A 243,018-nucleotide genomic window follows, 5' to 3' on the forward strand; every position below is an offset into this window, starting at 1 on the left:
CACCACTGTACAAACCTCACACGAGCCTCAGCACTTTTCTGCTTCATTAGAGAGTTCACCGTGAGGAGTGACAGCAAAAATGGGAGAAAGGGGATGTGAAAAGCAGCTGGATTTCGAGTTAAAGCTGATACACTCATGTAACAGGCGCTTTAGCCAGCTGAGCCACCAGGACAGCTTATATGTTGTTCTTTTAGAAGAGTTTGCCCCTGCACAGCCTTGCGTCCAAATCATTTATCCTACTGTCCTCCCTTCAAGGACAGGGGTCAGAGGTGATGAGCAGGAGCCTGTGGGCAGGAGACGGCCAGAGAGGGGTTGATGGATAATATGCATTCATTACTTTGTTGCTGCAACTCTATTGATCTTCCCTGTTTTATATTTAGGTGAAAAGATGGATTATTTGCCACAGGCTCTGTTATCTTGCTCTGTTGATTTGCAGGGCATTTATAGGCAAAATGCAAAGGCCTTAAAATTTTATATAACCATGTATTTCTGATAGAATTTTGTGCAAAAAGATGCTTTAATTTCCATGGTGACAAAGATAAACTAATGCATTACTTTTTCATTATACATTACTGCACAGCACATTGGCTGTTAGATAAATTTAGTTTCTTGTTGGAGGGAGGAGGCTAACACTAAGCAGGTTTTTGTGGTTTGGATGATGTGTAGGTTCCTGTCATGTAAGGCATTCATCTTGTAGGTGTCACATCAACTTCCCAACTCTGTTTGTTTCTCTGAAAAGCTTTCTCAGGCCTTTCAAGGGACAATTTGTTTTAATTTTAGTGCTAAAGTGATATGGAGCCTCAAGGTTTGCTATCGGATCTCATGCACGCCATTGTTATGAGGATATGAACAACAAAGAGCAATTAAGGGTGTGGAAATGAAGGATGTTTTTACTGCTATCTACTCTAGTGCTGGTGTGAGTGTATGTGTGTGTGAGTGTGAGTGTGAGTGTGGGTGGATGGGCTGGTGGTTGGGTGGAAGTCTGCTGAGTAGGGTACTCTCATGCGTCACCCGTATAAAGCGGAGAATGAGTGTGAATGTAAAGATAGCTCACCACAGTCAGAGTGTGACCACTGCTCCAACATGAGAGGAAGTTAAAGTGCAACTGAGGCCAAGGCAACAGCAGACTTCAGTGCCATAATTATACAACTTTGGCTTCAGCATTTGGGATATTTTTCTGCATTAAAGAAAAAGGGGAACAAAAATCAACTCTTCCACACATCAGCCAGTTAGCTGCCTGTTTTTACTACTGCAATCAAATCTGGTGATTCCTTTGAAGAAAATAATAGACAAGATTTTGCAGCTAGAATCTAAATAAAGAGCCTAAATCACAAAGTGGGGCTGCAACAAAGAAAAGTGATCCCATTCACAATAACGGAGAAATTGTGTATTCTCTCTATTTGCCAAAATTAAATTCTGTTGTCACATACTGCATGAACAATTTCCTGCCCACAGGAAGTGACAAACCAGCACTTATTTGCAAAATACAAACTGTCCTACACAGCAGGGGGTGAGCACTGTGTCCAGAAAAAACTGGACTCACCAGCATTAGTTATTTTTCCTGTCTATCTATTGGTAAAAACCTCTTGCTAAAGAGTATTGGTGAACATTAAAGTGCTGTGTGCACTTCACTGACCTCCTGCAGGTCCACTGGACACTGAAGCTAAAAAATTTCAAAGACTTACCTACTGTTGCTGTTTGGGCTTGCTAGTGTGAGAACTTGTAGCTTCAACCCTCAGATGTTAGAAAGCAATGTGCATTGATTTGATTGTTCCAGCCACTATTAGGTTTCTACATCAAGATGAGCCGATCAATGTATTGATTCTCTTCTATTAACTTTCCCTCCAATTGCTTGTGATCAATTACAAGAGCGTTAAGAGGAGATGAGCCCTGTGAGAAGCCTCGATGCAGACTGAATAGATTTCATGACTGAGTTTGAATTACAATTTGGGCCTCAAGGGAGCTGAGGACACTCCATTTCCTACCAAAGCTGCTGAGGTACCCTTGAAATCCAGGCTGATGGAGGAGTGCCTGCACAGAGGAACATCCACAGTGTGACCATTTCGCCTGACACGACCTACAGCAGGAAACGGGGCTTCACACTGACGAGAAATGCTTGTTATGTGTTGGTTAGGGCTGCGCCAAATGTCTGTCACTTAGGAACAGATGGTAACAGACAGGATCCTTTACAGTCATTATAAGAAAGGCATTGTATTAACAGCTTGTATTGACAAAGCCTGTTAATAATTTACCCTCCTCCAAAATAGATCTGTTTGCAGTAAAAAATAGAGAATAAAGATCAATTCAAACCACAAATCAGTGAACTCTGAAATCATTTGCCAGTTTCTTATTAATTTGTCATCTTCAATTATTTACCTTTTGGTGCTATTTTTGCATTGCAAGTCATTTTGCACCTTATGTACTCAAGCCTCGTTTGTTTTATTGATAATTAGAGTTGTTTTCTCCCAGTCTTACCAAACCAGGTTCTACAAGTGTACCAAGTTTTGATAGTATAGCAGAGCCCTTTCTCACTGAACGCTCAATCTGCGACTGAAAGCCTCCTGACAAGACACACACACCCCTGCTTGATGTGTGTGCGTGCGTGAACTCTGGTCTCAGCAGCCTTAACTGACTTAATTTCCTTCTATTAAATGGAAGGTAGTGCCCCGATCAAACAGTTAAACAATTAATCTTTAACAGGAGCAAATTTAACATCAAAGTGCGGTTTTATCACTGCAACATGATCAGCATCTCCAGTCCAGTCGAGGGTTTTTTCCCTCCTGTCCTCAACTCTCCTTTTTGAATACAGAACCAGCTTTCAGATGGAATTACCTTGTGCGGACCCGGTTGAATAGATATTAATGTGTATTCGTTTTTAGAAATGAGAGCCTGCTGATGAATGAATGAACGCTGAACTCCAAGGTTCGTCAAGGCCGTCGCACAAACACAGCCCACTCTGCTCACTGTCAGAGTAGTCAGCCATTTAACAGCCATTAATGTGATGTATTATGGAATCCACACAAATGGATTGTGAACTCTTTGATTCATAGGTTGGTTGTGGAGGAGGTGTCGCTGCGGCTGAATGGAGAGGACTCGGTGTAAATGAGTAGGCCGGACAGGGAAGTGAATGACTGCTGCTGCATTTATTTTTCCTTGTGGAAATTAGGGTAGACAGATAAGTCACATGCTGCTGGCTGAAAAAGCTTAATATGGCAACGAGTCAAGCCATTAGTGTGGAAAATCTACTTTTAGGTGGAATGCTGCCCACTTCAAAAGTAAAATGTGTGTTTTTGTACCTTTTGGAGAGTGCTGGCATCATCGGTACAAAAAGTTTGACTCGGTTCCGGACGAGAATTGCCGGGTCAGGTCGCATGAGCAGCTTACTTACCTCGCATGTAAATTTGGCAAAGCCCCTTTTTTCCAATATAATTCGATGTCAAAGGATGCTTGGATATGCAAACGGAGAGCTTAGCCGAGTCTCCATCCAAATGGACCCAAGGTTTCTGAGGCGCTTTTTGTTTTATAATAGAAAAGTCAACTGTGTTTTAGTGAAACCTGTGCCACAGGAGCCTCATGAGATTTGTCTTACTAAATAAAATAGATGGCATAATGTTTGTTTTTTGGGGATTTGTTCTGACTGTTAGCTTCACTGGACCACATCTGTTGTTGTCCCTATTAATTGCTCTAGCAGCTGTATGACACTCCTCTAGTCTAGGCACTGTATGTGTCCTTGGTCCATTTATTACTTACCTACTTACCTTCCACTTCCTGTTTTGCAGATGTTGTATCAATTCTGTATGTGTGTATGTATGTGTGAGTGTGTGTGTGTGTGTGACATGCCTGCGTGGGTGGTGTTCCACTGGTGTATGCACAGTGGTGAGGTATGTGCATACTGGCGCTGCCGGGTGAAACTTTTGCAGCTCTATTTTTGACACTTCATGTTTCAACTTAAATTTACAGAGTATATAAAAGAAATGTTCTGATCCCTCTGAATCCTTCTTAAAATAGATAAATTACAAAATGCATCATCGATAAGCGACAAAAAAGTCCTCTTCTTAGCACCTGAAATGTTGACATTTTTGAGATACAAGGTTTCCATCTTGTGTCTCAGCAGCAACATGCCACATGTGTTCTGGGCTTGATAGCATTCATGACGTCAGATCCACTCCAGGATGTGAAGTTCCAACACACACACACACACATGAGTGACACACACACAGCAGCAGTACTCGTTTGCAAACAAAAAAATGAAACTGGCTTCGCGTGCCGTTTGACAACATTTACAGCGCTGCGTAAATGAAGAAGAGAGATGTGAAGTTTAGAGGAAATGAAACAGCAGGATGTGGTGCAGCAGCCGTGGAGCTCTCTCTAATTCAACCGCCACAGTTGGAGAGAATCTCCCGGCGTGAAACAAAAACACAGAACCAGTTACACCGCAGTTTGTATTAGCAGACGGATCCCCTGCACCTTTTTTTTTTTTTTCTCCAACGTTTGTCCTTGTAGCGGGAGTTCTGCCTTTTGATTCAAATCATCAAACACACTGACAAGTCTTGAAATCATAACTCGGCATTACCACCTCAGCAGGACAGTGCTGTTATCTATCAGATAGCAGCCGAAACAAACTTTGGCTTCTTGCCCAGACGAGCAGCATAGCCGTGAGGTGATGTGGGCATGAACAATTTGACCCTGTATCAGGCTGGCGGTGATGTTACGACGGCTGATGGTGTCTCTCTGAATAAACCGACACTTGGACTGTTAACTGTTTTCTGAGTCTGAAAGCACTTTATTTGCCCACACACTTTGGGCTTGATAAATGGAAAAAGTTATGAACCGGTGAATCAGGGGAACTGAAGAGGAGGTTTCTGAATCAGATCGTCTCTTTCTCATTCCTTTGAGGCTGATTAGGTTTTGCCATAAAGACGGTTATTTCCCCAGGAAAAAAGTAAGATTTTTTTTCTCAGAAATCGGCTAGTCTTAATCAGTGTGTGCATGGAAAAAACGTTCACGAGTAAAAATGGACACACAGATCTTTCATTGTTAAAGGTGTGGCGATACTGATTTTTTTTCATGGAGTTTTTATGGAAATCTGTGATGTAGACTACACAGTCTGTCAGTGCTCCGGGGCAGGAGAGCCTTAAAAAGTTATTGCTATTGAGTTTTTATTTCCTAAAAGAACTGAAGGGGAGGCCAGTGAAACGTAAGCCAGACAAAAACAGTCTGCTTTTGATCACACAGGAGGGGCGGAGCACAACTCGCGGCTGCTATTTTCGTCCCTTTTGTCTGCTTCTCAAATTAAGCAATGGGCTGTTTGTTGTTGCTGCGGCAGTTTAAGCCCCTTATTTCTATCATTGCTGGTGGCTGATATTCAAGTTTCATTTAGCGGAATGTGACTTTATCCCCGCCATCTGACCTTTCGCAGTCACAGTTACATCATGGTCCATGACATTCAGCAGCGCCCCCCCTCCTCCGTGGACCCCCTCAAACCCACCAACCACTTGAAAGTTATCAGTGAATGTCAGACATTCTTTGGGAAGTGGTAGAAACTTGGAGTGAACAGTGTTTTTCTCCTCCAACACTATCACATTCCTCTCCTCCTGCCGGGGAGAACCGAGGCAGCAGGAGAACCAATTTCCCTTTTAAGATTAATTCATGCCCTATGGCTTTTTCCTTATCCCTCTTCAGAGTACCCGTAGTTAAACTTGTTCTCAGCCCTTTGCTGCCTTGTGCTCATGTCTTTGGGACTTGGCATTACAGTATACCTTCTGTACATTGCTGCTCCTCTTGCCAATCCATCCCTCCGCTGCTTCGCTTGACTGCGATTCCTCTCGTTCTGTATCAGCCAGAATTGAACGAGGCAAGACACAGATAGGGAATTTATTGCCTGAAATTGAGTAAGGCTTGGTATTATTCGAAAAAGGCAACATACTGAGGCAATGGGGTAGGCAAGGCAACGGCAAGATGGAAATAAGAGAAAGGGAAGAGCGAGAGAGAGAGGGATGAGAAAAATAATGCACCCTTCTCATGTTTCTCTGGGGGTCCAGCATCCTGTTTTAGCTCATTTACAGTGGCAGGAAGCAATGGAGGATTCTGTGCAATGAGGGAGCACATAAGTGTGTGTGTGTGTGTGTGTGTGTGAGAGAGAGAGAGATGTGTATGTGTGGTAGTGTCCCTGGTTAGACTGATAGCTGTGAGAAAGGGAGGAAGATAGATGGCTGCAGCTAAATTCATTCATCAATCACTCCTTTACAAAAATAGCCACGAGCACAACAGGCCGACACACTGAAGTGACACCTTTACAGTCCTGTGACATACTGTGCAGGATGTAGGCTAGTGTCTGTGTGTGTCTGTGTGAGTGTGTGTGTGTGTGTGAGAGAGAGAGAGAGAGAGAAAGAGGGAGAGAGAGAGGGTGTAAACAGGCTGTCAGGAAAACAAAGTGAAGGCAGGTTTTTAAGCCCAGAAACGGAGAGAAGAATAACTCAGATTAGTGAGACAGAAAAGGAGAAGAGAGCGAGGGAGGAAAGTGAACACAGGGGGAAGCAGAAATACAGAGGCACTCAGTGGGAGAGAGAGAGAGAGAGAGAGAGAGAGCACTAACCATGCGCGCGTGAGAATCAGAGACCGACCGAGAGAGGGAGGGAGGGAGGGAGGGAGAGACACTGAGTGACAGAACGAGAGAGAGAGAGAGAGAGAGAGAGAGCGAGGGAGAGGGAGAAGAGGAGGGAGGGTGGCAGAGGGGGAAAAAAAGGCTCAATTAATTCAGGCTGGATGGGAGGGATGTTGTTGCTGTCCCTGCCGAGGCTCCAGTACCTCTGCCGTGCTGCGTGTAGCTGAGTGTTTGTGTGAGAGAGGAGGACGAGGCTGCCGGCTGCTGCTGCTGCTGCTGCTGCTGCTCGCTGGGAGCCAGACACCAGAAAACCAGACACCCGAGCAGCCGAGCCCACAACCAGCCACTGCTCCAAGTCCAAGCCTCCTCAGCTCCTCAGACTGGGAACGGACCGTCAAGTCTTCACTGAGGGACCAAACAGGAGTGTTACTGTACGTGGACCAGTGGTGGCAGCAATGGCCAGAGGTAGGGAAGACAGTTTCTGTGATTATGTCTCACTTTCATTTCTCCCCTTCCCCTCATCTGTCTCACTCTCTCTCTCTCTCTCCCATGCTGATGATCATTGTTCATTGATCAGTGCCATCTGATCTGCTCCCCACCTCCCTGTTCCCTTCAGTTTCTTCGTGTGCATTTCATTTGCTTAAACCCGTGTTTTTACAATATTATCCCCCTTGCTTATATATCTCTCAGTCTCTTCCTTTCCTTTTTGTGTCCCAATTTGTTCCCAGCATGTGCTCATTACAGAATACAGCATGTGTGCCATAACAAGTCTGCATCACTTCAACTTTTTTTTTTTTTTTTTTATTTACTGTAGCTGGAACAGCTAAGCCGATAAAGCTTTGTGGTGAGGTAATGTGGAAACGGCATTGTAACTTGCTCTCCTCTTGTAGTTGAGGAGGTTGGAACTACAGCGCTACTGATAGTGGATGTGATGGATGTAGGGGAGGCGATGGGTAAAACAAATGTCAGACGCATTCTCCAGGAACCAGCCGGAGACCAACACATCGATTCAGTGCAATACAATCATGACAAGACACAGAGTTTAGCTGGTATCAAGTGGTTGTGTCCAGTATCATCTTTCAGTGCCAGGATACTCCTCTGGGGAAAATTAATCACAAGTCTTCATTTGCACGACTAATTCAATGATCACTGGGTAAAAAAAAAAAAAAAAAAAAAATCCCTACGTGGGTCTTTCATATAGTGACCTTTCTCAGGGAGTAGCAAGCCAAAGGGCATGACGAGAGAATCCTGTTGCAAATACCATGTCCATTTGGCATGCATATATTTTCAGCCAGGAAACATTAAATACAACTACATATGTTAAAAAAAAACAAAACAAAAAAAAAGGAGACACTTGAGATATTTTTCTTGACCTAAAAATACGGATGTAGAGGTCAGAGCATTTTTTCACCCTCTGTTGTGCTTAGTCCTCAGAGGCAGAGGCGAGACATAGAAAGACTGAGATATTTGATCATCCTGAAATGTAATCCTAATACTGCCGTGCTGAATTAAAGTAAAATTTCGAATAAAACGGCATTTGTTTTTGAGCATATCTTCCACATCTTAATATCACCCCCCTTTTGAATCTCAGGCAAGAATCTCCTTATGAGCGATGCTCTTGCATGCGGCGGCCGACTTCTTGTGATTAATTTCCAATCGGCACGCTTAATTACATCTCATCAAGCAATCACCGAATGCATGGTTATTTGCTCCTAGACAGCACCCACTTGATTCACAGGCTCGATGATGAACATTTAGAGATTGTCCGCGGAGAGAGAATGAGCAGACCTGAGAGAATCAGGAGAGGAAGGGAATCAACAGAGGGAGAGGGAGAGAGAGAGAGAGAGAGAGAGCTGATTGAGGAGAAAGAAAGAGAAACTAATGATGAGAGAGGGAGAATCAGACGAGGGAGGAGGATATAGAAAAAGGGGAGAGAAGGGCTGGAGTGACAGAAAGACGGAGAGAGCGACTGAAGACAATGACTGGAGAGAGGAAAGAGAAGATGAGATGAGGCTTGTTCAGCGGCACTTGGATATGCTGCTCACGTTGTGGGACCTGAAAGAGGCCAGTGGGGGGATTTAGTGTGTGTGTGTGTGTGTGTGTGTGTGTGTGTGTGCATGTGGATGTGAGTGTGTACATAGGTTTTTCTGTGTGCAAAAGAGAGTGTGCATGTGCATACCTCGCTGTGTGTGTCTGCAAAAGAGTGTCTTATCTGTTTGAATACTAAATTAGTGCCACTTGAAGTCCTGTTAGTACCCACTATGAGGGGCTGGTTGGTGGTTCAGATGTGTTCGGAGTCACGAGGGCCGGTGGAGAGCACAGAATGAAGATGGCCGCAAAAAACATCCTGACAATGATCAATTTGTCAATGCTCGGCCATGGCAGACAGTCATCAGACAGCAATTCATCACATGGATTAAGAGGTGAACAATCATCCGTCTGAATATGGATCTACGTGCTTAGGAGGAGCGCACACACGGATTCACGCAAATTGATTTCTTCCATTATTCGAGTGAAGCCCATACAGTAGGATGTGGTCAGGCCTAAACTGCCTAATCTAATACACTAGATATGGAGTGATGGTCCTGTTTGTTTCAGCTGGTTGCACATGATCATTGCATTATTGACATTTGAAAGATGAGCTTCAACTTAACTTTATAATAATGATCCACCTTCACCGGAAAGTTAAGTCTGTATATGACATTATATATGTCAGGGAACTATTTTCAAAGTACAACAGCAATGTAGTGATGTATTCTACTGCGACCTTCTGCGATCCTTTCTTCGGTTATGCAAGTCTGGAGTAGAGATGCTATGCTGAATTACATTTTTTTGGTCCCCGGGGATGTCCAGAGAGAGCTGAAGATCTCGAAGGGGGGAATACTATTGAATGAGAGGTATTGATTCAGCTCCAGAAATGACTGAAGAGTTTGTCCCCCTCTGAAATCTGTGATGCCGCACCGATGTATCGCTCTACAGAGAATGAGTGGGGAAAGATGAAAAAGGTGAATGTGAAAGTACCCGGGGAAGTTCCCTGAAGAGAGGGATGCATCTTTTTTTTTTTTTTTTTTTTTAATAACTATGAAGCTCATTTGGACATTAAAGCTCAAGCCGTCCTACACAGTCAGGCTCCTATTGATCATCAGTGGAGCTGCTCTGTGCCATCTATGAGGAAAGTCTTGGATGGAGCTGCTCACGTTCACAAATTTAACTGACAAATGCCAATGGAAGAACATTTTTTTTTTTTTTTTTTTTTTTTTTAAATTGCATGCCATTCCCCTTTAAGTTCAGTGCAATCAAGTATTGTGTATAGCTTGGCCTTTCCGTTCCCCTCTGCGTTTTAAACTCAATCCCCCTGTTGCCATGACACCCAGGGCCTCCATAAATACTACTGGTATTTGTGAGGCTCCATCCCCAGGAGGGTAGAGAACACAAAGCTAGGGCCCTATCTGAGCGCTAGCCTTTAGCTAAGCCCAGTTCAATCCAAAATGCTTTCGGATACCTTGGTTGTCAGCTACAATGCCGCGTCTAAGGTCAGCATCTATTCAGTGTACCGTAGGTGTTGGATACGGTGGATTGCAGCACTTCGAGGCTTAGTGTATGCATTTTGAAACGCAGTCCCTTATCTGTAGCCACTGTATGGAATGAGCAAACTGATTCCTTTTTTATTCTTGTAGCCTGCACGTAATCTAACGACTGTCAGCAAATAGCAGCAGCGCATAACTTTTTGTATATGACTAATGAAGCTGAATAAATTCTGATGTTCGTCAGCGTGTGCAGCCCTCCCTTCCAAACTGTGAAATGAGAGGTGAAAATTGAGATGATTCATTCTCTCAAGATGGAAAGAGTTATCACTGAGAAGATCAAATTTAACAAAAAAAAAAAAAAAAAAAAAAAAAAAGACTTAGTGGAAAGATTGAGCTGTGATAAGGCAGCGGGTGAGAGGTGAAGATACTCTGTTTGGGACAAGAGGCAGGAATAGTGTGTGCATGAATGTGTGTGTGTGGGTGTGTGTCTGTCACTGCTCCTGCATCCTATCTGAAGTCTTGACAAGGGATCATGGCAGCAGTCCTTTTATGGGCAAAGATAAAGCTTTCTCAGTGTAAGGTCCCTAAGGTTGACCGTGCCCCAGTTCTTTCACTAAAACAACATCAGCCTCTAAATTTGTCCCGGACTACATCTTTGGCCTGTGCACCTTTCGCCCTGCCCTTTGCTGCTTTCTACTAGCGAGCCTATAGAGAAAAAAATAAATACAATTAAAAAAAAAAAAAAAAAAAAAAAAAAAAAAAACACTATACTGTCTGTCACATCACAGTGGAACATAATGCAGTGAATAAAGATGAAACACTCTCTGAAATGGGCACTTTGGGAATGAAATGATTCTCTCAGAAGGAAAACTCTTGCGATTTTTTTTCCCCCTTTGCAACTCTTTGGTTGAGGAAGCCAGTTGTGAGAATAGAAATCTTGCTGCTTTTTTTTTGCCTAAGCACTAAAAACACGATTTTTATGGCGATATGTTTATTGTCTAATTAATACAACCCATTAAAAAATGGGTGAACTGTATGTATTAGGCACATGTCAATTATATCAGTTCTCTTAATGGCCTTTCTGTCTTTATTGTTCCAGTACTGTGAGCATAGCCTAAGCCTTCAAGACCATTACAGAGAGATTAATGAGCAGTTACAGGAGCTAATTGGTCTGAACAAAGCAGAGCAGGCCTGCTATAGGGTTCAGGTGATTGAAATGATTCAAGTGTTACATCGGCCAACACCAAAGAATTGATCCTCCTTTGGTCTCAAGGGGAAGAGAATTAAAACCTCGTCGCCAAGCAGCCCACACACACACACACACACACACACACACACACTCTCGAGCAGCTCGAGTGCATCATTTTATAGGAAGCTATGATGATGGCACATAGGTGTGAGCTTAACACGTACAAAAAATTTCAGAAACACATGCCCTCAAACACGCACACACACACACAAAGATCACAGGAGAATGCAAACCCAACCAAGAGCGGCTGACCTCCAAATGAGACAAGAAAACAAAAGAAAAGTTACTGCAGGTGTGCAAAGCATTCAAAGTCAGGAAGTGTGGGGGAAACTTTGTACTGCATGTGCATGTTGTTTAGGAATGCACATATTGTTCAAAAATAGGAATTCGGCACATGTGATTACACCGTTTTTTTTAGGAATATTACCCTGCAAGCAAGCAGCATGTGTCTCAGGTTATTTCTCTCACTTTTAGATAGTTGACAAGCAGAGCCCAGCAAAGGTGACGAAACAATTAAAAAAGGAAGAGCGTAAATAGACATATTTATTTCCAAGAAGATTAGTCTCTCATCGCATTGTGTGCGGGGTCTTTGTGTTGTACTAAGTGGATGGTAATTGCAGTTGTTGCGGGGCCTGGAGTGTGTGATTTGTATGTGTATTGTTTTGAACACTCAGGCTTGCTAATCGCCATGGGACAATTAGGGTAATGGAAACCTTTGTCCGATCTGGGAGAGTATTGGGATTGTTGACCCTGGCACTGTACACTTCACTGGATTTGAATTGACTCAAAGCGAAGCAATGAGCGCGGGACACAATGAAAACCTTGAACTTGTGACCTTTCACCTCCTCTTTGTCTCTCACTGGGCCGCACAGAAAGGCTCTGCATCGTCAGCATTTTCTGCCACGAGTGTGTATGTGGTTTGTGCGCTTTCCCATGATGCGCATTTTCATGTGCATGAGCAAAACCCGTCTGATCCAATACTGACATTTAATTTTCAGCGCAGCTTCCCCCCGAACTTACAAATTTGAGGTATATTCACAAGGATTCTGCTTGCACATGAAATATATTTTTTTTTCCAACTCTGAACACATAAAATGAATTCATTTTTCATTCACAGCCTCGAAATGCTTGTATGTCTCCTATTCATCTCGCAGTGCTCGCACCAAAAGCCCCGTCAATCGAGCATGGGCATGAAATGATGTCTTACATAAACCAAAACATAGCTCAAGCTGTGCGGCATCAACGCAGAGGTTCAATAGGAGGCAGTGCCTGATGCAGGTGCGGATCGGGGCTCAAATTCAGGTTCAGAGCATGGGTTAGTAAGCTACCCTACTAACCGACCTAGTTAGCGGGATGTCTATATTTAGCAAGTGCTTGGATCATGCAGATAATCTTTGTGGTGTAAATGGCTGACGTTTGACACAGAAAACCTGGCGTTGGTGCCCATTTAATAATGCAGCTGCACAGTCATGCGGCGTCCAGCGGCACACATGTATCTATGTCAAGAGTAAATATGCTTAAACAGACAGCGGGCTGTGCGTTGAGAGCGACACTGCTGTTATCAGAGCCTCGACACACTCTTCCTGTAGAGAGGGGTCCTGCCTAGCCCACAGCATCCTGCTCCACACTCAACGGGGAATGTTAGTTTGAGACATCCTGTGCGGTGTTTTGCTTCCAATTTCATACTTAAGTGTACTGACATGTACTTCAGGGTAAATGCTGCTCATTTTGCCGGCTGGGTTCTCTCTGCATTAACCCTCCATTACTGTGCTCCCTCCTCTGTATCTCTCTCTCTCTCTCTCTCTCTTTGTGAGCATAATGATGTCGGTGCTCCTGTTTCTGTTTACCTTCCCTCCTCCTCAGTGTTATCACTGTAGTGATCATCAGTGTCCTAATTTGGCAGTGCTGCTCTCTCCAAAGCAGACGCATCCATGGTTTATGCCTTGGAATATCTCTCGGTTGTGAACGTGCAGACACAACAACAACTACTATTACTACAACAGAGCACAGAGGGACGACATCCATTATCAGGTTCCACAGGTAAACTCGGAGCTGGGTGAGACAGCATTTTGTTATAGCGCTCCGTCATCTCTAATGAGCTGCCCAACGACCCGAAGCGCGAGCGGCTTAGCCCAATTTTGGGTTTCAGAGAGATCTGTCTCATTATGTTAGCTCATGATAATAACTGTATATTTTTGTTATATACTTTAGTCATATTTTATTATTTTTTTGTAACATGTGCTTTGCCTTTCTTGGCCACAGTTCACTTGAAAGACGTTTACTCTCAGTGTGAGTACCCTGGTTAAATTAAGGATAAAATAATAATAATATTGTGAATCTGAATGTAAATGGTGCGTCTTCAGATATGCTTTAGATTTTAGGCACGTCTGTCATTTGTCCACATAAGGCCCCTCTAATTCTGTCTCCAACCGTGAGGCTTTAATTCATCATGCGCATGTCCAAACTGGGTTTCGCCCCTCTCTGTCAGACATGTAGCTGCTTGAAATCATACAAATCGTGTCTTCTGATCTCTGGTGCGCCGTGCTCCCTGTATGCAGAGTGAAACAGAAGGGATGCTGTAATGAACATAATGTACTGTAGAGGTGTTAATATCCTCTCTCTTTCTCTCTTAACACCGAGATGCTCGGTGACTCACCAAAGCCCATTAAAAACTCAGCTCCGAGACAGGAGAATCGAAAGAAGCTGATACAATTGACTCTCGCTTTAGGCGGGCCCATTTTCGCTCGCTGATTATTGAAAAACACCTAAAAAACCCAGAGACGCTTCTTAGAAATGAGACAGTAGATGTTGATGCTCAGTGGCACCATGCTTTTTTTTTTTTTTTTTCTCCTGACGCCACCACTTGGCTCCACTGATGAATATCCATGGAAGACACAAGTTTATCAGCAGGGCAGGCAATAAATCTGCTGCGTTGATGATCTATGATCTGCCCTCTCGTGTGGTTTGTGGCGGGGACGAGCACATACAGAGACAGACGCACATATCAGCAATTACACGTACATTTTGTAGCCAACAGTACATCTGTTCATCGTACACAAGGACCCTGGTGATCTCTCGCTCTCTCTCTCCCCCCCTTTCTCTCTCAGTCTCTCTCTCTCTCTCTCTCTCTCTCGGTGCATCTCTTTGCCATGCACTCTAGTGACGTCACTGTTGCTAGGCAACCTCATGAGCAAAACAGAATCCCTCTCTGTACAGAGGGGAGGCCCCATACTGTTGATTGGCACGTGCTCTGTCCCTCTCTCTCTATCTTTCTCTCCACCATCTCTCTTACACACACAGGAACACACATACAACATATGCATACTTCCTTTACATCAATCACATGCACACACCCCCCCACCTCCAACACATATACACACAAACACACACACACACACTCCCGGCTCTTCTTGACAACCAGCTCATGGCCTTTTCCTCCTCATATCCAATCTGTAAGCACGCGTGGCCCATTAGTACATGCCAGCCTGTCTCTCTCGTGTTGTCTAGGAAGGAGAGCAGCTGAGGGGTGTTAATGGGTAAAATAGGAACAGCGCTTCACATTTAAAAGCCGGATGACGGTGTAAAAGGAGAGAAGGGACTGTTCTCTCCAGCCCCTCTCGCGCCGACTGACTGATGTTTCGTGACACCGCCATCCCAGTTGCGTGTCCCTATGCAAACTGCGCTCTGCAGTCCGGCCACAGTCAAATCGAGTGGATCTATTCTTACACGAGTTCTCAGAGAGTCAGTCTGCCAGAGTTTGGACTCTACTGTTGAAGTAGCTCAGGTCTCGTCTACACCATTGCATTTATTTGTAGAGCTAGGTTATGGATTTTATTGGCTAAGCGTCCACACTGGACTTACTGGTCTATTTTCTGCACTCCGCTTTCACAGAGAAAAACTGAGCCGCTCCTGAGGGAAAAATATTCATATCTCGATATTTTATGGGAGAGTTACAGAAATAATGGCAACGAGTTTCTCACAGAACTGCACGAAAACGAAATCTAGGACTGTGGTAAAACGATCTTGGCATGCTCAGATGCTTCCCGGCCTCATCCAGGTACATTTTAGTCCAAACTAAACAAACTAGACACGGCAAGAAAAAGCAAAAATCACACGAGACTGGCAGGGCTGCTGTTTGGGAACCAAAATGGTAAAGAAACAAGGTCTGGCACGCATGCACATACACAGATAAAGTAGTTCTACCTGCCAGTCTTCCACTTTTCTAAGAATCAGACATGGCGATAAAGAGGATGCACAGAGATCCGACCATCTGTTAAATGGTAGGAAGTGGTATCAAGAGTAGATCCTTTTCTGTCTGCTTTTGTGCGCTATATGAACGGATTAAATATCTGTGGGTGACAACACCACTGAGGAGCCCAATCTGTGGCTCCAGAGCAGCCGGCCAGCAAACAACACTCCCCCATTTCTCCTCCTCCAGCCCAACATGCTGCTCTCTCTTCCTCTAATCACAAGACTCACACAGGTATTGCTCAGGATCGACTGGGTCCTTGTGAAGTATCTCTCTGGCACTTCGATCCTATTTAAATCAATCCTTATTTGCATTATCTCAAGGATATTAGCGGTAATAAATCTTTTTTGACATTCACTTACCCAGGGGAGACTCCCAGAGCACATATGGGCTTTTCCTGCAACACACTGTGCATGCGTTCATGTATTTACATTTATTAATTCAATCAGAAATAATAACATTTTCACAAAATGCACACTGTAATGCTGATAATAGTCATCTATATTTGCCTGTAAAAACTAACGACTCTACCGGTATAATGGTTCTCCATAATTGCCTCACAAATATTAAGCGCTAGATATCGGCAGCTCTGTTAAATTGATTAAAACAGTTTGGTGCTCTGTCTGCCAATGTAAAGCCTGTAGCAAGAAACTCAGGTGTCACTGTTCATGCTAATTTTAGCTCTGAGAAGCAAGTTAGCTGAGTTTTCAAAGGAGGCTTCCTTCAGCTGGGGAATATTTCCAAATTTGAGAAGTGATGTGGAGAAAGTCATCCACGGCTGACCACTGGCACTCTGTATGCCTGCCTCAAAAGTCCCTTTCTCATCTCCCACCTGAATAAAATGCACCAGTAAGGATTTTAACAAGAAGAAAAACACAACATCGCATAACCAGTTTGGTAAATTTGTACCAAACTACAGTACGTCACAAACCTTTTCACTCAGGACACAGTGAATACCACTTTTTCAATGCTGGTACTAAAACCAGTCATTTAATTTCACCATTAGTTTGGGCTCACCGGATGAAATAAATGATATTTGTGTACCTAAAAAATGTTTTGTTTTTATTTCTGACATGTCACTTGGTATCATATATTCATGCTGAGTAGTCTCCAGCGTTGATGCTGTATTTTAGTCTGGTGTTGGCATCTACCTCTTAATCTCATGCGAACCAGACTGCAGCTTGACATCTACTGGCTCTTTCAAAATGTATTTTTAAACCACCAATCCTGTGTTTACAACCTACTGTCCTGTTAGTATGATTCTATTTTTTTTTTTTTCCGGTGACATTTCCAGTGTTCTGCTTTTGATGTCATTGTCTCTGATCTGTGTAGTTTTTGTCTATTAGTTGTTTTTCTGCCTAAGGAAATAACTCAACCTTCACTGCAATGCTATATATACATACAAATTCAATTTACTGATTAGTATGAATTGTAGTTTGTGACCACTAGTGGCACTATAGTGCAATATAACATGTTCTTCTAGCATGCCATGATCATAGTGACGGCATATTACACCTGCTGATGGAAGCAATGCAACTTTCAAAATGTCCCACTGTGAGGCTTTGCCAGTGTCTTTAAAGGTGAAAACGCATGCATATTTATCAGGCCTCAAAGACAGATACTGTGTGTTGGTAGGTGTGCCTTTAATGCTCGTTTTCAAGTTGTGGGAAAATCATGCATAAGAGTCCATGAAAGCAGCAGCCCAACTCTGTTTTTCCTGCTCTGTTCGGATGCTGAATGACTCTTCACCTCCCCCATCCACTCCGGGCCAATATCTCGTTTTGTTTATCTCCATCCATTTCGCTTTTACCTTCTATCGCTCTCTCATCTCCCTCCTTTGTAGCCCGGCCAGCTGATTAACTGCTTTTAGGTTTATATTTTCCCGTTGTTCCTCGCTGCCTCTCCCCCAGTCTATTTCCATTATCCCTCATCGTCCGTGATAATCTTCCCTCCCTCTCTGTCTCAGTGAGGATTTTGAGTTGTTGTTACTTTATCTGTTATGATCAGCTGTGTAAAGAGATTCATATATTTCATATGGCTCAATCAGTCACGACTGAATGTTGTTTGACCATACTAATCTTTCCTCTGGTCATTTTCTCCCCCCACTCCTCTCTTTTCTCTTTTACCTTCTCCACTTTCTCCCTCTCTCCATCTCTGTTTAGGGCAGAGAAGATCTTTGTTGCTGAGGACTCGCTGAGAGACTTCGTGCCGTCTTCTAAGCCATGAGGGATACTTTGGTACTGTGACAGACAGTTGCCTTGTGGACGTACAACTGCCTGACATTATCCTCGCGGGGAGCTGAACCACATGGAGTAAACCACATTTAGCTTTGGTCTAATGAGTAACTGCCCCCACATCTACCAGTAGAATAAAGTCATTTTTGTGACCCAGCCCACAAGTTTTAGCACACAACTTCACACAAAAGAGGAGCAGCAAAACATTTCCAAGTACGTTCGCTTCTTCACTCAAGGGTATATTCAGGAAGAGAGCGCGCCGCCCCCCCATCCATCCCTTACTGCCTTGAAAAACACTGATCTCTATAATATCATTTTTCTAATTTTCCAATACTCTCGCTGCCTCCACCAGCACTCATGTGACCTCAGTTATTTGAGCCCTCCACCTCCTTCGCGCTCGCAAGGTGCTCGTCGTAGAGACGCAGAGATGACAGCCCACCTTCTCACCTCCATCTCATTACACGAGCTGACCCAAGGATAACCGGCATTCCCAGAGCTTGTGGACTATACACACACTCCCACGCACGCGCAGCCCTGTCCCCGGCTCCCGGCCACAGGCAGGATGGGAGACGGGAGCTGGGTGTGTTTGAGCCCGGCTGAGTTTAGCCAGCTGCAACAGTACAGCGAGTGTGAGTATCACTACTTCTGCCTCTTTGGTGTATGACTCTTTTTGTTTTGTGGCAGCATTTGTGTGGATGTGTGTGGGTCTGCAGCTGTGTCATGCAACGCACCAGCTTTGTTTGTAAAGCCGTAGCCCAGATTTACCAGTGTGTCAGCACAGCTTAAGGGAGGGGGGGGGTGATACCTGGTAGAGGGCGTACCACGTATTAACGCTGTGTCCCGATTCTAGACCAAGCACGCACACACAAAACAAATAAATAACAAATAAATAAGTAAAAAAAAAAAAAAAAAAAAAAAAAAAAAAAAAACCAGAGCTTGAAGGTGCATTTGAATTTTGAACACATTTTACATTGCAAATCCTGCAGGGGTATTAAGGATTTCACATATAAAGAAAATCCCTCAATTTAAAAAAAAAAAAAAAAATATTGATTGAATGTAATTTTCTGTTTCTGCGGCTAACAAAGTTGTCACCATTCATAAACCACAGAACTAATCATTTTCTGTGTAAAAGGAAATGTTTGCCTGCGGACTAGTCTCTCAAAGTTCATCGTCATATCGTAGTGTCATTTCATATCGTAGTGAATGAATGGAAACCAATGTCTGGATAAAACGGAAAAAAATGACAAGGAAGCTATAAAAATGTGACTGCTTGCTTTAGGAAAAGATGTATGAATTTTTATAAATATTATATATACTAAACATGTAAAATCACTGTTATGGGCCTTTAAAGGTGACCCAGAATACAAAAAAGTATTTTTTAATTTTTACCCACGCAGGCCTCGTTTTTGGTGGGGTTTCCAGTGAGCTGTAGTCCTCCCTGACTCTTTGCCCCCCAGCCCATAACGGGGCAGGAACTGCTTTATGGAGCTCAACTGGTCAAAAATTTACATTTTAAGAATTCAACAGCAAAATCAGTGACAGAGATAGTGGACATAATCCACAGCCTTTGGGGGCAAAGAGTTTCACTGGGAACTATTTCCTGCCGAAGAACACCAGCAAACGGTATCCATCCACCCCCAATGAGAATTAATTCGAGGCAGACAGACACACTGCACACATAGATGCAAACAAAGCTCCTCACCCCTGACAGCGGTGGATCATGGTGGTTATCTTTGCTTTAGGAACAAGCTGTTGCTGTTGAGTTTTTAATGTAATTTTTTGGGGGGGTGAATTTCTTTTTTTTTTTTCTTTTTACTGTTTTTTCGGTTCCTTTAAGCAGCCGAGCCCTAAAAGACGACATAAAATCAGAGGGAAAGCAAACAGTGGAGTCCCACTTACCCAAATGAATCATGACACATGTTTATTTTAAAACCCGAGTGGCTGTACATGCAAATTTTCATTATGACATGGGCATTTTTCAGAATGCCTTTGTAGCCTGATGGATGAGACTCCTGGGTGTCGTTTCCCTCACATGCAGCCACATTTGTTAGTCAAAAGAGCATCTGTCTTTTCACTCCTGGTGGACAATGACCACAGTATTTCACTCTTACTACATCAAGCACACTGGGAATGGTCACTCATTTTGTGGCTTTATGTTTAAAAGTCATTTGTGTTTGTTGAAAGTGTGTATGCAGATGGTTGTGGGTTTGTGTCTGTGTGTGTGTGTGTATTTGTATCGGAATGAGACAGATTCATGTAGGAGGGAAAATGAACACCTTGGACTGGAGACATGATTTCATTCTGTTGCTGCTGGAGGGAGCCTGCCTTCCGTTTAGTGCCATACACCTTTTTCCTTTTCCTTACATCTCTCCGCTTGCTCATCTGTGAAATTTATTGATAGCAAGCAACTCAAAATACTTTTAGCTCCTGTCTCTTTTGCTCTCTGTCTGTGGGTCTTGCTCTCTCTCTCACAAGAAAGTTTGCTTTTTCCTGCTGTGAAAATGTTTGAAGCCCCTACTTGATCTTATTGCCAACCCTATGGAGGCATTACAACACTTCCTGTGCGGTGATCAAGATATTTTCCTCTCCGAATAAATATACCATGATATGTTTTCACTCAATCAGGATTTATTTGCATGGCACGCCCTGGTGGCTCACCTGCCAGAGTGCGTGTCACACATCGAGGTGAAGTCCTGAGCGCAGCAGCCTGGGTTTGGCCTCAGGGCCTTTGCTGCATGTCGTTCCCTCTCTCTCCCATGTCTTTCCTGTCTCTCTCTACTGTCACTGTCAAATAAAGCAGAAATAGCCAAAAAAATAAACTTAAGAAAAAAAAAAAGAAAAGATTGATTTGCATGCGGAACACAACTGCCACTGTGTTTGCAGAATGAGCTCACCTGGTTAGAGACCGCCATTCCACATGACATTTAAAATGAAATGTTTGTGTGTGTGTGTGTGTCACATCCATGATGTTGAGAAGTAGCACCTTGAGACTTGTGGACTCAACTCAACTCAACTCAGCTTTATTTATATAGCACTTTAAAAACAACCACAGCTGAAACAAAGTGCTGTACAAAAATGATAATAAAACAGCAAAACAGAAAGAAAAGTAAAAAGAATAAAAACAATCAAACAAATTAAAACAGAGCAATAAAACAATAGAAAGAATAAAAACAATCAAACAAATTAAAACAGAGCAAGGTCTGATGCTGGAATTTAAAATCAATGTGCATAAATGATCATAAAACAACAAAACAGTAAAAGCAATAAAACAGTAAAAAGGAATATAGACAATAGAACAAATAAAACAGAGCGACGTCTCATGCTGGGTTAAAAGCCAATGAGTAAAAATGGGTTTAAGACTTTTTTTTTTTTTTTTAAGACTGCTGATTGGACCATCATTCTCATTTTAAGTAGGCTTTTTATCTGATTCTGAGTAACTACTTAACAAAGAAACATGAAATAATCCCAGGAAAATGTATCCACACTGTGTAATTTTCACTTTCCAGTAACAGGATCTGTTGTTTTTCCTGCCTGGTCAGGGCTAACAGGCAGCCAGTGGAGGAAAGTACTAGCGAGCCTCAGTGTAGGAGAGACGAGCTGTGGCAAATTCTCGTACTGGTCGCCGAAACTGGCTCAAACACTGACAGAAAAAATTAACAACAACAACAACATTTAGTCGGACCTAGAGAGATTGTCAGTGTGAAAGAGTGAGCCTGTAAAATATAACCGCCAATACTGATTTAGTCGAAGATTTGGGTTAAAACCATACGTCTGGGACGAGGACTTACTTGAAAAAGTCCTTGTAAGTCAAATTCACAGAAGAGAATTAAACAGATACACAAATAGTCAAAAGTAGCTCTGTAATTCCATTTTGGGAATACTGAATGAATTACCATTTTGCTTGATCACAATCACTTAAATTCGGACATCAAGCACAAATGATCTGTTTTAAAAGCTTGATGGGGTTTTTGGGTGCATTTAATTCCCAAGTGTCCCGGTGAGACTTAAATGGCCTCGCTGGAGCTCGCTGTTTAGTTCAGGCGTATGTCGGGTGGGAAAACAAGCGCTCCCTGGTGTTGCCAACTCCTGTGTAAGGAAAGTCGCTATTGGCTGTCCCAAAAGTCACCTGGATGACATCATAATCTAATTTGCATACCAGGCTGATCTGCCTGATTTACATCCATATATATAATATAAAAAAGTGAACAAAATCATCATTTGTGATTGGGTGTAACGAATATGACACTGTGTATATGCTATTCATTTGCATATACACAGCTGTTCACTGGACTGCAGAAGACTGGACTCTCATTAGTGTGCTTGAGGGATGAAGTGTGGAACAGACTGTTGTGTGTTACAATTTCACCTTGTTGCTAAATTGTATGTGTTCTCCCAAAGATCAGAAAAAAAGTCACTAGATGTGTCACTAGTCACTTTTGAGGAACACAATCACCACAGGGATCTGAAAACTGGGCCGTATTCAACGTAGATGTACCGGTACATAACATCAAGCTAAAAGAAATGAGGAGACCTCCAACCCGGATCAGTGGTTATGTGGAAACTGTAGTTCCTAACTACACTGACCTGACTTTTGTCGCTCATTTTAGGATGAGAAGAGAAACATTTCAGGTGACGGATCTGCTCTGCTGTGTTTATGCACGTCCTGTGAGCTGAACTGTCACTTAGACGTAGATTTACAAACCACTGTTTATAAAAATGGATAAAAGTGTGTTTTAAGTTTTAAGTTGAATAAAAGTTGCCATATTATTGAGGAAAAACAATAATCTATGTCTGATCTATCATCATACTTACCACGTACATCTCTTCAACATAACATTTTAATCATTGGCTACACTGATATAGCAACTTGGAAGCCATAATGGTACTCTATCGTTTTAAATCGCGGAGGCTTAAATACAGGCTGATGCTGATTGGATAACACCTCTGACACACCCACAAAATGGAGGAAAACTACCCCCGAGGCATGTTGCTCTCTGTTAGAAAACGTTAAGACCAAACACACCATTCAATGAGACAACGTCACACAACGTCACGTATCGTAACGTCGTTGAATACACCCCAGGTGGTCCCTCTGTTTCTTGTTTTTGTTTCCTTCTTCCAACTTTCAGCCAATCGTTGACCTCCACTACACCTGGGCTCACAGCCACTCACAACAGAGCAGACACTGAGCACAGTTCAAATGTGCTGGGAAAAAAATAGCTCCTTTTAGCTCCATGTTAGTGTATGTATGAACCAGATAAGATTTCACAAGATGAAATTTTACGTAGCAACTCTGAAGTTTAGCAGATTTTCACATTTTGAACATGAACAGGAGAGAACTGGGGTAAGTTAGCCTTGACCTCTAATATGCCAAAGAATATTTTGTACACATTTATGCAACTGATATTTGTGACAAACAAATACAACTGTTGACGAGAGCACAAAATAGGACCGGTGTGGTCTTTAAACTGTCTGCTGATGAAATCTTCCGTTCAGATTTTACAATTTCCTCCGCACAACATTTAGAGTTCGGATGCTACACACCATGAATCACGTACCATTATTCCCCTACACACCTTATAATACAGTCAGTGGCTGAATCCTGCATCCTTACAAATGCTTATTCCTGTAAAATGATGTTTGAGCTGCCTTTTTCTTGACCATCGCAAACTAAATAAAAACTAAACTAAAAAGATTTTAGTTTCTCCGGCGATAGTGGATAAAAGTTTCATCTGGCTTCAGCTACACTGTAGATATATTTTTCATCACAAATGACAACTCTCCAAAAGCATACCAACCTTGTTTTGATTTCTGAATGTTTTTTTGCCCATCTGTCAGGCAACAAACTGTTTCCATTTATTGTGCAGTGGTATGAAAATCAACTTACAGTAACATGAAAGTTACTTGAGAGAGGTAATCCATCACAGTAAACATTCTGCCCTTGTTAATTTTGGTCCACGGTGCATGGCATGACATGACACACAGATGGATTTTCAGCCCATGTAGCCACAGGAAGCTTTGATTTGCCACCTATCATCATTCTGACGTCGTCCCCGCATCATGAGACTCGCCTTCCTTGCAAGTCTATCAGTTTAACATTTTCAACAACTTCGGTTTTACTTGTGATGGACAGGTCCATTTAACATGGCTCCTCGCTTCATCGAAACAAAACAAAACAACAACAACAACAAAAAAAAAAGACAATGAAAACAGGCAATTTCACAGTGAGTGCAGACAGAAATATTTGTCCGTGCCTGTTGGTGCAAAGCATGTGTGTTTACTGTGCAGTGCGAGCATCTCTGGGAAAAAAAGGAGTATAATTTGAAGAGGCTTTTCAGGGCTCAGCACTTAAACTTTGACACCACTTTTCCAGTGGGCTCTGGTGCTCGCTGACTGAAAATTGAGAGCCTAACCTCATTTGCCCGTGTCAAAGTAAGTAAGTTTATAATGTGTTTCTCTGACTCACTAAAACATTATTAGTTGAATATAGTTTAACTTTATTGCATTTATTTGATCATTGGACACTTAAGAGAACGCTTCATAATCACAGCCTAGCGCCCAACCAAGGGTGCATTATGGCTTGTTTGAATGCATTAACTGTTTGCTAAACAAATACAATCAATGAATCAAAAGGGCCTAGGTCTTTGTCCTAACCTGTCCATTTTGTCGTAGGCCCTGTGCCATCAGGAGTCACGGTCTCGTCATGTCACATTTTTATATCCATTCAGCGCAGGCCGGCTTTCATTGGACTGGCATGGTTAATGACACTCAGAAGGTTCCTGTCGTCTGCATACCTAGTTATGTTTTTTTATTAGGAACCTTTTTTTTGTCCAGAAGCTTGCATGAATTTAGGCAACCTAGCAAGGACATGTCACGACTGTGTAGAATTCACTATACAGTTGTCCCTCGCTATAACACGGTTCACCTTTCGCGGCCTCGCAGTTTCGCGGATTGTTTTTAGTGCAATTTTGCATGCTTTTTTTTTTTTTTTTTTACAGCGCATTGTGTTCTCCATCCTGATTGGCTAAGGGAGAGCCCGCGCATTGTGTTCTGCGTCCTGATTGGCTAAGGGACTGTAGACCATTGTGAATCAATCTCCTCCGTGCCGTGTGTCCTGTACAGTACAGAATATGTTCATTCTATAATACTGGACTTATTTTTCTACGAAGGTTTGAACTTTGAGAGTGTTTAAACAAGAGAGAAAAGTGAGAAAATGTTAATGCCTGTCTGAGAAAAGTGTATAAAGTGCGTAGTGAGGGGTTTTACAGCCTTAAAACATCTATAATAATTGTAAAAAATAAAGCTGACTACTTCGCGGATTTCGCCTATTGCGGGTTATTTTTAGAACGTAACTCCCGCGATAAACGAGGGACCACTGTATTCACTATACAGAATGACACTATAAGCCCTTAGGTGTTTCTTTCCCTATCTTGTTTGTGGATACACAATGTTTAATGTCCTTTTACTGTGGAAAGGATAAAGATAACAGGTGTCATGTATTTACATTTACAGAAACTTTTAGAACGGTCTCGTGGGATTTCCTATTCACCAGCCAAACCACTTCCTTAAAATTTAGCTGAACCAAGAAACCTAATTAGGATGTGTCCTATATTTCCTACAGTGATGAGACATAAAAATGCCACCTAACTAGGAAGCCTCCTTGCAAACAAGAAAGGTTGTAAATGTAGTCTAGCCTGGAGTCCAGGATGTACAAGGTCCACCCAAAAATACACACACGCTAAACGATCCAAGTCTCTCTCCATCACGACGCTGCAGCTTTGTTACATGTGATAGGAGCGAGCCGGCTCATATAGAGAAGGGCCGTGATTGAAACATGACAGATGTACATGACGGGAAGGAGCCTTGAAGCTTGTTAGGTCTCAGTGGTGGAGAGCGGGAAAAGGGGAAGGGTTGTATTTCACCATCCAATCAATCAGAGGCTTAATGAAGCACAGTGTGTGCATAAGAGGGAGAACCAGGGTGTTTATGTCCTTCACTAGGCAGGGGTCCATAAAGGAGAGCCACTATAGGGCTTAAAGGTTGGTGTCCATTATAAAGCCGGATAACCACTTACGGTTCTCCACATGAGGAATATATGGTGGATGTGGATCAATAGATTGGCCAGTTCTAATTGGCTGGTTTTGTGCATTTGCCTTTCTGTACGGAATAAATAATGAACTACAAATGAAACTGTTGACTTGAGTGCATTTGATGGTGATGCTGCTTCCACGCTCGCAGGTCACTAATCACGCCGGGCATACGGCTAATGCGACAGACTTTGCATTGTTTACACGCCGGATGCTCTCTAATCACATATTGCTCATCTTATCTGAGGTGCTCGGCTCCCCTCGCGCTCCATCCTTCCTTCCTTGCGTTATTGCCGACATCTAACGCAGGACAAAATTAGGAAAGCATTACGGCCTGCAAAGCTGCTGAGCACTAAATATAATGAAGTGATGTGCCAAACAGGAAGGTCCATCCAGAGTTGATTATGAGAGCTCACATGATTGCTGAAATCAGGTCTTATGAGCGTGTGTGTGTGTGTGTGTGTGTGTTGGGGGGGTGTCTGCCCCTGCACACCTGCACATGTGGCCCCCGCACTTTGATGACAGATGATCATGGGAGGAGGGTCATTAGGGTTAGTGTCCAGGACACTCTGTGATGGGTGTGTGTGTGTGTGTGTGTGTGTGTGTGTGTGTTTGCCGGTTCAGAGGACTGTTTGTGCGTGCGCGTACGAGGGATTAGCATCTAAAAGTGAAAAACACACCATGTCCCCCTTTCGCGCACAATCACTGACAGGGTGACTCACAGGTTCCCGGTAAAAAGAGTTCAATCAGGGCGCTCGCTAATAAAATGTGCCACGTTTCCTCTATTAGAGGATTGGATTCTGTCCAAAGGAATACTGTGGTTGGGAGCTATGATGCTGTATACACAAGGTCAAAGCTGCTTGAAAAAAATGCAGTTGGTGGTGGTCTTCATGTCACTTCTTTACTTGAGTCAAAATATAAAAAAATCCCTGCAATGTACTTACAAGGTTTGTGAGAGGAGTAGGTGTTGTACTGAAGCAAATATGGAGCTTAAAATGTAATATTAAAAGTTTAATGCAGTATTAAAGCATGCAAGCCTTTTAGTTAATGTGCAGTCATGTCATAATCAAAAGCATATGATCAATGCACCAATACTCACTACCTCACCGCCACTACGCCCTGACATGTGGCAATACCTTTCCATCTTCTCACACTGACACACTTAAATCAAGGAAATTTATATAATAAGTGAAAAAAGAAAGTAATTTCAACAATGCAAACACCTTCAGCCTCTTGATGCCTGCAGTCCACGAGTCTAAAGTGTTTCTTGAGGCGCTGTTGATACTTGCAAGTGAAAGTTTTAAAATGTTGGTGTTGAAGTGTCATGAACGGTTTCTTGAAGATATATATATATATATTTTTTTTTTTTTGCAGCTGTAAGTCCAGCTCACCATATGGATTTTTCTCCGGCTGTTAAATTGAGGTCAGAGTTATCACTCGATATGGGGAACCTCGGAAAACATGCCATTGCCTTTCCAGTGTTATTAGATCACAACACGCCGCCTTGCTGCCAAGAAGAAACCACAATGGGACACGGCCCAAACATATGACAGAAAGAACTTTTATTATTATTTTTAGTATATAAATTACAAATGAGGGAATTATTATGGCTTCCTCAGCTTGGCAATGTTTAGGTGTAAAATACGCTCTATGTAAAAACGTCAAATTGGGTAAAAACTGGTTTCTGTTTCCTCCTCAGACTCCACCAAGAAGCTGAAGGATGTGCTGGAGGAGTTTCACGGTGAAGGAGTCCTTTCCAAATACAACCCTGAGCAGGTACGTCACTCTGCTCCTTAATCCCTCATGTGCTCCTTTCATCCTATTTATCATGTTTTATTCAATTCTCCCTCTCTGTGTGTGTGTCTCATCCGCACTCTCTTGCACAAACACACACACCAACCACATGGTGTGACGTCACTAGACGCAAGCGCCTGTTAATTCCCTCTGACTCAGTGCATTAGCCACCGCCAAAATGCTTAGTCACTCCCTCCATTTTTAGATATAGACTGTTGTACAAACGCTCACAGTCAACTTTGGCCCCTGACGTCAGCAAATCAGCCCAACAATAGATCGCTGTAGTAACTTTGTATATGTTATGAATTTCCATTTCGTTGCAGTGGATCTGTGTTGTTATTGTGTTGATGATGTTGGCCTTTTGTATTTAATTTTTATGTGAACCCTGGCTGCGAAAAAACAAATCCCCTGTGGGATTCAGCCTAACTGGAACTGTTGGCGATATTTATTTTTTTATTTTGATATTTATGATGACATCTGGGCTTCTGACTGTATTACTAATCTCTTGACTTTTTTTCAGTCACAGTCTGTGTTTCTCCATCTCTATCACATCACACCCCCTTCAACTCAACTCCAACATGAACCTGCTGAGTCATATAATCTTAATTTTTTTTTTTTTTTTTTTTTTTAAATTACTCCCTAAGAATAACTTTTATCAACCAAAACAATTCATACATTTTATAGAAATGTGCCACTCTTGCCATTTTTAGTGCAATTTTATGTACAGGGCAGTAGAAACATTCAGTAAGGAGACAACAGCAGTTTTGTAAATTCAATTAAAACTTTTTCATCCAGTTACACCATGGAAGGTGTTTTTAATCTTCATTTTTAGCAGTGTGGCACGGCGTGGTAATAAACTTTCAGGTGTCATCAGGCTAGTTAACCACCCACACAGCTGAGAAAAGGAGGAACAGGAGAGCGATCAAAGATGCTCTAATAGAGGAAGATTATGCACTACAAGCTGTGCCACTGCTATAAACTTCCTGTCTGCTAAGTGGGCATGGTTGTCTTTTTTTTTTTTTTTTTTCTCCTAGCAAAGTCTCTGCAGGAGGGAGCGCCATCAGATAGTGGCTAAGTGACACACAGCAGGGCTGTAACAAAATTACTTTTCTCCCGAATTGTTACTCTGAATTTCTGAAAAATATCGAAATAGTGTGAAAATGATCTTCAAGAGATGTGAGATATATACTTCAGTGACTATGCAGTATAAGAATCAGTCATAATCTTCACTCAGGTACATTTTCTTCCATTGGAATGAATAGACTCAGGAGCCGCCACTTGAATTATGAAGTGCGGAGTCATGTCTAAATGGTAACCCTGGATTTGCAAAACTCTCACACACACTCACTTCATTCAGCACTTGACATCGTAACCCTAATTGCACGCGCAAAAGTTTGGACCTAGATTTGTGAATCTAGGGCTGCCATCTCAGCAGAACACAAGTACAGAAAATTACTCGGAGTTGGGCTTCATCGTACTTAAACCTTAACTGCACTAAACTGACCCATCTCTATGCAAGGCCTAACTTCACCGTGTCAAAGCTAATGCCAAAAATTAACCATTGAATCAATAACAGCACTTTTTTTTTTTTTTTTAAACCAGGAATAGCGGAGAGGAAAAACGTACTTGGCTGGCTGACAAACAGGACGAACAGGAGTTTGTTTGACAGAGAGCGATTGTTTTGCTGTGCTCTGATTGGAAAGTGTGCCCAGCGGTCAGCAGGGACACATTTCTAGAAACCAAGACTTTCAAATGTTGAAATTATTTTTTTTTTCCCTACAAAGCTGCCAGCCAGTGTGGTGGGTAACTTATCCATCAAAGGTGAATTTGGCTCTTGGCAGGTCTTATTTTAAAATCCAACCGTTCTGCTCTGTGCTCAACACCTGTTTCCCTCCCTCCGCTTTCTTTTGTCTGTCTCTCTTCATCACCTCCCAGCTTGATTCTGTGTATGAGTATTTACTTTTCCTGTCTTCACCTTAATTCCTCCTCTTGCTGCTCCTCCCTCTTCATTATCACCCCCGACCCACCTCCCCTGTGCTGTCAGCTTCCCCTCCATATTCGTGATGACATGACTAACAGCACAGCTAGATGTTTGGCGCCATAGGAACCAGTCAGACTCAGAGGTCATGTGGTTTGTCTCAGACCGGACCTTGACCAGGCGCCATGGCGACAACGGAGTGTGGTCACCATGGCACTGCTCCTGCTGTCCATTAGTCTGTGTGTGTATGCATTTATGTGTGTGTGTGTGTGTGTGTGTGTGTGTGCCTACCTCTAATGACTCATCAGTGCCCAGTGCCAGCTGTAGTGGAATCTACCCAGAGCCGGCTGGTGAGAAAAGAGTGTGTGTGTATGTGTGTGTGTGTGTGTGTGTGTGTGTGACACGCTGAAGACCTCTCCTCCTTCCCACTTGTGTTTTTTTTATAGCTCCTTCTCAGCCAAATTGTTCTCCTTCCTCTTCAAGTGTAGATTTAAAAACGACAGAGAGGGGTGGAGAGAGGAAAAGAAGAATGATTGGCAGTTTGAGCCGCCATCAGCATTCACGACATCGTCCCTTCCTCCGATCGGGACGGCAGACAGCAGCAGCACCATTTTTCTGTGTGATTGATGAGTGACAGGGAGACAGAAGCTGTACATTTCACCCACAGGGTTTCCCCTTGACAGCTGTTAATAGCTAAATACCCATCAGGCCTGAGGAATTTCTCACGGGGTCGTTCTGTTCGGCTCATTTGGCAGCAGGATCGATCATGTCACATACAAAACATGTTTTTTTTTTCCCACCCCAACAACATGAAGTGGCCTTCTCATAAAACAATCTACTTGCAACATGTAGAAATGGTTTCCCACTGATAATTGATTTTCTGGTATTACCCACACAGCAGTTCTCCATGGTCAAAAATGGTCATTGAAATGTTACATCTTGTTTTGACAGGGGAGATGAAACCAGATGTCAAAAGATTTGATCTTATGATGCGCTGGCCCCAGAAATCATGCTGTCATTTGTCTCTGTTTTGTTAGTTATGAAAAAAATAGAAGAGAAATGAATGGGGTTTTCCCAGTTCTTTCAAAAGAATTCATGACACATAGAGGTTTTTTTTGCCCATATTAATTGTGGCTTACACACAGTAATTGTAGTTTTAAAAAACTTTCCAACTTTCCTAAATTTCCAGCTCTTAAGTGGTTAACCACCCACAACGACCTGTTGCACACAACTGGGGCTGTGATTCTACTGTTGTTGTTGCACAAAAATAACAGATCAGCCAAAAAAAAATGTAGCAGGGTAACCAGGGGTTTCGTGGCTGAGCAGCAAACTAAAACGATTGGTTGTCTATTAATTGGGCAAAGCAGGTACCATGTTATATGCTCAGTACAAACACATGCATGCTCTGTAACATGAGAGGATTTTATGGAAGTAGTCTTTGCATCAATATCTGAGTGAAAATACATGTGTTTGAGAAGTGAAACATGATGGGTTGATGAGATGGGTTTGCCTGTTGTGGCACCATTTGCAGCTTGAGTTCTTGTTGGAGGTCCTGCTCTTTGTACAGATCCCCCTGACCCATGAGCCCCAGTGCAACCACACTGCCTGAACTGTATATATTTATACCACTTGTCCTTGTTAGCACACATTACCTCCAGCCCTTTAACTGACTTTAACCCTAACCCTAAGTGGATTTTCTCTCTTGCGAGCGCACTGGATCCATATTTGTGGCAATATAAGAACCATCTCTTCTAACCTACCCCTAACCTTACCCCTAAATGTCCTAATTATTTGCCATAATACGCTTGGGAACATACGACCCTGGGAACATAGCAATCACACAATGTTTTTTAACACTTCTGTTTTTGCCATGGAATCAAATCTGGTATTAAGAATCGTGGAATTTCACTGGTATTGGTATCAGTACCAAAATTCTGCTTTGTGATACAATGATTGTAGCTCAGAACATGATTTGCAGTGACAACATTGTCTCTAATCTATCAGCTGCCTGCTGTAACCAATAATGATATTTGTGGTTATCTCGCAAAAGCAACAAATATGAGAACAAATGAGAAACGTCGGCCACCAAACAACAGAACGGTCATAGAAATGCAAGATACCCGTTTGTAAACAGTGTTGAGGTGTTTTAAGTGGATTTTATTCCATGTTAAGTACTTTCCAGGCTCACATGGAATATAGGTTAAATATTTTTCTGTAGTCTAGACAGACATAAATATTCTCCACCAGCAGGACAGTACTCTGGCTTTTCCTCCACGGAAGAAATCACCTCTCATAACCCTCATATCCCTACATTTTAAGGCCAAAGGAAATCAATCAAATCAATGTGGAAGCTCTGCCAAAATGAAAAAGATTAAATGAACCATGTAAATGTGTCATAGTTGCCCTTGGGAGATATTTGCAGATTGGCAACCTTTAATGTGATCCAGCGAGCCCGCTCACGGAGGAAAGCAATGGGATGTTGGCTGGTCGATTGCTAGAGAGACGGAGGAATTCCACAAATCCTATAAAATACATCTGGGTGCCCTTATTTTGAAGTTAACATTTATGAGGACAAAAAGGGAAACAAGGGAATGTGTAAGGAGAAAGAAAAAAAGGAAGACTAGGTGTGTGTGAGGGAGAGAATGAGAGAGAAGGAGAGGTGGAGTTGCACTAATATGTCTATGTTTTCTATGGCGTGTGTGTGTGCATGAGCATATTTCTGTGAAACTGCCGTGCTACAAGATGCACAGCAAATTAAAGTCTTGTGGTTTGTTTGGCCAAATAAGGAGATGAGTGATATGAATAATACCTCACTGGGCCTGGCTGGCTTTGGGAGCTCTCAGGGTTAGGTCAGCCGCGCTGAAGTGAGGGGGTATCTGCATTACAGTGTCTTCTTCTGTGATGGGTGTCAATTACAGCAGCTCTGAATCCATGCAGCACAGGGATATTAGAGGAATGTTACCATCCAGACCTGTTGTGCATTAGAGACCGGCTTCATACCGTCCTATTTTGGTGCGAACCAAATGTTCCCTGTGTGGAAAAGGATTTAGTTAGCCCAAACAGCCTCGAGATGCCTCTGCAGTTTATTTGCATTTACTTGCATCATGGCTCTGAACCCGACCCGTTCAAATCCTAGGAGGAAATCTCGGCCACATAGCGTGCAGCAAGAAGCCACTAGTCAAAGATGGTTTCTGGTGCGATGGCTTCCACCGGGAGCACAGACGAAACAGATAGATGTGAGAAATACACTCAGGGGTTGGATTTCACCGTCAAAATTCATTTTTTATGTCTTAGAAATGGAAAGCTGCATGTTGGAGTCCACAGTTCACCCCACCAGCGTTGCCAAGGTCTGAATACATTTGCAGCTGAGGCCAGTTAATGTGGGGTTGGACTGTGGAGGGACATCTCATGCATTTTACCTTTAGCTAAAAAAAATGAAATCTGCATTCTGCATTAAGTTCCAACCGGCTTTGTATCAAAGAATCATGTAATATAAAATGAAGATATTGTAAGCCGCAATAAAATGGTAAAAAAATAATGATACAATTAAAATAAAGTTATATTCGGTAATCCATTTATTGAGCAAAAGCAAAGAACACTAAACTTGTTAAAGTATGCATTGTGTTACATGTTGGACACTTTTAATGTTATTGTTACTAAAAGTCTCAGTTTTGCAAGGTTGAAAGGGATGTCAGTGTAATCAGGTCTGCTGTCTTTCTTCAAAATTTGGGTGAATGTGAGTACTTTTGTGTTTACCACCCAGCCAATTATTGAGAACATATATTTCATAACATGCACTGTATTCAGTGCTGCAGCAATCATTGCACACCTGTGTTACCCAAGGTGGCATGTGCTTACCTGGTAACATTATCTTAGCCTCATTCAACCCTGGTAATATATTTAGTCACCCAAAATTTATTTTATTTTGGTTTTAACTCGTCTTTTGGTTGTGACGTTATTGTGTTGTGGCCATACAAAGCTGAAGCAGGTAACGTTAGCTCGTACCGGCAGTGCTAACGTTACCCTGCTAAGTTAGCAGAATTGACATGTATATATACTGTCTGCTAACATCAGCTTAAACCAGTCTTCTCCTATCTTTGGCCATGACATTTACATTCAACTCTGCCATGACTGTCAGGTTGTGAGAGAGGAAAATCTTTATCCAGCCCTGTCCGTGTTTCCACAGCATCAAAATAGATGGTTTGTTGCGGAAGACGTCACAAACTTGGTCGTTATTCCCAGTCAAAAGCCTCAGAAGCCCAATGCTGGTGACGCCCATGCACCTTATCTTAGCGTTGTTCGTTATAATCACCAAACATGCATTTCCAAACTGTGTCCATAATGCAGCATCACACTTAGACATTTAATGGGCTTATGGGGTTTATTGACCTTGCATTCTTATTTTGAAATTACAGTATGTGGTCAATATTTCCTCTGAAGTCTTTGAACAGGTTGTGCTGGGAAAATAAATGACTGTGGCATCTTGAGGCTGTTGGGTCTAAGGTTTAGGGTGCTTGGGTGAGTGTGGCTCCACACAAGTTGCAAGAGCGATGCACCACAGAACCAGAGCAGCCAGCCTGGTCCGAAACTTCACCGCCCAGCATCTTCACTGGAGATGTGACTTTCTGCAACGTACTTAACCCTTTCTTTCCTCTACCTTTCTACCTCCTCCTTGCTACTTTTCCAACTGTTAAACAGAAGCAAGACGTTCTCAACCAAGTAAGCCTCAGCCCGGCGGGCTCTGCATGCTGTGTGGTGTCTGTGTTGGCAGACTGCATGCACATTCTGTTCAGCATATAACAACAACATAACTCTGTCTAATCCGCTGAAGACGATCTCTCACCTTGCCAGAGGGGCAAGAGGGCCAAGTTCATGAGGGTCATTGACTTGAGTTCAGTGTTACCATGTTCACACCATGTGTCTGTGTGAGGGGCAGCTGAGGGAGGGGACATTTACAGGAGACAAATGGGAGGAACGCTAACATTGACATTTAGAAACCTTTGTGTGTTCAGCTTTGCAGCTCAGGAATGTTCATGTAACACGTCGGGCCGTCTGAATGGCTATCCTTGCATCTTTTGTTTAAACCATCGGGCCTAATTTGCACCAAGGTCATTGTCAAGATGCAGCTTCCGGCACTTCCATTCTCGTCGTGCCAAGTTTAGAGAGATCTTGTCTGCTGGTCAGCTGATTGGCCTGACAGACTGCACTTTTGACATTTTGCTGACATTTAAAACAAGAGAAAGTTGGCCACACCGTGAAATCCATCAAGTACGTTCTCACTGTAATGGCCTAAAACCACATGTTTCCATAAAGATTGCTATTTTTGATAAAGTGTTTCCATGTCATCCCAAATTACAGTTACAGAACTGCATTCCAGGGCAATTCCACTCGATGCTGAAAATCCATTGCTATCCATTATTAGAACAACTTTATTGTTCATTCATTGCCGTTGTGACCGTAACTCAAGACCTCGCTTGCATGCTGTGGTTCTCTTCACCCACTGTATTTTTCCTTCATTTCCTCTGCAGCCCATCGACTATGAAGGCTTCCAGCTCTTCATGGCCACGTACCTAGAGAACGACATCCCAGAGGAGCTTTGTCAGCACCTCTTCACCTCCTTCAAAAGCAAGACAGGAGGCTGCTCCCCTGATGTGGCCCGCACAGGTGCAGGCATGCTGGGTAGGCCATTTGTTCACATCTTTATCCCCAGTGATCCCTTAGTTCAGGTAGTAATCCATGACATTTTGATTTAAAAATATTTGAACAATGAATCAGCGGTCATTCAGCCTATATCCAGGTCACTAAAACGTTTACAGTGGCTGTCCTAAATCCTTGGTGTATGGTAGATCTGAGCAGAAATAGCCACGGTGGCTTAACAGACAAAGAAAAAAGCACCGTCTATGAACAAACGTCAACAACAGAAAATCCAATGGACAAAGCGCTGGATAGATTATTTGACTAACAAAAGAAATATGTTAAACTACTTTTACCCCTTCCCTTTGATGCCAATGAAATGTATGCATTCATGATGCACACAAGTACAGACACATAGATAATCATGGGCACAAATACCTGCACACACACACACACACACGCACACAAACACATGCACATGAACCATGTAACTGATTACTGAAGGACTTCATACTGATCAGAACTATGGCACTCAGACAGACAGCCATCTTTCGGGGCGTTCTGGTTCATTACATGCACTGTGCACCGTGCAGCTTGTAAACTGTGTGTCAGCCTCCTCCCTTCCATATGGGTATAAATACAAGCACTGTGTGGGCCCTGGCACTGGGCTCTGTCTCCTGCCTCCCCTGCTTGTCTGCCCCTCGCTGGAGAGCAGCAGAGCAGGAGACAGATGGAGGGATGGAGGGACGGTTGAAATAGGAGTCTATTTCTATGGTTTGATTGGAGACATGGGGGATTGGCAACTGATAAATCCAGCACTTGTAAACTGAACAGGCCACCCATGTAGCGCTGCTAAACACTCATCTCTTAGTTTTTGTTAAAAGCCTCTCTGCTGGAGTGTCACAGTTTGTGATATCCCACATTTGACTTTATCCCGGTAACTTTGTTGAATGTCATCCCCCTCTCTCTGTCTCATCTGTCATATCTGCCTACACTATCCAATAAAGGCGGAAATGCCATAAAAATAATCTAGTTGGAGGCAAGAGAGGGATTTATGACAGACTTGAATAAAGAGAGCTGCAGCCTTCCAAATGAGAGAGAAAATTACTAAAAATAGAAGAATATTTTGGAAGAATATGTTGGCAATATTTTAAAAGAATCAAGACTTCACTGTCCTTTTTTTTTTTGTACAAACTTAGAGATCCAAATCAAATGCCTCTTCCAGATTTGTAACAGCAGGTTTAACATTGGCCAACAGATTAGAGAGGTAGTCACTTGGCTTGAATTACTTTTAATTCACTTTAACACAGTCTACTGGAAGTACAAGTTCTACTTTATCTCCTGTTTTCTTTGAAGTATCTGCACACTGTGCATTGGCAGTGTTCAGAGTCACAGTTTGTCCAAGAGATCAATTCTAATTTAATCATATCCATGCGATACGGTTACAATGAAGGCCGTAATTACAAGTGACATGCATAATGGGTGCACTTTAATCAAAGTCAGCAGGCCTAATGATGGATTGCACATTTACCAAAATAAACACAAATCTTTGCAGGCAAATCAAATCACATGAGACTCATTTGGCAGATCCTATGATTGGTTTGCAGAAATCAGGCTGAGCAAAGTCTCCTGCTGATTCCTCACTGCCCGTCTTTTGGATCATGATCTCATGGGGAGACAGCTGACATAGCCTACAGTGCCACCTGGTGGTGAAATCACAGACTGATATGACGGAGCTGTTGGGTAACATTTGCCAGTCTGGTTGGAGCTAGTTGGTATTAAATAGGTCAAATTCTTTTTCTATCCTCCTGTGATTTTTCAGTGTTTTTACTGACAGAATTAAAGCTTAGTACAACCCTCTCTGCTGTGGAAAAAAGCCTCATAGCATCACTGTATCCTTTGGGAAGCCACAGGAAGCCTTTACTTGAAAAAGCTAGTCACAAGAGGGACTACTGCTCTGTAATTAATGGTGTTACCATCAGTGATGCTGTTGTGGACAACTAAGGAATGCTTCTCTGAGATTTATGTGCTGCTTTCTGCTTTCTCAGTCCAACATAATATCTCTCTCTCTGCAATCCCTGATTTGTGTTGCCATATAATAAAGGCAACCTCTTTTATGTTAACTAAAAAAGGCAACTAAGGCGAAAGCGAGTAGTTTTCTGCAAACGGCAGCATTTACAGGAGTCAAACTATTATTCTTCCGTAATCAGGATCGATAATTCAAGTGTAAACCATGTCGTCTTATTTGAAAGCATCCAGTTTTTGTGAACCGAATATTTTCACTGCTCTTTTCATCTTTTGTATGCAGATATATAACTCATAATCTGGTCATACTCTCCCGAACTTTCACTCATTCTCGCTGCCTCTGCCGCTCTCTCTTTTCCCTCAACTCTCACCTTCACTGACCGCAGAGGCCCGTTCCATTGACGCAGGCATCTCTATACAGACCGAAGTGGCCTGTGCTCCCATTACAGGTACCACAGCAGGCCGACTGTATCATCAGGCTGATGTCATCTTAATGGGACAAGAGCCCTGCTGCCTTATTTCCCCTTGCTCCCTTGTCGATGTGCTCTTGTTGTGTTGATGTGAGCTCATTTGGTATTTTGCCTGTGGATGACAGTACTACCGCTTTGTGAATGATATTGGTGTAATGTTTTAACTCAGTGTTGTTGACCCCCGTCCTCTTTACTGCTTCATGTTGCCGCTTACGATGCATCAGTTCCTATTGACGCTTTGCCCATCTAATATCCCTTCCCCTCGTCGCCCATCATGTTAATATTTTCTGTTCAGCTCATTCATCTCTCTTTTTTTTTTGTCTCTCTCTTATTTTGTCTTCGTCTGGCCCTCTTGCTGCCTGCTCCAACAGGGATGAATGGAAAGAGCATCCTGTCAGCCATGGGCCGACACACACCGGAGCATTCCAGTGCAATAACCACGGCGGGCTCAGGGGCCACCACCTCCCCGTGCTCATCCCGCTCCTCCTCACAGCGTTCAGGGACAGGGGCCCACACGCCTGGGGGGCCCCAGCGGTCGCCCTGCGCCCAAGTCAAACCCTCCGACAGCAGCAGCAACGCCCTGACACCCAACACAGGTCCCGCCCGGTCCCCGGTCTCTCCCCACCTCTCGCCAGGTGAGGCCAGCCACAGTGAGACCAGATGGACTGTAAATGGTTATTATAGGAATTGCAACTCATTTTTAGGGATGGAAATTTATGTTTTTTTGTGGGTGAAAATCCACAAAATCCGACATCTTGAAAGTTTATCGTCATTGTACAAGCTGCATGATGAAATGAATTAGCAGGCTCCCGTGCATAATCAACTTGTTCTGCAGGACAGCTTTCATAGCAGTGACAATCATGGAACTGGCTAAAAACCAGTCGCTCTTTATCCAGATATCTGAATGAAACAAAAACAGCACTAAGTATAGCTCGATAAAGATAACTAAAAGAATTAGTTAATGGAGTATAGCAGGAAAGCAGGAATCTAAGTTAATAAAATTAAAAATGTATGCCTGATAAAGCAGGAAAAATCACATCCCTGATAAGGTTATCCATGCCTTTAGTAGCTTCTGTTACTCCAATTACAGTATAAAGTGAGCAATACGAACCTGAGAGATGTGAGTCGTTGGTTTTTTCGAACAGGGAACACTGCGAGCGTTGTCCGACAAATATATGGTCATACCTGACGTGCAGATCAAGCTGGTGAAGCAGGGAGACATCATCAAGTTTAAGTCTGATGACCTTGGAAATGATTTCTGGCATCTGGATGAGAGCAGTAGCTGTTCCTGCAATCTTAAGGTCAGAAAATGAAAAAAAAAAAATCCAAAGTTTGTCACTGGGAAAGAATTATGACATCATTTCTTACAGGAGGCCTGTGCTGCCTGCATGCATAACAAAACAAAACAAAACAAAAAAAACAACAACAAAAAAGTAGAAAAACAATCCAAGTTTGCAATTCACTGGAATAATTGTATTTTTAATAGGGTATTCTTTTTTGACTTGACCTCCAGTTGTTCTGTTTTTTACATCTGTAATCTACCACACATTATTAATTAATAGTTCAAATTAAGAATGATCTCAGAGCTGCTTTTTTATTCTTGCTTATTTTTTCATATGTTCAATACAGTCCAGTGTACTCACATTTGAAAGATCTGAGAGGTGAAGTTGGACAAAGTGCAAGTTTATTGTGTTCTCTGATACAATGAAAGCATTTTAAATAAAAAAAAGTGGCTGAAACACATAACTGTTAATTCAAAACGTACAAGAATGTCCATATTTTAATCCTTAAATTCCAAGTTTTTGACACATGCTGACAAATGTCTCGCTTAAGCCCCTCTCTGTAGCTATATTTTCATCATCTAGTGGTGGATCTCGCTCTCGCTTCTGGCAATATTTAAAAATACTCATGATCTGAAAAAAAAAAGGGTACAAACATTAAGCTTAAAACAGCAGCGTCACTTCAGCTTTCTTGGCAGAGCCGCTGGTAATAACGTTAATTTTAGACAATTACCTAACTTTAGCTACCTAGATTATAATGTTACATACATTATACAACTGACTTCACTCCCTTCTCACCATATAATCCACTGTACAGAGCTCCACAGGCAGTGAGGAGGGAGTAATGAACGAGTGAATGATTCCGGACACAACCATTGTTTTTCACCACAAGCAGCCGGATATGTCAGGCGGCCCAGGAGACTGACAGCTAACATTATTAACTGACGTGAACATTACCTAACTTAGCTAAAGTTAGATTAATGTAATTATCAATGATAACTTCTGCAGTGACATTTTCTGTTGTTGTACATTGATAATGATAAAATTGTGTTTGGACCAGTGGAAAACCACAGTGGATACTGCAGTCAGCTGACTGACTGACGAGGAGATGCTTTTCTGAACCAACACAACGTCACAGATGTTTTATGTTATTTTGAGAATGAACCGAAAAATATTTTTGGTTCATTATGAAACTGGTGGGACAAATTTGACTGTGGCGTGACGTCACAGGCTAGGTAATTCATGGAAAACACTGATGGGAATCATCTGAACCCTCTAACATAACCATGTGATTCAAAGAAATGATGTTTAATATAAGGTACAGGCCATTTTTCCTCTTAGGGAGAATTTATTGATTACATAAAGAATGAAGGGCCCATATTGGAGAGTAAAGTTATGCTTCAGTACAGGCAACACACAAATTAGAATCTGAGATTTGTACTGTACTCATCCATGTTTAGTTGTTTGTTTATTCATTAAATATGGGATTATTTTTGTCATTATGTCTAACATAATTAACTGCGTGGGTAAGGAAACAGGGATAACAACTCATAATAATAAAAAAAAAATACTGATGAAAAAGAGAGATGTTTGCTGTTAGGGCATTTCTGCAGTTAAGGTGTCTGTTTAAGTGTTGCTGTACCGTGTCAGTGAAACTGTCCAGCACTGGAACGTGACGCATCTCCTCCTGGTGCTGTTCCTCTGTTTTGGACCTTCAAATCTTTTTTTCCTGTCCCATGACGTCTTATTGTTTTGGCCAGCAGTGCGTGCCGTCACCGCCGGCTCTTTTAAAACATTAAAACTAATATTTACATCCCTCATCTATTTATTATCATACTTTGCCTAAATTTACTCAGTCATTTTCACCAGTACACAGAACAGAGTGGAAAGAGTGACAGCCACTGCGAGCAGCTCTAAACACTCGTGTGTTGTGCGTCTGCAGAGAGGAACCGACCGGAGAAGCGCCTGTCGCTGCGGAGGAGCCCGTCGCCCCAGAAGTGCTCCCCCCTGCCGCCCCCCCAGGTGGTCTTCCTGAAGGACATCGTCTGCTACCTTTCCCTGCTCGAGAGGGGAATGCCGGAGGACAAGCTGGAGTGTGAGTGACAGGGACGGGGATGAGGGTAGAGGGTCAGATCCTCCCGTGTGGATGCACAGTGGGCGCTGCTTCACTATGCAGTGTGTGTGTATGTGTGTGTGTGTGTGTTTGTGCCCTGACCTCCCACTCAGTAGCATGATGTCGGCTCAGGCTGACACCAAGAGTAACACGGCTGCTCGCTCGCTCCCTCCCTCTCCGGCCTGTCTCCCCAGGGCCCCGGCCACCTCAGTTACACATCCTCATTAGCAACAAGCCACAGAGAGCAGATCAGTGACATTCCTAAGCCCCGGTGTGCCCACTTGACTTTTTTAGCGTCTCAGGCTATATCTGCACGCACACTGACAGGGATAATCTCTGTTAACCGCCCCACGCCTCCACCTCCCCACCCAACCATCCCATCGGCAGCGGCGCACTCCACTCCTGTAACCCTGTGGCCCTCTGGAGACAGTCCAGGAGGGGATGTTTTACACAGCGGCTTCAGACAGCGACTCATTAGAGCATATCTGACTCATCATGGGATCTCTGTTCTCTAAGTTTTCTCTGTTCTTTCGCTTCCCTGCAGTCATGTTCAGGCTGTACGACACAGACGGCAACGGGGTGCTGGACAGCTCGGTGAGTGCACTCCCTGTCCTCATCTCTTTGTTTCTGTATGTGTATCTGAGTTACTCCCTCTCTCTCTCTCTCTCTCTCTCTCCCTCTTTACACCTTCTCTCCCTCTCTCTCTCCTTGCCCTTTGCACAGCGGCTCCAGGAATAGCAACCTGAACACTCAGTGACAGCCGCTGTGTTTACATGAGATCATTGTTAATAGTAGGATATGCCGTTCTGTTCAGTTTCATAATGGCCATGTGTTGGAATGGTTTCTTAAACAAGGAATGAATCCTTTTTGGGTATACTCCAAACTGTGATATACGCTGCGCTATAAATAGTACAAAGATGGAGGAGTTTACAGTAGTTTTGTACGTCATCATTTTTTTCCCCCCATCGGAACATCTTTAAATTATGGCTTAAAGCACATCATTCACATTGTAAGCAGGGGAGTTTCCACATTTTTTATCCCAGTCTTACATGTTTGAAATACACAAGGGCTGAGGATTGTGGTTCTTGTCTGGGACCTCTTCCTTTTGGCAGGAGCTGGATCGCATCATCAATCAGATGGTCCACGTGGCGGAGTACCTGGAGTGGGACTCCACGGAGCTCCGACCGGTGAGCAGACACACACTTTGAGGTAGAGATAAAGTCATGGTAGGTGTGTTTAAAGGAAAGCAGGAAAACAACACTCTTAGCACCACTCTCCCCTCCCCACTGAGCCAGGAGCAAACAGCATGCAGTTGACTGGCAGCACGAAGCAACGCCCTCCTCCTCCACAGTTAGCCTGAAATTGCCAGATACCCAAGCTTCATAATGTAAATAATACTGGAGCAGAGCAATGGTGCTGTCAATACTGCTAATACACTGCACTGTCTTTGTTGACCCAACATGGGGATTACTTTATTCAAACAAAATGTCATCTTATGAAACCTATCTACGTCAGCTTTTGCTGCATGTTGACAAAGACCAATTGCTTTGGAGCACCGCCAGTGCAGAAACCATTCAGCTCCAATTTGGTCAATTTATGAGCTGAGGGTTCACATAAAATGGTTCAAGTTCAGATCTGATATCTACTGAAAAAGATCCATGACTCTCTGAAAGCTAATCATAGGATTTCACAAGTGCATCATTGTCTATCTAAAAATGAGGCTTTTTTTCTGGAAAAACTGACCTTGTGGAGATTTGATTAACAACAAGTTGAGTAATTTAGAACCTGCATTGTGTTAGTTCAAGGGTTTTTTAAACTTCTTCATGTTACAGACCTCCAAATTGACTTGCTGCAACCCCACATTTCAAGCGCTATTGTTGTGGGTGATAAATATTAAATTGTTTAGATGTCACACTTGGCCACTGACACATAGATTTAAAGTAATGGTAAATTAATCACTTTTGTTTTTTTTGCATTGTAAGAATTTCTAGTGAACTAAATTATAGTGAAACTAAACTATTCCTCATTTGATGGAGGACCCCCTGCGAGCCCCTCAAGGACTGTGCGAGTCCCCGGTCCCCACTTGAACAGCCACTGTGTTCGTTTACTGTGATTTTAGGATCATGTGTGTTTCCGCCTCCTCAGATTCTGAAGGAGATGATGGAGGAGATCGACTACGACCGAGACGGGACAGTCACACTGGAGGAGTGGATCAGAGGAGGCCTCACCACCATCCCTTTACTGGTCCTGCTGGGCATGGAGACGGTACGTGTGTGTGTGTGTGTGTGTGTGTGTGTGTGTGTGTGTGTGTGTGTGTGTGTGTGTGTGTGTGTGTGTAGGGAAACCGAGAGAGCAAGCTGTGCATGTGTGGTTTATTTTTACACATACAGCTGAAATAAAACTACAACCTCAAAATTGCAGATTTAGGATGTTTACAGCTGGTGAATGTTTTTTAAAGTGGTAATCCATGATATCCTTGTATTTTGTTTTTTTTTTGCTTCATAGCTGCTAAAAACCTGTGGTCTATACTGTACTTCCCATAGGTAATTGGTGAATTAAGCAGTGTGGTCAGTACTGTGATGGCCATGTCTTCTCGATGAAGTTCTGTGGTTATTTCTAGTCACATTAGCCATCCATTTATTCCAAACAAAACACTGTTGCTGCTGCTGGAGACACAAAATTCCTCCCTTCCTGTTTGCCAGAGGAGCTCTTGCAGGAAAGACAGAGCCTCCATGAGCTGGACATCGGCTGAATGCTGTGGTGCCAAATCTGTCTGTCTTAGAGAGTAGCAAAGCAGAGATTTATCTATGAAAATGCTGTGTATTATGACTTTAAATTTTAGCCAGATTTAAAGTTCGGTCAAGCTTAAATTCAAGCAGCAGTTCCTGGATTAGTTGGGCACAGAAATACAGAAGGACTTTGATAATTGTAAAATGATTGTGAAGCACTTTGAAAAGTACTACAAAAATAAATAGATATTATTATTATTATTTTTTTTTTTTTAAAAAAAAGGAAGAAAACATTAACTAGGTTTACATGCACAAAATATTCAGTTTTTTGCTCTAATTCTGGAAAAAATATTCAGAGTAAGCTGTAAACATGGTTAAAGAAAATGAATATTCCACTAATATCCCTGTTGCCACGCAGCCATATTGTATTTAAACACACCCTCCCTCTTTCATTCCTTCAACCACCTTATTGAAAAGGTCGGCGATGCAAAATTTGCACAAAAACCAGCTGATATCCGAGTCTTTCATAATATATAAAAGTAGGTGTGTTTCTCCTTCTGTCCAGAAATTTGATCTTTTCGTTTACAACTTGTTTACAACACACAGAGCTGACTGTCAATATGCAAACCTGACTTATATTGGCAGTGGTGGAAAAAAGTTTTTGGACACCCCATGCATTTGTGAAATGTTGCATTAAGAATCACTCTTAGGTCTTCAAGTCCAATTTCTTTTAGTACAATCACAGCCAAAATACTAGACAAATCCTAAAAAAGCCATTAAAAACTTCAAATGGATTGGTACCATAAAAATACATAAGAAATTTTGAGTATTGGGTCATTTTGGTACCAGTGATGACGGTCGTTCTTTTTATTAAAAGACACAATTTTTGTTGCCAAGCTTCGTGTCTGTATAAAGCCAGCACATTTAAAAGTTCTTCAGACACAAAAATGGCTAAAACAAGGAACCTAACGCAGGAAGATAAAGATTCAACTGTCAAGAATTTAGTTTTGTTAGTTTTTCTTGTAAACAATAAACCAAAAAATGTAATTTGTATTTGTTTGTATCTGTCTAATGCAGCCACACCTTTTGAAACACAAAAAAAGATTTTTCCACAAATATTTCATGATAATATTTGAGATTGTGAGATTGTGTAAAATTTTAAGGGTGTCCGAAAACTTTTTTCCACCACTGTATATCTTAATTGGAAAATGCTACATTCAGGAATATCCAAACGCAATATGCTGTATCAAATTCGGATTATTGTTGTCTTCAGAATAAAAGTGGAATGTAAACGTATGGACTGAAACAGGACCATTTCTATGCTGCATCTTTCGTGTGTTTTCCTTTTCCAGAACGTGCAGGAAGACGGGCAGCACGTGTGGCGCCTGAAGCACTTCAACAAACCGGCCTACTGTAACTACTGCCATACCATGCTGCTAGGAGTTCGCAAGCAGGGCCTCTGCTGCTCCTGTGAGTGTGTGTGTGTGTGTGTGTGTGTGTCGGGTCAATACTGTATGTCCACCTGTCTGTCTGCACAGTCTGCCTGCCTTCCTGCTTATCTATCGTCCTGTCTTTCTGTTTGTCTGTTTACTGTATTTGTGTGCTGACCTACCTGTCTGTCTGTCTGTCTGTCTGTCTGTCTGTTTGCCCGTCTGCCTCGGTGCCCCTCCGTGTCTGTTTACACCTCCTTGTCTCCTCTTTTCTCCTCTCATCTCTGTCTCCGTCATTGTCTCTCCCTCCTCGTCTTTCCCCTCAATCTCTGCATCTCTCTCAGTTCGAGGTTGTTTGTCAGTCTTTCTAATGCCTGAGTGCATCTGAATCAATGTGCTTCAATTAAAAGCCCTCACATTCTCTATTAGATAAACATTACCAATGTCATTACACGTAATTGCATTATTGATCTCTTTCAGCCATGCAGCAGCTCTCAAAGCTAATGTTTTGTCACTCGGTGTCATGTAAAGTCTGTTTTGTGATCTGAGTTGATCCATGACATTTGTCCAAATGTTTTTTTTTTTTTTGCATCCTTGCCATTCATAGTAATATAAACTGAGCCTAAATAATGCAGGAAAACATTGAAAAGTGAATAAAAAAAAAACAACAACCCAAAAACCTGCTGTTTGACTCTGCAAACTCTCCTATCGTGCTGTTTTTCCCCCTCCCAGTATGCAAGTACACAGTCCATGAACGCTGTGTGTCCAAAGACATTGCTGCCTGCATCAGCACCTACGCCAAGTCACGCAGACACACCAATGTGAGTAACAAAACACACACATGGGGAGACAGATTTTTGGTTTCTCATGTCTGTTTAATACCCTCTGGTGTTAAGCATCACATTACAAAAATCTCCACCTTAACAAGATATTGGTCTCATATTTACTGTTAATAATTAAAAAAAAAAAAAAAACATGAAATAAATCTGTCAGTGAGATGAGCTCGTATGCCTTTATGTTTCTGGGTTTTCTGTCCCGTTCCTGGGAATGCGATATTTTAGGAACACCTTGAAGGAATTTCTTTGTATTTAGCAAAAAAAAAAAAAAAAAAAAAAAAAATGGTGGTCAGAGGTCAAAGGTCAAGGTGGCTGTAACCTCACAAAACATGTTTGCCCATGACTCAAGAATTCACATCCTAATTATGATCAATTCACACAAATGTCTAATAGGATAAAATAATGAAGTGATGACATTTATTGAATATTGAAAGGCCAAAGGTCAGCGTCACTGTGATGTCACTGTGACGTTTCTGGTTGTTATTCAGCACCAAAACTCAGCACTTTCACTTCACTTCCTCTCCCTGGGTGACAACCAGCACAGGGGGCGTCCTGCTCCTCTGGTAGTCCACCAGCAGCTCATTGGTTTTGCTGATATTAAGCTTCAGGTGATTATGGGACCATGTGACAAAGCCCTCCATCGGCCCTCTGTGTTCCTCTGTAAAAATAGTCTGTAAGTGAAGACAGGATGTTAGGATTAGGATTAAATTCCTCCAAAGTCTTCAGTATAAATATTATATGATTCTGGACAGACATGGATGTAACCTGCAACGTGATTGGTTGGTGGAGGCATACTGCCATTTATACCTTGTATGATTCTATGCATTCATTTTCATAACGGGTGTATTTCCAGTTTCCAGTGCAGTTTTATTTGTTCTCAGACCTTCTCAGGGAGTTTGCATGTTCATGCTGAAACAAGGCAGATTAACATAGATCAGCCTGTTAATATCAAGGAAATCTATTGATGAGCACTGGAAACAAGTGGGATTATCTAATCCCACTAGCAGATTCACTTGTTTTAAGAAAAGCACAATTTAAAACACTGAATATGATCATTTTTAGATAATTTTAAGATGTTTCTGCAGTGAATATTTCTGCAGCCAGCTACATTATTCAATAGAGAATCTAATTCACTTTAAGTGTTTCACCTAAAGTGGCTTGTAAAGTTTGAGCAGTGGCATATATTTAGCCTAAAATTCCATGCTGATATCTTGGAAAGAAAGGTAGTGAGGCAACAACACTGACCCATCTGTCGAAACCATTATTCCCAATTGGTCACGGTTCTGTTACGCAGAGCTGCGAGAATCATGGGAGCTGAGAGGTCATGCACTGCTTCTTATGTAGTTAGCGGCCTCTATATTTAAGCACTGATTTGATTAAGCCCCTCTCTGTAATGATCTCTGCTGCTGATCTGTGCTGATTAAGGCCTGCAGAGCTTTGTGCATTTTTTCAGTTCTGAGTTCAATTTTACTCTCACAGCCAAATCTTAGTTCTCCTGTTGATGCATAACTTGCTTTGGTTTAAGATCTTTATTGGTTGAAACATTGCTGTTGCTCGACTAATTCTTTCCTTCTTTCTTTCTTTGTTTCTTTCTTTCTTCCCTCTCTCCAGGCTATGCAGCACGTGTGGATGGAGGGTAACTCTCCCACCAAGTGCGACCGCTGTCACAGAAGCATCAAGTGTTACCAGGGCCTGACAGGCCTGCACTGTGTCTGGTGTCAGATCACTGTGAGTCACCTGCATTACCTACACACGGCTGTACACACTGAAGTAACACTTCCCTCTGCAGCGGCCTTGCTGCACAGCACTGGCCGGTGGGAAAGCATCGCAAGTGGGTGACTTCCATGTCAGCGCTGAATGGAAATCGCCTGAATACGATATGATGTTCTTACTCTTTTTTTGTACTTGTGCTGTGTTCATTCCCGCTCAGAATTCAGAATTTCTGGTTCGCCAAAAAGCCGAAAAGAAGAACAAATTCTGCATTGTACTGCATGAAACCAAAAGCGGATGCAGCAATATTTGCTGAAGTCATAAACACTGACATAAACACTATATTTATGCTACTTTCATCCTGAGCAACAAAAGACAATTTGTTTTCCACACAATTTGTTTGTTGTGTGCTGTGCCGTCACTTGAGCTGATATTAGACAAACAGGCGCTCTAAAGAGATAATCTGAATTATCATCTTGTAATTCTGAGTTGGATCACCATTGGGTTTCTTTTTTTTTTTTTCAACAAATTGGAGCTCAAGTTTACCTAGTTTTGAGTATAAATTAATGCAGCATTAGACTGTGTTCTTATTTGCTTTGAGATTTTAATTATGTACCAACAGAATGACTTTATATTTAATGTGTTGTTGAAAGTTAACACACAGGTTCATTCAGTGGGATAGGGACATTGTACACAGTACTAAACTAAGCAAGTGTATGTGAACTAAAATAATATAATTACTTGCTATTGCTCTTCATGTCCACTAGATGTCACTACTGACTTGTATTTTATTTTGCTCATATTGAACAGCACGGTCACAGCTCGCAAATTCACAGCACAGTTGTTTTCAGCTCCATCATTTTCAGCACGAAACCACTTCCATGTGTAACCAGAGAACTTTTTGATTGGCACTGCATCGCCTGGCGCTGAACAACCGTGGTGTATCTGGTTGGACTGAATGGCTTGAAAAGTGTAGCGTTTCCATATTCATAACGCTCGATCCACTCAGTCTCACAGATGGATCCCGCCCACAGCTCTTATGTTTCTGCTTGTCCTCTCCTCTGTAGCTCCATAATAAGTGTGCATCCAACGTGAAGCCAGAGTGTGATGGAGGAGCCCTGAGGGACCACACTCTGCTGCCCTCGTACATCTGCCCCGTTGTCTTGGTGAGAACGGCTTGACTCTGCTGTCCATGTGGAGCAGCTTGTCATTTAATCATTATCCCTCGGTACAGTCACACGCCCTGTTTCCACCAGTGATCAGAGGAAAGTTGGGAGAGAGTGATTTTGTGAATTTAGTCTCCATTCACAGTCCCAAGACTCAAGTTGATCAGGTGCTGAAAAAAGTGGATTTCAAGGCCAAGACGGGGTTTCAGTTTAACCCACTACCCCAGTTGTTACTGTACATGAATAAATAAATCAGTTAAGGAATATTTATTTATCTGTCATACCTCAGCTTTACACCGAACATATTTTTCACTTGGAGGTCACAGGACAGAACAGCTACATGTGCAACGTGCTGCATGTTTTCTTAAACACCGCTCCAATTGAAGTCATTTAGTATCATATGCTGTTAACGTCTTGTTTTCTTCAAACAAGTGAATGAATCTGCTGATGGGATGAGATAATCCCAATTGTTTCCAACTCAAATTTTCATGAATCAAGTGTACTTTTTTTCTTGGTACCAGTGGGCTGATTTGCCTTATTCTGTTTCAACATATTTATACTAGCTGCCAGAAAAATTTGTGAAATAAGTGAAACTGCACTGAAAACAAGTGGGATTTCATCCAGCTGGAAAATTTTGTGTTTGCTTTAAGGAAAACAGGATTTCAGCACTGAATATGAGATATAAGAAATGACTTGAGGGAGATTTTTTTTCTCCATGTTTTGTCTAGGAAGTCTTTAAAAGAAAAAGTTTCCTTCCCACACAATATTTTCATAATTTGTGAGTCTTTCAAGAAAATATAATCTTCTCTGTTCACCTTTCTCTGACCATGGTACAAAGGCCTGTTTCAAATGTAAAGGAAATATTCCACATATGATCTGTGCACATAAAGGTCTTTTTTCTTCAGCAGATTATTTTTCCACATTGTTTTAAGTGCTAAATTTTCAAAATTTTAAAGATTAAATGCTGTGCAAGTGTCCAAGTTACACAAGTTGGCTATTGTAATCATATACTCAATCAACAACAGTAGAGATCTTCCCTCATGCATCATGGGGGAAAAGTCTTATCTAATGTTGATCCATGTCCGTGACGCAAAAATGTGTTACAACTGCTGCCCTAAAAGACGTGAGGCTTCACTTCCCAGCATCATCTGAGCCTTTTTCCTCTGCACCCCATCCTTAAATGCGTCTTTCTTCCTTCGCAGGACCGTCACTCCGTGGTGAAGCGTGGAGAGGGGGAGTCTCCCCCCAGCACCAGCCCCGACGACGCAAATCAGACTTTCAAATTCACTGCTGGAGACGGACAGGCGCTGCAGGTACACCAGTCGGGATGAATCACACTATCCAGCAAAATCAATGACTTGTAGATTGCTGAATAGAGTAAACAAAGCCTGACAGAGTGTGTTTCGGTGTCTTTTTCCTTTCTGTGTGTCCTCAGATCACCCCTCTCCCAGGTACACACCCACTCCTGGTCCTGGTCAACCCCAAGAGTGGAGGGAGACAAGGGGAGCGGTAAGCTGACACCACCCGTAGGACCTGCTGCTACGGTCTTTTATGTTTATTGAAACTTCATGGAGAATATGCAGAGGGAGGCAAAACTGATGACGGTCATTCGAGGTCACTTTTAAACCCGTTTCATCTTTTTAAATCAAAGAGGATTTAGATAATGCACAGCAGTGTTGACAGTGTTACAATATATCTGCCTGTATGGCACATAATGTGTAAGTCTACGATACGTATGTTTGCCTTTTTGGGCTTCATGTCTTCTCCTAAATTTTGCACTGCAGCAAATCTCCAACAAGTAATTTAGTCTCTTATTGAGTCTTACAAATCTTGTCTTTCTTAATGAGATAAATCTACTTGTTTACTAGGTTCACTTATTTCAGGAACAAGTATAAATATGTTGGAACAAGGCAGAGTCAAAGCGTCATTTTCTCAGTGCCCACTGGTATTGAGAAAATGAAGCTCGATTCAAGAAAAATTCAAAAAGAGTTAATTAGCGTTGGGAGCAAGTTAGATTATCTAATCTCTCTAGCAATTTTTTCATTTGTTTTAAGAAAAAAACAAGGATTTAACACTGAATATAGGACTAAACAAGTTGTTAAGATGAAGATTTTCTTTTTCCTTTTTTTTTTTTTTTTTTTTGCAGCGCGCACATTGCTCTGAATTGCACACCACTGAATCGGCCTCCTCTGTGACATTAACTGTGGGATAGAAGAAAATTACAGTACATTTCAGGAAAGTGAATCATTAAAGAAAAGGAAAGGAGAGGGATTCTAATGATAGCACATGCACTTCCCTGCTGGTGACTCTGAATGCTATTATTTGAAGACGGGGAAAAAAAACGTCCATCTTAGCTGTAAATAAATGTCCTCAGTGTTGCGCAGCTCTCCACCTACAACACTACACAGACCAGCAGAGGACTGTTGCTCTGCCTCAGCCTGACACATTACCATAGCAACACACTCTTAAATACCATTAGAAAGGAAATTATTCTCTATTAATAGACACTTCAAGCACAAAAGATCCTTTTACTTTGCAACAGGAAAACAAGAGGCCATTTCACTGCTATTTCTGTCTGCCTTTGTTGTTCACGCTGAAATGATTGAAAAGAGTGTTTTTGTCGCTTTGGGTTTTCTGCTTTTGTGAAAGCTACGCTCAGTTTGAGTTAACACGTCGATGCCATTTATTGGAATCTTAACAATTGTCTTTTTCTTAACAATACTTTTCCCCACTGTGGTAAAAACCATTATACACACACACACACACACACACACACACACACACACACACACATATATGTATTTGTATACGTGTGTAGTTAATATCTCATCCATCCAGCAACACAAACCAACCAATCCCTCACATACCTTTGAATTTCAGTAGAACATATTGCCTTGTTTTATATAAATCTATCGATATAATAATACCGGTGTTATTGGTGCTGCCTTAAATCGTTTGCCAAAAACATCTTGGTCTGACTTCCGTGTCTCACTGGGTTTTTGCTGTGTGTTCTGGACACAACACAGTCGACCTGCACGAAGGGGATTTTGGAGGCTCCAATGAGCATTTTTTTTTTTTTTATGTAAATTGCACAAGTTCACAGGAAACTGCTGTGTCAGTGTGAAGCCTGTCAGATGCTGGTAGTTTGTGGGAACAAAAAGATCACAGCGTGAAGAGCTTGCTGGCTAATGCTCTTCAGGTTTTCATATTTCTGTGGCATATTGTGCATCTTCTGCACAAAGCTAAGCTAAAATCTAAAAAACTTTATCTTATCTTATCACTTTAGAGAAACTTTAGGAAAAACTGCATTGCTTTAGAACAGCTTATTTAAGGTATTTTATTTTTATTGCTAATTGCAGGAAGATAAAGATGAATGGTGGACGATTCAGGTGATGAATGACCGGTGGAATAATTAGCATCTGTCAAGTTCAAATAGGGATCAGTCTGCATAGACCTTTTGTTTTTGAGTAATGTTTAGATATGTTGCAAAGCATATATGATTTTTTTTTTCTTTAAGTCTGTGCCTGTTGACTTGTGCATCATCTAATCATACATGAATTATTGTAGAACCTAAAAATAAACTTACTAATCTCTCTTTATGATTCTAAACATTGTTTCTGTAATTTCTATGGCAGTTGCTATTTTGTAAATGGCAAGTCAATGGCACATTTTCAAATCAAAAGTTATATCAAGTGCATTCAGGAATAATATGCGGCTGAGCGTGGAGTGATCTGTCCACACACCTTCATGCTCATTCTAATGGATCCATATGCTTCTTCTCTCTCTCTCTCTCTCTCTCTCTCTCTCTCTCTCTCTCTCTCTCTCTCTCTCTCTCTCTCTCTCTCTCTCTCTCTCTCTCTCTCTCCCAGAGTCCTGAGGAAGTTCAGGTACCTGTTAAACCCCAGACAGGTGTACAGTTTGGAGCGAGGGGGCCCGATGGTGGGGTGAGTCTGCGGCGTACATCACTTCACTGACACTTTAACCTCACTCAGTGGATAAAGTAAAGCTCTGACACTTTGAAAATTTATTCCCGGGGCGCCTCTGCCAATCCTTAAAAACTGTGCACTCACATCAGGTGCGGAGCCAGAGATGAATAAATCTGTTATTTAATTATTTAATCATCACCATCAATTTAAAAAGATCAATACAGGTGTACAGGTGATTTATTTTAGAGCTGTAAGCTATACGCTGTGTCAGCGTTTTGGATTTCAGATTACAGGTTATGCTGTCTATTTTTAAGCTCGAGCAGTTGAGACGTATTATTTTCTTGGTATCACTCTCAGTCGGGCTCTTCTGAGTGATACACAGACAGGGTTTGACCGCTGCGGCCTCTCTCCTCTATCCTGTCGAACTGGCCTGCTGTGGAGGTCAGCAAAGGGGAATGGGAACCCTGCAGAGCTGCTGCGCTGAGCATACACTCGACCAGATCACCCACACACACACACACATACGCACTCACATATACAAACACAGGCACACACACTCACTCTGACACTCTTACACATACATAAATCAAAGACTGAGGACACCTTGTACCATGAGCTGAGTGTTTTTTGTGCCTTGGAAGACGATTCATGTAAGAAAAAAAATCCCTACACAGCACAAGAGGCTTGAATGCGTTACCTGAGGAGGGTTGACCTCAATTTTGTTGCCCTCACCAGTCTTTTACTTTCATTCTCTCGCTCTTTCTCTCTGTTCTCCTCTCAGTAGTCACGACTGGCCCGGCTCACGCCCTTGAGTCCATTGTAGGGGAAGCGAGAGAGAGACCTGGTGACGCACCGGGGTCTCAGGGGAGAATACTGTAGATAATACACGCGGGCAATCACAGAGGCGGCCTGGTTTAAATGAACTGAAGTGACGTAACGTTACTGTTGGGGTGCAGTTAAGTTGTGTAATTAGCTGTGTGAGTGCTGCCAATAGAAGGGGAGAGTGAGAGAGCATATACACACAGATGCGTGCACACACACATGCATGCATATGCGTACAAACACATTAGAGGCTGTGTCAAGGTCTCTTGTCATATGGAGGGTTAACCCGTTGCCAGCCAAGCTCTCCACTTCTGTTTCCATGGGCTCCCTAGCAACAGGCTCGGCGGGATTTGAGGCGAGAGGCTGCTCATCCTGAGTCGTTTCTTTTGGGACTGCAATTAGCTAGCTGTCTTTTCAGCCATTGCAAACATTGTTTCTGTCCTCACATTAATTTAGGTCCTCATTTGGCGCTTTGTTGACGCACACGTTTTCCTGAGTTGTCATGCATAAAGCATAGACACAAACAATCGGGCTTCGGCGGCTGTATCAATATTTTATGCTGACATGCAAGTGTTTTGGTCGGATGCAGTGCGCGGCTCCCTGTTGTGGAAATGTCCCCACAGTGCTGGCATGTTTGTGCCTCACTGCTGGGTTGGTGTAGTTCACCTGTGTGGCCATTAGAGAGGGCTGTCTGCCTCTTGGCCTCCACCTTCTTCAGAGAGAAAGTAGATTTCACCTGATCCAGAAATAATCCACCACCTACTTCCATAGGTCTGAGGTAAGAAAATAACGGGGTGGCTGCAGCAGAGAAGGAGCTGGCAAGGCATCTGATGGCTACTGGTAATTATTTGCTCAGATGCTGCAGCATAGGTCCGAGTATTTGTGGCGTTATATATGAGATTACCCCTGCTGAGAGCGTATCAGGTCAACTACTTCTGTACTGCATTCACAACAAGACGAAGAGGGGTTGTTTTTGTCCAGGGCCAGGTGGTCGGTGCGAGAGGTGGCGGTGTCCTGTTTGCAGCTGTCTCGTGATGGAAAGAGATGAAAGCCACTTTCGACACCTTTGTCCCAACACACATTAAAGGTCCCTTTGAAGGGCACACACTCCTGGTTTCTAGGGCCAAGAGTGGAGTGAACACAGCTGGAGAGGAGAGGGGACGCACTGAAACCTTTCTCTCCATCTCTCTCCATTTTGTCAAATCATTCGAAGCTTGGAAAATCCCCATGTCAACCCATTTGAAATCCAATCACAGGATTTGTCACCTATAAATAGCATCCTCACCACACGTATATTTAGAATGGCGAACCCTGACTGGAAAAGGGTCACAAAATACATCTTGTTTAGTTTTTCTCTCTGCATATACAAGTTAAATCTACTGGATCCTCTCATCTCCTGACAGGCTCAACTTTTTCCACGATGTGCCTGATTTCCGGGTGCTGGCATGTGGAGGTGATGGCACCGTGGGCTGGATCCTGGACTGTATAGGTATGCTACGTCTTTTTGGACTCACATTGTTCTTGCAGTTCCTCATATAACCGGCTGCAAACCTCAGTATTGACCTTTGCTGATCTCAGTTACTCCTTTCAGCTAGTCTGACTGATTTCCAACCCTAAACACTGTCATTACAAGCATCTTGTCCAACTACCATCGTGACCGAAGACATAATAGATATAATTGTGGTCTGTCTGTCTTTGCCTGCAGACAAGGCCAACTTTGCCAGGCACCCACCAGTGGCGATCCTCCCTCTGGGCACAGGGAACGACCTGGCACGCTGCCTACGCTGGGGAGGAGGTAAGACAGCCACTGGCTTATCTGATTGTGTGTGCATGTGTGTGTATGTGTGTGTGTGTGTGTTCTTGTACTATCCTTGTGAGGACATTTGGTCTAGTTTAGGTGCAGCACAAGCAAATGCACAATCACCTCCTTGACTTGAGGGCCAAAGGGATCCAGTAGTCGTATATAGGCTCACTATTTCTGAGTTATACACATGTTCACCATGCAGTGATTCATACATAATTAAAATACCGTTAAAACTTACTCTCAACTGGCAGCCAGTGAAGAGAGGCCAACAGCAGGACGGTGACAGCTACTTTTGGTATTAGATAATAGAGAAGCAGCAGTTAGAGTCGAACTACTGAAGCTTGGCTGAGCCGAGTAAACGGAGCACTGCAGGCGTCCAGGTGGGATGACACAAAAGCATGAATACATTTCTTTATGCCTTTTTAAATGACACAACAGGCATGATCTTGGCAATGTGTCTTAGTTGAAATAAATACATAAATAAATGAGGGTTTTTTTTGGCTCAAAGTGGGTAAAAAATAGCCCCTATGGTTTTAGAGGCAGACTTAACATTGGATACCAGTGCGCAAAAATACTGCCTGATTTCCATAATATATGTACTACAGTACTACCACTTATAGTACTAATTAAAATACTATTACTACTATTGATAATGTAACTAATGAGTTTGTACTAGGAAAACCCTCTAAAGTGAGGACATCCTGCCAAGTCCTCACTTCCTGAAGGAGCTACATTAGATTATGGGTTTGAATCACAGTAGAGACTTTCACAGACTTCCAGCGGAGTCACCGTTACGACATCTTTCAACTTCACGAAGACCCAAAACACTGCAGTGATCTGAGTCGGAGGAGGGGGGGCTTTGGGACGGCCCTCAGGACGAACTTTGTCTCCCGCTTGCAGACCGCATCAAAGTGGCGTCACATTCCTTGCAAAATGATTCATGCCGATGGTGATTCCCACCAGAAAACAAATCCTTCCTCTGTCTGCTGTTTACAGCCGAGGCCTCCCGCAGTTCTCCTGTGATGGCACATTTTGCCAATCAAATCAAAAAGTGTGACCCGTGACGCATTTGAATATTTTACTGGAATACAGAAGAGCTCCGCTACATACCTATGAGCTATGTCTGTGCTATATACAGGAGAAAACTGTGCGGCACGCTTCACAGGCCGCGTTGTCAATAATAAATATTGCATTGTCTATAAAGCTGCCATACACCTGATTCTCAAAATGTCTTCACCAGTATATCCCTGTTTTTCTGCCTGTAGGGGGATGTTTTGTTTGGGTAAAAGGTTGAAGGAATATGTCTTTTTTTTTTTTTTTAAGAATGTCCTATTGGTTAAATTGCATATGACATACAAACCATCAGTGTCTTCCTGGCAGCTCATTTAGTCTGATACTTTGTGCTCACTCTGTAACACAGTGGCTCTCAAACTTTTTGGCTTCAGTACCTCCTTTCCCTGATTTCTGAATCCAAGTACAACAACATTTTGCTTAGAAAACTACAAAGAAAACCACAGAAAACCTATAGCTACTGTGTGATGACTGAGTTATAATCCACCTTTTGAAGAATATAACACATACAACAGTGGCCATAACATGTCAGTGTGTCAGTAAGGTTTTTGCTCACTCTTCTGAGCTGTGGACTTTTTTTATATATATATATATATATATATATATATAACTATAGTTCTGTTTCAAATCTTTTAAATCTGTTTTAAATCTTACACTTATCTAAAAAAAAATATATTTTCAAAATCCTGTAATATAGTCATTATTTATTCTGATGTTTTTCTGTTTTCAGATTTTTCTCCCCCGTAGTACCTCCTCATAGCTCCATTTGAGAAAGGTGGCTTTAGTATATGCTATGTGAGTGTGTGCTGAAATAATTAATGCTAAACACAATTACAGCCAACATCCTGTAGGCTGTCCTTCCAAATGAGAAGAGTGGAGGGGCTGAGATTCCTGTGTGTCAACTTGGAAATTGTTTATATGCAAAGCAGTTGTTGTGCTTCAAATCCCCTGCCAGCCATAAACTTGTGAAAATACTTTGGACCAGTAATTGGAACGGGTGACTATGACTTGATTGTCGCAGCTTTTAGGGCCAACAGAGCACTTACACAGATTTATGAATGATGTTTTGTCAGTGGCCAATGAGCTGCCAGATCCTGGGGGTCTTAGGCTTTTGTTGGATGTCATGTTTCCAAGAAATAAACACCGAGAGCGGCAGCTGGATTCTCTTAGGCCATTTAGCCTGACGAACATTCAGATTCAGATTCAGGGCCGCACTGTGGGGAGAGTGTGATCTGTTTAGTGGAGGTGAGCAGCCCACAGTTGCTGTCCCTCAGCTTCGACACTCTGCACAACACGAAACGGCAATTTTGTGTGGGCCGATGAAAGTCACAGAAGATTCGATTGATGTTTGTCGTTGTCACCTGAGACCTCTGCTGTCTGAGGGCTCTCCGGTGTGTAATGCATGTGTGTATTACGCACACAGAGAAAAGTGTGTGTGTGTGTGTGTGTGTGTCTGCATAGGTGCTTTGAGTATAAAATGTGATGAGAGACAGGGGATAGAGAACAATTGTCGTCATCATATCCAAAGAGCATTTTCTTGTGTCTCTGAAAAATGTGCACGTGAAAACACACACACACACACACACACAGGTGCACATCACACATGCTGCTCCCAGTGTGACACACTCATTAATGCCTCATGCCCTCATGGCACTCTTGTAACACGCCTCCACCCCTGATTACTAATAAGAGGCCTAGTTGCCGGGGCAGGCTGTCACCTGCTGGGTCAGCCCAGCGCTCTGTCAGGCCCCCTGGGGTGCCGCAGGGCCCAGGGAGCATTGTGGGATCAGAGGGTCTCCTTCAAATGGCAGCCTAATCACTGCCATTTGTGACAAGGGTGAAGGCCAAATCTCTTGTCAGGTGCAGAACCACTGGTTAAAATCTCTGTCAGTTGCTGGTCACATCACAGTAGGACTGGTAATTTGCTACGGATCGCAATTTGTCAGCCTTTCTTATGTTCTCAGTGGAATATTTAAGAGATTAGATCATTGTGTGTCGGATGATGACTGTGTAATAATGCAATATTGATTAGATCTTGATTAACCCGTTGAAAAAAGTATAAACCTCATGGCACTCGAGAGAGAATATTCCTCCATTAACGCTATTTATTATCAAGACATGCCAGCTCCACATGTTGGGTTTTCACCAGAAACTAAAAATTTGTTACCAACTTGTTTTACATCAAAAGACCTTTTTTTTTTTAAAATAACATACTGGAAATGCAAGATATGCCTGTTTCAGCCATTTTTAAGTATTTTAGTTGATTATCACAACACCATATAGCCAATCAGCACTATGTTTGTTCAGTGGACATGAGGGCTGCCCTTGACCTCTAATATTATTTGATTGTGCCAGTAACAGAGCATTTGCCCCTCTTGCATCTGCTGAGAGCGGCATAGAGTTTGATTAAGTTTGATTTGATTAAATTTGATTTGATTTGATTTTGATTGAAGTTTGTAGTTTGTTGAAGTTTTATGCCTTTTAGTGAGAAGTGACACCCGACTTTTTCACAGAGTTTTGTCATATTATTAGTTGAAAATCCCTTTTCTTATTTGAAAAATTAATAAGATACATCATGAATTGCAAGCACTCTCCAGAGGATAGGACTTACCTACAGCAACAGCTAGTTCCAATGTGGCCCTCAGTCTTAAGAAAAGACATCATCATGACATACAAAAGACAAATAATCCAATTCATCCATTTAAAACATTCAAACATAGGCTATAAATAGGTCACTAAATACAGTCAGTCCCTCAGAGATAATAGACATTTATTAAACTACTATGAAAAGTTAGTTATTCTTTGCCTCATGACCAAATTTCCCACAAATTTCCTACAAATCCATTTATAACTCTCTGAGATATCCTGAACAAACAGATAGACACACAAAGAAACAGCATGGAGGGAAAAACACAACCCCTGAATTTTACTCTGATGTGTCTGTATGCCTAGTTTTCGGATGCTTGTTTATTTGCATTTTGCCCCTGTGTAGATTACATTGCTCTCTCTGGCTGTCGGTTGCAGGCTACGAGGGCGGCAGCCTGCTGAAGTTCCTGCGGGACATTGAGCACAGCACAGAGGTGCTGCTGGACCGCTGGAACATCGACATCATCCCCGACGACAAGGAGGAGAAGGGAGACCCCGTCCCCTACAGCATCGTCAACAACTACTTTTCCATTGGAGTGGTAAGGAGGCCGCTGGATAACCCACGCTCACTCACACACTCACCTCACAGAGAACAGCTCTGCTTTTGGCTGTCAGTGTTAAATTCCATGATAAATTTTCCTGTGTGGGATGGTTATGGTGGGCGCTATTTAAAAAAAAAAACAAAAGTTCTCAAACACACGTACAAAGAAGAAGAAGGTGGGCTGCTCATACTCAGGAAATCCACACTGAATGGTTATCCATGTTGCAGCTAAAGTGTACAGATCAACATCCACCTCATGTGTCAGGTACAGTATCCTCTAAATTGATGACACTACAAGGTACTATTGTCCTACAGTGTGGCAAAATTGTCACTTCATACACGTTTAACACATTTAACCAACACATACACTCCTCTGTGTAACCAATTTGTCTGGTTCTCACAATATCAGCATGATGCCAGGATTACCTGAACCAATTAGACATGAGCAATTTGCAGATTCATTCAGTGATTTTTTTTTCATCCCCCTTGGGCAGGTTAATGTCTGTTTCCCCTGTTAATTGGACGAAAGAAGCATGCTGCCGTGTTCCAGTTGCTTAGCAACCCTTTATCTTGCCGCGTCCTGATGGTGAAACTAGTGTAAAGGCTCAGAGAGGTTTTAATGGGCACAAGGCCTCTGTGAAGCCATTCCGGTGTTGCTCTCAGCTGATCAAGCTCCAGTGTCAAATTGTGGATGTGGTCTCAATAGTGACACCAGTGATTAACTGTGGTTTGCTTTTGATGGGGGGTTTCAACTAAGCTCTATTGAATATGGCATCCATGAGGGGGTTTCTAATGTTAGCAGGTTAAACACCACCTGTTTTGTGGGGCTGGAAACTTCACGCACACTACATAAAACCCACCGGATGAAGAGGATCCTGGGGTGCAATATAATCACAGACCTGGGCAACACAATAATTTCAAAGCGCTCATAATTTTAACTGCACTCCATTGTCATGTGCTTACAGTTTTTGCCATCACAACCAAACTGGTCTGCCTGATGAGTTGGTCCAAGGAGGGATAGAGAGATGCAACAAAACCCTTTTTTAACCATGAATAGGTCATCTATCACCTAAATGAGCCACTGAAACTAAAAGAGAGAAGTCCAGACAAAAAAAATAAAGCTGCTGGTCTGGTTCTGGAGCAATATCCAGACACTTCCCTTTGGAAAGAGAATAGATAAAGTCCAGGACTCCTGTGTTTCATTATACACATCAAGAAAGTGCTCATTTATAACACTGACGTACATACAGTTGATGTGTAGCTGTAAATCGGTCACAACGATAACTACAGTGCACAAACATGGCTCACTCTTTTCCTATCCTCAGCTTTTCTGCATATATTTGCTGTTATACTCTACTTTGTGTTATCAGTCCCACCTGTCCTTTTCCTGTTCCATCCACCGAAATAACCTGCACATTTTTCATTTTCATTTGCACGTTTCACCGTGGCTTGCTATAAATAGCGAGGTAATCCCAGCATGTGAAATATTGCCTCCGCTCCAAGCACATACTGCACATTCGTTTTTTTTTTTTTTGTTTGTTTTTTTTCCACAGCACAGGTGGATAAGAGCAGACCTTCACTCCTAATATAGCAGGACAGCAAGTAAACAGTCGTATTTATTTAGCATGTAATTACAAGCACACTGTAAAAGATAGTGGATTTGTGTTTTATCCAACTGTTTGGTCGGGCTTTGAGCTGAATCATCACCACAACAGCTAAAGTAGGAACCGACTGCAGCCATCCCGGAGTCATTTCACCTAAAAATAAGCTTGACCATCAAACTGTTACTCATTACCCACTGTATACGGCCATAAATAAACAGCAGTGACATAGAGTGTGATGAGGACCATATGTGCCTGAGCAAAACGCAGGTAGTAGTGTGAGGGCGGTTTTGGCAGGGAGAGGACACACCACAGTGATGTTATATAATACAACTTGCACCCCCACTGATCTCTGCTACAACAGGCCCCTATCACTACATGTAGGATGTGTGTGTGTGTGTGTGCTTGTGTGTGAGCTTGTTTGCAGACATAAAACATGAAGGCATAACATTGTATTGAGGAAGCCAGCGACATACTGCACAAGCACACTTGTAATGTACATTTTGATTGTACTGTGTCCCGGCTGAATAGCAGTTGTTTTGTTTTTTCACAAAGATGCAGCTTGAATTAAATTAACCTCTGACCTTCTCCGAACAATGACTCCTTATTTCCAGTATCGGAGTCGGCAGGCTGGGCGGTGGCAGCAGAGGACAATGTTCTCTCTGTGGCCTGGGTGGCAGTGCCAGCGTGTCAGATAGAGGGAGACAGTGGTATTCAAAAGGCTGCGTTGGTTCAGTGATGCTGACACACTGATCGGATCAAATCCCAACATTAGACGTGAGCTGTTGGACGCTGAAACTGAAACATTTTGTCTTTGTCATTTCTCCCCCTGCCTCGGAGACACAGCCATCTCCACTGCCGAAAAGTTCCTTCTGAACAACTCATTTAGTCTCATTTTTTCCCCCTTTTTCCCCAATTTGTTTGCAGAGTTTTCTTGAATGAAATATGTCTTTGGCATCACTTTCTTGATACTAGTGTACTGATCTGTCGTATTCTGCATTTCAACATATTTGTACTTGTTGCCAGAAAAAAAAAATCCTGAAAGAAGTGAAACTCCATAGGAAAAAAATGGGATAATCTCATTTCACTGGCTGATTTGTTTCCACCTGTTTTATGAAAAAAACAAGATTTTAACCCTGAATATGAGGCTAAACAACTTCCTAAGGTGGAGTTTGTTTACAGTGTTCGAATTCTACGTCAAAGTCCCACCGTTACATACGCATTAGAGTCTGTATCAATGCTCAGCCCATAGATGCAGGGAAGTTAATGTATCGCGCAGGGCGTCTGTGTACGACTGCGACTGTTCCCCCGGTGCTCTGACAACGGTCCAATGCGGCATGGCCATTAAACCGAGCGACAGATCGCTGTGCCTCCAGGAGCCATGGTGACAGATGGCTGAGTATCTGGGCGCAAGCGACACCTGAGCAAACCAATGCCTGACTCACACCAATGATGTAACCATTAGCAGCTCTCAAATCTGGTTCAATAACCATATTGGGTTAGCATTTCCTGCCATCCCATCACAGACCTTGCTACTCGGGGTTTGGTTGCCATGGTGTTTGTAGGCTCGCAAGGCCGAATCTGAGCTTCCACAGTCATCTGTCCTTTATCTCACTGACTTAACTGAGGATGACATGGTGTGGAGCATGTGGCAGGATGAGCCAAGGCATGCACAGCCACAAATGAAAACGTACACCGCACTATTTAATTGCACTCTTTTTCTGTGTTGTTCCCATATTGTAAGTTGAGGCCCACTAACTGTTTATGATCACATAAGAAATGACAACAAAACAAACAGTGAGAAGTTGTTTATATAAATATTATGCTATTTTTAATTATTAAAGATGAGGATTTTTTTTTTTTTATTGTTACTGTTTTCAGCTCCATATTGACGCACTTTTGGGCTGCATAATTACAACAGAGCCATGTCTTGCCTTTCCATGAATTATACATACACACAAAAATGTAAAACAGTTTGAAATAGAAAGGAAATGATGACCTTGAAGAAGAAGAAGAAGCAGAAGAAGAAGAAGGAGAAGAGGAATGCTCTGTGAACCTGTTTCTGTGAACAGTTATTGTAAACACTTAACAGTTTCAGTCACACATTATTGCCACACATTATTTCACCTGGCCCTGGCACACATGCAGGCAGGCATTCAGCGCTGGCATCGGTGCCCGAAGTGCCTGCTGTTGACCCTCAGCCTGGAAAGAATCTCATGAGAGGAATTTGAGAGAAGGAAATCACACCATGTCAGCAGCCATTAAAGATGCCACCTCATGTTGCAATGAGCAAGCTGATCCCTCCGCGGCGTGCGGCTACGTGCGTGCACTCGGACGGACGGGTACATGTGTAGATGTGTGCGGGCGTGCTTGCCTATTGGTGCACGCAGTGGAAGCTGACCCCCCACCACACCACACCCCTCTTCCAGAGTATGAGAGGTGGGGGGTGAAACTAAAGGATGTAAACCTTGATCAGAGCGTTGTCTTGGTGCTGCAGGGTGGCACTGCCTGCATATGAAGGGATTCAAGCCAGGGCCTCGCTGTTGCACAGAATTTGCAGAATTTCCCCACTTACCCTACTGTGCAATCTGTCCATCTGGATCTATCCAGATTTATCTAGATAGCTGAAGTTTGCTGGTGCTCATCATGAAATAGTTCCCAACAAAACTCTGTGATCTGTGGATTTTGCCGGATATCCATGGTGTTTTTAGAAAAAAGTGGCTGCTGTTTAGTTTTTCTCAAGGACTTTTTTTTTTTTTTTTTTTTTTGAAAGCGCTCTATAAATGAACTCCCATGTAGCACCACTGTATTTGGGTGAAGGGAAACAGACTGGAAACCTTGCCAAATTACAGAAGGATACATAGACTGCTCCAGGGCTGACGCATGTCCCTCCTTGCTAACATTGAAGTGTTATGCATGGGAGTTGAGGGTTATAGTGATGTATTTTATGCTTTGGTTAAAGTGAGAAGACTGTGCAGGCGTAATTACAGTATGTAACCCTCACAGGGAGGGTAACCGTCCTGGGACAAAGGCCCTCTTACATTTAACATTGACTTGGCCTGTATAAGCAGCAATGGTGAATAAGTGCTTGCTCAGACAACAGGCAGGACCACAAGGAAAGAGACAGTGTGCAAATAAAATCGTGTGTGCGTGTGTGTATGTGTGTGTGTGTGTGTGAGTGTGTGTGTAAGTAAAGGAGTAGTGCTGGCACAAACTGAAGGTCAGGGGAAGTATCAGTGACAGGAAGTCAGCGCCTGCCAGGTTCGGACTAGGTTACCACGGTAATGAATGACCGTGCTGAGTGACACCTGGCTGGTCTTAAAGACAGGAGGGAAAACAGCGCTTGGGAACACACTCTCACACATGCACACGGAGAGACACTCTCTCTCACACACACACACATACACACATACACTATATTGCCAAAAGTATTCGCTCGGCTGCCTTCACACACATATGAACATGAGTGACATCCCATTCTTAAACCATAGGATTTAATATGATGTGGGCCCATCCTTTGCAGCTATAACAGCTTCAACTCTTCTAGGAAGGCTTTCCACAAGGTTTAGGAGTGTGTTTATGGGAATTTTTGACCATTCTTCCAAAAGCGCATTTGTGAGGTCAAACACTGATGTTGGACAAGAAGGCCTGGCTCTCAGTCTCCGCTCTAATTCATCCCAAAGGTGTTCTATCGGGTTCAGGTCAGGACTCTGTGCAGGCCAGTCAAGTTCTTCCACACCAAACTCGCTCATCCATGTCTTTATGGACCTTGCTTTGTGCACTGGTGCACAGTCATGTTGGAACAGGAAGGGCCATCTCCAAACTGTTCCCACAAAGTTGGGAGCATGAAATTGTCCAAAATGTCTTTGTATGCTGAAGCATTAAGAGTTCCTTTCACTGGAACTAAGGGGCCGAGCCCAACGTCCGAAAAACAACCCCACACCATAATCCCCCCTCCACCAAACTTTACACTTGGCACAATGCAGTCAGACAAGTACCGTTCTCTTGGCAACCACCAAACCCAGACTCGTCCATCAGATTGCCAGACGGAGAAGCGTGACTCGTCACTGCAGAGAACACGTGTCCACTGCTCTAGAGTCCAGTGGCGGTGTGCTTTACACTGCTGCATCCGATGCTTTGCATTGTGCTTGGTGATGTAAGGCTTGGATGCAGCTGCTCGGCCATGGAAACCCATTCCATGAAGCTCTCTACGCACTGCTCTTGAGCTAATCTGAAGATCACATGAAGTTTAAAGGTCTCAAGCTATTGACTCTGCAGAAAGTTGGCGTCCTCTGCGCACTATGCGTCTCAGCATCCGCTGACCCCGCTCTGTGATTTTATGTGGCCTACCACTCCGTGGCTGAGTTGCTGTCGTTCCCAATCGCTTCTACTTTGTTATAGTACCACTAACAGTTGATTGTGGAATATTTAGTAGCGAGGAAGTTTCACAACTGGACTTACTGCACAGGTGGCATCCTATTACATTACTATTACAGCACCATGCTGGAATTCACTGAGCTCCTGAGAGCGACCCATTCTTTCACAAATGTTTGTAGAAGTAGTCTGCATGCCCAGGTGCTTGATTTTATACACCTGTGGTCATGGAAGTGATTGGAACACCTGAATTCAATGATTTGGATAGATGAGCGAATACTTTTGGCAATATAGTGTACACTCACACACACACCTGGCCAGTCTTAAAGACAGGACCCCTCATCTCCTCCTGTCCATCCCTTATATAAGTGATCACACATGCATTCAGGTTTCAGAAAGCCCATTTGCTCACTCTCTCACCCTCTCACACACATACACACACACACACACACACTAACACTCACTCAAATGGGATACAGTCTCCTGTGAGTCATACTAGCACCTGCCACCTATTGCTTCTACATCGACACAAATTAACCAACCATGAAGTAACAGCTTGCTGTCATGGCTCCTGAGTGCTTATACAAGCTCGAAGCATTATTAATATTAATAGCTGTAGCATTTGTAGTAGTGGCTGTGGTAGCAGAGGCATTTGTATTAGAATTGAGAGACCCATCTGTGTTAGGGGTGTAAGGATTCATTCATTCACTGCGTTGCTGTTTCAACTGAATCGATCTGTTGAGAGAAAGAATGAATCGCTCTGACTTTGGCCTGAATCGATAAGAAATGCTTTGAATCGAATCAATCACGGCTCTCAGCGAGGAGAAAGACAGCGTTGTGGTGATTTAACAGTCTAACACTGTAAAATGCAACTTTTTTTGTCAAGAGAGTTGGGTTTTTTTTAGAATAAATAATGTTAAGGTAATTCTGTAGTCTTTTTTACATTTCAGAAGAAGGATATTCTTACATTATTGCACCTGTTTATTAATGGATCTGAACTTTTGCTTAAAAGTACAGAATTTAATTGTTCACTTGAAAGGTTAAACAAACTGAATTGTTTCATAAAAGAAAAAAAATTATTCTTCAGACGAATAGCCAACTAGTGAATAGTGAATCAAATTGAATTGATGTTAAACCAAACGTTCACGCCTCCTGCTCTGCATTTGTTAAAGCAGTAATGTGTGCAATGTGATGAGGGACAGAGGATGTTCAGGGTGCCCTTTTTTCATGTGTGTGCATCTGAGTATCATAGAGGATAAGAGGTTTGGGGACAATCAAATGCTGAATATGACATTTCTCTTTGACATTAAGCGAACCAAGCCCTTCCCCCGAGGCCAGCGAAACAGAATAGAGTTGAAATGACTACCTATGTCTCTGCTGGGTGTTGCTGTGGGTCCTACCCCGCCGGGGTGACATTTCCCAGCCAGTGTTTTTCTCGTTGTTTTTTTGTTTTTGTTTGTCTCTCTCTTGCCACCTGCCCACCCCCCCCTCCTTTTCCGAATCACCCTGTGCTAGCACCTCCTCTTGTCCCCCCCCCCACTCACACCATGTGCAAAACTTCAAACGGCAAGATCAAAACAACCTTCATCACACAGGCAACTATGGGCGATGGCAAATGTCACATATTGTCCCTGCCAGATTTTTCAGGGGGACGGAGTGCACAAAGTGGGGCTGCTCGGTGTTTGCTTGCTGCAGGGGAGTGAGAGAGCAGATTTGGTGACATGAACAGCGCATGTTTTGGAAGGATTCGTGGCTGCTTTGTGCCGTTACTCATGTCTGGCCGTGACCTACTTACTGTATTGGACACACTGTCCGCTATGTAACAAATATCAGCAAAAACAAAACTCCCTTTCACTCACACACCACAAGCGCTTCAAAAAAATGTAAACAACTTTCCCTCATCCTTTTTCCCATCTTTTTTTTTTTTTTTCTGAGTCCTTGGTGGTGCTACAGTGAATAACTTGGCTAGAGCAGTGACATGATTTGTAGCTCTAGCTCTATGAGCGAAGTCAGTCTTGTGTGTTTTGGGTTCAGCGCATATTTACCGGTATATAGACCTCTGATAACTCCTCTCTCCCCAGGTTGCAGTGTCAGATTCTCAACCGGGCCAAGCGGGCAGATTGCAGCGCTATTTTTAAGATCTGATATTTGCTGATGCTGTGGGATGGAGGCACACTGCTGTAGGGTCTGGTTGAGGAGGGTTGATGCAACAAGCGGTTAGCTCCAGTGGACAGTTTTGAGGGTGACAGGCGAGGATGCGTGTAATTGTACCTGTCCACCTGTCTTGTCTCAACCTTCCTCTCTCCTCGCTGCTGCCACTGAAACATCTGCACCGGCAGGCAGGCTGCCAGGCTGCCAGCCCATGACAAGATATACCTGTCTTTTCAGCTTAAATGTCAAAATGGGTCTACAACAGAGAGGAGCAGCCTATCCTCTCTCACTGAAACTTCTCTGCCCACAGGAGGTGACAGTCAAACTGAAAGCAAAACACAAAATGTCTCCTTATCGGCAGTGAGTGAGTGCCACTTCCAGAAAAAGCTGGACTCCCCAGCATTTAGATTTTTTGTCTCTTTTGTCTCTTTAATATACTAAGCATATAATAAGCATCACTTTGCAAAAAACCTGTGTCTTTACAAATTTAGTTTCATATTAAGAGTTAAAATCCTGCTTTTCTTAAAACATGTGAAAACACCTGCCAGTAGAATAAGATAATCACACTTGTTTCCAGTGCAGTGTCACTTATTTCAGGGTTGTAAGGATTTCAGGATTTATAGTATAAATTTGTTGAAACAAGGCAAAATAAGGCAGATGAGTCAAAACATAAAAACTGCATTGGGATCATCTTATCTTATTTCACTTGCTGGAAGAAAAACAAGATTTTAACACTGAATATGAGACAAAATGTCTTGTTAAAATGGGATTAGGCTGGTTGACAAACTAGGCATGCTGTATGCGCCTTACTAATGTGCATGAGAAGTTGCCTACTGCAGCTTTTTAAGATGCTGCTTTTTGTCTAGTCAATATAAAATGCGCAAAATATGTACCATGCATTATAGCTGTGACTCAGAGTACGATGAGCAGAATGTTTACTTTGTCTTTTACTAATGTGTCAAATATGTTCAGAGCTATTTTATTTTCGCAGTAGGAAAGCTTTACATAAAACTGCTGTAGCACACAGCACATATTCACATTTATTAAGTATGGAAAACATGTCATGCGGCCCTGAACGTAATGAATGCAGTCTGGGACGGAGAGACTTCAATCCAGGAAATGAATAAGGTTGGTTTCAAGCTGCCAGTCAGCAGTGGTACTAAATCATACACCCAAGCGCCATGTCTAACCGTATCCAGTAATTCATAACAACTTGAACTCACCAGTTATGCTGTATCACCCCTCTCTTATTCACATTTTGAAATGTAAATGCTGTAATTTCAGTTCTTCTAAAAATTGCAGGTGCAAAATCACCATTTTCCTCTAATGGGAAAAGGCAAAATTATACCATTATGCTCGTATATTCTGTGTGTTTCACTTAGTGCACAAGATCAGAGCTGCTTCCATATTAAATTAATCATATTAAGAGGGTAGCAACATAGTGAAAATCCACCATGCACGCCACCATTCATCAAGATAAGTTATTTAATTGCGGCCGAGTTTCTTTGCCAGCATGACATATTGTTGTAATCTCCAATTGCAGCCTGCATTTGTGTATTTTTTGCTGCATGTGATGACTTTACATTTGGTCACCGTATCAGAATGACAAATTTCTATAAAAATGTCAAGGAGGCCTTTGACATTTCATGTGTTTGCCTGCCTTGATTATTGATGGCGTACAAAGCATTGATTTTTATTGCAATTCTAGGAAGCAGTTAAATTGGAAAAAAAAATATATTTAGATAGTAATTAAGATAAGGAATGGCTCTGTGATTACTGAGATATTATCCTCCTCATCTTTGCTGCCTATTCCGTCATCATCTCTAAGTGGCTCAGTGTGTCTTCATGCATTAGCTGTTCACTGTGTCACTTTTAACCATTTCTCCTCTTTAACTTTATTCCGGACCCCCATCCTCCCTTCCCTCTGATAAAATCACTGATTCATCCACTGACACTTTCCATCTCCCATCCTCTGGTACACTCTATACTATCTCCACGGCACAAGACACATTTAGAAATTACATCTAAGTTAGTCATACATTGCAGCTTCTGGCATACAGTAGATGTTATCTGTCGGCCCATGCATCTTGAACTTACTTTGAACTTCATACGGATGACGGCTGCCAAAGACAGATTACGTCCTCAGGCCTGAGCAGGGCAGAAGAGGCTCTGGTCAAGCTCAGCCTAGGGTCAATTTGACGCTGGTCTGTTTGACTGATCACATCCACTCGAAACACATTAAGCTTCAGGGGAGACGAAGGGTCCCAAAGTGCCCAGTCCAACACCATCTGTACTGCGATGAAGCCACTTAGCGGTCTTGTTTCTAACTTTTTGACATTTATTTGTCTTGTGTCACTGAAATGATATGAAAGCAAGTTGTGCATTTAAACCCTCTAAATCAAATGTAAAACGCATTTTATAGGTTCTTTATGTCCCTCAAAGATTTGCTTGAGAAATGAGAGAATGTGGATAGAGGAAGATAATATAAAATCCTGCAGGGTTTAAGGTGCAAGTCATTCATTGTGCTGTTGTGACAGATTTGTCCCCTGATGGTGCTGAAGTGTGCACATCGGTCAGGTCACACAGAGGCTCCTCCATCTGACTGATTAGGGTTACATCTATCTTTGCCCCAGAGGTCAGGGGTTAAACACAGGGGAGGAGAGGGCAGGGTCCTGCCTCCTTGGATCAACTTGTGACCTTTCATTCAGCGATGCTTTTTGTCATTATTCAATGCAGTGTTTTTGCACTGCCATCCATTTGTTTTCATAAACGAACAGGAAGTTGTCTGAATGCCAGCGATGCAGAGACATACTGACAACTTTGTACTTTGCACTTAATTGAGCTGCTCTCTCCATTAAAAAATGTCATGAAATTTAATTCACCAAATTAATGGGAATTTAGAGAAAACAAAAGTCCAAGGCACTCTTTTATCTGGAATGTTAAAAAGCATTAATTGTAGCAGCGATTTCATAATGAAGTTGTGAAAAACAAATGCATGACACATTAAGTGTAAAACAGAGCTGTTGCCTTGCACATTTTTACAATTTCCTTTTGAAATAGGCACTACAATAAAGCCTTTTAAACATGTTTGGACAGAAGAGAGTCTTGGACTTTTTTCCCCTTAGATATCCTTTTTTCCCTCCTAAAAGCACCTTCATATTTTTGGCTATACACCCAAGACCCCTCCTGTTTTCTTCCTTTTGAAAATTTGAAATATGGTCTGTTTTTTTTTTTTTTTTTTTTTTTTTTTTTTTTTAGGTTGATGAACCTTTAGAGTACAAAGGGGATGATGATCAATGCTAGAACAGTTGTGCTTTCTAAAAGTCAGGGATTATCGAACTTTCCTTGAGGGCATCCGTATCTGTTTACGCTGGCACAACGCAGCCGTATTTCACCTCTTGACCTCACATCCAGGGCACGGTGTTCTTGTGTGAGCCTGCAGCAAGCTGTGAACATGTGGAGAGTTCACCAGTGTCCTCCAGGTAATATTTTCTCTGTGTTCTCTCCTACAGGATGCCTCCATTGCCCACCGCTTTCACCTGATGCGAGAAAAGCACCCTGAGAAGTTCAATAGCAGGTGAGAAAATTGAATATTTTGGAAAGAGCTACAGGGAGTGAAACACTCTGGCTTTGAGAAAATGGGGAAGGCAGGAAAAGAAGGAATTAATGATGGGTCAAATTGTTTTCCAGTGCATGTTTATTATTCCTTTTGCACAAGCTGATAAATTCCCCGCTCTCTCTTTAACATCATTAGCTAAATAGCAACTCCACAAGCAGCTCAGGCAGTTTTCAACCACAGGAACTTTCCCCAGGGACCAGGAACCATTTGAGGAACTGCATTTTGACCATGGGGACTGGAGTCCAAGTTTAGTTCAGGGGAGATTTTTTTTTTTTTTTTACCTCACATAAAGTCTTTGCTCAGGAGGTTATACTTTCTAAAAGCCTGGGAACTTTGGGTATGGGGCATGCTGGAATGACCATCGCTGATTGGTCAAACACAGTTTAGCTGCTTTAGGGGAGGACTTCTTTTTGTTTGATAACATTAAAAATAGAGATAGGCTTTGCTGTTGGCTTCCTGACTCTTTTTAAAAAAGAGATAGATAGTGTGATAGCATGGGTGAATGAGAGCGAGAGACAGTGCAGTGGTATTTTCTGATTGTTTCACAGCAGTTATGATCTAAAGCACAAATAAATAACCATCACACACTCGTCCGAAGATTTACTGTGGAGACACACACTCCTAGTTTCATTTTCCTCCTCTGCGTTTCACCTTTTCCTTCTCTCTCTCTCTCTCACACACACACACACACACTAACACACACACAATGTGTAAAACAGCCATCACTATTGTATACGTTAGTGGACTACTTTGTCTAACCCTCGCAGGTCTTTAAACCGCGCTGGAAGCTCAGCAGCAGGCTGTAGGAACGTTTTAGTTCCTTGAAAAGTAGTCCCTGGGACTACTTTAACCCACTCATTTTGGTGGTAAACCACCTCTAGTAACCTGTCACTCTGCGCTGGAAACCCAATAGCACACTGAGCCACAGTAGTCAGCAATCAATGAGAGGACAAAACTGGCCAGCATAGTATGATCAATAGACTGGCATTGCCTAGTTTGTGTTAATAGTGAACTGAGCCGTGACGTAAACAAGCCTGTGTGCAGCCAAAGTCCACGCAGATGTTGAACGTGTAGTCTCCATAGACGCCGCTGACTCTTGCTGTTTGCGTCATTCATGACTTTGGCTCAGCCCCAAATGCTCTGAATGCTGTAACAGGTAATTTCTGACATTCAGTAATTGGTTTTGAGCATCTAATGGCAACAAATACTCAGAGCTTTTTGTTATCTAATGATGAAAAAAATAGTTGTTTCCTTTTTGTGCTCATTACAAGTTTTTAACTCCATTACACAAGGGCAAATGATTCAAAAAATTCATTCTCCAGAAATAGGACTATTACAGAACAGGAGAGATGAAAAAAATGACTTTTCTTCTTGGGGACAGATGATGTGACTAAATGGATGTTCACATCATTCTAATATAATAGAAGGTATCTTCAAATGGCAGGGCATGAAGACAAGTGAACAGGCCTCTAATTAAATGTTATATAATGCTGGAAGCTGCCTCACCCTGACAACTCGAGAGGGAGAGGGAACATTACAGAGAGAGAGCTCAATTATGAGGAGAATGGAAGAAGAAGTATCTCAGAGTTAATTATTTACCATTACGTCATCAGTTGCATGCAAGTTAGGAAAACCTGAACATGATTTTATCAAGATGAGCAGACAGAGTGAGACACGTCTTTAACATCGTGCCACATCAGTGTTAATTTTGACATATTTTTGGGTTTAGGATTTAACTCTTGTTACATTTTAGTAATTTAGTTTTGATATTGTCTAGTAACTGTTAAGTCAACTAAATCTATGATTCAGTGTCATTTTATTCATTGACCCATTTAACACCAGAGTTGCAAACAGGCAAGTCTGTATTTGGTGCTGAAATTTGAGGAAATATAACAGACAAAAGACAATCACTGGAAATAAAATAAGTAAAATTTCATAAAATTTGGCCAATGAAAGGATTTCAGTTTGTGCTGTGTAAACTACCAGACACAGCATCAGTGACTCATGTTTTTGATTTTACACAAAGAATTAGATTCATGTCTAGTTTTTCATTTTTTAAAGGTGTTTTAGTCAGTCTTTGTCATAACCATTTGCTTGGGGAAAAAAAGGTGTTTGACAAATGCATGAGTCACAGCTTTATTTGACTGAGTTAACACTGTGCCGCATTGACTCATACTGTATGGAGATGATTATTGAGACTAATGGTTCTCAACCGGAGGTCCAGGGTCCTCTAGGGGTCCTTGAGATGGTTCCAGGGGGTCCCCAGAAAAAATGCGGATTATTTTAATTTCACCCTTATTTAATTGACTAGAAATTAGTACAGTGAGAGAATGCATACAAGTAACTGTTCTCTTAGTAGGTTTCACACTCTTCACTGTTAATCTGCCAGTCTACAGTGTAGACAGTGAGTATGTTTACTGCACACCATATTCTGATTCGGGTCAATATTCTGGTTAAGGTAATATTAATAAGGTGTTTATATGCACTGCAGCAACTTGAATATTCTGTTTACATGTTACTTGGCATATTCCTGTGTTTCGGTGTATTACACATTCTTATTTAATGCAACACTCAACCTGCAGGGGGCAGCAATATGCCTGTAGTTGTCTGGTTTGCCGGAAATACAGAAGAGGAAGAAGACTTTGCTATTTCTGTGTTTTCTCCCATCGATATACTCAATGATATTTAAGTCTTTAATTAGTTGAAGGCAGACTGCAGTCTCCTGGCTCTTGCTGCTTTTCGCCAGGCCATTCTCCCCGCTTGCAGTAACCATAGCAACAAAGATGCCACAGGATTCTTTGCAAATCGAGCATGCGCAGACGTCACTAAATATTCCGGTATGGGACATTTTCCGATTAAGGTGTTTACCTGGCACAATATTCTGGTTAGAACAGGCATATGCCAGGGGTCTGATTTGGAATATTCTCCAACCGGAATATGACCTTAATCCGGTTCGGTGCGTGTTTACATGACTCGTGCGCAACCAGAATATTGAGGATATTCCGAATAATACAGGAATATGGTGTGCATGTAAACGTGGTCAGTGATAGAGTAACTAAATCTTATCAGACTGGGATCCCTGAGACTACATCTTATCAACTACAGGTCTGCAGTCTGATGTGTATCATTTTGTGGGGGGGTCCTTGCCTCCGTAAAGGTTGAGAACCACTGATTTAGGCGACAAATATTTAAACTGGCAAGAGAGGCGTTCTCATAAAAAAGCAGTGGTTTCTGTCCCATCCAATCCCATCCCATCCCAGTAGTGTATTTATGGTACATCGTTACAGCCCTTTGAAGTCTCTCTGCTTTCATTTCCAAGAGGCTTTGCTACAACACACACTTCTCCTCTCTCAGGCCTCATTCAGATGCATAGTAGAGAACACACAGCAGCTAGCTTATGTAGATAGCCCTGAGCTGAAGGACTGTTGATGAGTATATGGTGCTGCTTGGCCCGCTATTGTAGCCTGTACCTGTGGTGTTTGATGGCACCCTCAGGCTTGTTTGTGTGTGTGTGTGTGTGTGTGTGTGTGTGTGTGTGTGTGTGGTGGGTGTGCATGCTCGCTCGCATCATGCTCTAAGGCTGAATTCACACAGGATCAGGCAATGCTGCACAAATGGAAGGAATCTCATTCATTTTAAATGGGGGTCATGCGTTTTGGCTGTGGCAGTGCGTCCTGTGGGGGGTTCAGAAAAAAAAAAAAAAAAAAGCCACAGTGGTGTCTGGCAAGAAAATTGAGCCAGAATCAACTTTTGCCACAATGCAACCTGCGACTTCACGTTGTGGTGGCCGGTCTCAGACCCACCACCGTGTCTGATCTATAGCTGGTGATCAGACAAACTGGTCGGGGGGGGACAAACGGACCGTGTAGTTACACCCAAAAAAACGCACAGAGCTGCGGGATAGTGCTGAAATGAACTGATTCTGTGTGAATTCAGCCTAAATTGCTCTTCAAAGCTGCTGCTGCTGTGTGTGTGTGTGTATGTGTGTGTGTTCAAGTATGCATATGAGCACACATCCCCGAGGGCATGAGTTTGAATGTTTGAAAGCTGAACATACAAGTAAAATAAAGTGTAAAGTAGGCCAAAACTGAAGCTTTAACTTGGTGACAATGGAGTGCTGTGTACTTTTACTTTGTTGTGCCGCTCAGCAGAGTATAAAAGCTTGTTTGTGAAGGCCAGTGACTCACTCCGGAGCTGAAGTCTCTGCATGGCTTTGTACGTTCAGGTGGCTTTTCATGTTGTTTACATGACAACAACAACATACATGCGACTGCTCTTCACCACTGCTAATTAGTCATATAGTAGTAAAGGAAGGGGAGGGGAGAGAGTGAGACAGAAACACAGAGAGAGAGAGACAGAGAGAGAGAGAGAGAGAGAGAGAGAGAGAGAGAGAGATGGCTTGTTTACCCTTTGAAATTCAATAATTAATGCCTAAGTTTCCATCCTCAGTCCCAGTTCTGTTTCCAGCATCACACAGAGAGAAGAAGAGAGAGTGATAAAGGATGAAAGAAAGATACCTCTCTTCTCTGGGGGCTTTTCTCTTTGATCCATTAGACCAAGAGCCAGAGTGAAAAGGTGCAGAGGAAGATACATGCACGTGGAGAGCAGGGCGCATTCGGCTTCCCATAAACTCACAGTCCACTGGATTAAATCAGATCGTGAAGTAAGAATCGGATCAAATCCTGTCTTTGTGGAGATATCTCTTGGTTTTTGTGAGAATGCATATTTACCCTTCCTCATATTCATCCACACGCTCTTTCCCGTCCCTCAATCTTTGACTCTGTGTGATTTTTATTTGGCATCGTCTTTCCAGTGTTGTTATTTGGAATGACTTGAGCTTCACTATTGTTGCTCTTTTGGCTGTTTCATACCATTTCTATTCTCCTGACTGGCAGCTCCATCACTGTGTGAGCATCTGGCCCGCGGCTCGTATCCAACCCTAAAAAACACTTTCTCTCTTCGCCCGGTGGTGGAAAGAGTGCTAGAAATTGCTTCTCAAGTGGAGGCAGAGCTTGACATTAACTTTTTGGCTCACCAGCCACTGTGGCTAGTGGTTTTTCCAAAGTCGCTAGCCATTCACCCACTCACAAAAAAAGCAATAAGAGGTAACTGGAGACTGTAACAGCATGGATTTGTTTGGAAATAACATTTTCTTTGAACAAGAAACCATTATATCTATCCAACCTTAGTAAACTGTGTGTGTATGTGTGTGTGTGCCAAAAACAAATGACATGCTTTTTGCTTTGTCATTGCCATAAATCTGATGGCTCAAACATTTGGCGGGTGGGCAGGTGTTAATGTCAAGCCCTGACTGGAGGTATTGTTGCTTTGCTTCTCTTTGACTTAAGCAGAAGCAGAAGCAGGAGCACTACTGCAAAAACCTACTTATTAAAATAAAAATAAAGATAGCTCATTTAAAGTTACTGGTGTGAAAAACAAGAACTTTATTAGATGTGGTGCACAATTTGTCACTTTAGGTCAGTCTTTTTCGCATGTGCTTATCAAGAGCAGAAACAAATTGCACTCTATAATGAGATTTAAAAGGTAGTGCGGTATTTCAGCAGACATGCACTCAAGTAAAAATAAAATTACCAACTTTACAAAATCCTCAAAAATGATTACAAGATTGCAATTACAGTAACATGTGTAAATGTATTTAGTTACTTCCAGCCCTCCTCCTAGCAGGGATACTTAACAAAACTCCCTCACACAAACTAACACGAACAATCACATCCGCACTATTTACAGTAACACACCGCTGGAGGTTTCTGGCTCTTCCTTGGCTCCTCTGTCTTGTCCCAGTGCTTTCACAGAGCCACAGACACTTGATGGACATTTGTAACTGTTTTATTGTTGTCTGACTGATGTTTTGGCAGTGTAATCGTCTGCCTCTTTTTTTTCATGCCAATTTGAATTGAAAGGAATTAGCGTCGAGACAGTGCAGCCTCTCCCTATGGGTGAGTAGATGTCAGTGGATGATGAATCACCTTTGACCTGGGGAGGGTCTGAGTGTGCAAGAGGCCCGTAGCCACATGTAGCACTTGGCTCAGGGCTTCATTGTCTTCCCTGCCACTCACACTCCCGCATTCTGTCTCTCTCTCGCTCACACACACACACACACACACCATCCCCCACTCGTCTGTCCGCACATACGCCCACACAAAACGCACCGTCCCCCAGGCCTGTTGAGACAGAGGGTGTGGAGGGGGGGGGACGTATCAGTCCTGACACCTCAGTCTATGGAGCTCCATCAGCATGTAATGGCCACAGTAGCCAGACCACGAGGAGCCCAAAGCCCAGGTGCTAATGACCTCTCATATTGTGTGTGTGTTTGTGTGTGTGTGTCAGAGCGCCGGCGGGGGGAGGTACGGGCAGAGGAAGTTTTGGATTAGGAAGTGTCGAATGGCTCATGTGTGCAGGGAGAGAAGAAAAGATCTCTGGATACTTTTGTTGGTTTGATTACAATAACAATAGCAGGTCTGGGTTCAGGCTGGTGGACAATCAGTTTCTCAGCTCCACAATGAGGACAGAGGAGCTAAGCTGGGCAGGGGCTCGCCACCTATTGTTTAAAGAATAATGCAAAAGCTGGTGTTTCTTTAAATTAAATCCGTTTTACATGAATTTTGTACCAATTTGGATTTTTGATGTGGAAATCAGCTGAAGACTTGATGTGAAAATCAGCCGATGACGTTATTTCCCCCCAAATTCATTGTGATATATATATATATATATATATATATATTTTTTTTTTTTTTTTTTTTTTTTTTTGTATGAAGGCTACAGACAGCATTTGACATTTGAAGAGCTGAATTCATCTCTATAAACCATGTATTTTTCCAAGTAGTAACAATCAAACAGTCATACTTGTTGGCTAATGCATGGGCGATATTGACTTTTGCAACAAATGTGTGATTTAGGATTCATGTGAAGGACATACAGTGTTTTTTGTGTTTTTTTAGGAATGGAATTAATATGTTTTCAATGAACTTTTTGTTGGTTCATTGCATCATATTCTTTGAAATATTCATACAATAAAAATTTAGGATCAAGTTCAAGAACACTTTTTATTTAAAATTTTATTCTCTATGGGACCGTGTGGCGTTTGAAGGGGAACATGTGAGATCTCCCTTTTAATTTTCCAGAAACAAAATAAAAAACAACTGACAAACAACACTTTTGAATGAGTCCGGTGAGCTGACAGAGTTCAGGACTCTCAGAGGAAAACTGAGTTTTCTGTTTTTGTCTGACCACAGTGACTGTGACCTGGTGCTCAGTGATGAGCTCTGATGAGCATTAATGCTCCTGCAGGCCTGATTAATATTGGCTCAGTGATCACCACTTGACACTATGTTAGCTTATACTGCATTCACACTTCCAGGCTACCCAGTGAGGAGGGTGACGGGGGGGTTGGTGTGTGTGTGTGTGTGTGTGTGTGTGTGAGGACGGGGGGTGGCTGGAGTTGTGGCACCTCATGTGTGAGAACAGACACCTCATCGTCAATCCGAACGTCATCGCATCGCTGCAGAAAATGAAGAAGACGGGATTTTCTTTTATTGCCTTTATTTTTCCTCAAATCCTGCTCCTCTGCCCTTTTGACGTTTTGAAGTAATGTTTCTGAAAGAATCGCTGTAGATAAGGCACATCCAAGATAAGGCACATCCAAGAGCGTTTTTTTATCCCTTGTGACTATCATTGTTATCTCTGCCAGTGAAGCCCTGTTAGTTTGTTTGTTTCTCTGTCTTCCAGCAGGATACCTCACAACCCCTATGAACAGATTTCCATGAAATTTGGTAGACAGAAAGACCTTGGATCAAGGAACAATTGAATAGATTTTGGTGGCGATCCAGATCTGGGATTCCTGCCATTCGATGATTATAATTTTATACCCATAACTCTGAAATAAATGGAGATAGAAATTTGATTCCAGCGGTTCTGGATGAGTTGGCAGGATCGATAATTCAATATAACCAGAAACATAAGTAATAGACACTAAATGAATCAAATCTTAGGGTGTAACAGCAAATTGGACAGTTGTTTGGCATTTGCACAGATTCATGAAAATTTCCCTCGAGTTATCACAGTGATCCACCGACAAAAGAGAGAAAAAGACAGCGAGCTGTGTGCTGTGACCTGTGTGTGTGTTATGAGCTGTATTTACCACACCGCTTGTGAAGTGTATCAAAATAACTGTCAGGTAGAGCGAAAAATTTTGCTCTTAACTTGCTATTCTCTGCTGCATTTCTCCACCCTGAAGTGAAAATCTACACATACACACAAGCCGCTCTGAGTGTGTATCTCAGGCACATACATGCAAGCAAACACACACAGACCGTCTGACACTGTAGGGTCAGAGGTTATATAACTGTGGGGTATAGGACCCTCAGGAAGGGATTTTCCTGTGCAAGGAATGTGTCAGCACAGCCTGGATGGTTGTTAATGAGATTCTTCCACTCATGAGCCTCTGCACTTCACCCACTGCCTCCGATACAGACAGAAATGATGTGACACATGACCCCACTGCCCAGCCAAACTGTATTCACCAAAAGCTGCGGTTGTCGTTATAGTAGTTTTCATGGTAGCAGTACCAGTAAGAAGAAAAACAGGACCAACACGGGCAATAACAACAATGACCAGAGGTGGAAAATAAACTATATTCACTCAGGTTCTGTGCATATGTGCTTTTCTGAGCCCGTGGCATTTTAGGATTTCCATTTTGTCAGGCTCATAGTTTTACTGCACTTCATGTCAGAGGGAAATTTTGCACTTTATAACACGCTGCATTAATCTGACGCCTGTGGTTACTAGTTATTTTGCAAAATATATTTTTATAAGTAAAACATCCAATATATTTCATGTAAACTAGCCAACAGTAACTAACTAGATGTGTGAGTGTACACTAGCCAACAGTATACAGAATAGTTTGAGCAATAAGATTAAAATACTCAATAATTAACATCAACAATTTCCTAATGACCAGCTTTACTTTCTCACAATTAATTACATTATACTCTAAATATGACCTTCCATACTTTTACTTACATAAAAATTAAAATATAGGACCTTTACTTTAAATGGAGCATTTTTCCATTATGATATTGCTTAAGTAAAGGATCTGATTTTTCTACCTCTGATTGATTGATTGATTGATTGATTGATTGATGGTACACAAATGCGCATACAGTACAACAACAACAACAATAATAATAATAATAATAATAATAATAATAATAATAATGGTGATAATTTACTTATTAAACTCAGCCAACTTTATCACTCTTACCTCATAAGCTGCTTTGTTAAGCCCATTGAGTAGGTCATGAGATCACTGGATCTGATCACCTGATTGGATTAACAGCAGACAGAGACAGTAGATCAGGTCACCACTTGCACCCTCGCCCTCCTCCCGCCTACGTTTCAAGTCAAACCAACTTCTGAGACTTTACCTTATCATATGATCACAGGTCCCCTCCGCTCCCTTCCTCTCAGAGCTGTAATCTGCAGGATCCTTCCTTTTCTTTTGATGACATCTCTGGTACTTGGTGCTGTGGGGTTTTTACTCTGTTCTCAAGTCTCTGCTCTTAACTGCGTTTAGTGCTGTGATGTGAGTGTCCTGGGATTTTCTGGTGGTGAGATTTGAATATCTGTAGGTGGCGCTCTTTCTGCTGCTCATGCTTAACTACCCAGTTCTGCTTTTCTCCAAACAAATTGCTGTTGTTGCCAACGGAAATGTAAAACACATTGCTTTTTTTCCCAGATTTCTCTAGAGGACCTGGACAGTAAGAATAATGTAATGCAAATGTAAAAGCTTTCATGATTTGCATATAGGTTGAATCACTGCCAGCAGCACAGAGTAGTAAAACAGACATTTCTTTGTATGAAAATGTCACAGAGTATTATTTAAATTCCCCTATCACTGGCAGATTACACAAGTGCTGTAATGGAAGCAATCAATTCTTGACCCTATCTACTAACCCTGAAGATACATGATGGCTGTAAGCGTTTGTTTTAGACATTAGGTTTTACCTCATGAGGCAAGCAGTCTTAGCATGCCGTCCACTGACCTGAAGGACAATCACACAACTAATTAAGTATTCAATTAGTCAGGCAACGGTTTGCATAACATGCATTTTGATGAAACCTAAACCACGTCCATTAGTCCGATTAAATTATGACCGTCACTGTATCAGTTTGATAGCAGCGCAGTGGCAAAGCGAGCCGACGTCTTCAAGTTAATCAGTGCCTTTTTCAGAGTCGGGATCAGCTGGATAAAGGTTAATGCTCCTGATTGGCCAGAGTTGAGGTGAGCACCTGGTAATCTGGTCACAAGTGCACACAGTGGTGAGAGAGGAGGAGGAGGAGGAGGGGGCAGAGGAGAGGGTGCGGGTCATAAGGTCGCTGCTCACACAAGGGATTAAGGGAGATGCTTATCTTTAGGGAGGGGTTGCAGGGTGGGAGGGGCATGGAGGGCGGCGGGTGGGCGAGTGTACAGCCAGAGTGGTTTGGAGCCCTCGGGCTTGGCTGAAGCGCCTGAACTGTGTTTTCATAACAACCTGTTTTGTAGGCTTTGAACCGTCTCTACCTTCCCTCACTCGCTGCAGTGCCACTCTTCAGTCTCCCTTCGATGAAATGTGACTCCACCAGCATGGCGTGTCTTTGAAAAGTTACTTCTAGAGAGAGATTTTTATCTTACAAACAAACAGTATCAATAGATTCTGAATAGAATTAATAAATACTCTGTTTTGGTGGGGGATCAGTTGCGGTCATGCAAGCCTTTTTTTTTTTGCGTCTTGAGGACACTGTAAGCACAGTGTGAACCAGTGTTTGAACCCGTTCCCCTCTCCTCACCAGCCAGAGCCCCGGGGCTCAGCAGGCACAGCCTTGCATGCTGAAGTGGGAACTCTCAAAGCAGGCGAAGAAAAAGAAAAAAAAAAAAAAAAAAAAACATTCCTCATCAGAATACAAAATGGTCTCTTTTTTGACCACTGAAGCTCCTTTTTGTCCTGTAGGGTTTCTGCAGCATTTTGCTACTTTTGGGTGAGAAAACATGGGAATAAGGAAGAAAGGCTCGTGGAAGTAGCCTGTCTCCCTACTGCACTCTCTGTCCACAGGAGAGGGGAAAAAAACATGAGTTAATTGCATTTTTTACAGGACCTCTCAAGTGGAAGCAAGATAATGAGGTTAGGCAGCTTGCCTCATTGAGAATCGCAACTGCGCCTAATTGTGATCTCAAATACTCTCATAATCCCTTAATTTGACAGAGCAGAGGTTTCTGGGGGGGTGTATTAAGGTGAAAGAGAGTGAGAGAGAACAAGAGAGGGAGTAAAAAGGAAGGTGAGGGAAGAGAGTAGGGAGAAAAACACACAGGTGAAAATAAAGGTTTAAGACAGCCTGAAAGTAACAGTATGAGATTAAACGCCTATGAATGCTTTTAGTGAGGCAGTAAATTAGTTTGAAATGTTTGTAATGAGTTTCATGTCTAAATTGTATGTGATAATGTTTCATTTTGCCCTGTCTCCTGAGTTAATTTACTGTGCGGTAGAGTCAGCAGAATAACAGTGAATTATTTTGAACCTTTCTAACAGGATAATGATGATTCCCTTAATTGTGTTTTTTTTTTTTTTTTGCTGACAGGTCTCAGTGCCATGGTGGCACATAGGCCTGGTAGTGGTGTGCCCACATGGTCGAGAGCTGTTGTGTCAATAGCCATGTTGTCAGTATCAGCAGCGTGTCTTCATATAGCGTGCTCCTGTCCATGTTAGCTGTGTCCTACCTGCTTCAGAGGACACAGGCTGTGAAGGTGTGGCCTTTGGAGGGCAGAGGGTTTGGCCTTCTAGCTGGCTAACGGGCACTAATTGGGTCTACTAGGGATATCCCATTAAATAGTCTTCAGTGGTTCACGTCCCAAGCGAAGCCTCATAACATGAAACAGCTGTTAAATGTAATTTCACAATAATGTACAATAACACTCAAAAACAGAGGTAATAGAAATTTCTAAGCTTTTAATCACTTTAATCACGGCTTTACTTAACTTTTAGTTGCTAATTAACTTTGGCTAATGAAAAAGGTATGAAATGAGGTTCCAATTTCATCCTTTAATTTTGCATTGACATGAAAATCGGCATTGTCATAAACAACGACTTGCACTCCCATTTGTATGTGAAGTCTTCACTTTCTCTTTGTGACATGACAGCTGCAGGAAATGGATTTCGGGATATGAAGGAAAGCAAAGGATACGCCACTTGTGTCTCTGTAATTCTGCCTAAAGAAGGCAGCACATCTGGGCTGCAGTTGGAGGACACTTAGGATTTGGACAGCCTTGCTGAGCAACTGTGGCACATTTTATACTTACTTTTCTACTGCGAAAATAGCACCCCTGCATGTAATCTGATGCTGTTTGATGTGAACTGACACATATTTGGAGTTGAAAAGGACTTTCCATGTAGGTGTTGGGTACCAGCCCAAGATTCTCCACTTGGCGTAAAGTCTACTTGAGATCACACACTCTCAGGACAGGAATTTAATGCCAAGCCCATCAATGCTGAAGTATGAAAGCCTCAGTGTAAGCAATGCCATGTTGTTTATGTTCACGCTTTATATTATGTTATGTTGGACTTCATGCACTTTTGTGTGTGCAGTCTTGAAATGTGAATGCAAAGGAGGCTGCTCCAGAACTGCGACTCAGCTGCTGTGTTATCATGAAATATATTAAATATATACGTTATAGCATGATACTGATTTTAAGCTTATTCTTACACAGGGTGATGTCTATTTTTGCCATCTTAGCTTTGATCTAATTTTGTGGCGAGCCATAAGTTGACTTTAAATCCTGTGGACAGAAGGTGTTAGGTCTGGTGGAAAGAGATGTGTTGTCTTTGAATGCACCGTTATGAATCCCACTGCTTGCTTTTGGCAGTGTCGAACAGTAGTGTCAACATCGAGACAGTGTGTGTCTGAGCTGGCCAAGAGAGGGCTGAAAAACACTAACTGAAGATAACAAGGTGTAGAGATTGCCCAACAATGGATGAATGCTGGCTATAAATGGCTCAGCGTGTCAGATTTTGTGCTCAGATTCCTCACAGAGTATCCGGTTACCTCCAGGGAACTGAAACTCTCATCAGTTAGTCAGTGAGCCAGTGATTTTCCCTCATTCCTGTCTGTTTAGAAACCCTGGTTACACGGCCCGTCAATTCTTCATGAGTGTGGCAGGGGGACGATTGCACTTGAGGTTTACCGATTGATCAGGCAGAGATTTCACCTTGACTGTGAGTTGTGTTTTCCAACCACTGTTCAGTTGCAAAAGTGCAGCAGAGGAGAACAGGAGAAGCACAAAATGCCCATCCATGAGGTCACTGCCCACAAATCCGTCCGTGGGGCAGGAGTGAACCTTCGCTCTGTCAGACCTGCGGGTTGTTTTGAATGATTGTGAATCACATAACAGAATAACATTTACCATGATCTTATAGTCTCCGCCAGCAATGTTCCACCCTCTGCCCCCCCCTCAGGCGGTGTTGACGTGCCAACTCTGGCATATGGGCACTGAGGCAAAAATGTGTTTATTGTTACGATGGAAAAGCAGACAGCAGCAGAACGCCTATTTGACTGGTGGTGGTGTCAACTTTTTCTGGTTCATTACCTAGAAGGCAATGCTGAACCCCCTCCCACCCCCTCCAGTGCCTCCTATATAAGGCTTTGGGGTGCGTCAATAGGGCTTTGACCTCTTTGGTCATGCGGCCGCTAGCTGTCCTACATTGTCAGCTTCAAAAAGTGAGATGACTTCAGGCATTGGACTTGAACAATATGTGCCCAGTCCACTGCAAACAAAGCCTGCCCGAGGCTCACAACACAGTAGACATGCAAGCTAAATGCACAATCAGAACTGTGAATAACATAATTATCATTATTGTTATTGTTATTATTAATTCAGGGCTTGTGTCAATGTCTTTTCCTGTTTCCCTCTTGTTGTGCAGAATGAAGAACAAGCTGTGGTACTTTGAGTTTGGCACCACTGAGACCATATCTGCCACCTGCAAGAAGCTTAACGAATGCATAGAAGTGGAGGTGAGTCAGTTTGCAGACGGTTTTATCAAAACATGTCACTGAAATGTAATGATAGCAGTGAAAAGGAAATGATTGGTCGGGTAAGTGACAGAAATGAGTAAAAAATATCATCTGGAAATATATAGTAGCATACTGCATATGATGAGTCAAATTGAAAAATATGAAAATGAAACGAGTCTTGTGTACGCTGCCTGTCAACAACTTTTCTTTCTCCACGCTGACAAGCTTTAAAGTGCTTGTCACTCTTTTGGGTCCCTCTCAAAGGCGTTACAGAAAATTACAACAAAATAGATCTCTCAATTGAATGACGAGGGCTATTCTTAGCACTCAGTCAAATCAGTGCTCCATAAAGTCGCTGATTGCCTCATTCTGTCAGCTGGCGCTGCTTATTCTGTCACCTTGGTGCGAGGAGAACAGCAAGGCTCAAAGAAAACGCACCTGACACCTTTTGAGAAACCACCGAAGCCAAATGCAAAGTGCACGAGTGCAAACAAGGTCGTGCTACCCAGAGCATGCTCAACGAAGCACATGCATTTGAATTACATGTTTGGCCAGTTCAGAGGGGCACAGACACACACACACACACACACACACACACACACACACACACACACACGTCTAATAAGAACATGGCAACTGTCCTCCTTTCCTTTTTCCATGATGATGGCAGACTCAGTTGCCATATTTAAACTAAGGGTTCAAATGCACCTTTTTCAATATAATATGATCATCGTCTACCTTATTAGTTGTATTTTAACTTTCAATCTGTTAATCTTGAACCATTGTTGGCTATTCCATATTATAATACCATTCTATTATTATTGTTTATTACCACTTAACTATTACTTAACTATTTTCTTAGGTTTGTATTGTTATTGCTTTTATTTTATTTTATTTTATTTATTTTATCTTATTGTATTTTACTATTATTATTATTATTTTTTTAATTATGGGTTCATTACATTTTCTGTAAATATAATGTGTTTTGACCTTCTTGGTGATAATGCACTTTAAACACTTACTGGATTTGACTCAGCTAGTGAACTTGAGAGAAGAGACTTGAGAGAACAGAAAATTAAGCATAAACAAATATGACAGTATTTTTTATTTTTTTTTTGCCAAAATTTTGTTTCAATCAAGTTTCAAGTTTCAAGTTTCATCTGACAGTCTTCACCCCCCAAAAATTACCTTGCGACGCCCCGGTGGGTCTTGTCACCAGTTTGAGAACTTCTGGTGTACAGGAAGATTCAGAGTGAAGGCCCCAACAGCTAAACTAAGTGTGTATATTCTCTAAGTGGCTAGATGTTCATTTACAGACACTTATTAAGGTTGGCTATGAGCCAGTAACACATTTTAATAATTACACTTGAACTCAAATTTAACCCTGACCGAGACCGCCCACAGTGACCAAGGGACTTGTAATCATTCCCAGTTTTGAAGGCACACTGAAGTGTTACCTTGAACTCCCTGAGTGTGCCAAGCACTTTTTACGATGACTTCAAATTTATGTCCCAAAGCTGAAGTACTGCTGCTAAAATGCTGTGTTGTTGGATACAGCGCTCAATGCACAGACCTCAACAAGATATAATCACGCTAAAGGCGTAATTACGCTATTTCAAATGCCATGCGGAGTGCATTTATAATAAAAGAAAGGCATGATTTACTGACACTTAAGTGTGTTTTCTTTGTGTGCATGTATAAGTACAGGCATAAGTATATGCCATATTATGCGTGTGTTCCCAAATGTCAGCTCCTCTTGGTTTTTCTTAGAAATGCACACACATTACATCATGGTCTTCGTGTGGCTTGCCTGCATGTTGAGGGTGTGTGGTAAATTCCAGCATTTTTGTGGTTGCTTCCATCAAGGGTGGGCGCTGAGTCATGTCAACGGGTTGTTGACATTCTCCGTTGGTTGGCTTGAATGCGTTGGTTGAATCCAGATGAGGCTAGAGACACTAAAATTCAGAATTAAGCCAAGCGTGCCAAATGGAGTTTTTTTTCCCCATGCATGTTCAGCTCATATGTTGACCTTGCCAGCTTATTTTATCACTATCTACTTTACCGCAAGCTTATTCAGTTCACACAACTGCAAAATTGGCTTGTGTCCATGTAATGCCTCAAGACAAAATAACTCCCTCTAGTCATAAACAATGCATCTGCTAAAGAAACACCATTAAGCCAGTGTGGGGACGAGCGTGGAAAGGTCATTCACTCTGTGTAATCTATGCTCTCAAGCTCTAATATTCAAGGTATCCATTACCTGGGATGCCAACATAGAAACTGGTTTCCATCCTCTCAGTGTTGGGTTATGTAACACGATTGTACTCCAGAGCACCATGGTTTATTTAATTCCACTGTATCATCTAATGTTACTCCCACAGGTTTCTTCTGCCCCAGTTCAGTCCAGTGAAGAAAGTCATAAACGAAAGCACAAATGAGGAAAAGGCAGACAGCTTGCATTGATTACACATGGTGAATCACATGAAACTGAGTGACCTAACGCAGCAACATTAGCATAAGGTTGAATGAAAATATTGCCATAGTGCCAGTCCTCCTGCTGTTTAAATGGATGCACAGAGGCATAATTATCTGTACGAAACCTTGACAGAGGCGTTCCTTTGTCTCCCAGCGGCAGGGCTGCATCGAAGCTTCACTCCACCTTTAATGGTTTCTGCTCGAGCTGTGAGAAGCCGTTTCCCCAGCTCCCGTCTCAAGTTTCATGTCATCTCTGAGACAAATAAATGTGCACAATTTGTACATATGTGCAATGGCTTGCAAGTGAACAAGGATGATCATGAATGGATTTCTTCGTACACAGATAACCACCCAGATGCAGCAATGCCAATTATCATCTGCATACATAGAAATAATTCCACATACAGTATATATTTCCAACAATTTTATGTAAATAATGTGGGTGTTTGCATGAAAACTCTCTTGTAAATACCCTTGTTTATTTACAAGCAGGGCTGGATAAAAAAATATTGATTTTACGAGTAATTGTAATAATCATTTGAATGACCCAATATTGTTTCTTAAATCTTGATGTTTTCAGTGGATGTGAGAAGATTTCTGATAAATGTGATTTTTAGTGTGCGTCCTCGCCTGCAAATGTTGTCTGCTGAACTACTAGCCTATGGAGCAAATTGCATGCTTTGAACAAATGAACGGAAAATATTTGGAGCTTCCCCCTGAAGCCAATGGTATCAAGCCTAAAGGCAGACATCTTGATGCATTTTGGGTTTAAAAACCATGTTGATAAAGAACAGTTGGACAAAACCAATGCCACATGCAAGCTGCAAATTTGCTATTATAACTGAAATATCATGAACTGAATTGATAAAGTGACATCAAAATTGATATTGAACCAAATCAGGATGTTGCTAATCCAACTGGATCAGGAACTCAGTGTCAATATGCAGCCACATTCTGGCTCATACTGTAAGCCATGATATAGAGTGAATTTGTCCTTTGTGCACCTATTTGTATATGACACAGTCCTGATTCTATACTTTCCCATTCTCGCCAGTGTGATGGGATCATCTTGGACCTCAGCAACACCTCCTTGGAGGGCATCGCTGTGCTCAACATTCCCAGCATGCATGGTGGCTCCAATCTGTGGGGCGAGACGAAGAAGAGGAGGAACTACAATCGCATGAGCAAGAAGGTTCCTGACAGGATGCCTGCCAGCACTGTCACTGACGCTAAAGAGCTCAAGTTTTGTGTGCAGGGTGAGTCAAACCAGATGTATGAGGGCACACACACACACACACACACACACATTAACGTGCAATGGGACTTAACCTTGGCCTCGTTAATTTTCCTCCTATCATGCTAAATGGATAATGATTTCCTTCGCTGGTCCCTGCACAGAGCGGTCTGGATGTAGCTTGCCGGGTGTCAAAAGACCTATTGTATGTTGTGGACACTTGTGCAGCCAAAAAAATGGCCAGCCACACCGAGTTGTACGCCAAACATGAGGTCATTTATACAGTAAAATAGAGGACTTGTATCCTTCTTGCCTCCCCGGACCACCGTGGCCATACGGAACAAATGAGACCGCACCAAGTTTAAGTGTTTACCTCCAACCGAGGCAGTGAGAGCAAGACAAGCGACCGGATTTCTTATTAATCCACCCAAATGTTTGCAGAGCGCTCAGCAGTAAGTGGTGCTGTCACAGTGTCGTCAGGCGGTGCGGCTGTGTAGGATGTCAGTGTTCGCCTGGCTCTTGTTTTGGTGCAGCAGTCTCTCCATCCCCACTGGGCTGTGATGATGAGCATCCTCTGTCACAGAGGTCCTTGGGGACGAGCTGCGCTGGCAGAACTGACACTCAAGGACAGTGACAACAACTGAACATCTGTTTTAGATTTCCATGGACTGACCTCCAACATTGCCTCGGATCTGAGAGGAGAGGAGGCGAGGCGAGGCGATGAGAGGATGTGCAGCAAATTATCAGCCACCATTTACTTGAAGTGGTGCTCTTAAGGCATTATTCTGCATTATAAGTGCATCATAAGCACTTTGTGAGTGCATTACTATAATCAGAGCATGAAACAATAAATGCAGCATGCAAAAAAATGATGGTGTTTGTAGGGCCACTGTATAATTAATGAGGTGGTATTTAATGAAGGGGACATCAAGAGGGTTGATGGACATAAATATGCTTAATTATACTTGTAAACTCTGTATCCACCTGGACTGTGTACCAGTTTCTCTGGAAACTGAATTGGTGGAAGCCAAAAGGATGTATTCATGTCCTACTAGACATATCACTAAAAACCCCGTCATTTTCCTACCTAATTTGAAATTTCACATGAACATTGTCTCTAGTCAAATGATGAAGTCAGCACAACGATAGCCCTCAGTCTTGTCATCATAACCAAAAAATCAAGTCTTATGTTAATCAAAACATATAAACATGTACCTTCATCACTAATTGGTAGGTAGCCAAATTAACAATCATAACTAATATTTATTTAAATGATATTTGTTAAATATGCTTGTTAAGCTGTAGGAGAACCATGTATATTTTATGGTTGCCACAGCACTTGAATGCATAGTGAGCACTAGACCAGGATAGTGGCTTTCACATGGAATCATCAATCAATCATCAATCTTTGTCTTAGTTCAGTCAACAAAGCAGGTGAGGAGAGCATAACAGCGCAGTGAACCAGCTAAGTTAGCTAGACTAGCTTTGTGAGAGAAAAGTGCATGTGTTAGACCAAGTACAGCGACAGTTACACAGACACGTGTGGCTCACAGGCCAGATCAGAATCAGAACCAGAAATACTTTATTGATCCCCGAGGGGAAGCTGGGTCAGTAGCAGCTGTTCAGATTCTCAAGAGAAGAATATGTATAGGCATAGGTGAAATGATAAGAAATAGAGGAAGAAACAAGAACGATATGCATTAATCCTACTTTGTGCATTACTCCTAATAATGCATAATGTTGCTGGTGTTGATGTTGTGTATCATATTTATCAAGCAAACATAGTTTAGCCAGCAGTTCTTCCTCTTATATCCGTTTAGCATGTTGATTGTTTGGAGGAATTTCTGCCGTTACGAAAACTTGAATTCCAGTTCCTCAGTATCTGCAGCAGATTCAAGCAAAACAGCCCCATTTATTGCAGCATGCTGTATAATACTGGCACATTAACCACCAGTCACTGTTAGCCGGAGCCTCTCCTGCCCGACTTTTCCCCTGAGGGAGCTGCTGGACCCATGGCAGCAGCTCATTTTCGCCTCCTTTGCAAAACCTCTTCAGCAGTGTATCGTGGTTCATACAAGAATAGCTGAAGTGAACTCTGCTAAAATGTGTCTGAAAATGTTGTCGTCCATCAGGTTTTAGACAGTGGCATCTTCTTCCGCGGCTATAATTACCTCAGTTTCGAGCTAACCGGTAAATACGCTAACCTTCAACAACGGATTTAGGAACATTTTGTGCATTCACATAAGAAAACAGCCCCTAATGCTGACAGAAGGGTTGTAGCCAATAGAGAACCACCGCCTAACAGGTGCATTTTTTTTTTTTTCGCGAAAGGATTCATGCCATTACATGATTTTGATGTACAGTAGCAAGTTCTGAAATCCAAACATAGGAAAACAGAAATACCTGAGTCAATTGGAACCACCGACACCTCAATATTCATCTAGCGAGCTGCAAAGTGTGATTTATATTTTTTGCGGTTATGCCCTCCTTTTAATTTAATTCCTTTTTCTTTCATTTAATTCAACAACGGATTTAGGAACATTTTGTGCATTCACATAAGAAAACAGCCCCTAATGCTGACAGAAGGGTTGTAGCCAATAGAGAACCACCGCCTAACAGGTGCATTTTTTTTTTTTTTTTTTTTTTGCGAAAGGATTCATGCCATTACATGATTTTGGTGTACAGTAGCAAGTTCTGAAATCCAAACATATGAAAACAGAAATACCTGAGTCAATCAGAACCACTCACACCTCAATATTCATGTAGCGAGCTGCAAAATGTGATTTATATTGTTTTGCGGTTATTCCCTCCTTTTAATTGATTTCCTTTTTCTCATTGTCTAATGATGTTCCTCAGGAAATTTTCTCTTATAATAATTGTGCTCGTACTGCATCACAATTTCAAGTAAAATGTCAATGTAACATGTAACATATAACATATAACATATTACCAAATGATCCACAGATTTGGCTCTGCCGGTTTTATTCTTCATAGTGCGTCTTTGTCAATAAAGCACAGGACAGGAGGCTTGTAGGCTACCCACATGCCTGTCACTCACTTCCCCCATAATTTCCCTCCATCAAAATTGGCATTTTGAATCTTAATTCTGTTGTTCATGGTCACTGTATGTGACAGACATCCACTGCTGGATGTAGTTCAAGGAATTATTATTGGCCTGGTAAAGCTGTATTTGTTCGCAGAAAATGGCTTTTTTTTTTTTCTTTTCCACCGTGAAAATTGTTACCATCTCTGAGGCTCACTTGGCTAAAGTGCATGTACCCTTGATGTGCTGGGTTCATGTCAAGCCTTGGACATGTGGGACCGTGTCATCCACCTCTTGCTCCATATTTCCTGTGGCACTCTATTGGAATGATCAAATACAGTGAAATTAAAATATATATATATATATTATTCAGCAAGGATGTTTTTTTTAGAGGAATTTTTCAAAAAGTGAAAAGAATTTACTTCCACCATACACTCTTTTTATGTTCAGTTCATCTATGATGTCAACCAAAGAAGGAAACTCGTCACTCTGTCCTTTCACCAAGGTATCCTTAATTCGTATCACTTCTCTCACACTCATTCATCGTCCCCTTTTCTTTTTCTCCGTCTCTTTCAACTCACTCTGACTCCACATCTCTGCTGACTGAACTAAACCTTGTTTCCATGGAGATCCCAGAGCTAAACTGAATCAGAGAGTGGGGGAGAGGAAGAGAAAAAGAGAAGAGAAAAGAAAGACAGCAGAGTGAGAAAGAGTAAGAGCAACAGAAGCTAAGCGAGAGGAGAGAGGAGAAGCTAATGCTAGCTGTGTGACTCATATCAGTAATCTTTAGATGCCCTCCAGGCAGCAGCTTTTGTAGGTTGGGTTTGTGTGCTTATGTATGTTCATTTGCCTTTGTAGGCCTGTGCTTTTGTGCATTAGGTGCATACTGTGCACACAAGTGCTGCATTTGTAAATGAGGCACTGCTGCCCTTAAGCACAAACACATACATACACACACTTACACACACACACATGCACTATACCTACATCGACTTGCATCCCATCACCAAAGTGGATCGCGAATTTTTTTTTACACTGGGTGGCACAGAGTTTTAGCAAAGTGGCTTGGAGGGGGTGGTGGGTACATCAGGCAACTTGTAAATGAGTTTAATTCACTTAGATTGGAGGTGCAATAATAATAATAATCAACTGCAAGAAATCCTAACAGTGAAAGAATTTCTTTACAGAAAGCTCAAGCACAATGAGTCCAAACCAGGACAAAGAGATGCTGCTATTGTGGCCTTAATTAGCAATAGAATCACTAAGAGAAACCCAAACAGTGGCATTAACTTATCGAATTAACATTATGTACACACCAATCTGAACCTGCAAAACTACCTCTACTGTTTGTGGGGGTCAGGGCATCTTCTAACTACGGTTGTAGTGCTATATAATATTTTAATTACTGACAGTGGTAAAGAGTTTTTACTGCCGTTGGTTTGTTTTATCTTATATATTGTCTTCTAGCTACTGTTATAGTACTATATAATTTTTACATTTTTGACGGTGGTAAAGCGTTTTTACTGGTGCTGGTTTGTTTTATAAGGGAATAAAGTTTGATCCTCTGTTGCTTCATTTCTGGTGGTGTGTCAGCAGCACCGCAGATAAATATCCAACATGTTTGATGAGAAACTAACGCGTCTGCTGCAGGTTCTCGCTTGCTGCTTTTCTTCATCACAGTCAAACAGGCTCTCATTTTAGCCTTTACAAACGTCCTTTTTGGAAACTCACCACATCTTGAAGTTGTCCATAGTTGTCCACACACTATACTGCGTTCAGTGAACTCGAGTGTGGCATGAAGTTGCCTTCACTTGAAATTGGACATCAGAGTTTTGATTTGAGTTTTGAAATTTCTGACCAGTGACAAATACCTTATTATTATTATTATTATTATTATTATTATTATTATTATTAAATGGCCCCAAAAATTGGAGTGGAAAATGAAGCTTTTTTTTTTTAAGGTTGGCAGCTGCCACCCCATGCCATCCCCTGGTCCACCACTGCATCACCATGTGTTCATCTTTGAAGCCCCTCACCTGAGCAGTTGAGTCCCTTAGAGTGGTCAGAGGCCATTGTGCCCGCCCCATCCCATCCTGGCACCACTGCTCACTCTCATAGTTCAGCCCAAAGGTTTGGCTCTGCAGGATGTTCAGGCCATATGCCCCCAATATTTATAGCCAGAGATTTCTCCACGCTGCTCTGTGCACATGCAAGCAAATACACACACACCACACACACGTTTTTATATTAAACGTTTTTATTATTCATTCCTCTAACACTAACCCTTACCTTAACTTTTAGTTACTCAAGTTAAAGTGCCAGAACCTCAAAACTGTGTTCAAGTGCAGTATTTGAGTCAGTACTTTTCACCTCACGTGCGCAAACACTTGCAAGATCTCAAATGTACACATGCAGTTTCACATATGGAACTCAAGGGGAAGTGGCACAGCTTCCACTTCTTTACAGCAAACAGCTCCAGTCCCTTTTCTTGCCTGTCAGTTGTCTTTCAGGCCTCACAGGAATCAGTATTGTCAAATGTCACACACTGTTGCATCAGGCGAGCTGATTAATGATGCTTTTAAGCTGTCAAGCCACGACTTACCTTTTAAGGATCTGCAAGGCTGGCTGTTTGGTGAGTGTTTTCTTGTGTGCATGCATTATGATAATGTGTAGATGCATCTGTGTGAGTGTGGGTGTGGGTGTGTGTGTGTGTGTATGTGTGAATGCCTGAATGCCTAAATGCATGTGTGTATGTGTATGCATGTGTGAGTGTGACAGTGTATCTGCTTTCTGCTAGCTTTGCCCATCGATTTGCATTTTTGCATTTTTGAGTATATTTGCAAATATTTCAGTACGTGTGTGTGTGTGTGTGTGTGTGTGTGTGCCTGACGTGCATGCACACTCATGCACGTCAGAAAGTGTGTGATGGAATCTTTGCGCTCCAGAGTTGTCCCACAGGATTTAACCTTCATTAAATTAGCTCCTCCTCCTAATGCTATTTGGAAACAGAACTCAGAGAAAGGTGCTCTAGTTTCCCTGACAAACTGTGTGTGTGTGTGTGTGTGTGTGCACATGTCTGCGTGTGTGTTTATTTGTTAGAACATATGTATGCGTTTGTGTACGCATGCATGCCTAGGTGTGTGCGCATGTTTGTACCTTTGTGTGTTTGCGTACACACCAAAGGGCAGTAAGAAATGTCCACCCCGGTACAATACAATATATTCATGTGCAAACTACATCTGCGTGCTTCAGTGTGTGTGCGTGCGTGCCTCTGTTTGTGTGCATGCGTGCCTGCATGCACAGCTTACAGCTAATTGTTTATGACAGTTGTTTGCTCTGCTGCAATAAGATCATGCTTTTAAAGCCGTTTGCTGCAGATAATGCAATCAGCCAGGTTATCCAGAGTGAGTGAAAGAAGCCCGGGGCAGTTCTGACCTCAGCGATGAAACTTCAAGCCTCTGAGTCACTCTGTCTCTGCCCTGGTTTCTGTATTACATGGGACAGAAATGACAGCTGAGACAGATATACAGAGCAGTAGTCTGGTAGCAAAGTCTCATTGGAATATAATGACTTGCAGTGGCTAAATTTAGAGGCAACTTCTTATATTCTGTTCGTATAAACAACAGGAAAAAAAAAAAAGTCTCGCTAAACTGTTGTGGAAGTTTTCAAATCGGGTCTTAGGTTTCTAAGTATAGCCAGGTGGAGAAGTGATGGAAATCTGTCTGAGTGTGTAGATGAACTGGAGCCTAAAGTCCATTTCTGTCAACTGCATGACGATGGATAACCGTCAGAGGGGCAGAGGAAGACACACTCAGGGCTGGAGGTGGAGGTGCTGACAGGGACAGGATATGCGTACACAGATCCTGGTGTCACCCCATCCCAATCCTGCTCCTCCTCGAATTTTATCTCTGCCCCATCTCTCCCCTCCCCTGTTCATTTCCTCTTTGCTCTTGGATCGAATTCCTCAACATCCTGCTGGGGACTGAACTGGGAAGGATTTGCATAAATACAGTCGATGTCGCCGCACTGTCCCATAGGCGAGAGGCGACTGAAAATCGACCAAGACTTGGAGAATCACGTGGTTCACTGGTGCTGGGTTGTAGAGGTGTGCTATTTCGGATATGCCCCAATGGTTCCCAGTGCCTCTCCCCATCATGAGTCATCTATTTTCTTCCAAAGCTTGTCCCAAGTTCCCTTTGCGGTCCCTTCATTCACCCCACAGTACCCCCAAGCTCTCTCCTTCCCTCCCTCCTCTTCTCCAGGCCCTTAGTCCCCCCCCATCCTCCCGCCTTTCCTCCCCCACAACAGTCTAGCTGTGTCACACCATGATGGAGGACAGAGCTATTTCAGGCTGTTAGCATCCAGAGACCACTTATTGTTTTCTTCTCACACAACAGAGCAGATTCTATAATTACCTTGATTTCCCCCCTACCAGCCCACGTGGCTCGTTATTACAGAAATAGTTGCTGTATGAAGCCGCCTTGTTGCTCTCAGTGGATGGTGGGAGAGGCGGACGACCTCCGAGTAATGCATTTTCTCAAAGTCAACAAACAGCAATGCTCTCATTTTGATAGACGGTCACCTTCAAATGGGATGAGAGCAGAACAGAAAAGATGATGTGGACCACTTGTTGAAATAGCTGTCAAAAAAAGGGACTGAAATGCGGTCTTTCCCATGGCCACCCTCATCCCTTCTGGTCAATTCCCATGAAATTTTATTGCCGGTCAAGACTTTCTGAGAAGCTCAAGAATATGCTCGTTTGGACAGTTTGCACCATCTGGGCGCTTACATGCCAGGGAAGAGACATGGCGGATGGTGTATTTTTGTACTGTCATAGTAACATAGTGTACTCTGTCAGAAGGCCAAGTGAGCGGTGCTCGCCCCCGTACCTTTACCTCCGTTTGGTGCTGCTGAGGTGAGGTCCAGTTCCTTTTGACCATCTGCCATGATTCTGGCCACCCCGAGACAATGACAGGCTGGTCTGGAAGGGAGGGCAAGTGGGCGGAGGAAGGAAACACAAATATGCTTGTTTATAATTATAGGCCAGCACCCTGAGCTGACGCACAATGCAATTTGTAGCTATTTCTCGGGGGAGTTAAAGATTGAGGTGGTATGTAGTTTCACCTGCCTGTCTCTAGTTCTATTTTTGTATTTTCACATATTTTTATCACCTCTGAATATTTTTAGCTTGGAAAAAAAGAGATGTGTTCAGCATTTCAAGAGATTTGCCAGATAATCTAGTGTGATCCTAGTTATCCTGTGAAGTCCCGTGTTTTTTTTTTATCTCTGTAACACCGATGATTTTTTAAAAATTAATTTTATTTTTACCTGAAGCTGCAACTTGAAAGCAACTCTTAATAACTAAACTAAACAACTGACAACAAACTACTATTTCTAAATGTCCTACACTCTGTTGCCCATTTCATCCAGTCATTTAGCCTCATATTCAGAGCTAAAATCTTGTTTTTCATAAAATTAGAGTTAAGTCATCCTACCTGCTAGTGGGATGAGTTAACCGTGCTGGTTCTCAATAGTTATCAGTTTGTTTCCAGAATTTTCTTGAAGTTCATGTGTCATTGTCTTTATACTAGTGGGCTGATCTGCCTTATTCTGCCTTGTTTCAACAGATTTATTGCCAGAAAAAATCCTGAAACAAGTGAAACTGCATTGAAATGAGCAGGAATATGAGGAGATTAAATGACTTGAAGATGGAGATTTTCTGCAGTGGAAATTGTGTGTGTGTGTGTGTGTGTGTGTGTCAGTGTGAGCAAGCTTGCACCACATTATGTGTGTGTGTGTAAAGCATAGAGTACATTATTTACCACGTAGTGCAGTTGAATGTGCCTGCCTGCACAGCAGAGGAAGACTGTGCAGCACAGCAATAACAATTCTAGCTCCACACTGCTTGGCAAAGAAACGCCATCCCATCCCAGAATGCACTGTGGCTGGGTTATGTAAGAGGCTGTTCTATTCTATTCTTAGCGCTACCTCACTGAGACGTAACAGCGCTGGTTGCCTGAGAGTCAAAAGCACAGAGATCTGATGAGGCGGGAATCATCAGTGAGGTGAGAATGAGCACGGTGGGCTACTCTGCCATCAGGCTCTCACACTGGGACACGGGCAGAACGGCATGCCCATTTTTGGTATGAGGAGGAAGTAGAGGTGTATGAGTGGGCGTGCAAGGGATGGGGATTTATAGATTCATTAGCACAACAGGAAAGGGCTATCTCAACAATACTGTTTCAAAATCCTAAAATAGAACGTGTCAACACTCACTGGAAATTTTTTTTTACCTTTTCTTCACCCTCACTAAGCAGTACAAGAATGGGTTTCACTCTGTTAGAGGGTTTTATAGACTTAAAAGCTCCCCAGAGTTTTTATCCACAGGAATAAAACAGACTGCCTCCATCCTTCCATCCAGCCTTCCTTTTAATTCCCATCTGTCATGTGCATCCATTGTGTCACTAGTCCCCCTTCTTAATCCCTTAGTCTCCAAATGTCCAGTTTGTTCTTAATGGATGCCCAATCCTATTATTATTTCTTGGAAAGCTCTGCAGAAGCACAGAGATGCGGATTGGGAGTGTGTGTCCTTGTGCCTGTGCAGCAGTATGCAGCCCGCAGGCCCGAGGGAGGGATAGAGATCGGAGTGACTGGGAATTCAAAGTCCCAAAACTGATCCACCACATCGAGGCTACTCTGGTGTATAATCGACTCTGTAGCCCTGGCAAATCAGACATAAACAAAGAGCAGAATTTGTGAAGAGGTTGAGAAATATCCTTCCCCCCTGTGTACGTGTGTGTTGGTGTTGGTGTGCGACTGTTTGTAAGTGTGTCTGTGCAACCAGGATGAGACCATCTTTGCGCATTTCCTCTCTCGATGATGAAAGTCTCTCTGCTTAATCAAAGTGAGATTCCGTTGTGGTAAATGCTGTTGCAGTTTTTCTTTTTTTTTTTACAAGTCAAAAAAAAACAACAAAAAAAACAACAAATCACACAGCAGTAAAAATTCAGTGTGATCAATCTCTTTGTCTTTGCCACACTGTCAAACATTGCTGCACTGACAGGAATACACAGTTAAATGTTTACATATAAAACAATAAATAAATGATTTATGCACTGGGTTAGGGTTAGTCATACAGGAAGTTGCAAAACACCATAAAATGTTTTTTTTTTAAGCTAGCACTGCACATTACACAGCAATAATGTTTACTTTAGTGTGTCTTAGTTTACTGGGACGGTTGATGCAAATTATCCCTTATGAGCACCTCTGCACTAATACAAGTGCCCCAAGCATTTGATTCCTGGAATTAAGCCTTACACACACTATGCTACATGTAGCTACAGTAGGAGTGCATTTTTGTGTACATTTATGATGATATAGCCTGTTTTCTATGCTATTCAATTGCATGGCACTATATCATTCTATTTAACTAGGAATTGGGGCTCTATCTGAATGTTCATCTTGTATTATGGCACAAAGGTTAGTAAGATGTTTTGTTATGTTTTTTTTTTTGTTTTGTTTTGTTTTTTTTTTTAATGTTTTTTAAAATGTTTGTTCCCTGTCCCCCTCCAACATTTTCTGTTGGATTATCATTTGAAATATTAAAGCAAGCAAGTAACTCACTTGCAAACTTATCCCCATATAAACCTAGATCATCCTCAAAGCTAGGCACAAAGTGAAATGGCACACACACACACGCATGCATGCATGCATGGTTGCACACAAACATACAACGTATCTGTTTGATTTGGCAGTTAACTGGAATGTTGCTCAGCTGCTGTACAGTACATGCTTACTGAGACTGTAGAGAGAACATACATACAAGAGAAGACCATCTTGTGTCTCAAAGGACGAAATGCAGTTGAGCTGCTCCGTGTACTGTACTGTATTTGACTCTGTCTGATATGCTACAACATGACTCAGTATGTTGCAAAGCTCTTTCAATGTGCAAGACACCTTATGATCAGGAAAGGAGCAACCATAGTATAATTTGACTAGTAGTATTTAAATGATAATCTCTGCATTTACTCTCACATCATCGTCATCATTTGCCTATAATCCTCACATGCAGATGTGAGAAAGCACCACAGAGGCACAAAAGCCTTGTCATGAGCCATGTGTTGTATCAGGCCCTTGCAGACGACATTTCCTCCCCAGAGTAAAGCAAGAACACGCAACAGTTTCCTGTTTGCAGCTTTAAATAAAGCCGGCAGGCTACGCGAGGTCAGGCAACGTTGGGAAATTATTAACATTGTTTACACTGCAACAGACAGACAAGCCTGCAGCCTATAGCTCCAGTCAAAACAGGCAATGCTGCCAGTCCAAGCCTGTCTGGGCTAGACAGAGCTATGGCAACGAGACCCTCAGGGAATGGTTCGACCGGTTCCCTGGGTGCCTCTCATCTTGTCTCTGTTTTCTCCTGCACTGATGCAAACTCTTGCATGGTAGAATCAGCTATTAGATCTATTGGGTGTTCATTTCTTTACCCTGTCCTGGCATTAAGAATGTGCAGCACGTACTGTAGATTGTAATTGATAGACAAGGTTAATCATACGAAAACGAGTCACATCCCCTGCGTGCCATTGATTTAAGGACTAGGGGGATTAATTCAGCTGATCTGTCCGTATGGATGGACAGCTTGAGAAGAGCCACTCTCTCAATCCGTTGTTGGCAAGTACGATGCAGCCACACACAGCTCTGCAATGCTTCAGCCGAGGCAGACCCAGAGCTTTTTGCGAGCATGGAATAAGGCTGGGGTATGTTTTAGCGTTCAGCTGGCACCCGGCCCGCCCGGCTGCCTGTGCTAATCGACTGTCAGTGCCCCACACTAACCTGCATGATTAGCCCCGGAAGATGGGTGATAGAGACAGAGTATTAACCCCAGCCATTCCTGGTGTCATTTTGGCCTAGTCCACATTGTCCAACATGGAATCACAGGATCCAGTGATAAACTACACTGAAAGTGAGCTGCACATCGTGGTGGCTCTCACCATTACTGGGCAGGATGCGAAGTGTACAAGGCCACAGTGCATTAATGTAAAAGGGTGGCCACAGTGACACTGGTATGAGCTGTGTCATTGTTGTAGCAGCTCACAAATTATCACACTGGCAGTGAAAGGGTGAATATCTCAGAAGTCTCACTAATTAGCCCAATAATTCATGTTCGCTCATCATTTGTTAAAGCTGCGAAGTTGTTGGGACCATAAGAACAAATCTGTCTCTTCTCGATATTAGGACATCTATGAGCTATGTCCAAAGTTGTATGTGATACAGCCTACAACCTTTAAGGTTACGTCTATGAATACTGATCGACAGAGAGAGAACACAAAGCACAGTTCATAGGTTAGAGGGTAATAATCTTAGTGCTAAAGTGAGCCATCCTCTACACTATTTTGTCTTGTGTGTGAGGGAATGAAGGAGAAACATGCGCTGGGTCATGCAAGCATGTGTTTCCATATAAATAAGTGTGCGTGCAGACATGTGCACTAGGGAAATGTGTGTAAATAAGGAATATTTACTGTATGTGCCAGCTCTGACTGACATGCAATTCTGTTGACCAGGGCACCTATGAATTAATACATAGACCTCCTCTCTCTCTCTCTCTCTCTCTCTCTCTCTCTCTCTCTCTCTCTCTCTCTGTCATTCTCTCTCCATCCAGACTTGAGTGACCAGCTGCTGGAGGTGGTTGGTCTGGAAGGGGCCATAGAGATGGGGCAGATCTACACGGGACTGAAGAGTGCAGGCCGTAGATTGGCCCAGTGTGCCAGCGTCACCATCAGGTTAGCAGGACGTCCTGGCTCTCAGCTGCTTCCGCCTTTTTCCCCGACTTCCATCCATCTTTTGTATTACATTGATCTTTTATGATCTCCCGTCCTCCCTCTTTCCATTTATACTCGTCCCCTGTCACTGTCTTTCCTCCCTCTCTCATTGTGGGGGAGCAAATTGTCTCCATTCTCTACTTGTAAATATGTCTTCTTTCAAGTGTGTTGTGCATTTTGGTCCCTAAAATTTCTGCAGTACCCTGGGGCTACTGTGCCTGCACCCGGCAAATTACATATTTCAAGGGACTGACTGGCAGACATAGGGTGACAAATGATCTGTCTGACAGGTCCAAGAGCACCACAGGCCCTGTTGGGTTCTGACACCATTTTTGTCCAGAGAGAGTGGTTTTAGTTCACATGTTTTTGTTGCTCTTGCAGGCTCGGCCCATTTAGCATCCGCACTGAGCCGGTTACTGTAGCAAGTTAAAGAGGTGACATTTACAAGTCATTTTCTCACCTGTTCAGCAAACTGCCCTTAATATTTTCCTACACCCGAATTAAAAGAGCATTCATCACAGTCATTCTCCCATACTGTGTTTCCCTAGCCGGAGAGACACGCATGAAAGGCTTAAACTAACTTTGAGTGTGTCTGTGTGTGTGTGTGTGTGTGTGTGTGTGCGCGCGTGTGTGTGTACAGTGGGTCTGTGAGTTTAAAGAGTGGGGGCCTGTCTGGGAATGGGTCTCATGGGAACAAAGACTGCAGTGTTTGACCCTGTCCTGGGACAGTGTGAACAGGCCTCCCGTACCTCGGAGGTGCGTGTGATCTGACCCTCCTCCCCTTCAACCCACCCACCCTCTCTCTCTCTCTCTCTCTCTCTCTCTCTGTCTGCTCCTACCCATCCACCTCCCCACCCGCCCCTCTGCTCTGTCTTCACAGGACGTCCCGGCTGCTGCCCATGCAGATTGATGGCGAGCCCTGGATGCAGCCTCCCTGCACGGTGAGACCGAACAGCCTCCCCCGGAATAAACCTTTTTGTTTTTGATTTAGTATTGAATTATATAACCAAAGGGATATGTTTCATTCTTTCAGCATTGGGAGAATATGTTCTGGCGTAATCCCTGAACAGCAAATCACACTGGTATACCGTGGGGAAAGCAGTTTACAACTCAATTTAGCCTCATTTTTTATGGCAAATGCTATTGAAAGGTTCACGTTTTTATGAAGAAAATTATATCTATGAGAGATGGTGAGGAGACTTTTTCTCAGTTGAATGCCTCTTCTGGGGGGTTCAGAGCTAGAATATTAGGACAGTGCATTCAGTAGAGCGCAGATCTCCATGTGGCGAATCTCCACTTTTCAAATTACAAATAAAATTACTCTGTGATTCAAATATAATGCAGTGCAGTATAGAAAATACACTGTAAAACTCCAAAAGCCTCTCAAGTTTAGCTGTTTCCTGTTCTTTCTTTATCTGTTTCACTTTATAACACACATTATAGCAGCCTATGGCACACATACACATACCCTGCTCCGTCTGTCACTGCACACATTTCCACCCAAGCTACCTGGTAATTTTATTCCCAGGGTAACTTTTCAAGGAACTAAAAGGTTCCTTCAGTCCGTTATTGTCTGCGTTTCCATTGTGATCTAAAGACCCGTGGAAATTAGGCAAATGAAGTCCTTTGCACACCAAGTTCGTATTTTTCATCTGAAATTGTCGCACGTTTAAAAATAAATTGGACCTCACGTTGTGTAAATCGTGTCTACACACTGACTCGGACTCTCTCATCCGTCATCAGAGTTTTTGGAACAGGTTTGATTTTCTGGCAATGAGGCAACTCAGCCATTTACGCACGACTGGATCTGCTGGGATCTCTGGCACAGCATGGAAACACTGAGACCATCAGCTCTGCAGAAAAGTGTGATAAACAGACTGATCCCAGGACAGCTGCTGACCAGGATCTGCTCTGTATGTTGTGGTGTTTTGAAGCTGTGCACTGAGGATCTGTGGATCCAGTTGAAAAGCTGATCACCACAGAAATAGAAATGAATCCAGTCAGTTTCTGTGGTGATCATCCGGTGCACACTTGGCAAAATTTGGATCACCTGTTAACCTCCTCGCTACCTTTGACACCCTCTCAGGATTGGATGGAACCAATGTTTCAACAAATATGATAATAAAACACATTGGACAAGGTTTCTGAGTGTAATGATTTTTATTGGATCACAGATTAAAAAAGCGCAAACGAAAAATACGGTATTGTTGTTCAAAAGCCTTTAGTCAGCTGGCATGTGACACAGAGACGGCTGTTTTACACATCCACTTATGATTTTTTTTTCTATAATGTTTTTGTGCTCTGTGTTCTGTTGACTTTCTCTGTCAGCAGTGTTTTTATAAACTCGCCCCACAAGTACAACACACATCCTGTTTTTTGTTGTTGTTGTTTTAAGCCAGTGTTTGTTTTTTTAAGGAAAAGCAAATTATGAAACATGCTTCCATAAAATTCAGTCTCACCCCAAATCTATAGCAATGTGTCTGTCTATGCTGTACGTGGGGAGATGAAAAGGTGAGAATGAATCCTCACTAGGTCATCTCCAGTCAGTTAATTACTGTGAGTATAAATGATTCCCTGGGCCTTGAACCCCATGTTGACAGTCACTGTCAAAAAACACTGCTAATGTCCACAGTGCCTGTTGCAGCGGGTTCGCACAATATATTCTTCCCTCCTTTCCTGACTCAGTTCCCTGTGCCTTTTTAATCTCCCTCTTCCTCCTCCTCACACCTCCAACCTTCCATCCAACAGCTGTCATGCCACCTCACATCATAAACTAATACATCCTTTATGTAGAAGAGAGAAAATTTGCCACTGAATGCAGTTACATGCAGTAACAGGCTATCTATCTATCTATCTATCTATCTATCTATCTATCTATTTATCTATCTATGCTTTTATAGCATTTAAAATATTTTTAATTTCTTCTTTTTAGACTTTTACGGGGGTGTTAGATGCAGTGTTCTTTGACGTGCTGTGTGGGTTATTTTGCTTGCAAGGTCACGATAGGTGATTTTGCAGCTACCTCTTGTGAAAAGCCAGGAAATGATGGTGAGGAGAACTGTAAATGTGTCAAGAAATTCAGCTGCAATATTGAGCGCACATCATTTTCTACTCCTGAATCTCAGATGTAAAGTGGTTTTGAAGATGGGGAAAACCGTTCCTAACTGTGCTGTGTCCTGATTCTTGCAGGTCAGGATCACACACAAGAACCAGGTCCCCATTTTGCTGGGCCCACCGCAGAAGACGCCGTTCTTCTTCTTCAAGAAACGCAACCGGAGCCGCGACTAGGAGACATACGCAAACACACACACACATACACACACACATACACCCCACGCATGCACACACACACACACACACACACACAGCTATCACCCATCAGCAGCTCCACCAGATGACTGGCACACCTTTGCCAGGGTGGAGTTTGATACTGGGTGTTTTGTTAATGTCAGTATGCCCACAGACAATCCACTCCCAACGGGACCTAAAGTGATGGCACCCAAAATGAAATGACTCTCAGTATACTGACCTATTCCTGTGTAACGATTATCTTCTAGTTTCTCTCTTGAACACTGACCTGCCCATGGCTGAGTCTAAATCTCAGCTTTAGTTAGGCTTTAGTTGGTCTCTGCCCCTTGCAACAGCCAAACCTTGATCCTCTTAGTCCAAGCACCCCTGTACCTCAGCCATATACCAGTACCACACTGCCTGCTAGACACATTGCCAGCTTGTTGGTTCCTGGGATCCCCTCACAGTCCTTAAGTGGAGCGGGCATAAAGAAAAGGATGCATAGCGAGTCAGAAAATAGGTGGGGGGGTGCTGATGAAAAAAAAAAAAAAGCCAGGGAGAGAAGTAGGTTACGAGATGAGACAGTGAAGGCAGAAAGAGATGAAAACAGACTGGAGGGAGAAACAGGAGGAGCAACGAGAAGGTGGAGTGGTTGAATGGGGAAAGTGGTGCGGCAGTGGGAGACTCGGCTGTTTACGAGGCCAGTGAGAAAGCAGAGTAAGATCCACCTCTTTGTGGAACCTGTATGAATAATGAAACAGTGATTGCTTGTAAGAGCGCTCACTCCTGGGCCTCCCCACAGACCGACAACACGGCACAATCGAGAAGAGGAGCGGAAAAGGCTCATCCATTATTGACCCACTTCGTTTATGGGTAGATGGCGCTGGCCTGGGATGGGAGAAACAAGCAGGGATTTCAGGCCCCTAGCATCACTAGCCTACAAACAAGGATCTTCTAAACCGTAGTTACAGCCTCTGTAGATGATCTGGTAGTAGACCTTTGGCAAAGTAAGTCTCTTTCCAGCTGCACAGACAGTATTTATCTCTATTTAAATCAGCGATAAACTGACCAGAGACGAGATTGAAAGTAGGGATCGGAGACACACAGTGTTTCTGGTGTGTCTCGCTTTCTGCAGGAACATATTAAATTTGTCCCAATATTTGCTGCGTGCCAAGACAACCATGCAGATTGAATCAACAACCACTCCTGTCACCGAGCCACCATGCACCAGACATCCTAACCCCTGGCAGAGGACACTTTCAGTGGGTCAAGGCTTGAAATAAATCTCCTGCTGGGGTATAACAGCAGGGGCCCCCAGGGTTTTATTTACCAGAGCACTGACAGGGGGACTAAATTTACCCCTCTATTTCAGGGAGGATCTATCTTATCCTCCTGTGAAACTCTATGCTTGATTACAGTGTCAAAACATCAACTCGCAATGTCAAGTGTGCTGTCAGGGGGCGCAAAACCCGGGGCACCCTCTGCAAAGTGAAGGATGTCTTCATGTCACTCATGTTTTTGCTCAACCTCACCAAATGAAGATGTGTCAATAATGGAAGACAAAATTAAAGAGAAGATGGAGGAGATATAAATAGTAGAAAAAACTAGTTCTAATACTAATAGTTTATACTATAAAATCAGTCAGAAACCTTTGCAGTCACAAGGCAGAAAGCTTAGTTCAGTGTTCATAGAGAATGCACCCAACATGAACATATTACTCTCCCAACAATATGGCAGATTATTCTATATGTGCAGACACAGTATATGTATATTTCTGGAAAGTAGGTGTAGTGCACATATACACACAAACGTGTTTTTAATAATATTATATCATTGTTATTAATGTAGAATTTGTAGCTTAGAGGAGTACAGATCAGTATTCTGCAGTGGGTCACCGTGCAGAGCGGCTCACGTTGGAGCTGGTACAATCGCTCTGTCAAGGCAGTTTTTCACATCGTCTGATTCACATGAGGTGAGATCTAAACTGGGTGGTGTAGCAACGTGTGACCACCTCTCCTCAATGTGGCTGTTTGCTCGCGCATGGAGGGAATCCAAGCACGAGCTAAGTCTGACCAAAACATCAAATACCACAAAATCATACAGAATCTGTCGTCCTGATCTAAGATGTCATATGAATGATGATTTCCTCAGAATGCAGAGACACAAAAGGAATGTAAAGGGGCTGGTGTCGAAACGGCACGGGATCTGTCTGATGGGAGTGAGGTGTTTGGGAAAACTGTCTTGAATCATGCCGAATTGTATCTATCTGCAGCACAGGGTAGAGCAAATTGGTGACAAGTTCCTAGTGGTGCAAACTGAGCTCCGCCATAGGGTGAGGCTTTCACGCCTCCACACCCTGTTTCCCTTTAAAACGCACTGAGTCTTGCACCCAGGCCCCATGAAAACACACAGGATGTCCGATGCACATGTGTATAGATGCTGTAGCTACCCCTGCCAAGATACGATTCTGGGTTCCTGCAAACAGGATTAAAATCATCCCAGGGATGAAGTTCTTCAGGTTAGTTAAATACGAGTTTCATCCAACTGAATTGTTTATATTTAAATGTACACTGATGTAAATTCATAACATATCTAGTATAACTGTGATGCCATGCCAACATAGGACGAGTGTCACGAGATAATCAACGCATCATGATCTCATACATTTCTGCTTATTTTGTAGTAGTCCCAATGGAGCCTGGGCGGGAAGACAGCTCAGTGGGAAAAGAGTGCATGTTTACAGTTACTTTACATTTATTGAATGAATTATTTTAGACAGGTATATTATCAAGTGTACATATTTGTTTATAATATTTTATCTGAAGTTAACTTACACCACCGCATGCCTGCTGAAACAAAAGGAGAGTGAAAACGTGTGCAATTGATGAAAGACCACGCTCATTATTGCAGTTACTTTTCCCTCAGAACTCTCACCTGTGGATCAGACTCTTAAGTCTTATTCTTTACTTAACAATTCCATTTATCTGATTATTATATTTATTTGTTGTGATTTTCTTCTTTTTTTTTGTTTTTGGAAGCATGTTTATGATGCTGTGCAAGGAAAGGCAGCAAAGGAACTGTGTGAGTACATGAAAAAAAGAAAGAAATGTAGAATTCCCAGATGAAGTGTCCACTGTCATAATATCTACTCGTGATTTACCATCTGATCAAGGAGCGCCAGCATAGACACCCACACAGAGCCTGTCAGACTCAATCCCCAAAGTGTGTGTCACGACTCATGCCTGGGCCTGTCCTTTGAAGTAATCAATTGCCTTAACTAACAAATGGAGCCACTCTCTCTGTCTCTCTGCTCTCTTTAGCTTTGCAGATAAACACAGAGAACTAGAATCCGTCAAAGCAGAAATCACCGGATAGGATAGAAAACACCATCATTTGCAGCAACATTTCCAATAGCACATTGCCACCACTAAAATGATCACCACCAAAAAAAAAAAAACGATTTGGTTCACAGAGATTGATGTGTGACCGTTGCAGACAAACCAAGAGGACCCAAGGCAATCGATACCTTTTAACCCCCTGTAGTTATTAGTGGCAGTGTTATGTACAATATTGCCATCAGTGAGCAGCAGAGGATGGCCTGCCTTTTGCTCCCGTGATGATAACAGTGTGACGAGCTGAACCATGGTGACCTGTATTAGCGAGCACGGGAAGTGATATCTGTATCTATCTATATCTACGGGTTCAGTTTCCCAAAGCATGCCATCTTTAATCTATATCTGCTGATAATTGACGGGGTTTACTGGGTTTCACATTGTTCAAAGCAGATCTATCTCGCTGTTTTGATTCAGATTAAAGGAAAATTCCACCCTTGGATACTTTTACATATCTCATCAATCTGTGATGATCAGTGCATTCCAGGAGTTATTTATGATCATTTGATTTTTTTTTTTTTTTTTTGTACCCACTTTGCCTCAGCCTGCCTCATCCACCTTTACTCCAGTTAGCCATTTCCCACATTTCTAGAATGGCTTTCAAAAATAACCCAAAATGCGGACATGAACCTGTTGCACTCACCTGTGGTTTATATGTGTAGGTGGAGAAAGTGACAGCTGTAGCAGAGTGAGAGTTTTTCCAATTACTGTAAGGAAAGGAAGAGTTTCACTACTTGCTCAAAACACAACAAATTGTCTGGCTGCATTGTACTGTGGCCTGAACTGCATTCATCATAGCTTGTTGAAATAGTTTTAAATCCCGCTGTCCAGCTGTGCTGGAAAAATCTGGACAGGACATCTCACATCACAAATATCTGGCCAGTTATCCAGAGGAACAAGAAAAATACACCAACAAACAACAAATGGAACCCAGAAATGCAGCATACATCACATTAGTTGTTTTTGGCTGGACTGCACAGCCGGGCCAGCCCCACAAACGTGAACATCTCAGACTGAGAGATGAAGTTACGCGATCAGTCAGCCAACCAACAACATCACTGGTAAACATGTAAGAGGCCAGACAGTAATGGCTGCCATTGGTCGATCGAGTGTTGGACTTTCCCCTTTAGTCATTGCTCTTTCCAAATGAATTGATGCAAACGCCCCTCCCCCGTCCTCAGCGGGCGTTTACAGCAGTTCAACTTATTGACTGCAGCTTATTCCAAATTTATCACACAGTAAAACTACAAGAGCAACTTGAAATGGCTGCTTCACATGAACAATATTAGTGTAACTAAAGATTTGCTGAAAAAAATATTTTTTACATGGATAGATTATCAACTACGATTCTCACTTTGGTCTCACCTTCGCATTTCCTGTGTGTAAGCAGAGCTGATCAATTTCTCTCACATCTCTCTCAGCTCACAGTATCAGCTCAGCTCGCTCGGTACCTTGAGGTGACTCAAAAAACAGTATCAGGTACTATCCACAACTTTTGTTTCAGTGAAAAACCAAGAAAGGCAAGTGTGGTCAATTTGAGTCTTACCATGTAGTGGAAAAGCATCTTATTTTATATTCTTGGTTTTTTAAATATAGACATGGTCTAGCCATACACAAGGTTTTAACCTAGTCCTGTTTTTAACAGTGATTAAGTGTTTAAGGGTGGATTTTTCCTTTAAAGGTTGCATATTTGCGTGCACTTTTTAGTAGTCAAGGTCCTAGTTGATTGCTGCCACTGCAAAGCTCCACTTTAACCCGTCTCCAGTAATTAGCTACACCCACATTAATCAACATAATCACATAAAGAGATGGTCATCAGTTGTCCCCCTTCCAGTGCCCTGACCTTCAGGGGGCAGAGGGGGCTTTGCTTGTCCCCTCTAAGAGGCCGTGGTGGTTTATCACGGCCTACCGTCCTGACAGTGTGATCCTATTCTTATCCCGGGACAGATTAGCAGTATTGAGTGACATCAGAGGCACAGATGCAGCAGAGCCCCAATGTGCTGTTGTTCTACGTGTATGCTATAAAATCATAGAAATAGAATCCACAGAGCAGACTTTCCTATGTGAGTCAGCGGGGATGTAGGAAGGCCCGACATCAGACAAAGGCCTACATCACAGTCGCGCAAGGATCAACTCCGATGAGGTTCACTAATCAGCCTGGGTTTCCTTCAGGCGGATTACTGAGAGGGAAAAAGTTGATCATTGTATGTCATCATGAGCACAGCTAATCAAATTATGAACGGGGTTGTGTCTTCTCTGTTAATTCTACTTCTGTGGTATGATCCTCCCGCCCTCAGGGTCAGTATGGTATGGGACTTTCAGCCCATAGAGGGTCAAGGGCAGACAGAGTCGCTCATGTCTGGGATGTGATTGGGTAAAAAGAGGTGGAGAATCAATATCTTCAGCTCTGCAGTCTGCCCCGGTTCTGTCTGTATGTCACCCTCGCTGTTTGTTAGATGTTGGCGTTTTGATGGACAAAAAGATTTATCAAATAAACAAAAGAGGTTGAATATGCATTTTTGTCTGCTTTTTCTTTAATCACACAAACTAATGGACACATTCTAGCAGTGCTGGCACTCTTGGCTTTGTACTTAAACTGATTGGATTTGAATTGGATCAAACAGTTAAGGGCTTTTATGTTGATGATAAAGAGCGTGCCATTAAATTACTGCATATACTTCTGTCCTCTCAAAACAATGCACTCAGTCATGATATAAATATGTTACACAGAGCAAACCTTGACATAATGTTAACAGTCTGTTAGCAGAGCATGATTAACCCCATTGAAATCTGTTTTTTTATCTTTGTTGGGTCAATTGAACACAAACACACATAATCAGCACTGGTATTAGCTACTGATGATATTAAAAAAGAAAAAAAAACTCAGATTCAGAGAAGAGTGAGGAAGTCTGTGACGAGACTGATTAACTGAGCAAACCAGGAGACAATGGCAGCAAGAAAAGAGACACATTTTCCCCACACTTGTGGTTCGCTCACCTCATTTGGCCCGTAGAGACTCCAGCTGTCTGGGCTCCAATGTCCACACGCATTTACATTTTACCTTTTAAGCATTTAGCTGACACTCTTGTGCTGCTGCATAAAATTCAGCCTAAGCAGCTGTGTCAGCATCTGATCTTGCATGATTTAGGTCTAAATATGAAAGAGCTTATTGGAAACGTGCGGAAACACTGATAACATCGAATCAGAGAGATTAAAACCCTAAAGATCAATCTTGACGGAAGACAGTGGTGTTTTTCAAAATTATATTTGCAATTATTTTTGGCTCTGTGCGGTATAATTCCTAACATTTGGTTCTTTGTTATCGCAAATGATCTCATCAGAAATCTCACCTCAAATCTCATCTGAGGCTTGAGAGAAAAAGAAAAGAAAAAAAGAAATACAATGAAAACCATGTGACCCGTATTACATGGCAACAAGGTGCAGTGTTTCTAGCTCTTGATCACTGGTCAAGTGGTTGTGTTCGCATGTGTTCCTGCCCTATGCCCTCCTGGCCTTAATCTGTGGCCTGCAGCCTCCTACAGAGCCAGCGAAAGCAGAAAGAAAGAGAACAAGGGACAGAGAGGGAAAATTAGGAAGAGGAGACAAAATGTGAAAGAAGAGGGAGGCATAAAATTAGCTGAGAGAGAGAGAGAAAGCGACAGAGAGAGCATGAAGTAAAGCGTGGTTATACAACTGGGAGCCTCGCAGAGGAGTCTGCCTTTGGCTAGGCGTCTTGAGTATGGCTGCTAAGATAACAAGGCAGGAATTATCTCCCAATGCGCTATTAATAGCAGGCAAGTCACATCTCGTCCCTCTCTGGGAGAGCAGCCTGCGCCCCAAGGCACTACTTTCCCATTTTAACGTTTTTTGAAATGTGCAAATTGACAGACAAGCTAGGAAGGACTGCCAAGACACTGTGCTATAATACTCTGATCCACTTATTTAGTGTGCTTCATCTGCCGTGGCTGTTATTTGGTAGTAAGACTGTGAAGATGGTGCTTGTGGATGGTCTAAAACCTAAGAATATCCATGATTTTTAATTTCTAACAAATTGTCCCTGTTCATACCTGCACAGATGGTGTATTATATACTAAGGAAACATAGATTGGTATGAACAAAACGGCTTAGCTGGCTGTCTGACCTGCAAGGTGGGTGTAAAGTGGGGTAATGGTTCAAGTATTTAGGGTATTGTGTTGTACAGTTTACGTAATAATTATCCATTTGGATGCCCAGTGGCTGTTATGCAGGCAGGGTGTTGCTGAGGAGCAGTTCATGCTCCTCACCTTGCTTGGTAAAGATCAGGATTAGCCCACATTGCTGTTGTGTCAGTGTCACACTGACCCAGTAGTGCCTGAGCATAAGCCAGCATGGTCAAGGAACAGGAAATTAATGTTTTCAGTCTTGCCTTGCCTCCACAACAACTACTCTCAAACACAGAGCCCTCCAGGGAAGAAAAAAAAAAAAAAGGTATGCACCGGCATAAGCAGCATGTCACCCATGCATGTGGCACATTTATTTAAGGAAAGAATGGAAATGGCAACACAATGTGTTCACTCTTCACACGCCTCCAACCTCTAGTGACTGCCCACCACATCCGCATCAGCCGTACATACAATGAACCTGGGCTTTTGTTTTTAAATAGATATGTCCCTTACTTTTTAAAGCCTCCACCACCTCCTCCACCCACCTTAATCTTACTGTCAGTAGTTTTACCCGGCCTAACTGCAGCCACCGACTCTCACTTCCATGTTTCTCTGTACTACATCCCCTAGTGGAGCCCATATCCTGAAAGACAAGCTGTTTGCCTTTGACCTTCGCCCCCAGGGTCAGCCAACAAAGACAGCTCTGTATCCTATGTGACAACTATATTCTGTGTATTTGTCTATTCCTACTATTATTGCCTCGACAGCAATCTCATAAGCTCTGCATCGCGGCTGTGGGGATTTGGTGGGGATTATAGTTTTGGTACCAGCTGCTGGAAGTCCCAGGTTTGTTTGAAACTCGGTGATGTTTGCAGGAAGGGAGCGTATAAATACAGGACTCCTAATTTAGTGACTGACGAGGGTTATTTCTTCATGACCTCTAACCTTTTGGTTGTAACACCCCCTCCTTTGCACGCATACAAACACATACGCATTCATGGTCACGCACACACACACACACACACACACACATACAGCGAGGTCTTATTTCTTCTTATTATAGCATACGGTTTATGATTGTCATAACTTGGGAAGGCTTTGCATTTGTAATGTTATTTTAAAGAAGGAAGGCATTTTGTCTCACAGCTGAAGAGCACTTTTTAAAGAAATCAGGCGACATAAGATATATTTGAGCATTTTCATTTGAGATATAATTTTAAGTTGTGATCATAACATAGACTGACTTTTAGGATTTACTTAGAAAGAAAAGGTCCATGCTTTAAACATACATGTTTTAGGGCAGCAATGATTGTTGATGCATTTTTTTTCACATGGTATGTTTTATAAAATGACAAAATATATACAGGAATTATGTGACCACTTGAATTTTGTACAGTTAAATTTGATTTCATTTAAAAATCCAGTCAAATATAAGTCCTCAACCATCATCTCTAAAAATCTGGTCTTTTTCTCGCTAGTTTTTATAAACACTTAAGCATAAAGCAAAAGTGTTGACCTCAAGATACATGTACAACTCATGTTTCCTTGTCATATATGGTTATTTCATGAAAAAATCAGTCAGCTGATCAAAAGTGGGAGCAAAAAAAAAAAAAAAAAAAAAAAACTTTCAGTCAAACTAAATAAATGACACCGAGGAATGAAATTGGAAGGAAGAAAAGCAAACATTTTTAATAAAGCCAGTTATGCTAGGAAAGGGACTGTAAAAGGTTTAATGCAAAATGTATGGTTTGAGGTTCAACCTTATACACACCTGGATAAAAATTATTACTGTTTTAAATGATCTTGGAAACTTGTTGGACTCGCACTCCCATCCCTTAGCATTTCACCTTCACTTATTTTTCATTTTCTTCACTTTTTTAAACCTGTTCAAAGTTGCATTAAAATTTTAATTTTTACACTTATATAATACTGAAAATAGTCACCGAGGTACGTTGTGTCTGCCAGGCTAACAGCACACTGAAAATCCGATGTCTTTTATAATGTAATGATCTATCATTAGGATCCAGGGTAAGTCAGTGGGACACTGACATTTTTTATAGGGAACATCCAGCCTCTCTGTAGCATGTGGCATTTATTTTTCCACTGCGGCTGGCCCTTTAAAAGATCTCGGCAACGATGGTTGAAAAAAATGTGAATGAAATCCAGCCATTCATAAAAATAGGCCTGAGCTTCTCCGTGATTGGCTACAAGGGACCTGATGCATTATTCATTGCCTTGGGGCGAGTCATTGGCTATTGTTTTGATGGACACTGCCGACTGACCAATCAGCACCCGAGTCTGCGTGCCGCTCGAGCCCAGGGGAAAACCGACCGGGCCATTAACGAAAAGCTCAGTCAAGTTTTGTGAGTCGGACGGAGCGCATCAGTTTGTCAGCGCACAGGCGACTACACGACTATCGGCACATTTTTTTTGTGGATATTTTAACTGCATTCTTTTAATACAGGACAGGATACACACACAACCAAGGTAAGCTGCAGATTTTAGTCACGGCGAACCATTGCTTATGCGAATACCTGCTTATATTAGGCGTGTTTTTCTCAACTTAATTTAGACGACAAACCGAAGCCAACGCCATCTTCTCCAAGAAATATTTACTTTGGCAACCATTTTCTACGGCTTTTAATCTGAATGAGACTACGCGTTGCCAGAAGTGGTATTTTTTTTTAAAGTCCTCCGGCGTGTGAAATTTGGTCGCCATACTTCCTCCATGTTATCCCTGTGGATACTGGCTTTTTGGTTATCGCCGCGGCCAGGGCGACTGTTTGCGATTTTATGAATGGAGGGGTCAATTTCTCTCTCTGTGTCCCTCTCCCTCTCTCTCTCTCTGCCCCCCTCCCTCCCCCCCGCACTGTGTTTCCACACGGATCGAGTTTCACTTCATTGAGAAAAACAAGGGAGGAGAGGTGGGGGAGGGGTGGAGAGGAGAAGGGGGGAGTCGAGGGGAGGAGGTGGTGGTGGGTGGGGGGGTGTCGGATGATTTTCATCCCCCAGCGGCGGCCCCCCCAGCATCTCAGCAAAGCTTTTTTGGCTTCGACTGAACACAAAAGTTTCCTCCAAAAAAAAAAAAAAAATATTTTGCAGCGCTAGAAGTTGAGAGCTGCGGGGCGGGGAGGAGGGGAGGGGGGTTAAATAACCCGTGGTAGATTATCTCTCACGCAGCTAATTTGAAGACGCGTAGGTTCAAGCAGCCCCAGGAAAAATCGCTTTAATATTCATACACACAGATTTACAGTATATCAGTGTGTTTTCTTTCAACCTCACGAGGTATAACTACAGTCTAATCTTCCTATAACTTTTTTTTTTTTTGCTGTTTTATCTAGTTCTAAGATTGATATCGGGATTACTAGTCATATTTCTGAACTGTTTCTTTTTTGACGTGGCTATTTTTTTTTTTTTTCGCTTGGTTATGTAAAGAAGGCTGATGGTGCATTTGCATCCATCTTCAGAAACGCACTTAAAATGCCCCGCGTTGCAATTTAAAAAGCCTCTTCTGTTGACTTCACACGTACTCTTGAATGATCTCGTCTTGTAGGTTTTCAAAGTTGGTAATTCAGATGTTCCCGTGAGACTGGTCGTTTTAGTTGTATTTTAGGGGACTGATTTACTTTTTCTGACCTGTTCTCTGTGCCTATTAGACGCACATGCTCACCATATGAAGACACACATTTTCCATAAGTGGATACAATACTCAGCTCCCGTAATGATTGTCCAGCAGCTATCCTTTATTCGTCATCCATTAAGAGGAGTGAGTCATGTTACTCTGGTTGACGCCATGTGAGCGTACATGCAATATTAGTGCCATATAATAATGATGATGGATGATGACATTTTATTCCAAATCCTATCTTACCTGCAGGTAGTTTTATGGCTTTTTGCTCATAAGTACAGAGTCTGGTCCCTTTTTCAGGTGCTTCATAATACCCTATGACAAATTAAAACAAATTAAAAATTTGACCAGTTACGTGAGTTTCATTGATGAACTAGATTGGCCCATTTTTGTCTGTCTTGCATGTGAGCCTGCACCCTGTTCTGTTCTTGGCAGAGCCGAGGCAGGCTTGCAAGTCTAAATAATGAGGCTCATCTTTTAAAGTTCTCCAAGCTGATGCTGGTTGAACTGCTAATGATGCCCACAGATGGCTGAGTTTGCTTATATAACGCAGTTACTCATGTCACATAATGACAAAGTGTATTTACATTGTGCAGCTTCCTCTAAACCAGTGTGTTTCGGTTGAAGGAGGTGTTTGTTGTTGCAATAAAAGGCAGAAAAAAGACACGGGGCTTTTTGCAGCATCATAAAATTATGCACAGGGTTTTTACAGTACCAGCTGTGCTGCGATGAAGCTAGAGAGACATTTACTCACACGATAGAGGATACATCTCGCAGTTGAATATCAAATGGATATCTGAGCAGTGTTGTGACGTCTGCGTCTCCTCTTCTGCTTTTTTCCAAAGTCGATCTGATCCAGAAAGTGACCCAGGTGCCCTCGCTTTAAAGCGAAAACCCTCCCCCTTCCCCCCAACTGGGAACCCCCACAGACCCAGATAACATGGACGGATTCTACGACCAGCAAGTCCCATTTATGATCCCACCCAATGTAAGTTGACAGCCTCACATGATATACACACATCATATCCACACATGGCTCTGTACTGTGGATGGAGCTCATCATGATCATTGTACACCATGTCTTTGCAACAAACTCGTCACTGGATATACAGCAGGCCTGTTCAGACTTATACGTAACTCCATCAACATTGTGCACTGGAATCAAGGTGGTGTCTTCAGTTGACCTTTTGAAATACTGGACTGGGGTATCCTAACATGCCTTCTCCTTCCCTTCAGCACAAGTCTAATGTGGAGGAACCATCGTACAGCAGGCCTCTAAACGACAGGAAAAGGAAATTTGTTGACACAGAACTTGCCCAGGACACAGAAGGTACGTCACTGATGCAAAGTCTCCTCCGTTCTCCCTTAAAAGTGCATTGTTCCAGTGAGTACATGTGTATAGTGTTTATCTCCATTGCATCGTTGCCAGTGCTTCACACTGTAATTACTGTGCCGTAACTTGTAATTAGATATGGGGTGGTGGTGGCTACCAACAGTCAGTGTAGCTCAGCTATGATAGCATATATGATATTAGCAAAGAATTACAAATCTTTGCAACTTTTTTCTTTTTAACTCTTTGATATTCTTGCAGAACTGTTCCAGGACCTCAGTCAGCTGCAAGAGATCTGGATTGCAGAAGGTGGGTCTTAATTTTATTTTACCATAGCATTCCTCTAGGGAATTTCTGCTAGTTTTCTCTGTTGCATTGCCACTTGGCATAGCATGCTGCATTTGTACTCTATTAGGCATAGCAAAGCTATTTTATTTGTCAGCCTTGGATTTATTTTGTCTTTGAGGGAAATTCACACGGTCTCACTTGAAATATCTTTTTTAAATAGAAAGGAGCAGTAAATGAGTGTGATATTTAAAAATGAGGAAATACATCTAACCTGTTTGTCCTTTGTTTTTTAATTGGTGAATAGGATGAAATTGGGCAAGTGCTGTGATTAAAGATTAACTTGATGAGAATGTGAAATATTCATGTTTTCTGTGTGAGCAATTAGAGCGAGTAGAACAAAGTCCTATGAATGACAAACTGCTGACCAAGACCCCTTTTTTTGTCTTGCCTCAAAACAACTTTTAGCAGCATTTTTTAAACGGTTAATGCAAAATTGATTAATTATCTGTAAAAATATTTTTGTTAGTCATGTTTTTATCTCCTTTTTTATTTTTTCAATGTTGAAACAAAGATCTCTCATTTCTGCAACATATGACAGAAATCTGAGTCCAACCAATTTCTTTTTCCATGTAGGTTGTTTTCCAAGCTGACTTTTCACATAAAAATGTCAGTGTTGGATTGACAACGATAGAGAGCCAGCAGGGGTCCAAAGTGTATTTTTCTTGTGTGTGTGACATTCTCCTGTGTCTCCACAGCCCAGGTGCCTGATGACGAGCAGTTTGTCCCAGATTTCCAGTCGGATAGCTGTGAGTACCTGACTTGTATTATTCATGCCTTGTATTTGTAAGTCTGTATGTGTATTTACATTTGTTTTTTTTTTTTGTTTTTTTGTTAATTCTGAGTCGGCCCTGTGGATGGTTTTGGTGATCATCTCTGTTGCACAGCAGTGCTCTCATATGCAGACTTGATGCATTGTCTGAAACAAGAACTGTATTTGCTTCTTTTTGCTTCAGAGTTTTACTGCACAAAAAGGGTCTTCATTCTTGTTAAGTTACCAGTCCTGACCAGATTTGCTCCTGCTTTATTAAAGGGTGTTCATCATGCCAAGACCTAACGCCATTCTTCATCTCCAAAACATGGCTCTCCTTCCCTCCGTCCCTCCCTCCCTCCGCTCCTCCATTTTGAGTTTAATCAGCCGATTGGCATGGGGCATCACATGAGCCAAGCTCCTAATCTGATTTCACACTTTCCCGCACTCAGACCCTGCTGCTGGAGCAGGATAGATTCCAGTGGATGGGGCGGCCTCAGAGCTGCTTTGCCCTGTTGACTGTCTGCTTCAGCCCTTCTCCCCAGAGGCCACATACATCCCCAAAGCTCTCTGAACCCCAGCTCAGCTCCATACCCCTCCCTGCACCCTCCTGTTTGTCTCTGCACATAGCCTTTAGGCTGCAGCCAAGGGAAATATTTGAATTATGTTCAATGGAGCATTTTATGATTTTCCCCTCCCCTCTGTCTTTCTCTGAGTTTGTTTATGTTTTCGTCTGATGCGGAGGAGGTAGAGACAGGGTGTGGTCCCTGCCTGTCTTTGTCAGGGCTGCTGTTTGGGTCTCGGTCCATGTGGCGCTATGAGCTGCAAATTGACCGCTAGCCTGGAGTGCTGTAATATATTATTGAGGTTGATGCCTTGACATGTATGTTTGTATAGCGGGGCCTGTGCAAGGTTATGTGTATGTACGGTCGCTATAATGTGTTCACTGTAAAGTGTTGGCGCAGTATAGTTCTTGACCTTGTACTTTCAGTGCTCTGTGTGTGAGCAAGAGATGTGAGATTGGCAGACACTGCTGTGGCCAGGCAGGGGGCCAGCCTTTCTCACAAGCTGCCTATTCACCAGCCCCAGCTCTCAGCCCTGCCTGTATAGACTATATGTAGTCAGTGGGACACACACCACATGGCAGCCCATACCCATCTTACACTGTAGCAGACCTGGACTCTGTAACGAGGTGTGAGTGGAGAATGGAGGGGGGCACTTCCAATTTAAAGACCCTCACTGCCAGAAGTAGAGATTATGTGTGTGCACGCCTGTTTCATCTGAGCTGATACCAGCGAGAGGGGTGTACATAGTTTACAACAGACTCTAACACTTTTTACAGTGTTTTAATGTTATCAGACAAAGACAAATGTCCTCCCCTCATCCTAAACTGGTCCTAACTGGATACTCAAGCTGAAGCAGATTTGTTCTGTGTGTGTTGACCAATCAGCGACAGTCATCCTTGACGCCGCACTCCCAATGTTCCTGGGCAGGTGTAGTACCTTCCTTCCTCTCCTGAGCAGGGACTTTTTGTAGGGCAAAAAATGTCCCCAAAAATAAATTTAGACTCCCTGTAGAGTCCCTGTAGTCGACACAGACGGTTCCTCCGAATTTTCCTAGTTCCTGGAGAAAGTTCCTGTGATTTAAGCTCGGCACGTGTAGAGTGCCTGTCCATTAACCCGGCCCCCTGCCTACCAGAGTAAGGAAGGATGCCTAATCTCCCCATTATTTACTTTCTGTGTGAGGAGAATCACTCCACTCATTGGGCTTCACAGCGCACACAGGGGAGCTCACGTGCCCATTGTTAGTTCTCCTTAGGTCCATCAGCACCTGGGGTGGTTTATTTGGCTCCTGTTCCTCTGTGCCCAGGGATCCAGTTTCTGCCTAGCCATTATGTGGCGCCCCGGAAACTGCAGCCGATATGTGTAGAGCTCCAGCCAGTGTCTAATGGTTACAGTGTGAGAGAAGAAAATCATTCACAATTATTGAATTACAGCCACACTGATTCATGGGTATTGACTAGCCTGCCATAATGGGAATCGGAGACGAGAGAACTTTGATAGCTTGTGTGTGTACAGTGCAGTTAGTATCATGCTACCTAGTGCTGGTGGATGGATGGTTGTTTTCAGGCCTGGCTGTCGACCATCATTAAGGCCTATGATAAATGGCTGCTAAGTGGCTCTGTCAGTCAGGGGAATACGCAGACACTGTCCATGCATCCATTTATCCATCTATGAATTCAAAATGTGGTTAAGATAACCATTGTACTGATGTTTTATGGCTTCAATTAGGTGATATCTGCAGTATATCTAATGTGTTCAATTGTGTTTGTCTTTCCATATCTGCCTCTTCCATCCAGTGATGTTTCATGGCCCACCACCAGCCAAGATCAAACGAGAGCTGACTCCCTCCAAAGAGCTCTCTCCTTGTCGCCAGGACAGGAGTCCCATGCCCTACGGAGAGAAGTGCCTTTACAGCTACAGGTATCCTGCGCCTCCTGTGTATTATTGTGTTGGTTTAGTATGGTGCCTGTGTCACTATGGCTATTTTCATTTTATAAACACAACTTGTGCAATTTGCAATCAGAATAAAAGCACTCACTGAATGGCATATTGATTATACCATTCTGACTGATAATGCTATTACTTCCTGTTGTTAACCTTTGCCCAATTTCTCCCCCCTCAGTGCCTATGACAGGAAGTCCACTCCTGGTTTCAAGCCATTAACTCCTCCCTCCACACCCGTCTCTCCTTGCGGCCCCACCAGCGCTGCAGGAACACACCCACTCAGTGAACAAAACCCTCCCCCCCACCCCCACGTAGCCAACCAGACTCCAGGGCCACGTCCACTGCATGTACAACAGCCTATAACAGCAAACGCTGGCCCTGCTAACCAGCGACCACTCCAGCTCCACAGCCAGAGCCCACCCTTCGCTGTGCCCTGCCCACCGATTAGCCAGGATGCCAACAACTTCAGCCCCGAGCACAGGTAAGCAGTCACATTCAGTTTATTCCAACTTTGTTTTACATTATCCCTGTCAGTAGATAAATACTGGAGTCTAGGACAACATAATGATGGCCTGCTCTGCCAATCTGGAGACTTGGGAACAATGTGAGCAAGCACAGTTGGGATTGTGTTACCATTTTTGTACAATGTGAAATGGCAGTGCTGTCTAACTGCTTAATAGCCAAAGACTCTGTATATTAAAGTCCCAGCCCTGCACTCAACTGTAAATATACTTCTCTATATGAATTAATTTTTACACTAAACATGGATATGTGCACATGGCCTACCCACATGCTGTCGTAATGACAAGCATAGGGGTCAGTGGTGTTCCTACATCAGCCATATGACCTTTTGTGAATGCTGACTTGAGGGGTGAAGAGGTGCATTTATGCTTCTTGAATGTATTGGGGGAGGGGTGTTACAGACCACAAAGACTGCTGGGACTAGTGGCGGCATGTGCCAGCAGTGCAACAGCTTCTCGTTTGGATCCTGTTCAGCATCTGATCCTGTGAGAATGCCTTTCACAAGGCCATACACATTCTCCCTCTGCACTGCCATCACCTCCCCAACCCCCCAAACAGCTTTCCCAGTGACCTGTGATCATATCCGCTTGTGGATGCTCTGCATCACAGGGCATTTCATCAGCTTACACAGGAACAAATATGGCTATGCGCAGCCTTTGGCACCCTGTCTGAGGAGCACTATCTTCACAACAGAGTTGACACTCTTTATATGGCTGTGGGACACTTGCCCTTAGTGACTCATTTACAGCTTGTGTTTGCAAGCTTGGTCGCAGTTGCCAAGCTAACTTGGTGTCTTCTTGCTCGGAAGCTATTTGATTGGTTTGGCGTCTGTGACAGGTAGACTAAGGAGCTTTAGACGACCAAAGAATTTTAAAAACCAATGTGATAGCACTGCTTTCCCTTTACACCCCTAATTTGCCCATATATTATATTTTCAACATCTCTTACCCGTCTTCTTCATTTTTAGATTCCAGAGGCAGATGTCCGAGCCATGTCTACCCTTTCCCCCATCAGAGAGTCAAGCGCGCCCCCAGTTCCTGCCTCAGCCCCCCAGCAGCAACAACAGTCTGCCACGCGATGGCCGGCCACCTTACCACCGGCAGATGTCAGAGCCCCTGGTCGCCGTGCCTCCTCAGGGTTTCAAGCAAGAGATGCTTGACCCACGATACAGCGAGCAAGGTGTGCCCACCATGGGTCCACCAGGACCAACCACGGGCCAGCGTCAGGCTGCTTTCCACCCCATGGCCATCAAGCAGGAGCCCCGGGACTTCTGCTTCGATTCTGGTGAGTGGCATGGATGGAGAAGTGTGGTTGTTTGACCAGGCCATCACCTCCTGACATCTGTAAATCCTTCTGTGTATCAATCTGTTTCCCTTTATTTGCTCTTTGAATAAAGAAGTATAGATCTAGCTGTGAGAGTAATTGTCAAGAGCTGCGTGCAAGTAGAATGGGCAGAGGGTGAGGAATGTGCCTGGCCCTGTTTGTTCTGGGCACTGACACATGACTGTGAGTTTTAGCGTGCAGTAGAGCCCCAGGCACACACGCGTATGCACACGCACACACACACTAAGAGACTCAAAGTCCTCAACTGCATCATTCCTCCCTAGTCACGCCAGTAAAGTAAAAGTGGGTCTCTTAGCTCTGCCTAAGCCTCCAAGGGCAAAAAGTAAGTGGGTCATCTAGCCAGGTTCAGAGAAACTTCTTCACTGGGCGTACCTGGAACGGATCTAGGCCACTGCCCACACAGGGCTTAGTAACCTGCAATAGAACAAGTTAACACTAAGAGACAGAGAAATTCTGGATTCAGACACTTGTATTAAAAACCCAGGAGGCCAAATTTTGCCACTCCTCCCCAAAAAGTCTTGTTACACAATCAGAACAGAAGTGTGCTCAACTCAAAAGGTATAAGTCAAACAAGTGACAGCAACTGCGGTTACTTTGTTTGATTCTGACGCCCACACACCCAGCTGCTGCAGCAAACTCTGCCTCTCTTTCTCTCTTTTTCTCTCTTGTTCACTCTCATGCTCAACATTCACTTTCAACTCGGTGTGGGACATGCAGGCAGGACAGTGATGTAATGACAAATCCTCTTAGCTTCTTATGGCCTTTAAATACTTGCGTCACAGAGGCCTAGGGTCTCTGGATGGATGGGAGATGTGCATGTTTGGTATGCCATCATGGAGCATTTTGTTTCCCCTGAGTGATAGTGCTGGGACAGTACTAAAGCAGATGTATGTTGTTTCAGATGTTCTAAATCCATACACCCATGTGAATGAGATATAAATACAATTTCAAAAGTGTCTCTCTGATTCCCTCTCACTTGTCTTCTTAGCAACATGTCTGGAAAGATTCAGTGTCTATGATTACTCCCTGAGGACTCTTTTCTGAAGTAATGCATTAAGAGGGGGTGCAGACAACAAGGCACATGGCCTGATGGAAACACTTGCTCAAGATTGATCTCTGGTTTTCTTATCAGTAGACAGGAAACAGAATAATGGGGGAGTGGTAGAGGGGACAGAATACACTGCAGGGACACAGCAAACAGAAGACAGGCCTTGACTCCTCGGGGGCGACTGGCGTAACTTGATTGTCATTGAGATTTAATACAGCGACCCTGGTGCTAATCCTATTTCGAGGCTGGGTGGACATGCAAGTGATGTTGCGTGCTGTGTAGTGCACTCAGATCTGGCTTAGTTCGCTCCCAGATGCGTGTGTGTGGGAGTGGGCTAGGCATTTTTCAGCCCAGCTGTTGCATCAATGCCAGTTGTATAAGGAGCTGCCAGTGGAGACAGTCTACCACCATGTGACTTGGCAGTTTATAAAGCTACATTTGTCAGTGTAACTTCACACACCAGTATAGCTTGCCCAAATGTCTCCACTCCAAACATAGAGCAAACAATCTAAAGTTCATGGATGTCAAAGCTATGTATCTATATACTCGCGTGGTGGCTGTGGTGCAAATATGCCAGATGTCAGATGTGAGATGTACTGGACATGTGATATGACATTTAGGTTGGGATGTCTCTGGTCTAAATATATACCCATCTTCTCTGTGTTGCAGAAGTGCCTAACTGTCAGTCATCCTTTGGAAGAGCAGGGAGCTTCTACCAAAATAACCATGAAAGTAAGTATCTGAATGCATATACTTGAGTGTTTCTTTTATGTCTTTTATAATTGCGTACATTTATGGCTTCCATCAGCTTAAAGCCTTGTGACTTTTTCACAATGTTTTACTGTGACCCTAGTCTTGTGTCTTATTGAGCCACTGAAAGCTCAGTAGGGGTCATTACTGGGTAAGAGAATAGAGGAGGTCAGCAGCATTCAAATGACATCTCAAGGGGAAGCGATCCTATCAATGAATCCTGTTTAGCTCTTGCACACGCAGTGTGCATCTCACACAGTAGCAGCAGCTGCAGCTGCCTGCACAGGCTTAACCACAGTAGAATTTTCCATTCTTGGGAAGCTGCCCAGCTATATTGCTTTGTGCGCAGTTTGGATCCTGGTGTAAAACGTGGTCACTGGCCGTTGTGTCAAAATGAAATGTTTCCCACGCCCACTCAAGCTGTTGGACTTTATCAGATGAACTTATTTTTCTGTATTTTCTCTCTCTTTTTTTCCCCCAATTACAGGCTTCTCCTTTGACAGAGATACTCACCTGTACTATGACGATACCTGTGTGGTCCCCGAGAGACTGGAAGGTGAGATTGCTTGAAACTGAACCTAAGGAAAAAGAAAGTTAAATTAGAGTTTGCAAGGGGGATATTGACATGAGCAGAGCAAACATACTAGATAGAGTAGCATCTATCCTTTATATTACTTGCATACAGTTGGCATGAAGGACGGCTGTAAAGAGTTGTAAATGGTCATGATGAAATGTTGCAGAATAAACAGCCAGTCAACTGCACAGTCACCAGCTGCCAGGAATGTCTCACCATACTGTGGTTGTGGTGGACTACAATGTCAATTGACACTTTTCTCTTCTCTCCCTCTTTCACTTCTTTCTCTTTGTCTCTTCAACTCCCTCCTCTTCCTTCCCCCTCCCTCTTCTTCCATCTAAAGGTAAAGTAAAGCAGGAACCTTCTGTGTATCGCGATGGACCTCCCTACCAGCGACGTGGCTCCCTGCAGCTCTGGCAGTTCCTGGTCACTTTGCTGGATGACCCAGCCAATGGCCACTTCATCGCCTGGACTGGTCGTGGCATGGAATTCAAACTCATTGAGCCTGAAGAGGTCAGTCACCACTGTGTACAACTGAATTCACATTTTCTCTACAGATTTATATACCTAAACAATACATTTGCATTTAGTTCTTAATTATGATTGAGTAGCATGTTTGTGATTTCCTTAAAATTCTTCCATTATGGAGCAGTAATGCACATGCCCATGCACTATATCTAACAGCAGCTCCTCTTGTGTGTTTTGTGGCCTCAGGTGGCACGCCGCTGGGGCATCCAGAAGAACAGACCGGCTATGAACTACGACAAGCTGAGCCGCTCACTGCGCTACTACTACGAGAAGGGCATCATGCAGAAGGTAAAGGCAGGTTCACCCTTTTCTTCTACTCTCTCCCTCCACTCGCATCCCGTATTTCCCCTAGCAACACCATGCTGTATGGAACTAAAATAGTGTAGATAGAGATATTTGAATACAACCTTGGGGGCCTCTGCTGCAAGGTCTTAACACAGCCAGTGGCTAAGCAGTTTCGGTGAATCCTGCCCTGCAGGCAGAGAGCAGTTGGTCTTCATCTCCCCCTGCAACTGAATTCATTAGAGCATGTGTCTGTAATTGGCCTAGTACTTTGAGGACTCATGGCTCAGGTTTCAACCAGTTTATCAAAGTCAAGACCACTGACACAGACCTTGTCTGCAAATGGGTATGGATCAGTTTGGCCCTTAGAGAATTCCAATTTACATTTGACACTGTTTTTAGTGCACAACATATTCAGCGCTAAAACTAGATGCTTACCGCCCAAATCTTTACTATATCTAATTACAAACTTTTACAGTATTTTTATGTACAATTCTCTTTTGGATCGATTAACACAGAGGGTAAAGCACTGGCATAAGGCTGTTGTAAAGTCAGGTGATAATCCCAAACAGGAATTGCTCTCCTGGTTCACAAAATAATATGTGTACGTTGAAGATGCAAATGGGTGTTTCACATTGTAAGGTCAGTTATATTGAAGTGCATTATTGTAAAATGTCAGGCACCATTAGAAAAGGCTCTCTAATGTCTCTCTTTGTCAATCTGTTTCCCAGGTGGCAGGTGAGAGGTACGTGTACAAGTTTGTGTGTGATCCCGAGGCTCTGTTCTCCATGGCCTTCCCCGACAACCAGAGGCCCAACCTGAAGGCTGACCCCGACAGCCTGCCAGGAGTGGATGACGACACGCTGCCCCTCACCCACTACGACGACACTGCCCCCTATCTGCTGGATGCCGGAGAGCAGTGCGTGGCGGGCTTGCCCTTCCCGGACGGCTATGGCTACTAACATGCAGTGGGGTCCTGACACATACACACATGTACTCGCAAACAATCCCAAAGTCTTGAGAAACCCACTCTTAAAAAGTCCAGAGCTGGAACTGCTGAGCAGCCTGGAACAAAAACCTGGCCCTCTCCCCTTTCGTCGTTTCTTCTCCTCCCCGGACTGCCCACGTACAGATTAAATCTCCCCAGCTAAGAATGAATGAGCAAAAAACCTGCAAACAACCAACAGCTTGTCCATGGCATCATCATAGGAGAGAGAAAGAAATAGAGAGAGAGAAAACGGGAGAGGGTTGCAAAAAAGTAAGGGTGGATTGGACTCCAGCAGCTCTGCCCACCTACTTGCGCCTTAAGTTAGGTAAGGCAAGGGGCTGCTGTTGCTATGGAGACCAAAAGGAAGCAAAGCCACAGGCCTGCAACTTTGAAAGGACTGCCAGACCCCCTTTGTGCAAGACTGAGAGTTGTTGCAATTCTGATTTTGTGACAATCTGCTTTTCTTAAAAACAACTGAATAACCTATAGAGTAAAAAAAAAAAAAAGTTTTAATTCTGACAAGATATTCTAAATGCAGCACTATTCTGTAGCTGCCTTTTTTGAGTCCCCACATTTTGCTGTCACCACATCTGAACTATAAGATATGTGAAAGGGCTTTAATTTGAAAAAAAAAAAAAGAAAAAAAGAAGAAGAAGTTTTAAAAACAAACACATAACCCACAAACCAGTTTTTTTTTCTGTAGATATGACAAAAAACTTTTTTGGTTTTTAGTATGCCAGCTTTTCTACAATTTAGTTGGAGAATTTAGTTACCTAGAAGTCCTAGCCCTTAACCGGGTCGTCGCTGTGTTTCAGGCTTAGTTGGAAGGGCTGCTCTCCTGCGTCAGTGTTGTGTTCTTTTATCCCTTCGCTTGGCTGCTCTCACCTGTGAGTGAAAGGTCGGGGCTAGAGATCGAGCCATTGCATCTGCTTCACTTTACTAGACTGCACCCTACACTCCCTTAGAGTACACTCGACATCTCTTTGTTTGTCACTATTGGTTCCTTTATTGGTGAAGTTTAAAACTGATTAGTGCTCCATCGCCTCCATTTCAAAAGGGATACATAAGTACATATTTTCCCAGAGGCTTTGAAGATTTATACATGCCTAAGAAATTGTTATGTATGTATATGGTCACATTGTTCCTTTTTTTTTTCCTTTCTTTCTTTCTTTCTTTCTTTTTTTTTTTTTGTATTTCTATCCGGGTGCTTAATGTTTTCTCGGCAGTGTACTAGTTCCTCTGATGCACCAGTATGGCAGGAGCATCGGGACCTTGCATGCAAAAAGGAAAAGGGTGATATTTGACACCTTTTCCTCGGACTCCTCTCTGCCAGTCACAAATTGTCAACAAGAGACCTCTGCTTCTCTTTGCATGGTGTACTCAAATGAGACTGTGTGTCCACTAACATATCGCTTTACTCTCTTTGGACAAAGACGACATTTGTGATGTTCTCTGCTTTTTTTTTTTTTTTTTTTTTTTTTTCTTGTTTATGGTCTATGTTGTTTCTAAATGGGGAAAAGACAGACTTATATAAAGTATATATTTTTGCTATAAGGCTGCCTATGTTTTGATTTTAATGTATAAGCTGTATAGTTATGCCTATAACAGACATGTACCTTCTTAAAAACCAATTTGGATCCCTGTGACGCTATTACTGCAGACTGTTTCTTTAAGAGGCCACTGTATTGGGTTGGAAAACGGATAAGAGGATATTATTACCTTGGCTGTAAAGTTTGTGTGTAAAGGCCTGGCTCCCAGCAAAGGCTACGGTGAAGAAATATATCATCCGATCCACCCATGCACAGGGATTGTCTGCACTTGTATAGGCTTAAATCTCCTCCCCTCACAATGTGTATCTTACACTGCTGAGTTTATGATCATCTGTACTGGGTACAATAAACAGTCCTATATGCTTCACTGCCTGCGGTCCTGGTGTGTTTCATCATTTTCTCTCCCACAGCCCCTGCATGCAGTCAGTCAGCTGATGAGCTGCTGTGGTCTAGCCGTCACTGTGCTTGACCTGGCTGATTACCGAGTCACATGCTTTTCCTGAATCTTTCTGATAAATTTCTGTGTAAATGATTGCCGTCATAACCTGGAGGAAATGCTGTGTTTGGCAAATGGCTGAGTAGCTGAACAAAGAAATACCACTTGTTCCCATGATTTTGCTTTTTTTTTTTTTTTTTTTAGTAATGTCGTTGGTACCTTTTTTTTAGTTTGGCATTTTGACAAAAGCATTTTAAAGCTGGTTTAGAGTTTATCAATATGGTGCGAGTTGGGCATTCCTATTGTGCTTCTAGATTAAACTTGTTAAAGACATATAAAATGTGGAAGTTTTTCACCAATAAAAAACCAATAAACAAAGCATTAACCGTAAATGTTAATTTTTCTTTCGAAAGCAACTGCATGAATTAAAAAATAAAATTTGGCCGCTGGTTTTGACTCTTCAAGGGTAAACAAATTTCTGATAATACAGTTGTCATTGAAAATGTCACTGAGCACAGGATGAGAAAATCTTTTGATTTTTTTTAATATTTATGGATTGGTTCCTCTATGCTCTCACGGTCAATCGTAATACATCAATCACAAACAAACAGCATCAAAAACGTGTTGCTGTTCAAGCTATTTTGATAGCTGCTCTCCAGGTCTAAAGCCTTAAACAGGATTATTTATGAGTGACGAATTACCCTTGACCATTAGAGCATAGTATCTAATCCATAAATATTAAAATATTCAAGATGTTCTCTTGTACAATGATTACGGGACGATGAGGTTAAAGTACAGTGTGTGTCCTGAACATTTGTGCTTCTTCTGAGTCATACCAGTATTACTTGCAGCAGCATTTTAAATGCAATTAATTGATTGACTTTTTTCCATTCTACAAAGCTTTGAGGAAAACAGTTTATTAATAATACTCTTTTCTTATATATGATAAGGAAATTATAATCCATAAGAAAAGATGATCATGTTTTTTTAGGTATTACATTGATTTTTCTTTACTTGTGAGTGCGAACATTAATCCCTCAAGACAGAGCCATAAAGTGGGACAAAAATGAATCTATACCCAATACACAGCACTGGCTAAGCACTGAGAGACGACTGTAATTTCAAAGTGTTTAGGCATTTGTGAGCAGATGTAGCAGTGCAGCTCTCTTACTGTCTTGTGCCTGTTTGAATTTAGCAGTTTATTCAAAATACCCCGCTATCTGGCCTTCCCTACTGCTTCCATTTTGCATGTACAGCAAGAGATTTATTAGCATATCAGACTTGAAATATTGTTGCAGTGTTACAATTTTTAATTTAACTCAAACACATGGTATCTGATGTGTAAGAGGACCGGGGAAGCTCTTGAAGCAGGCATTGTTGTGATGCCCTGCACAGTCCCTGGTGTTGAGTCACAGTCTTATCAAAGCCCGGAGTGTAAAAGCCTCGCTCCGGTCTCCAGTAACACAGCCTGGCAGGCAGCTTTCCATTGACTGAGAGAGAGAGGAGAGAGAAGAGTGCCTTTGAATGCTATGAAAGGCCTTTTACTGTGCCCAAGGGAGGAGCCCTGCCCTGATATTGTGAGTGCGTGCGTATGTGTATAGCTGCTGTCATCACTCATAACTGATGTTTATTTGATAAACTCCACTCCGAGGTGCTCTTTGTATTCCTCCTTCTGTGAGAGGCCTAAACACATTTGAGATGTGGGGGATGCTGAGCCTTTAAGATTTCATGTTCATAGGTCCAGGTAACCTAGAATATGCCACATGATGTATAGGCTACAAAGGTCTGACTACAGGAAACATGAAGTACACATGAAGTGTGAGAAAATGCATTTCTAGGATGAGTCCCAAGTGCTGGGTAGAGCATGAAACTGTAGCCATGTAAAATGCATGTGTCAGAGAGGAACAATGAGAGGATTGAAGGTCAAACAGTAACGTTTTCAGCAACCACACAGGAAGACAAGGTGAATGCATCTTTGCACTGGAAAACAACGGGATGGGGCTGGGCTGGATTTAAGGACTTGCACTTTCTTCAAAGATGTGCCAGTGATCTGCTGGTTAATAACTCTGTACCTATCCACATGCAATATTTTGGTCATTAAAAGAAAAATCACACCATCCAACCTGGTATATACTCCTCAATACCTCCACATGACAAACTTCATCATGGTTTACAACATTTTACAAAATCATTTTCTACTTTACTTCTGCCTCTCATTTACTGAGCGTATCTAATTAATAAAATTAAGTAAAAAAAAAAAGAACTAGTGATTGTGAAAATTTAATTATGAATGTTAACACCTTAGCTGCGAATTTTCACATGCCTCCCACAATCCTCCTTTCACATTCAGAGGGAACTATACATCAGTACACCTCGGCGCTGTCCAAAATTTGTATTTGTTACATCCCAAATCCTTGACTAAAGAACAGGCCTGGTTATGATTATGGCTGGGGAAAAAAAATGCCCCTGCCTCTATACTGTCAAACTTTCTTCCACAAGGAACCTTCAACCTACGGGGTAAAGCCATGATCCCAATTTAATGGTCCTGATCCACTTAGCAAGAACAAGTGATAAGATTGAGGCTTTAAAGATATCACGTTGCCTTGGAAACGGTCCATCACCAATGCAGAATGCTGTTGGACGTTGAGCCCCACTCACTAACCAGCAGAGGGAAACAGTGGAGTAAAGTAAGAGTATTTCTGAGTCAGAATAATTAGGTGAGTGTGTGTGTGTTGGCTTTGGAGGGATGATTTAAGCTACCAAACAAATGAATCAAAACAGACTATATGTTGCAAACATCACAATACATCGATGCATACACTATTACACAGTGGTGGATATATATTGCCCTGGGTGAAGGGGCGTGTGTGAGGAGGAGAGTGCACAAACCACATGGATAGTCCATCAACATGCATTATACCACATGACCACTAACTGCATCCAAAGTGGATTATTGATCCAGATACAAGACATGGCTGCTCAAGTGTGTTATGGTATCAGCATTGCATTTTTTAGACCATGCTACACACTCTCCAACACATTGTCAGGACAGAGAAAGTCTGTCTTCTGCAGTTTGAGAGGTTGAACTTCTCTGTTCTGGCTACTACTGAGCAATATGGGTCATGCTGTCGAGAAGGGAACAGCTCAAGTCTTTCCCATTCACCTCTTTGGCCAACACACTGTATGCATAATCCTAATTGCCATGTTGTGACACTGGCTCTAATACTCTGCATTACACAACACATTTCTCTCTCTCTCTCTCTCTCTCTCTCTCTCTCTCTCTCTCTCTCTCTCTCTCTCTCTCTCTCTCTCTGTCACACACACACACACACACACACACACACACTCACGCCCGCACGCATGCAATTTCACACACATTCACGCATGCACACCAACTACACAAAACTCATTGATTTGATCAGAACTTGTGATGTGAGCTCATATTTATTTTACATGAACCATGGCTGCCCCCTAGTGGCCAAGTCCTCATCCTGCTTCAACACGACAGGGAACTAGAATATATTGTGACTGAGTAAAAATAAAATAAAATAAAATAAAATAAAATACATCCTAACAAGTAATGGTAAAACTAAAAACTACTAATAATGGATTCATCTGCAGATTTTTTTTTTAATATACTAATTTAATGATGGGACTGAACATCATATTTAGTCTCCTTAACACAAAAACACAAAAAGACATCTAAGATCACATTTTACAGTGTTTTCTTTAAGAACAGCTGATTTTAAAGATTGTGACTTACGCAAACAAAAGTTTTCCTGTCTTTACATGTAAACTGTCATTAAATGTGTTCATTTGTTTTGTGTATTTCATTATCATTACCATTATTATTATTATTATTATCATCATCATCATCATCATCATCATTAATAGGCTAGTAGTAGTAGGTAGGTAGGTAGGTAGATACTTTATTCATCCCGCAGGAAATTCACATTTTTTCAGCAGTATCCACAGATTACAGATTAAGTAAATAAAAAGAAATAAAAATAAAGAATAAGATCTAAGTACAACAGAATAAGATCTGAGTACAACAGAATAACCTAAGTACAACCCAGTGTGCAAAAAGCAATGTGCAAAAAAAAACAAAAAAAAAAAAAAACAGAAAAAAACAGAAAAAACCGTGTGCATGGGTGTATAAAATGTGCATAGAGGTAGGTCGATGTGCAAATTTAGAAGAAATACACAGTATACACATGATAAATAGCAGTAAGCAATATAAGCACTATAAACAAGGATTATAAAAAGATAGAAATATGAACAATTTAAACAGAAGTATTAACAGTTTAAACATCGGTGGAAAATAACCTAACCTAGTAGGTAACCTAGTAACTAGTAGTAGTAGTAGTAGTAGTATCAGTGTGTTATGCCATCTAAAAATGGGATGGGCCATAACCCCCTTTATATAAAATATGACCAAAAAATTAATGTTTTAAAAATCATAAAAATATTTGCAAAGTCGAATGAGCATGCATATCGTGTAACATTAGCTGGACGGTTTAGGTGAAACTATGAGGAAATAGTTTTTCGTTTGTTTGTTTGTTTTTAAAAAACGGTCCGGGACAACTCAAGAGGGAAGACGAAGCCCTTCTAACGGCTTCAACTCAACTTTCCTGCCATAGCCACGCTCACCTGAAGCCTGCTGCCCGTAGCGCCACCCTGCGGTATGAGTTACTTTAATGAATAGCTGCACTTCAGTGGTAAATAACACCTAACACAGCGATAAACCGATATTTAGTCGAAGGCAGCGTCAAGCCCTCCTCGCTTTGACCGTTTCAGAGACGCGGCTAACTTAGCCAGCCGAAGCTAACGTTGCTAACGCCAGCGCCTCGAAATGGTAACACTTAATTTAATAATTAAGTAATTTATTAGCACTTTAAAGCAACGGAAGACCACAATTTAGGTTTACTTGTCTGCTTTCCTTTTTGTATAAACTGGTCGACGAATGTGGTTGCGGATAGTTAATTAGCTGTTGCTAACGTTACGTAGCTAATTTGGGCCGTTTTTCCCTGCACCTGGTACATGGGTGTAGCTAACATTGAGGAGTCGTATTTGTACTTGGATTATTATACTTCTGTTTGCAGTGTTGACGACTGATTTATTCGGGATACTCAACAGAATACGTGGCCTTTGTTTCCGCTTTTGTTTACCAACGACGTGCCGGTGATGCACGACACACCTGCGCTCCCGTTTCATTACGGCTGTACAGGCGTGCTGAGTCCGCATCAGATGGCGCACAGTTTGTTTTACGGAGTCGAAAATCCGGGTCCAAGTAAGTCTCCAGTGAAACTACACATCTTTAACTCACTGGATTACCTCTGTAACTTAAAAAAGTTAAAGTCGTATGTAATTTAGCTAACTTGGTCAGGAATAGGACCGCAGAGTTGGCTTTGGTTTGGTCACCGCTTGTTTCTGCAGGTTGTACTTTGGTTTCTCAACTGGAAGGCACACAAAACCATATATTACAAGCTATACATCAATAATATCTTATTGTGCATGTGGACAAAATGATGGTATGGATCGAAATTGCAGTTTGTATTCATTCATCATCTCATTGCAGGGTCTCTTTCAGCAGAAGAATGCAGAAAATTGCTTCTGGATAGGTGTGCAGCTATAGCCCTCCCTCAGAATGGCCTTATTAATAATACAGTTGATCTGGTTACCAAAATACATAAACTGTCCTGCATTTGCAGGTCTGTGTTTGAGTTGGTGAAAACTCACCAATTCCTGGAGTTGACTGACCCAAAGCTGCTGGGCTGGTACCTCTCTCTGCCTGTGGAGGACAGGAAGTTGATCCAAGGTAGTGTACATTAGGGCCACCGGGGTCACAGTATATAATCATATCTGCACCATCTATCTCATTCAATACATCTGTTTAATACTGCAGACAAAATAAATAGCTAAAATGCAATCTAAAATCTGTTTAAATGAGTAATAGCCTCATAAACCCCTGTATGTTTTATTGTTTGTTGTGTGGAGAGAACAAATCAATTAAAAACCACTCAGTTTAATTTAAACGTCAATGATGTGCTTATCAGCCAGGCAGGCTCTGAAAAGATAACTTTGTGCTGTGGAGTTTATGCATGTTCTCATTTCAGAGGGCAATAACAGATGAACCAATTCTAAATGTTTAAATTTTAAGTTCAATTTAATTTTCACTTGCTGTATTTCCTGTCTCTTAGATGAAGGAGGATTTCACGAATTTCTGAAAAATCATCCTTTCCTAGAAGTGTCCCGGCATCATGTTTATGTCAGGTGTAAGTCTGTTAGACTCTCTATGAATTTTTTGTGCACTGAGAGTAACTGAGTAGTGAGAGAGTACTGAGAGTAAATGAGTAACTTTCTTTTCCAACCAATGCAGATGACAGGGCAAGCGATGCTCGTTCCCAGATGTTAATGTCAACCTTCATAAATGTGTATGTATACCAGTTTATGCATCAGACTGAAATAAACCACTAGATAAGTAGTTTTTACATAGGTAAGCTTGTAGTTTGATAGTGAATATTTTTTACATTATTATGTTTTTCTCTCAGATGCAGAAGGCCTACATTTTATGGTGTGACTGTGTGTGGTAGTTGTCGAATCAGCTGTCCACCGGGAGCAAACTGGTGTAGATACTGTTACACACCCATTCAGCAGCAGCTGTTATACCCTCAAGGTGATGCTCATTATTACTTTAAGATTAAGATTACAATACTGAAGATTATTTTAAAAATGAGAAAAAGACTATGTGAAAGATGATTTACATTAGTCACATTAGGCTTACATTCAGCATTTTTTTTCCAGCTAGATTTTTTTTTTTTTTTTTTTTTTTTTTTTGTACAATACTCCCTGTAAGCCAAGCATGAAAAATGCCCCACTGCAGATCAAAACATCAATTTGCTTCCCATTCATATGCACACAGCAAATTCTCAGAAAGAGCTCCAACAGCCAGGAGACCATCGTCCCACCAACCAGTTTGTGAGGCAGCAGGACAGTGTCCAGAGAGCCCACAACAGCAGCTGCATCACAGAGGAACCAAGCCAAAAGAAGGTAAACACATTTTAAGGTCATCAACTTGGCAATGATATCTATTGTAAACAGTGAACGAGATAGTGCTGTTTGGCTGCAAGTTGTAAATTTGCTGCAAAAAAGGTGACCAATGCTGGATTTATTCAAAGGGCCCGCTGTCGTCCCCAATGTGGAAAGAAAGACCAGCGTGTCCGGACAGCAGGGGTAGTAGCAGTGTGCCAGTGTGCAAGGATCGAGCAGCACAGAACAGCTTGTTTGTGGACATGGAGTTGGAGAGACACTGGCAGAAGGGAGAGTCCTCGGAGTCAAGGAGCCAGTCTGCAGTCACACAGGGCCAGAGCAGTTACTGCAACTACAGTCAAACCAGTCACCTTTGGTGAGTTTGCATCTTGTGGTTGACACATCTATGCATTGTTTTTTAATGCTCGCAGTTTGTTTTCAAAAATGCTCTCTTAGGCTTTGACATTACGCTAAGCTAAGTTTTTTTTTTTTCTCAGTATAATCATTTGCCTTTTAAATTCCATGATATTCATGAAGAGTTAGCAACCAGTATCAGTCAACAGTGACAGTGTGGCATTTTAGTACTCCCGTTACTTTGACAAAATAGTCTAAACCTCACACTTACTCATACCTGAAGAAGACCAGCTCACATCCTAATACAAAGAATGATTATGGGTAAACAAGCTGATTTGTGATAATAACAAAATAACATAACATTAATATTTGACCAAAGATAGGAAAGTCTACTTTATCATTGGGTTTTATCTTAAGTCTGAAATAATTTCATATACTGTTGTTTTGTTATATTAACAGTTCAGAATGGTCAGCTACAGAACAGGGGCCTCCTTCTGAGTACTACAGCTTTGACAGTACCCAAATAGAGTGGGGTGATGCAAGCATTAAGCAATCAGTGAAGCCAGAGCAGGAGGACTCCCTGTCAGTCACCAGGGGGAGTTCAGAGCTGCCGAGCACTGAGGAGACTCCTGGCCGAGCTGAGGGCACTGAGGACAGCGATCATGATTACCCATGCGGCTGTGCTAACTTGACCTACAGTGTGCATGACTGCTCTGCTAACACAGCCAGCGGATATGAGGCTAGCTCCAGGAGTGAGGAACAGAGCGAAACCTTCCACAGCATCATGGAGGATGATATGAGCATCCTCGTGTATAAAATCACTGACAGTCCAGGTGGCACTGGGGTCACATCTGACAGCAGTGAGTCTGGTTTGGCTGAGCAGTCGCCAATCAAGATTAGTACTGCAGACAAGTCCACTTCAACCCACACCAGTACCTGTGATGCTTGTGTTGGCACTGAGCAAAATACGGCACTATGCATCTCAGCTGCCACCCAAACCAAGGGTCTGCTCACAGCTGACAAGCATGTCATTACTGAGGTCCACATGGCAGACCTGGATTATCTGACTGAGGTACAGTAGAAACAAAGGAGTTGTCATTCATACTGGCCTCTGCAGTGTGTTAACTTTTTCTGTTTAACATTTCAGGAATTTATCAAACTGAAGGCAGCTCAAGAGGAACTGAAAAAGCTGAAAGAAAAAATGTCAAGGTTTTGTACCAAATAAAGTTATATCTATGCTAAATTCACCCATTTGAAGTCTGCTGTTTTGTTTCTAAAGATGTACATTTTCTTAGCTGTAGAATTAGCTCTTTATACTTTTTTCCCCCTAATTCCAGCTCAGGTAGCACAGTGAAGAAGGATTGTGGTGCTAAGGGAGGTTGCGATTGTGCCCAGCGTGCCCAGCAAGCAGAGTGGAGCCTGTTGACTCTGCAATATAACATGTGCAAGCAGCACTGCTGGAGACTCTACTGTACCTCAGCTGAAGGAGAATGGCTCAACTTAATGCAAGGAGACATGAATCAGTATCAGTTAAACTTTCCCTCTCTGTGGCTGTCCTTTTAGTATCAAAGTTCCTCTTTGCCTGTGAAACTCAGTGGATGTTGAGTCTTGATGTAAAACATAATTTGGATGCTAATTATACAAAAGCATTGCAAAAGAAAGACAAGTAGTTGGGATGGTGGTTGTATGACTGTCTTGTTTCCTTTCATTGCTTTTTTCTCTCTGCAGATCAGAGGGCACTCCTGCAAACCTTGTGGGAGTCCTGCAAAGACTGGAGTCTGACTACAATGAGATGAGTGATAAAATCCTGGCAGGGGTTCCTCTGGACCAGCTCAAACCTCTGTCTGTTGACTCCCTAAAGTTGACCACAGAGACCCAATACATCCCTGCACAGGTCTGACAGTCTGCTTGCTGAGTAATTTTAAAACATTTCCACTGGGTGATGAACTGTTCATCACTAAACAGCAAATTTATCTGTAGTGTTTTAATCTTCTGTTGTTCTTATCTAGATGATCGGTGATGTACTGGCGAAAGTTCCAACTGGGTATGTTTGCTTTCTGTGTACAACTTCAGTTAAAACACGCCTATTTTTCTGATTTCATGCAGTTTCTGTGCCTCTCTCATACAGACTTGACTACTGACTCACAGGGCTTCTGTTATGTTATCCTGTCACGTGTCTCTTAATAGGAGCTCCCAGCAGCCCCACAGACAAGATAATAAAGTAGATGGAGGAAATGGTGGCCCTTGTGGTCAAACCGGCAAGAGCTCTAAGGTATCTTTTACCGTACAACCTTTAATTATTTTGAGATATATTGACCACCAAGAGGACACTATTAAAATGAAATCCTCAAGTGGCTTTTCAGTGCTTCTAATTGGGCATAGTTTGCATTTTAGTCTTAATCAGTCTGAACAGGGCCAGTGTTTGGCTTATTTCTTTCCCAGAAGCATCAGAGACGAGAAGACCCAGCTCTCCAGTCCAGGGTTGTCTGCAGAAAACCGTTGAAAACTGTTTCTCTTGTCCTCCAGGAGAGTGGTACTAACTGCTATACACTTTACAAATGCAAGCAAGTATGAAGCAAAAGCACCTTGCTCACCATTTAGCTCATTAACCTGGAAGTGGTTGATTTTTGTCAGCAGCTGCATGTGAAGAGCTGAACCATAGCGAGGCATGGCACGATGCTCTTGAGGAACTGGAGCCTGCAGAAGCAGCAGTAGTTGCTGAGACGAGAGAGGTCTCAACAGTGATGAAAAAAGAGATGAAACATGGTAAGCAGGCAGTGGATGTAGGTAGATCAGAATTTTAGCTGCAGTTTTGTGTAGTTGTATGTTATTTTGGACCAGATCCTGAAAGGTGAATTTGATGCAGTCACAGAATCAGCCAGGGAGGTGGAGAATACCAAGAGTTCATTCCTCTGTGTCACTGATCTACCAAGTACTGTGACAGAGGTGAGTCTGAACCCCACATCTACTGTACATGCTTCTCAGTGCTTAAAATGTCTTTCACACCTTATATGCAGTGTTAATGTGAATATTGCGTCTTGAAATATTAAAGTAGTCGCATGTCATTAAATGTTATTGGATTGACTACAAGTCAAGGAATTTTTGCTTTGAGTTGTTCAGTGTTTTTTTAATAAGCTGCATGTGATGTTTCTAGCCACCAGAGGGCAGTACATGCATTAAATTAAATCCTGTCCTCCTAGGGTGATGTGATGCTGTTGTTTGAGAAGTACCATGCTTCTGAAGTCAGTATCTCTGCTTTCAGCAATGGCATGAGGTGAGCCACTGCTCCATCCTTTGCACTAAATGATTTTAACTGATATTTACATATATCAAGGGTAAAATAATGAGTAGTAATACCACACAGTGCCAGATCTGCATTGGGAGATTAATTCTAGCGCACATAATTCGGTATTATACCCGTGTCTCTCAAACAAACAAATACACACACACACACACACACACACACACACACACACACACACACACACTACTACTACTACTATGATCACCAGTTATGCCAGTGTCACCACTCTGCAACAGTTCCTTTAGCCATGATTCTATTTAAGGTCCTGTACCATTTGTGGCACCTAGTGCCACAGTTCTGAATTATGTTGCTGTATTTATGTGTCAGCACCAATAAACTAATTCCAAGTCCTTGTGCTTTGGTTGTATGCTGCAATTAAACATGGCTAAAACATTATAACAGCAATTGCCTTCACAAACTCTGCACATAAATGTCAGTGATACAATCATCCGTCTCGCTGGTCGTGTTCTTCAGAGTTGCCGTAGTGACCATAAGTGGCCCCCAGTCAGCTGAGGCCGCAGTGAGAGAGCTGAATGGCTGCAGCGTGCAGGGCCATGCTTTACATGTGGAGCACATCAGCAGACCCAGGACAGGGAGCCAGAGCCAGGCCCTACAGCAGGCACCTTCCTCCACCAGCAGGCCGGGGTCCTCAGAGGACGACCTGAAGCCCCAGACCTCCAAAACTAGCTCCAGAAACACTGCAGTAAAGGTGAGAATATGGAGAGTGTGGTTCCAAAATAAAATCATTGAGGTACTAAGAAGTGATGGGCACTCCTATAAAATCACAAGTAGAGTGTTTCAAATTCATTCTGGCACTTTTGAATGGATTGTGTGTAACTTCAAGCTGACAAAATAACACTTGATTGTTTGTTGAACTTCATAATACTGTGTACAAAAAAGTGATTTGTTTTTTAATTTTTTGTTTCAGTCTGTATTTGGACTGAAATGAGGACATTGTGCATAGATTCTTTTTCAGAAAATCATAAAAAATTGACTTGACCATAGTGAAACCATTTCTTGCTGTGGAAGTGGCCTAGTAGATTAGTTGTATAAAATACTAGGGTATATCTTAGACTGTTTTGGAAACTGTTGTGGGTTGTGCAGTTATTTTAAGTGTTTGTTCCCAAACACAATATTTGGGACTGCTGATTATTATTATTATTATTATTATTATTATTATTATTATTATTATTTTCTAATCATGTTGACAAGACATTATGGTTTTATATGGATTAAGCTCATGTTATTGCATTATCTCTACTCGGCCCTCTAGCTGCTGCCCCAGCAGCGGCTCCACCTCAGCATCGAAAAGCGTAAGGTGGTGTCCGTCTTGCCCACAGCAAAGGGGACTTGTGTGCCCCAACATTACGCCACCATGGGCGGTTTTGATACTCTGATGGCAGAGTTGACACAGCGCCACCCAGATGTTGGGAGACAGAGGATTGTGGATGCCCTGCTGGAGCTGAAATCCAGGCACAAGGGCGCCCTGAATGGCCTGCCACTCAGGACCATCATGAAGAGGACATCCGAACTCCTGACGAAGCCCAGGAGCACCACGACACCCTGAGGAGGCACTGCTAGGTGTGTGTAACTTTTTGTTGTTTTCAGGGAATTGTTTTGAGTTCATTGTCAAAATAGCACAAAAAGCTTCAAAGGTGCTGCTAGTTGAATGTTTCAAGAAGAGAGAAAACATTTTATTTGAAAGGATTTTCACTTAAGGTTTAGTTGGTTTAATACCTAGAAAAAAATGTTTTTCAGTTATTTTTTCGTTGAGAACAGTATTTGCATATTCAGAGGTTCCTTTTTCTGTATTTCAGGATTGAGATTTTCATTTAATACCACTTGTACAGTTATGAATGAGGCAGCCAATTAAACAAGTAAAAATACATTTATACAAATATATTATGTTCTTTAAGTTGCAACTCACAAATCTAAAGTGTGTTTGTCAACTGGAATTGCAGCTGTTTGATTTGCTTCTGTGTCTGCTGTACTATAAGTAAAAAGATTTACTTGGTTGAAACAAGTGTTTTATGTTTTTATTTGTTTTTCTAAGTTTTTGTTTTTCTCGGTGCGCATAAGCAAGCAGAAATGTTTCATTGACAGTTCTAATTGGATTTGACTCTTTGACCAGCATGTGTTACCATTAGGTAAGGTAAGGTAATTTATTTTTCATAGACACGCACCAAAAGGTGCCCAGCCTTTTAAGAGCTTACAAGACACCACGAACACAAGAGCAATAACATAATGAGAACAAACAAATAGAATCCTGTTTCCTCCTATGTGTGTGTGTATCTGTATATATATGTACACACACACATATATATATGTCAGACAATTCTCAAACTAAGTATAAACACAATCCTGCTCCTTAGGCTTTGCAGCTATTAAACACTTTAGCACAGACTTACCTTTAACACCTAAAACATAAAAAGCCATCATTTGCTATTGGTAAGCATTGAACATGAACTGAGATAGATGCAACTACAGGTACTGAAGCCTAAATTTATCAGGCATAAAAACAAACCAGGACAACACTTAAAGTCAATATGTACGACTGTGATATAATGGACAAGAGGAACAAAAAATGCATTTCATTTTTGACTTCCAGATTACACAGGTGACACTGTATTCTCTGCCAGAGGCAAGACACCACATCTGAGCTAGGGACTAGCAGACCTCTGTGCTCTGGATAGTAAAAACTATACTAAATCAGACTGTGCAATCTCAGTTTTGGTTGGCACAACATTTATTCTGACCTCTTCGCTATTAATAGACCAGCCAAGAGGCAAGGCAGATGGAGCTTTAGACTCTGAGATCTCAGTAAGTGCTGAATTAGTAGTTCTGTTCGTGTGTGTGTGTGTGTGTGTGTGTGTGTGTGTGTGTGTGTGTGTGTGTGCTGTCCTGTTGTCATGTGTGATCACTAGGTGGTGATCACTCCCTCTGAACTGCGAAGCCTGGGATATGCCAGGTCATCACCACCACACACTGAAGAACTCACTGCATGTGATTAAAGAAGCCCACCTGATCAAACTGACACTGCACTGCTTTTTGATGATGGGCAAGGATATTAGCACAATTTATTCCTCAGAAATATTATGTTCAGGGACCCGGACACAGTTTTCATCGTAGCTTGCGAGCTGGAATTTTTACTGATGCAAAAACAAGTCTGATTGACATATTGACTGGCCAAAATTGTGTGGCACTGGCTCATCAGACATATAAATATGTACATAGACTGATAAGAAAACTAAATAAATATAAAATAAAGGTGGTACACAATGCAGAAACAGTACTTGAGGTAATTTAGAAACTGATCATAAAAGACTGTTTAGCAGACTTCAGAGCAGCACATCACAGCTGAGCAGATGGTTTGTTTAAAGAAGTAGAGAAGTTTATTCATCTGTTTATTAATCATTCAGCACATCTCTTGCAACTATTTGATTACCAAGTTGATGTTTACTTCAAATGTTTTATGTGCAAAAATATCAACCAACATATCAGATTTTTTTTTTTTTTTTTTTACACCAATATAGATATTGGTATCTGCTCTCAAAATCCAGTAGGCTTTCGGTCAGGCTTTATTAAAAATAGGGTCAAGGACCATGTCAAGGACCCCCAAAGTGGCCCATTAACTCTTAAGGATTCAGCCTGAGGAACCGATTTTTTTTTTTTTATTTGATCAATATTAAGTCGCATAAGGCTTTAGTTGCTGTGCATTGTGCTGGAGGAATGATAACCACATTAAGGAGAGAGAAACTTGTGGTCAGTCAGTTACCGTTGTTTATATCCGCTGATGGTGTCAATCTCCAGGGAACAGAGAAATTATTTAATTCCTCATTTTGTCGGCCACCCATTGGCACAAACACAGGGGACCCGTGTAGGTTCCTGGGCCACCCTTTGGGAACCGCTGGTTTAGGTGCCCACACATATAAGGCTTACATGCGTGTCAACAGTATTTAGCCAACCGCTGAAGCAATGAAAGGGTTAATGGTAATCCCTTTCGCCTGTAGTTGGGAATAGGCGGAGACTCCCAACTTGGATGCAAACCGGAGAGACGAGCAAACTTGGAGGGGAAAATCAGTACGAGTCGCAGGCTTGGAGTTGCGTGCATTTGTCGATTTTGGACTTTTCCGATTGATATTCCAACGGGATCTGGACGTGTCGGATCGAAAAGAGAAATAAAATCGATGGAGAGGTCGGGGAAGCGGGATTAGTGTCAGCTATGGGTGAGCGGGCAGGGACGTGGAAGGCTGCAGAGGCGTCCCGACAGTGTAACTCAGCGGACTGCACTTCAACAGGGCTCTAAACAAGGCTGTGGAGGATTTGCACGGAATGCCTCAAAGGAATGGAAACTTGCCCGTCGCGTCTCTTGGATCTTTTATTATGAGACCAGAATAAGCGCTTTGGAATAAGAGTTGAAATGGTCAGAGTGCACTTCGGTCCACGACGACTGAACCCAGTGTCAAGCCGGGCAGGAAAGTAAAAAAAATAAAAACAAAAAAAAATCAACTTGAAAGCTCTAGAGATAAATTAAAAAACAAAAAACTGCCACTGTTTGTCAACTAATAAACACGCAAAGTGCAGTCATGTGGACCCCGAGGATATGGATGTGCTGCATGCTTCTGGAAACATTTATGCACGGTGTTCGAGGTAGGATAAAGAAGGCAAACTTCACTGTATTGCACTGTATTATGTAGTATCAGCTGTTTTTGTTTTTGTTTTTTGTTTTTTTGCAGCATCAGTGTTTAGTAAGCCGTTGACCCAGCCAGTGTTTTGATTGTGCGCTCACGCTCCAGGCTGCCATGTCTCAGGGAAGCCATAAACCATAATGCCACATGGAGGAGAAAAACAACACAGCATTTGGTTGTTACTGTATTCACCAACATGTAATAGCACTGTAGAGCTGTTTCTGTCATGTAGGGTGTATATTGTTTTTTATTTGACAGAGGCTTTATGCGGTCAGATTCAGCTTAACTGAAAAATAACCTGTAACACATTTTAGAAGTGCATACCACTATCCACATACCACAGCAAAATTAAAAGTCCTTACAGTCAGCAAGATGATTATCTGTCAGCATCAAGTATGGAAAAGGTGCTGCTGGGAACCACAGAAACACCAAGTCCCAACAGAGAAGTAGCTGTCCGTTATGTGCTGTTACCATTGCTGCCTATGATCTTTGGCATTCTCTTGTCAGGTCTCAACATGTGTATGGGTGGCAGTGCTACATCCTGTGAAGAATGCCTTCTCATCCATCCCAGCTGCGCCTGGTGCGCACAAGAGGTGGGCACTCACCATACAGCAGCTCACCTGCCACATTACTATTAAGATCCATTGGTACAACAATGCATGGCAGTAGGGGAGAGGTAATGTGAATTTCCCTGTGGTGGGACTAAAAAAGGCTTATCTTAACTTCCAGATAGACTGCATGCTGGAGTGTATTCTCACCTCCCGGCAACCTTTTCAGGTCAAATATAGCAATACGATCACCAACGGTATAGAAATGAACCCCAGAGTTGTTCACCAATGAGGATGATTGTAGCCAACATGCACTGTTGTAATCCCACTCTTTACCCCAGTGATAAAGTGTTTGTGGCTTTCAATCCTACAGGATTTTGGGAGGGGGCGGACGCTGACGTCACGCTGTGATTTTAGTCAGAACCTGCAGAAGAGAGGCTGCGAGTCCCAGTTTATCGAGTTCCCCAGCAGCAGCACCTCAGTCCTGAAAAACGTACCCCTCAGTTCTAAAGGGTCAGGGCCAACCCAGTATGATGTCACCCAGATTATGCCTCAGAAGATCTCTCTCAGCCTGCGACCGGGTAAATAATCTTCCCATGGAGTCTCACTCAACCGTCTCACTTACATGATAGTTTTGATATCATAAAGTACGGAATGAACAAATAACACTGTTTCTGTCCAGGTGACCAGACGTGGTTTGAGGTGCAGGTGCGGCAGGTGGAGGATTACCCGGTAGACCTCTACTACCTCATGGACCTCTCTCTTTCCATGAAAGATGACCTGGACACGATCCGCAACCTGGGCACCAAGCTGGCCCAGGAGATGGGCAAGCTCACCAGCAACTTCCGGCTGGGCTTTGGCTCCTTCGTGGACAAGAACATGTCGCCCTTTTCCTACACAGCACCCAAATACCAGGAGAATCCATGCAACGGGTGCGTAGGCAGAGCAGGATTTACAGCGTACCTAAAATTGGATTGTGCTTGATAATGTTTGGATTAAAAATCTGATGGATGGATTGATATTATGGTTATGAAAGTTTAGTGTGGGATGAGTAGATGTCATAAGTGTTGTCGCAGTGTTACCAAAAAGCAGATTTATGTGAGACAGAATGTGAAGTTGTGCACAAAAAGTATTTCCTCTGGAGACCTAAATGGTTTCAGACCATATGAAAGGGAAATCCTGCTTCAATAATTTAGTCCAAGCCCACAAGTTCTATTTTTAACCGTTCATGAATGATTTACAGGGAGATATTCTCCAGCTGAAACAGTGCATGATTCATTGTTTTTCATATTTGATAAGACACAGTGGAGAAATAGTTGTTCAAAATGGCCACTTTCCACCCACGCTGCGTGTATGTGTGTGTGTATGTGTGTGTGTGTGTGTTATCTGTGCTCAGGGTTAGTTATGAGGGCAAGCTTAAAGAAAACCGAATAGATAGAGGGTGAAAAGCAGCCACACACCATATTTGCCCCGGAGGTGGGATTACTTTGCACTGACTTACTGCCCGCCATCGCGCATCACTTCCCAACTAGGTTACGGCCTGAGATGTGTGCATGCAAGTGTGTGTGTGTGTGTGTGTGTGAGTGAGTCACACATACACTGCATCATGGCATGGCAGTATTAAAGGGACAGATAATAACATATTGGCTCCTGAGCTCCCCAGCTCAACTCTGCCAATGCACACGCCATTTATACAAGAATAGAGAACGCTCCACATTTAGATTGACATGATTACATTCAGCTGTGGTATGCAGCATTTAAAGTTAGTAGGCTTGAAAATAGCATGGAAATTGTTACTGGGCACTCTATTAAGCCTTTATCCATCATAACTGTCATTAGCCCTTCAAGAATTACATTGTTGTTTACAATATTGAGCTCTTCTCCGTGCAAAATGAACACTGTGATCCTGAACAGAATCCAACTGCTAATATTGTTGGAGTTCAGATGGTTTAGCCTTGATTATTAACAACAATCTAATGCACAAATCAAGACAAGGTTATTTATAGTATTTTATTCAAAGTAGGTGTGACATATTGTTGCTTACAGAGCAATGAATGGCATAAATACATCACAAAACAATAGTAAAGAACCATACCAAGCTTGAGATATGAGTCCAGAGCTCTTTTCTGCTGTAGGTATTCACCTTGATATGATTGTCTTAGGAGAAGTCTGGCTCTCCTTATGAGGGGTGCACCAGTTCTTTCATGGCATCAATAATAAATTCTGCTGATTCAGCTGCATTGATTTCCTAAAACAAATAAATAGAAGGAAACATTGACTTTAACCTGAATCAATATGAGGTACTTTGACTCAAATCATTCACGATCCACCTTACCTTTAGACTTAAAACTTTTTGTCAATAATGCTTCTCTTTCCCCAGATGACGTTCAAGTAATTTTGTTGTCTCAAGGTTCTCATGTTTCAAAAGACATTACTGCATGTGTTTGTTTAGAGAATATAAAAGTTTGGCTAAATATACTGAATTAAAACATTGACTTTAAGTGTGTTTTACAGTCTTCCTTTGAACTGGATAGTTCCAAAAAATCCGTCACCATCCAGTTAATTTGAATCTCTGTTAAGACAAAGATTCACACCCCTATTACACGTGTCACCCTCCACAGGTACAAGCTGTTCCCCAACTGTGTCCCCTCCTTCGGTTTCCGCCACATCCTGTCGCTGACGGACAAGGTGGACCGTTTCAACGAGGAGGTGCAGAAGCAGATGGTGTCCCGCAACCGGGACGCACCAGAGGGCGGGTTTGACGCCATCCTGCAGGCTTCTGTTTGTAAGGTGAGCTGTCAGTCAAGCAAATTTTATCCCATTCATTTGAATGAACTCCTTCTTGTTTCTTAATTTCGTCCTCTTCCTAATAGTGGGTTGCACAGGTCCACCATGGGTTGCTGTGAACTTGTGACTTGACAGTAGTCAGTGGCCACCCCATATTTAGGTTCAGCCACTGTTGGACTGCTGAGATCCTCCCGTGATGAGCGGTTGGCCTATTTGCTTGTTAATTAAAAGCACCAGGGGGGACAGACAGGAAGAGCAGTCTGGCGCAGCTGGTTAAACATGAGGACGAACTGCTAGCAGGCCCAGTCATATCCCTGTTTTCCTCTCCCAGTTTAATTGTTTTCTTCAGAAAGAGAATGACTCCCTCCATTGAACTCCTGCCTTGTAATTTACTGTAACTGCAGCATTTCAAACACTCACTGGTTAAGAGGCTGGGCCGGGGTGGCCCATAGGCTTGACTGATGTAGGCTATTCTTATTTCATTCACTGTAAACCATATATCAGTAATTAGATTGTTATTTTTAGCATGGATATGTTTTAAAATAGTTACCATCCTGTGTAATTATTTAGTTTATGGGTGGTAAAACAGAAGCCTTGTTAACTTTTTCTGTTTTTTTGCAATAATCATGCCGGCACAGATCCACAAAGACATTGCCTTGAGGGAGGCAGACAGTGTGATAATCTTCTTGATCAGGGATTTTAAACCTTTTCCATGTTCTGCTCTGGACCCCCAAGTTGACTTTCATTGAGCCACGGACCGCCATCTGAAAAGACTTTGCCTTCGGGACCCTGATAAGAAAAGATATTGTTTGTTTGAAAGTATAAAACTTTAGATACTTTAGTTTAGATACCAGTCATGAACACTGACAAAGATTTCAAGAGTTTATAGATTTATAGAAGAGATTATAACATCATTTTAAAATAATCATTTATATTTTTTGTACTGTGACAATTTCTAGTGTCATTAATAGTAAAATTATCCCTTTGGACTGTGTAAATTCACTTGATTTCCTAGAAAAAACATGGGAAAACTGATGATTAGCAAATTAGCACAAAAAATAAAAAACACCAGGATAGTAGTAAAAAAAAAAAAAAAGTATCAAAATCCTGCATAATTAATAGAAATAAATAAATAAATGATCAAAAAATACCATAAAATACAACAAAACAGTATTTATAATTGTTATGATATATTTTAAGGTGAGCATAAATGCTTGTGAAAGGCGTCTGAACGCAGCCTTTCACCAGGCGTTTTTCGGATGCAGCATTTAGACGATTCCTCATTCGGACCCCTGGGAGACCCTCCAGGACCCGTCTCTGAAAACCACGGCTCTAAACTCAAAGCCGTTGGGCACTGTCAGATCCCAGCTGCTTTAGTTTTTCCAACTTTTGGAAAACACAGTCATCAGCGCCCAGGATCGTGCAGGATGTGATGTTGGCTCCAGCTCTCTGTTGAGTAGGATAATTACAGCCGACGTTTTAATGCACATGATTCATCTGTGAGTTAAGCGCCGCTTGTTCTCCTGAGAGAAATTTGTTTCCCCTCAGTGCCCTCAACAGCAGGACGCAGTCATTGTTCCTCGGCAGGCAAATAAAACTTTCTCACACACCGTATTTTATGCACAGCCATCGCCGAATAATACTGTCATTGATGTAGTTCTTCTTCACCTCAAAGGGGCCTGTGTATGACGGGTGAGCCCACAGCGTTTTTGCATACTGTAACTGCCATTATAATGGACAATGGAATTACAAATGGCTGCCTTCATGCCTCTGTCTCTGGTTGAAAGGTTATGTTTGTTTAGCGTCATGCATTAGTCAGCACTCTGGCTACCGCGCACGCTGCCACTGCCTATTGTCCCCCTCTGTTTCCCATTGATAATGGCCAGGCTTGGGTGTGCTGGAGAAAGCTCTGGCTGCTGTTACACGCTCTCTGTCGTTTTTGTGTCTGCTAATTTGGATCAGTGCTTCTCAGTCTTCCTGAAAGTCATAACAGAACGTTTTTTGAATAAAGCCATAATTGCCTGAATATAAATCTTTCTATTAGGCCATTATTTTGATGTGTTGTTCCTTTTTATCTGGCGTATGAAAGCTCTTTTATTGAGGCTTCATGCTTATTCTTTATAGTCTTGCAGCAGAGTTTGTTTCATAGATCTCTGCTGTGGTGACTTTTAAGGTTATATTCCATGCAGTTGTTCAACGTGCTGTAACTAGACAAATCTAAATAATAGCAGCAAGCTTGTGTTTTGTACTTCCTGCACTCGACAGGAAGTTTGTCATAAAGCGACTGAGAAGCCGTCTGTTCTGTGGTCTAACCCGCTGGTTTTCAAAGTGGGGTCCAGGGCCCCCCCAGGGGTCCTTGAGAGGCTTACAGGGAGTCCTCAGTGAAATGAGGAGTAGTTTAACTTCACTATAATTTCATTCACTAGAAACTGTGACGCTGCAAAATAGTTATGGGATTATTTTACCATGTTTTAATCAGTGTCAGTGCGCAAGTATGACATCTAAACAATTTAATATTTAAAGGTGCACTATGTAGCTTTGACAAATATTTGTATATATTCACAGAGCCTGCTGCTATGCACGCATTTTTTTATGAATTAATTTAACAAATCAAAAGAAAAATAAAATCTTTGAACACTTTAAACCAAACAGAAGAGTAGAGGATGCCTTTTTGAATAGTAACTTTGTATGTGAACAAAATTGCAGACCCTGTTATTGTAAACAACAACAGTGAACTGGTAACTTTTCAGTGTGCCATATTTCTGCAAAGGATGGTTTATTTGTTTGTTTCTATGCAAAATGTAATATATTTTTTATGTACTGCAGAATTTAATGGCTTTTCAGAGTTTGTTTGTTTTTTTCCTCTCAAAATTACATATTGCACTTCCAGCACACACACACAAAAAAATCAGTCAACTTTGGGGTCCAGGACATGAAAGCATTTGAAAACCCCTGTTCTAACCCACCATGCCCTCCAAACAGGAGAGGATAGGCTGGAGGAAGGAGGCCTACCACCTGCTGGTGTTTGCCACAGACGACGTGCCCCACCTGGCTCTGGATGGCAAGCTGGGCGGCCTGGTCCAGCCTCATGACGGGCGGTGCCACCTGGATGGCAACAACGAGTACAGCGCCTCCACTATGATGGTAAGATGGGAGGCAGGGATGTTATGTGGTTCAGATACAAGGCAAAAATGTTGGCAGCCGCTAAAGTCATCCTGCCAGTGCAACAGTTTGCATGAAATTTGCACTAGCTAGCTATTCGTGTTTGAAATCTGAACCTAAGGGGAATTATCGCAGATCTTTCCGCAGCACATTCACCCTGCAGCCACACACTCCCCCAAGAAACCTGACACCTGCATTCGGCTGCGCTTCTCCGTTTCAATCCATATTCTCATGCTTGCCGTGCCGTTTTGTCATTGTTCAATAAGGCCGAGGTGCTTTCCCCATGGAGTTTGCTCAGGATTACACTTTGGAATCAGGCATGTTTGCTTTGAAGAATGACTTAAAATAGATTATGAGTGGAGCTTGTTGCCTCCTTTTGATGAAAAGGGTTAAGTTTTCATAAGAAGGTATGCAGAGCTTTTGAGGATTTCTAACTCCACTTGGCTCTTATCCAAGCCTAAATAACTTGATTTGGGAAGTTTCTTCATGCCCAATTAACTTCAGTTAGCTAATTCGCTCTTTACACCAGAGAAACACTTAAGAGTCTTAGGTTGAAGTGAAGCAAGGCAGTTTTTTAACACTAATTTAACCACGCAAGTTGATCAGGGGCATGTCCTTTTTAACAATAACAGACAGTGGTGGTGGTGGTTGCAAAAAGAGAGAGATGGATCGAAATACACACACTCCCACACCGGGGAGCTGCACAGTAAAGCCAGATAATAGCACTGATGCTCAAGGGCAGTGCTGTTAACGAGGGAAAGAGTGATATCTTCTCTAAATATCCTTGGCACGCATTTGCAAGCCAGTGACATCATGGTGAAAATCTTGCTTCACTTCATTAGGCTGCCACAACCCCTGTTACATAGCTGCTAAAGGGCACTTTTGATCAGAGAGATATGATGGAAAAGCAGGACCAACGTGGAGCTGATTTAGAGTTTTTCGATTAGACGAAATCAAATCAAAGGGGGCCTTTCATGCATAATAATACACACTGTAGTATTTGAAGACAATACAGGGCTAATACTATATAAATCAGCATCATGTGGATTGTACTATACTTCCCTGTAATGCACACATGTCAAAAGGAGTTAGACTGATTTTGTTCTACTTTTTCACCCCATAAAACTGCTACATAATTTCCAGAGACTAATCCTAAGTCTTTTTGAATCACTTTTCCTACAACAGTATGGTCTTGTTGCATCATATGAGAGCTATAGTAGACAAATTCAATTAGAAAACAAGTAAAGTTAACTCGACTGCATGCTTGGATTGTATTGGCTTTGTGCTGGCAAAACATGTTGAGTTTGTTTCTCTTGCTGTTTGTGGAACACAATGTGCCTTGTTGTTACTTGTGCGACTGCTGGACCAGTAATTGATACAATTAGGACTTTCACAAGGCTCGTCCCAAATGGGAATCCCAGTGTGGATTGAATTGCATCCAAAGACAGTAACAGTAACTACACCGCACGCTGCAATTTCAAAATCCGAGCTCGGCTTCAGACTCTTGAAACGCAATGAATATGTTGCGTTTGTGTGAAAGAAACCACTGGAGACTTCATTCTCAAACCTTTGCTTGAAAAAACCCAACATGAGCCGGGAGTGTAATGTAAACACAACACTGGGATCAGAAGAGCGATGACTTCCTTTCACTAACTTCCTGACAGGAAGTTGGGAGCTTTATTCATGTGAAAAACTAGCCGTGGTGCCCCCATCCTCACAAGTTTATCTCCCTGTGTCTCTCCATAGGACTACCCTTCCCTGGCTCTCCTGGGGGAGAAATTGGCAGAAAACAACATCTATCTCATCTTTGCGGTCACCAAACGGTTATACGTCATTTATAAGGTACTTTTATTTTGCCATAGAGCTTGTTATCTTAGTATTTAAAGATCAGATGCTCCTTCTGTTTCTCTTCCTAAAAGTTTAAATATATTATCTCTAATGCTGTCTCTGTTATTTTATGTCTTTCTATGAAGAATTTTACTGCACTGATACCGGGAACCACAGTAGAAATCCTGGACCAGGACTCTAAGAATATTATTCAACTTATCATCAATGCCTACAATGTAAGTAAAGGAAATATGTGCTTGCGTGCACTGTGGAGGGGAGTGAGTGTTTCTCTGTGTGTGACAAAGAGGGATTTCGACACTGTGATAGCGCCACACCACGCATTCATCCAGTAACCAAGAATTGGTGGATAAAAATAGTCGAAATGCAAGTTTAGGAAAGAGTAAGCCGAGCGCCAAGCTGTTTGGGATTGCTTAAGGATGAGATAACGCATCATATGTTGCCAGAAGAAACTCACACAGAACAAATGGCACTGCACCACTTTGATAAAGGGCCAGTTTTATGGGCCCAATTGAGTCTCCTGCTGTTCCACATCACACAGGAAATGGATTGCAGCAGGGTCAGGCAAGAGATGTGGCTGTCCTGCAGCCGTCTTCCGCTCTGCAAACCTAATATGATCTAATCCAAAAGCCAGTAATTTATTGTGCAGGTGATTTTAGTTTCTCCCGTTTAGCTGCTCTAAATTTATTTTGATGTGCTGGCTTATTTGGAAGATTTGGAAAAATCAAGCTGTCGGGGTTAACATATGTTTCTCACTTCCTAACTTTATGGAAAAAACAGCTCTCATTTGCTGCAGCTTTCGTTTAAATGAACATGAGCTCTGACGCTGAACTTTTCTTAAATTCAACTCTTCTTCTGTTGTATTTTAATAGTGTTAAAAATAATAATTTGTTAAATTTAATTTGATAACTAATTTGTTTTTAAATAGTGTCGCATAGTGCTTTGCTACAACAAGATAAATAATAAGAAAGCCAGTCATGACTGAAAAACGTGGTAGCATAATAATGAAACAGCATAAAAGTCTGTCTCTAACTGAGCTTGAAAAGTAATCTGTTATTCTGCAACATCTTAAAATATAATCATCTCTTCTTTCCAAGAGCTGTGCTATGTTTGGACTCCAAATTAATGTTGGCTGTCTCTACTGATATACACACTCTTAATAATTATCCACCGTATTCAAGACACATTATTCACAGTTATTTATTATTATTGTTCATTATTCACTGTGGCCTTTGTCTGGCCCCTTAACTGAAGGCTGACACTCTTGTGAATGCCTTCACTTGGGCATTTTTTAGCAGCAAGGAAGAAAAGAATTTGTTTTTCTGCACTCTTTGAAACCAAACATTTTTGTGCATTTAGTCAACTTTTCCCTAAATATTTTCCTAACTGTGTGGGTTTTTGCCGGTCCAGATTTTTCCTTGCCTCAGCTGGGAAGAACAACAACTTGTTTCTGCCCCTGGCATGAGGACGCCATATTCTCTATGTAACTGAAACTTGTGTCAAACAAAGACTTGACATGTTCAGCGTGTGTGTGTATGTGTGTGTGTGCGCATCTGAGCTAGAATGAAGTGCTGTGACTCATGACCTTATTAACATTCCAGCTGCCACTTTAGATTCACCACACGGGGGTTGTTGGCTATGTACAGAGGCTGCACCAAACACTGTGAGGTTACGTTTCATAACTGCCTCCTTTTCATACAATTTGATTGTAGCAGGAAAACTGTCAGCTTGCTGTGTATGAAGGGTCAGGGAAGGGTAAATAAATGTGTCTGTGTGAGTCAATGAGCACAAGTGCATGCTTATCTGTGTGCATCAATTACGATTCTGATTTATTCTACTCACACTTGCGTAGCGGTTAATATGCATGTATGACTACACATGTAGGTCTGCACATGTTGCACCGACCCAAATGCAGCTGGCACGGAGAACAGCTTTGATATCTCGCAATACGCACGCACAATATCTGTATCCATGCCCAGGTTCTGTGGTTTTGGGTTAAAGATTATAAGAAAGGCAAGATTAACTGCCTAAATCCACCAATACATTCCCACAGGTTTCACTCTTTTCCACTCTGTTACTCAAACGGATTTAGCAACAGGCATGACAAGCCAGTCAGAGGTGGTTTCAGTATAAAATGCTGAGTGCCAGCGTGTTAATGTGGCTCTCGTTTCAGGACACTGGAAACATTTAACATGCAGAGTGGCAGCCGCTGGAAGTCCTCTCTGCCAGCAACAGATGCATAGAGAGGATTTGGATGGATTTGATGTATTTTAATGTCATGGACAACTGGCCAATATTAATTTAAGCAAAGCAAAACACAGGGCTCAAAGTTCTTTAGGGATACAGCTGTTTCAGATTTAGAAAATACTTATTCGAATACAATATACACATTTTACCCCTGGGCAGCTTTTCAGGCTCAGAAATTTTTCTTGCTTTAATCCCTGAAAACAGTGATCGGTTATAAAAAGTTAACTCTTTAATAATAGACCGAGAACCTGTGTCTGACTTTCTCCCACTCAGAACATCCGCTCAAAAGTGGAGCTGACAGTGTGGGACCATCCGGAGGACATTAGTCTGTCCTTCACCGCCACCTGCCAGGATGGACAGCCTCTGCCGGGCCTCAGGAAGTGTGCCGATCTCAAGATAGGAGACACGGTGAGTCCCTCAGGCCCCCCTCCTCTGTCAAACTCCTCTCAGTTTTTGCAAATTCCAAATATTTTACTCATCTCTTAAGCCCTTGAAATTTCTGCATATTTTATTTGCCTTTTTTCTGTCAGATTAAAAGGAATTTATTCCACTTTAATCTTAACTGTCCAGTGGGTTTTGGATCTCTGCAAATCCCTTCTCAATAGTAGAGAAGATTGGATCATTTTGGGGTCTACAAGATGACTGTTTTTGAACAAATCATTTATTATATGAATACATTTTGCCAAATGTCATCCAGAAGCATTGAAATTGACAACATTCAGACTGTGTAACATCAGATTGTTCAGTCATAACACATGCAATGTGAAGTTTTGACACATGAGCTGGAATCTGTGTATGCTACCACATTATGTTACATTTACTGCTTCAGAAAGAAAGGCCCATTTTTGCCTTTCTTTCTCTAAACATGAAAATAATTGTTCTGGTATGTGTAAATGCACTTGTGGCAAATGTGTACAAAGATATACCGTGATGACACAACAGCCATCTTATGGTATAAGGCCCTTATTAGAGGATAAGACACAAAATGATCCAACCCGTACTGCTGAAGAGAGACAAGAGGTTTTTAAAAGGCAGGGCTTCTCAGGCCTCTCGCTTTACCTCTTCTCTCTACCTGCTGAAGGCAGCGGATGTTCCTCAGTCTTATGATGCAGCCCAAGGGGGCTGTAAGGATGTAATCTTAGACCATGGACAGGTTCAAAATGGGGTGGATATGTTCAGTAAGCTTTAGCAGACTACTCTCCATCTGCTCTGCTGAGAGTGACATTCACTCAGTGATATTCACAGCCAATGATTAAAGAAAGCAAGTTGTGACTTGGCAGCCTGGGACGAACGCAGTGTGACCTTTGAATCCTCTTAGAGGAGAGTTCCTGTTTGATGAAACCTAACTGCACCAGATGATACAGGAGGGGTGGTGTTTTTTTTTTATCAGTGTTACCCAAGAGACAGCATTGACACCTGTGAAGAACTTCAGCCACAGTGAAATGAAAATCACCCTGACTGAGTTTGAGAGTGAAGTTTCCGTGGATAGACAGTTTCCTTCAGCACATCCTCTAAGCAGCTGCACCAATCTCCTTCCCTTATCTGTTGCTGTTAATCTCTGCTGCTTTGCATTGCTTGTGGAGTTGTATTTAATGTACTTCTTATAGTTTTTTGTTTGTTTTTTTTTACTGCATTTTTAGACAGTTAATGCCTCTGTTTCAGTAAGCAGGAAGGGCCACCATCACTGCAACACAACTTTCTTGGCAGAGGCTCTTCATTCCTTAGGGTACATTTGCTCTGGTGTTTCTTGGGTTTCTTGGCTGGATTCAATCAAAAGGGAATACAAATATGGGAAATACTTCAAGTCTCACACATGTTCCCCAGAGATATCTCAGGGTTTTGTCTTTTTTGCACGGTGCTCTCTGTAGGTCCCACTGCAGCCTCCCTCTCTGTCTGTCCGTGTGGGATTGTGTTGTAATGAATAATACAGTGCCTGGTGCCGGTCGTTTTCAGAGAGGTGGTCCTAGATTAGGCCCAGAGCCCCAGGGGAGCCAAAGAAGGGCCAGGAAAGCAGTGAGAATCTAAATAATAAAGATTTGTCTCCTCTGGGAATGAGTTCTGCTTTTCTGAATTTCCAAGTAACATTTTTGGTTGGTGCGCTGATGGATTGGAGGCATCAAGGTCATAGAAGTAGTGACGCTTACAATGTATGTGCAGGTCCCAAAACATACATCTTAAAACACATTACGTAAGTTTAAGGTTTTACAAACTATTAAAATATCTTAAATGTTGTCGTTAGAGGTTTTTTCAATAAGCAGTCAGAATCACAATCAGAAATACTTCCTTGATCCCCAAAGGGAAAGTCTTTGATATCTCAGTGCTGCATGTCCACTCTTGGATTAATACTGAATAGGGTTTTAATAGATTATGGAAAGCATGTTTTTTCATTGTTTCTGCTTTACTAAACACAACTGGACTTCATGTTCCTTAAAAATGTCCTAAATTTCCTGTTGTTCTTTTTCTTCATAGTGTCAGAAGGGTTTTTATAATATAATAGTCTGAAATTCAATTTCAGGTAGCATTAAACGGTCTCAAAAACATTTTTAAATTGGCTGTTTTAACGTTGCAGATACCCAGACTAAGAATGCTGACACTGAGATGAATGATCGGGGGGTGGGAGTGGGTCGGGGAGTGATGAATTGAAGACTAATGTTTCTTCCATGGCTGTTATTTGGGCCTGTGTCCAGCATGTTAGCAGCATTTACCCCATTTGAATCCATTCTCTTCTTTTGTCCCACCGAACAAAAACAAAGGTCAGGTGACGTGGGATGATTGCGTATCCTAATCGCTTTTGAATTTTGCACGGTCCAGATCCCTCCAGTGGTTCTCTTGCATTCTACGCTGGTCTCCAATAAAGATTTGTATTGAGTTCAGGATCCATTGAAAATGCTTGCAAGGGGCTACTTTGTACATGCCACCATGCAGTGAGCCCCAGCCCTGTGGAATTCTTCTCCCAAACCCCCCAGCGCCTTTCTCCCAGCTTTTTTATTTGACTGGGACAATGTAAGGATGGGAATGGGTGGTGGAGGAATTGCGGGTGATGGAGGCAGAATAACGCCAGTGAATGGACAAGAGACCATCTCGAGAGCTTGGGGTGATGGGCCCTGCTCTTGTCTTTTGTCCTCAGCGGGGAAGCAGGGGGGGTATTTGAGGCAGAGTCCACTGGGTGCCAAGCTTCCCACTCTTTACTGGGGACATGGCAAAGCCCAGGTGTCAGTCACTGTGTCTCTGTGTGCTTGCCATCGAGCCTGATGCTGCATCTCAATGACTTCGCACAAAAAGTGGGCAGAAGGAGGTTTGTGAAACCACAAGCCCTGAAAGAAATAACAGAGCGAATGCTAGCCGGAGCATATAAAGTTGAGCCAGCATCCTTTTTCAGTGCAGCGCTCTCAGAACTGTATGCCGGCTAAATCGTCCTATGCATATGAATGAAGCCAAGTCCGCGTGAACATACCACGTCTCGTTTAAATAAATTTTGTCCAAACAAACCAGAAGCCTTTGAATTGAATTATGCGCTGTTTTGTTTGACCTTCTACGCACTGTGTCCCAGTTATTTGAATTCCAGACAGTCATAAGAATTCTATCATCCAAATTATTTTTCCATGGTTACAATCTTTGTTTTTTCTCTGTCATTAGGAAAGCCCCCTTCGGTCACGAGAAACTGCTAAGATTTTAGAAAGACTTGAGAGTTCTTTTCCCGCTCGAATACTCGTGTTTGTGTGTACGTGTGCATGCACAATGAATGATTGTGAATGTTTTTCCTCCTTGTGTCTATTAATCCGTTTCAACCGTCCCACCGCTTACATCATACCATAACACAGCCTTATAACTGTCTGCATCGTTTCCCTCCCTGATGTGATTTCCCACATTCTCAGTCTCTGGCTCACTGATCGTCACTTGAATTACATTACTCATTGACCCATATATGCATTGAGACTTTTCTTTCAGTGAGTCGAGCTGAGATCTAGCCTCTTCTCCCTCTTTTCCCCCCCCTCTCTTTCCATATCTTCTCCACCACTGTGCCTTCCCATTTCCTGGCAGTTAATTCCCCGCTACTTTTTGCCCCCTCTGTTACTCCACAACCTCATAGTTGCCCTAACGAGCCACGTGATTGGGTGGACTGGCCACCTCATGACTCAAATTTACAGTAAATGCAATTGTGTCCCTTGTTAACTTGTTAAGCTTGCACATGCTGCAGTGGGCAAAGTTTGCAGGCAGAAAGGAAAGGACAGGCCTTCCTTGGCTAACAAGTTACATAAGCTCTTCCTGTATCATGAAAGAGCGGTGTCGTGAGTTGGTCTAAGGCAACTCCCAAACAGCACCACACCTCCGTGATGCCCTGATACCAAGCCGTGTTGGGTTCACGCAAGTTCATCAGTGCTTATTTTGAGCAGAGCTACTTTCGTGCATTGCGAAATATGCACTTGAATTATCAGTGATACCTTTCTTTGAAGGCGAGAGCTGGGATTGTTGTCAACTTCCCTACAGGCGGAAACAGAGACCATCCCAGCTAGAAGTCAGTGACCTCTCCCATCTGCACCCCTCTCTTCTCCACTCTCTTATTTCAACAGCTTTTCTGAGACTGCGAACAAAGGAAGACGAGATTGGGGAATAACATTTGATAAGTCTCGAAATAAGCAGTTCATCGGTACCTTAGGTTGACGAGAGGATGTTCTTTCCTTAGAAGATCCAGATCAATACACACAGTTGTTGTGGCCAAGATCAGCAGGTCTGACCGCGGCTGCGAGGGTGTAATATTTGCTTTGGGTCTTAGTCCTAAGTTTGTCTTGCTGAGGGATAAGAGCTTCTTCTGGGAGCTTCAAAGCGCACCAAGTCACCTCCCCTGCACCCCTGGGGATTTCTGACTAACCAAGGGGACACGGAGCCAAGATGGATGATAACAGTCAAGCTTGCCAGACTCCTTGACATCCACTGAATTATTTGTACAGCTGTTGCCCCCCCGTGGTGTTCATGCTACTTGTTTTAGATACAAATATGTGAATTCCGTTTTCCTATGTATTTTGCGGGCAGTCAGACTGGATGCTGTAGTTTCAAAGTTTGTATGTCTTCATTTTTTGCTTTTGGTGCTGGAGTAGGGTGACACAGGAGGCGTTGAGGTGAAACTGACATACACATTACAGGCGATTATGCAGATTTATTGCCGTATCATTTTATCTGTCGTTAAGTCATGCCGACAAAACCAAGGAAAACAAAAACAAAAACAAAAAAAACACTGAGCGTTGGACAGATGTTGCTGAAGATGGTTGTTGTGGCATAGTTGAGAGTAGAGAGAAAAATAGGGCCCTGCTCGTGTTAGAGCAGGCCAAAACAGAGAGTTCCTCCTGCTCTTCATATGACTTCCTTCCTCAGAACAATCAAATGGGTGTTGGTCTCGTGTCATCTCTCGCAATTGGCTCTGATTAATCTACAAAGTCAAAGTCAGGGCCGGACTGGGACAGAAATCCAGGCTGGGAATCTCACACCTGCCCAGGCCTCCTCACAGACTGACTTCAGTCCAGATCCGAACCCAAACAAATTAATCAGGCCTGAAGTATAAATCTGCATGCATTTCTCTCCCACATGTCGCCTACTTTTTAATTACACACTGGAGGACCATGAATTTAGCTTGATTTAGGTCTAACCATTTTAATAATTCATTTATATTTACAAATCTTAAAAAAATATATAACAATAATTTATAACTGTTGCCTGTGTGCTGTCTCATTATTCAGACAAAGTTGCATCCTGGTAGCTTCATCCTGGCCAGCAATTAAATTCATTATGCAGCTTTGCAGTATGTATGAATTTGATGGATTTTAAATGCTCAGATGTTTTCTTAGAACTCTTGTGGTTATTACTAACCAGCTACCAACTGGTCCATCAACTTTGAAACTTGTGATAATACATTTTTTTTGGCAGAAGGCCTATTAATTAAAATAATTATGTTAGTTTAATAAAGTAGAGCCGTCTCTCCCTCTGTCAGCTTACTGCCTCATATTGTGGCACGAATTGTGAATCAGGAGAAGGAGCTGATGCTTAATTTATCCTGCAACATGTTTTATTGTGTTTCATCTCTGAAAACTCTCTGATTCTACTGCCACATTTGCAGAGTTGAAACCAGCCTTTGTTGTGACTTGGAAAATCGACTGGGTTGGGAACTCATGTAATTTAGAAGGTGCATCCTCTTGTTCCTTGCCAGCCCTACTTTCCAGGCACATTATGTGGATGACAGTATAGCACCGCAGCTGAATGTGCCGGCATTGCAGTCAAATTAGAAAATTTAGGTTCGTCCTAATCATGAATGAATGGCCTCGAGGCTGTTTCTTTTGCTTTGAACACCGGTCTGACTCTGTTGGCCAATCGGAAAAAAAACGGAAGAAACCCGGTCCTCCCTGCTTGTAAACACTTCCTTGTGTGAGTCAATGCAAACATGTGAATGCACCATAACAGGGTCATGCACAGTTCACATCCACAGTCTAGCTGACAAGCTGTTGTAGGGATGGTGTCTGTATGAGACCAAATGCAATATGGGGATGGGATTGGATTGGATTGTTGATAAATAAGGACACAAAATATAATTTTAAGATCTTATGGTTCTGTCACAGTATGGATGTTTATTTTGTCCGTTTAGAAGTTTTTGTGTAATTGCTTGATCTTTCATCTGCTTGCTCATCTCATCTGAACTTCTCTTCACCCTCTTTATGCAACAAACAGGAAATCACTATCTTTTTGCGTCAGTGCCGTAGCTGATTGGTTTGTCTGAAACACCCTTAATGCTTTAGCTGACCGTCGCACCGCTGCTTCGTCTTCCCAGGTGTCATTCAACGTGAGCGTGGAGGCGAGGAGCTGTCCTCCCCGCGGCACCGACCAGAGCTTCACCATCAAGCCTGTGGGCTTCAAGGACCGCCTGGAAGTGGCCGTGGATTATCGGTGTGACTGCAGCTGCAGCCGCACAGCAAGAGCCAACAGCAGCATCTGCAGCTCCATAGGTAACAGGGTTGGAACTCAGCTTGGATCAGTTTTAGTGGATCCACATGGAAACAAATATTCATTTAATAATAAGAACAAAAAGAATAGCACAATCAGAGTACAATATCCCATGCTGTAGTCACATTTTACTTAGCTTGAAATGGTGGCTAAACATCTTTTGATCATCCATTCATTAGCATTTTACAGCCACAAAAACACTTCAGCTGACAACTTTCTTGGGCAGGAATGCATAAAACATTTTTGTCTTTTTTCTCCTCCTCAGAGAGTAATTAAGACAAGTTCTAGGGAAAGTCTAAAACATGACAGGTGTCAAACCAAATGGGTCTGCAGTCGGCTTAGCTTTCTGATTGGAAACTATGAAAGATTTAGGAATTGTTGAAAACCATGTGGACTAGAAGGCTCGGCCCTGCGTTTAAATCAGTAATCAAGTCCAAGTTTATTTATAGGCCTTAATCACTGTTTACAGTCTCAAAGGACTTTACAGACCCACAGTTAAAAAAAACAACAAAATGACACACCCTGACCTGAACCCTCACAGTGGACAAGAAAAAAACAAAAGTCAAAAAAGAAAGAAATTTTGAGAAGAATGAGTGAGAATGGGAAGCTTCCTCCAGGCCTGACTAGGAGTGCAGTAGTTGTCAAGTGGGGTAATTATTATCTCGAATCCAGTCAGCGAAACCAAATTTAGACTGGTCGAATCAAACACAGATTTTGGCCCGTAAGATAGATAGATAGATAGATTGATACTTTATTCATCCCGAAGGAAATTCACAGTTTTCAACAGTATCCACAGATTACAAGATTAAATAACTAAAAAATAAAGAATAAAAGATGACACCAGAGATCTAAGTACCCAATGTGCAAAAAACAAAACCAAAAAAAAATGTGCAAAAAACCGTGTGCATAGATGAAAACCGTGTGTATAGATGATGTATGATGTGTCATAATGACAAAAAGAAACAGTCAAACAAGCGGGAAAAGCATGAATCATAGCACAAATTGCTGGAGCACGGCAGCAGCACACAGATAATGATGGTATAATGGTAGAATTATCCCCTCTTGAATTGAACGAACTGCTTTTCCCGTCACAGGGACCTATAACTGCGGCACCTGTCGCTGTGAGCCGGGCTACCTGGGCGCCCGCTGCGAGTGCCAGGAGGGCGAGACCAGCAGCATGTACCTCAGCGCCTGCCGGGAGGCCGAGGGCAAGCAGGTCTGCAGCGGCCGAGGGGAGTGCAGCTGCAACCAGTGCCTGTGCTATGAGTCAGAGTTTGGCAAGATCTACGGCAGCTTCTGCGAGTGTGACGACTTCTCCTGTGCCCGACACAAAGGCATACTCTGCTCAGGTAGAAATACCAACATTTGCTAAAACAATGTTTACCTTGGCGTGAGCTGCCTCTGATTTCTGCCGGTGAGAAAAAAAACAGGTCGATGGCTTCCTCGTCTTTGTTACACTGGTTGATTTATTAATTTATTCTTCACCACATCTCCATGAGCATTGAAGTTAATGAGAATTTGTCATATTGGAGATGTTACAGCTTGTGGGTTATGATGAAAAATAATCAAACGGTCACCATGTTCACACACTCTCCCCACACCTGTTCTAGGTGTGTCTTGTTAATTTGGCACTCCCTTAAACAGTTTGTTTTTTGTTTTTTTTTTTATCTTCATGGGGAGCTGAAACACTCGACCACAGGGCTGCTGGCCAGACTCCCACAAAGAAGCTTAGAAGAGCAGCTGCAGAGGAGTTGCTGAAATGTTGAGCTCAGGTTTTATTGTGCGTCCTCCTCAGACGGCTTGTCTTGGTATGACGGGGGGGTTTTTGGAAGGGTTTAGGACCTACGAGAGTTGGATTGACTGCTGTGCAGGAACGAAAATCGAAGTGAAGGTTCAGCGTGAGACAAATGCAGCCGAAAGTATTTTGAACAGAATTGTGCGAGAAATAAAAATCAGCAGCACAGAGATTAGCACCATGTTTTCACCCCGAGGCTTCACACACTCTCTTTATGAAAAATGCATGCGCTCATGTCCACTATATTTTATTATTTATACCTATTTTATTTTATTTATGTGTCATACACCTTTTAGTGTATTTCCACACACACCACCAAGATGATCATTTTGCACACTCACAAAAGTCACAAAATATATAGAGCATATTGTAAACTCAGAATTTCAGAAATGCATAATGTAAATTTTCACATGATGCACGACAACATTACAAATTTAGCAGGAGTATAAGATGCTCTGTCTTCTCCTGCATGTCATTTGTAAATATTTTGCAAAAATAAAAACCTTCTTATTAAAGGGCCATCAGAACATATTCCCCCCACAAGACCAAAATAAATCAGGATTTGCTGCTTCCGTTTTTCAAATAAAGGCCTCATTAAACTGCTATATGCAGTGCAGTGGAAGACAAAATGAAATTTATTTAAGATCACACAAAATACACCGATGCTGCTCCTCAGACAGGCACGCATTGGGACCTTTGTCTTCTCTGTAAATCAGAGTCAGAGATACGTTATTGATCCCTACGGGGAATTTGGGTCAGTTGCAGTTGCTCAATTCTCAAATGAAGAATTAAATTACAAGAAATAGAGAAGAAATAGGAAAAATAGAAATGTGTGCCTTACAACTTTGTAAAAAAAAGGTTTGTGCATGACTTATAAAGTTGTATAAAAAGTATGTGCATTGGGTCTAAATATGTGCAGTAATCCTCCAAAATATTACAACTATAAATACAGAAATAAGAAACTGAGCACATGAAAAATGGGTATACTTATATACACCATATATACACAGGGATATTGCACTGTTGAATTGTTGTCAAGTTACAGGTAGAAATTATACACGATACATGGTTCTTGCAGGTAGTCAGTCTTAATTTAGATGCAAGTTCTTAATTTCTCCTTACTCCAAATCTCCCCGTCCCATTGTGGTGTATAACTTAGTATAAATCCTGCAGATGTCCCTGCTTTTGTCCAAGGGCCCGCATCGCTCTCAGACTTGGTGTGAGCAGGCAGGTTTGGCCCAGCGTGTCGGCCCAGCCATACCAAACAGGCCGAGGCTATTACGTTCCCAGAACATTCGGTCCAAGCTTCTGTGCGTTTCGGGGCAAGACCCACCGGCTGGAGGGGGGCCCGCTGGCTCATCCCCAAGCCAACGGCTGTTCCTCTGAAACCACAGAGAGCGCTTTGTCACGGTGGGGCCAGCTTTGGCGCGCTCCCCTCACACAAAGCCCGGATCTATTCATCTATACCCAGTAGAGGCGCTGTCTTTCATTTAATCAGCACCAGTTGCTGGACACACCAAATGCGCCGATACAGAATGGCTGTTTGTTTGTCAGCTGATCATCCATAAGCAGTCATTAAATCTTAACAGTCCACTACCTTCCCTCCTCTCCTCCTTTCTCAGCATGGTTGGCCCAGTGTTCAGCCATAATGAGTTCCTAATGATACCAAATGGTACGCCTCCTCCGCTCTCCTCCCCTCGCTCCTCTCAATCAGTTAGTTAATTGTTGCAGAGAGGCCTGTATAAGCGGCGTTGTAAAAATCAATTCTGTGCGTACATGCCTCTAAAAACCCAACAGGGTTTAATGTGAAGGTCTGTTCTGAGGCTTGCAGCCCTGCAAAAAAAAAAAAAAAAAAAAAGTCTTGTAAACAGCCTTGTGCACCACCTGGATCTGTCACAGTCCACTGAGAGCAGGCATTTGTAGTCGGTGTCTGGGAAAAGCTGTAGTTGGGCGGGTGTTCAGACTGATAAACTGCTTAAAGGCACAGCGGGTTTTATTAACGAGGAAATCAAGTGGCGTGGCACCCTCAGTGGGTTTTTTTTTTCCCACATCACCCTTACAAGAAGTTGTTCCCCCACGGGGCTTGTCGGTGTGTGGCTATCAGTGTTTTTATCTGGAATGCTGCTTGGGTGGAACTCACACTGACAGATGGATAAGGTCGGTGTCAGGTGTTTAACTTTGTTCTTTGATGTGCAGCTTTTTCTCCTCTGAGGAACAGGGAGCTCTGTGCAGCGGCATTGGTCCCTTCAGGTTAATGCACATGAGCCTCCTTTCTAGGTCTGTCCATCACTCCACTAGCTCAGCCGGTGTGTTTAGATTGCCACAGTATGTCAGCGGGCCATAAGGCAGACAGCATGCGCCGCTGTGAGCTGATTGGATCCTGGTTGAGAAATAAACGCAGCTGGGCAGGAGCATGCCCAGAGCCCACTGTAAACTGCCCCGTGGTGGGTAAAGCTGAATAAACCCTCTCTTTACTGCAGTGTTTTCAGCACAGATGCATGGTGCTTCATAACAGTCCGGTACTTCTGTTTTGTCACATATGCTGCCATTTAAGTTGTGATTTATTGATGTGTAAGACTTTGAGCTATATTGGGACAGTGCTTTGAGCTTTGCCGTCCTGTTGTGCCCCATGTTTACCATACCTTCTCTTTCTCTCTCTCTGGGATAGTCTCTTCCTCTCTTTTCCCTCGACAGGCTTCACACACTCCGATGCCTTCCGCAGCTGTGTAATCTCTAAGGGTGGAAGTAGCAAATTACATTCACTGTCCTTTCTGTAATTGGCTGGCTTTTCTGTGCAGTTGTACTTTATTATTTTGGAATATTTTTGTGGGAGTCACTTATTTTGCTCTTACTGAGGTATGTTTTGACAGAAGTTTTGTTTTAGATAAAATACAGATTTAGCACGCTCTCCATGAACATTGTGTCAAAAACCGACGATAATCATGTCACATGAATCATGCTGATTCATGCTTTAATTTGTTTATGCGCTGTACTTTGTTCCTTTATTAGGTTTTCTAATCAAAAGAACCTGGTTTGAACTCTGTCCTCAAATTCTTTTTATTTCCTTTCATCTTTTTATGTCTTTTGATCCTTTTATGTCTTCCCATCCTCACAGCACTGCAAGGGAAAAATCTATGTAACTCCACTTTTTAAATAACTAATTAACTTTGCGTTCTAGAGGAGCTGCTTTTTAGTTTTATCTAAGTAGACAATTACACCAAGATTTTTTTTTTTTTTACATCCCCTCAAGTCAAATTTCAGCAACAAAGCACTACTTCCACACAACATGTGCTCCTCTCGCCCCCGGCAGTCTGCAGGATGCTCAGGCCCAGTCAGAGTTGAATGCAAGGACACAGTAAGGGAAACAGACCACACTCCACACCCAGTTGTAGCTCACGCCTGTTGGGTCGACCGGCTCCTCGGCTGAGCACTAATGCTGTGTGTGTCTGTGTGTGAGTACGCGTGCATGCATGCAGTGAAATATAATAGTGTGTGTGTGTGTGTGTGTATGCTGTGCTGACATGAGGCAGTGGCCAGCCAAAACCACTGGAGCACACAGCTGCCCCCAGGCTGCCTTTTCTGGGTTAGGAGCTGGACTACCAGCAACAATACAGTCTGAGACGATACTAGACTTAGTAGTGATACCGATACTAATGTTTTTAATATCGACATCTTCAACACAGCTTGATTTCTCACTCTGTAAATCAGTGTTGTTTTCCTAATGTGGCCTTAGCCTGCATGTTTAAATACTGAAACACTTCAAGTTTCAGTCATGCTTACAAGTTTGTAAAGCAAAATGAAAGCATATCATCTTACCATGGGATTCATTGTTAAAACAGGACATTTTATACAGTTCCACTCATTAGAAATTAGTATTTTGTCGGGCTTCTTTGTTCTGTACTTGAAGGCTGCAGGCCGATGTTGCACTTATAACTCATTATAACTCACTCTTATTATAATGTAGCTGACATGTTTAAATTCTTGATTACGGTATCAAGAATCATAGAATTTCTCTAGTATCAACGACAAAAACATCCCTTTGTGCCGCTCAGTCTGTGATGTAAACAGGCTTCGAAATGGGTAACAATTCATATTTACTATACTTATGCTTCCTTTTTTCTCTACCCTGTTGAATGGGACATTACTTTCCAGGCATGAGAGACTGAAGTGTATTTTTTTTCCTCCTCATTCAACTCTCTCAAATTTGTTTTGTGATGATCAACAGTGATAAGCGTCCTCTGTGGCCGCTCAGGTAAACTCACTGCTCTGATCTCTGTCAGCTGTCTACAGTACACACACGGGCTGATGAATGGATGAGATACAAGCTGGATTTGATCAGAAGGGGTCTTGTTGGGGCCACTGCGGTGTGTATTTTGGACTTGGAGTTTACACTACATTGTGCGACGGTTACCTGAGGTTGAGTCGCAGGTCACAGCCAGGGTGATGTCAGTGTTGACACCCTGGAATGGGGGAGGAAGTGAGAGAGAAGCAAGACAGCTCCAGCTTCCTTGTACTAGTCTGTGGCATGCAGTCCCAGTGTGTGTCCGCTGCCCTCTACGACCTGCCTTTATAAACATTAATCAGACTCTAAAGTTAGCAGCCCTGACGGCATGAAGGGACACGGCGAGGGCTGTGTCGGTGCCCTCTAAGTAGGGCTTTAGGGGGAGGGAGAGGTTCAAGTGGTAAGCTGCAAGATCCTCCCTTTTTTTTTTTTTAGTTTTGGCAACATCGTTGGTGCCAGGCAGACACTGCTGCAGTGTTTCGCACTGAACTTCCCAGAGATCACTTGTCAACAGTGGTGCCAATGCTGGCTCATCTTTTTCCTTGGAATTTCTGTTGATGAAGTTTATTTTCTTTGTCTGTTTGCTCACGGTGACTCATGCTGAATACCAGTTTCTTCTGGTGTTTATCCCAAAATGAGCTGCGGTGACTGCTGCCACAAATGTCAAACACATCACTTCCTGTGTGCCAGAGGAAAGACCTAGCCAGAGTTTTCTGAATTTCAGCAATCCTTGAAAGTTTATGGATTTGAAAAGAATAAAATATGGCCTCAAACATTTTTGAAAATGAATTCATAGCCTTGAAAGCAGGGCTGCATAATTAATCAAAATCATATTGAAATTGCAGTGTAGATCAATGCAATATTTAAATCACAACAGCTGCATTTTTTTTCATAAAGGTTAAATGTGTCAGTACATCTACAAATCATATTATGCAGATTTTGATGCAGACCTTGGCAAAAATCACATCATCCTCATTTTACTAGTTTTTTTTTTTTTTTTTTTTCAGTTAAAATGTTAATTCTGATTTTAAAAATTATGACTCCCACTTAAATCACAAATGTTATCGCAATTGCAATATCTGTCAAAATCGTAAATTCAAAATATACTGCAGCACCCAAATTTTCAGTATGACTCATCTCCCTGGATCTGTATCTCCCATTCTGAGGACAAACCCTGTGATGGAAATGATTTCACCAGATTTTCTTCACTTGACAGGATCAGAAGTGAAAAATATAGCGATAATTTGTATTAACAGAAAATATTGTGGGTTCTTGAATTTTATCAAACAAGTGTCCAGAGGAGAGTGACAACTTTTATCCTCGCTGATATCTACAACACCAAATATTAAAGCTTTCATCAACTGGATAGATTTAATGTAGTGCTGAAACTAGTATAATTTCAGTTATCAATCACTTTTATCCACTGATATTATTTTAAAATTAAAACTTGTTTTTTTGTCTGGTTTGTTTTGTTTTTGGCTGCTGATCAGACTAAGGAAGCATATTGAAGACATTACCTTGACCACTGCTAACTTCCTACAAGCATACATCATTATTTTTTGACATTTTTATCGGCTAAATAGAATAGATAGATTAATCCACAATGAAAATAATCATTAGTTGCAGCTGTGTGTTGAATCAGTGCTGGCGATGTCGAGTAGTCGAAGTGGACATTTACTAAAAGCTGTCGAGGATTAGTACTTTAAGAGAGGCAGCTGGATGCGGGAAGCTTGGAGGAGCAGGAAGCCCGGGTCAGATGACCTGTGCCTCTCCACCGCCTGTCCCTGAACGTTCTAGTAATCTTATCCTCAGCATCTCCAAGACCCTCCCTCTCTGTGTTTGTGTCTGTCTGTGCAGCCCTGAGGCTTGGATGTGCTGAGGAGTATCTACAAGCTGGATGTTGTGCAGACAGGAGGGTGCTCTATGGACCCTGGAAGACTTGGTATAGCTTAACAGTGCATACCGGGTTTCAGTCCCCAGCTGTGTGCTCACCCATGGAGCCAGCGTTTGTGTCTAATTTGCTTCTTTTTTCTTTCTTTCTTTTTTTTTTTGTTGGATTGCATAGCACAGTGAAGGCGTGCAAGGATAAGTCGCGTGCTGTTTGCCTGTTTTTTACAAGGATTCAGTAAATCTTGACTTTGTAGTCCTCCTGCCCCCCTGACATACATCCCCGCAGCCGACTCCGCAGCTGGTTCTAAATAATGATCTAAGCACTCAACAGTCTCCAGTCGCCAGAAATAGCGTGGCTCTATTTTCCAGACTTGCACACATCCCAGCAAACCCTCTTTTACCCCATAAATAAATCTGCTGTCTCAAGGCTCTGGTCTGTGAGTGTGCATGTGTGCATGTGTGTGTGTGTGTGTGTCTTTTTAGAAGGTAAATGGGAACATGTGTGTTTATTAATGTTTATGCCTAGCGTGACCAGGAATGTGCTTCATTGAAGAAAGAATTCATGAGCCCCAAGTGTCTTTTTGTCCTGATTGTTGCATTTGTTTTGTGTCTGTGTCTGTGCTTTTTTTTTTTTTTTTTTTTTTTTTAAATGGGCCATCTGTTAACAACAAGAGGATGAACATTTAGTTCTTTACTCTGTGTCACCAAAAAAAAATCCAGCTTGGCACCAACAGACGGATTAGAGAGGCTGAAGTTGTTATCCTAGTCAGAGCTCGGACATGTCGAAACACAGGTAAAACTCTTGAATGTCACTTTCACCATGATGAAAAAAATGTGTTGCTCCTGTTTCCTTCCTGTGTTTGTCCACAAGATCCTGGTTGAAATACTATTTGAGACAATCTGAGTTTGCTCGTGAAACCTGCCGCCGTAGAAGTCAATCAATTTACCCAAAAGTGAAAATCCTTAGATAAACTTGTAAGTGAAGCCTAGCCTTAAGTCAGCTGCTGTTTTTTTAATGGAAACAGGTTGGCAACCATCATCTGCTTCAGTATATAGTCCATAAAGTGTGTTTGCCTCAGTGGCTGTGGTGTAGATTAGCGTTTTATGTGTTGTTAGTTGAACACAAGGCAATTAGTGAGTCTGGTCTTGGTTAATTCTTGGCAGACAGCCACCCAAGCATCCAGAGGCTCACTAGCAATGTAATACAAACACTAATACGGAGCTATTTTAAAAGTAATACGGCTTCACTTGATATAATTATGGAAAAATGTGTTATATTACCTTTGTATTACCTCTAAAAATAAGCAATTATATCCTCTCCAGTCCTCAAAATATTGCTGAATGTGAAGTTTCATCCACTTGCCCTGTGCATTTTCTCACGCTGACTTCATCTATGTTTTTAGTTGGAAAGATTCAAGCTGTGTGTCTATAAACAATGATAAAAGATATTGCTGTAGAATCAGCCTGTAGGGGACATTGCATGAATCATGCATTTATTTATTTTGGCTTTCGAGGGTATTTTAAGGAGCCTGAGACCGTCCATGGCATGTTTGAATATGTAAGGTGATATGACAGCCAGGGAGAAAAGGTCCTAGGATATTTAAAAACAAAGGGCAATCAGTGTTTAAAATCAACAGCATACATGTCACAGCATAGTTACTGCAAATTTTTTAAATTGTTAAAATGAAGAAGTTTTATACACAAAGAGGTCTGTACACTTCAGTACAACTCCTCTGCAGAATAATGGAGGAATAAGAAAAGTAATAATATCACAGCTGCATAATACCACCTGATGCTGCTCACTAGTTTTCTGAAGAAATCATGTAATGTATCTGCAGAGGCGAAGAAGCTGGGAAAATGTGTCTGTGTCAGATCGAGGGTGCAGCCAGTATCAAGGTATTCCACTTAACTATCATTGAGCAAGGTTCTGGTTGCAGAAACAGAGATCATTTTTCAACCTACAATGCCTTCAACCCCCTGGCTTCAATGGCAGGCACGTCTGTGTTGTGAGTTTTTCATAGATGAAACACCTGTTCGGATATTTCTGAAGCCCAGCAAATTCTCTGAGCCAGTTACAAGCGCTCAGGTGAAGTTTATGTGAATTTTTTCAATCTGTCTGACTAAGCAGAGGCTACCTGAGCAGCACCTGTGACTCAGACCCCGAGGTAAAGGAAACACCTCCCCCTCCTCCTCTGTCTCTTTTAAAACTTGACTGAACTTGACGGTCAAACACAGACAAAGGCCCACACAGCCCTGTCAGGATGGTGTTATTTTCTCAGCTCTCTCTTTGTTGAATTACTGGAGATACAAGGCCCCACCTCAATCCAGGGAAATGAAGTACACTAGAAACTTTCAGGTGTTTCTTGGCACTGGAGTTGCAGTGTGTGTGTGTGTGTGTGTGTGTGTGTGTGTTTAATCCCTGTCTCTTTCAACCTTCCTTGGTCCTTCCTCCTGGGTGCACTTTAGCACACGTGTCTTTCCAGACGCCATGTGTTAGGCGCTGAGCTACCGAAAACAGCTTGAAATGTGAAATATTTAGTGAAACGTGACCCAGAAAATAGGGTCAGCACAGTCGACTCTGCAGCCTATTGTACTAAAGGAAGGATTTTAATGGAGCACATTACAGCTGCAGGGCACCTCTGTACACTTCAAACTTATTAGGATCACAGGCACACAGCTTTTCCATGTCACGCAAACGATCTGAGGTCACTGGCTGCAGGGTAGGAGCCATGCATGCACTTATAGGAATTTATGCTCTCCTTCTGCTTGGTCTAGACTCCAGTTCTTCCATGTATTTTGCACGTGGGGCAGCGGTAGAGATGAATTAATTTATGAACAGCGGGATCAAAATTTAATCAGAGACAAAACTCTGTTGAAAGTTCACAAAATGCTTATTAAATTCAAAATGAGGGGGCAAAACATGGCAGACAGCAGACCAAGAGAGGCACCACTCTTACTCACAGTAGTAAAATATAATTATTTTATTTTATTATGGGCCACATATTAAAACAACGTTTCAGCCCATCTGTTCACCAGGGTCTTGATCAGATGACTGGGCTGAAAAATGTCCCCAGTAATGAAGTGCAGCCTTTTTTGCACTTGACCAGTTTGTCAGTAAGTTAAATATTCACACGTAAATTTGACTGCTGTCTCCCGTCGGTCACCACGGGTGATTTGTGAGTTTGTGATTCTCGCCACCGCTTTGTTGGTAAGGAAAAATGAAATATTTTTGACCAGAAAAACACAGTGTGCAGTGTGAAGCGCTAGGCTAGACAATGCAGAAAACCCATACAAACCACTGTGAACAAAAACTAAAACCACCACTGTCATAAAAGACTCAACAATCGAGCCACCAAAAATTGACGGGTTGATTGATTCAATGCCGTCCTCTTTCCAGCAGTTTCCAACAGTGAGAGACAACTGTGGGACATCTGACGCTGATTATATTTAGTGTTTATTTGCCAATCTGCCGAGTAAATATAGCATATTACAACTACCTAATTAAATATTAATTTCTTGCCTTTTTTGCATCCTCAATTATTAGTTTAAATGAAAGCTCTTTGCACAGGTAGTTCACAGTTTGGGATGAAATTTTGCATCAAACACCCCAGAGATTCCTGCCAAAACTGTCGACGTCAAGTCAGACCCACAGCGAGAATCTTCCTGCGTTTGTGCCTGAGAAAAGCGAGCTGCCTCCATTATCAGCTGAAAACTGTTTGGATTTCATTTTTTGGGCTCAGCGAGTGTTTTGAGGGCTTAATGTGAAGTCTGACAGGCTTCTTGGCCAGCTCAGTCTTCTGGGCGGTTTTTCAGCATGAGTAGTCTCTGGAGGCGACTGCCTCTCCTGGATTTGGATCCTTCAAACAAAACAGCTGACGGCAACTGTTTCAGGGGGATGCAAAACAACAGAAGTAATAAAGGATCCACAGCTGTATGAGTGTTGATTGCTTACTGTTTAATGCACGGTGTGCTTTGGAAACCTAGTGAGAAAATAAATTAAGTAAAGCTTCTGGGTTAAGCTGTATGTGAAATGGGACAGAAAAAAGGATTTTCTGTCTGTGGCTGTGCAGGATATTTGTCACCCTTGCAGTGTCGCTCACTATCTTCTCTTAAAAGGTGCTTACTGAATGCATGACACTGTCAGTTATCCAGAGTTTTGAGTAAGCTGGGATCCGTTTGCCCTACTTGCCTGTTCATGACCATCAAAGTGAACAAATGAGGATCAGGCCACAGGCTGACGTGCTGAAAACTGAGAAGCCGTAGTTCAGAGGAGCTTTAAAGGAATAGATTTTAATCTGAAGATTAGTTACCGGAGTCTCAGCTTGCTTGCCTTTGCCACTAAACATCCCTTTTGTTGCATGCAAGTTCGATGGTGTCTTTTATCTGTCAACATTCTCAGGCTCTGTTCTCAAGGTTGTGTTGATGATAAGCATGAAGGATGACACGACATACACTGTGCAGTGGTAATAATCGCATGAAAAGATCCCACACATTGTCTTCACCTGCAGGACACAATGTTTCGGTCCTGTGACCTTCATCCAGTATCTGGTATCAAATGAAAAGAGACTTTCATATATTGGAGAAACAGGAATTTTACTTAATGCAAACTTTGTTAGATAATTACCTGCCCTAATAATTTCCTGATTAACCATACATTACCATTTTCTGGTGAACACAGAAGTTTTCTTATCTATCTTATATGTCTCTTGCTGTTTGATGGCATGTATCTGATGAAGGTCACAGGTACAGTGTGTATTTTAGGACATCCTTAGACATAAAAAAACAAAAAAAAAACAGTATTCTTCCTCAGACTAAAAGGCTTCAGGTCTCTGGAAAAACTTTGTCAAATTAGACCTCATCACTGAGCCAGAATATGTTGGGTCTCTGTAAAGCACCTTGAGATAACATTGGTTATGATTTGGCACATGCAAATAAAATTAAATCGAATTGAATAGACTTGAGACATGACAGAGTTGTCCCCCTTTTTTTATGTGTGGACAAGATACTTTTTTTACTTGAAGGGCATGGCTTCATGTGCACCAGTCAAGAGGCAGCAGTGAGATCAGGTCACACACAAGCTCTTTGAGGAAGGGAACGACTTTGGCACGCTATTTTCGAACCCCGCCAGTTCCCACATGCATAAACATCATATTGTCAGCAAACCATGTGCCTACTCAGCACAATCAGCTAACGTCAACTTCAAACAAACAGCAGGTTGTGTCAGTGCATTGAGAGCCGGGTTGCAGAGGTGTAAGCACCATGTCTCCAGGGTGAAGCTGCCACTCGGCTCACATTTTTATTGGCTTCCGTCCTCTTGTTTATCTCTGGGTAACGCTGAAGGGTGTTGAGGCGTCACGTGGCCGGCAGACAGAGGACAGTCTAGAAGTAAACATTATTTTCATGGCTGGTAATGACTGTTGTCTGTCAAGCATGTGATGTTAGCCATGTAAAAATCACACACGTCAGAGCCGCTGATACCCACAATTACACCGATTCTGACGAAGCTGTATGCTCTTCTAGCTTTACTGAGCTCTCCAGCCTGGTTATTTTGAAGGTTAGCGGCGGTCTGCTATCAGTGGCTGACATAATATTCTTTTACTGGCACATACATACAACCTAACCACTGTGGTTGTCGCCCTTTCAAGGCTTTACCCCCCACATATTGTATAGACCAGAAATTGTGTGTCTATTTAGTGCTGACAACGAACGGCTTGGCTCAGCACACAAGGCAGAGCTTGTCTCAGCCTGCATATTTTAACAACCCACATATTTTGGGGGGCCTGTTTTGCCTTGAGAGACACACACACAGAAAGATGGGCTGGTAAAATTGCCGTTAAAGACGCGTTCAAAGGGGAACACACCAGCCAGAACTAATGGCATTATACGGAAAACACACAAACACACAAAATATCCACACATCAGAGGGAAGTCAAAGCGGCAGTTTCAGGCTTCGCATGTGGAGTTGGTTAGAAGACATATACGAAATGGATAGTTTAAATAGAGGATAATGCCCTGTTGTGCCACAATGCCGGGCCACAACTGTGTTTACAACAGCTTTTTGTGACTTACAGAGCTCATCTTGATGACTTACAGCTCAAGCAGCACTTCTTCTGTCAAACAAAGACTTGTGTTGCTTAAATTGAGAACGTTCACTCCGGTCTATCGAGTTGCAAAAGAGAGTTCCTGTCCAGTAAAGACGTGTCAAGTACAATTTGTCCGTGTTGTTTGTGAGCAGGGCCGTGCTTTGTGGCTGTCGATTTAAAAATAAAGCTCTGCCGGCTAATGTTTCAGTTCCTCCTACTGCTCTTGTGTTTTGCTGCGAGCTGTTGGAAGCTGTTGGTCCGTCCTGGATGATCTGAGCCAGCGTAGTCGCTGTGTGCTCGGGGGCCTCTAAATCAGACGGTACACTCTAGATGTTAAAGATGAATCATCGGCCAGCCATTGGCTCTTCATTACGCAGCCTTCTTTAATCCCAAAACATAACTTTGAGCCTTCATAATCTGCCGGCTGTATCGGACTGTAATGTTTAGGCTCTCAAAGCAAAACAAAATGAATCTTCTACAGCCTTTCGGCACTCGAACTGGATGACATTTATTGCCATTCTCCTCCGCTGAGTTTGCTTGTTTTCCTTCCAGGGTAGCAAAACCAGGCCACAGTAGCTGTGACCTTGCAGAGACAGACAGGAGAGCCTCTGTGTGGTGTCTCTCTCTTATCTACAGAGGAGTATGTATTCCAGCCCTTTTGCCTCAAAAGAGGATTAGTAACTCCTCTTCATGACTCTGGCAGAAAATGTGAGTGACAGTGGAAAAGAGGCAGCAGTTGTCCTAAACAAAGCTCATGACGCAGCACTCAGACTCTGACAGTGTACCCTAATAGACCCAAAGAAGTGCAATTACAGATGAAAATCTAAATAAGTCTTTAATTTGGTTTGGAAAGACATGAGGTTTATTTTAGCATCATTTTTCATGTGGGGCAGAGTCGGGCATTATCCAGCCTGTCAGATTTTAGAAATCACCAGGAAAAAAAAAAATCCAGTTTAATGCCATGTCTGCACTCTGATGGCTCACTGAAGGCTCTCTCCCCCGTTTGCAGAAGCCACTGTCACTCAGGAAATTTCACAGGGCTTACTGTTTTTTTTTTTTTTTTTTTTCTGCTGGCTGTTCTTGTGGTTTTTCTCACTGTCATAAAAGCATCACTTCTGTTTCCATCACTGTTTTGGCCGTCTTTATCTACTGGGAGCGCAGCACTTTGCTGATGTGCCAGATTTGGGTAGATGAAGTACTTTCCACCACCAACCACCACTGTCAGGATCGGCTCCACTGGTTTCATCTGATCTGTTTGTTTCTGCAGGAATCCATCGCCTGTAGATATGTCATGCACATGCCAGTTAGTGAACGTGTATGCATATTTGTCCATAATCATAAAACTCTCCCTCAGAGAGAAACCACTAGCTATTTTAGGGCAGAATGGACTGACTTTAAATGCAAATCACAATGGGAATGTTTATTTCCTTTGTTTCTCACTCCAACTCTAAAAAAAAGAAAAGGAAAAAAAAAAAAAAAGAAATCAACTCCCAAGCCAGTTGTCTGAGGCTAGGACCAAACAGCCTTGGGACATATATAATCTAATCCCATAGCCTGCTGTGTAATTAAGCTGTGTGGTTTTGGTGATTGTTCTGCTGTTAAAGCTCTCATTAAAAGTCAGTAGCCTACGCTCCTTCCTAGGGTCAGAAACAGGCCGCATGCTCTGATAGACACCTCTAACACCTCTGTAATTTATGTTTAGCACTCTCCTTTGGTTGTCATTTCTATTAAATTTGGGAACTGAAGCAACTCCACCCGTGCATTTGAGAAAAGAGAGTTAGGAAAGCTTTGTGCAATAGTACAGTTGAGCTCATAGGACTTCTTGTTGTTTCAGGTACGTTGTCCTCCTTTGAGCAATGACGCTAAAGATCTTCCCTTCAACGTTCAAGAGATTGATTTCCCGTAATCGGTCGATGTTTGAGGCATCCTTTTCCTCAGGGATTAATACTCCCCCCCCAGCCCTTCACCATGCCTTTGAAATACTGTAGTTTGCTTCTTCCATACCACCTTCATTTGTTTCCAGAGGAATCTCAGGGCATCTGGAGCTTTCTCACAGCCTGTGTGAACTCGTGGAGCTGAAGCTGTCCTTGCCTTCCTCACGACTTCTATAACTCTCAGCTCGTGTCTCTGATCGTCAGTGTGTGTGTGTGTGTGTGCGGTTTTCAGGCCATCTTCAAGATTCCTCTTCGACATTTTATGTGATCCAGATTTTTCTTTCGTGCAGAATCATTTCACGAATCAAAGTGGATCCTGGTAGGAAGACGTTGGTGCTCTCTCCTTGTTTTTGCATCGAATCCTGAGGTTTTCTCGCCTCCGCGGTGTTGCCAGGCGATCTTTCATGTCCTCTTGCAAGAGGTTGATCCTCACTTTCTCCCCCGGCGATGGCCTCCTCCACTGTTTCTTCAACTCTCCTTCACAAAACTGTCAGGCTTAGACACTCATCATTTAACATTAATTAATTTTTCATTGTGTAACTGCTACAAGCTCCCTTTTTTATGATTCTAATGACCTATTTTCAGACAACACAGTGATAGCACGGAGCACCGGAGTCCGAGACCTACTTGGCCGACACGGATGATTTTGGTGTCACATAAGTTAACTTGCTAATCTCCCATGAACTTTGTGTATTCTTTTTAAGGAACGCGATGTCCTGTTAGGTTACAGCCCTCCTAAACCTTCCTCATCCCCACTGGAGACACGCTCGTTAACTCTTGCCTTCCATAATAGATTTCTTTTCCGCGTATGTGCAAGTTCTTTATTTGCGGCCGCCTAAATCAAGGGCACCACAAGTATTTTAAATATTCAGCGTCGCTTTTTTATCAGGCTCAGCTGAGAGCAGGATGCAGAGCGATGCTTCAGCCTGCAACTGGGGACGCAGAAAGTCAGAGGGCATGTTTTCTTTCCACACACACGGACACACAAACACACACACACTCAACACAGCCTCTGGGACACAGCAGCTCTTTGACCGCCACTGCAGGAAGTGTCTCCCTCTGTCAACACTGGGAAGGAGATGGGAGCTCACAGTCGCCCCTGTGTTTCTCCTCTTCTTACCGCAGCCTCAACACATTCGGCTCCCTCTGCATGCAACCGCAGCGTATCAGTAAGAGGCTTCCTAATGAGGGTTATTGAGTTCTTTAGGCCAATACGCTGACCTTTGGCTTTGTAGGAGACAGTTTATCCAAGCCAGATAATGAATGCTGACTTGGTGCAAAATCGACCGTACGGCACCAGAGTCTGTTTGTAACGTGCAACAGGCTGTTTATGTAGAGTCGTGGCGATGTCCCATTTTGAAAAATCAATATGTTGGGGCAAAAATATTGATAATAAGTGCTATTTTTTCTTATATTTACATTACTGTCAAGTCGGTAAAAGACCAACTGTCGGTCTTGAGAACAGATTAACTTCCTCTTACAAATAAAGGCACGTGCCACGTTTCAGGCACTAGTGAAATGTTAAGTGGTTGTCTCTCAGCGGCACTTAATTAGCTCGGCACGGGGGATGATCAGCAGTTTGGTGCTGTTGCTGGATTCCTTTTACAAAAACCTGAGCTCCAAGTGCGCTGTCTTGCTTTTCAAAATGCAGCCGGACATTACACCGCCACTTTCACACTGATACCCGGCTTTGGCAGTTTTGTTTTCATTCAATTCTTTATTTTAAATGAATTTTGATGAACGAAATGAATTAATTAACCAGTTTTTTTTTTGACAGGCTGTCTGATATTCAGGCTCACTTGGTGGACAATCACAGCAAACTATAAAACATTAACAGTTACTATGCCAGTGAAACAATATGTTTTACTTGTTATCAAGTTATGATTAATTATTATTGATGAGAAGTCCCAGCCCTACCACTATTATCTTGTGTTTAAACACTGCTGATGCAATGACTGTGTGTTGAAGTGCGTTAAATATAAGTTGTCAGTGTGGTTTATTTTTCCAATCTTCTTTTATGGTTTGGGATTTTTATTTCAGAGCCAAGGCTTAGTTCGTGAAAGCTTTAATGTTTCCACCAATGAGCAGTGAAAGCGGGCGGTTGAATAACTTCAGCTCAAACCGGGACTGTGCTTGGAGACATTTGACAGATATCACAGTCGTGCACGGCCTCTCTTCCTCTCATTCCCTCTCTTTCTCTCTGGAGAATCACAGATTAGAGAAGATGATGACTCACTAAACTGAGCGCCTTAATGCAGCGGACAGGAAATAATTGGGAATGCACGCAGTGGTCATTTGGCTCCAGACGCTAGAAATAACTTGACTAATTTCTCATTGTCTGGCATGTTTACATGATGTGGTGCAACATCTTTCCTTTTAACAACAACTCAGCAATTCATTTCCCTTACACATCTCATAACATTTACTTTCCCCTATCTCTATTTCATGCTAAATTACATACCGACATTCCTACAGGCAGCAAATATAGTGATGTGCAAACAGGCCTGTGCCGACTACTGGCTCGGCTTGGTTCAGTAGTGAAGGTTGTATTCTTGATCCCATAATTACCCCACAAAGTCAGTCTGACAAATCAATCATATTCAACACTCGGAGAGCCTGTAATTCAGCTGCCTCACATTTTCAGGAGGCCAGTGGTTCGCTAGCCTGGTTGGTAACCACTAACGGTGTGGGAGGAGACTCTTACCATGCATCTCACATATGAAACCCCGAAACTAACTCCCTGCCACATTTGCTAGCACTGAGTTGGTATATTTAGAAAAAATAATTTTGGAAACAGTGCTTCATTTATGTCAGTGTGGGAATGATTCATATTTAAATCAGGGAAAACTGAAAGGCAGGGGAGCCGTGGTTCTGAATTCCTCTGTGATCGGATGGGTAAAGCCGGCCTTGAATTGTTGTAAGCGTGGCTGTGAGTGATGATTGCTGTCAGTCCTTTTCGCTCCGTTTTTTTTTTTTTTTCCTTCATTGTTGAGATTTCTCCAGCATAGCAGCAGTGATGCAAGATGTGAATTAACTCGGTGACCTCAAGTATATCCACTCAGCAGAGGGAGAAAGCCTACACTTAGAGCACCATGGGAAAAACACGCCTGCACCAGACCAAATACTTGAGCAGCCGGGTTCGCTTGCACTGAGTTTCTCAATTCCTTGTGTCCTTCTGTGCTCTACTAACAACCGTGCATGTCAGCATTAAGCCGGTAACTGTGAGCTGCAGTCTCATGTAAACATCGCGGATATGGGAAAGGATAGTTTGCAGAACTTGAGTGAAGCCAACCGAGATTGACTCGGGGCTCCCAGGGAGCATGAAATTTCTGGAAAGTCACAGAATTCCAGCCAGGAACAATTAGGGAATTTGATAAATTCTTGGAACAAGTCACAGAAGATCCAATTTTGTCAGCCTCTATTTAAAAAAAAAAAAAAGAAAAGAAAAAAACACCAAAAACAACATTTATTTCCCATTGTGTCCCTGTTATCTCCTGCAGAACAAAACAGCATAACAAGACCGCAGAGTCAGGAGTTTGTTTAAAATTTTGGTCGAGGGAAAAAGCCTCATGTTAACATTTTTTTATAGTCCATGGAAATCGGGGAATTTAACATTTGATAATGGAGTGGGAACCCTGCTGTCTAGAACGGTCCCCTCTGTGTCACTCTGGCTTGACTTGGCTGCCGGACCGGGCTGACTGAATGTCTAGCAGCAACGTCATGGAAAAGTTGCAGGGAAGGAGAGGTCACTTTCTGAGAGAATGTGAACACGTTCCACACTTCCTCCTCCGCCACAGCTGTGTTTATCATTAGTCATGTTTAAGCACACCATCGGACGGCGTGTCACATTGGCCAGAGGTGAAGCCAGAAGGAATTAATGACTCTGTAACCCAATAACAAAATGGGGAACGGGGATGCACTTGCTCTACACATCTGTTTGAGCGGACGGTGGTGGTTACTGAGTGCTTGTCTTGTTCATGACAGGGTGAATGTGCCACTTAGATTTTGTCAAGATGCTCTCAGTGTAGATGAAGCAGCAGCACTGTTGGATGCCATTTACCATAATTTGATACCAGCAGGGAGTGTTTAACACATTGTGTGATGAGACTTAGACAATAAACAGTTTATGTAGCACTAGAATTACTGCATTCGGGTTGATTGAGTTATTGCATTATGCTGGAGAGATTAAATGGCTCACATAGACCCTATAGTTGAAGGCGATGTGCGATTATGGATGATTTAGTGAGTCCATTGAGCGGAAATGGGGATAAAAAAAAAAACCTACCATCAGCTTGCCTTCCAAACGCCTCTTTTAAGAACACTTTGCCGAGGTCTGGCACTGTGACTCAGCCTCATGCCACTTGCCATGGCCGCCTCCACTGACCAAGGGTTGGGAGTGGTGCCGCAGACTGTTAACCACAAAAAAACTTAATTTGACCAGTGTCAGTGTTTCCACCTCTTGAATGCACGGTTCCTCAGCCTGCACTGAATAATTGAGAAGTGAAACTTATGCACTCGGCACGGAGAGAGAGAGAGAGAGAGAGAGATATTTGAAAAAAATTCATTGCACGTCTGGGAGCCCAGACAGGTTATTGCACAATCTTGGCTGTTTTATTTGTGATTAATTTGAGTGCTTCTTGTTCACTTTGAGCTGTTTTTGTGACCTCGTTCAGGGTCTCAGTCTAAGTCATGGACTCTGTTTTTGTTGTATACTGTGTCTCTCTGAGGTGAAATGGCACCATAATCCAGTTATTCTTATCCCTGACTGACATGCGTGTCTGACCAAAAAGAACATCCGCTCTTAGACAGACAAAAGTAATTCAATTTGCCAGTGATGCATTTTATCCTGTCCGCACTCAATTAAATCTCTTTCACCGCAGTCTTACATCTAATTCAGACTGCGTAGGTGATTTTAATTTGAAATATCATGCAAACCTTCCCTTTGTCCTTAATTGTTCTGTCTTCATCCCGTTCCTACTGCAAAGAAAAGGGCATGTGAGAAGCAACTGGAGCAAAACCGCGCTGTTCATTTGTGCATCTCCAGTTGCTCATTCCATCACGTTTACAATAAAACCAAAGGCTCTTCCGATCTAAGCCGTGAACAGTTTTCCTTCTGATAGAATGAGGACTTGTGCCTGTTATAAATTACGGTGCTCCCTGAAGATTGGACTGATATTTGGGTACTAAGAGTCGGGATTGGAAAGCTCCCACTCTCCAGAAGAAAGCGCCTTTACTGAGATGGCCATTGCACATGTGGAGGGACCGGACCCTCAAACGTCTTTTATGAACCCACATGCTGCCTTTTACAACAGCTCTGATCCAACTGGGAATACTGTTGGAGTTTGTCAACGCTGGATCTTCACCAGCCCTTTTACTACCAGCCATGTTGGAGGGTCTCAAGTGCAGCAGCTGCCCTTGTGCGTCAGACACATTATAGTTTCAGAGCTTTTTCCATGCTTCCTGTCAATGTTTATATTGAGCCAAATCACATTTCCTCTGACAAAGAGCTAAATTTTCTAGATATGGCCAGCCTGCAAACACACAGTTCCTTTTTTTTCTCCTTGGTATTAAACAAGTGCTTGCCTTGATAGAGCTTGCCCATCTCCCCTTTGTGCACTCCTTTTCCAGCTGTGATAACAGAGCGTGCCATCATGAATGTGTTCTTTGTGGAGGGTCTTGGAACAACTGGCGAGAAACAGGCCCGTCCAGCAATACCACCGTGATCGCAGCGGCTGTCTTTTCCTCCGTCCAAGGCTTCCTCTTGTCCTCAAACGGTCTGTGCTGTTGCAGAGAGCGGCCACGTAGTCCACCGAAACAAATCGGTGTCTCAACAAGACCTGTTATCTCCGGCGCACTGTGACACAGCTGACACCCTGCGGCTTGCTTTTCTGGGACCCCTTCCAGTATAGATAATGCGCTAATGAGAGCGGTGAAGACGAATGAGTGCTTTGAGGGTTGATGCTGGTAGCAGATATGGATTAGATCACCTCTGTTTTTGATTGTTCCAGCTGCTCCAGTTGTTCACTGTTGGAGAGAAAGGACAGGCTCTGTGTCTCGGGAAGGGGAAGCTGTAAACTGGACTCCATGAGTGTGTGCCCACCTGATTACAGTGACATATGTCTTGTATTATACGCCAGTTAGTGGGTCCTTTTATCCAAAGAAGTGTTTTTCCTGAGCACTGGAGCATTGTATTTGTGGAAAATAACTTCCAAAGCCCATGTGTCAACGCTAAAATCTCTCACTGTTGTAACTGTTTCATAGTACGACCTGTTCTGACCTCCTCTTTGCTCCTCTCTTGCTCAGGTCATGGAGAGTGCCACTGTGGGGAGTGCAAGTGCCATGCCGGCTACATCGGCGACAACTGTAACTGCTCCACGGAGACGTCCCCCTGCATTTCAGATGACGGGCAGATGTGCAGCGGGCGGGGCAGCTGTGTGTGCGGCCGCTGCCAGTGCACCGAACCAGGGGCCTTTGGAGATACCTGTGAAAAATGCCCCACCTGCCCCGATGCCTGTGGCACCAAGAGGTATGGAGCTGGATCCAAACTGACCTGTCTTTGAGTAACGCGTAGGAACGTAGTGCATTCTCATTGTGCATACACCCAAACTTAAAAAAAAAAGAAATATTAAACAGAAAAAGCAAAAAAGAAAATATTGAAGAAGAAATTAAAGAAGGAGAAATATAGTACAAGAGCTGTGCAGTTAGCCACCGTGACTGAACAAAGAAAAGAGCGCCTCCTACAGAAACTCAAAGTTCATTAACAGAAAATCCAAGCAGAAAGACGGCACAGTTTCTTGAAAATGAGCTCTTGGTAACAAAGATGCTGCTAAAATAAATATTAGACGGTGCGTTATTATATGGTAGCAGTTGACCACGGAGGGGTTAATTTGATCATTACTCCAGAGACGTAGTCTATTGGAAGAAGGTGCAACCAGCCTCAGGAATCGCAGAAACCCTGTCAGAGTAACAGGGTTTCCACCATACCATACCATACCATACCACATTTATTTATATAGCACATTAAATACAAAGAGTTGTGCCAAAGTGCTTTCCAATAGATTATAAACATAAATCAAAAAACATATATACAAACATACCCAGTGCCACATAAAACATCAAATGCTCAAGCTGAAGATGGAAAAGCCAAAGTGTAGAAATGAGCCTTGAGGCGTGTTTTAAACACCTGAAGGGTAGGGGCTTGTCTTATGTTCAGGGGCAGCTCGTTCCAGAGCCTAGGGGCTGCCACAGCAAAGGCTCGGCTGCCTCTGAGCTTCAGTCTGGTTCTAGGCACAGACAATAGGAGCTGGTCGGAGGATCTGAGTGCCCTTGAAGGAACATAGGGTTCCAGCAAGTCCGACAGGTATACAGGTGCCAAACCATTTAGACACTTAAAAACAAAGAGCAAGATTTTGAAATCAATCCTGTATTGCACTGAAAGCCAGTGGAGGGAGGACAATACAGGGCTAATATGGTCTCGTTTTCGTGTACCTGTAAGCAAATGGGCAGCAGCATTCTGGACTAACTGCAAGCGAGAAATGGAGGCCACGGGTCATCAAAAAGCATTAAAAGTCATTAAATAGATTTTGCGAAAATTAAGGCCTTAAATGGCATTGAAAAGCATTAAATTCGATGTCCAGAGGCATTAAAAAATTAAATACACTTGATGGAAAAAAACATTGTTATTCACGATTTATTTTGATTATATAAACATTTAATAATTTTGAATGGAAGTATAGTGTGATGATTGACAGGCGGAACCCCATGCAAGTTTCAGCAGAAGTGGCTGGAGGAGGAACTATTCAGAACCTGGTTAGAGCCCGTCGACGGTAAACCCGGAGAGGCATTTTGCAGCATGTGCAAAAAGATCTTCAAACTTTGCACAAAGGGCGTTAACGCGGTGAAATCACACATGCTGTCAGATAGTCACAAGGCGGCGATTAAGGGCAGGCAGCAGTTAACTGTGCCGAATTTCTTTGCTGTGACCAGCAACGCAACTTCTGCTGTTGCCACCACAAGTGCAGCTGCTGCCGCTACCACCACACCTGCCACTACCACTTCAGGCTGGTTTTGTTATTTTTGAAATGTGCAAATAAATTCTGATCTTCTTGTGAGCCATTTCTAATGCACTGTAGAGAGTGACAGTTAATGTAAATTTAAATTTTCTCAAATATTCAAGAATAGCGTTGTCAAATGCTTACAATTTTCTCTCTCTCTCTCTATACACACACACACACACACACACACACATATATATGTAAATACATATATATATATAACATTAAATTAGATTTGCTGATACCTGCAGAAACCCTGAGTAAGCTAGGAAGGGCAAAGGTCAAGTTGTCCCGTTCAGACTGAGCCAAAGACAGGCCAAAGCTTCACATAAATCACTTACTAATGGAACTATCTCAGCTTTGAAGACAAAGTCATAAGAGAGATGTTCAGATGACTCTCATGCCATTTGTGACCCTAAGAAATTTGTTTTATGCCTGATGCAGGTCTAAGGACCGTAAATTTATTGCCAGTATACAGACGGTTTGGGAATTCTCCTTTCTCTTGCCTGTATTGACAGCCCCTCCTAGACACGTGTTTAAAGGAAACCAAAGGTGTGCATCGAGACTTACAGTCAAGATTTGACCCTAAGAAATGAAACTGTTGTCCTGCTGTTTCCACTCCCATCACTCCTCCAGACTCTCCTCAGTGTTTGGGTTGAGTGCCCATCAGGAATGTAGTTGAGGAGAATTGGTCTTCTGTCATGACTGCAGGACACCTTCTGTGTCCTCTCAGCAGGTTCCTCTCTACAGGGTCCCACGCAAACACATGGCTTTCGTTTTCCAAGTTAAATGGTGATCTTAATGGAGCGACCTTTGACTTTTGACCAGACTTGACTTCAGAGGCAGGTCACCGCTGCTCTGTGAGCTGTTAGCACTACATTTGTCCAACCTGTTGGAGAAGAGGCGATGGATGGAATGAACATGACTTGGGCTGCAGACAAAATGTATTCATATGTGTGTGATTATATATATATATATGGGAATAAAGAGGCAAATGCAACATTCTTCTTGCCTCTGGATTTATGTTGGGGAACAGTTTGTAGATTTTTAAAGCTCATGCATGAATGAAATACTGTCTTCTTAACATCTGAATTGACCTTGCTCTGCTGCAGAGAGTGTATTGAGTGCCGGCTTTTCAACTCGGGGCGGCTTGCCGACAACCAGACCTGCCAGCGCCTGTGCAAAGATGAAATCATCACTGTGGAGACCCTCAGTGAGTACACACAAGTCCTTAAACACACACACACACACACTCACACACACAAACAGAGCAGCTGGCTGCCAAGGAAAAGTATCCACATCTGTGGCATCTGTAACAGTTTCACTTCAGGAGTTACATACCTCCTTCTCTGTCACTTTTTATTAGACATTTTGTTGTTGTTATTGTAAAGCCCTGTCAAAATACAGTATGGTGGCCAGCAATTTCCAGCCAATGTGACATAGGCCTATTTAACTCTGCTGACGTGTTGAGGTACACACACACACACTCACACAGTGACCTATTGACATTGTTGCACCACTATTTTGTTGACACATTATACATTTATAAAGAGCTTGACTAATATGCCAGCTGGCTCATGGTATGGGGCAATATTGGGTCATCACAGATATATTAGTGTCAGTGTATGTGTTGGCCAGTATGCAAAAAAAGATAAAGTGTAGTAAAAAGCACTTGAGATCTTTTTAAACCAGTGCTGTCATCTAACAGTTTGAGTAGCATATTACAGTTGAGCATATGGAGGTCAAACTTCAAACTTCCAGTGCATTTTTCACATGCATGTTATTAGATATAAAATAAAAATTGACCAATGTATCATTTCCAGACGTTTTGTACTCCCAAATATTGGTTTAGGTATTGCCAACAGAAACCCAATGTCACACACATCTATAATTAAATATGAAAGCACAGTCTGTGCACAGCGGGGGGTCGTGTCTCGATGTTTGTTATTTTGCGGCGGGTGTCAGTCTGGGCCTCTTGTGGCACCGCGGACACCTTCCCTCCCCCTGGGTAGCACGCAATAACATGTAGCATCAGCCAAACCGGTTATTATGTCCAAAGAATGTGCCCTATTAAAGAATGAAATCCAATGCTGCCCTACCCTCTCAATAGGTGGGTGTACCCCACCCACTAAGTAAACATGTAACCCTGCCTGCTCCCAAAGCCGACAACAAGGAATCCCAGGCCTAATAGCCCAGACTGTATCGCAGCATGCTTACCAGAAGTCTTTGTGTCTCTTAAAATCTTACTTCCCTCCCAGCCCGACGGGAGACAATTAACCAATGTCTAGGAATGTATTAATAAGTGCACGCTGATTTGTGGCATTGCCGGGCATTGTGACGCTGCCTGGCATTGCACGGAGGAGGCGGCATGGCCGATGGTTGTGAGGCCAGTTCGGCTATTTTAAGACCGTTCCATATTGGCCCAGCATGGCCCTGGCCCAGATCTGAGGTGTTTCATAGCATTCCCAGCTAGTGCAGCCATCTGACTGGCCTTAATGGACTCCACATGTACATTCCGGATACTTTGTGCATGAAATAGAGGAGGGGCTGGCGGGGATGAGCAGAGGGAAGGGTGGACTGGGGCGGCGTGACCTCACACTCCCTTGTGGGCCTCAGCTATTTGGCTGATGAAGATCAACTGAAATTGGGGCATCTAAAATCTCAGGGAATGCAGGGATGTTTTTTTTTTTTTTTTTCCCCCAGTAGTGATGTCACAACAAAGAAATGTAGACCATCTAAAAGCAATCCACAAGTGTTTTGTTTTTTTATTTTTTTTCCTGTCAGTGCTGGCTGGCCCCCCTATTTTTCCTCTTCCTCTTTTTCTCTCTCTCTCTCTCTCGCTCTCTCACTGAAACTGGAGCCACAAAAAACCAAAACAAATCATAAAACTGAGAGCAACCTGAGAGTCGGAGTATGAAGACATGTAACAGGAGCTCCAACGCCATCAACACAAGATCATTAAGCAAAAGCAAGTCCGTTAAAGTGATTTCTAAGTAGTTCTTTCAGTCCAAAGTCTAGAAGCCCTCACAGCAAAAGCCTTATCAGCTCTTGTTAAATTGACTGAGTATGTCTTTTTTCTCTCTCCCTTGCAGAAACCGATGACCCCGGCGCCGTGCTTTGTCTTTACAAGACAGACAACGACTGTGTCATGAAGTTTACGTACTCCGAACACGCCAATGGGCAGTCCGTCCTCACAGCTCTCCAAGAGCCTGGTCAGTTCTGTGCTCACACTCACACCAGTGGATCGACAAAGAAACATATATACTTCTCTCCCTGTGTTTGCCTTTTGTCACACCACCCTGAGGGAGAGTGAGTGGTGGTTGAACAGTGTTGGTTGTGGGGTTAGAAATTAACCACGTGCCTGTGAAATTTACACCAGCCATTCAGTTTTTGAAACAATAACCTTTGAATGTCTCAGTTATGTCTGTGTCTTTGACTGATCTCAGTGTTTGTGCTCGTCAGCTGACCTGCCTGTCAAATCAAAACACAGCAGTCCCTGTTTACTGGACAGGCTCCTAACCTTCTGATGGCTACACTGTTAGCTGATGATTAATATCAAAGTGTGAATGAGAGTGTGTCCTGCAATTTTAATTCTGTTACTCTTGATGATCCATTTCAAACTTGGATTATTTGATAACTGAGTAAGCAAGTTTAATTAACACACAGCACTGGATTCTACACACAAAATTGCTTTGAAATGTTTTCTTTCCATGAAAAGCAATGTATGTTAATTATTTTAGCCTGGAGGAAATTACTCCTGGCAAGTATTGTTTTTTTTAGTTTATCAGCCATTGGCAGGTAAGCAAAACATGGCCATCTCTAGATTCAAAGCCTTTTGAAGAATTTGACTGTTGTCATTGTCTGTTTTTGTTGGGCTGATTTGCTGTTAACGAGATGTGTTGTGTTTTTCATGTCGTCACTCAGAGTGTGGTGGTGGGCCAGATGCAATGATGGTGTTGCTGGCCGTGGTGGGCAGCATCCTGCTGGTGGGCATCGTGCTGCTGGCCGCCTGGAAGCTGGTTATCACCATTCACGACCGGCGAGAGTTTGCACGCTTCCAGAGTGCACGCTCCCGCGCACGATACGAGATGGTAAGGATGCCCCAAACATTTCACAGGGTTTAAAATCACCAGTTAAATGATCTTTTGATATGACTGGTTTAGGTTATTCAGCACCAGACTTGCAGCCTGCACAACCAAAAATTCCCCAAATATGAAGGTAACAGATTTGAAAGGGCAACACTGAAGCTGAGACTCACTCCTCTTAGTCCTCAGTGTCAAATGTCTCTAAGTTAGAGCAGTGAAGCTCAGGGGGATACAGTACATTGTGGTGCATAGCGAACACACATTCAACCCTGTCCACTCCTCTTGCAGTATCCACAGGTCAAGTTGCAGTAGTATTTCATGTAATGTGTATGTAAATAGGATCAGTGTGTGTAATTCTAAGTACACACATCCGTTGAAGCACAGACGGTCCTTTTATGGCCGCGATGCCAAACCATCAGGCCCCTTGAACCACAAGAGCAGTCAGAGAGAGTTCAGCCTTCAGTCCTTCATCGTGTGCATTTTAATGTGCAGCCTGCAGCCTGACCCATTTTTACCCGTTTGCACGCTGTTATGCCAGTTCGGAGCGTACTGGCTTGTATTTCCTCCCTCCAGCAGAGTTCAATCAACTGAAAGACAAATGCAGTGTGTCTCAGCACAGCTTGTCTGTAGTGGATTAAAACAGTGGCTCCCAAACTGGGGTCCAAGGACAACCGGGGGAATAGAGAGGGTTGCAGAGTGCCCTTAGCGAAAAATAGGAACTGATTTATTTATTCCATTTATTTTTATGGCATTCACTGGGAGTCAGAACAAAGGGAAGAATAAGGCTGACTAGCTTGATTTTAATTTATGCTAATTGTGGTTTTACGGTATAAATGGGGGTCTGTGGTCTATTTAAATTTTACTTTGGGGCGTCTGTGATATGAAAATCTTATGCCACCTAAAAATTACGATCACTGTCTGATATTCTCTCACTTTCTCTCGCATCCCAGGCCTCCAACCCCCTGTACAAGCACCCCATCTCTACCCACGCAGTCGAGACAGACTTCAACATGTACGGCAAGTCCTACAACGGAGGGGTGCACTGATCCCTCTCCCCAGGGCACGGCAGGACCGGTCCAAGTAGCAGAACCCAGGAGGGGCGAGGCCGCGGTGGAAAAGTTGACTGAACACACCCGAGCCTCGGCGCAACTGATAACAGAGGCGAAATGAACCAAGACTGTGTCCGAGGGAAATTTTGTGGCCTTCATGTATTTTTTTTTTTCTTTCCTTGCTGGGAGGAGAAGCCAGCCGACCACAGAGATGCGATGTGACTTCTGTTTTAGTCTGCGTAGTTTGCTGATTGCAGTGGAAGTCGGCGGAGGAGCAGCGAAGCGTGGACTCCCGGGGCTTGTTTAGAGAGCGAGCGGGCAGAGTTAGCAATGAGTTTGTCTATAGTAATAAGCCAGTTGGATGTCGTATAAGAGAAACAAACTCACACAAACTTGTTCACAAACACAAATAACTCCTACCACATAAAAAGCAGTACGCGTTCATTGTACAGAATAGGCAAGGCATTGGCTTATATTGTAATGTATATTTTTTTAAATTTTGAAAATGCCTTTTTCACTACCAACTATGCATCGTACAGTACTTCGCATTCAACAAGTGGAACTTCATACAGCATCGTTTCAAATTCACAAGGTTATAAAAAAAAAAAACAAACAAACAAGCACATATTTTTGAAGGTGGCTGTGATGGCATTGTGGTACTACTAACATTTAATGAGCAATAGACTTACTTCTTACCCTCATTTTGCACAGAGAATATTAGGAGTCAGTCTCTTAAGGATTTTCACTCTTTTTGTTGTGTTTGTGTGTTGTACGCTCCAGTTGCACTCCCTTCTCTTACTCTGTGTTGCAGGGTAACAACTTTAAAGGATCACGCAAATGTTACTGAAAGATTTAGTCCATTTACAACACAGCTGCATTACTACCGACCACTTTCCAAAGCACACCATCCTTCCTTTTTTGTTTTTTTTTTTTTTGTAGTGAATACAGTTCCTCTTCTTTTAGTATTCAAATATTGAGATGATGACGCTACCTTAAAATTCTCTGCTGCTGCACCAGCAAACATTTAAGCCTGGGATTAAAAGTTGTGGACTGTAATTAGTTTGTAAATCAATCTTTTTTTTTTCCACAGACTGTTCTCATGCAGAGATGTACATTCTGCTGTGTGAGTGTCTTTACATAGAAAGCATTTCTGAGATTGACATAGAGGAGTGGCGCATTCCCCTGCTGTTGGATAAATTGGAAAAGTTTCCTATTTGTTAGTTGGCCAGACTCTTCTAACTTTTTAATGAAAAAAGAGGAAGCAAAATGCACATCCACAGTGTCTGTGCTGGCTTATTGTTCATCTTCTGGGTTTTGGGATTTTCTGACCAAATAGAGCATGAATGCAGTGCTGTTTGCCAGCCAACTTTGAAGTCCCAGATGTCAGAGCTTCCTACCAGCATTTGAACACACCATAAGGCATTTCAGACAAATATCAGCGTTACGCTAATTATCAAACAGCAATAAAGCCACTCTGACAAGAAATAATCCCAGGTAGGACATTCACAGTGATAATTACCTATTTCAAGCATGCTTAGTTTCTGCAAGTTGATTTTCTCTCTATAGGGAAATGAATGGAAATAAATCACTGTCTGGAATGTAGGAGAAAATGTTCAAATGTCTGAAAAAGTATTGTGTGCTTTGGAAATGGTCAGAGGTAATTTAAGGTCCATGAGAGTCCTTGTAGTAAAAATGCACAAAAACATTTGTATGGTCCTTTAAACCTGCAGCCTCGACACCGTCAGCAATCCCTGTCAATCGCAAATCAATTCACAGATTAAATACCGTATAAGCCATAATGTGGTTCCTGCCTTGCATTCAGATGACAAGATTTGTTGGCGTCATTATCTGTGTCAGTATACAGTAGATCACATCCTGGACTGTACACACATTTGAGAGCAAATATGTAATGGCCTTGAATTCATTTAGAATTGGGCAAATGACCCAGAATAAGGTCCCGGTGTCATGGTGTCCTCCCTGCCTGCTCTGGGAAGGGCGGACAGACCTGAACAACTTCAACTCGGGTCATAAATCCGACTCACCATTCCCACAGGAAGAGGCGGGGTCTGGAAATGGCAGTGGGCGATTTGACAGGGATTCAGAATCCATTAGGACGGGTCAGTCTGGAGTAGGGAGGGTGCTATGTGGCCTTTTTTGTAATGGTCTTTAAAAAAAAATGATGGAGACTTGCAGTTTGTGTGAGTGAGTGAAAGTGAGTATGCAGCAGTGTGTGTGTGCGTGTGTGAGAGAGAGTGTGAGATGAAGAGTGTGTATAAACATGTACATATGGTGCCAAATGCAATATGAAAACTTGTTCAGTTGCCGAGTGTGTACTTGGCTTAACCGTGCGTCTTGGCATGGCATCAAAAAAAAAAATGCACTGGCACACAAACTTTTTTCCGTTCAACCATAAAGCGACAGTGCAGCATTCATCCTGTACAGTGCCAACCATTTTCCCATGGCTGCATCGCCCACCAGCGGACTCACACTCCTACATCTTTATGTAATACTGCGCACAGAGCAGATATGCAAAAGGACAATAAACTGATTTATGTCAACGCAAATGACTCTGTCTTGTGTGGACTTGTCATACGCTGCAAGTTTAAAAGCTGCATTGTCTTAAAATGGAAGGACAGGTAGCATGAATTGGAGCTCTGTTTCTGACCTACACCTGACAAATACCACGCTGTGTGTGTATATATATATATAAATACCCACATTTGTAAATTATAATGAAACATCTAAGATAATTGGCTTTTTTCCACCAACAGCCATGGAACCCTCGGCGCCACACAAACAACATGTTTGTTTACACAGACAGGAAGGGCGGTCTGATGTGTCCTGACACTGTAATTTACACCTCCATGTAGTAGCCACTGTATCGGCCATGATGAACCCATTCACTTGCAGCTGGAACGTCAGATTTCTAAAGTGCCCCTTTAATTACCTTCACCAAAAAGTGAAAACGTTGGCAGGGAGGGTTTTGAGATCATCCTGTCCGTCCATCCGCAGGATAACAGAAAAAGTACTGGACAGATCTGCACAACACTTGGTGAAAAGGTTGGTCATGGACCGGCGGAGACGTGATTTGGGCCAATTAGCCTTTAGAGGGTGTGGCAAAGGGCAGGCTTAGCCCAAACAAGCATGTGTTTTCCAAACGTGTCCACATCACATCACAAAACCCAGCAGGGAGTTTGGTCATGGGTCAAGGCAGCACTGACCAACTTCCCCCAGTGGTGGAGAGAGGACTACAAAGTGCCACTCAAGTAGAAGTAGTCTATATTTTAATCAAGTAGAAGTACTGCAGTAAAAACCTTCTTTGGTAAAAGTAAAAAAGTGTCTCGTTTAAAATGCACTGTAAGTTACTGAGTTCCTTTTCCAAACAGTAACTGTGTTAGCTCTAATCTTTTCAATGCTTTTAGGAAAGGAGGAGAGACGAAACTTCAGACGACATTCTTTTAAAGTGCCATTGCACAAAATTTTTCCTGTTTTTTTCCACACTTATTCCACATTTTTGCAAGTTGAGTCTAAATGTTCCTCACTTTCATCCAGCAGCTTTTATTGTGAAGTTTGGAAATGACAAAAAGTGCATCAACAAAGTAGAGGCAGGTTCCTCTTCTTATACCTTGCTGACTGAGCTTTTATTTTGAAAGGTCCCACAATCTGTCACTGATCATTAGTTCTCTGTGATGGATGCAATTTAAAATGTAGTGAAGGACACTATTCAAGCAAAAATGGACTTAAGTCACAGTTACTGACACAAAAGAGCGACTCAGTTACGGCAGAGTGAGTAAATGTAATTCACTTCTACCACTGGATTAAGGGACCGTGTGCTACAACACCAACATCACCAAAAAGTACATGAAGTCAACATGTGTGATATTAGAGAGCCATTTCTGAAGGTCAAGTGATAAAGTAATTAAGTTCATTCAGTATTTAGTTTTATAGCAGGGGTGTCAGGCTCATATCAGGCAGTGGGCCTCATGAGACCTTCACAGGGGCCGGATTATTTTTTTGCTAACCTCAATCTGACCCGAGTCGACACATGGATATTTTCAGCTACTGTCTGATTTATTATGTTAAATCAATCTGTTTATAGCAGACCAGTCAGTGAGAAATTGCATATTGTCTGTGAAAATAACACCTAATGTAGAATTACATAAAGCAGAAGCAGAAAAGAGAAATGAAACAAATATACAACATAAAGGTGTGCTGGTGGTTTTTCCTATACTTTTGGCTGATTGATAATTTGTTTTTCTAGGTCTAATTAATTAAACATAATTTATCATTAATTTGTCAATTTGATATATAAATCTCTTACTTTTTGCTTATCATATGTAGTTGATAATAATTGGATGCAAATATTTTAGTTTTGAAAAATAATATTTTGATTGAAAAAGATGTTTGCCTCTTTCCCCTCCTGCTCCAAAACATCTTGGGGGCTGGGTGAGACGTTCTCACACCTCAGTGTTAAACAAACTAACACTCCTATGACTATGAGTGTATTTCTGTCCACTTGCAGTGCTGAGCATGTTACTCCTCTGCAGCCAGCTGCTATGTTTGGAAGGTAAGACCAGCCTCTGACAAGGGGAAGCTAACGCTGTGATGTGGAGCTATGAGACTGGAAGGGCTGTTTTTCCTGCCTGGGGTGAGCTCATAAATCTCCCACACCCCCTCCCTCCCTCCCTCCCTCCCTCCCTGCCTCTTGGTGTTTTGGAGTGGGCTCGCCTTCCCCCTCCTGCCCAGGAGAGTCTGCAATCTGTGCTGCCAGCACAGTTACACACATGTGAAGTCACTTCTTTCAGGGAGGAGCGCAGGAGTCATCTGGGATGGATGGATTGATGGATGGGTGGGTGGGTGGGTGGGAGAATTGCATGTTGGATGTCTTGTCTCTGGATCTGTCTGCCTGTCTCCATCGCTGATCCTCTCTCTCTGGTTTCTGTCTGATTCCTTGAGCAGTCAAAACAGAGACCAACCTAGCTGTAATTACATGCAGTGTCTGTCTTTTGATACGTCACCAGGTTTGGAAAGTTTGGCGCAGCTCGCTGGTGTTAAAAAGAGAGAGTCAACAGAGATGTGTATGTGTTGCACACCACAGAAAATAAACCCTGCAGGCTTAATCCTGATGATCAAGGCAAATCAATGGTGCACAGAGCCGAGGCTTGGCCTGCATTAACACAGTCGATGTGTTAAATAGCTGTCACTGTCTGGCCCAAAACACTGAGCCCATGCAAGAATAATAAGAAAAGTGACTCAGAGCATAGCGTGGTTTGAGGAAATTTGTTACACATTTTCCAAACACACTAACCAGTGATTAATAAACCTTAACTAAACTTTACACTGAAAGAGACACGTATACATTCCTGTTTACGTCCATAAAGGTGTGAGAGTTTCTTGGAGCTTTCCAAAGGGCAGGGAGTTCACTTAAATATTCCCTTCTACCATTTGCAGAGGCAGCTTTTTTTTTTTCTTCTTCCCAATCCTGTATGGACGTTTGTCAAGCCATGAATCACTTAATAACAGGTTGTTTTGACAATTTCTTGGGCTCTGTTCAAGTCTAGGTCCTACAAATGCATGTTGGTGGTTTCATTCCAAGATCTCATGGGTGGGACGTAAGGGGGGGTTGGTATTTAATAACTAGTATTTTTGAAAATACAATATATCATACTCTATAAAATGTACCAGTTTGTAAGCACAGACCTTGATTCATTAAATAACTTGAATACTTACAGCCATAGTTATATATATATATATTTTTTTTTTTTATCATCAACCCCACCAAAACAGGCAGTGAAGCTATTTGTATGTGTATAATATAAAAGCATTTTTCTGACTTTTGTGCTTCACTGCTGGAAAAATGTTCCAAAATGAAGTTTATGTTTTGAATGTGTGTATGAGAGCCTATAGGAGCTGTTGTGTGTGTTTGTGCTTGCATACTTGTTTCTGTGCATGCTGCAATTGAATGACAGACTGGTGAGATCATGCTTCCTCCATGCTCCTGCTCGGCCGACCTCTCCTCGTAGCCTTCCAGATCCTGTTTTCTGTGCTCGCTGCATGCACTGCATCCATTTTTCGATTCCTGCTTTGGTTTCCTTCCTGTGCCCTCCTCTGCACTTTTGTCATTCTTTTCCCATCTTTGTCAACAAATTGCTTCAACACTCACAATCCACGCAGTGTCATTTCTCTCTTTCACTTCTCCTCAGCTGTCTGACCGTGATGACTACCACTCTGGAGGAAGTTAAAGACTTCAAGCGGTGAGAGCAAGCTGAGGCTGCTCCTCTTGCAATTTGCCATCTGGATGCACGCACTCTCATTAGCTGTTTGTGGAGGAAATTCAATAACTGGCAATCACCAGTGACACATTTGGAGATGGCGGAGTGCTAACAGTGCTGCAGCAGCCGCTTCACTCCTCTGTGGGAAATTCCACTTGACAGCGCTCTCCACTCCCACTGATCACCAACACAACACAAACTCCTACACTGCACTCAGCTGAGAAGTGACAGATAAAAACTTTACGTAACACCTTTTTTGTTGATATCCAACTAATTTGTTGACAAAAAAAATACCTCTAGTGTGAGACAATGTTCAGCGTTTACCAGTTTCATATTACAAGCATGGCGATTAATTAAACCAGTCATGCAGTAATAATTAGGTAGGGTACATCTTATTTGTTTGTTTGTTTGTGTGTTTGTTTGCTTGTTCTCTTTTTTTTATGCCCTCCTTTTACAATGATGATGTAATGCTCTGATGTAATGTATTGAAATGTCTTGCATTTTGCACTTGGCGATGAGCCTGGTTGTCTTCCATCTCCTGCCCATTGATCACAGAGGAAATCCAGCTTTATTGCCAATTCTGGGACAGATATAGTTTAAAAAAAAAAACGAAAAAAAAAAAAAAAGGAGGTGGCTGTATGATGTTCCTGTACTGTGCTGTAGGAGCAGGAGGTGAAGTGAGATTGAGATTGATGGGCAGTTTGACCACAGCACTAGTGGGACCACAGCAAAGCAAAAGACAATCTATACAGTGCTATTCTATCACTTGAGACCTCACAGACTGTATAGTGACACATTAGATAGCTCAGATTATCTCTTAGCTCAGATTAGCTCGGATTAATCTCTTGTGAGTCTGAGCTGTATACACTATTTAGTTCTGCCGGACACTGTTTACACTATTTACACTGTCACATGCTGTTAATACTGTACACATTGTTCATACTGTTTGTCATTTATTGCTTGACTATTGCAGTTTTTATCTGGTTTAACATTCTATTTGAACCTTTTTATATCTTTTATTACTGTTGATTTTTTTTTAGCTTTTACATTTATTGTTTTTATAGCATCCAATTTGGAAGCTGCAAACTTAATCTTGCTATAGGCTACTTGTGCAGAGACAATAAAGACATTCCATTTTATTCTATTACAATAACCTGATAGCAGTGGCAACAGTGGGTTGTTAAATAAGATGGATAAATAAACCAGGTTTTATTTATTTTTGTTGAGTTTTAAAGTCAAGCCCAAGCTGAGTGATCCAGCACCCCTCAAGATCCATAATGCACTTCTGAGGAGCAAAAATTGTTGTCCAACAATTAAAATGCATATTGGAAACAGTGTCAGGCCCCATTGCATGTCAGTGCCTCAGTCAGCAATGTTATCAAGCCAATTTATGGCACGGTCTTTACAAATGGAGCGTTGACTGCGTTAGTTCGGCAGTAAACACAGACAGCCACTTCACACCGAACTTTGGGAGGGCGGGGGTGGAAGAGAAAGGCTGCAACTGGGTTTCCATGGCAGATTAACCTCTTTTTGTCATGCAAATGTTTTGTGTAAACTACGGCCCAGTTCCCAAGTCCGGATACTGAGACAATACAGGGAATGGGACGTTTTCACACAAATCCGTGTGTGTATGTGTGTGTCAGCTCACCCATCACCAGTCCACTCTGTTGGCATCCACACACTTCCATACATATGGCAGAGCAGTTCACTGCCCTCACATCCCTGCTGTCACTCTGCCAGCTGATTTAGGTCATATGCATCACAAAAGCTCTGTGAGCCATAGAAAACAACACTGCTGGAAAGTCACGCTGTTTGACCTTTGATCTCCCACTGGTGAATGCTGGTATTGTCAACCTGCGCTGGGTTAAGTGTGAAATACGGCAACATTACCGAGAAACTCTGCCACATTTGTAGCCCTCCCCCCATGTGCAATGTTTATAATACTCATATAGCTTTAGGCCAGGCCAGGATGCATTGCATAGGCATGAATATCTGACTTGACTCTTGGATTCAAATAACCTCTTGAACCATCAAAACAGCACCTTATCTAAAATGTGTCATCAAAGAAAATCGTGAGTCACAGGAAACACACAAAATTATGGCAACGCCAAATCTCTGCTCTCAAAGTGAAAGCTGTGCTTGTGTCGGTAATTGGTATCATTTCCCGTCATCAAAAACCCTAACCCTAAGTCCAAAAATCCCTCAGAGCATTAGAGGTTTTGTGAGTCATTGCCCTCATTCAGAGTTGCATACTGTCCTGATGGAAACTCATGAACACAAGGTCTCACCACCCTGCAGAACCTGAGAGGAGAGGTAGTCGCTCGGCCAGCAGGACAATGCATGCCCAGGCCTTTGCAATAAGCAGGTTTAAGTCGGGCATTTATACAAGATGCAGGCAGTAGGCATAGTAAGCACAATTTTGGTTAATGAAATGTTGCTCCCCCTGTAGGACATTTGTGGAGTAGCCTCCTTCATTAACCGGTTTGAAATCATATTTTTAAGAGTTAGCTTATTTTGGTACTTTCAGATTGGATAAAATAGTTAAAATAGAGTTGTCCAAATAAAAACAGTAAAACACCACTCATTAACAGTACTCTATATGCTGACTTGTGGTTATTCATGTAAAAAAAAGATTCTCCTTTGGCATCTTGTATTATGCTGCCATCTACTGGATGGAAACCTGTCAGTAAAGCCTGTGAACTGACTGACTTTTTCATCTCTCATTTCAGTGGAAAATATCTGCTGGACTGCTGATTCTTCTTTGTTGTTAAGCGGTGAGCAGTTGTATGATATGAGGAGATGAGAATAATAGAGATGTAGAAACTGTCCAGGTAATTATATCAGGCCTATGCAAGGAGAAAGCAGGTTGTAAGTGAGGCTTGGGTTTCTCATTGAGGTAGAATCAATACAACAGCAGATGACATGTTTCCACATCAAATCACAGGAAATGACTGAGAGGCATCAATATTGTTCATGACCGCAAAGACTGTAGATTTGATCAATATGTCCATACCACATGTGCAAAGGTTGTTATGGGGTGGAAATACTGATCTAGAATAATCTTTTGTTTCAAATTAATAAGATGATCAAGTGGCACCAGCCACACAATAGAAATGTACCTCAAATCTGAATGCGTGGACAGTCGTGTGTGTGTGTGTGAGAGAGAGGTAAAGAAAATTCACACATTCAGAACTCCAACCTATAAATCTGTTCAATCTGTTCCTATAAATCTTCAGGCCAGTCTGCTGCCCTCAGAGCGGGGCACTGTGCAATCAGCAAAGTAAACTCAAGAGAGGCTAAATGAAATGAAACACTGGCGCATACACATCACAAGGCAAGCAAATTCTTGCAGATTGTTGTTTCAAGGCCAAGTGCATCTTCATCAGAATCACTTATGTAACACAAGAACTACCAGTATAAATAAAACCCCTCCCCAAGGGATCGGTCAACTGACTAACACCGTGGTTACAATTAAAGATCGATCAGTAAGCCCTGCAACAATGATGAATATAATATGCAGTAAATCTCATCAGTGCAACAACAATATCTCAAAACCAGAGCCCCTGATGTTAGCTTACACAAGATAGATATAGAACAAATTGACATTAAATAAGTCAAGTTCAGTCAATAACGGATCGGTGATGAGGGAGATGGCGAGGGAAGCTGAGCAGATTTGGATGGTGGATGGCGTGGCTGAGGTGACGAGGCTGATGAGGAACAGGAGGATCCAGGGATGTGGACTGGAGTCAGGCTGGACTGCAGGAACACAGAGGACAAAGGAAAAGTGAGCAGGGAACAGGTACAATGATGCAGACTAAGAAATGCCTGGAAGCGTAGTGGCACTGAAGGTGAACAGAGACTACATTCTGATTGGCTTTTCTACCAGGGGAGCCTGACTCCAGCACACCTGAACACAATCACACACTCCAGCTCACGGAAACGCACACACACACACACACACACAGGGAGTGAACTCTCAGAGACTTTTCCTCGACCTTGATGGAAAACGACATGAGGTCAAGGAAAGAAGTGAAGGGGAATTGCTAAGAGATGCTAAGAGAAACCATTTGCACTTACAGTAGGCTACAAAATTATGTCACTGACGTGGGTTTGCACTGGTGAAACTGCCATGTTCCAAAAATGAACAACAAAAAGCTAATCTGAGCTACTTCACCCCGTGCATTCTTATCGTGTTGTTTCATGCAGGCTACATAAACATGGACAACATGGTGGAAAATATTACTTCATTACCAAGGCTGGACTTGAAATAAAAAAAAAAGGAACATAGACTGCCACTCACAAAACTGAAAGGAAATGGCTGTGAAATTAAGAATGGTTGCTCATGCTCACCCTCCTTTCCAATCATACTGTATTTATCAACACGAAGCCCAATTAATGACTGTTCTGTTAATTTCCTGCAAAATAGGCAGCGTGCAGCATGTTAGGCTTACAAACACATCATCATTCTCAAGTTTCAGACACGTTGAATCAAACACATCTACTGGCCAAAAACATCTTGTATCCATTTTCTTGAGAGACAGACTTCTGTGTTATGATTATCCTCTGATTATGATGATGATGAGTCTATGCATGTAATAGCCTAAGAACCACCACAAAACTCAGTAAACACCTTGAAATGTGAATGGCGAAATGGTGCAATACTTCAAATGGTTCTGGAGCAAGGAATTGTGCTGTGGCATTATCTCCTTTCCTCTCATAAAACATAGTCCAGTGTATCCTGTGCTAAAGGAGATAGGAAAGGAAGCACTGAAGCACCTTTCCTTAACATTTAGAGAATTCGACCAGCTCTTATTATGGCTACCTCGTAAATGCTGTCATTTTGTCTCAGACAGGAACCTTCCTAAGCAAAAAAGACCTTCAGCCCCTGACATGAGGTCAACTGACCATAGCATCAGTGAATACAACTGACACTGTCAATAACACCAATCAGCGAAATCAATAACAGCATTGTAAGCCATTTGCAATAAGTACCACCCATCAATGCACCTTGAAGAAATACATCCAAGTAATAACTCAGAACTTGAGTGCGTCATATTAGCTTACACAAGAAAAATCTTTTTCAGTTTCGCCAAGAATAAGTCGAAATTGTTTATTCAATCCATCTGTTTCCACAGACTTGAGTTCATGGATGCGAATTACTTCCCAACATGTAATATTTGGTTAAAGGTCCCCCTCTGGGAGATGAGTGGTGCAATCAGTTTCTGGATTGATTAGCAAAATTCTGTGGAACAAGCTGTTGGATTTGTTTTCTAATGATCTACTGAACTTGGTATATTCAATTAAAGAGCTGCTTCTTCATGCAATGTCTCCATCACAGGAGAAACAGCAGCAAACAGCTCTCCACATGCTCTCCCAGAAACATGTTGGTCTTAGAAATGACCTCTGAAAATGACAAAAGAAGGTATCAATGTCTCAAACCAGCCTGATATATTTTAAAGTTAAAGCTATGAACACAAGGAGTCTCCAACACGTAAAACATCCATATATGTGATCGGTATCATGACCGGATGGATCCAGCGCTTTATCACTGACCTCTTGACTCAGACTTGTCTTTGTCCCAGCCACTATGTTGACATGACCTTTTCCTGTGCAGCTTAAAACATTAAAATAAATAAATAAATAAATAAATGTAAATCTGTGCTCAACCTACAGAAACTGTTTGGTGATGCACATGGTTTTTATGGTCCTAGTCTTGAACTGGGCTCAATCTGCTTTGGTCTTGGTCTTGACTCATCTCAGTCCCCTTTGGACACGATATGGACTCAAATTTGATTAGGTGTGAAACGGACTTGGACTCAACTAAGCTGGTTTTGATTACAGCCTCAGTCAGCACCGGTCAGCACCAATCACAGAGCCAGAGGGATGCATTGGCCCACTGGGCAACTTTCTATTGAGCCTTAGTTGACAGAACCTCAATAGCAACCAGAGCAACAACTTTGCTGAGGAAGTGAAGGCTTGGGATCCTGAGTGTCTTCATCAGGACCTCTGGTATAAATATGGAGCAAGGAGAGACGCCACTGAATTCATACAGGCATCAACAGAAAAGGAGGCTTTGAGAGGCAGAGGAGGTCTTCCACCAGGCTGAAAAGCTCCTGGGTCATTCCATGTCATTTCACCAATGTATTTTAGGTTAATAATGACCAAATAACAAACAATAAATGAATATAAGACACAAACGCAAGCTACAATGGTCTAATATTGAGGAATTTCAATATTTGCGAGTGGTGAAATAGCCCCATGTTTGGGATAACAAAAAAAAACTTGCATAAAGAAAAAATGTTTTATATCCCAGGAAAGAGCACGCTTTAAACTTTAAATTAAAACAAAAATCAGATTTTTTAAGACATTCCCACATGCAGTTATGAGCCAATGAAAATGTGACATGAAAACTTTTTTGGGGATTTGGAGAAGCTGCCAACCAGAAACCGATGCATATATCTTACTAAACGTTAATGCTTTGAACAGTCCATGTATGTATCTCAAAGCTCTGAAAACATCAAGAAGCTGTAGCAAATACAAAGTTGTTTTCTGAAGGCCCAAACATGGTCGACCACAAAACCTGTGTAATTTTTTTTTCCATTTTTGAGGGGCTGGCATGCCTACCAGTTATGATGTATGACAGATATTTTTGTATATCCTGAGAGAATAGGTGCAGGTGTATTACCGTACCAAATTTCAGTTTCCTATGTGGTGTAGTTCCTGAGATATTGGCACCTGAAAATGGAGGAAAAATAAGGACACGCCAAAATCACACCAAAATCGACACATACTCCCCTCACTAAAATGTCCGTATTTCAGAAAGTATCCATCCGAGCAAACTAAAATTTTACAGTGTGCCTATTAGATACATAAGGAACAACTGGTGAATTTTTCAGAATTTTTTGAGACCCAAGTGCGTGGGATGTCCTGAAAATTTGGTGAAATAACATGGAATGACCCTCCTCCAAGTCCAATTATCCTATACTGTATCACTCAGCAGCACAACATGTACTGTCGTCTCAAGTGTGTGTGTCTCTATGGTTGAAATCAATAGTGACATCATCCATCACTTCTTAGACCTGTCATAGACTCAGCAATACCTCCAGTTCCTCCTGCTCTGTGTGTCCCTGCACAGGCACCATATCTCCACATCCTCCTGTCTGCTCTCCAAAGCACCTGCCACACCCACCTGCACGCCCTCTGCACCACTCATCCGCCTATCGTCTGTCAGCCCTCCAGGTTTTGCACACACCTAGTCTCCATCAGCTCAATTTGATGCCACTCTCTGGGCCCTGAGCGTCAAGCTCCAGAACTGAGACACTGCTGGGTCAAATATAATGACCGTTTGGGGAGTGATGGATGTTTATGTTGATATCCAAAATCAATAAAATGAAAGTCGTTGGTCCACCATAGCAACACCAACAGGCTAAAAAGTCCCAAAACTTCAAGCAGCACTGCACAGAGAAAACAATTACACCCAGTGCAACTTTCAGCAATAGTGGGGCACATCATTATCACATTTTTGCCGTGTGAGCTGAGTATTCACCACAGTAATGAAACCCTTTCTTCAAGTCTTACTGACCACTCTGACTGAAGACACATCATTTGAATCTTGCACTGACACTGATCACAGAAAATGACCATGATACACTAAGAAGAGTTAGTACAACTCCTAAATGTGACTGCAAAGTGCTTCATCTCCTAAATAAAACCACTTTATAAACTCTCAGTAGATACTCAAGTTGTACTAGTTGATAGATTTTTTTTTTCTAGGGTTAGGGTTAGGGTTAGTTACATTTTGATCCTGACTTGTGATATCATAGTTTCAACTATGTGTAGGTGTCTGTAACATAGAAAACACAGTATCACCATATAGGTTTACTTATAATGCATAGTTAGCCCTTTTGTGTTTGTGCTGTATGTCACAGGAAAACAATGCCATAGCCACTGTGTGTGATTACAGGAGAAAATATATTGATATAGTTCATCCAGAGAATCCTGGGATTGAAAATGACTTCCCTCTGCATGACGCTCTTCTGTCACGGACAGTTAAAAAAGTCTCAACAGTGGAGAAATGAAGCAATGGAGCAATGAGCTGAGTATGCATGTTGTCACTTTGGGGTGGAGAGCAAACAGTATGCATAATTTATTATCGATCATCTACTGACAGTCATAGTCATGGTACTGTAAATAGGTAATAGGACATCTTTTAATACGACAGCTATTACAAATATTACTCTTATTGCTGCTACTCTTCAACTACCACCACTGCTGATACTGCTACCATGAATAACAATATTAATAATAAACATAATGCCAAATGGCTTGATAACAGAGAGCACTTATAGCCAGCTTGGCATGAGCTTCATTTTTATATGATTATCTCTTGTGGTGCCAGCTTATTTGCCAGGGAGACCTGCTGTAAAACATGAGGAAGAGTGTGTGTGTGTGTGTGTGTGTGTGTGTGTGTGTGTGTGTGTGTGTGTGCATATATGTGTAAGTGTGTCATACACAGACCAAAAGGGAGAGGAAGGCTACCACCTCCAGTTTGGCCCGTGTCAGCAGCAGGATGTTAAGTCATGGAAGTGGCAGCCAGTAGGCAATACAGCAAAAACAGTCCCAGGAACAAAGACACCATTATCCCTCTGTATCCCTCCCTCCATCCATGCCTCCATCCTTCCCTCCATCCTCTACTCTCCATCTGTGCCTGTTGTGTTTGATGTCCATGTGGAGTTTGACTTACGTCCCAGTGGCCACACATGGCCTGAGAGGACCTGGACAGTAAAACGAGCGCAGCCCCAGAAACATGTTTGACATGTGTGGGCAGGATGTAATTGCGGTGTTGTAATTACTGACCATGTGCTCTCTTGTGCTGCTCAGGGAAGGTTTCCAGAGGTTGGTGCTGAAGATGAATTTCAATATGTTCAAACGCATTGGTTTCACAACCAAAACTGAATTAAACTAACCCAGCCCAGGAAGGTTTGGGTGGAGCATAAAAGCAAGGGTTAGAGAGGTTACTTCTAATTTAAACTGTGCTACAATACAATCAACATCTACGCCTATATAAATAAATATATAGATATAGATAGATAGATAGATAGATAGATAGATAGATAGATAGATAGATATAGATATAGATATATGAGGTTTGTAAACCTCAGCTGACAATACAAATATCTTTCTTGTACTTTTTTGACCCCAACGTCAAGTTTTCCTTTTGTCATGACCTAAACATTAAAACAGGAAGCGTCAAACTTCAGGTCAGAAAGGGTGAAAAAAAAAAATACCCAGAGGTGCAATAAGCAGCTATACAGCTGTTGGATTTGGGTTGTATCAGTGATGAAGTCAAGAAACAACTGAGCTCTGTCCACTTCACATTGTCCTTCCCTGTTTGTTTCCACATTTCTCCTGGTCTTGACATTTTTTACTGACAGACACGATGTCAGCAGGATGAATAATTTACCGGGCATCTGTTGTTCTTTCTTTATCATATAGCCCACTCACTCAAAGCTGTGAGCAATTATGCCCTACTGTAGCTGCTGGACACATGGAAATGATGATGAATATCCTATTAAAATGCAACTGTAATATATATGACAATTACTGCGTCTGAGACAGAGTTTCCATGTGTGGCTTTAAATGGGAGAGGCGCTCTGAGAATTAAGAAGGTACAGCTCATTTCCTGCCAGATCTGGAACCAATTCAGGACAGTTTTACTCAACGGCCTCAATACACGTGTGTGTTCATATTTACCTGTGATTTTGAGGGATGTTGAGAAAAGTTGAAATAATGTAGTGTACATGGTGGTTAAATGTGGATAACCTAAACTGCTATATACTAAAGGTTAACATAAATTCTGATGGACTCATGTTTAAATTTATTCTATTTTTGAGGGTATATCCCCATTATTGGCTTTATGACAGATGAAACATATATGAGGATTTCCAAACTTCCTCATATAAGTGTTATCATATATTATAAGAAATAGTCCAAAAACCTCAATCTGAATCGATTTTTTTCTGTCAAATATAACTTTTTGCAGAGTCATCCAGTCAGTTAGTGTTCATTCTGTCACTATTCCTCATTTTACTGGAACAGCCTCAACAAACAGCAACTCTTTACTTGATATATGGCCTATGACAGCGCATTTCAGCTCCGAATGTGTTCATGGCACGGTACAGCATAATTCAAGCGGTGGGAGACACTTCAACATCTGGAAAAACCTCCTGCAGCGTGTTTGGCACGATTCCCTTTTACTAGGAAACACCGGCCCCCCGGTGGTGATTCCCAGTGTTGAGTAACGCCGCTTACTGGGCTCCGGGGAGCGGCAGAGCCACAGCAGCCGGTATAAAAGGCCACCAGCGGATCAGTAGCGCTCACTGCGGATCAAGCGCCTGGTAACATCTGGTTGGAGAGGCGCTGCGCACTGACGACTGCAGGATGCGCGTATTCGCTGTCCTTTGCGCAATTGGATTCCTGCTGAAAGAGGCGCAAGCGTGGAGCTACAAAAATGGAATATTTCATAATTCAATATGGCTGGGTGAGTTGTCGCCGTTGTTGTTGCTGAAAAATGTTGCCGCTCAGACAATAACTTTGCTGTCTCTCTTTCTGAAACCTACAGCTTCACCGTCTGCTTTCTGCTTTAGTCATGTTTTCAGTCTTGTTTAAGGGATTTGATAGCAGAAAATGCGCCAATAATTTCTTGGCACTTTATGAAGTTGTAAAGAAACGGGACTGGGAAGGATCCTTTCAGTAGCAGGCTACAGGAGAGTGCTCAGTTTACTTACATCTGTAATTAATTTATTTGACAGTTTATTCTAATTCAGATACTTAACAATGCAGTTTGATTGTCATAAATCTCACGTATTACCAGTATCATGGATTATTTCAAGAACTTTAAAGTAATGTCTCTGACACTCTAAATACCCTTTTGTTTTCAACAGGCTTCCATTGACAGTCGTGTTTTTTTTTTTTTTTTTTAATTCATAGCCTATATAATCTGACTGCTGTGTATTTTACTGTGACTGAAACACATTAAAGTTGATTGCTGCTGTTGATCTCCGCACATGTAATCAGGCGCTCCTCATCTGTTATATAGGCCAAGTTTAACTTCGTTTTGTTTGTGAAGTCCTGCAGAATAGAGACTCACAGTGTGATGAATGAGTTGAAGCAGGGGCTCAGACCGGCAGCAGCAGCACAGTGCAGCTCTCCCTGCAGCAGGAGCAGGATACATGTTTATGACCTGACTGGGTGCTGCATGAGGCCAGCATGTAAACACCAGGAGTGACTTCATTTTTGCCTTTGCAAACAAAACACGGAGCAAACAGCCAAACAGACCACAGTCAAAAGACAAGATATCTGTTTCCTAGCTGTGCCTGTGGAAATGTGACAGCTACTCTGGTTTCAAATGTCAACTTAGTGGGTAAGATTAAAGAAAGGTGCAGTGCTAGCTGTCCTATTTATTTCTATTGAACCATAACTCAGACTTGTCTAATTGCTATTTGTCTTTCCTCTCCCCATAGCATGCACCTTTGAAACTCACTTTAACCCACCCTTGGTATTTTTACGAGGTTAGAGTGAAGCCAAATGTGTTGAAGTTTATTTCAGTAGTATTTCATACTGTTAATGAGCTTGGCTTGCCTGTTTATGTCCCTGGCACACATAAACAGTGTGCTTCATATATACTGTAACATGCCAATGTTCCCTCCTCTAGTACATATTTTCTCTTTAATGTTGGCCAAAACGGAGGTATGGCAGACTGTGTGTTACTCTTGATTCAGCAATTTTCTTCTACGCTTTTGAAACTGGTTTGGATCATTGTTGCAGGACCTAATTGGTGTGAGCACTTATGATATGGATTGGAACAGAATGCATACCAGTCCGGAGCGATAGATTGAAATGGAGGTTGTTTTTTGCAGTTGGGAGGCGCACAACAACATTAGGGTTTAATGAGTGTAAAAACACTTCAAAGGGAAAGGTTACAAAGATCAAAATATTGACTTGAGGCTAATTTAGAGTGTTCTCAGTCCAGTCTTGCAGAGTCATGCATGCGTAATACCCAAACAGGATCAGCAGAAGACTCCCCGTCGAGAAGGCCAGAGATGTGACCAAGAGCTGCCAAGCTCCCAAAATGGAGAGCAGTGTCAAACAGTTAACCAGCCTTCCCCCTCAAAACACAATATGCTGGCTGACAGACGTCTCTCCTGTGTTTTATGTTTGACTCAGTTCAACCTCGAGTTCCACACTGAACACATTCTCACTTGCTTGCCTTTGGTCCCTTGGAAGTGTTCCCTGAAGCTTGTAAAATGAAAGGAAATCCTTTAAATGTGTATCAGGTTGCCGAGATGCAAATCTTTGTGGCTGATGCACATTGGGTACCACACAGGCATTGGCAGACTAACATTTTTCTCTTGGTTCCAGGCAGTGATAGCACTGTTGACTGAGGAGTGTTTTTGTTGTCTCTCCTGGACAGAGCAAGCAGCTGGAGTTTACCACAGGGAATCGCGTAAAGGGAGGTACCAGCTGACTTATAAAGAGGCCAAAGCTGTCTGCAAGTACGAAGGAGGAAAACTGGCCACTTACGAACAACTGGAGGCGGCTCGTCAAATAGGTCTGCACCTACAAACGTACTTAAATGCACAATACGCATAAGAGTAATAAACACACAATGTACATAGAGAATAAAGTCAAAATGTCAAGATTACAGTCAGAATTTTGAGACTAAACTGTTTTGGAATAAAGTCAAAATGTATTTATTTATTCAGAGTATGGATGGTTTTTGAAAATTTTATGACATTTTGACTATATTCAAAAATGGCCTTTTTTGTAATGGGCCTATTACCTTTCCATACACATATGTACAGAGTTCATGTAAAAGAAAATTCACTCTAAGAAAGGCATTTCAGCTCACACGAGTCTTGCCTAAAGTTGTTCCCTAGCAGTCATGGAGTGCTATGTGACCCACTGATTAATGCTTCCCCAGCTGATCTAAGCACATAACAAGTAGTTTACATTGTCCACCCATTTGGTCAAGTAAAGTCAGGAAGAGATGTGTTTACTTTTGCCTTTCTCCCATGAAATGACTCAAATTTCGGGTCTCACTTCCCCAGCTTTCTTCTCTAGAGTGGTACGGCGGTGCCCTTGCCCCTCATGGATTCAGAAAATAGCTTTATTAAGAATACACATTTTAACCACCCATTGGAATGCTTTTAAAGTGCGGAAAGGGCCTCATGTTCAGAGGGTAAAGGTTATTGGGAGGCAGGGAGTGAAGTACTTCTTTCCACAAGTGCCTGGCCATTTGCTGCTGCATTACTCCATGTCAAATGTTAAGCAGTCCCACCAGTACAGTAAAAGTCTCTTAACACCTTCTTGGGTGGGTAATATTACTGTTCCCATGGCGTAGAGTCCGGTCACAAGCTCCGATGCTAAGACCCACCCCCTTGTCAGCGGTTAGAGCTGAGTTTCCCCATGGCACACTTCCTTGGAGGTCTCTCTTTTATCTCAGCTGTTTTAGCTGTGGTCTGCTGATTGTAACTTCAGGCACTCAGGCACACAGAAGTTCATTTATCCAGCCTGTTTCACCCTCCCCAATGTAAATATCCCCATCCTATCCGTGAAACAAAATTCCCGTAACGGTCGCCAGAAGGCCCTTCCACTGCCATTTGAATTTGTAGCTTCCCTGTTGACAGAGCTGAACGGGGTTTCTGCGGTTGCTTCTCTCAGGACGGCTTTATCATTGACTTGTAACGCTCATTGTTGCACAAAATGTACCAAATTTTCTTGCTTTAACTTAAGCATTTTTGCGCTCTTGCTCAGGTTTCCATGTGTGCGCAGCGGGATGGTTTGACAAAGGGCGCGTCGGCTACCCCATCGTCAAAGCTGGCGCCAACTGCGGTTTTGGGAAAGTGGGCATTATCGACTATGGCTACAGGCTGAACAAAAGTGAGAGATGGGATGTGTACTGCTACAACCCAGACTGTGAGTACATGCATTACACATTGTGATGAATGGTGACTTAAGCAATTATGGGTGGTGGTTTTAATGGTCCATGAGTGTGTGTGATGACTACGAGGCTGTGGTTAAGTCACAGAGACAAAGACGTAAGTCCCAGAGAGTGAGGTTAGGGGGGCATAGGTTTAGCTGAGGAAGTTTGTAGTTTCACTAACCTTCTAGGGATTTATTCATCACCACTGCTTCAAGTTAAAGGTCAAAGATGAAATGGAAAGGGTTTTGTTTTTTTTTGTTTTTTTTGGAAGTGACCAATACAGGAAATAACCACATTAGGAAACAGGACTTTTTACTGTGCAGATTCAAAACCACAATCTCAGTCCCACCCTGTGAGTTATCATCCTCACACCAAGAATAAACGTGAAGGACGTGAGGGGGACTAGCCTGGATAAGACGTCAGTGAGGAAGAGCCCGGGGGAGTATCTGGGCAACTGATAACTAAAACACAAGCTGGCCTGTGAGTGAGCGCTGACTTACTGTGATTTCACCATCTGCCCCCCCTCTTTGATACCAGATTCATTCCAAGCTAAAGCATATTTACATTTCCGCCCTTTCAGATTTATATGAAAAGCCTTCCAAAGCGATGTTTTGCAAATCAGCATCCAACCAAACCGGCTGTGAAACTTTTAAGAGGTTTGGTAATGTTTTAGGAGCGGCTCCAAATTTATCTGTTCTTGCCATTTCCGTCCTGCTGAGCCAGGAAAGGTTGCAGTAAAGTGCGACTGACCCACAAGGCCATTGAGTGCGGTGTGAAACAAAATCTTGTAAAGCAGCAAAAATGCAATTCAACTCAACTCCTGAAAAAAAAAAAATAAATAAAAATAAGGATTTTGCAAAAAGAAAACATCCTCTCATGCACATGAATGTCATTAATCAATTAGTTTTTTTCCTCTGATCCTCAAGCGTTCATTGTTTATTGAGTAATTCACTCAATCCTATATCTCTGGAGGCTGTCTCATTATCTGAATGAGAAAAACTGGCTAAAACTTAACCCAGTGTTTGATGCAAGATTATCATATGGTTTGAATAATCTACATTTGAAAATAATGCTGTTTTTTTTTTTATTTTATTAATTGCATATCGCCCCAGCATCCATCCAGAGGAAAAGGCTTTTGTTGTCACTGTACACAGTCTCAACATATGTTGCTGATTTCCTTCACTCAACAAAAACATTTTCTTTCTATAACTCTGATTTCGTTCCGAGCTCAAATGCAAAAGAAAGCCCCAAAGCTGAAATACCCCACTTTAAAATCTGAACATATTGTCAGCAGATTCAGAATACCACTAGCTGATTAGAGGCATGCAGTGAGTCTCCAGGAGTTGGGCCAACTATCAAATTTACTTGTTAAATGATGACAATATGGATGCAACTATAATCCATGTGTCCCTGGTAGATCATTATGTCCAGTACTTCATGCTAACTCTTTAGCACACACAGTGTTGAGTGATTTAAAGGAATAGTTCACCCACTTTGAAAATCTTGACATTACTTCACTGACCACCTAGCTGTTACGTAGGACAGTAGTGATGCTATCTTCCATTTATTGTTACTGAGTGCTGGATGCTCCAAATGCTGTTTATCTTCTGCCGTTGAGGTGGACTTCACCCCGGCTAAAATTCTTAAAAATAACCACTCAAAGAAATGGGCAAGATAAATGATATCTAAATGGGTGAACTATCCCTTTAAGGTGACCAGCAATGTAAGAAGTTTAGTAATAAAAAATGCAATACAATACCCAGATTGATTTTTGGTGCTGTTTCAAGTGAGCAACTACATGTTCATCAAGTCCACAGTTATTTTAGCTGTACACAGACTCCCACTGCCCATCAGTGTCTCTTCTAATGGAAATGGGAACAGGAACACATCCCAGGAAAAAAATCCTAATTTGTGGCAAAATCTGTGATTACAAAAATCAGTTTTCTGCAAATTCCCACTGACATAAAAAAGGTGACCTAAAATTACCAGGACTGGCCGATAGATAGATAGTGATGTATAACTGTAATTATAAATGTTCACCAAAGACACAACACAAACCTGTTTCCAAATGGTTTCCTGTGTTGCAATAATAAACCTATTAAAATGAAGTGAGGCCAGAGGAGAGATGGCCAGGAAGGAGGCTGGCTGGCTGGCTGACTGACTGGCTTACTGGCTGGTGGTCAGTGGGGGGCTTAGGGTTAGGTTGACTACCTTACCCTACATTCAAAGTAACAATTTAAACTGCATTAATTTAACTGTATAGGTATTGGTATTTACATTTCACTAAGTACAAGCTGGATTTGTTTAGTCTTGTTTTCAATAAAAGGATGTTTTAAAAGTTAAATTTGATTTTATGGTACATTCCACGATTGCACATTGTTGCTATATGGCCCCTATGATTCCCCCCTTTAAAACAAAAAGTTCAAATAATTCCATCATTGAAGCAATTTTAAGTAATAAAAACAATAACAAACAAAAGCATTTGATCATGTTTCAGTAATTGTTCATGCAATTGAGGTTTAATTCCAAGACCTGCACAATCAGCTGTATTATTAAGGACAAATAGCTTGAAACCTCAGCTGAAAACGTCTTTGTAAACACAGCTTACAGTCTGGCACCAACACAAATGTTGTTGGTGTAGCAGGGAAACAGCCTCTGCCCCTCTGTGCTCTACCCCAAACAATTTATCAACATGCATGATTTTTGTACCTATTTTCTCGTCGCTTAACACCAAAATTCAACACTGGACCAATCGCCACAGACGTCTGTGTGTTCCTTTAGCACATGTATTTGAAAAGACCAATCACGTGCTGTCACCCATGTGTCCCACAGCCAAGGAGTGCGGCGGGGTGCTGACAAACCAGGAGAAGATCATTCAGTCCCCTGGTTTCCCCGAGGAGTACCAGAACGAGCAGATCTGCTACTGGCACATCCGTGTTCGCTACGGCCAGAGGGTCCGCCTCCACTTCCTTGAGTTTGACGTGGAGGATGACGGGGTGTGCATGTCCGACTACCTGGAGGTGTTCGACAGCTACGACGATATCTCAGGCTTCGTTGGGAGGTGAGGGTCGCTGCTCACCGCTCATTTGTCCTCTAGAGTGTGAAGTAAATTCTCAGTCCAAATGAGGGGTGACAGATCTTGTCTCCTTCATTGTGATGCCAAGATGAACAGGAGCGTAAAACGATTGTCCTTAATGTGTCCAGTGTTAATACTGACTATTCTGCTATTAGGTTATGCATTTGTTTAATTGTTGCAGTGGACTGTGACTGCTAGTTTAAGAAAAGGGCCTTCATGCAGTCTGGTGGATGGGCATGGGGCGGGTACCTGAGTGTGGCCAGGTGCGGCAATAAATTTAGCTGGCTTAAGCAAACACAGCACCAAAAAACAGCAGGAGCAGGTGCTTTTCTAAATGAATTTATTGCTTATTTAACTCAACTGACTCTTCTCAAGCTGCAACAAGATCATTTCCTGTGTTACTGCAACAATTTGGAGCCAGGTCAACTCTGTCAAAACTTTCGCTTATTACTTTCTCAGCTGACCTACACCCACATAACCACAATTATTTTTAACGATTTCCCTCTTACTATTCTGGTTATATTCGGACATCATCCCAGTTGTGGTTACTGGGAAAATTGCGTCACAGCTGCACACCCAGTATAGAATAGAACAGAATTGTGTAAGCTCATCAAGCCCCTTCCATAGGGAAAATAATTAGGGATAAATAATCGATTTGAACCCTCATCATTCCCCTGTGAATCTCTGTTTGCAGGTTCTGTGGTGATTATTTACCAGACGATATCATCAGTACAGGTGGGTTGCTGTATTCTTAGTACTTTTCAGTGATTACACTATTACTACCATGCTTCTGTACAAATACTGTAGATGTCAGAAAAAATGTCACCTAGATCTGTGTCTGTCTACTACTCAACTAAAGGCGCTCATTCACAAACATTATAACTGAGATCAAATCAACATTGGGTTTATATGTTTGTTTGTTTTTTCTTAAAATGATGAAACTTAATGGCACTGATGAATCAGGGGACGGCCAAAACAGATGACAATAAAGCTGCAAATAATTGAACGTAACAAACAATGTGACTTTCCTGCTTTGTTTCCCTCCTGCAGGAAATGTGATGACGCTGAAGTTCCTGTCCGACGCCTCCGTCACCGCCGGAGGCTTCCAGTTACAGTACATCGCCTTCAACGCGTCGGCCTTCTCACACAACGACACCAACTATTTTTACTGAGCAATCATTTAACACACTGATGTATCCCTGTTGCTGTATTTATATTAATGTTTACCTCATGTAATTAATGATTCTTTGTAGCTGATTAAAGAAATAGTTGTGTTAAAATAAACAGTGACTATTAATTTGTGGTGCTTTCTGTACTGACTTTACTTGACTATTGGAAAATGCACAAAAATTATAACTGATTTTTAAATTATGATGATTGTGGCTACAAGTCCTTACAGATCACAATACAGGCTCTGCTCAATAATAAATGAAATAGGTGGAAAATGAAATATGCTGACTTTGTATTCAATTATGTATTCTAGATTTGACTTTAATGGAAAATGAATCTGATTTGTAACCAATACATTTATTTTACACATGAATAGATTGTAAAAATCATGGAAAAAAAAAAAGTTAACAGTGGCTTTTTGAGTACCTGGATTGAAGATCAAGGGTTAACTGCAAACAATGAACAGGTGCACTCACTTCATGGAAGGTGGGTGAGTTTCTTGGGACAGGGATGAAGCCTCAGAAACAGAAAAGCAATGTTCAGAAATGAGTCCATGGCTCATCATTTCAAATTAATCCACAATCCACATGCATTTTTTGTATAGCTAGAGTGAGCATTTATTGAAATCTGTACATGTTTTAACTGGCACAGTGTATGCCACTTTGTTTTCAATAACATCTGTGGCAGAGTACAGATTTTATTGGCTGCCCATAAACATTAAATACCACTGGCCTTAAGACTACAGTTCAGAAAGAAAGAAAAGGAGGGTTCGCCACCACCAACACATGCCTTCATGGTCCTTTTCCTTGTGTGTGCACTTTATTTTGGCAAATAAGTACATTTTAAAAAGCTACTTGATGAGCTACTTCTAATTTTGCTTTATTTCAGCATTAATAAAAAAACAACAACTGAGTAACAGTACAATGGTTAGAATATCCTGGGTGTCCCAAACGCTATAAAGGAAGGATATAAATTCAGAGCAGATTTTCTGCAAGAATGAACTGAAAATCTTGAGAAACAGCAGAAGAGGGGACAGCTGGTGCTTGAATGGAGTTCAGAGGACAGCATCACACTGTCCCCAAGTGCCTGAGCTGTGCTACTTTAAAAAGATGGACTTGAATGTTGTCAGTAAGTGTTGGTCTTCTGCAGCTTGATCTTTCTGAACTTTTCATTTAAGCAATAAATCCATCAGATGGAACTGGATGTCCCCTGTCCTGCATCCCTCAGACATCTGACTCTTTTCCTGCTCTGCACAATTTCTTCATATAATATACTTTTATTATAGTCTTAACAAAAGATATTATTGATAATTTTTGTAACAGGTGCAGCTTTGACAACTCTATGCTTTTCTCATGTTGTGTCCAGTTCCTTCTCTTATACATTTCATGTTTCCTTTGTCACTGTTGAGTTTTATTTACCCAGGGCTGCCGACTTTTGACTTCAGCTTGGTACTTATTTTGTTCATAATTGAGCATTACCGGTGGTAAACTGTCCCACAGGACTGCTAGTTTTTGTTTATTGGTTATCATTTTTTATATACTCTCCAGATATTACACATATTTTCCTTCAAAGTGACCAAGTTGCTCCCATCATCCACTCCCCTCTTTAGTCTGCCAGGTCAATCCAAATAGAAGTATTACCTGTATAAATAATCATTTAATTTAAACTGATGAAATAAACTGATGCCTTACAAACTGACGCCTGCATGAAATTTAGACCTTACTTCATTTATAAAACAAATAAAAGCTGCACTTGCTTTTCTATCTTTTGTATGGTGAGTAAAAACAACACTTGGCTGACATCACAGGGATATAGTAATACCATATTTTGTCATTTAATGGAGGGGCTGCTCCACTGACTATGTAACGGAACAGAGCGTTCAATAAAAGTTTTCAAAAGGAAGACACCGGTTCACAAAGCACAGTGCAGAAAAGGTAAAAAGTGATGCTGCAGAGGATGGGGGGATTACTTTAAAACTTCCACCAGTATCAGTAATAGTGAAACAGCAAGAACACCACTACTATTACTAATACTAATGGATATACTACCACCACTACTACTACTATTAATAATAATAATAATAATAATAATAATAATAATAATTTAAAAATATTATTATTATTATTATTATTATTGTTGTTGTTGTTGTTGTTGTTATTATCATCATCATCATCATTATTATTATTATTATTATTATTATTATAATAATAACAGGCTTAAATGTATCTCTTGTCTAATTGGATGAAAGGGGCGGGCCTGTCTGTGACGTAACAGGGTCAAAGGGGAGTTCGTACGTCTGCGTGGTAGTTTGGCGCCAGCAATTTCGCGGGGCAGCGTCGCCAGAGCAGCACAGGGAAGCGAAAACGAGTAAAATATCAGGTATTTTATTGAAAAGCAGACGCTGCCAGGCTGAGCTAGACGGGCCGGTGTGTTCGCCGGTGTTGATGCTGGTGCCGACTAATTCCTGCGACCTGCATTTCATCCAGAACCTCGAGGTGAGGAGAGGAGGGGGTCCGAGCTGCGGGATGCTTTTTGTTCAAGTTGCGTCAGAGAGTGTCACAACAGTGTAAATGTTTGCCCGGTAGGCTGTCTAAACAAACAAACAAACACACACACTGTGACGGGCACACACACACACAGACACACACATACTAGGTGGCGGGACGTTGTGCCTGCAGTGTGTGCAGGTTTGTGGATGGAGACTTTGGCCATGCTAGCTAGCGCTAACACGTTAAAGCTAGTGAGGCTAACAGGCGTCCTGCTACTTCCCGCATGAACAGAGCAGAGCAGCTGAGCCTCGCTTGTTTTCACTCTAACCTGGAAGCCTGGACGTCTCCCCATCTGTTGTCTGCACGCTGGAAGTCCACTCTTAACATGTCAAATGGGAGAAAACTAGTCCAGACAGCACAGTGGCAGAGATTAAAGGCGCTCAGTCGCCGCCGAGGCTTGTTTTGGTTCCTGTGGCTGTCGCAGGTCACGTTGCTGTGCAGGACTGATCAGCTCGGGTAGTTTTCATCCTGTGATCAGTTTGTTGGTCCATCTCAGTCAGTGATTATTAGCACTGACATCTCAACACATGAGCAGAGTCACTTCAAGCCGCTGGGGTGATGCGGTGTGTGCAGGATTATCTTTGGTCCAGCTTCTTGGTCCATGCCAAGTACAAGGATGCAGAGGAGGACAAACCTAACTTGCCCACCTTTCTCAGTTTGATATAAACCTCGGCATTATTACTTGGACTGTCATTTTATGGGCATGCATAAAAGAGCACTCCTCGAAATGTATTTTTGTTGCTACTTGTGGTGGTTTACCGTTTGATGATCACTAAATAGAGGCTCTATCTGTCTTACTTGCATCTACATCAGCATGTACACACTGTACTCCATCTCAGTGCTGCACTGCTGATGTGGTGACACACCGCTATGAAGCAGCCCATTTTCATCAGAGAGCAGCTACCAGGCAAGCTGTTTTTAGTCTCCAGCTTGGAAGTCCAATGCTGCATCTGCTCTTTTCTCTTTTTTCTTTTTTCTTTTTTTTTTACAGCATCACTTTATCCAGTGATCTGACTTCCTCCCTCCCTGTACCCTCAGCGCTTCCTGTATGTTTTCTGTCTGTGATTGATTACAGTGACTTATTATATATGCATGGGGCCTTGATTCAGTGCACCATGCATCTCTAGGTTTCATATAAAATGCAAAATACCTTACCATTGCATTCTTTAGGACTCTGTGAGTTGGACATCATTGACTGTTTGCAGACAACAGCACTGGTTTGTTTTTAATCTATAAATAGATACTGGGTAAACATACAGCTCTGCTAGTTATTACCAGCCACGCTCCTCCGAGTGGCTGCTTTTTAATGTACCCTGGGTCTTGACCTGTGGAATACTGTATTTGCCTACTATGCACCTTAGTCATGGAATAATTTGTTAAAGGATCTGAGCATTTATTTATTTATCGCCGATGAATTTAAGGGCATCAAAGATTATGGTGATGGCGGCGTGTAGTTGTTTTTGTTGAGAAGCCAATGTGTCTGAATAACCGGCTTTCTGTAATATTAAGTTTTTGTACATGATGTTATATAGTGCAGTTTAATTTGTGGTGATTTTGTACTGCTGCTACCTTGGCCATGTGCCTCTTGTAAAAGAGATTTTTAATATTAATATGACTTCCTGGTAAAATAAGTCAATAAAAATGAGTCTGACCTGGTCTGACCTCCCCCTCCCTTCATCTTGCTCCCTGTCTCTAGCTTTTGGCACCTGTTTCTCTCTCCCTTCCCCTTTTAACAAGCGTTGTCTTTCTCTGCGCCTCCTTTTTTTTTTTTTTTTAGGCTGCGAGGAGGTGAGTAAGAATGATGGCAACGGCGGGGCCTCTGAGCAGCTCCAGCCTCCTCCCTCTGCTGGAGTCTCTTGAGGACAGCGCAGCCGGACAGCCTGAGCACACAGACGCCTACCTCACCATCGCCAAGTAGGTCACCAGCGTTGGGTCTTCCATCACCCTCTGGACAAGTCACAGGATATTGCTGACAGAGTTTTGGTCTCTGTTTTTTTGTCATTGGGAAACAAATGGAATGAGTGAGAGCAAATAAATTCTCTGTTTTGTGCCTTTGCAGCCGGCTCAGTGGAGAGGAAGGGCGTCAGTTCCTCCCTGCAGTTGAAAAGCACTTTTCTCGCCTGGGCCAGACCATCTTGGTGAGCGCTGAAGGCATCGTGAATAAGTGTGAAGTTGGATGAACCTTTGAATCTCCCAAAGTGATGATGCTAATTCAGGCCTGACAGCGTTGCAGTCTCAGCAGCAAACTGTCTTCATCACCATAAATTATCTGCTTTTTAGCTTTGTAGCTTTTGATGTGTGCAGTATCTCATGGCTATCATAAGTTTGAAACTGTTTTTTTTTTGTCTTGTTTTGTCTGCAGAAACACATCACCAGTCCAAATGCTGAGCTGAGCCAAGCTGCCCTGCAAGCTTTAGGGTTTTGTGTTTACCACGGCCATGTTGTCTCTGGAATTCCCGGTACGTTTTCAGTTTGAAACAGCATTTTAATTTCATTATAGAACCTGTTGTATAATGACCAATAAACTTCCTTGTATCCTTTATTTCAGATAGGATTGGGATTACAAATCTTTGCTGATATAGATATTTTCACTTTGTTTTCTTTTTTTCCCAGAAGACCTCGCATCAGAAATATTATTAGCCCTTTGCTCCTTGGTGCTGAAGTCGACGGATAAGAACACGTGCACCAGAGCATTATGGGTCATCTCCAAACAGAGCTTCCCTCCAGAGATTGTTGCAAAAAAAGTGAGTGGCAGGACTTGTTACAGGCAGTCTAAATTTAATACCAGTCTAGCCGGGGCAGTGTGTGTGTGTGTGTGTGTGGGCATGAGGGGTGTTATACTGCAGGTGAATTGATCCATGTCACTTCCTGCACCAAGGTGCCGTCAATACTGAGCACTCTGGAGAATGTGTGGACCAGAGAGGACATCCAGTCTGTTGTAATGGAGCATGAAGCCTTAAACGTTGTCATAAGGTAACACATTACACTTCAGTATGCAGTTTCAGTAACGCATATCTCCAGGCGTTTTTATTTTCACTCATTAGCAAGGGCATTTTCATGGGATTGTAAGTGCAGTCAGCTTCTGAAATCCATCACCAACATTGTTTTTTGTTAAATGTTAATATTTATATAATTACAAACAGAATACAGTATTGAATCCCCTGAATCTGCTCAGGAGTATTTGCATATGTGTGAGAAATAGACTTTATAGAGCAGCTTGTATAAGTGAAGAGTGGTGGTGACTGTGGATGAAACATGGCCTTAGCCTGTTACTTAAATTTTTGGAAATGAATGGCAACTATGACATGTCAGTGCTTTATACAGCATGAATATGGCATTGCTTGTTTTGTGGATTTACTAAATGTTGTTCTATGATTCTTACAAAATCAGTTTTAGTGGTGCATGTCTAAAATTTGCTGTGTCTGGTATTAGCAATGCTCTGTCCTGATTTAAAACCCTCTCTTTTCTTGGTCTTTGAAGGTTGCTGGAGCAGGTGCCACCCCAGATGGGCGACGGGGCAGTGCGGTGGGCCAAGCTAGTCATACCCCTGGTGGTTCACTCGGCCTCCAAGGTGCGCCTGCGGGCTGCAGCAGCCATGGAGATGGGCATGCCGCTCCTCCTGGAAAAACAGATGGAGGTGGCAGCCGTCATTGAGCCCATCATGTCCACTGTAAGTATCTGAGTTCAAAGCTGCGTGTTTATAGGGGTGTGCTGAAATGAAATGATCAAAGCTGTTGAAATTTAATGATAACTGCACAGACTCTACTAGCCCTTTTGGTTTAACATCACACTCAGTGCTCAAAGACATTAAAAAGTCACAGAAAGCAAGCTTTACAATTTCCAGGCCTCAAAATGTTTAGGTGTTGCACAAAAAGACCAGAATTATGGAAATAATCAATCACAAGACAGCACATCTTATGTAACTTGAGTCTCAGTGATATTCATAAAGGTGAAGAACAATGTGTGAAACAGAGATGGCATATTCAGCAGTTATTACCCACCCACTATCAGTGTCACCACTATATATAATGTATAGGAATTTGTTGACATGCTTTGTGTGTTTGTGTCTCCACAGAAGCTGATCCCCGAGCTGCAGAAACTTTTCATGTCCAAGAATGAAGCCAACGTCCTGAAGCTCTGGCCCTTATTTGTTAGACTTCTGGGGAAGGTACGGCACGCCTGTCTGCACATCACATAGCACATTAGTGACTACGTCTCTTGGAAATGGTGTAGACTTCATATGGCTTTGAATAAGATTTCACCAGCTGATATCATCACAAAGGGGCTGTTTCCTGTAGTTGGTTCACATTTCGCTCTTTTCTCCTGACAAACTACACCGCATTTCTTCTAAAGAAATCTGACACCCACAGTTTCAGGCATCTGGTGCGGTTATTTGGTGCCAAAAAACTCAAAGCTTTGTTCTCTCCTGCCCAAATGAACCAAACTAAAGGAATCAGTGCTCCAGGGTTTGAATAATCACCTTAATTTGCACAGGCGCTATTGCATCAAGTATATATCCCTCAATGCATTGCTTCCATGACTTTGTGCTACCTGTCTCATGTAGCAGAGCAAAACTGTCAGGTCAGACAAGAAACTGTTGTTTGAACAGATAATGCCTTATTTTGTACTCAAAGTGCCTTCTTAAAATAGTGACTCAGTGTCTCATAACAGGAACTTCTCTGCCAACACCCAACGCTACTAAAGCTCAGGCAGAAAACAAGGCTCCTATTTTAGAGGGGCCAGGCATTCAGCAGCAGGATACAAGTAATTGCTCCAAAGTGTCTCTGTAAGAGCATTGCTATGTTCAGCATTTTTGTGACCTCATCAAAGTGCGAGTGTGTCTTAATGGATCTCTTGTCATCAATGTGGTGAACTGGAATTGGGCAAAATGGTTCCAACCATGTTGCCTAAAATGCTCCCTAAAAACCCTCCATGTCCTGTGCTGAATAGCTTCTCCACAGAGGAGGTCCCTTCATCAACTCCCTGCTGCATCTAGAGGAACTCGGCTTCCGTAGCTCCTCCCCTAACATCAAAAAGATTGCCTTCATTGCCTGGAAGAGCCTTATAGACAACTTTGCACTCAATCCAGGTGAGTAATTGACCAACTGGATCCATTTTCTCCCGGTCTTGTCATATGTTGCTCATAACGAGTATGTTACTGTCATCATCTGTCATAATTTCTCATGTGTCTCACCTTTCCTTCTGAAGACATCCTGTCCAGTGCGAAGCGTATGAAGCTGCTCATGCAGCCCCTCAGCTCCATCCATGTGCGGACGGAGGCCCTGCTGCTCACCAAGCTGGAGGTCTGGTGGTACCTGGTGGTCCGGCTGGGGCCCAATCTGGCACCCAATTTTGAACAGGTTAGACACACTCTGTCAGTATGCACATGGATGTGAGACACTGACACAGCTTGGGCTCAGTGTAAGGATATACGATTATTCAGGGTTGGACAGGGTATATATGTGGGTTCCTGAAAAAGTCTTAACAATCTTGGTTTTAAAAATATATTAATGTGTTGAATACCCTTATTAAAAGTCTTGACATTTTCACCATGTAATATAATAGTTTATTTCGTTTAATCAAATTTTATTTTGTTGCAAATATGACAGATTTGGGGTTCTTTAGCTGAGACAGAGCTGGACTTTTAAGACAAATGTCATGAAGTGTAATTCCCACCTGCTTTATAGTACATACTTACACCACACCTACTTTTATATAAGGACACAAGGCTTAACACAATATGTCCAACCACATTTGCTTTTAATTTAATTTTTGCTTAAATTTATGAATTAAAGGCAGTTGCCGGCAGTGTGTAAATGGGTCTTAAATTTGGCTTTCTGAAACCTGGAGATACCCTGTTGATTATAGTATTGTCTGCTGTATTAACGCCATTTGTAAAATGACGTGGTGTGACTGAACATTTGTGTCTGTGCAGGTTTCTGTTCCTCTGCTCCAGTGCACGATCGGATCCGACTCCTCCACCATCCCAGGCACTCCTGCTAGAGGCGCCAATCAAAACGGAGCTGTTGTGACTGCCACACCAAAGACTGGTACTTTATGCACACCCATTTGTTATCTAATCCTGTCCCTTCCTGTTTGATGTGTTACACCAAGTAAAATGCCCTGAACTTTGATTAAAGTAAGCCCAGTAAAAAAAGAGAGATGTTTTTCGTCTTGTAGGCTCCGCAGGCTTCAACAGCCCGGTCGCCACTCCTCGTATGAGCCTGAACTCCAGCATCCAGGCGGCTCAGACCTTCCCCTCCATCCAGCTGCTCGGCCTGGAGATGTTGCTGCACTACTTTCTAGGGCCAGAGGTCGTTTCCATGGCAGCCAAGAACAAACTCCTCCTGAGTCTAGGTGAGAGTCACAGCTGTACACGTCCCGTTTGTAAATCAAGGACTGATGATGTTTCATCCTGTTGACTTTGGATGACTAAGTTTTTATTTTGCTGTTCTGTAGCCTTCAACTAGTTTTGCACAATATAATGAAATTACCCTGTAATTATTTTGAAAAGTAACTGTTTCACTGAAGTCAAGATGTGCTTTTCTTACAGTAAAGCTAATAACACATGAGCCCAAATGATTTTATATACCATTAGTCAGGTTTTTTTATCATTTTTGACAACTGAGCATGTTTTGAAATTAATATTTCCTTTGTACTGAAGCAGTCAACATTCATTAAACAACAAGGCTCTTTTCTTTTCCAGTTGGCATACATCTTCACCTCCTTTTCTCACCCTTCAGCCACTTTCACACTACTCCTGATGTTTGACTCAACTCACATGACTCACAGCTAATTGTGCAGCCCCTAATTCCAGCGTCACATTTTTTTTTATTGAAGGTATAACTTTCCTGTATGACATGATTTGCTGTCTTTACCAGAGCCCTTGACCCACCCCTTCCTGTCGGGTATCTCCTCGTTCACCAAACATGCAGCTGTGCTCATCTCTACTGTCAGAGATGGCTTCATCGCTGTTGGCAAAGAGGCGCCAGGTAAGTGTCACGACGTCACTTCACTCATTTGACTTCGGCAGTGAGTCTGACTCTTTCCTCTGAGCAGTGGAGTTTCCTAACAGTCACGCTGAAGAGCCTCTGCATCTCGTGCCAGTCAGCATCTGGCAGATTGTAAACGATTCTTACGCATGTTGTGAAAAAGACTACGCTATTGTCAGAACTGTACAAACTGTACAAGCTGCTTGTGTAAGTGTGCAGGGTTCAGCTTTGCAATGGAAACCACAGTTCCTTGGAAATCTGTATGTGTTTGTTGATTGAAAACAGAATCTGAGGTTTCACTGATGGGAATAAATCCATTGGTTAAGGACACTATCCGCTGCGGAGAAAGTGTGATGGTTTTCCTGAAATGACTCATGACGTCCTCTCCTTGACCCCCACCCCCCACAGATTCCCTCCTGGCTCTGATATGGAAGAGCCTCGTTGGTTTTGTCAACTCAACAATTGAGTCTGGTAAGTGTGTGGTTGTTATGTCGTCACGCCTGGCAGTATTACTCACAGGCTTACTTGTGGTTTGGACACCTGCCCCGAATCAAGCTCATTTGTTCCTGTTATGAAATAAAAAGACAAGTTGAAAGTGGCTGGCTATGTCGGTGATATCTCAAATGTTTTTTTGGGACAGTGACCTCCAAATAGGTAAACATTACACCACTGGTTTTCTAAGTGGGCTCCAGGGACCTCCAGTGGTGCTTTAGGGACTTTCAGGGTTCATGAGTGAGATTAGATGTCTAAGTACTAGGGCTGTGACTTTCCTCCAAAATAAATTTCGAATTTCGATTGCCCTATAATGTCAAATATCGAATTATGTTCGAATTTTTAGGGTCAATTTTAGTCTATTGTTTAGCCTATTGATATGTACAATATGGGTGTCATTTACGGTCTGTCCGCCAGAGGGCGTTTCAACCATATTAACAAGCGCTTTCCTTCTGAAAGGCACAACATTAATAATGATAATCTGGATGTATTTACGATCGTATTTTAATAAGCACGCAAGATAACTAAAAAGTTTCCACACATCACTTTTGAGATGATCAGGAGCTGTGATTTCAGTCTCCGGGACCGGTTCTGCTGCTGCATTGTTTTCAGCCATGCTGTAAACTTCCTACAGGTGCGCGCTGCACTGATGCATGCCCACACTTTTTTATCCCGCGCACGATCACGCGTAACGTTGATTTGCGTCGTTACGCAACGTAAACAAAGACACACACACACACACACACACACACACACACACATTCGAACGTGAATTTCAGCAATCGAACGTTATATCCCTCCCTCCAGTTCGAATTAATATCGAATTTCGTTGTCACAGCCCTACTAAGTACCACAAACTCTAAAAAAAAAAACAAAAAAAAAAACCTGTATTAGCAGATGTGCTCTTAATTGGGGCGATTTTGTCCAGTGGGCACATGAGAGGTGTCTGTGAATTGATATTGAAATGTATATAATGTTTAGTGAAAACTACTGTATTATCCATTTTATGAATTTTCAATACTACATTTTTACTGATCATATACAAAATTATCTGAAACCTCCTCAAGGACTCCTGGGTGTCCCCAGACCACAGTCTGAGAAGCTCAGCTTTGTGTTAAAGGTTTTAATAGATATTTTAAACGTATTGTGGCAGCTGCTCAGCAGGGTGGTCTCAGAGTTGTGGGTCCCGCCCAGTAGCGCCACATAGAGCACCGTGATTGGGTCAGGGCCCTGTCAGTCTGGAGGAGGAAGGCCAGCGAGTCTCTTGCCTTGTCTCCAGGCCCGGCCCGCTCCCACTGTCATCAGTTTAAGTCTGAGCGGTTCAAGCCTCAGTGCTCTGGACCACCGTGACGACAAGAAAGTCTGAGGGGCTCCTCCCAATGATGACCGAAAAGAAAGAAAAAAAGAAAAAAGATCTTTCAGGAATGGATTTGTATCAGACAAGGTGGATTTGTTGATTTTTGTCAGCGGAAATTCACAGTATTTTATTTTTCTGAAGATAGAAACAAATGCAATGCAAATGCAAAAATGTATGTAGTCACTGACTTGATAGGACATTTTTCATGTTGGTTATAATACTTTTAGCCTTCTGACGCTGCCATTTCTCCCAGACTTTAAATGACTTTGCTGAAGTTTTTGGAGCAAGCATTAACTAATTATTGTTTAGCTTGTTTTTGCCCGTAATTGGTAAAATCTGTCAGGTTTCAGTGTTAACCCCTAAAAATAAAAGAGTAAGAGCTTCTTTGTAGACTCAGGGATTTGCAGCAATGTTAAACTTACAGGGTGAAGTCCAGTAGAGAAAGATCACTCATGTCTTTATACCTATTAAGCTCCATTGTAGCCCCAGCTTCTCTCTGTGTGCATCACATGTTGCCTGTTTACCAGTGGAAAAACAGAATTCCACCCTTAAAAGCAAAAAGGTACCAGAGACAGAATGTAAATCAACAATCCCTGTATTTAAATAGTGTTAATGTGTTTTGGCTTGATCTTTCCTTTAAGCTGCATTTGATGTTTCCACTCAACTTTCCACGTTGTAAATATCATAATTCACATAAAAATACTTGGACAGAAACAGCACTGCTCACAAGTTTTATGATTGTCGTCCTGTCTTTGGCTGACAGTTGGCAGTAAGAAGGACCGTCAGGGCTGCGAGGTCCTGACTCTGACGCTGCAGGCTCTGCAGAGCATCGTCTCCTCAGAAGCACTGCCTGCAGACAGAGTGCTGGTAAGGCCAAGCCTCAAAAATCTTACATCTGACACACATTTTTGTTTTGTTTATTTCATCTTTTCAAGAAGAACCTCATGTCACCCTGTTTCTAGTCCTGAATTATATCCTCACTCCTCATTAAATTGGGCTGGTCAGATAACACTGAGGCTCTCTACAGGAGAGGACAGAGCAGAGTGTTCCTCCTGAGGAGGCTCAGGTCCTTTAATGTGTCCGCTGGGCTGCTACTGATGTATCAGCTGGCAGCCAGCTGGGCGATACGGCCATAAAATAAAACCTCAGTATTTTTTTTCCAAACTTTTCTCGATTTAATCCAGATTTTTGTCTTTTCCACTAAACACTCTTACCTGATGGAAATCTTTGCATGCATGATCATGTGACTGGTGATTCGTACGTGCGTTTCTGGTGATGTAGGTTCCATGTAGACGAGTCAACTGGGGCTTATATAACATAAAAGTTTAGCAGCTGTTATATGTAGTCAAAATCTTATTTTTGTGATTGAGACATTTTTGTGGTATCTATTAATCAATTTAATTGATTGATCGCCTGGCTACCACTACAGATTTTTCACATATACACAAATAGATCATGTATGAGTGCCTGTACTGTATGTATACTTATAGAAACAGCATAAGAGTCCCGATCTGATGCGACAACAGACAGGTGTCTTCTTTTGCACTTTTTGCAAGTTCTGGGTAAGGGATTCAGCTGAACTATACCGTCTGCACTGATTTAACATCATCTCTTTGTGCCTCAGGTTCTCTTTGAGATGACGGTAAAAGGCATTCCCCAGAGGGTTCTTGGCTCTGCCTCCTACCAAGTGGGCAAGATGGATGTTCTGAATGTGAGTGCCCCTTGTTCTGCTGGTTACCATATATGTATGTAAACGTTCATGTGGAGGGTTGATGAATCTTCCTCCTCTCTTCCCCAGGGAACACCAGCTCTGTTCCTCATCCTTCTCTTCTACAACAGCAGCATGCTCTCAGCTTACGTAGAGGACGAGCGGTGGGTCTGAAACATTTACTAACATCCTCGTCAGCTGAGGCTTAAAGTGACCATTAAGCCAGTTTACATTAATACCAAAATCAGTGACATTTCCCCAGTTGACCATTGGCTCTGGTGCTTTAACATACATCTTGTTTAGTGATGACCGGTGTCTAACATTATCCAAACACTGATCTTTTTGTTAATAAAAAGCTTTAAGTGTAAGCTGTAAGTAATATGTGGCCTGTAGATTTATAAATAGGCCGCTGCATCTTACTGCATCTGCACCTTATTTTTAGGATGCACTTTGAATTTTTTCACTTTCTTATACATGCAAATTACCAAAACACAAAACTGCCACCTGTATTTAAAGTAAAAAAAATTAGCCTCAACGATGCAGGTTCTCATTTCCTCTTTTCAACATGTGGATGATTTTGGTTTTTGTGTTCTCCCAAATCTCCCCAAACCTTGGTGAATGACCCAAAGGCCAATTACAAGCAATGTAATAATAAAAGAAACTGCATGGTGATGATGGTGATGGTTGGTTTTTAACAAATTTACTGCTAATCTTGCAGTATACTTTCCTCATGCTAAGATATTGCTGTGTGTGTATCTTTGTCCGCAGATTCTTCCAGTGTCTGCACACCCTGGTGGGCTGCGGTCTGTCTGGACCAACGTCCCCGCTGGCATTCGGGGAGGCGGTGCTTGGAGCCATCAGGCGCAGCGCTGTGTCTCTGGACAACAAGGAGCAGCTGTGGAGGATGTGGAGTGTGATGGTCAGCCCGCTCATTGAAACCATCACACAGGTGGGCAGCCGGACAGATGGCAGAAACATGACTCCATGCTGAAGTCATGTTACTGCTGATGTTACTTTTCCATTGTCATCCCCCAAAAACTGCAGGTGTCTGCTCTCACTCAAAAATTTACCAGTGACTTTGATTATTTATTATTCTATCTGCAAAATGTCTAAATTTAGCATTTCTGCGAATGTTTTCCCAAAGCAAGCAGTCATACTTTAGAACTCCAATATCATTTTTCCTCCCTTTTCTCCAGCTGTCAGTTTCCATTCATTCCACCACGATATGAAAACGAACTTTCAGAGACTTCAGACTTTCCTCACTCCAGTATTCCATCCCCATGATGAAATCCTCTACATTAGCTTTCCTAAAAGCGGCAGCACTGTTGTGTTTCAGTGACTTACAGCTGGGAGGAGTGAAACGGTCTCGCCGTATGAAAATAGTCCCCAGGGAAACATTTCCTTTACAGAGCAAATTATCAGTTCTGTGGTTTATTAAAGGCGGCGACTTAGTTAGCTGCAGAGGCAGAACGTTATAAGGTGGGTGTTTTAATTGTTGTAAATGGGGAAAACATTCAAAATCATTTCTATGATCCTTTGCAACAGGCTTGATAAAAATCAAAATAGTGGGAGAATATACTTCCATAGTAACAAAATGCAGGAATCGTCCAATGAAGGGCATATGATCAATGATGGATTCTTGATCTTCTTACAGTCGAATGAAGTGAACCAAGGCGACGCCCTGGAGCACAACTTCAACGCTGTGCACTCTGCCCTGATGTTACCAGTCACACACCTCCTACCTGGAACTCCACTGCAACAGGTCTGTGTATTTTATTATTTTAATCTTCCCACATAACTCTCACACTTGTAGCACACCGCCATGTTATCATTTCACACTCAAAGGCCATGAGCCAGCCCCGCAGCACCTGACTTGTATTTCCCCTTCACCTTGTTGGATGGATGATTTACTCTCTCTCTCTTACAGGGGACCCAGAAGTCGATGCTGATTACATGGTCCAAGCTGTACAAGGTGTTTGCCCGCTGCTCCGCTCTAGTAGTCACAGCCGAGGAGAACGTCTGCTGCGAGGAGCTGTGTGTGAAGATGGCTGCCGTTGTGGACAAAGAGGCCCTGATGGTGTGTAGAGGGAGGAAACCCCAACACATTAATAATAATAATAATAATATTAATAAGGCTAATACTACTACTACTAATAATGATGGTGATAAACTTTATTGTGTAGCAGCTTTTCAGAAATGGAATATCAAAGTTTTACAGTACATAAAGTAACACAGGTCAAATGGAACAATAATAGTCAGTAATAAATTTGGCAATAAATGGAAATAAAACACGTCTAAGAATTGTCATAGAAAGCATGAAGAGATATAAAAGAGGGAAGTGATTTTTTTTTTTTTTTTTTTTAAAGTAGTAAAATTAGACCCAGTAGCACAGTCTGGTCCATCTTATGTGTAAAACATTAGAAATAGTAAATGCAGCCACATATTTGCTGCCCACTGAAGCCTAACTGGTTGCGCCTAATGATTACTGTCTGTTCCTGCAGATTCCTGCAACGTTGGATGCTGTTGTCAGTATCCTCCAGGTCATGGTGGAGTGTGTGGACTTCTCTCCCTACACACCGCAGTTTCAGAAAAAGATGAAGTGTAAGGACCTTTTTTTATCATGTATTAATTAGGTGTCCTTTTTTGAAGTTTTCTGTACTAAGTCTCTACTTAACTTGAAACCATGTTTGCTTGTGGCTTTTGTTGACTCTTTGGATGCCTTTTCAAAACATGACTGTAACTGTTACAACAACATCTTCTTTGTAAGCTAATGCTGGGAATAAGGCACAACAATTCTAATCAAAGCCACCTGGGGTTGTAATGAGAATATGACTGTGTTTGTGTTTATTTTTATGTCCAGCCCCTCACACCCCGTTGAACTGGATACGTAAGAAGAACAAGGCCCTGGGGAACCTGTCCGCCTACCAGTCCCTCCTGCTGCAGTGTCTAGATGTTTTTCTAGCTGCGGAGAGCCCTGAGGCTTCCTCAGAGGCCACAGGACTGGCCTTGGTCTCCATCCTGTCTACTCTGTTCACCAACCTGGCCCTCCCCACCGCTGTCCAGGAGGCCCAGACATCTCTCACTCAGCCTCTCACCCTCTTCTACAAACAGGCTGCCAGTGAGCCGCCCATATTCTCATCGCAGCTTGTGGCAAAGGTAGAACAGCTACAGATTTTTCAGTGTCCTTTATTATATCAGAACTCTTGTCTGGCTGCCTGTTTAATACAGCAGCAAGCTTTGCATTGTCACTCAGCTGTTGACACGTCACTGTAAAACATTGTCAGGTGGCCTATTCCCTTTATTAAATGGCAGAAATGGCAAAATATGTTTTCTTTTTCTTCTGTCCTTTAGTTGGAGAAGCTCCTAGGCGAGGTCCTGGGCTGCCTGCAGACCCGCTCTACTCTGGTCTACGACGATGAGCTCCTGGCTGTTGTTTCCCCTCTACTTTGTGTTTTGTTCCCTCATAAGAACAAACAGCTCCGCACTTCAGTCACTCAATTCTGGAACAACACCTTCGCCAACTCAGTCAGCCTCAATTACCCAGATGAGCTCAGGTGCGAATCTTCCCTTTTTGGAAAGTTGGTTGTTTCTAATGATGCAGTCATGTTGTGGCCTCAAAGCATGAATGTGCATCTGTTATGTTGGGCTTCTCAACCTGAAAGCAGAAGGTTGGAAAATTCAACTTGTGTGACAAAATTTTATCTGGTAGGCAGTATTTAAAATTAAGTTTGCCAACATACTTTCGAAAATGAGTGTGAATGGCCGCAAGTAAATGCATTTTTATGAAAGCAAGACAAACTAAACTAGAATCATGATAGAGCCAGTTACATTGGGTTATAAGCTGCAATCTGTTATTTTCATCACACAGACCCATACTGAGCCAGGTGAAGCAGAAGACGCCCATCATCCTACCTGGCTTTGAGGCGGTCAGTGTTCCTGATGAGCTTAGTGGACAGTATTCGGTGAGTTTCTCTGAACTCTCTGCATTTAAATTTAAACCAGTGTCATTTTAAAAGTGTACTCAGTGCTTCACCAGTTCCGTCTCTACGTTCCTTGTGCATAACTGTGCTTGGTCTTGTTTGTGTCAGCAGAGTGAGAGTTCCCAGTTAGAGACAAAGCTGAGCGGCGTGCTGGTTTCATCTGTGGGGAAGAGAGACTCGCTGCTGGGAAGAGCTGCTGAGCTGAAGGACAGGAGCTCCAAGAGTACTCCTAAACCAGTTTCTGTAAGGGTTTTTGTCAAATCACCCCTCACGCTACCAGACGCTTGTTCAAGATGCAACAAAGTTATTCTACCATAACATTTTTAGTAAAAGCTGGTTGTAATGCATGATTGTTTGATTCCAGAATCAAAATGAACAATATATGGTTATAATGTATTCTGTTGCATGTATCTTCAGAGTCATCTGTTTCAGTGTTGAAACCTTTGTCAACAGGACATAGTAATCATATTTTTACTTCAGTTGCCTTTCCTGTTGTATTATCAGTATCATGGATTTTTTAAATGATTTTGAATGTTGAAGTGTAGTTTTACAGTAAGTACTGTGTATAATTTACCCGGACTGGTTAATTTTTAGTTAGTTCGGTGTCATCCCACTATTGCATAAGTAGTTTCATGCTTGTTTCCCACAACAGACAAAGCTCGACTTTGGCTCGCCTCTGCCTCCACGCAGAGAGGTTTTGGAGGAAGAGGCCTCCATTGACTTTGTCTTCATTCCTCCTGAGACCAAGGAGAGAGTTTTGACAGAGCACCAGAAGGAGGTCAAGAGGACTAAAAGGTCAGATTTGCCCTTTTGGCTATTTTCCTGTAGTTGATTTTCTTGAAATACAAATTGTACATCCAGAATGTCTACACAGTCAGTGTCATGCAGAGATGTTTTGTTTGTTTTTTTACAGGGTTGACATTCCTGCCATGTACAACAACCTGGATGCCTCTTTAGACACCACGGTTTTCACCCAGTACACGCAGAGTCAGGAAGATTCCCTGTAAGTATTGGCCTGCTGCCACCTCAATGAAGATAAATCCCTGCTCTCCCATGAAGCAGCTTTGCTCGATTAAGGCTACAAAAGAGTTTTGTTTTGTTTCCAGGGACAAATTGCCAACAGAACAAGCTCACGGTGTAGAAAAGGAGGCTTCTGGCAAGGTAATGACCCCCATTCCCCGCCACAACCACCCACCCACCCACACACACACACACACACACACACACACACACACACACACACACACACACACACACACACACACACAGACACACAGACAGACAGACAACAAAAACAACATTGTGGTATTGAGGACCCAACCAAGACTGTCTTTGTCTTATTTGCCCTCAAGCTGAAGAATGACTAAAGCAAAACTTAATTTCAATACATTCAAGGGGCATGGGAAAGTGGCTTTTTTCCAGTTAAATACTGAACTTGTATTGCAGTATTAGAAAGTCATGCATTAGACTACATGGCTAATGTGAAAGTTTGACAAATTATTTTTACAGTCTCTTTTGAAGAAATTGGTTATATGCATCTTGTTTCCTTCAGGGTAATCAGGAAGACATGGAAGTTGAGGGAGAACCTGAAATTCTGTCAAAGGAGACCCAAGACTATGCCAGTCCAAAAGCTGCAGATAATGTGGCCAGTGATCCAGAAAAGCAGGAAGGCCAGCAGGGAGAGATAATACCTGAATCAGCAGATGTCTCCATGGAGGATGATGTCAGTAATGATGTTAAAGCAGAAGACTTGGACAAGGAGTCTAAAGAAAGCACTAGTCCCAACATTTCTAGTTCTTCAGATTTGATCTCAGGAACTCCTCAGAAACCCAGCAGCCGTCGTCAGTCCTTTATTACTCTGGAGAAGTATTCAGAGGGCAAGCCGGCCAGTCCAAGCAATGTATCCACCTTCACAGGTCCTCACACTAAGGCGTCTAGTAGCCAAGAGCACACTGACAACACCAAGGCCTCCTCCCAGACAACCACTGATACAGACTCACAGGTTGCCCAAGCCTCGGAGACTGGGGCAACGTTCACAGAGTGCTGTGATTTAGTTTCACCAGATTCCTCTAAGCAGGCTAAGGTGGTGCCTGAGGTGAAAGGTGAAACTAAGCTTGCTGAAGGATTGTCTAGTGAAAGAATAGAGGATGAGGATGATGTTATCCCAGACACTCAGACTGATGTGGAGGGCAAAAACCAGACAAAGAAATCTTCCACATCAGAGGAAATTAAATCTTACAGCCAGGGAGATGAACCTGAAGACACTTTGGAAGACTCTCAGTGCTCCCCATCCCAGAGCTCTCTGGGTGAACCCAGACGGTCTGGACGCCAAAGGGTCCGACCTCTGCTCCCTGGCGAAGACCCTGAGGAGCGGGAAGAGAAGTACAACCAGCAGAAAAAGAGACGTTCCGGGGAGGAGCATAAAAGTGAAGGCAAGGACAGGCAAGTCCAAGGCAGACCAAACACAAGAAGTAAACAGGCTGCTGAGGAGGAGAGTGGCAGGTTGAGAACAAGGTCGCGGTCATCAGGTCAAATGATTTCCCCGGGAAAAGCACAAAGGAAGAGTAGGGGGTACAGTAACTCACAGGACCTGCTTGGCAAGGATGAACGCAAGAGGAGAAGCACTAGAGAAGATCAGATCAGCCAAACTGACTCTCAAACAGACACACAATCTGATAATGATAGTCAGTCACAAAGTAGACGTGGTCGGCGCAGCAGATCAGCAATGGAGGCCCAGGAGGAAAGCAGACCCAAGCAATCTGTTCCGCCTGAAAAAGAAAAAGAGGAGTCCAGCCAGACTGGTTTAGAGGGGACCACAGAGTCTCAGTCAGACAACAAACTACAGGTTAAAGCAGGCAGACGGAGCAACAAGGTGCTATGTAATTCACAGGAGTTAGACCTTGTAGAACCGACCAAAAAGGAAGAGCTTGAGCCAAACCAAAGCGATTCTCAGATTGCCACCCCTTCTTCTCAAACAGATAGTCAGTCTCAGGTTAGATCAAGTAGGAGGAGCAAGTTGGTAACTGAATCAGAAGGGCTGATAAAAGACAAACACAAGAGAAGAGATGGTGCAGATGAGGAGCTTAGTCAAGATGACTCTCAAGTGAGTACACCTTCAGCCTCTGACAGCCTGTCACAGAATAGATTAAGGAGGAGAAGCAAGGCGGCTTCTGGGGCAGAGGAGTCTGAAGACAAAAATGAAACTAAAGATTCATTAGGAAGGCAGGATAAGTCTGATTCTCAGGCAGCACTGCCGGCTGTCAGCCAAAAAGAGGGCAGACCAGTGACCAGGGGTAGAAGGAGCAAAATAGAAGAGGAGCAGTCACAGTCCCAGTCTAATAACAGTCCTAGTTTAACCCCTGTGAGCTCCCAGTCACTTAATATTGAAGGATCAACAGAATCCTCCCAAAGCAGGAGCAGGTACTCAAGACGAAGATCATCTCAAGCCTTATTAGCTGGCGTGGAGGCCTCAGAGTCTGATTCCTCAGACAACAAAGACGATGGCCCCTTGCCCAAAAGGAGGGGGCCTAGAGCTAAAGTCTCTCTTTCAAGTCCACTCAGTCTTGGATCAGGAGAAATCAAAGTCAATGAGGACACTGCAAACAATGATTCGCAAAGTTATCAAAAGGCTGATGTACAAAGCACACCTACCAGCACACCTACCAGCACACCCTTAGAAACCAAAAATCTAGAAGAGCCAGAGGATTCACCTAAAAATAAGGACATGCAAGATTCAAAATTACCCCATAACATCAAGGAACAAAATAAGGACGAAATAGCTATTGAGGTGGAGCTTGATGAACTTCTAGCCATGGAGCCCATTGGTCAGGTTAAAGCGGAGATTGGAAGCACACAGCCCTCTCCATCAAAATGTTACCAGCAGCTGAATAATAAAACATTGATTGGGTCACCTCGAAAAATAGTGCGAGGTCAGAGGGACTCTCTGGCAGAGGTGAGCATTGATCAAACCTCCTCACAGGAAAATGACACGAGGGACTCCCAAGCTACTGAAAGCCTTGATTCAGTCAGGCTGAGTGCTGAACAATTTCAGGAAAAGCTACCATCTGATCTGCCTGTGCAGTCTGCCGATGGCAACTCAATCACAGATAACAGTGTGTCCATGGAACCAGTTAATTTAAGTCCTGTGGCCTCCTCTGCAGACACGCTGAACTCCTCTGGTGGAACAACAGACAAACTGAGTCTGCAGGTCTCAGAGTCTTCAGAGGAGAAAGGCGTAGAAGTGACACAGCCTGTTGATGTAGTTACCGAAAAACAAAAAGAAGATGCAGATTCAGACCATCCAGAAACGCCTAATGCGCCAATGGAGGGCAAACTTGAAGATAACAATAGTACTGCTGTTGAGGAAAACCAGTTGGAGAGTCAAAGTGCCTTAGATGAAGTTCCAGAGAAGGAGAAGTCCTCTTCTGTCGAAACGGAAAAATTAGAAAGCCAGGAGTCAAAGGCTATTGTGCACCAGTGCGAAGTTCAGAGAGATGGTAATGATACTGCTCCTGAGCAAAAGGGCGAAGAAAAAGACAATGCCCAGGAAATGCTGTGTGAGGTGGAAGAACAACCTCAAATAGACAACAATCAGACAAGTGTAGCTGATAAAGACTCAGATGTGCCTCTGACTGATGTCTGTGATACCTCAGTGTCTTCAGAAACCATCAGTAAAGATGTTTGTCAGGATTCCCCAGCAAAGCAGAAGGACCTGGAGGCTATGATCGGGCCAGATGTCGGTCAGAGCCCCATTGGTGGCAGGACCAGAGGGACTTGGTCTCCTTCAGCCTCCCCATCTACCAGTATCCTCAAGAAGGGCCAGAAGAGACCACTTGAGGAGGAGACTCCCTCACCTCTTGTTAAGGTAAATGATGGAATGTACTGATAGAATTTCTGAAATGCATTTTGAGTTCATAAGTTCCACAATGCAAATGTGAACCTGAAGGAAGATGTTTGTCTTTGTAAGTGACCTTGCTTTGTTTTCGTTTTGCAGTCCAGGCGAGTTTCTTTTGCTGACCCTATCCAACACCAGGAACTGGCTGATGACATTGACCGTCGCAGCCCTGTCATCAGAACGAGCTCCCCAAAAAGGTCCAAAACAGCCAGCGGTATCCCACAGCCCAAGGTATAAATGAAGCCAAAATGATGATGTATTTTCATCTCGATTTAACAGGACGCCTTTCTGTTTTGACAACTGTTTGAACTTGCCTTAATTTAAGTCTGAGGTCCACATGGACTGATATGTAAGTTGTTTTTTTTTTTTTTTTTTTTTTTTAGCACGAGGAAGACCCCTATCTGCTTTGTTTTAGCTTAACTGAACTTGCTGAACCTGTGTTTTTTTTTTTTTTTGTTGTTGTTATTGTTTTTGTAGTATGTTACTACTCCTACAAAGGGCCTACTGATTCTAAGTCCAAGAAATCTCCGCAGCCCTGGTTCCAAGAGCTCCAAGAAATGCCTGGTAAGTCCGCTAAGGTGGAAGCAACTTTGCCATCATGATATTTAAATCATTTTGCATTTTTTGGTTCTCAAATAAAAGACTATAAATTGTCATGTTGTAATAGCAGATGCAACCCTAAGTCATACCTTTTTCCCAGATATCGGAAATGAGCCAAGAGCCACGGCCTATTCCTAAAGACTGTGTCTACCCTGCCCTGGTTGGCTGCTCTACACCTGTAGAGGCTGTGCTGCCTCAGATTTCCTCCAACATGTGGTGAGTACAGCACAGAAGTAATACAAGTATATTTATATCTTTCTGTTACACACTTTGGATCATAATAAAAATTCACACAAAGCCTCAGTAGAAAAAAAATATCCTCTTGCTGTGTGCATCCATTTCTCTTTGTCATTCGTTTTCCTTGTAGGCCTCGAGGCTTTGGGCAGCTGGTCCGAGCCAGGAACATCAAAACAGTCGGTGATCTCAGTGCTCTTACTCCCGGTGAGATCAAGACTCTGCCAATTCGCTCCCCAAAGATCTCCAATGTCAAGAAGGCACTTAAAACATATCATGAACAACAGGTATGCCTTAGGGCACTGAAAATACACACTACTTTATACTTACGTTTCAAGCATTTTTTGATGTATGCGCCAGACCAGGTTTTACCTGGATTACTGAGGATGACCAAGCATTTTACTTTGTATTTGACCACTGAATCATCGTCCTGTAGCGTAAAGGACGGGGAGGTGCGGATGAACTGAAGAGTTTTGACGAGATGGAGAAGATGACTTCTGAAGTGGAGGAGAACAACGCTCCTCAAAACCAGGACGAGGAGGACAAGCTTCAAGGGGAGCCTCTCGGTGTGTTTCCTCTTGGTATTAGAGAAAAATGCTGTTTAAGGCCCAGTTAGCCAGTTTGTCTTGTGATTCAGTAGTGCAGTTCAGTGTTTTTGTTCCTGAACTGGTTTGGCAGCAAGAACAGAAAACATAGAATCACAAGACTTAGACCCAACTACAAGTACCCAAAAGTTTCTGGTGCAAGGTGTGGATGCGAAAATTCAAACAAGCAAAGTTCAGATAAGTCATCATCCCTATCATGACATAGTGCTTAACAGGAAACATGGCCTTCCTCTTCCCTTTACCATTGTACAGGAGGCCTAACAAAGCACCAAGACTTTGCTGATAGCCAGTGATTATGAAATTTGATTTATCAGTAGAATAGAATAGTGTTACACAGTATAAATGCAGTCCATAAGACTATAAGGGATTGCTTCATATGTTATGGAAGTTATATGCTGTGTATTCAAACTGTAAATCAAACTTGATTTACAGTTGATTTTTTTTTTTTTTTTTAATCCAATACTACTTTGTGTTCAAGCTTATTCAGAGTCCTTAATCACTTCCAGTCTCATAGGGCTTTACATGGCCACACTTTATAGAGAAAAACGACCTAATGATCTAAATGAAAATCTCATAAGGAAAAAAAAAATGGAAGTCTCTGTTCAGATCACAGAGGGACACCCCGTCTAGAGTAGCCAGGAGTGCAGTGGCTGCTGAGTGGGCAATATTGGCTCTCATCAGTTAATTCTAATCAAATAATCAGATATTGTATACAGTCACAGCCTGCAACTGCATCCACTCTTAGTTTTCCAGTATAAACCATGCCTTGTCTTTTCTCCCGTTCAGCCACAGAGCTGGTGGATGAGCCTGTGCCGGTAGACCAGAGGCCAGACCAGGATGGCTCCGTGAGTCAGGCCTGTGACGGGCAGCCTGGGGAACGGAGACCTGAGGGACAGCCGAACCCCGAGGGGCTTCTGTCTCAGATGGAGGCCCTGTCTTCCCGTGTCACGCCGCTAGAACTGAACCGCTGCTCACCACAACAGCTGCTGCAACTGCATGATCATCTGGGAGGCATGATGAGGAGCGTGGTGGTCGAGCTGCAGACGCGCCTCTGCCAGACTGACAACAAACCCTGATGGAGACTTGCCTTTGGTGGATCCGACTGTTGTGTAAAGATGTAGGGGGACATAAAATGACTGGAGAGAAATTTGCAAGGAAGAACTCCTGCAGAATTTCTTGCATCCACCCAGGCCTCAATTGGTCTAATCAACAGCTTTTAATGAGAATTTTATGGTATAAACTCATTACTCTTTTGCCTTTCCTCCTCTGATTATCCTCTGGATAATTCATAGATGGGTAATGTATTTTTATTACATGCTAGCAGCTGCTTTTCTGTTTTTTAGCTGGCAGATTTAGCTATTTTTCCACAGCAGTGAAAGGGAAGCACCGTCACACTTTGAGCTTCATCAGACAAAGAAAATGACTTTTAGCAGTGATAGCCAGGAGAATGATGGCACTTTTTTTTTAATACATTGAAGCAAGAACTGATGCAATACTAAGAATGTATATTGAGGAGAAGTATAACTCTTGTTGCCCAAGCTCTTTGATCCATGCATTTTTTTTGTACATACATAAACCTCTAGTGTCCAGTGCTACCAGGATTGTAGCTGCTTAGGGTGTTTTGTTTACAACACTTCAACAGTGCTCTTGTACATTTTTGAAAGATTTCTTTTCCCGATGGTTTGTAATCATTCTGTCATCTTCATTTTCATGTCCTATCCTTTTTTTAAAATGTCACAAACCCTAGTTATTAGTGGGCAGTTACCTGTGCTCTTTTATTCCTTGTTTTAAGTACATCAATAAAAGAATTAATATGAATTGCTACTGTCCAATGACTTATTTGAAAGGTTTTTTTTGTTATGCATCCACTTGCTCATCATTGTTCATGTTAAGGTAAGAAGGAAACTTTCTCTGCTGAGCGTGACCAGCTGGAAACCCAGTTTTTGGAAGGAGAACACTCCAGGGAAAACCTTGAATGGCACTTGGCAAAGTCCATCCTGATCTCTCAAGTTCAGTCTCCTAAGAGTTGGCAAGTGATTATCCAGTTTTATAGATACTATGGGTGTAATGTAATAATAAGTAAATAAACAAGCAATAAAATAAGTAATGTAATATAATGTAAACTAATGTGGTACAGAGTCCGTGTGGTTTCCATGACAACGAGAAACGTTTCACTGAAACCCGCTGGACCGTTTGGTTGTCGATTTTGATTTATTTGGCGACCTAAGTTTGGATAAACGGCTGAACGAGGAAGACAAGACAGAACAGAAAAAGGAGAGATACGCGAGAGTGACGAGTGAAGAGCTGGATCAGCTGGAGAGGTCAGGAAATGAAGCCGGTATGGCCCGGTCAACTTCTTGGGCCGTCAAACGTCTACAAGACGACCTGACAAACATCGGGCAGGCAGTTCAACTTCTGCTGTTCAGCCACATGAACAGGAGCTAACGTTAAATTGGAGTGACACACCCCCAGCTGAAATGAAACGTCTGCCGGTGAGTTTATTAAAAGACAGATGTTTGTTGTGGCGCTGACACTGGAAAGCAGTAGCCTGTCTTTAAATATAACTGTCCATATAAGTTGGTTGTAGATAAAAAAAAAAATCAGCTGTCCCAGTGAGTCATTGTCACGGCACCTCTTAGCTTAAAAATGACCGAGACGTCGGCAAAAGTATAACTGTCAGTCCATGAAAAAAATATTTTTTTCAAGCGGGTATTCTAGTTACAACATGACTGAGCTAGCAAAGCAGTTTTGTGTTGCTATGTGAGGTATTTATTCAATTTGGGGAAATCCCAATGTCTACAAAACACGATAAGCCCAAGTTGGCTGGCTAACTAGTTAACGTCAAATCTCTATTTTGTTGGTATTAGTTGTATAATCACATTATTACATACATTGTTACAATAATGCTTAATTCAGACATTTGCTAAGTGTCCTGGAACAGCGACATGACGTGCCCAGTCGACCACATTTCAGCCAAAATGTGTTGCCTAAACTTTATGAAGACGTGAAGGCTAAACTACAAGAGGACTGAAGCAGCACAGAGTTCACTGCATTAACTACAGATGGTTGGACATTATATCACTGACAACTGGGTAATTAAAAACCCTGTTCTTTTTTCTAGAAGTTTTCAAAACGTTTCTGTAGTAGTTTTTGAAAACCGAGGTTTTAACCGAACTGTGGGTTAGGTGAACCGTTACACCACATACCTGCAGGCCAAGAACTGCCCCTCAACCAGAGACATACTGGTGTGAACACACTTTGATTATCAGAGACCTTCAT

At 42.4% G+C, this 243,018-nt stretch overlaps 6 protein-coding genes across 17 annotated transcripts; all 6 read left to right on the forward strand.

Moving 5' to 3' along the window:
* The first annotated feature begins 6,721 nt into the window (after positions 1-6,721).
* dgkg (diacylglycerol kinase, gamma) lies at positions 6,722-111,494 on the forward strand. The gene is made up of 27 exons (XM_030080697.1): positions 6,722-7,069; positions 17,792-18,492; positions 27,650-27,726; positions 34,421-34,441; positions 35,251-35,401; positions 37,768-37,830; positions 38,223-38,486; positions 41,074-41,226; positions 41,789-41,838; positions 42,357-42,431; positions 43,390-43,509; positions 45,326-45,443; positions 46,136-46,224; positions 47,851-47,967; positions 49,017-49,115; positions 50,318-50,428; positions 50,551-50,624; positions 52,985-53,059; positions 55,267-55,352; positions 55,569-55,658; positions 59,763-59,923; positions 71,564-71,628; positions 85,638-85,728; positions 89,258-89,459; positions 102,139-102,259; positions 103,179-103,239; positions 105,488-111,494. The coding sequence occupies exons 2-27, from the start codon at positions 18,426-18,428 to the stop codon at positions 105,584-105,586; spliced, it is 2,700 nt and encodes an 899-aa protein (XP_029936557.1). The 5' UTR covers positions 6,722-7,069; positions 17,792-18,425; the 3' UTR covers positions 105,587-111,494.
* A 3,984-nt stretch (positions 111,495-115,478) lies between these two features.
* On the forward strand, positions 115,479-129,634 carry etv5a (ETS variant transcription factor 5a). Of its 2 annotated transcripts, none has more exons than XM_030080700.1 (13): positions 115,479-115,607; positions 117,594-117,736; positions 117,985-118,078; positions 118,340-118,387; positions 119,122-119,172; positions 121,534-121,657; positions 121,860-122,162; positions 123,171-123,487; positions 125,265-125,327; positions 125,833-125,901; positions 126,263-126,432; positions 126,634-126,741; positions 127,461-129,634. In XM_030080700.1, exons 2-13 carry the CDS (start codon positions 117,689-117,691, stop codon positions 127,689-127,691), a joined length of 1,626 nt encoding a protein of 541 aa, XP_029936560.1. In that variant the 5' UTR covers positions 115,479-115,607; positions 117,594-117,688; the 3' UTR covers positions 127,692-129,634. The 2 variants fall into 2 exon arrangements, with proteins under 2 accessions (XP_029936560.1, XP_029936561.1); XM_030080701.1 differs by having other exon boundaries at positions 126,634-126,735.
* Positions 129,635-134,299: 4,665 nt separating this feature from the next.
* On the forward strand, positions 134,300-142,404 carry rbm44 (RNA binding motif protein 44). Of its 9 annotated transcripts, none has more exons than XM_030080143.1 (21): positions 134,300-134,385; positions 134,840-134,993; positions 135,282-135,324; positions 135,415-135,521; positions 135,904-135,978; positions 136,083-136,137; positions 136,255-136,379; positions 136,626-136,753; positions 136,882-137,108; positions 137,546-138,158; positions 138,234-138,295; positions 138,424-138,615; positions 138,815-138,980; positions 139,096-139,130; positions 139,274-139,358; positions 139,529-139,619; positions 139,721-139,852; positions 139,953-140,032; positions 140,287-140,360; positions 140,865-141,099; positions 141,664-142,404. In XM_030080143.1, the coding sequence occupies exons 2-21, from the start codon at positions 134,888-134,890 to the stop codon at positions 141,955-141,957; spliced, it is 2,925 nt and encodes a 974-aa protein (XP_029936003.1). In that variant the 5' UTR covers positions 134,300-134,385; positions 134,840-134,887; the 3' UTR covers positions 141,958-142,404. The 9 variants fall into 9 exon arrangements, with proteins under 9 accessions (XP_029936003.1, XP_029936007.1, XP_029935997.1 ...); XM_030080147.1 differs by lacking the exon at positions 134,300-134,385 and adding an exon at positions 134,413-134,558; XM_030080137.1 differs by lacking the exon at positions 134,300-134,385 and adding an exon at positions 134,413-134,558 and having other exon boundaries at positions 139,724-139,852.
* Positions 142,405-144,351: 1,947 nt separating this feature from the next.
* Positions 144,352-194,384, forward strand: itgb5 (integrin, beta 5). Its single transcript, XM_030080409.1, has 16 exons — positions 144,352-145,040; positions 145,586-145,671; positions 146,000-146,207; positions 146,309-146,558; positions 148,248-148,416; positions 151,396-151,557; positions 153,322-153,417; positions 153,549-153,638; positions 155,941-156,075; positions 162,482-162,656; positions 163,749-164,003; positions 184,942-185,164; positions 187,805-187,905; positions 189,785-189,904; positions 190,617-190,783; positions 191,728-194,384. Exons 1-16 carry the CDS (start codon positions 144,977-144,979, stop codon positions 191,821-191,823), a joined length of 2,397 nt encoding a protein of 798 aa, XP_029936269.1. The 5' UTR covers positions 144,352-144,976; the 3' UTR covers positions 191,824-194,384.
* Positions 194,385-208,499: 14,115 nt separating this feature from the next.
* On the forward strand, positions 208,500-216,405 carry tnfaip6 (tumor necrosis factor, alpha-induced protein 6). Its single transcript, XM_030081116.1, has 6 exons — positions 208,500-208,638; positions 210,571-210,708; positions 211,914-212,075; positions 214,915-215,143; positions 215,853-215,893; positions 216,209-216,405. Exons 1-6 carry the CDS (start codon positions 208,539-208,541, stop codon positions 216,328-216,330), a joined length of 792 nt encoding a protein of 263 aa, XP_029936976.1. The 5' UTR covers positions 208,500-208,538; the 3' UTR covers positions 216,331-216,405.
* A 2,225-nt stretch (positions 216,406-218,630) lies between these two features.
* Positions 218,631-241,557, forward strand: rif1 (replication timing regulatory factor 1). 3 transcript variants are annotated; one of them, XM_030080425.1, is made up of 35 exons: positions 218,631-218,823; positions 220,655-220,791; positions 220,937-221,015; positions 221,240-221,336; positions 221,491-221,621; positions 221,756-221,850; positions 222,358-222,547; positions 222,953-223,045; positions 223,828-223,966; positions 224,086-224,237; positions 224,813-224,927; positions 225,058-225,234; positions 225,759-225,869; positions 226,278-226,340; positions 228,482-228,585; positions 229,343-229,429; positions 229,517-229,590; positions 230,195-230,375; positions 231,081-231,188; positions 231,354-231,503; positions 231,928-232,027; positions 232,287-232,582; positions 232,778-232,980; positions 233,295-233,388; positions 233,515-233,649; positions 234,059-234,201; positions 234,320-234,409; positions 234,513-234,567; positions 234,959-238,270; positions 238,400-238,531; positions 238,778-238,864; positions 239,001-239,116; positions 239,268-239,421; positions 239,571-239,700; positions 240,526-241,557. In XM_030080425.1, the coding sequence occupies exons 2-35, from the start codon at positions 220,676-220,678 to the stop codon at positions 240,813-240,815; spliced, it is 7,599 nt and encodes a 2,532-aa protein (XP_029936285.1). In that variant the 5' UTR covers positions 218,631-218,823; positions 220,655-220,675; the 3' UTR covers positions 240,816-241,557. The 3 variants fall into 3 exon arrangements, with proteins under 3 accessions (XP_029936285.1, XP_029936286.1, XP_029936287.1); XM_030080426.1 differs by having other exon boundaries at positions 233,518-233,649; XM_030080427.1 differs by having other exon boundaries at positions 221,494-221,621.
* The last annotated feature ends 1,461 nt before the right edge of the window (positions 241,558-243,018 follow it).

This window comes from Myripristis murdjan, chromosome 21 (genome assembly GCF_902150065.1).
Source record: "Myripristis murdjan chromosome 21, fMyrMur1.1, whole genome shotgun sequence".
Classification (NCBI taxonomy): Eukaryota; Metazoa; Chordata; class Actinopteri; order Holocentriformes; family Holocentridae; genus Myripristis; species Myripristis murdjan.

What these genes read in the sequence shown, in the direction of transcription:
- dgkg (XM_030080697.1), top strand. Translation starts at nt 18,426, where the DNA reads ATGGGAGACGGGAGCTGGGTGTGTTTGAGCCCGGCTGAGTTTAGCCAG. An exon ending in CGAGGGGGCCCGATGGTGGG is followed by an intron (nt 53,060 to 55,266) that starts GTGAGTCTGCGG and finishes ATCTCCTGACAG; the next exon opens with GCTCAACTTTTTCCACGATG. An exon ending in TGTGCCAGCGTCACCATCAG is followed by an intron (nt 102,260 to 103,178) that starts GTTAGCAGGACG and finishes CTGTCTTCACAG; the next exon opens with GACGTCCCGGCTGCTGCCCA.
- etv5a (XM_030080700.1), top strand. Translation starts at nt 117,689, where the DNA reads ATGGACGGATTCTACGACCAGCAAGTCCCATTTATGATCCCACCCAAT. An exon ending in AACTTCAGCCCCGAGCACAG is followed by an intron (nt 122,163 to 123,170) that starts GTAAGCAGTCAC and finishes CTTCATTTTTAG; the next exon opens with ATTCCAGAGGCAGATGTCCG. An exon ending in AACTCATTGAGCCTGAAGAG is followed by an intron (nt 126,433 to 126,633) that starts GTCAGTCACCAC and finishes TTGTGGCCTCAG; the next exon opens with GTGGCACGCCGCTGGGGCAT.
- rbm44 (XM_030080147.1), top strand. An exon ending in AGAAAATTGCTTCTGGATAG is followed by an intron (nt 135,325 to 135,414) that starts GTGTGCAGCTAT and finishes CTGCATTTGCAG; the next exon opens with GTCTGTGTTTGAGTTGGTGA. An exon ending in CTGAAAGAAAAAATGTCAAG is followed by an intron (nt 138,296 to 138,423) that starts GTTTTGTACCAA and finishes CCCTAATTCCAG; the next exon opens with CTCAGGTAGCACAGTGAAGA.
- itgb5 (XM_030080409.1), top strand. Translation starts at nt 144,977, where the DNA reads ATGTGGACCCCGAGGATATGGATGTGCTGCATGCTTCTGGAAACATTT. An exon ending in GGTTATACGTCATTTATAAG is followed by an intron (nt 153,418 to 153,548) that starts GTACTTTTATTT and finishes CTTTCTATGAAG; the next exon opens with AATTTTACTGCACTGATACC. An exon ending in CAGCATCTGCAGCTCCATAG is followed by an intron (nt 162,657 to 163,748) that starts GTAACAGGGTTG and finishes TTCCCGTCACAG; the next exon opens with GGACCTATAACTGCGGCACC.
- tnfaip6 (XM_030081116.1), top strand. Translation starts at nt 208,539, where the DNA reads ATGCGCGTATTCGCTGTCCTTTGCGCAATTGGATTCCTGCTGAAAGAG. An exon ending in GGAGGCGGCTCGTCAAATAG is followed by an intron (nt 210,709 to 211,913) that starts GTCTGCACCTAC and finishes GCTCTTGCTCAG; the next exon opens with GTTTCCATGTGTGCGCAGCG. An exon ending in GTACTGCTACAACCCAGACT is followed by an intron (nt 212,076 to 214,914) that starts GTGAGTACATGC and finishes TGTGTCCCACAG; the next exon opens with CCAAGGAGTGCGGCGGGGTG.
- rif1 (XM_030080425.1), top strand. Translation starts at nt 220,676, where the DNA reads ATGATGGCAACGGCGGGGCCTCTGAGCAGCTCCAGCCTCCTCCCTCTG. An exon ending in GACTGCCACACCAAAGACTG is followed by an intron (nt 224,928 to 225,057) that starts GTACTTTATGCA and finishes TTCGTCTTGTAG; the next exon opens with GCTCCGCAGGCTTCAACAGC. An exon ending in CAGATTTCCTCCAACATGTG is followed by an intron (nt 239,117 to 239,267) that starts GTGAGTACAGCA and finishes TTTTCCTTGTAG; the next exon opens with GCCTCGAGGCTTTGGGCAGC.